Source organism: Sturnira hondurensis, unplaced genomic scaffold, assembly GCF_014824575.4.
Source record: "Sturnira hondurensis isolate 20B ecotype Veracruz unplaced genomic scaffold, ASM1482457v3 Scaffold0004152, whole genome shotgun sequence".
NCBI classification, from domain to species: Eukaryota; Metazoa; Chordata; class Mammalia; order Chiroptera; family Phyllostomidae; genus Sturnira; species Sturnira hondurensis.
Window position 1 is genome coordinate 8,643,474 of NW_028076783.1, and position 288,358 is coordinate 8,931,831.

Here is a 288,358-nt window from a genome sequence, read left to right on the forward strand (position 1 = left end):
GAGAAATGACAAAATCATCATATGTTCATGGGCCCAGTGCCTCTGTTAGGAAGACATTGGTAGGATATTGAGCCAAGAACAATTGGGCCACTCAGGATTATTTCATTTGTTTTCACTTGACTTCTGGTCTTCCCATTTATTATCTCTTTAGATCCTTAAACAGAACTCTATTGTAGGGTGGTTTTTAAGAGCACAGCCTCTGGAACTAGTTAGTAGAAAGCTTGAACTCAGGCTTGAAGTGCTAGCTGTGACACTGCGGGCAATAAACTTACTTGTCTAGGCCTTGTTTTCACCACTTGTAAAATGAGAATAAAAATCACACCAAAATTTGTGGTTATTATGAAAATGAATGCAATGCACCTGAAATCCTTAGCTCAATGTCTTAGTCAAGGAAATGAAGTCCTTAATAATCCTTTTAAGTGGGTGAGGCAAATCTGAAGTGGAAAGGTATCATCAAGAAGTTAACCAGTTACAGAACTCAAGTCAGATCAGCCTTTTCCATTCAGCCTTCTTTCTTTAATTACATATGTGTATACACAGCTGTTGACTCTAAATATGCTGTTTTATCAACAAATGTAATTATTGAGCATATACATTGCAACATATTGGTGAGGCAATGTAGCTGTAACAGTGGGGCTAATCTCTGCTTCTGTGCCCACACTCATGGGCACATACATGCAAGCATATACATTCAGAATGTGGCCCGCTCATAGGAAACAGATTCTGTGCATATTGCTTCCTGTTAGGATCCTGTCAAAATGTGGGCATTTACTCTGAGCCTTGGCTTCCTCCGTAGTGGGAAAGGAAATGATAGTACCTGAGTTGCGGTGTTATTAAAATTAATCATGGTACTGTATGAAAAGTCCTCAGCACCGAGTCTGGCACAGAGGAGCTTCCTAATAAAGGTTAGCTAATAGCCTTATTGTCCTTGCTGACAGTGTTTGTGCCAGGGGTGCTTATTGAGTCAAAGGACGAAGACTTAAAAGTCCTCCCTGACCAGCCAATCTAAAAGTTGGTTACCTTATTTTCTCCGTAGCTCATGTGACTATGTCCCCATCTATCTTATTTACTGTCTGTTCCCTCAGCCACTAGAATTACATTCCCCACAGGAGGGAACCCAGGACTGTGCCGGACACATAGCAAGTGTCCCCCTAAAAGACTATCAATGAATTAATGAGTGGAGAAGAAGTTGACATCAGGGGGCGAGAAGATGGAAATAACCTGCCTGAGCAAGAGGACGGGAATGCCCTGTATTACAGGATTTCACTATCTGAAATTCTGGGTCCATTGCCAATCAGCATTTGTCAAAAAGGAGCAGCTGCCCAGAGGAAGTCAGCTTAAGAAATCATGAGTAATTTAAATAGAGCACAGGCAGTTTAAGCAAATGCCTTTCTTCTCGCTGGGGGCAAGTTTAACTTTGTGGCCACATAATTGTCTTAGACCCAAGTTCAGGTCCACTTCCATCTCCCAAACTTTCAAGGCTCTCACAGACCTGCCACCAAGATCCCATTTTCCAATATCCTAATGTCCCTCCCAAAATGAAGTTCAGAGTTTCAGGTCATCAAATTCGGTGGAGATGCCTTCTAGGATTATGTCCCCGGAAACAAAGAAGCCTGCCACGTGCTCGTGAGCACTAAAGGAGTCAATATATATGAAACAATTACAATAGTGATTGGCACATAGCAACAGCTCTGTAAGTGTTCCCTGTTGTTGCTTTTATCATCATCATCACCATTTGTTCAAAAAAGGGTTTATGGACTATCTATATAATGTGCCTATAGATGTTGTAGGCTCAAGATATTCAAAAGTAAACTAAACAGATCAGATCTCTGCCTTTTATGGAGCCTATGATGTAGTGGAGGGTTCAGAAAATAAAGTCTAGTACATTGAGTAGAATGGTGAAATTATTGGCTCCCCAGATGGGTGGCTATGGGCCACACTCTTGGCGAGGCCAGGCCCCCATCTACCTCATTTAACACTGTCGTTCCAGTATCTTGTGAGGAGCATGGAAGGCACTCCATTCATGTTGAATGCCTACATGAATGAGTGCGTTTCTGCGAGGAGGCCTGGTTTAATGGAAACACCAAAATTCCTGGGTTTCTGCAGATTTACACCAGCTCCAAAGTTTGTGGGCCCTGTTTATGGGCAAAGTCTGGGTTAAAGTATATGTGGGTGGGCACAGGAAGGAGAGTGAGCTGGTGGGAGTGTTCATATATATATATATACATAAAATCCTCACATAGCTGATGTAGCATGGAAGGCAAGACTTTGGTGGCACACTTTTTGAGGTAAATCTGAGCTAATGTGTGAGCCCAAATGTAGGGTCCTGACTGAGGTACATCTGAGCTTCAGTCAGTGTGTGAGGTATTAGGTGGGGTTGTATGTAGAGGGGGTATTAGGAGTATTTTGCTAAGAAAAATATGCCGATCACTATCGTAACTGTGTCACATATATTGACTCATGATGCATGCCTGTGATCTCTAATGTAGTTGTCTCTGAAGCAGATAAAGGGTGAGCAAAAGCATCTCTGGGTGTTGTATATGTGATAAGTATAGGTTTGTCTGTGAGTCAATTTTAGGCCTTTGTGATTATCACTGAAGTAAGAGGGTCTCCCCTCCACCTCTCTCCCTCTCGCTCTCCCCTCCATACAAACCCAGTTCAGGAGTTTGTTGTTTTTTTTTTTTTTAATTTGAGGGTGCAGGTTTGTGAGATTCCAGAACTGTGAGCAATTGTGAGACAATCCTAAGATTAGGACGAGACCAGTCTGGGATTATGGGAAACCAAAGTCGAGGATCCTGAGCCTGATAAATCTGAGCCGTGTGTGTGTGTGTGTGTGTGTGTGTGTGTGTGTGTGTAAATCAGGGTTTGATTTTGAAATGAACACCCCTGAGTCAGCTAGTTTTAGGTGCATGAGCGGGGCACAAAGCCTTGGGTTTGTGAAATGAACTCATGAATTGGTGTGGCTATAGCAGCATTTGTGTGCAAGTGTGAGTGAGGCAAGTTCTTGAGTGTGAAATCTGGGGCTTGCTGGGCGAGCAGGCGCGCGCTTGTGTGGTGGGAGCACGCGCGCATCTAGTTGAGGTTTCTACTTTCCTTGAGCAACAAGGACCTGAAGCCCGGAAAGCCCCATTAGGGTCTGAGTAAGCGAAGCGGTGACCCGGATCCAGGAGTCCGGTGAGCAGAGCGTGCCTAGCTCCGGCCCCCCGCGCCGTGCTGGCTGGCTGGCCGGGGACTGGCAGGAACCGGAGCAGCACTGCCGCCTCTGGCGCGAAGGCTCAGGCGCCTCCTCCTGCTCCAGTCACTGTGGCTCGGCGCACGCTGCTGGTGGCTACCCTTTCCGCCTCGGGGAAGGAAAACCCGCAGTCGCTGTCTAGAAAACTAGAACCATGGCCTCCGGCCGGAGAGGCTGGGACAGCTCCCACGAAGATGATCTGCCCGTGTACCTGGCCAGACCGGGCACCACAGACCAGGTCCCGCGGCAGAAGTACGGCGGCATGTTCTGCAATGTGGAGGGTGCTTTCGAGAGCAAGACGCTGGATTTCGATGCCCTTAGCGTGGGGCAGCGGGGCGCAAAGACTCCCCGAAGCAGTCAGGGCAGCAGCCGTGGAGTGGGGAGCCGACCTGGGCCCGAAGGAGACTCCCCTCGTAGGGGCCAAGGCCGGGAGGAGAGCCGGGAGCCCACGCCCGCATCGCCTGCGCCCACCGGGGTGGAGATCCGGAGTGCCACAGGCAAGGAGGTTTTGCAGAACCTCGGCCCCAAAGACAAGGTAAGGAGTGTGGGACTCCTCTCCATCTACCCTCCTTCCCTGTGCAGCCGGGGGCGCCATGGTCCAGAAACAACTTTCTTTTGCTCACTTTGCTCGGGGATCTGGGACTAGGAGGAGGAAAAGGGTATCCTCCACTGAGCAGAGTGTGACCTCCTAGCCAGGACCTGGATTTGCTCGTTTCCCCAGTTGTGGCATCTTCCTGCTCCCGGGCTCCCCTGCCTCCCTCTCGCACTCTGGGGACATTGGCCCTGGGTGGGTGTGTCAGCCCAGCCAGCCCTGGAACGCTGAGTGATTTCCAGTCCTCTGGTCTGAGTAACCAGACACAATTGTCTTGGCCTTCTCTCTGGATCTTAAATCTCAACCGGGTCATCAGGGCAGAGGGCAAACTGGTTGTGTGAAAATGGGGTCATCTCCATAGTGCCCAGATGAAAATACAAGATGGGTGGTCCCGCCATCACTCTTGGAACATCAGCTCTGTCCCTGAAACTTTTGGGTATAGACCCACTATACTAAACAATCGAATCTCCATGCCTCACTTAGATCCTAGATGGACATTTCACATCTGTGTTTGTAAAGTGTGTATTTGAGCACAAAGCTTGGCACAAGCCTGGGTACCACAAGGATCCAGCGTCTCTGGAAGAATATCATTGTATTTTTGAAAATAGGCGAGAGTATTAAGGGTGCACACTAAACTAGCTCAAGCTGCAAGTTCCGGGCTGCTCTTACCTGAGCCCAAGCCAATTTCTTGTGTCTGTATTTTTGAGAAACTTATGTCACACTGAACGGACTGAAGGCATAGCATTGAAATCCACCTTGCCCTGATTTATTTATTTTGTAGAAAACTCAGAACCGTTGTCCAGAAAATTCAGAGCCTGGGCATGGCTGGGGTATTCAAAGTTCAAACTGATGCTTTTTGGTTGGGGGACAATAGTAATCAGATATATCACTCTTGTCTAGATAATGGCTGCAAAATTCAGCCACATATATTATTCTGCACTAATACTATTATGAATAATAACCTGAAATGGAAATGTCTGCCTCAGACCAATTATGGTTAATGCTTACCCAAGTTTTAGATATTTTTCCATTCAAATGCAAAGAGCCAGGGAAAGGACAGCACATCTCTCTACACTGTTTGATTTTTGAAAGTTTAAAAAAACATACAAACCTTTAACTATTGATACCACCCTGGAAAAGTGAGTCCTGTCGGAAAGTGCCACTGGGAAATACTGTCACTGTCCTTTGAAATCCCTCAGTCTGTGATTTTGGCCTCGTCCTTAGGTTATGGATCCTCTAGGCCCTACTCAAATACTCTTCTTAAGGAAAACTTCAGATCTTTTGGAAAGTCTGTGGCTGATTTGTAAACTCAAGAATGCCCCTGCCAGGATGGTCATTGCCTGTCTTCTAGTCTGAGTTGATGGGTGTTTCCATATTCCCTTCCTGACTCCCAGGGGTGGGAGAAAGGATGGAAAAGGTCAGTAGCAATTGCTGTGAGTCAGGGCCATTCCCTTTGTTGGAACACCCCTGATGTAAGCCAGATAGTATGCCTAGTTTGCAGAATTTAAGAATGGTAACTAAAGGGAAGGAGAACGTTCCTCCTTTAAACCCAGCAATTCTCTCATTTTCCTTCCTTTTGTCAACCCTATACTTTGGGCTCCTAATTGAAAAATAATAATACAACCTAAGCATCAGCAGAATTTCCAGTGCTACATGATGATTTGTAAGTTCGGGTTTGCTGTCAGCTTCATCCAGGCCATGTTATTATGTCCAGTTTGGTAGACTCACACTGTTAGGAGAGGCAGCATAGGTTATCTGCTTCTGCACTTGATGTTTTCTATCCTGGAGGATAGGAGTTGTGTGTTTGGATTTATCTTTGTGACTGAAATACCTGGCACATTGGAGGTGCTCTATAAATACTTGATACATTAAACCTTCTTTTAAAATAATATATTTTGCCACCTAAAATCCCGATGATCTGTTTAAATACTGCCATTTTCAGAGTGTTCTCTCCCTCATGAAGTAACTTTTGGACAACTCACTTAAGAAACTTAAAATAAGCCTAAATCTGTCTACTGGTAGTTTCTATAAACTAGTCTTAGTTCTGACTTTTGGAAATAGAAGAAAAAATATGCTTCCTTATGTATTTCAATAATTTTAATCATCTGGGTGCATGTATCTGTCAGTAAAGGCTAGGTAATGCTACAGCAACAAGTGATCCCCAATCTCTATGCCTTAAACAATAGCGGTTTATTTCTTGCTCCTGGTAGTTGGCCAGCATGGGTCAGGAGGGCAGCTCTGCTCGTCATTGCCCCTCAGAGACCCAGATGGGTGGAGGTCCCATGTCTATACAATAATGTTGGGAAGAGCACGTGGCAAATTGCTCACAGACTCTTAAACTTCCACACCAAGGCCATGAACATGACTTCTGCTCACATTTCATTGGCCAAAGCAAATCTTTAGTGCATGCCCAACTTCAAAAGAACTGGGAGAGTGAAATTTCACCATGATCCTGTAAAATGGAGATTAGAAATATTTTTTAAAAATAGCTTTACTACCCCACCCCAGATCTGCGGATGGACTGCTGGGATGAAACCTGGCTCAACCCTTACACATCCTGTGACTCTCACCAGGTGCCTTGGCTTCTATGCCTCAGTTTTCTCATTTTCAAAATGTGGATAACATAATAAGTACTCAATACATACTAGTTACTATTACTCTTTGGTCTTTACTGCTCTTCATATGTTTGAAGGTAATGATACCATTCTCTCTAAAATTCTGTTTTACTCTCATCATTTCTAGCTTAATAGCTCTTCTTGTATGAGGCTTTCCCCATTCTGATTTCATTTTCAGTTTAGACTCTATTTTGTAAGAATTCTGGCCAAAATACAGTGCCTAGAACTGAACACAGTTCTCCAGATGGGATAGGACTATGGTAGAGTGCATTATGCTGGTTAATTTCCTTGATTTATACACAACATATGCTTCTGTAGTACAAGATCCTGCCTGCTAATTCAGTGGCCATGTCCTGCTATTGTGTCCAATTCCCTGTCACTCAAGCCTTCACAAACTTTTCTGCACAAGTTCTCCATTTTATGCTGGTACAACTAGACTTAAAACCCAAAGGAAAAAAATACTTTATAGGATTTTGATTTTTCTCCCTGCTTTTATATTCATCATTATCTCAGCTCATCTTTCTATTACACCACAATAATTGTGAACTTTAATTCTATGATACAGCATCCCTATTCCCAGCTTGGGATCATCTGCAGGTTGGATAGTAAGTACCTCTTTTTCAGCACTTTCTATGTGCCTAGCATATATCTACTCTCTCTCATATATATTTCACCCCTTTTTCTTATAAAAATTGATTTTAAAGGTATAACAACTGGGGAGCCAGAATTCAAACTGACTTTTCTAATTTCAGAATCCATCCTCTGTCCAGACCGGGAAGCTGCCTCTTTATTTAAAGTCAATGGTCTGAGCATTGTGTCTCCTCCCGATATGTTACAATTATGCAGGGCAAGGACTGATCTTCCTGCCACACCTCTGGAAACCTTCCTCCATCTTGCCACCAGCCCATCATTCAGGACCCTTGGAGATCAGTTGCTCACCCTTGAAAACAGTTACTGCAAAATCCTTATTCTGCCAAGTTCATTGCACAGTTATCAAGAGAGATTTTTTATATCTCCATAAATTCAAAGTGGGCTTTGTTTCTAGCATATCTGCTCATTATTCCTACCATAAGAAAATGTATTTAGTTAATTAAAAAATAATGAAGGAATTAAATAATAAAAGAGTTTTTGTAAAATAAAAGGTATAAAAGTATTTCTGAGTTACACTCCGAATGCCAAATTCCAGGTTTGAGATATGACTGGGTGTTCACTTTTTGGTTCTGGACCTACCTGTAAACACCTTATTAAATTCTGTAGTCAGATTGTTCTCATGATAGGCATTCATATTGCCAGAATCCTCCAGGTTGGCTCACACAGCTTTTTGTTTATAATTTTTTATAATAAGTGCATAAAAGGCAATTCTATGTAAAAAAGTAAATATTTTCCACCATTTATCAAGGTGGTTTCCAGAATGGTTCTGGCAGTGAAGAAATTACTGGAGGGAGGAATACTATGATGTACATGCAGCCAAGAGCAAATAGCAAAGACTGTGTCATACAGTAGAAATGGAGTAAAGACATTGTCATTCCACATGTGTGTTGATGTCTGCCTGTCAGGAGCTGTGGCTCACTTCTAGTTCCCTGCTTCCCACATGAGCCACTTTTGTGAAAGATGTTTCTTTCATCAGTGAAGTCAGCAGCGGTTTGGGGTGTTGGAGGAGAGAATTTAAACAAATGCTATGTGGCTCTTAACTTTATACTATTTGGCTTTTGGTCCTGGACAATACGTTTTCAAAATGATTCAGAGACATTGGCGTTCTCTTCCTTAGTCTGCACAAGGGAAAACGGCTGGCAATAGAAATCTAGAATTAGAAAGGCCTCTCTAGTCCTCCAAATTCAAACCCTGGAGTGTAAATTAATTTCACAAGGCTGCTCTGACATGTGAGAGGTTGCACTTAATGCTGGAAAAAAAGGGCTCTTGCTTACCTGGCCCTCAGGCCACACTTGAACCTGGGAGTATATTTACTTCCCTTAACTTGGAAGTGTTTGAAACCTTTCAGAACTTTGGGTTAATCTGACAATAGGCATTTGAGAAACATAAAAGTGTGCCTTCCAAGTAATACTGCATTTGGCAGGGTTTCCTCAAAGTATGGACCCTGGAGACAGGGTTTTGCTGACGGCTCTTGTAAGCAAAGTTTAAGGCAGCCAGAGACTGTCTGTGGTGCTTCTGTCAGTGATTTCTGGCTGTTCTCCTCATGATTCATTTCCACTGGGCCTTATCCCTTCAGGCAGTGCTCCTGTGACACAGTGGATAAAGCTTCCTGGGAAGGGGAACTCTGGCTGAGGAGTTCCTGGATCTGGAAGCTCAGCCCTCTGCTTTTGAGAGAGGGAAGGAAATCCGTAGAGGGGTGTAAGCACTTTTTAAAAATTAAACTTCTAGGAATGTGATGTTAAAATTTATCTGTATACCTTTAAATATTTTATTGATTTTTAGGGAGAGAGAGAGGAAAAGAGAGAGAGAAACATCGATTTGTTGTTCCACTTATTTATGCATTCATTGGTTGATTCTTGGTTGTGCCCTGACTGGGGATTGAACCTGCAACCTTGGCGTATCGGGATGGTGCTCTATTCAACTGAACACCAGGCCAGAGTATATCTGCAATCTTAATATGAACTCACATGGCATTCAAAAACAGTTTTACTGGGTCAAGAAATAATGAGATGACACAAAAAAGCAAACAAACCAGAATAACTAGATAAAGCATTAGCAGTCTCAGACTGAAGACCCCAGCTTTAACCAGCTATACATCTTGGACAAGTACCTCCCTTCTTTCTGAGCTTTAGTTTACTCCTTTTTGAAATGAAGGGGCAGGACCAGATGGTCACTATGGCAGTGGTCTAGAAATATTTTGATTGCGTACCTCTATGCCAGATTTTTTTCAGCATGCTCTCTCTTTATATATACATGTATAAGTATACACATGTGCATCTATGTAAATTAGAACCACAAATAACATGTTAATATCTTGTGACCATTATACAATACAAATAAATATGTACAAATTAAAGAGGAAGAGATATCATAATAAATACAAATAGAAATCTTGATTTTTTTCTGTACCCCAGTAGGTTGTCTTGCCTATCCAATAGGGTAAGTGCTTGTAAGTCTGTAACCTTTAGACCAAAGCTGTAGCAGTCATGTTTCTAATATCAGAGTCAGTGATAGCCCTCCTAGATTGCCGTCTTCCACTCAGCAAGATGCATGTAAGGTTCCCCCACACCTTTTCATGATTGAGAGCTCATTTCTTTTTATCACACAGAATGATATCCCATTGTCTTGATATACTACAGTTTATTTATCCACTCACCTACCGAAGGACATTTTGTTTCCAAGTTTTGGCAATTAGGACTCAAGGTGGTGTATATATTTGCATACAGCCTTTTATGTGGGCATGCATTTTCAATTCATTTGAATACATACCAAGGAGTGTGATTGCTGGGTCCTATGGTAAAAGTATGTTTAGTTTTTTAAGAAAGCTGCAAACTGACTTCCAAAGTGGCTGTATCATTTTACATTCCCACCAGCAATGAATGAGAGTTCATGTTGCTCCTCATTGTCACCAGTGTTTAGTGTTGTCACTGTTTTGGATTTTGATCACTCTAATAGATGTGTAGTGGTATTTCACTGTTGTTTTAGTTTGCAATTCCCTAAAGACATCTATTGTGAAACATTCCTTTGTGTGCTTACTCTATATCTGTATATCTTCTTTGGTCAGGTGTCTGTTCACATCTCTTACCTCTTTTTAAATTAGGTTGTCCACATTATTTCACTCATGGACTGTGCCTTTGGTGTTGTATCTAAAAACTCACAGCCATACCCACGTTCATCTGGGTTTTCTTGTATGTTATCTTTTAGAAATTTTATAGTTTTGCGTTTTACATTTAAGTCTGTGATCCATTTTGAGATTATTTTTCTGAAGGGTGTATGACTGTGTCTAGATTGTTTTGTTGTATATGGATGTCTAGTTGTTCCAGTAGCATTTGTTGAAAAAAATATTTTTGCTACACTGCATTGCTTTTGCTTCTTTATCGAATGTCAGTTTATTATACTTACTTGGATCTATTTCTAGGCTGTATATTCTTTTCTGTTAATCTGTTTGTCTGTTCTTTTGCCAATACCACATTGCCTTGATTAGCATAGTGGTATAGTAAGACTTGAACTTGGATAGTGTCAGTTTCTTTGACTTTATTACCATTAAGTATGATGTTAGCTGTAGGATTTTTGTAGATGTTCTTTATCAAATTGAGGAAGTGCCCATCTATTTTTTGTTTGCTGAGAATTTTTTAATGCATTGGTGCTGGATTTTGTCAAATGCTTTTTCCTGTGTTTATTGATATGATAATGTGATTTTTCTTATGTAGTTTGTTGATGTGATGAATTATATTAATATTCTAATATTGATCCTGTCTTGCATACCTCAGGTAAATCCCAGTTGGTTTTGGTGTATAATTCTTTGTATACATTGCTGGATTTGATTTGCTAATTTTTGTTGAGGATTGTTGCACCTATGTACATAAGAGATAAAGGTCTCTAGTTTTCTTGTAATGTCTGTCTGGTTTTGGTATTAAGATAATGCTGGCTTCATAATATGTGTTAAGTAACATTCCCTTTCCTTCTAGCTCTGGAAGAGATTGTAGAGAATTTGTATAATTTCTTTCTTAGATGTGGGATGAGTTGACCAGTGGATACATTTGGGCCTGGTGCTGTCTGTTATGGGAGATTATTCAGTATTGATTAAATTCACTTAATAGATATAGGCCTATTCAGATTGTCTATTTCTTCTTGTGTGAGTTATGGCACATTATGTCTTTTAAGGATTTAGTTCATTTCATCTAAGTTAGCAATTTTGGGGAGTAGAGTTGTTCATGATATTCCTCTATCATCCTTAAAATATCCATGGGATCTATAGAGATGTTTCCTCTTTTGTTTATAAGTTATTTGTGTCTTCTCTCTTTTTTTCTTGGTTATTCTAGTTGGGAGCTTATCAATTATTGATCTTTTTGAAGAACCAGATTCTGGTTTTGTTGATTTTCTTTATTGATTTCCTGTTTTCAATTTCATTAATTTATGTTCTAATTTTTATTCTTCCTTTTATTCTGCTTATCTTGGGTTTAATTTATCTTCTTTTTCTAGTTTCCTAAGATGAAAATTTACACAATTGATTTTAGGTCTTTCTCTTTTTCTAAGATATGTATTCCACATTATAAATTTCCCTCTAAGTACTGTTTTAATTGCATTCTGGACTTTTTGATAAGTTGTATTTTTACTTTTATTTAGCCATAACTGATTGAGCTATCTGGCCAGGGCAGGGATGGGAAGTACTTACAGTGCTATGATTAGGACTTAGCCTTTTGGGGAGCTTATGGCCCTAGACTGTAGAATTCGCCATGCTTCTTGGAGTGCCTGGTCCCCAGGTGAGACAGGATGGCTGGAGGGAGCTGGGATTGTATATTTCCCTTCTCCCATGTGAAAGGCAAGAGGGGGCTGGTTTGGATTTTCCCCCTCCCCCTCAGGTAGGTTAGACTCTGATAAAAGCCCAGCAGGTTAGGCTCTGGTAAAATAGTTCCTCTGGGGGCAGGCCTTGTTAAGAAGAACATAGTGCTCTAGTGTATTTGAAAATGGTTCTATTTTTCCTTCCTCCACCATAAACGAGAGGAGATTTTTCTGTGATATTCACCATGAGGACCTACTAAAGCTCTTGGAGGTAATGGCCATAAAACTCTGAGGACCAGAGTGGCCATTACCTCCAAGCTCTTGGAGGTAATGATCATAAAACTCCGAGGACAGGTAACTGAATTCCTCTGGAGGTTTTAGCTCTTGGAGTTGATCACACCAAGTCTCCAGCAATTATTCAACTACAGTTCAGGTTTTCCTAACCTGTTGGTTCCCATGAGAGTGTTTGCTTATGGATTTCTGCTCAGGTGAATTGTGATGTTTCTACATCCTCCATTGTCTCTCATTTTTGGGTGGGAGACATTAAGGAGCTGTTTTGCATGTGACCTCACCGTTATGCTGGATCTCAGAAGAGTTGCTGATTTGTTAGTTTGTTCAGCTTTTTTACTTGTTTTTCAGGTGGAGTGGCAAAGTCTAAGCTCCTTAATGCCAGATTGGAAGCCCTAAATCACCGTATTTTGCTGTACATAATGCACTTTTTTGTCCAAAGTTTTGAGGGAAAGATAAGAATGTGCATCATATCATACATGGGTATAATTGTTTCATCCACCAACTGCGAGAACAAATGTCGGAGACTTTCAGGGTTCCAAAGATTTTACGTTATTGGCCAAGTTTAACCTGCACAGGGGCGAACTCTCAAAGTGTCCAGCGACACAGTGCCTGCAAGGGCTGCAAACGAGAGTCACACCTAGCGCTTACAGCCAAGTCCTTATATAGAGGCAAGCAAGCAAGCATTGCACAGAAGCAGATGTGGCGGTTAGCTATTGGCTTACAGACCCCGTGTGCGGGAACAGGATGGGGTCTAACTCAACTGAGAGGAAAATTTTGAAACTAAACAGATGGCAATCAACTTACAGGATGTTTGCTAGGGATGCAGGCTCCTTGGGGCTGAGACTATTTTTCTTGTCCCCAACATAATGATTACATACCATGGGTATAATAATCCTATATATAAGGTGCACAAAACGTGGGTGCACAATGTACACAGCAAATATGTGGTATATTTTTAAATTTGAGTTATTACGGCACCTTGACAGAGAATTAATACTTTTCTAAAGCATAACTTATAGTGGCCATATAGTACTCCATTGTGGGGTATCATGTATTTAATTACTAATTCCTTTTAATTGGATATTTATAGTTTGTTCCTGTTTTGATTTTGATTTTACTTTTTTCTTCTTTTGCTATGATAAATAAGGAGGTGATTGACCTCTGTCTAGCTAAATCTTTGTACCTATTACCATTTGACAGCGGAAAATTTCCAGAAATACCTGTATATGGTGTGGTCATTCTCATGCTACGGGAACACTGAGCATGGGGTGGTTGCTTCCTAGCGCAAACTTCCCAGGAAAGACTCTAGGTATTTAAAGCCAGGGAGGCCTTTTGTGTAAATTCTATGAGAAATTGGGTTGTAGCCTGGGGCACATTGCTCAACAGCAGGTAAGATTAAAGGCCCACAAGAACCAGCTAAGTGGGAACAAAGTAAAAGACACAGGAAGAAGAAGATTTTAAATGTTAGCTGCAGATAAAAAAATATAAATAGGAAGAAAGATAAAGTTGTGTAAAGGAGTCCCACTAATAGAATAGAATTTTCTGTACCAAGACAGTTCACATTATATTCTCTTGGAATTTTACCTTTCCTTGGGTTGGGGGGCACAAATATGAGGTTCAAGTTGTGTTTCAGCAAAAACTTGCATTGCACTCCTGTCTCTAATCTTACCATAATGCTGCAAAGTAAATGCTAATATCTACATAGTCAGGAAGAGACACAATCTCAGAGAGGCTACTGGGCTTTCTGTAATCATACAACTAAAAACAGTGCCAGGGAATAAGCTCCAGGACTTGTCTGAGTACTCTGTCACACCACAGTGCCGTTCTTTTTTTATGTGGTGGCAGCTAAGCTTTGACACTGAATTGAGGCCCAGCACCCAATTGAAGCCCAGCACCCAAATGAGCATGGCTGAGAGAATTATTCAAAATTAAATGTCTACTAGTGGGGCTTTCTGGAGAGTGAGAGGATGGGGTTCATAGAAACAAAACAGAAAAGCAGAATTTGGTCAAGTCCAAAAGGTGAATGCAGTAGCTAAAGCAGAAAACATCAGAAGCTAATAGGCCCTAGAAAGCAGCCAGGAGATAGAGAAAGGGAAAGAAGAAATGGAGAGGAACTAGGACAGTTGCCATGATAAATCCCAAGTACCTAGTGATAATTTTTATTGGGTGCTGTGGCTTGCCGGGGGCAGGGAAGTCAACCTGATTTACATGCACCTACCGAGGCCAGATAGTATTCAAAGGATGATGGCAAAGACTGGCCCCAAATCCAGGTCTCCAAGACCCTGGATCCCACACATGGCCCATTCTGAACAATCTCTATCAAGGGCAAAACCAAATGGCTCATTTTCGAGCGGCTATACTATGTCCAAAGAGAAAAGTTGCAATGATTACTTTGAGTTGGAAATGGGCTTGGGAGGGGCTTTATCCCTCACATATGCCTATACCCTGTCACTTAAATAGAAATAAATGAAACCAACAAAAAGGAAAGTTGTGTGGTAAATGGATACTGAGTGAAAGGGGGGAAAATACAGTTGATGAATGAAGAAGATACCTCACACAGTTAGTAAGGAGGTAAAACCTTCCCAGAGATACAGTTTTCTCTTATACACCACCAAGGGAGAGTTAGGAAGCCAGCCAAGGGTACACTTAGGAGAGTTTTTAGTGAGAATGCAGGGTGAGGAGCAGGGAGTTTGAAATGAGGGTGGGAGATTTGAAATGAAGGCAGTATCTGGTAATGCATGCTATCAGCAAAGATTTTGTAATTAAAGTATGAGATGCCCCTCATTGTGTATAGGAGAGTCTGTAAGCTTTTTTATAAAGTTCCAGATAGTAAATGTTTTAGGCATTATGAACTGTAACGTGTCTCTCCCAACTAGTAAACTATATTGCAAAAGCATGTATAGACAATAGGTAAATGAATGGGGTGGCTCTGTGCCAATCAAACTTTATTTACAAAATCAGGTGATGGGCTAGATAGGGCCCAAGGGCAATAGTTTGCAGGCATTGGCCTCCAATACAAGAAAAGGGGCACATGTGTGTGTATATTTGCCTGTGTGTTAGAGTGGCAGAGTCCTAGCAGCTTTTCAATATGAAAAGATTTAGACATTTGAAGTAGTTATGGCAGCTATGCAAAACAATCAAAAAGACTCAGAAGTACTGGCTCTTCCTTTCAGGATGTCTGAGATTGGAGGAAGAAATTAAAAATAAATACAGATCTGACAGTGCAGAGGAGAACAATGCAAAAAAATACAGAGCATGAACACCTATGAAATGAAGGCAAGTCTTTGTAAAGAACAAAGACAGGACAGGGGGAGGTTGAAGAGGATAACATGGAAATGGCAGTGGGGAAGGAATAAATAAAGGAAGCCTTGTTGATGAGGAGGAAGGGGGTCAAGTTCAAAACGAGGCTTTGCTGGACTGTAGGAAAGGTGAGGTGTGGCAGCAAACAGCTTAGAGTTGCAAAGAGGAGAGGTAAAGGTGGGAAAGAGCATTTTTGGAGTGCTGATAGAATGGGACATGATCAGAGGAACAGGGAGAATGCTAGGCTCACTAACACTTAAGACACCTTAAAATGTGGAGTTTGGGAGCTGAAATAATGGCTTGCCCAAAAAAAGTGTGGTTAGGAGTTTTCAGGGAAAGAGTGGGTGTACTTGGGAATGTATTTATTACCTTTAGGAAGGTGTGTGCTCATTGCAGGAAATCAGACGTAGAGGTCAGCAATTCAGCACTTCAGCAATTCAGCTGGGGCACAAGGCATGTACTGAAGGTCATTGGCTACGCATTTACACATTCACTTCTTTTCTTTTCTTTCTTTTTTAAAATTTTAAAATTATTTTTAGATGAATTTCTATAAGTTTAAGGTGTACAATTCTATAATACATCATTCGTATATTGTATGGCGTGTTTACCACCCAAGTCAAGTCTCTTTCTGTCTCCATTTATCTCTGTTTTACCCTCTTCTACCTCCCCCACCCCTTTTCCCTCTGGGAATCACCATACTATTGTCTGTGTCTATGAGGGTTTGTTTTATTTTTTTGCTTAATCCCTTCACCTCTTTTACACAACTCCCCAAGCCCCTTCCACTCTGACACCTGTCAGTCTGTTCTCTGTATCTATGAGTCTGTTTCTATTTTGGTTCTTAGTTTATTTTGTTCATTAGATTTCACATAAAAGTCAAATCATATGGTATTTTTATTTCTGTGACTGGCTTATTTCACTTACCATAGTGTTCTCCAAGTCCATGCATCCTGTTGCAAAGGGTAAGATTTCCTTCTTTTTTATGGCCAAGTAGTATCCCATTGTATACATGTACCACAGCTTTTTTATCCGCTCATCTACTGATGGACACTTGAGCTGCTTCCAGATCTTAGGTATTGTGAGCAATGCTGCAGTGAACATAAGGGTACATATATTCTTTTGAAATAGTGTTCAGGTTTCTTCAGATATATTCATTTTTCCTTCCATCCATTCTTGGGTCCAATAAATATTTACTGATAGTCTACCCTGAGCCTCTTCAGAGTCCCCAGTAATCAGAAGTCATCAGGCTTCTGAAGAAATCTTGCAAAAGGGGTGATGGAAGCTTCACAATGAATACTGAGACAAGCCACTAGGCCTCAGTTAGGCCAGAGGGTGGAGGGGGCAGGACATGGATGTTCACAAAAAGTTCTCTCCAGCACAAGGAAGATGCATCCAACTAGACTGCGGGATCTCAGAGGCAGAAGCAATTTCAAAGATTATTTTGTCTTTTTCACTTTATGAATAGGAAGGCAGAGAACTTCAGAGGGCAATAAGAGTAAAAAATAAGCATTGTTGTATAAAATCATTGGACTTCCGCCAAGATGGAGGCGTTGGTGGAAACACTGTGCCTTCTCCCACAACCAAGTTTAAAGACAACAAGGTTTTAGTAAACAAAAACGAAGCAAAAACACAGAAAATTGAACTATACAGAAGTCCGAAAGCATCAAACCATTCAGCCAGACCAGTAAGAGGGGTGGAGCCAGCAGCGGAGCAGGGTCAGGCAGGAAAGATCTCCTGACCCAGGCTCCCAGGCAGCTGTGGGCATATCCCAGGTGTGGGGTAGCAATAGGTGGACCCAGTGAGGGCACAAGGCAGTAGGCTGACCTTGGTCACACATTCGCGCACAGATAAACCAGCAAAGGAGCGAGCGGTGAGACAGACCGCGAAGGCCCCAGTGTCAGGAAGCATCAGAGGGGGCCACCATTGCTCCTCTTTGACCCCACCCCCACATACAGCCTCACAACCCAGCGACTGAGTTGCCTCATCCTGGTGAACACCTAGGGCTCTGCTCCTCATATGTAACAGGCATGAACAGTCCAAAATATGGCTCACGAAGAACTCAAAGCCCTAGAGCCAATAACTCTAAGTGACCAAGAAATAGCCAACCTCTCAGATGGACAGTTCAAAATACTGGTGATCAGGATGCTCACAGAACTGTTTGATTTTAGTCACAATTTAGAGAAACAAATGAAGGCTAAACTAATTGAAATGAAGGGAAATGCACAGGAAACCAATAGTGATGGAAAGGAAACTGGGCCTCAAATCAAGGGAGTGGACCAGAAGGAAGAAAAAAATGACCAAATAGAAAAATATGAAGAAACAAGAATTCAAAAAAGTGAGGAGAGGCTTAGGAACCTCCAGGACATCTTTAAACATTCCAACATCCAAATTATAGGGGTACCAGAAGGGGAAGAGGAACAGCCACAAGTGGAAAACTTATTTGAACAATTAATAAAGGAGAACTTTCCCAGTCTGGCAAAGGAAATAGACTTCCAGGAAGTCCAGGAAGCTCAGAGAGTGCCAAAGAAGTTGGACCCAAGAAGGAACACACCAAGGCACATCATAATTACATTAGCCAAGACCAAAATGAAGGAGAGAATCCTAGAAGCATCAAGAGATAAGGAGACAGTCACCTACACAGGAGTTCCCTTCAGACTGTCAGCCTATTTCTCAAAAAAGACCTTACAGGCAAGAAGAGGCTGGAAAGAAGTATTCCAAGTCATGAAATACAAAGACCTACAGCCAAGATTGCTTTATCCGGCAAAACTTTCATTTAGAATGGAAGGACAGATAAAGTGCTTCTCAGATAAGGTCAAGTTCAAGGAGTTCATCATCACCAAGCCCTTATTCTATGAAATGTTAAAGGGACCTATCTAAGAAAAAGAAGATAACAAATATGAACAGTGAAAGGACAGAAAACTCACAGTTATTAACAACCACACCTAAAACAAAAGCAAACTAAGAGGACAGCTAGATCAGGAGCGGAACCATAGAAATGGAGATCACTTGGAGGGTTAGCAACAGGGGAGTGGGAGGAGGAGAAGGGGGGAGAAGGTACAGAAAATAGCATAGCAATAGCATAGAGGGTAGATAGAGAATAGATAGGGGGAGGGCAAGAATAGTAGGGGAAATATAGAATCTAAAGAACTTGAGACACGTGGTCATAAACTAAAGGGGGGGATGATGGGGGAGGGGTGTGCAGGGTGGAAGGGATTAAGGGGAGAGAATAGAACAACTGTAATGGCATAATATAATATATTAAAAATAAATAAATAAAATTATTGTATGCCAGGCATTGCTTTATTTTATTGCTATTTCACCATGGTAAAATATATATAACATAATTTACAGTTTTGACATTTTGAAATATAATTCAGTGATATGAAATACATTTACAGTGTTATATAGTCATCACTATCTTGTTCCAGAACTTTTCCATGACCCCAAAAGAAACTGTATCCATTAAGTAGTAACTTACCATTCCACACTCCCTATAGCTCCTGGTAGCCACTAATCTGCTTTCTGTCTCTATAGATTTGCCTATTTCTGGACATTCCATATAAATGAAATTATATAGTATGTGACCTTTTTTTGGTCTGGCTTATTTCACTTACCGTATTGTTTCAAGGTTTAGCCACGTTGTAGCATATATCAGTACTTCATTCCCTTTTTATGGCTGTATAATATTCCATTATATATATATATATATATATATATATATATATATATATATATATACACACACACGCACACACACACACACACACACAACATTTAGTTTATCCACTCACAAGCTGATGGACATTTGGGTTGTTTCTACTTTCTTGGCTATTGTGAGTAGGCAGGCACTTTTTAAAGCACTTAACTTGTAAATTTATTAATTTAACCTGTTCACAAAAAACCTTGGTGGGAGGAATTATTTTACAAACAAGAAAAAGAGATTAGATCACTTGCCCAGTTACACAGTTAAAGGAAAGGAGCTGAGAAGTTGGAGCTAAGACCCCAACTTTTTGTTTTCAACCTAAGGCTCCTTCCACTGTCCCCACTAGCTCAGCTCTGTGAGGGCACTTACCACTCACTCCAGAATGCTCTTCCCCAGTATCCACCTCAGTCACATGTGCTCAGGCTATTTGGGGTAGATTAGTTAACATAAACCCCTTTGCTGAATTGTATATAGAAAACAAAAGGAAGGACTAGAGATTATTTATAACAAGTCATTCGCTCTATGTATTATAATAGTAAATACATAAAACAACTGATCCAGTAACAGGCTATTATAAATAACTTATGGCACAGTCATATAAAACAGTGTAGAGCCATGAAAACCAATACCATAGAAGAAGAATGGTTTGAGAAAGTGTTCGTAATTGATTTAGCCTCTCAGCCCTCTGAAGGAAGGTGGTATTAACTCCTTGGGAAAGAAAACTGAGTCTAAGAGGGAGTAAATAACCTGTGTGATCTCAAGCCAGAATTCTGTCTCTATCCCCAAACCCATGAGCTCAGCTACAATAAAAAATTAAATGGAAACTTAGCAAAATCTTAGCAGTGGTATATTTCTGAGCAGGGGGATAGTGGGAAACATGTTTTCTTCTATTTCTCTAGCAACATTTCCACATTCTTTACAAAGGACTTGCATTACTTTTGACATTGAATAAAGGCATTACATGCTCTGTTACAATGAAGAGAATCCTGTTCAAGTTAACTGTGAGACATAGTTTAAAAAAGAGACCAGATTCTCATGGAAGAAAGTATGGGTCACAGCACAAATAAGGAACAGAGCTGGAGAGAAACCCTCAGTGGAGGTACAGTTCTGTGGTTACTTTCTTTACCCCCTCAGCATTTAGGAACTATTCATGTATGCCAACCATTCCCTTTCCCTAAATAAGCATTTCTATTTCCCAACTCCTTACAAAGTTCTTGTAATGAGCTGACCAACCACCCCAAATCATGCAGTTGTATCCTGGTCTTGTGTGACGTGGTGGAGATGTGAAGCATTCAGTTAGTTAAGTTATACTACTCGATTCTCTAACCTCTATCTAGAATTATACCTTCCTCTCCTTAATTTAATTTAATTTTATTCTTTTCTTTTCTTTTATTTACCATTGAGGTATAATTGACATACACCTTATGTTAGTTTCAGCTGTACAACCTAATGATTCAGTATTTGTATATATTGAGAATTGATCACCACTGTAAGTCTAGTAAACATCCATCACCATACATAGCTATAGAATTGTTTCTTTTGATGAGAACTTTTAAGGTCTACAACCTTAGCAACTTTCAAATTTGTAATACAGTATTATTAGCTATAGTCACTATGCTACATATAACATCCCGGGACTTATTTATTTTATGGCTGGAAGTTTATACGTTTTGACCTACTTCACCCATTTCACCCACTTCCTATCCCTCCTACTGGCAACCACCAGTCTGTTTTCTGTATCTACAGGCTTGTTTGTTTGTTTTGTAATTCCACCAATGAGTGAGATTCTCATTTCTGAATATTGCCAGGAAGCCCTTGCTTGGGGCTTGTGGAGTCTCCCAGCTTCTATTGTTAACATAAGAACAATAGTACTTTGTTACTGTGTTTACTGTTGATGGGAACAACATTGTGAAAACAAGTCATTATCTCTAAGGACTTAAATTGTTGATATTTAATTCCAAATTTCTGCTTTCAAGTCCTGTCTCTTTAGTCAATCAGCAGTGGTACAGCTCCATAGTAGCTGTAATATTGTCATAATTTCCACAGAAACCTTCTGTAAAGCTGCAAACACAGGATTACACCCTCCCTGCAGGCTGAGGCAGGAAGGCCAGATGGGCTCTGAAGGGGGAAAGGACCTCAATGAGACATAAATCACTTGGTGCCCCGGGTGGAGGTGGGGGAATACAATGGGGGAGGGGGAGGGGAGGAAGCCACTTTAGGAGGAAGATTGGTTTGGCACAGTCTTTGCCACAGGGTGAAATTCCCAAGTGCAGCAGCCAGCAGTGCCTGCTCCTTTCCAAGGCCACTGTCTGGGCTGATTACTTGCTTGGACACTGACGCCAATGAGGCTGGGCTGCTCACTACGTTGGTCATCAGCCACAGACAGACATAAGGTCCTGGTCAGCGGCTGAGGGTATGAAGATAGGGACAGAAAGGCACACATAATGCCATCCCGGTGTGCCAGGCTGGACATGTGAGTACAGTAGTCCCCACCTTATCTGCAGTTTCAGTTGCCACAGTTTCAGTTCAGGTCAACTGTAGTCTGAAAGTATTAAGTGAAAAATTTCAGAAATCCACAATTCTTCCTTTTTATATTATGTGCTGTCCACAGTTGCATGATGAAATTTCCCACCATCTCGCTTCATCCTTCCTGGAAGGTGAATCACCCCTTGTCCTGCGTGTCCACACTGAATGTACTACTCCTTTGTTACTTGGTAGTAGTTTGGGATATCAGATTAGTTATGAGGGAGAGTAAAAGACCATATTCACCTAACTTTTATTGTAGTATATTGTTATAATTGTTCCATTTTATTTTTAGTTATTGTTTTTAATCTCTTACTGTGCCTATTTAAAAAAATTTTTATTGTTGACACTATCACAGATGTCCCCCTCCCCCACACCCTTTGCCCATCTCCACCCAGCCCCCATCCCTTTCCCTGGCCTTCACCACACTGTTGTTTGTGTCCATGGGCTATGCATATATGTTCTTTAGCTAATCCCTTCATATTTTTTAGCCAGTCTCTCTACCCCTTCCCTAATTTATAAACTAAACTTTATCATAGGCAAGTATGTATAGGAAAAAAACATAGTATACATAGGATTCCATACTATCTATTTCAGGCATCCACTAGGGGACTTAGAATATAGTCCTGTGGATATGGGGGTGAGGGGGGGAACCTCTGTGTCTTCAGTCCTTTGTAGTGTCCCTGAGAGGAAGATAAGATTATTCTCATTTTATAGAAGAGGTACCTGGATTGCTGTCAGGCTTTTTCTGCCTGAGATCTCAGCTTCATCTTGAGAGTTCCCTGGGTTCTCAAAGTCAAATGAGGTATATCTTTCTGCTTTCTAGTACACCTCTGTTTGACATGTATCATTCTGCAGTATAGATTCTTGTTTACCTCTTTCCCACTAGCCTGGTAGTCTTTTGAGGGCATTTCCCTTAGTACCTAACACAGTGGTTGACTTATAGTAGGCGTTCAATACATATTTTTGAATGAATAAAAGAATAAATAAGAAAGTCTTAGTAACTTATTCAAAATCTATCTTTTTCACAGTTGTATCCCTTGGAATTAGTACATTTCCTGGAGTATAATTGACCCTCAATGAATATTTGAGTGGAATGGTGAATGAACGAACATCAACTAGGTCATTATCTAGTGTATCAGGGAGTTGTGCCAAGTTTTTCTGACTTCAAGCACTGTGTTGCATTAGCTGGTGGGAAAGATCATTGTCATGTCTAGCCAGCAATTCAAAGTGCATTGCTTCCTGGTAGTGGTGTGGTGCTGTCTGCTTTGTGAAGTACATCTCATTATGTAACAGCTCCCGCACTTATCTGGGGCTGCCCCCAGCCTGGTGGAAAGAACATTTGTTTGAAAGCCAGGAGAACAAAAGTGAGAACTGGTTCTCTTACCCATTGTGTAACTTTGGTCACATCCTTTTATCTCGGCTTCTTCATCTTTAAAACAAAGATTTAGTAGAGTTAAATCTGAGGTATTCTAGGAGCATACCTTCTCTTTAAAAAAAAAACCCAAAGTAGTCTTACGCATAACCCCAATAAAAATGGAGTTTCTTTTATAGAGATCTTCCCCACCTTTCTCTTCATGTGCCCCACCGTACTCTTGGTGGCCTCTGAGGAAGCTCAGTGGACCAGGTCCCTGGTAAACACAGTTTGGAATCCACTAGAACAGATTATATTTAGAGTCCCTTTGGTTCTAAAGTTCAAGAATCTAGAAATAAGGACATGGAGTCATGTAAATTATGCCGCCAGTCCTGGGCTAATGGCATGTGCCACCTCTCCTTACAGGTGGGCATCTTGATGGAGAGGAATGGGCATCATTTTGGGTCATGATTTCTGATTTTGGAACCCAGAACCACCACTTTCCCAAAGGGTATTACCATTGAGCAAGCCAGTTCACTTCTCTGAACCAGTTCCCTCCCCTCTAATTTGGGGCAAGTATCCTTTTGCGATTGGGTTTTATGAAACTCATAGTAACTATCGTTTCCTATGCCATTTGTTGGGAGACGCAACACACCCTGGGCTTTGAATATTCCTGCATGTTCTTGCTGGTTATTATCCCCAAAATGCAAGGCCCTGGATCCTCTTTACCTGGATTATTTCTCATGGTTCTGTTTTCAGTGAGCAAGCTTGACAGATGAGGTAACATTTCTCGCAGACGGAGGGTCGGCTTACTTCAGCATACTGTAGAAATAATGACCCCCCTAAGCACCGTGTTCTCCTATACCACAACCCACTGTGTGTGTGGGCATCTCTGCTGGGCCCTTTGCCTCATTCCTGTGAGACTTGGGAAGCATGAGCAATTGATGGAAACCAACATGAAACTCTGGCTCCTGATTTGGTCATGAGTGGTGAAGTCATTGGTCTCTGACCCAGAAGTCTCCTGTCTCCTGTCAGCAGCTGTGAAATGGTAACAAGCTAACTTGTTAGGTTGGAAGTAGGATAAAAATCTCAGACCCTACTCAGTTCTTAACATGATACATATTATATTACATTAAGTAAATGATGGCAACAGCTACTTGAAGTAGGTATTTCTAGTAACCAGATTCTATAGATGACAAAACTAAGTTTCAACAAGGTTCAATAATGTGCCAGAGTTCACACAGCTACTGTGTGGGGACAAACTAATGTCTGCCTCACACCAAAGGTTATATAACCTTAACTATATTTCCTTTCTGAATCAAATGAAGTAGTGGCTATGAAATCCCTTCCATATGTTATTATTAATGTAAATATAATTATATTTGATCTTTAAGAAATTGGTTCATTTCAACACATGTGTATTGATTACCTGTTGTGGCCCTAGCCCCTGCCCCCACAGCAAATAAATCTGCCTATTTAAGCTTCAGTGATAAACTGGGTTTAGTCATTTCCATGCTGCTTACTAGCTGTGTAACATTGGACACAATATTCACCATCTTTGTATGAGTTCACTTCACATTCAGTCATAAAAACAGACACCATCCTAGGTACCATGTTTTGCCATGTATAATGTTTACTTTTTGCCCAAATTTTTTAGGGAAAAATAAGAATGTGAATGGTACATGGGTATTTTGATTACATACTATGGGTACGATAATGGGTATAATAATCCAGGGTATAGTGAACATAAATACATGGGTATGCCGTGTATATGGGAACATGTTATGCATGGCAAAATACAGTACTTTGGGGAGAGGGGTTTAATATAGAGAATTGAATATATACCGAGAGAGCAAAATGAGAACATAGAGGTAAATCTAGAGATATTAACTAGAGGAAGCAGCAACCATCCAAGGCCGAGTGAACAAAGAGAGAGGGGTGCTAGAATGGAGGTGCCTGAGGGGCTGCCCTGCAGGGTTGGTGCCCAGAGTTCTACCTGACTGTTCCTGATGCTCTTGAGGAGGTATGGCAACACCGGGAGTGGAAGTGTCCAAAGAAGCTGGAGTCTGAAGACTACAGTAGGGATGCTGCAGAACAGGGAAGCAGGAAGGAAGACTCTCTCTTCTCTGTTTTCTGCCTTCTCTTTGCAGAACTTAATAGGAAACTAGCCAGTTAAGGATACTGGGTCATGTAATTTGCAGAGTTGCAGCTGAGTGGAGGTTAGAGAGTGTAGAATATACAGATGGGCTTGAAGCTGAAACAATAGGTGAGTAAGAGGAACAATTGCTGTTCCTAGGTCCCATGTCTGGAATGTGGGGATGATGTCTATCTCATTATATTCTTTTGGAGAATTAAATGAAATAACCACTCAGTTGCTTGATACTGGTTGCAAGTTTCTAATAAATGGAAGCTTTTATTATTATTATTATGCTAAGCTTGCTTTCTGTATAATCTGCTGCCTTTGCCTGTTTTCCAGTGGGACTTGGGTGTTAATGCTTGCTTCAGGGATTATCAGGCCATCTGGGAAGCTGGTTTTGCTAAACCCCATGTGGAGAACAGGCTTCAGAACTCTGCACTTGCCCCTGTGAGTCAAGATGGGAACCCTCTCCTTAGAGATGTTTAATTAGCTGGTTGTCAGAATGATGTTGATAGATGAAATGCCTGTCTTAGATGGGGTCTGTGGTTGCTCTGATGTGGACTCTCAGTTTCTTTCATTTGTCATCCTGCTTCCTCTCTTTCCCCAAAGAAAGACCCCCTAGCCTTTCGCTTTTTTCTCCTTTCATGTCCTCATCAGACAAGATAAAATGGCCTTCACTGAGTCAGCAAGATGTGTATTACCTAACAGCTGTTCAGTGCTCTAAGCTTCACGCTGAAGTACCTGCTAAGAACATGCAGCCAACTGGAGTTTCAGCAGCACAGCCTGCTAACTAAGGATTTAGATTGTGGAGTAGAAACAACCATGGTTCAAATCCCCAGTCAGTGTTTTTTAAGACCTTGGATAAGCAGCCTCTTTGAACCTCAGTTTTCTCATTTGTAAAATGAGCGGGCTAATTGTATGTACATCACAGGGTTGTTGGAAAACTAATAGAAGGTAATTCCAGGAAAGCCCTAAATCCAGCTTCACATTTCATAACCATGCAGTATATAATAACTACTATTACTGCCTGTCAGCACTGCATGTTTTGTTTTGTTTTATGAACTCCTGAAATACTCAAAATTGAATTCATTTATTTATCCCACAAATGTTTATTGGTCACTCATTAGGTTCCAGATACTGTGCAAAGGATCAGCAAACCATAAATGAGCACAATGCAAAGCTGACCTAGTGAAAACAGAAGAGTTTCTGCCAAAGTGCTAACAATATGGGAAGTGGGGGGTGGGCGGCTGGAGGTTGGGCGCATTCACATACTCACAGTACAGTGTGATGGGTGTTACAGGAGGATTACAAAGAGCCACGGGGGCTCAGAGGTAGATAAAGAGCTGAACCCAGACCTGTGGGACAGGGAAGTCTTCCCAAGACCTCAATGCACAGTTGAGTTGGGCTGTCTGAATAGGTATGGTGATGAAAGTGTGTGCTGCTGTGTGTGCACACATGTGTGGTGGGGCATTGGGTTTGTGGTGGTGATGGTGGCAGGTGGGTGTTTCCAGGCAGAGGATCTATAAAACAGAAAGCATGGCATGCTTAGAAACCTGAAATCCTGTAGAGAATGAGGGCAAAAGTTGGGCACAGGTTAAAGCTGGAGAGATCAGCCAGGGCCAGAATATGCAGAGCCTTGCAGAGCACATGCAGGCTCACCACCCCAGGAGCCCTCTTGCATTCCATTGGCTATGTCTTTCTTTCCAAAGGTGCCGTCTGCTCCTCAGGCCCCAACTCTTAGTGTGTTATGGCATTTGTCTAACCAGTAATCAATTGTCTCTTTTTTTTGACGACAAACCTGGTTTTGTTGAGGGTGGCAGTATACCCAGATTGAAACCCTCCATTTTCCCATCTCCTTTACAGATGAAGTCACATGAGGCTAAGTGACTGTCCTAACGGAAACAGATGTATAAGACCTGGAGGTGCAATGAAAATAAAAATGCAGAGTATGTGTTGAGGTCTGTGAAACCCCTCTAACAGACCAATAAATACAAAAAGAATGTTAAAAGCTTTGAGAGATATATTATCTTGGGCAGTGGATAACCCAGGATAAATCCTTTATTGAAAAGCATTTTTATAAGAGCAATAATTAGAAAGAGAGCAAAAAATGGTAGGACACAGAGCCATGAATTCTGTAGCATACTCTATAGACAGAATGCAGAGTACTGCACACTGGTCCTAGCTCTCAAAAATCTAATTGCGATTCTGCATGAATGATTAACTATCACATAATACAATTCCCTAGGAAAATGGAAACAAAGTCTTTAATGCAGTGGTGTTATGAAGATGAAATGAAATATGGGATAATAATAATGCTAGCTTATGTTCATTGGGTGTTTCCTGTATTCCAGGTACTGTTTAAGCAACTTACATATATCTTTTCATTAAAATGCAAAACACTGTTATAATCTATGAGTGCTACCTTTTGATAAGTAAGTGAAATGAGAAAGAAAGGTTAAATAACTTGCCCAATGTCAGAAAGCCTCTGGTAGGAGGAATCAGGGTTAGAATCCTTTTCAACTGACTCCAGAGCCAGAGTCTCATCATGTGGTAGAGATTTTGAAAAAACCATGTTACATGCAAAGGGAAGATTGTTATCATGTCCACACGTGCCTTGCATGGATTACTGAGAATGAGAATAAATAAAATATGCTAGACACTAACCCAGTATTGGATTGGTATTTCATATTTCTATAAAGGCTCCTTCAAAATCTGATGTGGTCTCAGAATAAAGATCACTTTGTAAGTAATCTTTTTTTCTCCTCTCTGCTTGCCTTTAACTTCTTCTTTAGTTGTTTTTGAGTTCTGCAATTTTAGTAAAGATTTAGGCATACTTGTTTTTCATTTCTGAATTCAACATACTTTTTGAATCTGAAGATTCACATCTTTCAACAATTTGGGATGTGTCTTAGCCATCATCACTGTGGTGTTGCCTCTCTCCATGCCCTCTCCTTTCCTGTCTTCAGTTCCCATTAACTTAATGGTGCACCATCTGACTAATGTCCTGCTCTCTTCTTCTCTCTATCATATTTCCCATTTCTTTCCATTCTTTGCTACAATTAGAGTTATTTGACATTTCCACTCCAGTTCACAAATTCTCTCTTCAGCAGTATTTAATTAACTGTCCATGAAGTGCTTAATTTCATTGACCATTTTTTTCATTTTCAGAAGGTATATGCCTTTCTCCTCTTTCTAGATCTGCATTTTTCTGTTTTGATAGTGTCTTATTCTGTTCTTATATTTAAATCTTATTTGTACTGTAAATTTTGTCAATTTAAACACACTGATTTTATTTTATCTCTGATTCTTTTATTATATGAAGTTTGGAGAGGACTTAGAGTACTTATTGTGTCTGCTAAATCTTGCTCAGGAAGATTATTTTCTTATGTGTTTTGTAATTTCTAATTATGAGCTCATATTAGATAATGTGGTTTTCAGAAAGAATCCAATGAGCCTGAGCCTCGAGTGTCTCTTATGAGTGGTTTTACTTTTGCCGGATACCCCAGTCCTGTCTTTGACTGTTTTTAATGTTGCTATCTCACTTCAGGGGTTTCTAGTGGTTTAAAATAAAACCCAAGCCTATGTGGGAGCCCTCCCATCACGAGAGACTCTGCAAAAACCCACCCTGCAATGCCCTGTCAGGAGCCTGGGCCAAGGCCAACAAGTTTTACACCATAACCCTTCATTAAAAAGATGTTCCTACTTGATTTTCTTCACAGAAGGGCCAACATTTATATGGTGGGGGGTGTCTCTGTTTCAACCCTGCCTGCTTTAGGGTGGACCACAGGGCCTCATTTCTTGTCCTCTCTGGAGCTTTAAAATCCTAACCAAAATGAGCAAATTCCCATAACACAGCTTGCTTCTGTTCTCAGTACCCTTGTTTTTTCCCCTAATTATGCATTTATCTATTTTGTGTTGGAAGAGCTAAATTATCTAATCTACCATATTGCCCTGCTCATCACTCTGGATTATCAATTATCTTATAGTCATAAAAATTGTCCTCTGAGTAGAGCCTGGATAACTAAAAGTTCAGGTTAATTTAAATAAAATCAGCTCTTTGTTGTCATTGTTGTTTTTGACTAGGTGATTGAAGGACTTATTGGCATTAGGGTTTAATTTCCCATGCTAAAATTATGTATTAATTCATATCCTTTCTTTAATTTTAAATTTCAAAATGAGGTTCATGACCATGTGTAGCTATAGGATTGAATTCCAGCTGTAGCTCCACAACTTACTTGCTATGTGAGCTTGGTGAAGACACATGAAATAATTTCCCTCACGGAATAAAATGCCACAGTAATAGTATCAACCTCGGCGGGTTGTTATGAGAATTAAGTAATACATGTATAACTTTTGGAAAAGTTCCTGGGCACATAGCACTTCACAATTTTACTCTTGTTTTTATCATTACTGTTATTATCTGTAGATGCCTTGTAATAATCATACATTCATTTCTGATGGTGTGTTTATTAGTGCTACTTTGTATTCTTGCTCTTAACCCAAAAAATTAACTTCAGATTTTTTCACCATAGTTTCTCCCTCTAGTCCAAAACCTTGAAGAGCATTTTCAGGAGTTTGAGTCACCTTCCTTGTTACGGTAACATGTTAAGACAATTCTTTACCTGGAACTACTCCTGTCATTTCTAATTGCCTGGATCTTTCCCTCTTTTCCCCCTAAGGTGTTTTTTACTCATTCTTTAACTTAACCTTATATTTGTAAATAGTTTTGAGGCTCTGCTTTTCTCTGTTCTTTCAAGGCATTCTTTCCATTCCCTTGAATAATTTTCCATTTTGAGCGATTTGTTTTGTGATTTCGATCTTTCTGTCAAGTCTTTAAGTCACAATGATCAAGTTGTGTCAATTTTAAGACAGGTCTTAAACATCATGTACATGCCAGCTTTTGTGTCTGGTACCCTCTTCAAAGTTCCTCTTGGCTCTCTTTTGAAATGGCATCATTTTAACTTTTTGTTTTGAAGTGATTATAAGCTTATAGGAAGTTGCAAAAATAGTATATAGAATTATTTTAATGCTTCACTCAGCTTTCATTAATAGGCACATCTTATGTGTCAATTGTACAATGTCAAAACCAGAAAGGTAACACTGGTATAATAATGTTAGCTAGACAGCAGGGCCTTACCCAGATTTCAACAATTTTTATATTCACTTGTATGTGAGTATGTGTGCATGTGTGTATTTCTATGAAGTATCATCCCAGGCATATTTTGTATAACCACCATTGCAACCCAAAAGCAGGCTTGTTTCCTCACTCTGAAGGAAGTCTCTCATGTACCTTAAGTCCTGTCATTTTGAGATTACTGTGTAAGTGGGATCATACAGCATATTACTTCATGAAATTATTTTTGTTCATTAAACATAATCCTCTTAAGATCTGCCCCACATTTTCATCTGTCAGTGGTTTGACCATTCTTATGACTGAGCAGTATTGCCCTGCGTGGATGCAGCAGACTTGTTATCCATTCACCTATTGAAGAACATGTAGGTAGTTTCCATTTTGAGCTATTACAAACAGAACCGCTATGAACATTCTTGTTTATGTTTTTGTAGGAATGTAAGTTTTTATTTCTTTGGGATAAATGCTCAAGAATGTAATTGCATGGTTGAATAGTTAGTACATGTTTAGTCTTCTAGGAAACTGCCCAACTATTTCCTAAAGTGGCTCTACTAATTTAAATTCTAACCAATAGTCTATGAAGAAGTGACATTTTGTATATAATTTCTCCTTTAACAAATCTAAAATTTTTTAATTCAGATTTAAAAAATAAAAGACACCCTGGCTGATGTGGCTCAGTGGATTGAGCACTGGCCTGCGAACCAAAAGGTTGCCAGTTCGATTCCCAGTCAGGGCACATGCCTGGGTTGCCAGCCAAATCAGCTTCCCAGTGGGGGGGCGCATGAAAGGCAACTGCACATTGATGTTTCTCTCCCTCTTTCTCCCTCCCTTACCCTCTGTCTAAAATAAATAAATAAAATTTAAAAAATAAATAAAAGACTTTTCTGGTGATAAAAACTTTCTACCTTAGATATGGTGGTGTCTGTACAACTCAGTGAGTATACTAAACAACACTGAATTGGAATTTTATGGTATGTGATTTATATGTCAATGAAGATGGTAACCATAACTATAACAAGAAGGGATCTAATTTTATTACAAAAGTCTTGTTTCTTCACTAAACATTTCTAATATTTACTAAGAATTTAGATGGGGCAGGCATTACATATGATGCTTCTCTTGGTGCATCTACTAATTAGCATGTCATTTAACCATTTGCAACTTCCTCATTCTTTTCTGTGAGTGGGAATATGTAGGAAAATTACCTTCTTTTGTGAGGATTGAATGGAATAATGCATATAAAGCATTTAGAATGATGCCTGCCCAGTATCATTATCCTTATTATTAAATTCATAAGAAGACATTTTCCTCTTAGTAGTTCAAAATTGCCTGGTAATAGTGTTACGAGAAAGTGAGCCACGTGTATTATTAAAAGATGACAGACTTTGCCATTGTATTTATGGAGGACAAGGAAAGCAGCTGACATTGATCACCTGCTATGCACCAGACACTGTATTTATTATCCACCAGTTTCCTCATTTAATCTAAAAAACTTTTCTATAACAGATATAGGACCATTCCCATTATATGGAAGAAGAAACAAAATCAAAAAGGTTAAGAGAATTTCCCAGTTTCCTAGAGCAAGTATTTGATATAGCCAAGAATAGAAAACCAGGTCTGTTCTAAGAAAACTAAAAATGAACATGCCTTTTGACCCAGCAATTCCACTGTTAGGAGTATATCCTAAGAACCCTGAAACACCAATCCAAAAGAACCTATGCACGCCAATGTTCATTGCAGCACAATTTACAATAGCCAAGAGTTGGAAGCAACCTAGATGCCCATCAGTAAATGAATGGATCAAAAAACTATGGTACATTTATACAATGGAATTCTATGCAGCAGAAAGAAAGAAGGAGCTCCTACCCTTTGCAACATCATGGATGGAACTGGAAAGCATTATGCTGAGCGAAATAAGCCAGGTGGTGAAAGACAAATACCATATGATATCACCATTAACAGGAATCTAAACAACAAAACAAACAAGCAAGCAAAATATGACCAAAGACGCTGAAATACAGAACAGGCTGACAGGGACTAGAGAGGAGAGGGGAGAGAATCACAGGGCAAAAGGGGAAGGATTCACAGGAACAAGTATAAAGGAGACATGGACAATAACTAAGGTGGGGGGGGCAAATGGGAGGGAGGTGGGGAGCACTGGCGGGGGTGGGCAGGACTGGGAATATAAGACAGAAAACTGTACTTGAACAATAATTAAATACCCCCCCCCCAAAAGAAAACCAGGTCTGTGTCCCAAGTTCTCACTTTCATACTTCCATGGATGAAAGGAATGGATACAAATTAATCTTTTCTTCAAGCACTGCAACTAACTTAGGGCAGTGATTTTCCACTGGTGTGCTGCAAGATTTTTTTAAACATGCAATACCTGACTATTTATTCAGGGGCACTGACCTCTTTTCCCTTAGATTGTCAAATTTTTTTAAAATGACAACAGCCAACACAACAATAGCTGTCCAGTGTGAATGAATCAAGATTATACCTATTTTTTGTCAGATTGGCAAAAAATATTTTTGGTGTGCCACAGAATTTCAGTAATTAGTTTATGTGTGCTAGGAGATGGAAAACATCCCCAATCACTGACTTAGGGTATCAAGGCACTTGCAGTTTTTCTCTCTTCTTTTTTCAGAAATGAAGATTTAGCATTTCTATGGTTACCATATGTAAAACATTTCAAAAATATTTTTAAAAGACATTGAAAGTTCCCACTAGTAGTTCAGAAAGAGCCCCAAGGTTTAGTCATCCTGAATTTCCAACTATTTTAGGGCTTGAACTGCAAAAGGCAAAGTTGCTGGTGGAAGTCCATTGCCAGACATGTTCAGTAAGAAGCAAATGGATATATTCCAGAGATTAGAAGACTGAGTACCCCATGCTGAATTCAATTAAAACACAAAACAAAAAGCAATTCTAAGCTAAAAAGAAAAGAAAATTGTTTGTGATAATGTGTCATCAAAATGATTTCTCAAGTTCATTCACCCATGGATTAGTCTTTGTAACCTTTTTCTTTTTCCAACTCCTTTCTCTTTACAAACTGCCAAGTATAGTAATGGAAGCAAAGAAGCAACTCTGATGTCAGCCAAATTATTGAGAAAAACAAGGGAACGTTTTCTTTGTAGTGAGCCTCAAAGATTATGCACCCTATTCCTCAGGTTTATGGAGGGAATTGGCTGCAGGTTTCTACTGGAAAGAAACACAAGGATTTGGAACTCCACTTGGAAAGCATAGGTCCTCCTGATTTCTGGATCCACACAGACAGAATCCCAGGGAGTGCCCTCACACTGATGTGAGGCAGGAGAAATTGGAGAAAAACCCACAGATTGAGCCTCATGTGTTGGTATGTTATAACTTATTTTATTATGATCAGAAGAAACAAGGTCTGCTTCCCATATGACTAAAACCAAACCAAACCTAACAGTCTTGGTTGGGTTAGGAGTTTCTCTGAGGTCATGAGAAATGACCTCAAAACGAGCTAAAAAGAAAAAAAAACAAAACAAATGAAAAATGGCAGGCTGCAAGTCCCAGGAAGATGCTGCAGTGATCAGCTTCAGACACATTTCATTTTACATTGTTATTAATGGCTAGGAAAGAGGCTATAAACCTATTATGGTAATTACATCTGCAGATGAGGGTAAATAGAATGGTACTGTAGACTAGTGAGCAAGAGACATAGCACAGAGCAACTTTAGAGAGATTAGAAATATGGGCAGGAAATGAACAAATGAGATCAGCCTGGAAAAGTAGAAACGTGCATCTGGAGAAATACATGATTTGAAAAGCAGAGGGGTATATAAAGCCGGGGTCATGGTTGGAAACAGCGATGGCAAATAGGCCTTTGAGCAGATAATAGTCCTGGATATGTTTGTAACACAGTGGAAAAAATAATACTAAGGCCTCGTGTTCAAATAGCTGTTCTGACTGCTTTTTATTTTTTTGTTTTTCAAACTGGGGCATTTCCATGACCTCATTTGATCATCATCCCAATGGAGAATACATTATTTGCAACAATTAGAAGCAAATAATGTATTCTCCATTAAAGATATGAGGAAAGGTTAAGGTCAAACAGGTAACTTAAGGTCAAACAAACTGTTGATATAGACAAGGCTAAAACATGGGTCTCTTGACTCTATTCTTTTTCTCTTTTTGCAAAACCACCTTTGTAGAATGTCTTAGATCTCAGAATAATTAGTAATTGTTTCTGATTCAGCATTTACCCATTTCTTTCTGATATGAAACACAATTTTCTTTCATTTGAGACTTAGTATCACTGTAGGTTTGAGCAGGGCAAGAACTGCCTCTGCCCCCACGCCCCTTATACCTGGGACAAAGTGAGGCAACATGTTCTGGATGGTGGGTGGTCTCTGGAGTAGGAGTCAGAACCCTACACTAATCCTGTCACTGACTGCCAGGTCATGGGTGGGCAAACCCCAGGCCTTCTGTAATCTCACGAGCTTCAGCTGTGGTCTCATGGACTCAATCTGTTTGAATATCTAAAAGAATAATGATCATAATTACATTAGTCAAGATAAAAATGAAGGAGAGACTCCTAGAAGCAGCAAGAAATAAGGAGACAGTTACCTACAAAGGAGTGCCCATCAGACTGTCAGCTGATTTCTCAAAAGAGACCTTGCAGGCAAGAAGGGGCTGGAAAGAAATATTCCAAGTCATGAAAGGCAAGGACCTACATCCAAGATTGCTCTATCCAACAAAGCTTTCATTTAGAATGGAAGGGAAGATAAAGTGCTTCTCAGATAAGGTCAAGTTAAAGGAGTTCATCATCACCAAGCCCTTATTATATGAAATGTTAAAGGGACTTCTCTAAGGAAAAGAAGATTAAAAACCTGTATAGTAAATTGACAACAAGCTCACTAGTATTAACAACTACACCTAAAACAAAAACAAGCTAAGCAAACAACTAGAAAAGGAACAGAGCCACAGAAATGGAGATCACGTGGAGGGTTAGCAACAGGGGAGTGGGAGGAGGAGAGCGGGGAAAAGGTACAGAGAATAAGTAGCATAGATGGTAGGTAGAAAATAGGGGGAGGGCAGGACTAGTATGGAAAATGTAGATGCTAAAGAACTTATGACACATGGACATAAACTAAAGGAGGGGAATGTGGGTGGGAGAGGGTGTGCAGGGTGGAGGGGAATGAAGGGGGAGAATGGGACAACTGTAATAGCATAATCAATAAAATATATTTTAAAATTTTTTAAAAAAGAATAATGAAGCTAGAGCCAACAGACAATCAGAGACAGAAACCAAGATGGCTGAGAGAGGTGGAAGGTAGTCGGGGTGGGAGAGAGAAACAGGGATACCTGTAACACATGGACTGAACACCATTAGCATGTGGCAAGCAGGCAGATTTACATTGTCAAGAATCATGCTTGCAAAATTTATATGAATCTCTCCTCTTCTGCAGTAGTTAGAGAGTTCCTACCTTAAACTTGACACTTTTTTCTTTTCCTTGGCAATGCTGTAGTAGAGTCTGTGCACCCTCATCACCCCCTTTGTGTGGACAGCAGATAAAAATCAGCACACCAGTCCTCTTTCCAGGTTCTGTCAAGGTCATAATGGCTCCCTTTCTCTATGACCACCTGGGTGGGCTCCTGGCAGTCATGTTTATGTTGTGACTCCTCCATCTCTTCAACATAGGTGATTAGATGGTAGGTTTCCAATGGACTCCAGCAGATCCAGTCAAATTCTTTCCAACTGAGAACTGGAACCAAGAGACTCTCATTTTATTCTTTCTGTGATTAGAGCACAGAAATACGGAACAGCCAAATGTTTAGAGAAAAAAAAGTAGCCAATGTAAACAGAGTTGAGTGAATGATCTTGGGGTCTCGGAAGGTAAAAGAGACTGGCTGACAGGTCCCGAATGCAGCCTGGCTGGTTGCTTACATGTGAGCCTTTTCAATAAATACAGTTCTTTCTTCTTCCTTCTTTCTTCTTTCTTATTTCCTTCTTCTTTCTTCTCTTCTTCTTCTTCTTCTTCTTCTTCTTCTTCTTCTTGAGTTGTTTTACTGAGCTCATTATCTTTAACTTTTTAGAAAGGCATTTTCACTAGCAGTCTTCCTAAATGATATCTCATAAACATGCAAATGAGTCCATCCAAACCTTTCTGCCACCCCAACCAACCCATTCGTCCTGCAGGATGCTGCTCTCCAGTAGGGTTTACATTTGGTTGGAGTTTGTTTATCAATATGTGTGTGTGTGCATGCATGCATGTCTGTAGGGTATATGTATGTTGATATGCGTTCATCCAGGGCATTCAGCACATCTTGTGCTTGCCTTTGTTTATGTGCAGGGCACCATGCCAGGACTGGGGAGACAGTAGGGAATAAACACAACACCACCCCCGAGGACCCTGAGGACAATGGCCAGCCAAACAGATAATTATAACATAGTCTGTAAGTGCAGTGCTGGCGTTTGGAAGAGGCTTGAGAAAACACAGGGCGGTGGTAAATCGGTGTCAGGAAAAGCATGGTGAAAAATATACTGCCTGGAGTTTCCCAGTTTGGTAGGGAAGCAATTGTTTGAGGTATGACATAGGCAAGCAGTTGGATGTGAGAGAGGAACTCGTGGGTCTGAGGGTTACTGGGCCAGAGAGTACAATCAGGAGTGAGGGGAGATGAAGCCACAGAGATGAGCAGAGGCCATGAATTGGGAGTTTGGTATCATATTAAGAATTTTAGGCCCTGGTTGTGTGGCTCAGTTGGTTGGAACATCATCCCATACACCAAAAGGTTGTGAGTTTGATTCTAGGTCAGGGCACATACCTAGCTGTGTGTTCCATCCCTGGGTGGGGTAAAAATGGGAGGCAATAGATCAATGTTTCTCACATCAATGTTTCTCTTTCTTTCTCTCTCTTTTCCTCTCTGAAATCAATAAATATATCCATGGGTGAGGATTAAAAAAATAATCTTAGATTTTAACCTCAGAGTACTGGGGTATGATTGGAGACTCACAGACAAGTGAGGAGGTGGTATTTAAAATGAGACCCAAATGACAAGAAGGACCATTTTTCATTCCCTGGCTCCTTTGGGAGCTTGCTTAGAGAAACTTCGACTAGACCGTCAGGCACATGTGTCTGCCATTCCTACTTCCCCACAAAGATAGGCAGCCAGAGGCCAAGGAGGCCCTGTTGCCCTGGAGCACTTGCTACAGCTGAGTACAGGAAACAGAGGAAATAAAACAAAAGACATACAGCCAAAGTCCCTTCCTGGAGACGGATGGGAAACCTGGAAAATATAAACTGGGGTTGCAGCCTTGCACTGGGGGTTGGCTTGCTATTTTGAGCCTCCATCCAAGAGTGAGCTGTTGTGCTTTGCAGTCTACAGGGAGAGAGAGCTGAATCCAATCACACGTGTTTCCATTCAGCCCAAGAGTGAAACTCTCTGCACTTAATGGTAGACTCAGCAGCTCCAGTGCATGTTCTTGGACAGGCTTTTAACAGCTGGTCTGGTGGTGCCAGGATTCAGTCTTGTAATTTAGGGCCTGTGGGGGGTGAAGTGGAGGGTGGGCTGTGGGGAGGTAGTTCCTTGGAGACAACTCACTGCTCTCTCAATTCTGAATAGGCACCAGACTGCTTTAGAAAAGAGCAACCCTCACCTTTGAGACACAGAGTCCCTATTCTTTAAGGCCTAAATAACTCAAGAGTCTCCAAATAGTCTGATGACATCAGATATTCAAATGAAGATAGCCAGGTAGGTGGCACCAGTATACAGAAGCCAACCATGTGTAAAGGAAGAGAAAGCAGCAGGCATTATGTCTAATTGGAGAGTACATGTTCTGTCCAAAAAGCAACCATTATTCATTTCCAGCTGATGGGCACCAATATGTGCCGATGAGGCCAGAATTGCCAGGTTTCTAATTTTTAAAGAAATCTAAATTTGAGTACAAAATATGTGCATTTCCAAATATTGGCTAAATAAAAATGTCACACCCTGTAAATGTTCATTTAGTATCAGCTTCACTGTTACAGGTTGGGTTTCCTGGAAGGCAGATTCTGAAAAGGAGAATCAGATGCAGGAAGTTTATTAGAGAGAGTCCCTGGAATCAACATCTGTGGAGGGGAGGGGAGGGGAGAGGGCGGTGGAGGAGATGGGGAAGGCAATGGGGAGGTGAGTTGTGTTGTGGTCTTTAACAAAGGCATATGCTGACCTACAGCCCTAAAATTGAGATAACCCTTCTAGTTGATCTTCTGTGGCCAGGAGGCCAGGCCTTTATAAGGTCTTGTTACCAAATGACTAGACCGGGCTACCCCTGCAGTGGTGGGTACCTTCAATAGGGCAGCTTTCAGGAAGGGCTGACCCCTTAGGGTTAAGAACACCTGGGGGAATGAGTCCTTCAGTGTGGAACTGGCACTGGGTGGAGCTTCACATGTCACCTGCTAACCTCTCCTTTCACTGCTCAAATTCACTTTTTTTGTGTAAGCACCCAGTACAACAACAACTCCAGGATCTGGGGGCCCTCTTCTCTTGGGGGTCTGAGGGCCTCTTTTCCCAATCCTGGTCTTAGGGCCACAGTAATCTTCATTATTGTCCTTTACTGACTCTTCTAGATTCTCCTCATTCCTAGCTAACTCCTTTACTAATCCAGGTGATTTATTGGTGTTGGGACATGGACCTGCCTCTCAGAGGATTCAGAGCCCCTGGTCACCCTGTCCTTCTCAGGGTACAGCTGGTGTTCTTGTCATTTACCAGCAACATAGGGTGAGGTCACACCCTAAAAAAATTATGTGGATCTCTAGGGGGTCATACATACTTCTTCCTGCCCCTGTTGTGTAAGCAGCCCAGTCTCCCCCTGATCAGGGTTCTAAAAGGAGGCTTTCTCATCTGGGCACAGAGGCCAAAAAGCACCCTGTAGCACTGGAACTGATAGTTCAGTCAGACCCTTGTTGTGCTCCCTGGCAGAAGCACCCACTTTGGGGGAAAAGACTAAACAACTCAGAGTTGCAGTGATGTAAAGCAAATACTTTCCAGTCATGTCTCTGGCAGTGAAGGCAAGAGAGGTCACTCCTGCTGCTGCTTCTGCTGGGTTCATGTGTCCATGTATTCTTCCTTTCTGGACACAGCACTAGATAGAAGACACTGATATAAAACGACCAGTGCAGCTTGGAGGATGGTACTTTATGCAATGAATTGTCTTGGAATCGGTGCTTCAGTTGTGCCTTCAGTAGGCCATTCTTCTGCACTCAGGGTGGCAGCCTCAGGGTGAGGTGGTATTTGCTGTAAGTAGTAGATCCCACAGTCAGGTGGCCATTTCTGCATCTCATTCACTTGTAAACAGGCCTCCTGATCTGATTGGATGTTATGTGGGATCCCATTCCAGTGTATGTGCCCAGACTAGTGAATTCAATGGCAATAGAAAGGGGACTACCAGCCCTGAATCCTTCAGGTTTTTAAGAGTGTCACTAATCTCTGCTATTCCTCTAAGATGCAGAATTTTTTAAATTTACCATCTAGATTTAATATCTCTGGGTAGGAGTAGGGGGGTCAGTTTTAGGGCCTTCTACTTCGTCTTTTCTACTTGGTAACTATTATTCCACAGGCTAAGAAACCAATGTGGAAGTTGTATTAATTGCCATATTTGTTTATTCTTGTTAATCAATGAAAGTTTGTGAAAATGACCACTAGGTGGATCTGTGAACTCACAAGGCCAAAAGTAAGCCAGATCTAGACCAGGGGTCCATTTATCACCTGCTTCAACAAGCCTCCTCTCTACCTGAGGAGCTAGGAGGATGTTTCAAGTCTCTGAGTATCAGTGTCCACTGGGAAACTGTATCCACTGGTCCCCAAGATAGGAGGACTAACCAGTTTTGTTAGTCCCCTTTCCCAGTTGATAGTGGCATTAGGATATGATGCTAGCACCCCCTGAGGAAGGAGTAGAGGAACCATTAGCATATACACTAGGTATAGCATTGCAGGCTCCTTCCTCCTGATGACCCAGCTACTCCTTCAGTTAACTTTTTGCAAGCCTGAAACTAGGTCACATCCAGAAACCAGACAAGGGGATTCAGCCTCCTGATCAGCAATCCTTGATTCACTTTGATTTCTACCATGTTTTAGTTTCTTATCACTGCTCTGACAAATTACCCTATACCTACAGGCTTAAAATCATAGAGTTGTTCTCTCCCAGCTCTGGAAGTAAGAAGTCTGGAATAGGTTTTACAGGGCTAATAATCAAGGTCTCAGCTGGGTTGCAATCCTCCTGGAAGCTCTGTTCCTTGCCTTTTTCATCTTCGAGAGGTGGGCCACATTCCTTGGCTCATGGCCACATCATTCTGACCTTTGCTTCCATCATAACATCTTTTTCTCTTTCTGACCTTTTACCTCCCTCTTATAAGGACCTTTGTGATTACACTGGGCCCACTGGAATTATCCTGCCTGTGGCTTTGAAACGAGTTGCCATTAAAGCTTATGGAGAAGGCCAGAGGCCATGAGAATCATTCTCTAGTAAAGAAGTGAATTTGAAGCTCCATCTAGGGAGAAGGAGATTTGCACACCTTGATCACTGTAGTGTAAATTTGATTTTGAAGTTAGCCCATAGGAATACCACTTTGTGACTATCATCTTTTTTTTTTGGCTTATGAATATCAAGGGTAGGATTGTTTGTCATGTTACTTCTGTGTGTTTAATATGTAAACATCTAATAAAAACCAGGTGAATCACCACTTTGATGTTCATTATGTGTCACTGGAATTACATGACTAAGATTTTCTTTGCTTGAATTGTAGGTAAAATTATAGATCCAAATGGCTGAATGGGCAGTTCTGAGATTGACTATTTATTCATACCACAATTGCCTGTGTATTTCACAAAGGTCTGGTGTGTGGCTTTTGCTCCTTCAAAACTCCTTGATATTGGCTTTAGGTCTGCTTTTTTTCTCTACTTTCAAATTAGGACAAGAGGCAAAGGTTAATCCCCATATTAATATAGAAAAGCAGAATTTTTTAAAAGAGTAGAAAATATTTTCAATAGTGAAAACTGTGTATGTGGCTGTGCACTTATTTTAGGTATTTTGGTGATTCAAAGGGAGAGAGAATATTCTTGACTTTTCCCTCTAGTCAATTAAAGTTTCTACTCATTGATTGTACTCTATTCTAAGCATTATAGAAGAGGGGGGAACTATAAAGACAAATAGGACGTAGCACCTATCATAAACAGCTTCAGCAAATAATAGTCAGAACTTTAAAAATAATGGTAAGTCCTGAAACTAGTATAAAATAATATTGAATGTCAAAATAAATAAATGTAAAATTTTATAAAAGTATACAATGCAACAGTTTTAATCTTTTTTTAAAAAAGATATTAGCTGTTTTTAGAGGGGTGGGAAGGAGGGAGAAAGAGAGGGTGAGATACATCAACGTGAGAGAGAAACATCAATCAGCTACCTATTGTATGCACCCTGGTTGGGGACCAAACCTGTGACCCAGGCAAGTGCTCAGACTGGGAATTGAACCTGTGGACTTTTGCTTTGCAGGATGATGCCAAAGCAACTGAGCCATACCAGTCAGGGCAGTTTTATTCATCTTTTCAAATCACCAACCATAACTTGTATTTGGCTTTGTATATCCTATTTCCTATTCATTTTTTTCTTTAATTTGGTCTTACTTCATAAATAATAATAATAAATAACATTAGTTTCTATTGAAAAAGCTAACAGTCAGAATAGCTGCCATCTAATTAACTTACTTTGTGCTAAGAACTTTAGATAAATAACCTTATTTAATCTTCAACATGTCACTGTCCTTTACTCCCCACACATTGCGCCATCCCTTCTTTTCTGACCAGCTTAGATCCCATGCCTCATCCTCAATTCCCTTCTCAGCAGTCATCTAGCAAAGCCCCTGTTAAACTGCACACACTCCCTACCCCATGTTCACACGTATGCAGCTCTACATGGCTGGAGGAATATGCACAAACATGCCTGTGAGTCTTTCTTTAACGTCATGGCCAGTAACTGAAGGTAATCCTTTGTGCTGCCAGGTAATCACACCATGTTTCCCTAGTCCCTTTACTTTCCTAGAAAATTATTTCATACCAACTCCTATGCCCTCTCACTTCTAACACCTTCCCTCTAAATCCCAAATTTAGATTTCTTCTCCCAGACTGTCTTAGCTGATAACAGGGAAAACAGACACAATAATAAGAGTGCTTTTAATGAATTAAAAGCACTCTTCACATGAATTCCCTCTGTGAAGTTTACCTAGGCTCTTCTCTCTGTGCCAATATCCTCTTCCCATGATTTACTGTGAAAAAATCACCCTCGCTCCTTGTCAAGGGGCAGGCCCTTTGTTTGAACACTATATGTCACCTGTGTTGCCCATTCAAGAATGATAGAGCATTTGTCCCCTTTCTCTCCTGAATCATGAAATTTCCTCTGCTTACTGAATGAGCCCCTTTGGCATACAACTGTGACATTATTCCACTTTGTTAGTTATTGCTCCATTTCTCTGTCCCTGTTTGCAATACAATACCTTGAAAGAGTTGCCTGTCTTAGATGTCTCCAATTTTCACTTTGATTTTCACCCCTACAACTTCATTAAGACTGCTCTGGCCCACATACACACATAGTGGTTACTCAGTAAATACCACTTAAATAGTTTTATATGTGCTTGCAAAAGAACACTGAGATATGGGTATTAAGATACTCATTTTATAGGTGCTCTCATTCAGGTTTTCAGTGGCCTGGACAGTGTTTGTGTGCACTGATCAATTATCAGTTCTCATCTTCCTTACCCTTTCAGCAGCAATTGAGGAAGTGAACACATTCTCATCTTTGAAATAATTTTATTTCTGGATCTTCAGAACACAACACTTGCATGGTTCCCCCTCTCTCATGCAGCACTCTCTCTCTCTTTCTGCTTCTGTTCCGGGTTGCTCATTTCCATTTGGGATGTTTCTCACCTCATATTTCTTCTCTGTCTATGCTTATTTCCTTGGTTATCTCATCCAGTACTGTCACTTTACTTATTTTTTAATTTTTTAAATTTTTAAATATATTTTATTGATTATAACATTACAGTTGTTCTATTCCCCCCCTTCATTCCCCTTCACCCGCACCCTCCCTCCCCCACCATTCTCCCCCCCTTAGTTTATAACTACATGTCTCAAGTTCGTTGGATTCTATATTTCCCCAACTATTCTTGCCCTCCCCCCTATCTATTTTCTAACTACCATCTATGCTATTTTCTGTGCCTTCTCCCCCCTTCTCCCCCTCCCACCCCCCTGTTTCTAACCCTCCATGTGTTCTTCATTTCTATGGTTGCACTCCTGATCTAGCTGTCCTCTTGGTTTGCTTTTGTTTTAGGTGTGGTTGTTAATAACTGTGTGTTTGCTGTCCTTTCACTGTTCATATTTTTCATCTTCTTTTTCTTATATAAGTCCCTTTAACATTTCATATAATAAGGGCTTGGTGATGATGAACTCCTTGAACTTGACCTTATCTGAGAAGCACTTTATCTGTCCTTCCATTCTAAATGAAAGTTTTGCTGGATAAAGCAATCTTGGCTGTAGGTCTTTGTATTTCATGACTTGGAATACTTCTTTCCAGCCCCTTCTTGCCTGTAAGGTCTCTTTTGAGAAATCAGCTGACAGTCTGATGGGTACTCCTTTGTAGGTGACTGTCCCCTTATCCCTTGATGCTTCTAGGATTCTCTCCTTCATTTTGGTCTTGGCTAATGTAATTATGATGTGCCTTGGTGTGTTCCTACTTGGGTCCAACTTCTTTGGCACTCTCTGAGCTTCCTGGATTTCCTGGAAGTCTATTTCCTTTGCCAGACTGGGGAAGTTCTCCTTTATTAATTGTTCAAATAAGTTTTCCACTGGTGGCTGTTTCTTTCCCCCTTCTGGTACCCCTATAATCTGGATGTTGGAACGTTTAAAGATGTCCTGGAGGTTCCTAAGCCTCTCCTCATTTTTTTGAATTCTCATTTCTTCATTCCTTTCTGGTGGGATGTTTTGTTCTTCCTTCTGGTCCATTCCATTGATTTGAGTCCCAGTTTCCTTTCCATCACTATTGGTTTCCTGTGCATCTCCCTTCATTTCAATTAGTTTAGCCTTCATATGTTCCTCTAATTTGTGACTATAATCTACCAGTTCTGTGAGCATCCTGATAAACAGTGTCTTGAACTGTGCTTCTGAGAGGCTGGCAATCTCTTGGTCGCTTAGAGTTATTGGCTCTGGGACTTTGAGTTCTTCTTGCACCATCTTTTGGGCTGTTTGTGCCTGTTCCATAGCAGGATCAGAGCCCTAAAGTGTTCACTAGAACAGGGCAACTAAGTCACTGGGTTGTGATGTTGTATGTGGGGGCGGGGTCAAAGAGGGACTATGGCGTCTAGTCTGCCGCCTGCTGCCGCAGCCCTCATCGGTGCCGCAGTTGCTGCCGTCACTAGGCCCACTCGTTTCGTCCCACTGCACGTGAGTGTGCCACTGCCATCAGCCCTTGCCCTCCGGGGCCTGCGTGGTCTGTCTTACTGTGCGCGAATGTGCGACCTCGGTCAGTCTGGCCCCACCCCAACTGGTTCCGGGCTGCCTGCGCGCCTGGGTCAGGGGACCTGTCCTGCCCGACCCTGCTTGCTGCTGGCTCCGCCCCTCTTACCCTCCCCGTTGAACGGTTAGATGTTGTCGGACTTCCGTATAATTCAATTTTCTGTCCTTTGGTTGTGTCTTTGTTTCTCCAAACCTTTGTTGTATTCAAACTTGGTTGTGGGAGAAGTCATAGTGTTTCCACCTATGCCTCCATCTTGGCGGAAGTCTCCAGTACTGTCACTTTAAATGCTGTCAACTCCCAAAGTTGTATTTCTCTCCCAGCTCTTCCCTTAGATTTCTCATCTCGAACATCCACCTACCTGCTCAACATTTCACTTGGATGTTTAATAGGAATGCCCACAAACAAATTTTGAACCTTCCTCCTCAATCCCATTCCTCCCACAACTTTCCCTATCTCACCTTCATCTTTTGGGTTGCTCAGGCCAGCAAATTGAGTGTAATCCTTGACTCTTCCTTCTCTCATACCCCAGTGAAATTCTCAGCAAATGCTGGTGGCTTTACTTTGAAATTTACCCAATATCTAACCATATGTCACTGCTTCCACTGCCACTATTTGGTCTAAGCTGCCATCATCTCACCTTTCCTTCTGTGACCCCTGTATATAGAATTCCAGCCTATCCTCGAGACTCTGAAAAGACCTTCACTTTGCCATCTCTGCTTTATTTATCTTGTGTCCTTTCCATAAAATGGAAGCTTCAACAGGGTTGGGACTCTGTCGATTGTAATCAAATATTTGTATCCCTAATACCTAGGTACCCATAGTATGTACTCAATAAATATTAGTTGAATGAATCCATACATCATCACAAAACCACTATAAGGTAGGTAATAGATGCTCGTTTTTAGATGATAAAACCCAGGCTCAGAAAGTCGTCTGCTGAAGGTCATAGAAATAGGAAGTGTATGAATTGCAGTATGGACCAAGGTCCTTCTACTCCTAAGTCCAGATCCTCAAACAGTATACCATTCTGGGTTCAAGTCCATAGTTTTCCCACTGAACTTATCAATTTTTACTTTTAGAAATTCTTTAAATTGCCACAAGGCTTTTCATTTTCTCATATATTCTGATGCCAGATCCTATCAAAGCCATGGCTTATAATCAGTGCTTAAGTACCAAACCTATTCTACTGAGCCATTCTTTGGCTCATGTATTGCCTTGGAATCGTGTGACAGTATCACATCAGCAAAGTGATTCCTCAGCATCCTGAATTTACCTGCTCTCAAATCTAGAATCAGGAAACCCTTAAGAGGCATAAGAGAAGCAAAAGTATTCTTAAATCTAGATTCTAACCACATAGCCCTTAAATGCAGCTCTTACTCCATCTATTTATTCTTTCTTTGGACAGAATTTAAAATATTCTTACATTCACTCCCCAATAATTATTGGGCAATTTCTATGGGTAAGGCCCTATTTCATGCACTCAGGACATAGTAGTGAATAAAACAGACACATTCACTGCTCTCAAGGAGCTTACATTCAGTTAGTGATGGGAAGAAGGATAGTATTTAATAATAAATTAATATGTCATGTGATGAAAAATACCACAAAGATAAATAAAACACAGAAGGGGGCTAACAAGGGCATAAAGTCAACTCTGTGAGATCCGGGACATTATTATTACGATTCACCCTGGAACACTAGTGCCTAGAAAAATAATAGCATATTGTAAGCACAAAGTAAACATTGTGTGAAATGGTGAGAATGAATGAAAAATGCTGATGAAGAAGAGAGCCCACCTAGAAGGTTGCTGCAGTAGTCCCAGTAATAAATGATAGCAACTAGGCACAGATAGCATCTTTGTGGATGGAAAAAAAGAAGTTAGAGTCTGGGTATATTTAAAAGGCAGAACCAATATCATTTCTTGACAGATTGGATAGGCAATGCAAATTGGATTGGATTGAGGGTGAGAAGTCAAGGTTTGGATGATGCCAAACTTTGTCCTGAGCAACTAGACTAGCCTAGCCTTGTCTGAAGCATGGAATTACAGGGGTGTGGTGGCTGAATTAAGTTTCACTGAGACATTTTTAAATAGTCTCTCTGTGTCTCCCTCCCTCTCTCAGAGTTTCCTAAGATACCAAAAGCCAAATGCTGCTGTGTATCCAAGGAAAACCATTCAGAGTCATCCTTCTGTGGAAGACATCCATGCTGCTTCTACTCCTCACTCTCTTGACCAGACACAGAGGCATATGTGTTGATGGCAGCCTTTCTTTTCAGTCCTTGAATAAGAGAGGCAAAGCCAAGGAAGGCCTTTACCTTCAAACAAACACTTGATTTTTATTTGAAAAAAGAGAAATGTGGTTGAAGTGGATGCAAGAGGGAAAAAAATTATGTTTGTTTTACATTTCTGATGATGGCAACAGCTTGAATCGATTAGCTGGTTATTATTATGCATTCCTGTGCATGGCTTGTCACAGCACTCTGATCTGAAAAACACCTCAGGTCCTATTCTGCATGGCCTCTTGCAGGCAAACCTGACCTCAAAGAGTTTAACCAATCTTGTAATTTGAAACAACACATGCACACACATGCACACACACACAAATCAAGGGACAAAAAATGTGGTATAAATCTCATTAGTAGAGTGTGTTCTGGGTTATGACTGTAACAGACTAGATAATTAGGATGAAGAACAGGCAAAGAAACCCAGTAAATAAAAATTTAAAAAGATAGTAGTATTTCTTTAGGATTGTAAATGTCTCCTATATATTTTTTTCTTTTTTAAAAGAATTTGCAAGATCCCGTAAAACAAGTTAGGGGCAGTGAAATCTACGGGAAAGATTCAGAGAGACTTCTGCAGGGTCTGAAAATCTGTAGCTTAATTCTCTTTTACTCTGTTCTAAATATAGTCCTGCTTATTTGCATGCCAATCCCCAGAATGCTTGTAATTTCACAACTCTTGGCTAGTGGTCTCAGCACTTAAGCTTTAAGAACAAAGCAAAATGTTCAGGGTGTGCCTTTGGTTTCAGTCTTTTTCTACCACATGCACCCCCTCCCCATGCTTTGCAAAATTGCTCAGGGAGGTGACCTTTGTCTGGCATTCATCGTCCCGGTCAGAGTAACAAAAATGAAGTGGAAAGTGATGTGGGCTTTTCCTGTGAAGACCGCATTCAGCCCAGTTGCCCATGAATGAACCAGAAGCTTGGATTAATTTGAGCAGGGAATGTTTCTGGGAGCCTTAGTTTCCCCCTTGATTTTGTGACCAGGCTAGTTCATTTCAGCTTTCTGGAAAGCCCAAGCTGAGTATTCTGTATTCTTGCCGAAGATGCTTTTTATAGCAACTGCATTACAAAGTAAGTCTTAAGTTTAATGAAAAGATGTCCTGAAATGTGGTCGGTGTTTTACCTAACAGGACCATGAATTCACCATCCTCAACACAGACGTAGTTATGTGACCTCTAAAGACTTTCGATTTTGTAGGGCATTAGGATCCACAGTTGAAGAGTGGGGATGAGAGGAGACTTATCTTTAGAGGATTTTATCATTTTTGCACAGCAAGCCGTTGCTGTTATTTAAAAGGTATGATCGGTATTGTTTTTCAGGAGAGCTAGAAACTCCCTAGCCAAGCACAGCCCACAGCTCCCACTCACAGGGGCCCCTCTAAATTTGCCAACTTTGGAAGTTTAATTTGAGCAGGCAGCTAAAGAACAATAAATTCCAGCACTGAAGGGGCATGTTTTTGCTTCTGATAGCATCGTGACTTTTGTTATTAGCCCTGTTGCCTAAAGTAAACTCGGGATGGTGAACAGCGTACATGGTTGACTGACAGAGTACAGAGCTGTGCAGCAGTAACGTGCGGAGCTCTGCCTTCCCCTACAGGTGTTTTCTACTTTTTACTCACCAAGCAACATCAACGCTCCTTCTTCGATCCCGAGAAACAGGCAGTGGAGTTCCTTCAAAGCATATTGTTTTGATAATATTTTTAAAATCCATAATACGTCTGATGTTAGCTGACAAGGTGCACCCCCCCGCCCCCCCGCAGTCCTCCGAGCGTGAGTGGATGGCTTCTGATACCTAGGCTCTTGGTCTCAGGATGACCGCAGGCCGGCCTGGCTGCACAGGTTCTGAACAATTTGTGGCTTTTTAAGGGTTTGCGATAGCTGTGTACACACCCAACGACCAGTAGAGGCGGTGCCCAGCCGTAGGCTGTAACAAAGGCGGAGGCTCCCCATCCAGACCGAGACGGACAGCCGAGGAGGGAGGGTTCCGGGAGGGACATGTCACCTTTCTGAAATGAGCGTGGTATGGGAGAAACAGGGGCTGGGGGTGGCCTTGGCGCTTTCCGAGGCTTGGCCATGGAGGCCTAGAGGGCGACCCCAGAGCTTCTCTTCCAGAACCGGGACTGCAGCATCCCCACCCGGAAAAAGTCCCTCGCGCCCCCTGGTGGCCATGCAGCGGACTGGCTCCGCCGCACACGCAAGTCACACACACACGCACACACACACACACACACACACAACCACCAAAAAAAAACCCCAAAACCGGGGGATTGGAGGGGTAGAAAAAGAAAAAGTGGGTGAGGCAGATGCAAAGAGGAAAATCAGTAGGGGTAAGAGAGAAGAGGGAGGAGTCGCAGACCAGTCATTCTTGTCTTACGGGGTCCCAGCTGGCACCGCAAAAGGAAAAAAAAAAGCCCGGGCGTGAACGAGTGGAGGAGGGTGTGTGTGGCGGCGGGGTGGGGGGGGGGGGCGTCGAGGGTGAGAGGGAGACCAGGGAGATTTACTATTGTCTCTGGCAGCCGCCGCGGGAGCCCGGGAGGGGGGCGGAGGCGAGGGGAGGCGGCGGCCAACGCACCATTCGCTCCACCTGATCTCCGGGCGCTGTGCGCTGAGGAAGGCTCGGGCAACCCGGAGCCCAGAGCTGGAGGGAGGGACTCGGCTGCTCAGCCACCGCCGCCACCATGTCCTACCAAGGCAAGAAGAACATCCCGCGGATCACGGTGAGTCCAGGAGCCGCCGCCTCCCTCCCACTCTTGTTGGGTCCCGTGCGCCACGGGCGGGGCGGCTTGATCCCTGGTCCGGTCCCCGGGGAGGTATGGGGACCCGGGTCTGGGGGGTGGAGAGCGGCAGTTTATCCAGCCGGCGGCGTGGCGGGCGCCACTGAGACAGAGTGACCCGGGGGTCTGGGGAAAACAAAACAAAGAGGAAACCCAAACACTGGCAGGGAGAATTTAGCATTATTTAGTCTCCTTTCTTACCACCGGGTAGTTCCCAGAGAACGCAGGCTCACGGCCCTCTCTGAACTGCGGCTCCTCCTGGGGTGTCGTTGTGTGCTGCCCCAGGCTAGGGATGCTTTTTGATTAAGCTTGCTTTTGGCGGGGCAGGGTGTGGAGAGATGACACCTCACCCTAGGGACACTTGGCAGCCCGACCGCGCCCCTCTCCCAGCTCCAGCACCGGGGCTCTGCCCCCCTTTCCGCTAGGGTGATGGGGTATCTAGACCTTCCGTCCTCACCCTGCATTCACCTGATTCGTATTTCAGTGCGTCATGTTTGGGACTGGACAGCTAATGAGGTTGTATCGGGAAAGACAACTTTTACGAGTTTTTTTGCCCTCGATGCATTTTACATTTTTTGTGTTCGTCTCCTCCTCATTCCAAGAAAAGGCTGAGCTTTTAGAGCAGATTTTAGATTGCAGTTGCAGGCGCACGCCGTGTGCATGCCTTGTCCAAGTGCCATTGTGTGCGAGATAGAGCTGCTCAGAGTCTGCGAGTGTGAGATGCGCTGGGCGAGTACCTTGGTGGTGGTGGGGGGGGGCGGAGGGGACGTGCCTTTATCAGGTATGGAAGCTACCGGTTACACCAGCGCCCAGCAAGATGCTGTTGCAGCAGAATACCACGCCCTGGGCTGAGATTTCTCCAGAATGCTCTGAAATGATGCCTCCAAATGGAAGGGAATTCTACATACAGGCTGGAATGGGCATTAAGAGAAAAAAAGCAAAACAAAAAAAATATCCACTGGCATTTGTTAGTTTAGCACCAAGCAGTACAGTTGTGCTTTGTCTGTAGTGACAGAGGTGTGTGTGCAGTGTGTGGTGTGTAGTAAGGGAGTGGGTGGCTACTCCATCTTTGCAAGGCTAACAAAGGAAGTGATCTGCTGGCCCCTGGGAGGCTCTGCAGCTGGCCTAGGGCAGAACTGTACCTACTACTGTGGTTATCTGCCCCCAATTCATTAGGTTTGGCTGTGGGCATGAGTCTGTTTGCACTTGTTTGGTTATGCCTACAACACCCTGTGCATTCTGAATGCAAGACCTTCCCCTCTATAGGCAGGAGGAAGCTGTCCTTGCCTCTGGTGCACTTTGTCAGGTGGTTTCTTTCTGTTGCAGCACCTACCCTTCTCTTGCACCTGAGCTTCATTTCACACACATGTGCCCCACCCTACCTGCTATTTTTCTGATCCTGGGGAAGAAACACTTACCCCTGGAAGAAAATTTGGAATGAGTAGGGATCCTTCTGACAGGTAGAGGCCATAGGTTTTAAACCCATTCTTCTTTACCAATCATTACCTGCTACCATGGACTTGCCATTATTAAAAAAACATTGTGGGTCTTTAACAAGGCAGTTGTTTGCCCATTGTCTCTGCAATGAGCTGTGGAAGCTAACATCAGGGGGGAACAAGCTGATTAGGATAAAAGCTCAATTTTTATACTTATTTCCCTAACTTGGAGAGGTGAGCCCTAGCCCTCACACTATTACACAAGGGAGTTGGGCCGCACATATGACACTTGTTTTACATCTAGGATGCATTTTCCAATTCTCCCATTGGGGTAAGCAAAGAATAGATTATTTTTTCTTCCTGGTCTGAAGATTGCAATGGTTCTCTAACGGGACTTAGCTTGTGACATAGCATTGAGGGCCACGCCCATTCTTCTAGGCATCACTTAAGCCGTCTTTAGGGAAAGATACAGAAATTTAGCTCTGATAACTTACTTGCCTTAAAAGGCACTATATATGTGGCTGTCCCCTGATTCCAGAGCCATGTTTGCAAGAGGTTCCCTTTTGTTCCTATTTGGATGCTCTTCCCTGGGGTGCATCCTTCATTTTCAGTGCGGCTTCCATTCTTTCTCTCTGCATGCGGGGCGTGGTGCTGCATAACAGCCTCTGCCTGAAGCTGGGGCTGTGTCACCAGCATCTGTGACAGGAATGTACAGTGGTTGTGAATTTCTTTAAGCCAGGCTGCCTGATATCCATTGTTGAAGGAGGGGTGAGGGAGAAGAAGGACAGGACTGGGTGGGGGAGGAATGCTGGTCTTTGGGAGCAAGAAATCCATTTGTAGTTTTTTGGTTGTTTTTGTGCTTTCTGCTTGTATTTCCATGAACAAGGATTCCGTTTCAGAATAAAATACTTTGGTACTTTTGCATGTCTAGAGATGGTCATAGTAATCCACATACTGCAAGGTTTATGTTATCTTCCTAGATAACATAAAAATATGGATATGGATAGAAATTAATTGAAAATTTAAGTATAATGCATATCCCCTACTGTCAATTCTAGTACAGTTTTAATGGTAAGATTGTAGACTTTGAATTAAGTTTACTATCCTCTCCCTGTTTCTTCTGGTGAAGGCTGCCCTGCCCAGTAGTTAAAATGTCACTATAGTCCGAGGACTGATGGGGGCAGCCTTTCTTGACCCTGTACCTCTTACCTTCCCAGGCACCACCCTCTGCCACAGTTTTGGTGGCCACTGTAATGGTTTTTTTGTTGTCTTTCCTTCCACCTATTTGTGCTGCCTTCCTGATATTAAAGCCTTCTCACTACCCTGTGTGCATTGGTTTCCTGGAGGGGGTAGGGGTTTCTCTGTGGCTGGTAGAATTGGCTGGGGCTTTCCTTGTATCTCAGGCCTCAGATGTCACTTCTTAGGTCATCTACTTGCATGACCTGAACTGTCTACCTCAATACTAGTCCTTGCTTCTAAATGTCAGAGACTGGCATTTTGGAGGTGGTCCAAGAAATCAGAACAAGGACCTTGTATTGTCATTCACCTCTGTCTCCACTCCTTAGCACAGTGCCTAGTACAGAGATACCTAATCGTGTCCCTGTAAATTTAATGAATGAATTAAATAAATTTAAATGAATTTAAATGTAATTTAAAATAAATTAAATGAATTTCAAAGTGTTCCTAATAAGAATAGCTCACACCCATTAAGTGTTCATTATGTGCATGATCTCACTGCATCCTTGAATCAACACTGAGATTACACTGTAGTTATCCTAATTTACAAATGAAAAACAAACAAACAAAAAATGAAAGTCAAATGCATTTGCCCCAGGTCAGAACTATAGTGTTAGAGGCAGGACACAAACCTACACACCCAGCAGAAATCAAAGTTCATGTCTCTGACTCCACCATGACTATGTCTTGGGGCTGGTTGGGCAGGTGGTTTCGGAGGAAGACTCAGTCTCTACTCCTGGTAGGACCTGGGAAGCCACTGTCAACTAGTTCTGTGATATGGTCCTTCTTACCTACTCCATTCAGTGAATATAAATACCAATTTTAGGAATGGTGGCTATCACATCAATGCTACAGGTAGAAAGTTTGGGTAATTGCAGTCACTGTTTTCCTCTGATAGAAGCTACAACGTGAATTGAATGAAGCTGACTGCAGGAATAAGTAGGGACCTAACACTTAGGTTCCAGTGCTTTATTTGCATTGTATTATTAGAGTCCCCATTCCACTGTTAAGGTAATTGAAGCATAGATAGGTGAAGTCAGTTATCTGTTGCTACCCAGTGAGAATTTGGGGGTAACGCTGGAGACGAAACCCAGGTCTTGTCTGACTTCACAGCCTCCACTGTGCTGGTACAGCCACAATCTCCCAGAGGCACGTGCAGAGGAGGGTTTGAAAGGTGTGGGTACAGAGCTCCTGAATTCCCTCCAGGAGACCAATCACCAAGAACTGGCTTTTTGCAAATACTAATTAGATTTCCGTAAATGCTGCTTGACAGATAGAGCATTTCTGCTGCCTTGGAGGTTGTGTCATTTGTGTGGGATGTTTGGGAACTGCCGGAAGACATCCTCAGTGTGGAATAGGACCTGAAGAGTTTGGTCTGGGGCACCTAGATGGGGAGGGAGGCGGGCGATGAGTGTGAGTGTTGTGAGCTCTGGGGATTTTTTTTGGAGGGTAATTGAGGGGGGCTTATGAACTCAGGGAACACTCAGATCTCTGCAACACTGGAGCAGGGGCAAGTGCAGCACCCCCACCCCTCGATCCTCTCCATCCTCTTGCTTCAGTAGGTGTCGCTTTGCACTGGGGAGGACGTGGAGTTCTAGAGCTTGGGAAACGGAAGTAAGAGAAGTCACCCCAAGCTAAAACACCCCAGGTGAATAAAGAGCTAATAGTAACTGATGGAGCCAGCTGGATGCTTGGGGGAATTCTGGAGAAATCCATTTCCTGAGGGAATTCAAGTCTCTGTGGTAGAACTGCCAGTTTATAAATAAAAATCTGCCCTGCTTATCTCCCTGGGCTGTTGAAAGGTTCACATGGGGGGAGGTGAGCCTGAAAGTGGTCTGTGAACCCCGGATGCATTCAAGAGAGTAAACTGATTTATTTATAAAATCTCAACCTCTTTGGAATGTGGACATTAATAAAAGAAGACTTGACAAAGGTCTGGAGTAGAAGAAGACTACTTAGGAAACATTTTTTTTAAAACACGAGTTTGCAGAAACAGATAAAAAGTAGCTCAATGTTATATAAAAACCTTTTTTCCTGCTTTAGTTATGTTACAATGTTCCTCAGAATTATGCCTGTCATTCATTTGTGACTATCTAATAGGGGCCATTAGACATAAACAAAGGACACTTTTCTTAGTTGAACTATATTGTTTTCAGTCCTAATCAGCTTCTAGCCTAGAGGGACACAGGTTACAAACACCCTCTCTAGTGATTTCTTTACAACTCCCTGTTCAGTGGCTTTTGCTCTGCCCTTTTTCCCCAGATGGAAAAAGGAAAATAAAATTGAATTTGAAAAAGAACAAAAATCTCTTCAGACCCTACCAGGTCCTCTGTCCTCTATGCCATGACATATCTCATAGGACTATTTAATCACATTTGAAAAATCACAAAATGTTTACAGTCATAGGACTGTCTTGCTGGGATGTAAATGTGCAGCTTTTAAGAATAAGGGGATTGGAAATTTGAATATGTTGTCACCTCTGGGGATGGATGTTAATAGGAAGCCACACTGCTCCTAGTCACTCCCTCCTCACAGCAATGCCCCACTCCCCTTCTCTCCCACTTTGTGGGAGCCAGAGGGAAACAAATGAGAAAGACCCTCCACAACCCAGACAAATAGGCTCCTCTGCTTTCAGACTCTTCTGCTGTGAAATCCCTCTCTCATCAAACTCAATATGTGTCTGTTTCAATATATGAAACAGACCAAAAAAGTGGTTTGGTGGAATAGGATGAACCCATCTACTTGGCCTATTCTTTTGACCCTAGTCAAAACTGTAGGGACTCAGCAATTAGAAAGATGGGACTAAAAATAGTGGAGTTATTATTAATAGGCACCATTTATTTAGTGTATTAGCACATAATAAGTGGATAATCTAATTTAACTCACAACATCTGCTGTAGCTACAATTATTAACCATCATTTTGTAGTCTGGATAGAGGCTAAGAGAAATTAAGTAACTTAAGTCATGCAGCTGAAAAAGCAAAATCTGGGGATCGATCCCTCCAGAGGTGAGTTAGTTTCACTGGCAGGAAAGCAGCAATTCCATATCTACAGGTGGCTTTCCCTACCTCCCACCACCTCCCACCACCTCCCACCACCTCCCAATGTCCACACCTGTTAGCTCACAAATGTGTTCACAGGATAGAAGGAGCGGGGATGGTCTGGCCAAACCTATCACATCACCATTGGAACAACTGAGTGCATGTCTTCCTGACAGAGGTTCATGCGTAGCTCTGCCAGCTGTCTAAGCTAGCTCCTGGCTTTTGCCCAGGAGCACATATGAGTGGAAAAGGATGGAAAAGCAGATGCTGTTTTTCTGCCTTGCCTAACTGCAGATCTGGGCCCACGGCCCCTTTTCACTCTGTGTCCCTGTCCTCTTCCCAGACATAGAAGGAGCCAGGCTCCCTGTTTTCATTCAGCCAGGCGGAGAAACCCAGGACACACCCAGCACTCTACACCAGATGGGAGGTGGGGTGTGGCGGTCCACTCTAGAGTGGTCCAGAAACCTATCTGGGACATCTGGAATTCAAAGACACATTTCTTATGGCTTCATCAATCTTTCCCCCCTGCCATGGGAACATTGGACAGTGATATTTGAAGAATAGAATGAGATTTTATTTTAAGAGAGGAGCCCTCTTTTTTTTAATCAGATTTCTTTTTTATTTATTAAAATTTATTTATTGATTTTAGAGGAAGGGAGAAGGGAAGAGAGAGAGAGAGGGAGAAAGAAAAGAAAGAGGAAGGAAGGAAGGAACATTGATTTGTTGTTTGACTTATTTATGCCTCATTAGTTTATTCTTGATGTGCTCTGACTGGGGATTGAATCCTCAATCTTGGCATTTTATGATGTTGCTCTAACCAACTGAGCTACCCAGCCAAAGCCAAGAGGAGCCCTCTTGTTTTAGGATTCAGGGGAAGAAAGAGAGCCCTGGATGGAGTGTCAACACATTGTGGTTCAGGCCTGCCCTTGCCTCTAATTTATGTGTGACTTCGGGCGAACCCTTATTATCCTTCTCAGATTCTGCACCAGTCAAACGAGGGCACTGAACTGGATGATCCCTACAGTCCTTGCTAGTACAAATGACCCCCTTAGCCTTTATTGTGTCTTCTATTTTCTCATGAGATCATGGTCAGCCCCTCCTCACTTAGTTCCAGATTCACAGAGAGGAGTTCTAAGCCCTCCCCTGCACTGCTCCCACCCCCTAGAGGGAAGGAATGGGTGAGAGCAACAGTTGTTGGCTTCAACCCAGCGGGACCAGCCAACATCTGTGTTGTATATAAGGGTCTTCAGTCACTTTTTACCCTTAAAATCCTAGTCTTTCTCTCATTTAGACAGTGGGCTTGGTTAGTAGACTCTGTGCAGGAGAGAAATGGAATAATAATGATCGAGAATGTTAGTATTCATTTCCTTAGCAGAGTGTTAGTATTAATTTTAAATGAGTATTATTATTATTTTTTAATTCTCACCTGAGGGTATATTTTACTGATTTTAGACAGAGAGGAAGGGTGGGAGGGAGGAAGAAAGAAAAATTGAACACACCCTGACCAGGAATGAAACACGCAACCTTTTGGTGTATGGGGTGACGCTCCGACCAACTGAGCCACCAGGCCAGGGCTAAATGAGTGTTATTAAAGTGATAGCATGATCCATTTGCTGGCACATGCAGTCTGTCTTTTGGAGAAGGCCACCATTGATAGAGCACAAAGGCAACAATTTTCCCAAATCTAGACTGGTCAAACAAACAGGTGGACCAACAGAAAACAACTCCTAGTCTGCCTATACTCACCAAGCTCTATTCAGTTGCTCTCGCCAATATTTTAAACGTGATGGCTGACATCTAATAGAAATAACCCACCCCAAAGTTCAAGTAATGCCATGGATGTTCCATGAGGTAGGGATAGTTTTTGTTCTGTTATTGCTGAATCTCCAGTAGTCTTTGGCTGGCACCTATCAAGCCCTCTGTAACTATTTGTTGAATGAATGGACATAACACTCTGCAAAAATAATTTCATGGGAGAAGATGATCAGAACATGCATGTGTTTTTGCTTGTATACCATCCTCCCTTTTGCTGACAACTTTCTAGAATATTAGGTTTTAAAAGGTAAGGCCCAGCTCTAAGAAACTGGCAGAGGATCAGTGGGCCAAGAGGAACATGACAGCCCTTTAACAGGAAAAGCAGAAAAACCAGGACCCGACTTGGGCAGATGTGCCTGGGAGGCCATTCATCATTGGTACTTGTTCTCTCTGGTCTCCATCCATGCCTGTCCTTCTTCCAGATTCTGCATCTAGCCTCATTCTTAGCCTGTTTCAAGGGCCTACCTGGGTGCTTCTTGCTTGCAAGCAGAACCATCATTTCTCTTAATTAATAGAGACCTTTATGTCTTCGTTGAAATGGAGAAAATTGTCACCATGACTTTTTGAACCAGGATCTGACAGATCTTAATTGAGGCTTCTTTCTGCTTTAACACAGAAGCCGCAAGCCATTGGAGCTATTAGCTGCATATAGGCCTGTCTGCATTTGCACAACAAGCTCTGCCACTCAGGGAACTTGGTCAAGGAGCAGCCCAGAGTTCTGTTAGGGTTGGCCCTTTCAAAGGGATGTTTTTATGTTTGTGTGTTTGTTTTCTTAAAGATTTGTAGGTCCTCACCCCACACATGTGTCAACTTTCTCTGGACTTATATTTGCAGCTTGTCCTGTTAGTGGCTTATATTCTAAAATTCATTCTTTGGTTTGAGGTTTGGTTCACCTAAAATCACACAAAACTGGTGGAACCAAAACTCAATCTGACTGAGCCCGCATTCTTAACTCCACTCTGTGGTGCTACCTTAAATTCTACCTTTTCTTACTTTGTCCTACCTTCAGGGGGGTGAGATATTGGTTCAAATTGTAGTTCACTTACTTAAAATCTGGGGTTAAGTCCTTCTCTGTACCTATTTCCCCTGAGGCACAAGTGAGGAGTTCTGGTTCTGCAAGTCACAAAGAACAGCCAGGGGGTGCCCTCCTCTGTATGGGGTTAGACTCAGGAGTACTGCCTGGTTCTGGAAGCCATCCTGCCTTCCCACTAGGGGCAGCCTTGCTTCCAGACAGCTCCATGTTGTTGGATTTATCCAGTCAACTTGCTAGGAATGTACCCACCATTCTTAGCAATAGAGGCCCTTCTGCACTGAATTAGCAAAAATACCAATGAGGGATTCTTCTTTTTTTTTTTTTTTTAAATATTTTATTTATTTATTTTTAGAGGGGAAGGGAAGGAGAGAGGAAGAGAGACATCAATGTATGGTTGCTTCTCATGCATCCCCTGCTGGGAACTGGCCCCTGCCAGGAATTGTCCTGCAACCCAGGCATGTGCCCTGACTGGGAATCGAACCACGATCATCTGGTTCACAGGCCCGTGCTCAATCCACTGAGCTACGCCAGCCAGGGAGGGATTCTTCTTAACATAGATAAAAATACCATCTTCTCATCCCACACCCCACACTGTACTCCCCACCTTCTTAATAGACCTAAGCAAGATTCTGCTGAGGTTTTGACTTAACCTGGCTCTGTGAAATTCAGAGAGTCAAGAGCCTCCTTAGAGATGATTTTAATTCGGCCCTCCCTTACAGATAAGGAAACTGAGACCAAGTGGGGTTGAATGAATTAAGGCTTTTTCTAGTATCTGGTTCAGTGTAGGGTGCTGAGATTTTAAAATTGAGTTGAAAACATTTTCTTCAATTACTAAAAAAACTTGGTGGTTATAAAAATATTTGCCAAAAAACAAACAAAATGAGGGCAATAAAAATAAGCTAACATGAAATTAATCAGAGACAGACATTTTAAACTTTATGAATATACCCATCTAGGATTTTTGTATGACTATATGTGGCATTTATTAAATGGTACCATATATTGTTCATGTTGTTTTATGTCCTGCTTTTCATTCCACAATATGTTATGACATCTTCCCATGTTTTAAATAGTCTTCCATAACATAATTCTAAATGCTTACATATTACCCCTGTGCTTGGGGATCTGATTAAATTAACATATTTTGTTTAGATTTTTTTTGGTGGTTTCCAAGATCTTGGTATTAACAACAGAAATGAAATGGTGGATTCATTCCCAGATGCTGTTTTTTAGTTGAAGTTAAATTAAAAGTTACCCCAGGATGTGAGGTTAAATAATGCCTAAAGTTGCTCAGCTCATGGGTATCACTCAATAGATTTAAATCCCAAGTTCTTAAAAAAAATTATGTATCAATTATGGAGAGAGAATGGAGTGAAAAACGCAATATTTGTTCCAAGTGTTTATGCATTCATTGTTTTTTTCTTTTTTATCCTGCCCTTCGGACATGTTCATTGATTTTAAAGAGAGGGGAAAGGAGGGAGAGAGAAGGAGAGAAGCATTGATAAGTCACCTCTCGTACATGCCCTGACCACAGCCAAACTTGCAACCCAGGCATGTGCACTGACTGGGAATCACACCTGCAACCTTTCAGTTCACAGGGCAACGCTCCAACCAACTGAGCCTTACCAGCCAGGGGCATTGTTGATTCTTTTATGTGCCCTGACTGGGGATCAAGCCCACAACAATGCTCCAACCAAGCAACCCAGTAGGGCTAAATTCCAGTATCTTTAATCTTAGTCTTATGTTTTTGTTATTACTCCACTTGCTTTAGCAGTTGTGCCATTTTCTGAGGAAATCTGTTTCCCTCTCAAATGAGCATATTTGTTTTCTCACCATCACTCTTGCTTGCTGCCCTGTCTCACTGAGGCTGTTGACATTTGTAGAGATACACAGTGTCTTAGCACCTGAAGCTACACAGCTGGAAAGGAAACATGCCCAGTCCTTCCCTTCTGCCCCACTTCATGGCTTAACCTATAGGCTTGGGAGCTGGTTTTAATTTGACAGTTTCTGTACGTGTGTTTGTTTTAAAACTGCCCCCACCCCTTAATTCTTTCAAGGAGACCTTTGTTTGAAATTGTACACCCTTCCTCTCAAAGCCAATTTGTGCCCCAAATCTTGATGAGATTATTTTGTTTGGGGAAATTGATAAATTCAGAGTGGAGTTTCTGCTTTATTCAACTAAATTGGTTTAAATTATGGCCTTAGAGTACGGGCTTTACACAACTTAGAGGGTTTGAAAGCAATTGAATGTGACCCTCTCCTTCTAGAGCTTGAACCTGGTATTATTCTGCAAAGAAGAAAGATTTTTGTTTGTTTCAGTTTCTTATTTGCATGCTGTATTTCAGCCCCTTTTTGCTATGAGAAATTATGGGAAAAGCTTAGTTTGTTTTGGTTAAGGGCAGAGAGAGGAATAAGGAACTAGTTACTCTAAACCCCCTCATTTTATTGATTAAGAAAATATGGGCCAGAAAGGGAAAATAATTTGCCATAGATCACCCAACAAGATAGGTATCTAAATTTTTTTCTTCCTTTTATTTTTATGAGGCTTAGGACTCATTTTTCTTGCTTTGGTTCAGTATTGTTCTTACACTTTTTTTTGAGGCAGGCAATGTGAAGGGGCTGTTAAGGACTAAATTTGTCCCCTCAAAATTCATATGTTAAAGTCCTAATCCCTAGTACCTCAGACTGTGACTGTATTTGGAGACAGGATCTTGAAAGAGATGATTAAATGAAATGAGGTCATAAGGGTGGGCCCCAATCCAGGATGACTGGTGTCCTCATGAGAAGAGAGTAATACACAGACACACAGGGAGCAAGACCACGGGTAGATGCAGAAAGGAGGGCAGGGCTGTTTATAAGCCAAGGAGAAAGGCCTCAGAAGAAACTAACTCTGCCCACACCTTGATCTTGGTCTCCTAATCTCTTGAGTTGTGAGAAAATAGATTTCTGATGGTTAAGGCACTGGCCTTTGATACTTTGTTATGGTAGTTTTAGCAAACTAATGCAGGGGTGGGGGACAATTAAGAACAAAGACATTTAAAAACTCAAAACTTGAAAGGTGGAAAGTTCTCAATGCACATAAAAGGGAAGCCCAGGAGATTGATATTTATAAGAAATTATGCCCATGCTCACTGATTTTCAGTCATGATTTTCTACCTGGCGTCTCATTCCATCCTGATAGCATCCCTGGATTATAGTTACTAGACCCCCTTTACAAATGCAGAAACTGAGGCTCAGAAGGTTGCCTTGTTAACTAACTGGTAGAGCTAGCTCCGCATTCACCCTACTGCCTAGCTTTAAAGCGCTCACTTAGTCCTCTGTGCTACTTCCCAATGAGGGAGGTAATACAAGCTGTTTGGCAAACATTGTTATCAAGTTTTTAAAAGTTAGTAAGAAGAAAAAATGCACTCCACAGTCTCAGAGTCTTGCAGTCCATTTAATTGATTGGACAGGAAATTTTTGGTCCTTGGTTTTAGAATGAAAACAAAGACCAGGGAGATTTAAAAAGATATTCAGGGTATTTGAATTTCACAACTGAGTCTTCCCAGTGGCTTACACCTTTGCATGTTGAAATGGGCAGCTACACATAAGAAAAATTAATGTTCATAATGATAGACCCCAGCCCTGAAGGAACGGAACCCATCAGAGGAGTATGTGACACACTGGATCACATTTGCTAAAGCAGAAAACCAGATTCTTGAGGGAGAGCTTTGTCCCCAGAGCCCCTCCACCCCCACCCACCATGGATGAGAATAAATCTACCAAGACATGATCTGCTTGGGGATGAAAGGTGGCCAATCTCTCCAAGGAGAAGGGCTGGAATCCTTTCCTCAATGGGCTTTTATTGGGCTTAATTTGCATAGCAATACAGGGTGTATATGTAAAGCTCATCAATCATTGTCAGGCAGAAATGATTAAACAATACATAACATTCAAAGAACTCTGAGGGCTTATTCTGAGTCAGGGTCAGATAGTTAAAGGGCCATAAAACTTTGGGGAACAGCCCTGGCTGGTGTAGCTCAGTGGATTGAGCCCTGGCCTGCGAACCAGACGATCACAGTTCGATTCCCAGTCAGGGCACATGCCTGGGTTGCAGGCCAGTTCCCAGCAGGGAACTAACAAGAAGCAACTATACATTGATATTTCTCTCCTTCTCTCCTTCCTTTCCCCTCTAAAGATAAATAAATAAAATCTTAAAAAAACACACAAAAACTTTGGGGAACAAACTCACCTAACGCTTGGACCCTTACTATTTAAGTTGAGGGTATTAGCAAAGTAGGTTTCATATGAATAAATGCATTCTTTTTTAGGCCTGATTGCCCCAGGGAACCTGCCCTTTCCAGCACAGGGCCACACCCACCTCTGTCATTGTTTCAGGTTTAAGGCATTGTTTCAGGCAGCCAAGAGATTAGGAGACTTCTTGCAGGCAGAATGAGGACTCAGACTGTGTCAAAACTGAGGGGTGAGGGGCCAACACCCGCTTTTTCTATAGCCTTCCAAGTCCTTCCCTGATTGCCCCTTCACCACCATGCCTGTCTTAGGTTGTTCCTCCTTTGAGGAATCTTACCTGTCATTGGCTAACCAGTCATCCTTCCAGGGCCAAGCAGGGTAAAGAGAAAGGGGGCAGAGGTGGTGCCCCACAAAGAAGATAAGCTTTGTCTCCTAAGTGGCTTATGGTCCCAAGAACTTTCTACTCAGCCTTAGCCATGAGGGGTTACAGTTTCTAAAACCAGGCAGGGTGGTTCCCAGCAGATACATACATCTGAAACAGGGGCAGATGTGGCAACTTATTTAAGAATAAGACTTGAGAAATATGCAGTCAACCAAAGGAAAATGCAAATTAACTTGAGCTGCTGGTAAACCCAGTTATGACAAGAGAAATATGAGCTGCTTGAATATCAAATATAGATTGCTCTCTTACAGCTGCATCCTCCCTGTTTCAAGGTTGTGTGATCTACCAATGCTGGAATAAGTAGGTTTAACATACTTACACTTCATTTGTAAGAAGACACAATCAAGTTGAGACTTCAGTGGGTTTTATTTTCAGCATATACTGGGGTTAAGTCCCATTGAAGTCAGTCATAGACTAGCTCTGCAACTTTGTTGCCCCTACCTTTAGAACAGAATATTCATTCAACCTCTTCTCACCATTTTTTTCATTATTGCATCCATCACCCTAGCTCAAGCCTCTGTCACCTGACTGCAAAAACCTTTCACTGAATCACTACCATAAGGCTATTCTCCACACATAACCAGGGCGATCCTTGAAAACTATAAATCAGATCCTGTCACAGCTCGGCTAAAACATCTACTGCACTTGGAATGGCTCTCAAGGTTCCACATGGCCTGGCTTTGACTATCTTTCTGGACCCCAGTCCTGCCTCTGCCCCTCAGAGCTCTGAACCAGCTCCTCCTCTGAGCAGAAAGCAATCTTTTCTAGGAGCAGTTCATTACTTGATTTGCTCCCTCCAATCTGTCAGAGTTTTGTTCAGCAGACATCTTCTGACCTGCCACTGAAACCCTCATTAGAAGCAGACCCGGGTTCTCCTCCAAGCCTTCCTTTCTTTCTGCATTTCACTTAGGACTCTGGAAATTACACTCATTTCCTAGCTTACTTATTCTTTGCCCTTTCAACCCTACAGGTCAATGGCAGGGAGTTTATTTTGTTCACTGTTGTATTCCTAACCCTGTGAACAGGAGGCGTCTTCGATTGTTGAGTGAGGGAATGAGTAGAAAAGTAAATAAATGAATGAAAAGGCACACTGCTCCTTTAATGTAAACTAATGTGCTTACTTTAAATTAAGTGGTTTGGGGAGAATGGTGTCAAGGAAACAATATTATCAAAAGGCTATGAGACTGTCTGCTCCCTGGCAATAGGGACGATGTGTAGGTTTTTCTCTGCTGTATTCACAAAGGCCTCGCTCAGTCTAGCCTTGAATGAGTGGATTGATGAAAAGACTTTGGATAACAGGGACATCAGTGATAAAAAAAAGCATGGGTGAAAACTGCTGTGTCTGAGGAGACTTGAAGAGACTTGCAGGGTTGTGACTCATTTGCACAATTTAATACATGTCACAACTTGCTTTGTATGCATGGGACAACTGCCTCTGTAAACTTCAGTAGTCATGCCACTTTTGCTTTAATCCTCACCCAAGGATATATTACTGATTTTAGAGAGGTAGAGAGAGAGAGAGGAAGAAAAACATTGGCATGGGAGAAAAATATTGACTGGTATGTGTGACTTTATGTCTTTATAGGAAGGGATAAAGGTAGCAGGCTTTCGAGTGTAGGGAATACATTCCTGTAATGTCAGTGTGATAGTTGCAAGTAAAAGCAGTCTTCTATAGAATTTTTTTTAATCCTCGCCCAAACAAGGACATTCTTGTTTCATTGCTTTTAGAGAGAGGAAGGTAGAGACAGAAACATAGATGCAAGAGAGAAGCGTTGGTTTGTTGCCTTTTATACATGCCCAGACCCAGTAATCAAACCCACAACCTTTCGGTTATGAGGTAACACTCCAACCACCTGAGCCTCACTGGCCAGGGCAAAGCAGTCTTGAGTACATCCCAAGAGGTGCCTGTTGTGTACAATCTTAGATCTTTGTTGAAGGTGAAGTAATATTTCATTATGGGATTAACTGCCCACTAGTCTCATTTTTGAGTTCTGATCATTTTTAAGTGAGCCTCAATTGCACCTATTTCAAGGGTTCATGTCCTTCAAAGTCAGCCTGACTTCTTAAAGCCCTTGTTCTCTAACCATCTATAATTTTCTGTCAATATAACTTGGAGAAGCTTGGGACCCAAGAGTCAAAAATGGCAACTGCTTTGATAACTACCCATCTAGCAATTGAAAGGAGAACTGCAGGTATGCAGGTTTCTAGGCAAGTAGATGGCTGTGGCCAAGAGAATCAGTCCTCACCATTGTCTGCTTTTGCATGAAGAAAGAGCCAGAAAAAAGAGTGATCTTTTCTATCCCTCTGCCCCCCATATCCATCCTAGGAAGTGTGTTTGTTCTCTTGCAAAAGGTATTTAAAGATAAAGAAATGAAAAGTCAAGCTGCTTTTTAGGGACAGAGGAAAGGGTGAGGAGACATCCAGGTGAAAGGAATTAAGTTGAGAAGATGTGGATCCAACTTTTTTCGGGAAAGGGACATACAAAAATTTATTACAGTGTTTTGTTTTTTTTCCATCAGAACTTTGAATCTTGGTCTTCCCTTCTTGCCTTTGCCTAAGGCTACTTTGACAACCTTAAAGCAGACTCCAAGAATGTCACCAATGGCATGACCTTTGCAACCAGATTTAGCAACTGGAACTTCATTATTTTCTTCAATAAAATGCAAACAACCATCACTGGGTACAAAGGCTGTGACTTTGTTTTTTTAGACATTCTTGACTAGCTAGACCCTGGCATGCACCCTGATGGCAAAATCTGGCTGTTTGGCTTCAACTCCTCCTTCTTCCTTTTGCATGGGAAGTGCCTCCAAAAGGGTTGGCCTTCAGGGTTCTGCCCAAATGGACTTTTTTTTTTGTACTGTTTATTATGCCACTTCTATTTATTGTCAGTGACTCTGGAGCTTCCTGGCAGTACGAAGGCTGTGACACTTTCCCATCCTGCCAGCACCATGGGCCTGACTGAGCAAAAAGCATTTGCACCCAACTTTTAAAGAAATGTGCATTTATTGAACAGCTACTATGCATCCAAATCTAGGCTTCATACTTATGTCAGTCCTTTGGGGCAGATGAAAGTTCTCTCGTTGTAGAGCTAGGACTGTGGCTCCAGAATTCCCTCTTTTTCACCATTTTATCAGGCTGTCTGGCACATCAATTCTTTGGCCATGAAGTGAATGATGAGGCCTGGACGGACTGGACAGTCTCCTGCACCAACTCAGACTCTGGTGCCTGGACTCCAGAGCAGAGCAAACTGGGGAACATCTCTGGTCTGAAACAGTTCCTTCCTCCCACGCTGTCTCTCCAAGGGCCCTTTCCACAGCAGTGTGGTGTGAGTTACAACATTGCAGCTGTATATTCTCTTAAATGCATTCACCACAAGCCAGTTTTAGGAAGTTGCATAAGCCAGTGGTTTGTGTGCTTACAACCACAATCACCAGGCAGCCCCCACCAAATTTAAAAGTATAAGGTCAGACTTGGAGAAGAATCCCTGTGGCCACCACAAATAGATGGGGAATAATTGCCTGTCATTTGAAGGTGCCGCTCACACATTCCAAGCCCAGAGCCCGCATTCCTCCTCTGAGAATTGCATTTTGGCTGGCTTTCAGATTTAGTGAAAGAGTTTCTTGTTTCTTAGAAGCAATCGAGTGGGAATTCACTAGGCTCCCCTGTCATTCTAAAGGCTCAGTCAAAGCCGGCTGCCAGTCAGGAGTGATCAAAGAGGAGAAGCACTTCTGAAAGAGGGAAGTGGGTACCACACATTGGCCAGCAGCCCAGAAAGGCTAAGTGCCTTGCTTGGGGTCACAGAATTATGACCAGAATCCAGGGCTTTTGACTCAAATTCCACGGGCTCTTCTCTGATCCTCTGTTGCCTTTCAGTCAGTGTAGTGATTTTCAGTGTGACATTAATTCAAGTTCATCCATGAATACCTGACTATTCTTCTAAATCACAGGCCCCCACTTCTAGCTATCCTCTGTGTGGCTGTGTGGTTGACCAATGTATCTAAATTATTATTCACAGTCTTATGCCTCAACTTTGTTACTCTCCTTTCTGTTCTCCATTTTTATTATTGGGTCCTTCCTGCCATCCTGCCTTGAAATTTCAGTCAATTTTGACACATCACTTTCCATCATTCCCTTTTTTAAAAAACTTGAGAGAGAGAGAAAAAAACATCAATTAATTGTTCCATTTTTTTATGCATTCATTAGTTGTTTCTTATATGTGCCCTGACCAGTGATCGAACCTGCAACCTTGGTGTATTGGGAGGATGCTCTAACCAGCTGAACTACTCGGCCAGGGTCTCCATTCCCTTTCAGTTGCTGAGTTGATTCCAGCCTTCTTTGCAGCACACATACATTTTCTAATCTATATTCTTGCTGTCACACTAGACTACAGCAATCGCCTTATTCGTTTTCCTTTTTATAATTTTCTGTATTAAATCAGTTTGAAAAATAATCAAATGGCATATGCATTGTGCAACTGGTGAAATGATGTCAGTAAATAGAGGAGACGGAGGGAAACATTAAGTTCCTCATGCCTCCTCCCCCTGCTTCCCCTCCTCCTACCATGCCCAGTATTAATAACTTAGTGGGCATCCTTCCCAATCTTTCTCTTCCTCACAAAAAAATAATAAACATATTTATATAGTATATATTTTGTTTGTCTTTGCAAGAATCAAAACATATTTTGCACTTATTTTAGATTTTCAGTTCAAGATGCCAATTTAACCTGTTTACAAAAATAGCTGCATAATATATAACAATGGCCATATTGCAGTTTATGATATCATGTCCCGTGGTTGGATATTTAGGGTCTGGGCTGAATGTTTCTTGCTTGCCTCTCCAGATAAACTCGGTGCTTTTCTCTACCCTGCTCCCTGCCCTGAACCTGCCTGGTAGGCATCTGTAGGTCCTTTGAGCTGGGCACCTGGTGAGATTGGAGATTGGAGAAAAAGTGAACATCAAGTTAGGGCATTTTCCCTGATTGCCTCTTGTAGAGAAGCTGCATGACTTCACTGAAGGTCGCAGCTTCTGTCACAAAGACCTCTCTAGCCTTGGCTGGTGTGACTCAGTGGATTGAGCACCATAATGAGAAGCAAAAGGTTACTGGTTCAATTCCCAGTAAGAGCACATGCCTGGGTTGTGGGCCAGGTCCCCAAAAGGGGCCACAAGAGGCAGCCACACATTGGTTTCCCTCCCTCTCTCTCTCTCCTTTCCCCTCTCTCTAAAAATAAATAAATAAATAAAAATTAAAAAAAAAATTAAAACACCAAAGACCTCTTTGTACTGCTGCCCTCTTTGCTGCCCATTACCAGACCTTTGCCCTTGCCTCCTTCAGGCCTGGGGATGGTAATGACTCTCAACTGTTGATCCCTGGATGCTGCACATCCACTTAATTTTCCTAAACCCGGCCCACACTTTGCTAAATAATCCCTTTGCCAAATTCTCTAGTAATCCAGTTTGAGTATCCCATATTGTTTCCTGGCGATGATAGTGATAAAGGTTGCTTCTTTTTTTTTTCTGCCATTTGCTGTTACTTTCTGACTAGTTCCTTCCTTAATCTCCAGCATGGCCATTTTGTCATCTTAATTTTTCGTTTTACTTTGAAATTGTATTTCACTCATTTTCTTAAAGTTCTTACAGAGCTCCCAGGATTTAGAATAAAGGTCAACCCCCTGGCCTAATATCTCTTGCATCATCCCCCACTTCCAGGACCCAAAGCACGAGGGACCCTGCACAACTTCACAACCCCTCTGGCATGAATTTCTGCATTGGTATAATTCATTCTCCCAGTGCCTGATTTTGTGGTGTTGGGCCATCAGCTGCACTCCCTAACATTCCACATCTTCATTAATTCAGTGGAGGTAACAACAACACAGAAGTTGTAGCATTTGATTGAGGGTAATTAAACAACATGTACATAAGGCTTTTTAAGAGTTTCTGGCACATAGGAAGTTTTCAGTAAGTGCTGGTTAGGAATTACTGTTCCTTTTCTCTGATTAGAATTGCCTTTGGCTGTATCTGCTTGTCCAGATCAGCTGTTTTCCCAAGACCCGTCCCTGCTCTGTTATCTGCCCAACAGAGGATCCCTCTCTCTCTCTCTTCCCCCTTGCTCCTCTTTCTCTCCATTTGGCTTTTAAAACCATTTTTAGGTTTACAGAAACACTGAGTAGAAAGTAGAGAGCTCTCGAGCACCCTTCCTTACTCTCCTCATCCCAGAGGTTCCCCTTTTATCAACATATTGCATTGGTGTGGATCATTTGTTATACACCAGTTATGAACCATCATCTATACATTATCAACAGTAGTCCACAGTTCTATATGCAGGTTCACTCTTTTGGTTGTATAGCTCTGTGGGTTTTGACATGTCCATACCATCCTGTATCCACCATAAACTGTCTTAGTTCCCCTGTCCTGAGAATCCTCAGTGCTCACCCCTCCCACCTCCTCCCCACCTCCCTGAGCTGCTGATCTTTTTACTGTGTCTACTGTTTCACCTTTTCTTCTTTTCTACTGGCTATTTTATCTTTTTTTTTCTACTGGCTATTTTATATTGTTTTTTTTAAATACATTTTGTCAATTATGTTATTAGAGTTGTCCCAGTTTTTCCCCCACTCCACCCAGTACTCCACATTCCCGCCAGCAATCCCCTCCTTTAGTTCACATCTATGGGTCATGAATATAAGGCCTTTGGCTCTTCAATTTCCTATACTGTTCTTAACATCCCCCTGTCTATTCTATATCCATTAATTTGTACTCCTTAATCACTGCACCTCTTCCCCCATTCTCCCATTTCTTTCTCACAACTGATAACCCTCCAAATGATCTCCGTATCTATGATTCTATTTCTGCTCTGCTAATTTGTCTAGTTTGCTTTTTAGACTTAATTGTTGGTAGTTGTGAATATACTGCAATTTTAATGTGCATAGTTTTGATCTTTTTCTTAAATGAATCTCTAAAATTTTATATAATTATGACTTGGTGATAAAGAACTCCTTTAGCTTTAGCTTGTCTGGGAAGCACTTTATCTGCCTCTCCATTCTAAATGACAGCTTTGCTGGAGAGAGTATCTAGTACCTTTTCTTTCTTTTTTTTTTAATTACACATTATATTATTTGTGTTCATGGCTTACTTTTCTTATGATCTCATCTTCACTTCTCCATAAACCTAACATACAACTTCATGGCCAGTAGCCACACAGGTATTTGTGTCAGGAATGAATTATTAAACCTGCTTATCTCTGGATCAAGGCCTGGGTTGAAATTCTAGGCCCTCCTGCCTGATCATGCAGGCAGGTGGCTTTTGTACAGGCCTGGGACTCAGATGCAGGATCCTGGTGGAACGAGGTGGGAGCCCGGTTTTCTGGTCTGCATTTGCACAGAGAGCCTGCACCCATTGTGGTCGATGGGGTGCTAAAAAGGAGCAGTGCAAAACAAAACAAAAAATTAATAAAAGACAAAACTATCATGTAAAGCCAGACCAAACATGGCCATGAATGAGTTCTTGGAAGCACTGACTTTTCTTTAGTCTGAGTTCTACTCTGCACTTGGGTCCTGAGCCATACATTTTGCAGGCAGTTTAGTTATATTAGTGATAGCTAACTTCTGTTTGCACTGCGATTTGGATTTGCCTTCAACTGTGCATCTCTATAAGAAGAGCAATCAAATAGAGATGGCAGCATAGCAGTGGTGGTAGTAGTAGTAGTAGTGGTAGTAGTAGTAGTAGTAGTAGTAGTAGTAGTAGTGATATTCATAATGCTTACAACTTACGGAGCCTTTTCTAAGTGTCCGACCCTGCAGCATGACATTTAATTCTCAACAATAACCTCTCGGGGTTGGCCTGGTGATCTGTACCTTATAGTTACATAAACAGGCCTCTCTGGAGAGCTACACCTTCACTCGGCAGAGGAAACTGAGGCACAGAGACACATCAAGTCACTTGCCTAAAATCACACAAGTAAGTGGCAGAGATACAAATGTAGCTCCAGCTTCCAATGCCCCCTGGGCTGCTCGCAGAATTCTGCGTGACTCTGCAGACTGCTCTCAGGGCCAGTTTCCATCCCAGGCAGCATCCTGTCCACTTCCCCTCCCCAAAGCCCAGCTGAAAACATGCCACTGTTCTTCTTTCACCCACATCTGCACCATCCTATTTTCTGATTAGACATGTGTGCTTCCACCCTCAACCTCGCCCACCCTGCCTCCCCTCAGCCTCCCCTCAGCCTCCCCCAACCACTGGCCCAGAGATCCTTCATGATCGTCACAGTCTCCTCCATCTGCTATGCTGCCCAGGACCTGGTAGGTCCCTCTGGCTCTGCTTTGGGCCCTACTTTTGCTTCTGATGGGCCCACATCAACTCATGCTGGCCCACGTCACTTTGTGTTCTGGGAACAGGGGTGGTGTTTCTGCTGTTCTGTTAGATCATTTTCAGTGATTCTGGAAGAGGATATTTAATCACATTGAATCATGTGAGGAATTTTGCTAATTCTTGCTAATTCTTTTACAGCCCTCTTGAGTAGCTCAAGGAAAAGGTCTCAGTGTAGTGCCAGTGTGTCTCAAACACCTCCTGGCACTGGGTACGCTTCCTTTTTAACAAAGGTAGCGGATGTGAGCTCAGCTGTTAGAAGAAGAACCTTTTGAAGGCAGCAAGAATATAGCCAAAACTTTGTGGCATTTTTATTCCTAGATTTAATCTCTTTTTTAGTAAGTGATACTGGCTTAGAATTTATGTGAGATAAAGAGTGTTTTCTTTTAAAAGACATTTATTTCAGCATGATACTAAGTCAATAATAGAACAGTTTGTACCAGGATATGTCAAATATCATGAAAATAGTGTGCACATGACTGAGGTTAGGGCTTCACAGGCCCAGCCACCCTTTCTGCTAGAGAATGGAAAGACTTTGTGACTCCTCTTGTGTGGGGCTGGGTTGTCCCTCCCCTTCCCATCCTCCCAGGTCCTGGCCTGATTATCCACTTGTGCTTATCCCTGCCTCGAGCTCTGCTAAGGGTGTAGAGACTGTTATCAGGGACTGGGATTAAGGAGCCTTCATAGTTCATTCCCCCACTACACTCTGGCCAAGGGCAGGCTACCTAATTTAGCTGGCCCTTTGATAACCACATCTCTAGAAGGGTGAACATGAAGTTCTGGGGAGGGAAGAATGTGCATAGCAAACCTGGATGTTCCAGTGGAGAAGACTGAGCAGCACCCCTGTTCTGGTTTATATTGCCCTCAGCTGCTGCTTCCTGAGCCTTCTTCTCCTACCCTGCTCTCTGCCCCTGCAGGGCCAGACCAGACATGATGGAGTGATAAGGGCTTCTTATTTGGGGATAAATTCTGCTTAGGGGTCTATGTTTTGAAGGCAGTGCCCCAGGTTAACCTCCACCCAGCACACTTTGTTGGTTGTAGTATGTTGGATGATTAGAGAAAGGAAGAGTGCTCCTGAGATTCGTCTGTAGCAGTTGAGAAGTTTGGAATAGCCAACCAATCCTGCAAACTGTGCCCCCTTTCAATTAGGACTCAGCCAGGAAACGGCATTGCTCTGCAGGATGTGTATTTTCTCCAGACCTTTCTCTCTCTCTCTCTCTGTGTCAATGGCGTGTTTGTCATCAAGGGTCCTAGAAACAGATCCATGCCTTGTGCAGGGAGTATGGGCTTGGGGGCAGGTTTGAGACCTCTCCACCCACTCTACATTCTGGGCCCAGAAGAGAGCAAGTAGATTGTTATCTCCTCTTGGAGGCTCATTTCTAGTGGAAGAATGACCTGCAGGGGCCCTGAGAATTTGCCAGGGTTGAGGCGGGTGGGGGAGTTAAAAGAAGTCTTGGCCGACTTGGCTGCTGGTGGCAAGGACTGAGAACAGTTGCTGAGGGTTGGCTGGGGACTGGTGTCTCTGGAATTCCCTTTATGGCAAGGTCTCTAGCTTTTGATGAACAAAATGTTAGTTCAGTTCTTGAGTATTTGTGAGAAGGGAGATTACAGTGGCCATGTACAATGATAAGGAATACTAATAATGAGGGTAGCTCACAAGTATTTGTCGCGGACCAAGCACAGTTCAGCCCTTTATATAGAGTACTCCCCAGTCCATCCTAACCAGCACCCTAAGAAAGAGGTAGCTTTGTCCCCATTTAACAGATGGTGTGACTGAAGTCCCGAGAGGTAATGTCACTTGTCCTACCTAACACAGGTAGTATTAGTGTTAGAATTCTGTTAGAATTTAAACCCATGTCCATGTGTCTCATCCAGGGTGCATATACACAGCAGAACCAGGATGAGATCTCTGGTGTCCTAAGAGGCTCTTCGGTACCTTGTTCTGAATATCATTCTGAGTCCACTGAACTACCTTAGAAAACCTGCTCTCTCTCTTCTTTAAATGAGGCTGCTTTGGGGAAGCAAAACGAGACTTTATCCATGTAGTCTGCCCATCCTGCTGTATTCTTAAGAGTAGAAGTGTTTTCAGGGAGTCAACTCTAATCCCAGGAGGGACTTTATTTTACATAGCCATCAGCACCTTTCTTTGGAATTTAAAAGGATCTTGAGTTCCCACCAAGGGTCAGAGTCAGTATTCTGTGAGTTGAGCACAAATTAACAAAATATTGGGTTTGGGAAGACTCACTCTCCATTTTACATCTTCTTTTTTTCCTTCCTAGGATTCTAGTTTTTACTCTGAGCTGCTGGAATGTCTGCAGAGTGTGGGATGCAGAAATCTTAAGTACTATTCTCAGGCTGATTTTATTGACCGGATGGGGCAGGGGTCGGGGAGGGGATCCACAGAGAGCTCTGGTTCTCAGGGGGCGTTTTCAAGATCCTGTTTTTTCATTTTCTATTCTCCTTTGAATTGCAGCCATTCTTAACAACCTCCCTTGTTAATGGAGAGTTTATTTCCTTCTACCTTCCCTCCCCTCCACTCCTGTCTCCTTTGTTCTCTCTCTCTCTCCCCACCCCCTCCCTCTTTCTCACAAACTTCTAATTTTTTTTAGAGTGGCTTGTCTTAATTATTATTAGATCCTAGTGAAGGAAAAAAGTTGGACTTCATCATTTCATCAGACTTCAAGGACCTGTACTACCCGGGATTGTAAATCAGGTCCTTTATGAGCTGCACTGACACATTGAGGCCACAAGGGCCAGTTTTACCGCCCTGGTTTTATAAGCAATGGAGGAAACGTTACTGGATTCCTCGTTACCCATACCCACCACAGAGCACCAGTCAGCAGTTTCAGCACTGGAACAGTCAAATGCAGTGTTAAACAGAGAAGAGAGTCCTGACAAAAAGGGCCACTTAACAGCACTGGCCGCTGACTTAGTTAGTTGTGTTACCAAACAAGGGTCCGGGGTGGGGGCACAATACTTGGCCCACCGAGGGATGCCAAAAACTGCTTCAGAAAACAGAGGCCCCTCCCAAGGACAGTATATTAATATCTATTGGGCTCTTCTGTCCGCCACCAACTGGAAAAACATCTCTCAATGCCAGAGATTTGTGAAAAGGAAACAAAATGCTTATTTAATGCTATTCAGGCCTAATGCCTTCATTAAAATATTAAAGTCTTTAAGGGTATACACCTACACACACACACACACACACACACACACACACAGCGCACTCCCTTCTCCCACTGTCCCAACTCCGGGTACAGATCAGGAAAAGAGCACACGTCCGTTTTTCAGGTCGCTGGCACTGTGGGCTGTGTTGCCTGTCCAGCCAGGGTCTCCAACTAATCCAAAGTCATGCGGCACCTTCCACTGGCAAGAGTTCTTTGTACCAAGTTCCAGTCAAAGTCTCTCCCGCTTTCCAGGCCACACGGCCAAAGGGAGCACCCCAAAGCCGCGTGGGCTTCTTCTACCAAAGCCGCACTCCACCAAAAGCGCGTGTCTTTCTTCTTCACCTAGCCACAGGGATCTCCATTCTGGCAAAGCTGCGTGGTTTTCCCTTTTCTGTCTGGGAAAGAGGGGGGTCCTAACTCTGGCAAAACCACATGGCTCTCTCTTTCATGACTAGAAGAGGGGCTCCTAACTCTGCTGAAACTGCGTGTCTCTCCTCATGGCTACAGGGGTCTACATCTTTCCAAAACAGCTTGGCTCTCCCCCTTACCTGGCCAAGAGGGGGTCCTCACTCTGCTAAAGCCACATGGCTCTCAAGCAGGGACCGTCTCATAGGATCAGCCCCCAGTTTCACCCTTAATAGAAGCCACTCACTTCTCCCTGGCCCAAAACTTGGCCACAGCTATTTAACATATCTATGAAACCAGTTAAAGGTTATAGATGTGTTAAATGACCATTCCAGAGGTTAGTTGCAAAACTGTTGCTATGCAAAACAGCTCTCAATGGCCCTGCTCCATTTGTCCCTTCCCCCAACTGACACCTGGGGAGGGGGTGAGGACATCTTAATATTTCCTCCAATATTCCTATACACTTTTGAGTTCTGGACACCATTCCAAATCTTTTTTGCCGCCCGCCCCACCTTGGCTGCACCCTGTATCAGTTGGAGCATTGTTTGTTACACCACAAGGGTGCGAGTTCAATTCCCCAGACAGAGCACATTTCGAGGTTGCAGGTTTGATCCCTGTTGGGGGGGGGGGAGATTCAAGGCACACACAGGATGCAATTGATCAGTGTTTCTCTCTCACACCAACCTTTCTCTCTGTCTCTCTCGCTCAGTCCCTTCTTTCTTCCCCCCTTCCTCTCTTTCTGAAATGAAATCAATTTAGAAAATTGGGGTAAGGATTAAAAATAATTTTAAAAAAGACAAAAGAAAGGGCCACTTGTCATAGGTTTAAGGACAGTTGGTACAGTGGCTTTGGATGGAAATAGGTGTGGTCTCATAAGGTAGGAGACCTGGATTTGCTTCCAACTGAGACCAATTGACTCTGTCACTCAGAGAAAATCATTCATCTCTTTGTGTTCCTCTGCCCATTTGGAAATTGGGAACAACCAACCCTTTTCAACATATTTCTTACAGCTTTAAAAAATCGTGATAATGTAAATGATGTGAGTGGGATAAATATAACTAATATTTATATTAGGGTGTTTACTTGTGTGCTTGATATTTTATACAGGTGTAAAAAGTCAGACAGACACACACACACTTTTCCCCTCACTTATACCCGGAAGGTTGCCTGTGTGATGAGCTAGCTATTATTTTCCACTTCTAGCTAATAAAAACCCTGAGGTTCTGAGAAGTTAAGTTCTAACTCAAGATCACATGCCTAGTTAAATGGTCTGCCTGATTCTCCCAGTATTGGGAGAACCCAGCTACACCCACATTTAATCCGCTGGTATGCCTGGTACTCCTATGGGCTGTAAGACCTTGCCACGCTCAGCCCTAAGTGACAATGCAGGGTCTAAGGCAGGTAGAGTCCTTGGCTGATTGCTTCAGGCTCTGAGTAGCTTCCTTTTGCATTCCTGATGCCCTCCAGATTATCCCAGTGTGCTCTAACAATACTGTCATCTTCTGTATCTCTCATTACATGAGAAACATCAGTAGGCATCAAACTAGACTCTTCTACCTCTTTGGGCATCAGCTCATGGATGCTTGACAACTTTAGGTGGTAGGAACAGAAAATTAAGAGCCCACAAAGAGTTCACCTGTCCTTTCTAACATCATCAAGGATGCCTTTTAATCTTAGATGTCAGATTTGTTCATCTTGCTGGGTTTTGACTCCAGCATGTGTTCCTCTACGAAGCTGATCCAGGAATTCACAGACAAGCATGCTCTGTAACAGGTGAGGCTTGGTTTTAGACGACTTGGGAGTAGTCAGTAGTTGTCATTCTTCAATGACAAGCCCAAGACTTGCTTTTCAGACTCTTTGGCTCTGATGGCAGTTTGCCTGGGCTGCCCTTTGTTCATCCCACATGCATGGAAAGAGTTAAAATATTAATACAGTGGTTTTGTTAACCCCTTTAATGAAAAGGGGGACAAGCCAAGGATCCAGGGACAGCCTCTCTTGGTGTTTGGTGAGTTGAGATTTTGGTATCTCTGTTTAGATTCCTGATGATTGAGCCAAAGTAGGTTTATTTAATTATCATCTGAAGAGTTTCCAATGATTCCCATCTCAATGGTGTTAATTCCACTTAGATCAGCGCTTACTGATTCCCTGTGCACAATGGGCCTGAGAGAGCTTTTGCCTCTGGCTGACATCTGATACTTGTTGAAGGAAGTGATGGTCATTCCAGTGGCTTAGGGCTAGATGTCCCTAGGAAAAAGATGGTCATATGTCAGAGCTGGTCTCTGTTAAGGCAGTCACTGGCTCCTTTCCAAACACCAGCTTGCTTCAGCAATTTGTTAGAAAGATAAAAAGAACATCAGAAAAGCACTGAGCTATGAGAGGGACTCATAGTGTTTGGCCAAAAAGTCCGTTTGGTTAGTTCTGTACAATGACTCTAGCAGCACTTAGTTGTCTTGAACTTCATTTGAAACAATTTTGTTAGATTGTATTGTGATAACTGTCATATCAGTGTGCATTAAAAAATCAAAATTTGTGAATTTTTGTGTAGCCATTTTAATATTGAAGATGGAAGAAAATAAGCAACATTTTCAGCATGCTTCATTTTGTATGCTTTATTATTTCACAAAAGGTAAAAGGGCAACTGAAATGCAAAAAAGGATTTGTGTAGTGTATGGAGAAGGTACTGATACTAATCAAATGTGTCAAAAGTGGTTTGTGAAGTTTTTGCTGGAGATTTCTTGCTGAACCATGCTCCATGGATATACCAGTTGTAGTTGATAGTGATTGAATAAAAACATTAATTGAGAACAGTCAACATTTTACCATGTGGGAGATAGCCAACATACTCATAATATCCAAATCAATAAAGTTACTGGGGAAAATAAAAAATGTCTTTTATTTTATGGAAAAGCTAAATAGACTTTTTGGCCCACCCAATATTATTATGAAGCTCCTGCTGGAGGCTCTTCTGTCATCTTGTGTCTTCCTAGCCACACAGAATTGTGCCTGGGACAGTGGTTTCTGCTACTGGTCTGTGACTTGGTCCTGAGCTGACTGTTGGCTACATAAGAGCCATGCATGGAGTTTATAAAAGACAGGTGGCCAGAGCTGGGCATGGGAGTCCAGTTTTCCTCTCTTAGAAAGCACAGCCATAGGACGGCCTCCTACAGATTTTCAAGTGCTTTTAAAACAGTAGATTACAATAAACTTCAATTTTTTTGTTAATTTTTCTTGAAGTCCAATATTTTGGCCACTTCACATAGTTTTTAACTCAGATGGTCTTCCTGTGTCCCACCCTTCACTCATTCGTTTGACCACCGTTTAACAGCTATCAAGGATGGGTTGCAAGAAGTAATAAAAGAATCAAAAGACACATGGTTTCAAAACTAAAAGAGTATTTGGTCAAGTAAGAAAACAGTTGAACAATAAACCAGCTCTTATAGAACAATATAATTATTTGAACTAAATTGCAATGGCAGCAGGTGGAATTTCCTGGAAAGTTAGGTAATGTGTCCTGGAGGAGAAACCCTTTGACTGGAGGTTGGATTACAGGGAGGATGGTTGTCCAATGCAAATATGAGAAAGCAGAGAGAACATCTTTGCAAAAGCTCAGTGGCCTGAGAGTCTAATATGTCACAAGAACAACACGTTTTTTAGCTTTGTCACTGTATAAAATACCAGGCAATATGTGATAGAAAGAAGGGTGGCCATACTGACTGAGGCTAGATCATGAGGGGCTCATAGGTCATGCATGCCAGGAATTTGTATTTGACCTCATTAGTGTATCTCCTCGCCACACATGTAGGTTCTTTCTAAGTGCCTCATTGATCTTTTTAAAATCCTCTCCCCTGACAATATGGCATGATGAAATTTCTTGTTCTCATGCAATACCTTGGAAACAGGAGAAACTAAGGGGTAATTTGCTTTGTCCTTCATGAATTCCTAGTTTTAATTCTTATTTTCTGCCTCTGTTCACTTTTATTTCTGAAGCTATAAGTCAGCTTATGTGGGGGCCTTCTTCCCCATAAAACCTATGTCCTCTTTGGAAGCCAGTGCCTATCTCACCAACTTCATTTCATGCCACTTCCCTACTTGATCTTTTTCAGGTTTTCAAAGAAACAAAACTTACTCCTTCCTCAGGGTTTCTGCACATTCCATTTCATCTATCTCTACCCCCATCCAAGCTGATCTCCCCCAAAAGGCCTTTTCCAGCCTCTGTTTACACAAGCTTCACTCCCCTATATTTTGGGAAACTTAATACACTTTTATATTTTTTGTTGACTTTCTTTTTTCTTTGTTGCCAGACTTACCTTTTAATATCTGTGAAAGCGATGACCTGGTATGATTCATTCACAACTTGTCCCCTCCCCACCTATTTAGTATTAAATATTAAATAGTTATTTGCTAAATAAGCAGATGGACGAATTATGGATGGATGGGGTTCTTAGGCTGAAATCTTAACAAAATCCAACCTGCTATTCCTTTTTTCTTGCTCTAGTCCACTCAGTCACCCTCCAAAGAATTCTCTTCTCTGCCCCTAACCTAACAAAGCTTCATCTGTCCCTCAGGGCACAGTCTGAGCTCCATTAATGTAAAGAAATCTCTGAAAGCTGAAACTGATTTATCTCTCCTGACTTATATGTAAAGTATATGCTAATTTTTTGTTAATAACCTTGGAGTCTATGTGCATTGTTTCCAGTTGGCTTACTTATCCAAACCACATGTGAATTGTAATTTTTAGTGACTTTTCTTATAAGAAAAAACAATTTTAATAATAAAAGCAATAAAGAGATTACAGTTCAGAAGGTGTGAGAAATACTGAGTATAATTAAGCAAATATTAATTCCGCATAATTTTTCACCCTGAGTTAAATACTATAGATATTTTGTCTTTTTTCCCCATTGAGTGGTTTTCTTGTACATTCCACAACTTGTTGTGTGGGTGTGCATGCATATATAAGTATCCGAAATTTTAAATATAACATGGCTACCGAGTCATTTTAAAGATTTTGAAAGACTCTTTCATGGTATGCCCGATCTAAGTTCTGTTTCTGAGAATTACTGTGGCATGTCAATGGAATACCAGACTGGGTGCTGGGCACCGAGATATGCTGAGTGCTCACTGAAACAGGAAAAATAATAAAAAGAGTAGCTGTGTTTCTGAGTGGCTATGATAGTTTGCTAAAGCAAGAGTTGAAGCACTGGAAACAATCTGAATCAGAGGAAAACGAGAAAGACTGGATCCCCAACAAATACACCCTGTTCCAATACTGAGTACACAGATGTCTTCAGTAAGTGTGTTCTCACAGTCTTCAAGAACCATGAACTGGGAAAGTCTTGGCAGACTGTTCTTCCCAGAAAGCTGAGGTGTGAGAATGACTCGTGTTCTCTTTTTCTTCTAGAGTGACCGTCTTCTTATCAAGGGAGGCAGAATTGTCAATGATGATCAGTCCTTTTATGCTGATATCTACATGGAAGATGGCTTAATAAAGTATGTATATGGAACCCTTCTCTCCCTAGGGATGCTGAAAAATGTGTACAAATTATAGTATTCTAAAATAGGTACCCAAGGGGCTCAAGTGAGGATAAGCAATTTAGAAGTGTCCAGAGGAAGGTTTCAGGGTGGAGAAGCCATTTAAAGTGAACCTTGACTCAGACAAGATGTACATGGGCAGCCCTAGCTGATGTAGTTCAGTGGGTTGAGCTCTGGCTTGTGAACCAAAGGATCGTGTTTTGATTCCAAGTCAGGGCACATTTCTGGGTTGCAGGCCAGTTCCCAGCAGGAAATGCACAACGGGGAACCACGTATTTCTCTCCCTCTCTCCTTCCCTTCCCATTCTAAAGAGAAATAAATAAATCTTTAAAAAAAGATGTACGTGTGCAAAGCACAGGCAGGGCATATATTTCAGGCAAGATTTCCAAATAGATACTTTAGGAATGCATAATTACTTTACAAAATGGCTTGCTATTGGATGCCTGTAAGCAGCATAACCAGGTAATGTTTCTGTGCAGGTTCCTTACCTAGCGTCTTTTAAGAAAGGATTTTATATACACATAGCCTTACATCACATAAAGCATGGTACATCCCTGCAGTACTAAGAAGTTGTATAAAACTGGAGTATTCAGTTCATCCTATTAGCCATCCCTGAACTTGTTCAGTTTTATATTTATATTATTCAATTTCACTGGCTAGTTTAAGATTTTGGTTACAGGAGACCTCTTACTTATGTCTGAAAACTTGGCTTAGGTGTAACTTTTTGTAGGGACACTCCTTACCAGTCCCCAAATCTAAGTTAGCTTCCCCATCTGTGAGCTTTCAGAGCACCTTGTGCTTTTATCAACTATAGCAATTCTGACACTGTTAGGCCCCCTTGAGAGCAAGGACCTTATCTCATTCCTCTCCATACCCCCTGCACTTAACCCAGTACTTAGCACAGAGAGTCCTTGGCACTCACGTTTTGCTGAGTACGTAGTACACATCAGGTACTATTAAATATTTTTATTCCTTATCTCATATAATCTGCCAGCAATTCTATGAAGTAACTGCCATTATTACTTTCTTCTCAGATGAGGAGGAAGAAGAACAAATAAATAACTTCCTAAAGATCAACACGTTAATCAGATACGTTAAATGAATGAATGAACGAGTGTAAGATATTGGTGTTTAATTGCCTTGACAATTTCCATAAATACTTTTTCATATTAGAAGTAGAAAAATGGAAATACTGGGTAAGCTAACCAATATAAAACAATAATTTTGTCAAAATATGTCATGATGGATATTATATTTTTATTATTAAAAATGATTGTATATAGTTGGCTCTCTTTGGATGAGTGAATTCCCTCATTTAGAGATTCAGAGATGGAAAACAATTTAGTACCTAACATTTCTTCCTTAGCTGATGCTCATGACAGGTATTGTTAATTGATCACAGAAATTTTCTCAGTTACATCTCAAATACAGGCTCAGTCCATTTTCACACACTGATTCAGGTATCTACTACCAGAGTTGAATATGCAAAATGAATTCTTTTTGCCATCTCTATTAGATTTGACCAGAGGCCACTTGCCAAGGATGTTATAGATACAGAGGTGGCAAACACAAGGCCTGCAGGCCGAATCCAGCCCACCGCCTTGTTTTATCAGGCCTGGCACTTTGTTTCTACCTGGTGGTAGCACCAAGCTCTCACTTAACTGTTAAGGAATAGTTACATTTATACAGTCCTAAAATTATATTCGACCCTTTGAAGGCAAATGTGAGGCTCATGTGGCCCCCAGTGAAAATTATTTTGTCACCTCTGTAAAGAATTTAACCATCAGATGTATAGGCTGGTGGCAGAGACAAGATTGGATAAATGTGATCTTCATCCCTTCCTGAAATTTTCTATGTCTCTAACAACATTCTTAACAGAGCATAAAATCAGAAATACAGATGGTCCTTGACTTGTGGTGGTTTGACTTAGGATATTTTTACTTTACAGTGGTATGAAGTTGATATACCTTAAGTAAAAGCCATACTTTACATTTTGAATTTTGATCTTTCCCTGGGCCAGTGGTAGGAGGTACAATACTCTCCTGTGATGCCAGGCAGCAGCAGCAAGATGAATTTGCCCAACTCAGGACCAATCTGAGCATTCTCAGCATGTTTAAGGAAGGCTAGGTTAAGCTATGATGTTCAGTAGGTTAGGTGTCTTAAATGCATTTCCACCTTATGATATTTTCAATGTATGATGGGTTTATTGGGACTTAAAACCCCATCATAAGCCTGAGAATATCTGTCATTTCCTCCAACTGCTACGTAGTTGTTTGCCTGTGACTATTTGTGGGGTGCCCGTTATTTGCAGGGCAGTTGCCTGAGTCATTGGACACATGCTATGGGAGATCCCACTGGGACCCAAGTCATCAGGTCATCATGCTGTCTTCCCCTAGGGATTTACTGAGTTTTAGAGGAACTGAATAATCTATGTATGTGTGTATCTGTGTGCAAAGAACAGATGTAGCATTACCAGACATTATCAAAATAAAATATTAAATTAGTAGAATGATGAGATTCAGAAGGAGAGGGCTATATGGGAGTAGTGTGGTTATTAATTATAATAGCTGAGAGTTATTGACTTCTTATCTACCTAACAGTGCTCTTTAGGCTTAACACAGTAACATTTACTCTCCACAACAAAAATGCCTATGGAGTAGGCATTTTTATTACATTTTACAGATGAAGGAGTTGAGACCTGGTGAGATTAAGTATGGCCTTGAGGTTATGGCCAAGGTCATAAAACTAGTAACTAGCAAAGCCAAGTTTGTGCATCTAGACATCTCATATCCAGAGCTGATCCACAAGTTTTATTAGACCTTGCTGCCAGTAGAAATGTGGCTAAGGAGGGAGATGGAAGCTGAGCTTTCAAGGATCATTGTGACCTTGATTAGTTGGGTGGAGGGAGAGGGAAGGCATTTCTGTTTCAGACTTGATGCTGTACCAGTCATCAGATGGTGGAAACACACACACACACACACACACACACACGCCAGGCAGCTCTTCGTGCCCTCGGTTCTTGGCTTCCCTCAAAGGACAGTAGGTGAAGAAGAAAAAAACAGAAACACAACGGCCCTGTATGTGGACTAGACTGGGGTTACAACCAGAGCCTGCAGTTTTTCCATAGTGTGTTTTGAATTGTGGTGGCTCTAGAATGGCCCCATGGTGATGTGGTGCAGTTGAACTCCTAGGAGATATCAGAAATACTTCAGTGGCTGAACTCAGATTTTGGTGGGCCAGTGGTGGACTTCTAGTGCTCCAAAGGACTTTCTTGCTTGGCTGGCTAGGAGCAAAGAGGAAGTATTCATGCTCCTGGCGCCAGGGCTCGTGTATCCCCAAGATGGGAGACACTTAATGACAATGTAGGGGCTTATGAATCATAGTTCTACTTGGAATCCATATTGGACAGACTTAACTGGCCAATTAAGTCAAGGGTGTGAAATCACAATTTGAGCAACATGAGTTGGTCTATGAGGTGACATTGTTTCAAGAGTAGTTGTGTTTGTCCCTTGCTGTATGTTGTGTGCCTTTGACATACCCATCAGCTTCCATCCCACCCAAGTCCCCCTCTCTTTCTCTCTGGGACACTCTGAAGCTTCCTGGATGAAGGTGTGTTGGGTGGAGGTTGTCAGGTTGTCATAACCATCCTCCTTGGCTTGAAGCTTCTACTGAAATTCTGATCTCACAAAAGCAGCTGCAACTGGGCATCTGCATCTGTAACTTCCTCCCTTCGAATCTGTCTTCATACATGATTGCTGGATAAATGGTCAGGGAGGGAAGGAAGTGGGAGTGAGAACTGAGGTGCAACAGGACCCAGACAGAGTCCTCTTTTGTTAGGAGCCCAGGTGAATCCACTTAGGGGCCAGCTAAGTTCACATACCTTTTCTTCAAATGATTCATTACCCCCTGTAATCTCTCCCAACAGTTCCTTATTTTTGTATTGTTTTAATGTCCTTTCAAATGTTATTCCTCACCCTTAACTAAAATAACAAAATGAAAGGAATAAAAAACAGTGTATTTTCAAAAATTTATTTCACATCCTGTATTCCAGACAGTCCCAAACCCCTGGGGTTACAAGTACTACACGTTTCGACCAGACAGCATCTTGGGTTGTTTTCTGTCTATAAAAACTGTGTTTTGTGTCTAAACCAAACTTTATTTGCTTCTAGATTGCTAAGCTTGTGAATCACTTGCAGAGACTATTTTGATAAAGAAGTACAATGCTTAAAACCCTTATAACACTGTTTGTCTTTGAAGTTACTCTTTGAAATTGCCAGGTGTTTCACTGTCTTCCCAGGCAAATTGGAGATAATCTGATTGTCCCTGGAGGTGTGAAAACCATTGAGGCCAATGGGAAGATGGTGATCCCAGGAGGCATTGATGTCCACACTCACTTCCAGATGCCCTACAAGGGGATGACCACTGTGGATGACTTCTTCCAAGGGACAAAGGCTGCCTTGGCAGGTGGCACCACCATGATCAGTAAGTGCCCTAGTGACCCATTCCTGGTCCCAAGTATTAGGAATGGGCTAACCACCGAGCTTGCTGATGGTGACTTGTACCCCTCCCTTGAGACAGTTTGTAGACCTGCAGCCTGATGGGCCCTGGTCAAAGCAGGTTGAAGTGAGGACGCTGGTGGCTCACTGTAGCTGCAGAGAAGAGCTGCATGAGGCTCAGGGCAGTGCAGGCAGGCAGCCATCTCTCCTGTCTGCCTTAGTGCCAGAGGCTGGCATGCAGGTGACAGAGAATCAGAAAGGGTCACCTCTGGGCCTGTCACTAGGGAAACTGGACCAAATAAGTTGTGCACAGTAGGCAAAAAGTTATTTCAGAACTTCCAGTTTGGTTCTCAGGCAGGAGTGGGCAGAGAGCATGGCAGAGCATGTGAGTGGTGCTAAGAAGCGTCCCCAAGAGAATGACAAAGAAGACTTGAAGTTCTGGAGAAAGGAGTGGGCTTCAGTGGCATTTAGTGTTAGCTGGTCTGTGCTATTTTGACCACTTTGTATCTTGAAGATTAGGCAAACTGTATCTGTGGTTTCTTTTTTTTTCTTTTTTCCCCTTTTTCTGGTAAATATTGTAATTCCAAAGAAACCTAGGGAGTGGCATGCCACTGCATTACTGAAAGGAAAGTATCCCAGGGCAGTCCTTCCTGTCCCAAGGGAATCCCAATGCATTGGGTCCCCTTCCACTCCATCCCAACTGGGTCAGCAAGAGCACTCACTGTTTATTTTAACATCGAATACATCCACCTGAGAAAAGAGAACAACCAAAGCCATAGAATTACTCACTTTCTTTATTTTCCTTTTGATGGGAGCTCTAGCAGGCTTCAGCTTTAGTTAGTGCAGTGTGGAAGCCCAGGAAAATTGCATCGAGGTCATAAAAGATGCAATTTAGGGAGAGCGAAGCTCTTTCCAGCCAAAGGGAGTAAGCCAGCTGACTTCTCAGCAGCTGCCTGCCCACAAAAGCCCTGGTGTGGGTCCAGACATCAGTTACATAGCTCCGTGCGTTTGCTTTCCGATAAGTGCACTTAGGTGGCTGCGATAGAGGACTGAGGAAATGAGTGGTCTTGGCTTGGCTTCCTGCTGCCTGGGCATGGAGTTGAACTTGTCAGCATTCTGGAGATGTGTGGATTGCTTAGTCTTCTGCATTAGGAAGGAGAAGGAGGAAAGTCAAGAGTTCCAGGTGACAAGGAAGAAAAGTATATGAAGACCCACACAAATGTGCATGTTCTTCGTAGATCATTTTAAAACCCTAGGTATGCAAAAGAAAAGAAAGTTCACAAATCCCATTTTGCTATTTCATTTTGCCTATATATTTTTCCTATTTACCAAAAGAAGGATCATGATAGATACAGTGTGTTTTAGCCTCCCATTTTCTCAAAGTGAAGTATCATAGATGTCTTTCCCTTCATTCATTTTTATTCTACCCAACACATATTGTGCATGCCAAATCACCTGTTTTATGAAGGTATCATGGTTTATGTACTCAACCAAACTACCCTATTGTTAAATATTTTGATAGTCTCTAGTTTTCCCTTATGTGTATATGTAATAATGTGGACTGACAAAGATCTTTAGAACCCAGATTTTACACACAGCGTCATTTATTTCCTTCAGAATAATTTTTAGGCACAGGAATTACCAGTGAGTCAAGGTATGAAAAATGTCAAGGTTTGTTATATCTATTTTTATTATTGCTTTTAGGAAAGTTGTACCAATACTCACTTTTTCTCTGTTACCTACACAAACTATGAGAGTGTCACTTTTGCCTTATCCTCATTAACTGTAAATGTTATTATTTTTAAAAATATTATTCATGGTTACAGGTACTGCATGAGTAGATTTGGGCCTCAGAGAAACCAGATACTTGACAAAGAATTTATACAGACATGAGGGCCCAGTGTCAAGTTCATTTAACTGACACTGGCTCTTTGCAATGGCAGTAAGCATGAAGATGTCACTCTTGTGCCCAGACATAACTTTAAAACCCCTTCTCCACTCTTACCAGGGAGTTGGACTTTTATCTCTTCTAGTAACTCCCTACAGTACTGGTTATAATGGCACATAGCATGGCCACATCAATAGTTAATGTTAATTGAGCACTTACCATGTGCCAGCCATCAGGTGAAGCACTTCAGTGCATTTTCCCATTTCATTGTATAACAACCTTAGAATGAAGGCACTATGATATTCTGTCTCCACTCAATTTGGGGCTCATTTTAAAGGATGAGAGAATTAAGGTATAGGGAGGCTAGCATTTGGCCCAAAGTCACAAGTTACATGACAGTATCATCAGCAACTCTTTCCAAGGTTAATTCCATGCTCAGGAAATAGAGGTTTTGCAGTCATGGCTAAGGAAGAAAGAGCAGGCCCATGCGAGGGGGAACGCAGGCTGTGTCAGTGAGTCACCCGTCTGGGGTCTCTGTCACTCAGTTGACCATGTGGTGCCTGAGCCTGAGTCCAGTGTGACGGAGGCCTATGAGAAATGGCGAGAGTGGGCTGATGGGAAAAGCTGCTGTGACTACGCCTTGCATGTGGATATCACCCACTGGAATGACAGCGTCAAACAGGAGGTGCAGAGCCTCATCAAGGACAAAGGTGAGCCTAAATGTGCTTTCCTCGCTTCTCTCTCTTCATCCCCGACATTCATCCTTCCCACACCATCCACTCATTTGAGTCCTTTCTCCTTGCTTGGATCCTGGGATCTCAAGTGTGCGTGCTGGCTGTTAAGGGCACCACCACACTCCAAGCACTTTCTTCATTCCATCACTGTTACTCCTTATGGGGTCTCCACAAGATGGGGGTCATTACCCACACTTGGCAGATGGAGACCCTGAGGCTCAGAGTAAATAGCCTAGGATCCCAGAGTGAGTAAGCAGCAGATCTACCTACAGCCTGCCCTTTGCCTCCATGCAATGCTGCGCATCTGACAGAGGGAGACACCAAGGTCAGGAAAAGTTAACATCATATATAAGGTCACACAGCTACTTGATAAGAGATTAGGAATTTTAAAAGTCCATTGTTTTTACTCCAAAGATCAAACCCATGACTATGAAATATCAACAGCATCCTCAGGAAAGCTTAAGACATTTCTGGGAGCAAAGATTGTTTAAACTCAGGCTAGGAGCTTAGGCACACACACTCAGTGAGTGCGGGATTTAGGTTCCTACAGTCTTTTTTAAAATTTTTTTTAAAGATTTTACTTATTTATCTTTAGAGGTGAAGGGAAGGAGAGAAGTATCAATGTATGGTTGCCTCTCGTGAGTCCCTTGCTGGGAACTGGCCTGCAACCCAGACATGGGCCCTGACTAGGAATTGAACCTCAATTGTGTAGTTCACAGGCCCACGCTCAATCCACTGAGCTACACTAGCCAGGACAGTTCCCACAGTCTTCTTAGCCTCTTCTATTCTCTACTTTCTCCTACATTTTGTTTGCCAGCTACTTCACAGACATGCACCCCCACCCCCATAGGGACACGCAATGTGCTCAGAGACTTAGGGAAGCATAAGAAATGGCATCTGCTGAGCATCCAGGGGAGAAGGGGACAGGCTAGTGAAGAGCAACAGAGTCAAGGTCACAAGGCACAGAACAGTTATTGGACAAGCAGTCTTGATGGCCAGGCTGGGCATGCCATGGAAGAGAGTGTGTTGTGGGTCGGAGGGGATAGGATAAGCTCCTGGACGATGGGTTTCCCTTTCCCTTCCCCTCTTCAGCCCACAAGCTCTGCCCCCATCCTTCCTGCCCCCATCCTCCCTGACACAAGCTCTGCTCCCCTCCCTCCTTTCTGTTATCTCCTTCCACGCTGGGCATCTGAACTGGGGTAGAAAATTGAATGGCTTAAACACTCACTTCCCCTGTAAAGGGCCTGAGTCATTCCATGGATGGCACAGAGGCTGAGGCAGAGCAGCGTTGGAAAAACTGCCCTTAGTTGAACCATGCAGGATGAGAAAGCTCTCAAATTACAACCCACTTTCATCCTGGGATGCTGTGGGCTGAGATAGCCCTGATGGTTGGAGACCAAAGTCACCCTCTTTTCTTCATAATGATTCTCTGTTCCCCAGTCCTACCTATTTCTGTGCATTACAATATTAATAGTTTATTTGGGATAAAAATGGATCTTTTAAAAAATAACCCTTATGATTTGGATATTTAAGCACAAGATGACACTTGACTTCTGCCCAGGAGTCCTGTTAGTTCTCCAAGGACAGGGTCCTTTCAGTTTCAACCCTGCACAGGTTGCATGTAGGGCAGGCACTCATTAAACAGTGAAATAAACCAACCTCAGGAGGTCCATTAATGGACCAAATGTGCTCCAGGGCCGGTGCTGAGAGCTTAGTGTGTATCTCATTTAATGTTCCCAATAATCCGATAAAGCAGGGCATTGTTATTTTTCCATTTTACAGATGAGGACCCCAAGGATAAGAGGTCAGGTGTTCCAAGCTCCCTACACTTGTGTGTGGTGCAACCCCCAGTGTGTGAACACAACCAGTATGCTGCAGTGATTCTCAATGATTCAAACACTGATTGAAGTAGTAACAAAGCTTATTGACCCCGTGGGCTGGGGAGTGCTGGGCAGGGGTGCAAGAAAGAGGTACAGAAGACCATTCTCTATTACATTACATCGGAATTGTTGCTTTCACAGAGTGGGGAGGGAACAGGAAAATGCTTTTAGAGAATGGAAACATCTGCTTTGCATTGGATGGGAGTCTGTAATGTTCTCAGGCCCCATGGACAGTAGAAGTGGGAATAAAGGATGGAGAGTGGTTGTGGTAATGCTGTCTTCTTCTTCCCCCCCGCCCCTTTTCTCTCTCTTGCAGGAGTTAACTCCTTCATGGTTTACATGGCCTATAAGGATTTGTATCAAGTGTCCAACACAGAGGTAATGACCCATTGCTGTGTGGCTTGGGGTATCTGGGTGGGTTTCCCATTGTTTGCTGGTGATGGGTTTCCCATTGTTTGGCTTCTTGAACTTGACTCACTGTAGGCACTGTGGGAGACCATGGGGCCAGATTGCTCCCTAAAGCCCCTGTTGTCCACACTACATTTTAAATTAGGAAACAGGCAGGGTGCCCACAGCAATGTAGACAGGGAGCTAGGATTTCCACTGCAGAAGCTTTCTGCGAAGGACAGAAGGAAGGGCATGCCTAAATCTCCATCTCCCAAACAACCCAGATCCCTATGAACTCAGGGCACATGGGAGGCGCCCAGCTCCACAGGACTACAGAGGGCCTTCTGCTGTTTAGGGTGATTGCCCCAGCCTGCCTTGGACTCTCTCCTTAAGAAATTCATGAAATGTGTCTGAGACAGATCTAAAGTTTTCAGAGGAAATACAAAAATTGAATCCCCATATCTCCTGGTGAGAAGGTTGAGAGAGGTCTGTCTGGAGAAGTTGAGAGACAGGGGTGTCATGTTAGCTTCTGGCCAGGCTGCTGTTGCTTTGGGGGGCACTTGTGGAGAAGGATTCTGAAGCTCTGTTTCAGCTCAGTGGGAGATAATCCCATACAAAAGTGTGCATGATGGGGCATGGTGGGGCTGGTAGCAGTTTGTTACATATTTGCCCTGTCTGCTTAGGTAACACCATAGGTTCTGTATATGGGCAGTTTTCTGGAGTTTCTATGGACTAGCGCTGCTCTTGAGTTGTACGTGTTTTAGTCTGTATTTCTTCCCTGGTTACTTATTTCCTCTGGTTTATCCCATCCTGGCTCTCATAATCGGTCCTTGTGTGAGGTCACTGAAAGCATCAGTGGCTTGTGAAGGGAACAAAGACTCCTTTCTATTTCAGCTCTATGAGATCTTCACCTGCCTGGGAGAGCTGGGAGCCATTGCTCAAGTTCATGCTGAGAACGGGGATATTATTGCACAGGTAATGGCGGGCGGCTCCCTGGAATGGGCTTTCTGCACCGGCTTCATTCTTTGTCCCATCCGTTTCCTCAGTGCTTTATGTTGCTTCAGCTCCCCCTGTGTACAAGGCATCTACCTAAGTTATCCATAAAAATCTGCCCTACAGGGCCTCCCTGTCGAAGAGGAGGAAAGAAAGAAAATGTAGACAAGTGAGGGAGAAAGTATAAGCTGTTGGAAAACAGGGAGAGATCTGGCCATTCTAGAGAATCAGAAAAGGTTTCCTGGAAGAGGCAGTTTTCAAATCAGCCTCTTTATTAGGGCAGCAGCACTAATTCTTTTCAAAATGAGTCCAAACTTTGTGGCGTTCTCTGTCCTAAAGAGAAACCCTAAGGCAGCACTTCTCGGAAGCCAGAAATCAGATCCAGGATGGTGGCACTCACTGCCTTTAGGTAATAAAGAATTGAGGTCTTGTGGGTGTCGGACATCCCATCAGTTTCCTAGAAATCACACTGAGAAACTAGTGATTCTAGTTTGCTCTAGTCAAGCTCTAGTCAAGCTATGAGAATGAGGGTCCCAAGGCCCAAATTGATCATTTGTGAGGAAGCAGAAAATGCATCCCACGCCATCTCCAGGGCTGTTTAATGGGCTAGATGCACAAATGTGCTTAGCTGTGTCTGTTTATCCCCAGGTTGGCCTCTACTAGGTGGAGGCTGCCAGAAGAGAGTGTGAGCTGTCTCTCAGTCCATCCCATAGCATTAATAGCAGGAGACCATTATTCATCCTTTCAAAGAGTATTTCCTGAGCACTTTGTGCCAGGCATTAGGCTGTGCAGACGTGAGCCAAGACAGATGTCTTCTATAGCTCAGAAGTGCTCAGGCTGTGCCTTTATTCTAGAAGTTGTCTGGGAGTGGGTGAATGTGAATGGCAGGGTGCGGGAACAGAATTGAGGCCAGACCTGTTAACTTCCAATAGTAGGGACCATTGTGAGCGCTTACTACCATGTCCCAGGTTCTGATGGGAGCTCTAGTATGTTCTCATTTACTCTTCACCTGACGGTTTCAAGATGACTGCCATCTTCCCCATCATATGAGAACATTGAGGCACAAAGTGATTATGTCATTGGCCCAACGATCACAGCTGGTATCTGGAAGAATAAAATCTCAGTCCCTGAGGGGATGTGTGCCTCCATGGGCGTCTCACCCAGAGATGGTGCCTCCAGAGCCCGTGGCCCACCTGTCTGGCTGCTGGCCTCCCAGGGAGGCAGCACTGCAGCTGTGCAGGGCTCTGGCTGTTGGGGTGCTGTCTCTCTAGTGGAGGAGGTGAGCTAAGTGTGCAGTTTCCCTTTGCTTGTGACTGAGGAGGTTAATTAGTCAGGCCCCTGACAGCCTTTGCCTACACCCCCACACACCCAGAGATAATGAAATCATTTTCCAAAGAGGGTCCAAATGCCTTGCTCCCAGGGGAGGCGTCTGGTGGTATTAGAGCTGTCGCTACTCCTCCTTCTCTAAGTTTTCAGTGCAGCTGCCAAAGGTCCCAGCCCTCACTCCAGATGCCTGAGAAACCAAACTCCCTACTTCTTCAGTCTAGAGCCTGTGGAGACAAACAGGCTCTGACTCAAAGCCCCCCTTACCCAGCTTCCTCTGTGACTCCTTAGCACAGAAGTACCTCTGGTCTCCTCCCCCAATCCCCTCTCCCCTTTCTCTACATTGGGAAGATCTGGTCTCAGTCAGGAAAAGAATAAGGGCATTTTTCCATTTGGATGTGTTTTCTGGTGTGTATTTATTAAATTCAGCTTGAGCTGAAAGATTTGATTGCATTATCTAACCGAAGCAGCTGTTATCCTCAGAGTTTCTGGCTGTACTTGATGCCAAAGTGATTAAGAAGGCAGAAATATTTTCCTATGGGTCCCAGCAAGGAATATCGTCAGAGGGACAATCTGAGAGCACAGCATCCTTAGCCTCTCATCCAACAAATATTTACTGAGTACCTAATATGAGTAAAACATTGGATAGGGGAGATGAAAAAGACAGGGTGCCTTTCCTCTTGGAGCAAACCGAAATTGTGCCATGACCCAAAATGTGTACTTACCTCAGTGATCACTCCCTACACCAATGGCCCTTTACATGTCATTCTTTAAAAATATTTTTTTTACTGATTGGCTTTGGGGAGAGAAAAAGGGAGAGAGACAGACAGACAGACAGACAAACATCAAATTGTTGTTCTACTTATTTATGCATTCATTAGTTGGCTCTTATCTGTGCCCTGGCCAGGGATTGAACCCATAGCCTTGGTATATTGGGACAATACTCTTAACTACTGAAATACCAAGCCAGGGCTTACATGCCATTCTTCCACCTGTAGGGGCACCCTGGCTTTAGGGACAGGACTTTCCAGCATGAACAGTGCCTTATAATCATTACCTGTGAGACTTTAAGACCGACTCCTAGGGTTCTCCCAGTCCTGGAGAGAAATTTTATTCAGTCCAAGTTTTGATACATGAAGTAATAAGAATGAACCATGGAGGTGCATTGCTAGTAAAATCAGCCTCTGACCTTTTTTCAAATTCTGTAGAGCTGAGGACAGTGACCATTTTACTTCTTACAGTTGCTTTTAGTAGTATCTTCTTTTCTACTCCTCTTTTAAAAAAAATTTGTTAAAAACAAATGGACAACAAAACAGTCCTTTTCCAGGTAGAAGGAATACCTGCTTTCCTAAACATCTCATGGTTCCAGAGTGAGATAGGCATAGTTCAGTTCTGTCCTCTCTATCTCTCATGTTACCAGGACAGAGGTTCAAAGGAACTGGCCTTTGGACTTTGAGAGTGAAGGCCACCAAAACTGCAGTGATGGTGGCTTGGGATTTGTGCCAGCTTAAATTAGCCCGTATGGGTGTTAATGGCCTAGCCACCTGCTTCTTCCAAAAAGCTGGCCAGAAGTCTGAGGAAGTTAGCCATCAGTCATGAGGAGTAGGCAGATCCACCTCATCCCAGACCTAATTCATTACAAATTGACCAAAAGATGAGATGAGCTCAGGTAATGTTGGGAAGAGGCACTATTTTGTCTGATTAGATTCTAATCCATTCATTTAAGTCATAAAAGTGAAGCATTAAAAAGCCTGATGTGCTTACTAAAATGTAAATTGCTAGAATTTAAGCTCAGATATTCTGATTCGCTAAACTTGGACAGGGCCAGACCTTTTCGTTTCTGCAAACAACCCACTTCATTTCTGAGGTAGGTGGTGGGTTGACCAGACTTGGGGAAACATTGGACTATACTAAGTCTCATCTAGTCAGGAGCCTCATTGCTTTAATTCAAGTACCTAACCTAAAGCCTAGTGTGAAACAGATATTCAATAATTGTGTTGAATGAATGAGTTTTGCTGTTGTGTATAAAGAAGCTGAAAATCAGTGCAGTTAAAGCACTGTCCCATCACATCTGAAGGACTGGAAAGTTATTTGCACAGTACAAGCAGACCAGGGTGATCTGCACTGTTTGTGACACTTTTCTTAAATGAATGAGTGAATTAAAAAACAAGTTAAGGGAGTGCACTCTCAGAGGTTTGCATCTGAAAGAAATAAAGTATAACCAATTGTGTGACTTTTGATGTGTAATGTAGAAAACAACTGGTACTGTTTAACAGAATTTCTTTTAATAAAAGCAGGCCACCCTTAAATATTTTTTCTCCTTTTAATTAAGACTCTGCCCTATTTTGCAATTCCACAGAGTTAATGAATTATTCAACATACATATTTTATTCTTTTCCCCTTGAGCTCATCTCCAGCCTGTTTCCAAATCCTAGCTGAGCTGTCCCAAGAAATAGAGGACAGTTTTTATTAGTTAAGAGTTAGTTAATAGCACAATAGTTATAAAAATAGTTATATTTTTGTAAGTTTTAGTTCAAGTATTGATGTATTGTAAGAAATTCCCATAGTGCCTTTTTTTTAATTGGTCTGGATGATTTCAGGCTGTGAAATAAATCTTGACTAAGTAATATCATAAGTTGTTTAAAAAATAAAAACTGTCCTCTATTTCTTTCTCATTCTAGGAACAATCCCGGATGTTGGAAATGGGGATAACTGGCCCAGAAGGCCATGTACTGAGCAGACCGGAGGAGGTGAGTTGTAGGCGGGTGGTGGGCAAGGTAGGGAGAGGGACAGAGAGAAGCAGTAGCACTGGTGCTTTCCTTTCTCACTGATGTCACACCTTCTGAAAGTCTCCCATATCACAATGCTGATTCTAACAGCTTTTCTGATGGCCTGTCCATTATTTCACATTTGCAGTGTTAGTGTTCGGCCTCACTCCCCAAGGCACATGCACACATGGTGCAGGGAGGAACACGGTGAAAGGTGGTGAGGCTCTAGAAATACCCGACAGCAAGACTGGACCATTTCTTCCCAAGACCACGTTAAGTGACTCAACTCATGGTCCCCTGAGGAAATTAGAAAGCAATGCTTACTCTTGACCCCTAATCTCTTCAAAGCCTATATCCACTGGAGGGCACTTTGCAGTTACTTAGTAGGAGAGGTAAATATGTAAACCCTTTCTTAATCAATGTGAATTTTGGAGACATTTCTACTTATTCCCCATTCTATTTCCAGTCCTGCAAATATTGGCCGTATGGATAGGAAGCTGAATGGGTATTTAAGGAGCAATAAGCCTATCAAGTTGTATAAGGGGACATAGACATGGAAGTTCCTCATGGGTAAAATGCATGCTGATTAGTGACTGTGTTTAGCAGCTGAAGAATGAATGAAAGGGAAGTAGGGGCTGATTCCGTGTCTCTGGGATGTCAGCAGTCTCAGCTGCTGGCACAGGGCATGGCTGGGACTTGGCTGCATTGGCTTTAGAGGACTAGCCTGTGTCTGGTACCTGGAGCCAGGTCAAGGTCTTCTGTGTCAGCGAAGTGAACTATGTTCCTGCTTTATCGTTTCAAGCCCTGTACTCTACAGCAGGTAGAAGAAGGAGTTGGAACCAGAAATGATTACATTCCTGTTGCCCATCTCTTTTAGAATCTTTTAAAAAAAATTAAATTGTACCACACATAGAGAAAAGCATACCTGTCATAAAGGTACAGTGAATTTTCACAAATTGAATATACTTATGAAAGTAGCCCCCAGTTGGAGAGACAGAAGAATGCCATCTGCTCCCCAGAAACTCCTTTGTCTGGTGCTCTTTCTGTTACCAGCTGAAATAATTTATAATTTTGACTGTTGGGAATATAAATCGGTACACCCACAATGGACAACAATATGGAGGTTCCTCAAAAAAATTAAAAATAGAACTATGAGCAATTCCTCTTCTGGGTATTTATGTGAAGAAAATGAAAATACTAATTCCCAAAGGTGTCTGCACTCCCATGTACACACAGCATTATGTACAATAGCCAAAATATGGCAACAACCTAAATGGTCTACCAATGGATGAAATGAAGAAAATGTGGCGCACACATACACAATGGGATATTTTTTCAGCCATAAAAAAGAATGAAATTCTGGCAATTGTAGTAACATGGATGGACCTTGAGGGCATTATGCTACCTGAAATAGCCAGATAGAGAAGAATAAATACCATAGGATCTTACTTCTGTGTGGAATCTAAGAAACCAAACAACAATCATCCCCTCCCCGCAAAAACAGACCCGAGCTCATAGATGCAAAGGCCAGACTAGTGTTGCCAGAGGTAAGAGGTAGGGAAATTGGGGGAAGATGGTCAAAAGATGAACAATTCCCAGATATAAAACAAATGAATCAGGAGGATGTAATGTACAGCATGGTGACTGTAGTTAATAATACTGTATTGCATCTTTGAGAGCTGTTAAGAAAGTAGATCTTGAAAGTTCTCATTACAAGAAAAAAATTGTAATTGTGTGGGATGGATGTTACCGAGACTTTTATTGTGATTCTTTTGCAATAGGTACAGATATTAAATTATTATATAGTATAACTGATACTAATATAGTGTTTTATGTTAATTACTTCTCACTTTAAAAAATCTGTGTTGGAGTTACAGTCACAGCCTCCCTGTAAGAGTCTGTGTCCTCATCCCCTAGAGCAAGGGATATAAAGGAAAGAATAAACAAATGGGATCTCATCAAAATTAAAAGCTTCTGCATGGCTAAGGAAAACAGTATCAAGATACAAAGAGAAGCAACTGTTTGGGAAAACATATTTGCCAATGATACCTCAGACAAAGGTTTAATCTCCAAAATATACAAAGAACTCATTCGACTCCACTCAAAGAAGACAAGCAACCCGATTAAAAAATGGGCAGAGGACTTGAACAGACATTTCTCCAAGGAGGACATACAGAGGATCCAGAGACACATGAAAAGATGCTCGATATGGCTAGCTATCAGAGAGATGCAAATTAAAACCACAATGAGATACCACTTAACACCAGTTCAGAATGGCTATCATAAACAAAGAAACAAACAACAAGTGCTGGAGAGGTTGTGGGGAAACGGGGACCCTAGTTCACTGTTGGTGGGATTGCAGACTGGTACAACCACTATGGAAAACAGTATGGAATTTTCTAAGAAAACTAAAAATGGATGTGCCTTTTGACCCAGCAATTCCACTCTTAGGAGTATATCTTAAGAATCCTGAAACACCAATCCAAAAGAACCTATGCACCCCAATGTTCATAGCAGCACAATTCACGATAGCCAAGAGTTGGAAGCAACCTAGATGCCCATCGGTTAATGACTGGATCACAAAACTATGGTACATTTACACAATGGAATTCTATGCTGCAGAAAGGAAGAAGGAACTCCTACCCTTTGCAACATCATGGATGGAACTGGAAAGCATTATGCTGAGCGAAATAAGCCAGGCGGTGAAAGACAAATATCATATGATCTCACCGTTAACAGGATTCTAAACAAACCAAACATGCAAGCAAAATACGACCAATGACACTCATATATGGAACAGGCTGCAGGGTCCAGAGGGGAGAGGGGAGAGAATTATAGGGGAAAAGGGAATGGACTCACATGAACAAGTATAAAGGACACATGGACAATAACTAAGGGTGGGGGGTGGAAAGGGGAGGGAGGCGGGGAGCATGGGGTGGGGGGTGGGCAGGGTTGGGAATATAAGACAGAAACCTGTACGTGAACAAGAATTAAATAAAAATTATATTTAAAAAAAAAAAGAGTCTGTGTCCTTAATGCCATGTCTGTTCTGTGGAACGCTTATTTATTCCCAGGTCCATGCTAAATGTATTGTCGCAATTGTCCTTGCTGCTGCTCTGGGTGGCTGTTGTGCATAATGAAGCTGAAGATCAGAGTAGTTAAGGCACCCACCTATCGTGTCTGAAGGACTGGAAAGCTGTTTGCACCGTGCAAGCAGACCAAGGTGGTCAGCACTGTTTGTGACACTTTTCTTAAATGCTGGTCACTGTTGAGATGTGCTGGCAAGACAGATCCTTCAGCAGCCAGGGGATTTCTGAGCACAGTCTATTTTTGTTCTTTGGTTTGTTTGTTCAGTGCCCCCCCCCCCGCCCGCCATACTCCCCTCCTCCCTGTTTCCGTCTCCTTTTTAGTAGAAAGCCTCCCTGCTGCAGATCCCAACAACCCTGGAAGCCCTTTTGGGTGAAGGTGGAGAGTGATGTAACCTTCCAAAGATAGTCATGTTGTCAAGGTGCTGAAAATCTTGCAGTGCTGTGAGGGACGGGGATCAAAGGGGCCTGGGCAGAGGTCATGAGGCAGCTGGAGAGGTCAGCATAGGTGCGAAGAGGGAGGACCATGCATAGGGGAAGCCCTTGTCTTTTCAGTTCAAAGCACAACCAGATACCATCTTGAGTGAGGCGGTTCAGAGAGCTGAGCCTGAGGCCCAGAGGTGCCACTCCAAGAGTCTGGGTACTTCCACAGGTGGCTGCAGTTCCCCATGGTCAGGGGCCTCCAGGGTCTGGTCCACATGGAACAAAGTGCAGCTTAGGGGAATGGCAGCTGGACCGGCCAAATTCTTAGAGCCTGCCTGCTGAGCCACCCTCACCATGGACAAGAACTTGTTCGCTTCAGGCTTCTGCAAGCTATTTTTTGTCTTTTTTGAAGGGTTGGGCTGCGTAGGCTAACCAAAATGTCATATCCATCCAAAAAGGGCCTTTGGCGGATTGAAGGAAAAAATGTCAGTGTCTCTACTTTGGGCTGCACTGAACTAACTTGGGTAGTAACTTTGGGTCATAACACAGGCTCTCACACATATATGGTCAGGAGCTGCCACCAGCAAGAAGACCAACAGCCACCCTTCAGGGGACACTGGCCTCATCCCAGGAGTGAGCTCATTGCTTTGCATGAATGAACTTACTTGATCCTCTAAACAGCCATATGTGTCAGGTCCTATTATCCCTGCATTCTGGACCTGAGGCCTTAGGAGGTCATATGAGGTACCTGAGGTCACTCAGCTTCTAAGTGGCAAAGCCAGAAGCCAGACTTAAGCTGCTGGAGAAAGCCTGAGCTCTCTGACCCTTCTTTGTGATGTGTGCTCCCAAGATCTCAGGGCTCTGAAGCATGACGTCTTTGTTAGTAAAATAAGGGAAAACCCTATTTCTTACTTAATGCATTCAACTGGGCTGGTTAGCATCTCCAAAAACATTATTTCTACATTAGGATGGAGGAAGTTGATGACAAAAGAGGTCTTTGTGTGGACAAGTCTGGGAATTATTAGGATAAGATGGGCCTGCTGGAACAAACCCATCCCTGACCACCTGTTGCTGCAGGCAAGGGTTTGAAGAAGCATGATGCTTCATTTGCTTGACTAGTTATTTCCTCCATGTGGGGGTTGGAAATGTGTTTTGCCAGAGAATCTGCCCTGGGAAGACTGGGGAGCAAAGGCTTCCGCCACATGCAGCCTCTGTGATCATCAGAGGGAGGGGAGAGAGCAGGCCCAGGAGAAACTCAAGCTGTGCTGATGCAGTGTTTGCTCTGTGCCAGGCCCTGATTCACACAGCCTCCTGTGCTGTCTTCTTCCATCTCCATGCGGTTCCCAGGTGAGGGGTGGAGGCAGTGAGATGCCAGGAGCATGAGCCAGCCAGGCAGTGCTATACCTAAGACTTAGATCCAGTGTGTCCAGCTCCGGATCCTCTGGGCTCTGAACGCCTGGCCTGCATTCGTGTGTGGAGACAGGGGAACGGTGGCTTTGAGAGCCTCTGGTTCCTATTGACTCCTTGGAAATTTTATTTTATTTTTTGCAGCTGGAAGCAGAGGCAGTGTTCCGTGCAATCACCATCGCCAGCCAAACCAACTGCCCTCTCTACATCACGAAGGTCATGAGCAAGAGTGCGGCTGACCTCATCTCACAAGCCAGGAAAAAAGGTGATGTGTGCTCCCAAGATCTCAGGGCTCTGAGTCATGATGTCTCCTTTCCTCCCTGGATACCCAGTGTAAATGGTACCTAGTTTATGCCTTGCCTGCCTTGTGGGAAGCCCCCCATCCATGGTAGAACATTTGATCCTTTCCATATCCCGGTGGAGAACAGGATCCTGGGAGTGGTCCCACCTGGAAGATGGGTAAACTGAGGCCCAGGAAAGGTTAGTGGTTTTCCTAAGATGATACAGCTTGGATCACTTCTTTGGAGACTTGGGTCATCTTTCTTCCTCCCTTTGATCTTTCATTGTCAGTTTACATTATCTGAGCTTTATAAATGGACATGTTAGTCAAGATTATATTGGGTACAATAAGTCAAAGATCCAACTCAAACTGACTTAAGCAAACAAAAGTAAGATTACTGGTTGAAGGTGTTTCAAGATGTTTCTGGCCAGACCAAGGGGCTGAAACAGTGGGATTAGGGTTCTATTATTCTCATTCCTGTCTTGGGGCTGCTGGCCTGTCTGGTGGCCTTCTGTTTAGTCTGAACAGTGACAGTAAATGCCAAGTGGCACCTGTTGTTTTCCACTCTTGGTGGGGGGTGCTATGAGGAGGAAGAGTGTATATTTTTCAACAGCTCGAGCCCAAGTCCCAAGGAGGACTGTGACAGACTCAGCTTGGGTTATGAGCTCACCCCTGAACCAACATCTATCTGCTCTGGGAACAGTGAAATTGATTGGCCAGGACTGAGGGCAGGGGCAGGGCCACAGGTTAACACAAGTTATTTTAGAAAGGGGGTTGAACGGATCTCCAAAGCATGTCCAGTGGCATTGGCCTTCATGACCTGGGCTCTGTCCCCACTGCCTTGGCTGTGTTCCCCGATTGCTATTAATTTGGGCTTCTTTTGCTCACCCTGTGCTAAACTAAAGTTTACTCTCACTTCAAAGCTTTCTTTTCTGCTTTTCATTCTCATCCCTAATGGAAGACTAATGGACTCACTTGTGAGCAATGTGGCTGAGAAACTGGGGGTGTGAGCTATGTGTTTGGTTGTGTGATTGAGACCATGGTGTGTCCTTGGCCATTTTGATAGAGGAAGGGCTCACCATGAATGATTCATTGACCAGACTCAGAACTGGTCTGTAAAACTCCAGATGTGTATGACTGGGGTGGCTAAAAATAGTCCAGCTGCCTTTGATGGCTGAGTTTCAGCTGCCTGGCCTTCTGGCAGCAAGGACCCTTTACTTACAGGAAAGGCATTGTCCTAATTGTCTGGACAGTCTTCTTGCTGGCAAATTCCAGGGCACCTCATGCTTTATGCCACTCACAGTGAGCCTGCTGTTTTCCCTCTCAGTTTTCAGTCTCTCAACAAGATATGGGATAGCTTCTCTGCTGGGTATGATTCTCTGGCAAGTACCAGGAAAGCAGCCCTGGGTCCTTACCCATTCTTGGAGAAAGGCAGAAAAAGAGAGAAAAGGAAAGAAAAGAGCATAGGGACACCCCACACCTCTCTCCATGACCACCTGCCGTGGTCATCCTCTGGCACCTTCCACCCATGGCTGCATCCTGCCAGGGCCCATTCTGAGGGCCACCTGGGGCCCAGCTCAGTGTTTCAAGATGTGTGGGGTCTTACTTTAAACTTCACATAGAAAAATTCCTCAGCCTTAACCTTCCAGCTCATGGTTTGATGGCAAGAATGAGCACAGCTGCATCAGGGTGGCATTATTGCAGTGACAAAAATCAGGCTGCTGAGATTGCAGCCAGTGGACCACTCATGAACCGCCATTCTCTGGGAAGAAGTCAAGGGCATTCAGATGGGAAGACAGAATGTAGCAAGGTTCCCTCCTCCCTCTGCACAGGTGACTCTGCAAGTCCCCATGTGTTTAATCACCAAGTGCTCTTCTCATTAGTCAGGTGTGGGTCCTTTTTTACTGTCTTTCCCCAGAGCAGGGCTGCCCTGGACAAGTTGTTGCCATTGCTTCCTTTGTTCTCCCATGGCAAACATCACAAATCAATCATGAGTCTTTTCTAGTGAAGCCAGAAGCATAATATAACGAAAGACACTGAAATAGAGAACAGGCTGACAGTGACCAGAGGGGAGAGGGGAGGGAACTTCAGGGGTTTTCAGGAACAAGTATAAAGGACACATGGACAAAAACAAGGGCAGGGGGGAAATAGGAGGGAAATGGGGAGGGCAGAGGAGTGTGCTGGGATGGGAGTAAAAGGCAGAAAACTGTACTTGAACAACAATTAAAAGAAAAAAGTAAAAAGAAAAAAAGAATTCTTCTCTATGCAAAATTTCAGGCGAAGAAAATAATTGATAGCAGTTGGAGCGAGGTAAAACCTATTTATAATCCTGGTGGTAGAGCCTTCCTAAACTTCGACCTTGTGGGGGAAATGTCACTGTGGAAGATAAACAGCTGAAACTAAAGAAGTGAATGCAATTCAGGCTATCTCTAGCCCAGGATTCTGGCATGGAGGATCTTGGTACCAAACCCACCTTCAATGAGATGGCATTTGCCTTCTGAATCACTGTCCCTTCTTCCTTAAGGTGACTGACAAAAGCTTAGATCAGTGTATTTCCCAATATCTTCTCCTTGATTTGGGCATTTAAGTCTCTAATGCCAGACATACATAGGGTCCAAGAAGCAGCCCCAGGTTATTGGGTATCCTGAAGGAATAACAAACATGATGGAAAGAACATGAGAGCCTTTCATCCACGGGAGTGGGTTTGACTCTGTGGAACCGGAGTGTGCAGGTACTTGCAATAGCAGGACCTAGCTATTCCCAGTAACATGGGCACATCCAGAGCGTTGGAGCCCACCAGTGGGAAGGGGGAGTAGGTATTAAGAAATCAGATTTACTGGGCATCTTCTGTGTGCCACTTTGTACATGCCATGTCCTTTCATTTTCTCAGGCCTGATTTGTTTTGGGACAAGTCTATTCCACATTTTAACATTTCTGAAATGAGGGTGAATCTTAGAATCAATGTACATATTCTTTTCTTTTACCACAAATTTGAATTTGCCTCGAAATTTGAGAATTAATACTGTATCTTGCAAGCACTGGCTTCTTGTAATCTGAAGAATAAAAATTCCTTTTTTCATTTAGCAGCTAAAAAAGCAAAGGCTTGGAAAAGGTGGGAACAGGAACTTGAACCCAGGCTTGTCTGATTCCAGAGGCACAGTCTTGCATAGGCTAAGGGGCTGTGATTACTGAGGCTGGGTCCAAGGCAGCGGTACTTTATGCAGACTCTGTGCCTGTTTCCTACCCCTTGCAGGAAACGTGGTTTTTGGTGAGCCCATCACTGCCAGCCTCGGCACAGATGGAACCCACTACTGGAGCAAGAACTGGGCCAAAGCGGCTGCCTTTGTGACATCCCCACCTCTGAGTCCCGACCCGACCACTCCTGACTACATCAACTCCTTGCTGGCCAGGTCCGTGCAGGATGACAAGCAGCGGGCATTGTGTGGAAACATCCTGGGTCCCATGGGTCAAGGAGTCACAAAGCCCATCCATCAGCTAGACTAGGGTCTGCCGTGAGGGGCAGACACTGAGAAGTCCCCTGCAATCTGGGGCACAGGCATCAGTAATTCGTATGAATACCACAGGGGTCCTATTAATCATGGGAATAGCAGTGAATGTGTATGGTGTACCACGCACTAGGGAGAGACTGCACACATGATCTCATTGTTCTTCATAACAACGTGGTGAGTGAGGGACTTTCATAACCATTTTACAGATTAATCAGCTGAGGCCCACAGAGACTACAGTACAGGGTCGGCACAAATACTGCCCCTGTTTTATTACAAAATCTTTTTTTACAAAATCGTAAGCATGTAATTCTATAACATAACAATATCACACTCCAACACACCATATGACATTTTAGGTAAAATGTTGAAATTAAAACCATAAATTATGACACCCATATTATTACCCTTCTAACCACACTCACGCAGGCCTTACTTCTGCCGGACCCTGTATTTCGCAAATTTCGAACAGATGGGCCATGATGCCCACTTAACCAAAATGAAGGAGGACTTGTTTGCTGCTGCCCTCTGGGATCAGTCCCATCCCTCATTTGGGTCCTTTCTACTTTGTTGCACAAGAGATCATCTAATTCCACACCCTCCTTTTCCAAATGGGGTAACCAAGCCCCAGAGAGGGGAAGAAATTCGTCCAAGTTTGCATAGTTGGCAGAGGGGGAGGAGAGGTTCCAAACTCACGTCATGGCACTCCAGATGCTGACACTGGACACTCGAGTCAGGGTCCCTGAGGTGCCTCTAGCTGCCCCTCCCATTCACGTGTAGCTTTCCTCCTTGCCAGCGGGGACCTGCAGCTCTCTGGCAGTGCCCACTGCACCTTCAGCACCGCCCAGAAAGCGATCGGGAAGGATAACTTCACAGCCATTCCTGAGGGTACCAATGGGGTAGAGGAGCGGATGTCTGTCATCTGGGACAAGGCCGTGGTAAGGGTCAAGGGCAGGGGAGGGGAGGGCGGCCAGGCTGTAAAAGTGATCGTCTATCAGTGTCCTCTGGCACAGGGACCTGGTTTTATTTTTTTTGTTAAAATCACAGAAGCTGTAAAAATACATACATACATACATACATACATACCATGCAAATGAAAGTTCTCCCAAAGATTTCAGTAAAATTGATTAAGTTATGAAGTTGATCATGTCCCTCTGCTTTATATTAAAAACACTAGAGATACTCATTTTAGAGCCAGATAGAGAGTTTTTGATCTAATACCTCAGTTAGCTACATAGTGTAATCCTCAGAGTTTCCCTTTTCTTCTTGGCTGCCAGGAAACCCAAAGCTAGATTTTAAACTAAATTGTTCTTCCCTTACCTGGGCTGCTTTTTTTTTTTAAAGAGAGATATGATAAATATTTTTGCCTCTTTTGTTACATATTTAGATTTTTGTCTTTTTTTTACACTGTTATGTACTTATGAATGCATATATGTGTTTATCTTGACACTGTCTGGAATTGTTAAAAAATAATACATTTTTTATGACCAACATGGTACATTCTCAATAAAGAACACTTGGAAAGTACCAAAAAACACATTTGAAAGAAAACAGAAATTACTCATAAATTCCCCACCCCAGGGATAAGCTTTGTTATCATCTTGGTGAGATTCTTCCATATTTGCCTCTGTCAGTGCAAATACAAACACATATTTCATTTATTTTTTAAAGATTTTATTTATTTATTTTTAGAGAGTGGGGAAGGAGAGAGGAAGAGAGAAAAAAACATCAATGTGTGGTTGCCTCTCCAGTGCCCCCTACTGGGACCTGGCCCTCAACCCAGGCACGTGCCCTGACTGGGAATCAAACCAGCAATACCAGCCAGGGCAACAAACACATATTTTAAAAGTGGGTAAAATCTTAAAAAAAAAAAAGCCCCAGCTTGTACAGCTCAGTGGATTGAGCACTGGCCTGCAAACCAAAGGGTTGTCAGTTCAATTCCCAGTCAGGGCACATGTCTGGGTTGTGGGCCAGGTCCCCAGCATGGGATATGTAAGAGGTAACCACACATTGATGTTTCTCTCCCTCTCTTTCACCCTCCTTTCCCCTGTCTCTGGGGAAAATAAATTAAATCTTTTTAAAAAATGGGTTCATCACCACATTTTTTTTCTTGTGAACTCTCTATAGTCCTTTTGGGAGTTAGAGGGGTAAAAGTAAGTACATGTATGCATTTAACCAGAAAAAAAAAAGCACATATTTCAGGAGCAGGAACTTCCCTCCTCAGCCATGTGTTCCATCACTTCAGCCAATTCTGAAGCTTGTTGGGCGGGGTTTTGAGCTCACAACCTTAGATGAGGTCCCTGTGTGCATTTTGGGGCCTCTGTGGTCACCCTGCTCCGAGCTTAAAAGCCCTCATTGATGATTAAAAAACATTTTTAAAATATTTCCACAGGCCACAGGGAAGATGGATGAAAACCAGTTCGTGGCCGTGACAAGCACAAATGCTGCAAAGATCTTCAACCTGTATCCCCGCAAGGGAAGAATATCCGTGGGTTCTGACAGCGACCTGGTGATCTGGGATCCGGATGCCATGAAGATCGTCTCTGCCAAGAACCACCAGTCGGTGAGGCTGGAGCTGGTGGGCATGGGTTGGGGTAGGGGAAGGTGTGTAGGGAGCTCAGTCAGGAGAGAGGAGTGTGTGTGGTGCCCCAGGGCAGTTAGATGGGGATAGGTCGCAGTAACAAACCATCCCAACTTGAGAGTGACTTCAAACCTCAACAGTTTATTTCTCACTCCTGCTTTCGAAATGGGTGAACAGAAGGGCTCTCCCTGTTACAGTCACTCAGAGGTAGAGGCAGAGAGAGACGTCATCTCTACCCATGCTTCTGTGATTGTGAGCCCAGGGGCCAGGACATGGTAAAGGGTGGGCTGTCTCTCAACAGTCTCCCAGGATGTCACTCCCTGTCATGCAGCATTGGCCAAAGCTACCTGTGGCCATAGCTTCCTTTAGGAGGGATGAAGTGCAGTGATACCTTGTACCTGGGAAGACAACGAAGGGGGAAACAAGTGACCAGCACTGATAACTTCCTTATGCAGAGTTTCAGGTGGAAGATAATGAAAGCCCAGCAGACAGGCCCCTAACAGACAAGGGCTTAATGTTTATTAATAAAAACAGTTAACATTGTTTAAGCACCTATGCTCCAGGCACTTATTTGTAATTCATTCAATCTCCACAACAGTCTTCCACAGGTAGGCACTATCATTATCCCCATTTTATAGATAAGCAAATGGAGGTACAGAGGGGTTCAATAATTTAGGCAGCAAGAAAATGAAGCTGCAATTCAGGCCCAGGCACCCTGACTCCAGGCTCATCTCCTTCACCACTCTGCGGTGATGCCTTGCAGTTGTTGAGTAAAATGAAGGAGGTGGGGAGCTGTCCCATTTTGGGTGGGAAGGGCCTTTGCTCAAACACTGTGTCCTATCACATTATTTAATTTCAAGCTGGGAATCTAAGGGTCATGTCACCCACCTACCCACCCTCCCAATACCAGATAGCCATGTAGAGCATCCCTAAGAGTTACCCAGCTTCTCCTTGGACACTGACAGTGACGGAATTTACTTCCCTGTGAGGACCTTAATAAAGACCTGGTGTTCCTCTTTGCTAGGAATTCCAGGGCTTCCACCCTCTGGAACCTGGTAAATGTGTTGTAAGCTTTCCTGGCTTACCTGTCAAGTCACTTCTGGTGATTCTGAAGGCAGGATCCCAAGCACATGGGAAGCACATTCCTCTTTCTCCCCTTCCCACATCCATACCCATGGCTTTGCCCCTACCCCCCATCTCTAGGCTGCAGAGTATAACATCTTTGAAGGGATGGAGCTACGCGGGGCACCTTTGGTGGTCATCTGCCAGGGCAAGATCATGCTGGAAGACAGCAACCTGCACGTGACCCAGGGGGCTGGCCGCTTCATCCCCTGCAGCCCCTTCTCTGACTACGTGTACAAGCGCATTAAAGCCCGGAGGAAGGTGAGAATGCCTGGACCCTGCAGAGGGGGTGCAGATGGGGCTCATGTCTCATTCAGTCATGGTGACAGTAAGGTTGGGGGTTGGGGACAGGTATCTGAGTGCACATTGCAGTGTCCATTAAAGACTCACAGAAACTCAATACCCAAGTGTCCCTCCCACTCCCAGGCCCCCAGTGGTCCTAATAACAGGCCATCCGGCCTCTGTGTGCAACACAGTGAGGCTCCCCATCTTACAGGGCAGCTGACCACCTCTGCCTATGACAATGAACTTCTTTCTGCTGGGCTGAAATTGACCTCCCTAGAGCCAGCCAGCCAGTTCAATTCTGCTCCCCATACCTGCACAGGATACACTAAGCCCATCTCTTAGAGCATCTGTCTGTTTCCAAAGTCATCTGTCCTTTGAGTATCCCTGGAGCCATCCACTATTTATTTTATGACAACGTTTTAAATCCCTTCACCATTCTTATCTCTTTATGAGTGATCATTTTCAAGTAAGTATTTTGGAATAAAATTCCACACTCCAGTGCTGGCCTAAAAGAAGAGAATGCAATTTAAACTTCCTGTAGATCAGCTCTTAATGTGACTTAGATTCTGCAACTAAAGAAATGCTGAGGATCTGGAGTGTCATTGGTCAAGGATTCTTGGGAAGTACAGAGTCATCATCCCACCTGGGGCATTAATCTGCAAATTTGATGAGCAAGGCCTCTGTGCCTGCACCTGAGTCACTGACAGAGGAGGGCGGCTTTGTGACAGAGAGCCTGGGAATCTTCTGATGGCCCAACCAGAACTGTCAGCCTCATGGCAGCATGTCCTCCCTGAAATGAGTGGAGGGTGTGTGCCACAGGCCTGCTTCCATGGGTGGTCTTGCAGTGTCTATTTAATACACTGTGAGCCACACTGGGGGATATACCATATTTCATGGGTCCATAGGCCCCAGTATCTGGCACCAGGCCTAGCACAAGACATCACTTGGGTGACATTGCTGACTGGCTGCCCCATCCTAGGGCAAGTTCACAACCATAGCCAGAGGTCAGTGGGTCAGAGAACAGGATGCAAATTTCCAGGCCTGCCAACTCTGATTTGTGCTGAGGAGCCTGGGGGGGTGGAGCCCCCCCATGGAATCGGCTCTGCCAGCACTCACGACCTCATCTCACACAGCTGTCTCTTCCTACCGCTCTGCTCCAGCCACACAGGTGGTTCATTTGTTTCTACCATCAGTCTCCCCTGCTGGAAACACTGCTGTCCATACCTGTCCTCTGTGTCCTCCAGCCTCCCCCTCCCGCCTCCCTCCTCCCTGGTCCCAGTACAAGCTTCCAGGGTCCTTAAGATCAAAGCTCATCTTTTAGAGACACCTTCACCCACCTTCTTCATTAGCACTCTATCATAACATCCCCCTTTATTTTACACTCCTCCTTTCCGTAAAATAACATTACTATTCTGGCTCCCACTACACACACTTAATGCATTGATATGTTTGTGTTACCTACAACAGACCATAAATTGTTAAAAAACCAAACGGAGTGACATGCTTTCTCTGCTGCAGATGGCAGACCTGCACGCGGTCCCGAGAGGCATGTATGATGGGCCGGTGTTTGACCTGACTACCACGCCCAAGGGGGGCACCCCCGCAGGGTCCACCCGGGGCTCTCCCACTCGGCCAAACCCACCTGTGAGGAACCTCCATCAGTCAGGATTTAGCCTGTCGGGTGAGTTGGACAAGCTGACGGTGACCAGAAAGAAGGGAAGGAGGAGAAAGGAAGTTCAATGCTCCAAGCTAATAGTGATCCTGGGAGCTACCCCAGATCACCCTTTAGGGAACCCCTTGTGGGCAAGAAGGATGGTTTGCTGAACAAAAAGAAGCCCTCTGAGAAAGCAGGGTAAGGCTCAGTGAGGTTGAAGGTCAGGCTTCAATGTCCACCAGTTCTGCTCAGAGCTCACACTTGGTAGGGGAGGGGCGAGATGGCTGCCATTATAATGATGTTCTATGTTAGACAGTGAGAGGTGTGTGCTGTGTTGTGTTTTGTTTGTTTGCCCTGGTGAAAACAGCACTCAGGTTGTGTGCTCAAATTACTACCCAGGATTTTTATCATATTCTTCCAAGCTAACAACAGCTGTTGGTGATTGAACATTTACCTTAGGCTAGCCATATTTTGAAGCTTACGTATTCTTTTAGAACTAGCTGATATAAATAAGAAATAACTAGCCAATTGTTCCATAAATAGTAGCTTTAAATGGGGGGGGGAATAAATATAGATTTGCATTTATATGATGAATGATTTAAATGCAAGAGAAGCAAGATAACATGAAGGAAGAGGGATGCATACAGAGAAACTGGGGGCAGGTGGAGGGGTGAGGAATAGGAGCTATAGGACAATGGGGAGGAAAAGAGGTAAGGGGACAGAGATGGGGAGGAAGACAAAAGAAAAGGGCTACAAGTTTGAGGTGACATGGCCAAAGGTCACAGTATGCTCTTCACAGAAATTTTTGTCAGTGTTTTGCCATTTTCTATCCCTCTCTGATTCTCATAATCCCTAAGCTTTGTTGGGCTCCTTCTGAATACACAGAGGGGCCCACTGATGTTTTCTTTTGGGTTGTGGCTGCGGGGGCCTGGCCATCCTCTCTCCGAGTTGTGACCTTTTAGCCCATCACATCCTGAGTTTCCCCCTCTTTTTATGGGATAATAAGAGAACCTCCCTGAAAGGATAGTGGAGAGAGTTGACTGAGATAGGCTGAGAAACACTTTAAACATTGCTTATCCCAATGAATGGAAGCAGCTATTTTTATAACATTCCCATTGTTTTTTTATTATCACTGTTATGATGTGGAGGGTCTAATGAAATCTAGATATGAACCTGGCTTCTCCTGGCAGGGGGTGATTTTCAGGAAGGTGGATATGAAAAGTCTGGAATACCTGACAAACTACAATAAAAGTTTTTTGGCTTCAGTTTTGCATGCCTCAGGGGGCTGTGCATGTTACACAGCATCAACTTTTTTTGGAACATTGGCTAGCCTCTTTAACAAATACATTCTCTTCTGAATAAAAACCTGCCAAACTAAAGGAAATACACAAAGGAAAAAACAAGTTGCAAGATTTTGACTGTGTGCAAAAGCTAAACACAACCCATCAAATATTTACTTCAAAATCTTTGTACTGGGTGAATTTTTAAAAGAAAATAAAATTGATGTTTATGGGAAAAAAAAGTTTCTTGGGAAATGAAGCCAGGAAGGCACATAATATCTTACACCCTTAAAATTAACCCAGTTTCGCTTTCGTCCCTTTTTCTCCCGGGCGTCCCCTTTTCTCCCTGGGAATTTATTGCAGGCACCCAAGTGGATGAAGGGGTCCGCTCGGCCAGCAAACGCATCGTGGCGCCCCCTGGAGGCCGCTCTAACATCACATCCCTGAGTTAAGCAACTCCTCCCCAAAGAGAGGGGGCAGAAATAAGAAGAGATGTTTTGGAAGCCAAAATGGTACACCAATATTTAAGAAGGAAAGTGAATCCAAACAGTTACGATCTGAAGAATCAATAAGCCTCAAGCCTTATGTTTTTCCAATGTTACACTCGCTTGCCTAGCTTTACAAAGATTGCTTTGTTTTCTGTTTATGCTGAGCCTCCCCCATTTCCATGCATGCAATCAGACAGGCCACTAAGGTAAAGAGTCTGCTATATAGTGTTGAGAGCGTGTGTAGTGCTGCATCTTAAGACAAGGGGACACACAAAGCTGGATGGCAAGAAAAATGAGCAGAAGGGACACAGTTATTTGGGGTTAGTGGGTGGTAGGAGCCCAGAGCAAGGCAGAGGGCTGAGAGGTTTGGGGGTAGGTTGTGTAGGGGGGGCGGGGGTGGGTGGGTGAGCATAAGGGGGTCTTTGTGTATTGTGTTAATGAAGTACAATTATTTCCATGGACAGTGGCCCCAGGGGGCAGCCATCACTTCATCACAGTCCACTGGGGTCTGCACCGAAGGAAGGCAGGAGGTCTTCAGGTTTCAGTCTTTGTCATGTCCTCTCTTAGCAGATTTTATTTCTTTGAGCATTTTACTAAAACATCAAAACCCAACCGTTGCTTCCACTTGGTCGTGCCCATATTTGGTGGGCCTTTTCCTCAGCATTGCTATCAAATTCTTCTCTTTTCCTGGTTCGAAAGGAGGAGATGAGGAAGCAAAGACACTTCTGTCTTGCCCTGGGTGCTGTGTAGAGGCAACAGCTGGGAGCACAGCATAGGCCCTGGGGGTGGGGCAGCCAGGGTTGAACAGCACCTCCCTCCAAACACACTGGAGCTCACCTCACTCACTTTGCAAAGAAACTGAGAAGGGCAGCCGGCCTCTGGCATCAGGCTTGTCTTGCCAGTGCTGAGTGTTTGATTCTCTTGATCTTCTGAGATCCAGGCACAGCCATGATGTAATATGTTTGTTATTGTTGTTGAAAATTGATTTTCTTAGGTGTTCCTTAACTTTTACTACTAATAGGGCATCTCAGCTTCCATGGGAGTCAAGCAGGGTTTTGGGAAAGCCAGTTTGAAGCAGAGAGATTACGTACTGTGGCCATGGTTCTAGTTTTCAGTCCTAAGCCATCTATCTGTACCCTTTCCATCAGCACATCCTTTGGGGGAGCTTTTGTTTTGGCGCCGACGCCTCCCAAGGTGGGTGGCAGTGGCGTGCAGCCTTCCTGACAGGCACAGAAAGTGAAGCTGGCAAGGACCGTTGGTGCCCACTTACCTTGTCTGTCAGAGCTGAATGTCCATTCCCTGTCCTGCCCCTCTAAAACTTAGTTTTGGAACAAGTTCCACAGGCCAGACAAGGATCTGTAGAACTAAAAGGCTCATATGTAGGGGAAAATGTATTTAACTTGGGATCAGACCACTGCAGTGGGGGATCTAGCTTATAGAACTTGTAACACTGTGTGCTAAGTACCTTGAAGAGAAGGCCTCTAACACCTTTCGGGTGCTTAGGAGAAACCATTATCTCTAACTGCAGGCTTTAAGTTGAAGGCCAGAGGAAAGAGAATATGGGGCTGGAGAGGCATTTGGAAATAGCCAAGGAAGAGGATTTTCCCTAGCAGAGCTAACTTCTGTTCCAATCACGAGCAAAGATGACTCCCTGTTTAAAGAAGGAATCTTGCTACTCTTAAGGCTTTTTCATGGTGCCTTTATTTTAAAGGAAACTGACGTGAAGATGGGGATGCATCTCTTGGCTTGTAACTCAAAGATGTGGGAATCTGTTGCAAACTCGGAGTGACAGTTTTGCAGGCAGGAAGCTTGTCCTAGCAGAAGCATATTCTATATACCTATTTGGCTGGGCTGGGATTTAGGATATGTTGTAGTATCAGCCACAACCACCAGGTGAAGGAAAAGATATGTAGATAACTCTGGTACCTTCTGCTGCTGTTACCAGCTCCTAAGTCTGGCCCATCACCCATGACCTCCTGGCCAAATTGGTTGCACTTGGAACTTCTGAATGCAACATTCAATTAGAACTTTATATTATTCTACACAAGTTTTGTGCAGTAGGAGCAGCCCCTTCATACCTTGCTGCTGGGCAACATCCTCATCCTGCTGAGGATGGCCTTACTTTCTTCACTATTAGTAACTTTTCAGGCATAGAAATTCCTGAGGATTCCAAGAACTCTCCCGCTATTTTATTAACTCTGATTTCTGATTCCTTGTTATTTAAGTTAAAATTTATATTCAAATTTGTCCTGTTCCATAACACACATCAAAAAGCCCTATACACAGGGTTCAGGAAGAGATCATGGCAGTGGTCAGCCCTCTCCAAACTCACCAGCACCTCATCCAGCTCTAGGACAGGGGAGTGGTGGTGGTGGTGGGGGGGGAGGGTGTTGCTGGATTTCTGTCTTTCTCCCAAGCTTTCTTCTGCTGCCTCATGTCTTGGCCTGACCCCTCTCCAAGGACACCGCACCCACTCTGCTACCCCCAATGTGCTCACAGTGTCCCTAAACCCAGAGGGCAGTCAGCTAGGGTTCTGTCTGGGAGGCCCCCAATTTGGGTAGTTGAGAAGGTATTTGTGGAACTGTTAGAATATCACCCCAACAGAAATACTTCTTCTAAGTTTTCTAAAAATGGCAGTGTTGTAGCCATCCCGAAAATGGGTTTCCTTCAAAGTCCAGCCCATCGTCCTGTGGCCCTTTCCTGTGTGACTCCACCCAGAGTCATACTCTGCTCTGAAGGCCTCAGTTCTAACCCTGACCTTCACTGGATTCAGAAGCCCTTCCCAGCAGGGTGACAAACCCTGCCCGCTCCCAGGCCTTCTCCCCTGGGAGAGTCCAGCTGCAGCCCCAGATGCACAGACGGGCTGCCCCGGGCAGCCAACTTTCCTGTGAGTTCCCTCCTCGGAAAATGGTGTGTGGGTGTTCAGTTCCGTGCCTGGTGACTATGGACAGACAGTGACTTTCCTGTGATCTGTGGTAGCTGTGAGGCAGCTCTGGAATGTGATGAGCTGTTTGCTTTGACCCGTGAAGAAAACTGTGTTTTGAATTTAGCTGAGATTAAAAAAAAAAGTTCATCACGTGACTGTTAATGTAAACCTGGTTATTAAAATAACTATAAAATCACAGATGTTGTGTAGTCTTTTTCTGTGTGACATGCTGTTTTACCAAATGTATTAAAATTGGACAATAAAACTGAAATGGTTAGGAAGGGGTGAAGAGCTGATGAAAACAGATATCTGGACAAAATTTGGGGGGAGTTCCTATCTTTCCACTTGAGGTTGAGATTTTGTTCAGCTACAGTTTGAGGACCTGTATTGAAACTTTGGGGAATGACTAAAGTTTGTTTTGTTTTTCCCTATAGATCATGATCATCAAATTCAGTGTTAGTGTAAAAGGCCTTGCCTTTTCGGGTAAATCTGATTACAGAACAGATCCTGAAAGATTTGGTTTCCTTCCTCCCTTTAAAGTTTTGCTTCTTCAAAAACCGGATTTGGAGAAAATTCAAACTGAGCATGTTTCAAAGAATTGTATATTCTTCTTTTTTTAAATATTTTATTTATTTATCTTTAGAGGGGAAGGAAAGGAGAGAGGAAGAGAAACATCAGTGTATGGTTGCTTCTCCTGCATCCCCTGCTGGGAACTGGCCCCTGCCGGGAACTGGCCCACAACCCAGGCACATGCCCTGACTGGGAATCAAACCGTGATCGTCTGGTTCGCAGGCCCACACTCAATCCACTGAGCTATGCCAGCCAGGGCCAAAGAATTGTATATTCTTTAGCAAACTGGCCCCAAGGCATCTCATGAGTGTTGGGAAGGATTATCTACTATGTCTTCTCCTCTGAGAGATTTAACATGCTGTTGTCAAAGCTCTGAGAAATCCTGTGTCTTACAGAATTTGTCCAACTCGAGGTTCTCAAACTATTTTTAACTACTTATCATCTTCTAACATTTCACCAAACTCGTTATACTAAACCCTTTTGGGGAAAACACTTCTGGGTCTAATTACCATGTATGCAGGACACTTTTCATGGTGAATGTTAAGCTGGTATATGTGGAAAACAATTTTTTAAAAAAGATAACCAAAAACTTCAGGGGCTAAATTGAGCAAATCTGTATTAGAATGTTGTTTCTTTTTTAAACTATGAATCGCTGTGCGAATTTGCATGCCATCCTTGCACAGAGCCATGCCAGCCTTCTCTGTGTCGTTCCAACACAGCATGTGTGCTGCCAAAGCAAGCACGAATGTTTCTTTTCATGTCTTCATCCTGCTTGCCTTCAGCAGGTACTCCATTCTTACAGAAGCTCTTTGCATGTGGGAGCACCACTGGCTATTAGCATCTCTTGGTTTTTATTTTACCTGCTTAGTAATTTCAAGTGAAGGAGAGAGACTCCCTCAATAGTTCCAGCCAAAGAGACTGACTCTGATTGGTCTGGTTTAGGTCATGTGTTTTCACTAGCAAACTAGTCGGTGTGGCTGGGAGACTACAGGACTGACTGACCATACCTGGTCACATGCCCAATCCCCGAGCCACCTGAACCATGTGGACTCTTACTAACTCACAGAAAATTAATTTGTGAGACCAGAAGAAGAGGGGATGGCTGCTGGGAAGGCAAAAAGAGCAGGTGGCCCCACCTCTGGTCTCAGGCCTGCAGGGCACAAATAACAAATTCTTTGCTCAGCAAAGTGTCTGTGTTTAGGCTAGAGCAGATGGAGAATGGATGGCATGGTAATTTCTTCTTCTTTTTAAAGATTTTTTAGAGAGAGGGAAGGGGAAGGAGAAAGAAGGAGAGAAAAGTAATTGATCTATTGCCTCTTTTACCTCCCCCTACTAGGGACTAAATCCACAACCTAAGCATGTGCTCTGACTGGGAATCGAACTGGCAACCTTCACTTTGCGGGATGATGCCCAACTGAGTCACACTGGTCAAGCTGGAAGGTCATTTCTGCTGAATTGCTTTTGTGTGTGATGAAGCCCTCTTGGTTTGGTAGACTGATGCCGTCAGTACAGGAGCAAAGGACAATGATGCCTTTTAGCACAGGAGCTCAGAAACCATATTATAAGCGGCTCTGTGCTTATAAAGAATTATTTCAGCTTGAGGTTCAAGGTCTGATGACTAATGAGCTTTGGCCCATAGTCCCATTTTCTGGCTCAAACTCAGAACTGGAGAAACACTTTTCCCCATTCATGACCAAGGTAGCAACTGAGCTCTGTTTAGGATGACCATGGGTTTAAAGGTCATGGTCAATGCCTAACATGAACTTAGGTTGCAGAGCTCTAAAAGGGATGAAGCAGTCTTTAAAATAATGTTACTGAAATTTGCACACAGACTAACTTTCACACGTCTATGGGCTGGAGGTCTTCTGGGCTGAGTCACATTGACCTAGGTGGGGAGAAAGAACACTGGATAGGAATAACAGGGTTACTCTGGTTTCAAAGAACTTTCTGGAATCAGCTCTGCTGCCATCAAGCCATCCCAAAGGGAATACTAACAATGAAGAGGGAGTGGGGGGTAACAGGGCCAAAGCAACCTGACGAATTGGCATCTTAGGCTGGCGCTCCAGACTTGAAAGAGGTTGGGGTGCTGTCCTGTGGTCCAGTGTCTGCTGAGTATATGATAGGTGACTTCACATGCCCTGGACAACAGGGTTCCCAGCACAGAGGACTTCAGAGCCCCCAAGACCTCTGAAGGACAAGGAGCCTGTTTCAGGACAAGCCCAGGACACACCCCCGCCTGCTGGCTGAGCTATCATGGATCTGAAGTCCTCTTTATTCTCTCCTAAGGCCCAAACTACTTCAAGCTGCAGATGTTCAGAGCTTCAGTCTCCTTCCTGTTGCAGAGGATGGGCCTTGGAACATCCACCTGCTGCTGTGGCAGATGGGATACAGCAGAAAAGAGATATTCAGGGGTAGGAAGGCAGAGCGTGGGGAAAAGGTGTCCAGGTGGTCTGTGGACTTGTGGTGCAAAGCAAAACCTGAAATCCTAGTTTGTGTACCATAAGGTATGGATGCTAGAGGGGTCAGGTGTTTAGTTTTTATACATGGGGATTAGTTAAATGGTGTTGCATTCCGTAGTTTATAGAATACCACCTCTATCGCCAGCTTGTGTGGTGACAAACATTCCTCACGGCAGGAAACAAAAGTATGAACAGGTAACTGGGCACCACAACCCTTCCTCTAGGAAAAACCATCACACACATAGACACACTGACATTGGAGATGCTGCAGCCAAACTGTGAGCTTCCTATCCATTGGCCACCTGTTCACAACAGCACAGATAACTGATTGGGAGGGTTAACGTCAATATTTACTGTCAGACACACTGAGCTCGTAAGAAGCAGTAATCACAGGCAAACAGTATGAAACAGGACTTTGTGTAGACATAGTGCAAGGACAACTGGGCACCAAAACAAACCCACTGTGCTTTTCATGACTTTTTGTTCAGCTTTGGAAGAACTGAAGCCCTAGCGTTTCTGCGTCGGCCCCAAGGGCCACACTGGCCCCTGCTGGCCGTGTTACCATTTGTTCTCTATTTATTCATCCTTTCAATCTAGACAACCTATGGCAATCTAAGTCTAGTCATTTCTGGTTAAAACTTTCCCAACATAAGAAGACTAACCACTAAATTAACTTAATTTAGCAAGGCTCTGGGCTGCTTGCCATTCATTCCTGCTGTAGCAGTGGCCTCAGCTCAAACCAGTGCTTCTATCCAGGTGTGTTTGCCATTAGCAGAGCATTCTCTTCCAGAGTTAAGCAGTGTCACTGGGCTCCACTACCTGGCCCATCCACTAGAGGGCACTGTGAATGCAGCAGGGTGGGTGGCCAGCTGCAATGCTAGTGTTATAACCAGGAGGCTTCTAGTGTACAAAACCTGCTCAGACTTTTTTGATGCTCCACGTGGATAAGGGAAGAAGCTGCTTGGAGGAAAAGATTCCGGGAACACCAGGCAGGAAAGTGCAGCAGTCACCTTGTTTTCTAAAATTCTTAGCCCTGAGCCTCGTTTGTCTGAATCTAGATGACACATATTCCACATGGTAGGGTAGTAGCTTTTGGGCAAAATTATGGGGGGAGGAGGGGAGATGATCTGTTTTCAATAAGTAGCAATTATGGTAAGTATTTAGGCATCCTTTTAGTTTTTGGAAAACTTGTTTGTCCAAATGTTTAAAATATACAGTGGTGGGAGGTGTTTATAATCAATTGTTCTCCACTGACAGAAACAAAACTTGTTTTCTTTCCCTAACTGAACACACATCCCGGGTGTGTGACCTGCGTAGGTCGGGAAAGCCCTGTCACCTCTCTGAGGCTTTGTTGTCTAGTCCATCTGCAGCTCCTGAATGCCCACAGGGGTGCTTTAGGTATGGACACAGTCACTGGAAATAAAAACTAGGGATTCAAACCACAGGGATTACCTTGGGTTCCTGTCCCATTAGAAACTGTAGACGTGAAATGGCATGAATGATTAGCTCTCACCTGCATGCACAGCACATCTGGGCTCGAATCGAGACAAAGTGAAAGATGGAAGTTGGCAAACACTAAGTGGCCCCTGACACCCTGGAGCAGATTCTGGCCATCTCGTCACCCCATCTCCCTCTTTGTGAAATTGAGTCTAGCAAACTTGGAATTTATAATGTTTGGAGAAACAACAAAATAGCATAGACAATGTGTGGAAAATGTAGAGAAAAAGAATAAAAACAGAACAAAGGAGCTGGCTTTAATCTTTAACAAAAGTATCTTTGCTCCTGAGTCAGTAGACACTCCCACAGCTCTGCCAGAAATTCTGGGCCTATCGGCCTAGTGCAGAGACTGCTGGGAATGCAGAGTTAGACGTCCACACGGCCTCTACCCAGGCTGAGATGCGCTCCAGCAAACGTCCTCTGGCAAAGTCTGGTGCAGCAGGTGGCTGCTTCTGTTACTTCTGCCTAAGCCCAACTGTCCGGTTTCCCACATGGGCCAGTCTGGGCTCCCCTGTTGCCAGCTTTCCGCCATCTTGCTGAGGCCCACACTCTCCATAGAGAAGGTCAAGGTTTAGGTGATCTGAGGGGTTAAACCAGCCCACCACCAAGACTATTCACTTCTTGACTCTCTACCCAGTGGCCCCCATAGGTGCCCCCAAATAGTCCCTCTGCCTGCCAAGATCCTCAGGATAGTGGAGATGTGTTATATATACATCTCTCTTAGGTGAATTAAACTTGGTGTTTTCCAAATAAATAAAATATAAAGGAAAATGGTGAGACATCCATCATACTTTAAGTAATAGGTGATTTTGCCTGGACATCCTTGAAGCAAGCACAAGGCAGGGAGCCAAGGCAGCACTGTTCCCTGAGCTCCATGACTCCAACCCCTTGGATGTGTGAATTCTGCTCTATAAAGGCATATGTGAGTTGTCCAACAACTTGATCCATCTGATATCAGCCAATAATAAAAGTTAAAAAAAAAGCAAAGTGAACCAAGAACAGTGATTTGTGTCATCGGTGAGACGGTGGCTCACTGTCCTGAGCTTCTCCAAGACAAGATGCCCACCAGATGTTATGAGTCATTGCAGGGAATTTTCAAGGATAAATTTTACTCACTCAGGTTTGCCTCACACTCTAACTTAGCTAGTAACTCTTGTGTGGGCCACATCAATGTACAACAAGGTGGACATGCTTTGATGTGACGGAAGTCTTTCCTGATTCCACACGCAGGTCTCTAATCATCTTAAAAGGACAATTAACTCTTAAGGAACATGATTGTTAGAAGAAAGCAAGTGGTGTGCTAACAGATATTTAACAACTGGCTTCTGGGTGCGGGTGGGTGGGTGGTGGAGAGCCCTGCTTTGTGGTATTTGGTGTAAATGCCCTATTGTCACCAATTTCCACTTCCCAACCTCACATCACTGCACAGGGCATTGGGGCAGATGCGCACAGCAGGCTGTTGCTAGCTGGGACAAGCTGACGTGGTGTGTCGCTGGAAGGCCTGGGGGAATCTGTGTCACTTTAATCTGCTCCCATTCATGTCTTTGTGACTAAATTTCTTAGTCCTATACAAATCGGGCTTGGGGGCTGTGACTTCTTTATGAAGTCCCCTATCTCTGAAGAGCAGCCCTCTGTCATGCCCCAAACACCTCCCTCAGTCCCCCAACCATGTCTCTTTGTCCACTAGAACATCTAGCAGATTGGAAAGATAAATCTACATCCAAATACCCATTTGCAATAAAAATAAATGCAGTTTAGGATAGAATGGTTGCACTAAAAAGGCAGAGCAGAGCTCATCTAGCATAACCTCTCATTTTAGAAGAAGAAACCGAAGCAGAGAAAGTGATTAAGTGACTAGCTCGAGGTTGGTTCATCAGTGTTGCGACTATTTCCCAGGAGCCCAGGGTGGTCTTCTCTGTATCATGCTGCTGCCTTCCAAAGGCAGGTGCTCACAATTTCTACGGTGAGTGAGGTGCACAGAGAGGAGTCTGCCTGTCCTGCTGTGGAAGTCAGAACCTGACGGCCGAGGTGCCCGGAAACGTCCCAAGAAGAAGATGCTGACAACTTCACAGATTGTTATTCTGGCTTCTCTTCTTGTGAGTCTTTGGTTTGTGAGTCCAAGGCTAGATTTGCTTGTCTTTTATTAAAGTCCCTCTTTACTCTTAAAAAGGAAAAAAGAAAAGAAAGAGGGTTAATTCACTGAAAAGAGATTTAAGCTTTTGAAGTGATAGCATTATGTCCCACAATTTATAAAGCAGTCAGAGAAAATTTAAAAGCATCCTCGGTTTTAAATGTGTAAGTCCTCACTTCTCTTCCTTCCCATCAACAGAAACTTGGAGCTCATTTACCTAGTACAACCTCTGAAATATCTTACAAGAAAAAGAGGTTTCTGACATTTTCAAATGTTCTATCACAGACGGGCAGCATTTTTTGTAATCAGGATAAGAAAATGTTAAAAATATATTAAGCCTTTGCAATTAAAGTCTAGCAGAAACACAATCATTTGCAGGCAGCTGTGCTTCCAGGAGCTACTTACTTTTCTCTGTTGAAAATGAGGAACTCCTTCTGCACAGATTCAAGGTGTTCTTGAAGAAGGCATGTCTTTCAGGTGCACATTGGGAAACAAGCAGAGTTAGAGTGAGCAGATCAATCAGGATCCTCAGGAGTCAATAACCCATTGAATGGCCCAAATAGAAGACTACCTCTTCAAAATAGATGCTATCTTAGAGTTTGTAGCAGGAATGAGACACCAGCCAGAAAAGGGGAGCAAACAGGGAAGAAATAGCAAGAGGATATAAGACATCAGCACTCTGCTCCCCACCAGGAAGACTTGGGTTATGGTTTATGAGCTCAACACGTCTTTCAGCCCCTCAGCCTGAGAAGAAATGACAGCTTCCAGATGGGTAGGGACAAGGGTTTATCAAACTGGTTACTTACACTGGTTTAGCATCTGCTGGCCCTCATGTGAAAGGTTTGGAGGTTCTATGTGAATGTAACAAAGAGCCTAAAAACATCTCTTTGCACTGAGCTTTTGCAGAATGTTTCCATAACAGTGCTGGGATTGGTGAACTAGACTTTGGGGGTCAGGAACAGAGCTGTCTTTATTTGTGACTTTCTCACAGACACACACATCATTTGCTCTGATATTTCACTGGCTTTCAATACCTACCAATGACTTTGCCATCAAGAGAAAACTTAACCTCAAAAAAATGATGCTCAGGCCCAGGACAGTGGCTACTCCAGATGCAAGGCTTTAGAAGTCTGCAGCGAAGTACTTCCCAAACACTCCAGATGAAAAACTTTCTTTTCTAAGGAAAAATATCACTCACTCATTTTTTTAAATCTAGAAATTAGAAAATACTCTGTTCTTGAATACTGGAGAGTTTTCTCTCTTCCCTGAGTGGAAATTTCAAAGCAGGAGGGAGGGAGGCGAAACAAAGATGCCATGGAAGATTTCCCATGATGGAACTTGACCTGGTAACTCTAAGAACAGCAATGCCCAGGTTCCACTGTTCAGTTATAAAGTTTTCTTTCCTCCTATTAATGTATTAAACCCCTTATTGAGATTAGGGTGCCTTGAAGATAGTGGTGGGTAAGACCAAACTGGTCTTCATGCAAAAGAAGCCTTAAATTTATTGGGTAGAAGAAAAACACACAAACATACATATAAAATATTTATAGATTATATTCACATCATGAAGGAATTAAGAATGGGGGCTAAGCAGGGGACAGTGATGGGACTTCATCTTTGACAGGTGTCATTAGGGTGGAAAGGATGAGATGAAATCTCTTAGGGGAAGATCCAAGAGAACATTCAGGAAAAAGGAAGAGCAAGGATATTGAAGAAAAACAAAACCTCTAGTGTCTGAGGCTCAGACCCTCACAGGGCCTATGTGGTTGGAGGGCGAGGATGGCAGAGTACAGGGGTGGGGTGAGAAAGTAGACCATGGAGAGCCCAAGAGGCATGGCAAACTGTGATTTGCAAGTTGTTGCTGTCTCTAAAGCTTTAGAGAATGTATAACAAAAATGATATTCTGGTTTTTGCTACATTTTGGGGGTTCTATCCAGTTTAAGTCATACCATGTAGGGACATAGAGGGGGTAAGTCTGGAGAAGCCAATTGGTGAGGATATGAAGAAGAACAGATCATGAGAAGGGAGATAGCTGAAGTGAAAGGAAGCAAGCAAGATGGGTTTGTGGCACAGCTAAGCATTCTTTGCAGAGCCTCAGAAGACAGGTAAGGGTGGGAATCTGGTGAGAGGCCAGCCTGTGGACAAACAGGACGTGGAGTTCAGTTGACCATCAAAGGGTATAGTGGTTCCTGAGGACTAGGAAAACGAAGGAAGTGGTGCGTTCTTATTTGTTTGCAGAGTTATCTTCACCACAAGACTGGGCAATCTTTGAGAACAGGAATGGCATTGAATACAGAAATAATATTCATAACTATCTCTGGCATTTAACATAGGACCTGGTAGATAACAGGTTCTCACTAAAAATAGCCTACATAAATGGATGGATGGAGGGATGGATGACCATTAGTTGAATGGGTAGGTGGATGAATGGATGGATAAATGCATGGATAGATGAGTGATCATTAGAGGCACAGTGAATGCTCATAATACATAGAATTACATGTATAAAATCCTATTGAGTCCCTGTAAGTTACTGTATTGAGATCTGAGCTCGAACAAAATAATATTGTTACAAAATTAGTTCAGCCTAAAATCCAAAATTCAAAATTAGTGCTTGATCATATAAGAATTCCATCACTTCTGCTCTCTACTGCTAGTCCTGGTATCATGAAATTTGGCTTGTAGCAAAGAACAGGCACCATGTCCAGGTCTGGCTGCTCCCAGTGAGAGTGAGGCCCCAAGCAGCCATGGGTGTACAGGCAGACCTCACAGATATTGTGAGCTTAGATCCAGATCGCCTTGGTAAAGTGAGTGCCACAATAAGGCAAGTACTGCAATAAATCGAGTTGTGATTTTTTTTTCTGATGGAGGGTCTTGCCTTCAATATGTAAAAAGGACAAAATCAAAGCAAAGGGCAAGAAAATGAGGTATTCCTGTAATTGCAGACATGCCTCCTGAGCACTGGTTTCGGAGTAGTCACCTGGCCTAGGCTTGGCCAGTTAGAGGCTGTCCCAGGAAACTGACAAATTTGAATTGAGAGCTGGGAGAAGGTAATAACGGAATCTGCCTCACGACAGAGGCAGAAAGCCCACCGTGAAACGTTGTTGCTAGGACGCCCAGGGCCACGGAGGAGTTTGGCCCTTTTCGTGCTCACGCAGTAGCAAGGGCTGAGCGCTGAGGCAGCCTTCTAGCAGAAGCTCCCCAAAGAATCACAGCTACACCTACTCACCTGAGAGGACTCACATTTCCTCATTTCCTTCTCCTTCTTGGCAAGCCGCTTTTTTTTCTTGTGAAGAGGTTTGGACTCCAAAATCATTTCTTCGAGTTCAAAAGTGGGGTCGCAATTCAGCCTGCCTTTCTGCAAGGAGGACAGGTCGGGTCACTCCTTAGCGCGCGCGGGGGCCCCACTCTGGTTTCCGGGGGGAGGTGCCTCTGCACTGTTTTTTCCACTCTTGACTTTTATACTTTATTTTTCTCAACTCCCCATGGGCCTCCCATGAGTTGAAAGGAAGTCAAATGACAATTATTTTTCTGAATTTTGAGTTTTGGGGTTCTCTGTCTCAAATTATGTTCTAACAATCACGTAGTTTGTTAGAATCATTTGGGTGGTTTGCTCAGCTTCCCAGTTCCCCAACCAGGTTTCCCGAATTGGTGATTCTGAACACAAGGCCCAGGAAACTGCACATGTGACACGTAATTCTCCCCAGGTGACTCTGCTGCACACCGAAGTCTGAGCCACGCTAGAGCGTCTCTGGGATCAGCACTGGGGGCGCGGGGGCAGGGAGTGGGGTGTGGAAGCAGCAGGAAGCACTAGCTCCCCGCAGTGTCACGCATCAACCTGGAACAAACTGCCCCTGCTGGCCCTGCCAAGTGTCCAGGCAAGCCCACTTGCCGGTCACTCCCCACTGTAGAGCTCCTCCGCCCCAGAATTCCAGCACACTGCTGTCTCACTGTGCACTCTGACCCGGATGCCGGGATGCCGGCTTCTTCCAGGTCTCTGCAGGAGGCCACAGCTGTCGCCTGGCCAGGGACTCATCCAGTGGGAATTTCCTCCCTTGGGGTCTCCGTCATTGCGAATGTAAGAGGGATGAGTGGTAAAAATAAGTGCCTCGTCCCCACCACGAGTTTTCAGTCCTTTGACTCCCAGAACACCAAGCGATACAAATTCCTACATCTTTGAGATCAGAGACAGCATTGATTTTTCAAAACTTGGCAGATTCCTGGCTAGGACAACAGTAGGTCCTTGAGGTTTTATTTTATTATAATGTTGAGGAGATGTGTAAGAACTTAGTTCTTGTTTACATCATTCGGCCAGGGGTAAAACTGGCTTCATTCTATGTCGTTTCTCTTAAAGTCACATAACCTACTCACAATGTTAGGTGAAAACTATGTAAAAGGAGCATTAGGGCTTTTCTTTAAAAAAAAAAAAAAGTACGCTACAAAAAATGGTTAGGCCCTGGCTGGGGAGCTCAGTTGGTTGGAGCATCCTCTCATACACCAAAAAGTTGAGGGTTCAATTCCCGGTCAGAACACATGTCTAGGTTATGGGTTTGATCGCTGGTGGGGGTGTGTATGGGAGGCAACTGATCAATGTTTCTCTCTCACATAGATGCTTCTCCCTCTCTCTCTCTCCCCCTCTCTCTTGTCAATGAACATATCCTCAGGTGAGGATTTTTTTTTTTAATGGTTAGAAGCGAGACCTCTAGACACAGATAGGCCTAGATTAGTATTTTAACTCAGCTGCTTGCTAGCCATGTGACCCCCTGGTGGCCAAGTTACCTGCATGAGCCTCAGTTTTCTCATCTGTAAAACAGGAGCTTGGCTGTTGTACAAGAACAGTGCGGTTAGCTAATGAGACCAGGTGTGCATCTGGCATGCAGGGTCACATGCACAGAATGGGAGTTGTTACGGGCTTGTAAGGACTGACTTACACTGGGAATAAAACCCGGAATGAGCCTTTTCTGCAGAACTGCATCCCAGTTCACGTCATTCATGTATGGGAAGTTTTGAACATCTGACAGGCGAGAAAACCGTTGGTCTGGATTGGGTTCCAGTAGCTACCAATGGAACAGAAACACTAAGGTCATAAGGAAGGTCAAAGTGGGGCAAAGAAAATCATACAAAGTCCCTCTATTTTCAAGTGTAAGACTGAAGGAAGTAAGGCCATATTCCCCTCCCTGATCCCATAAGTGATAATACAGATAACGGCCAGTTAGAATGAATTGTAAGTTGGTTTTTGCAAGGTGGGGTGGGAAACCAGCTGTCCCATTGAGTCAACGGTATCTTTGATGGCTGATTCCCCTCCTTGCTCACTATGGGCATGTTTGTTCTCTACATCTCAGTTACCCACCTGTAGAAAGAGGATAATGACCTATTTCATGAGGCTGCAGCTAGGAGTAAAAATGAGGCCATATAAATAAAGTGCTTGAAAGAAGCGCTGTTCTTATTAGGTGACAAATGTGCATGCATTTTACAAATGAAATTAATTTCCTACTTAAAATTTTTACAACTAACCAAAATATACTGGGGCTTACACAGAGAAGCTGTCACTAAGGTCACTATTATAGTTCTGGGTTTTATGAATGGGGATTAAAGATTTTTTCACTCCTAACTCCTCCAGAGCCAAAATCATCACATCAACCCTGTGGCTCAAATGGGAAATGTCACCTTCACTGGAAAACTGTCCTGGAGCTGAACCCTGGGACCACTAGGGTGGAATTTGGCGGGGAAGAGGGCTGTCTGGGAACTGAGGAAAATCCACTCACAGAAATGACTGCCCTATTCATCTTAGGCATTCCCAATGGCAACGTTCCTGTTCCAAAGCAAGGAACTTGACCCCCAAGACAAGAGTCACAAGTTTGCACTTGAGAAGAATGTCTAGTTTGGTGCTTTGGAATGGAATGTTCTATAAATGTCAATTAAGTTCATCTGATGTAGTGGGCCGCTTAAGGTCGATCTTTCCTTATTGTTTTTTTTTAATCTGGACGACTATCCATGGATGAAAGTGAGGTGCTAAAGCCCCTATCAGGACACAGACAACACTGTGGTGAGGGCCAGAGGGAAGCGGGGGCAGGGGCTGTGTGGAGGAGGGCAAAGGGAGTGAGTACTATCTGTGATAATGTCAATAATAAAAATCAATTAAAAAAAAAAACAGACACAGGTTTGAATCCTTAGCCCCGGAAGCTCTTTTCCCTGAGCAGCTACCACCCATGCAATTTTCTCTCTTGAAAAAAAACCAACCAATCCCCTTGGGATCCAAATTCCTCCTTTCGTGTAATCCCTCCACACACACTATGGAGCTCTTGCTACAATAGTTCCTAATCGTTCTAGTGAACGTGGGCCCTTGGAAAATCTGATGAAAACAACAGACCCTCTTAATCCAAATACCAAATTTTACCACCTGTCAGGCTCTGTGCTAGATGCTGAGGACACACTGGTGGGCAAGTCAGACATGGCCCCTCATACAGCTTAGAAGGCAACCCAGCCCGTGATGGGGGAAACGCCATGGAGGAAAGGTTGTGCCGTGTGAGCTGACCACAGAGGGAGGCCCCCGAGGACATGCTGTCTGAGCTACTCTTCTTAAACCACACAGAAGAGCCAGCTGTGTGTTCACTCGTTTGTTTTCATTTACCACCCACCAAAACCAGCAAGTAGTGTTCACGTGCACAGCTTCCCTTACCACGTGGAGTTTGACCTGATTTGAACACAACATCTCCAAAGAGGCCTGTGTCCTGTTCAGTGAGATGAGTCTATTGACGATGTGCTTAGAGGCATTAGCAGTAACAAAGTGCTAAACATTTTCCTAAACGTTTCTCTCAATTTCTGTAATTGTCATGAATTTGGAAGAAACAATTCATGGGCTTGAACCAATCAGAGAATCACTGAGCAGCACTGGTCTCAAGGGAGGGGGCTGGAAAAGTTGAGGGGGTACAGTGTTGTAGACAGAAGGATGAGCTATGCAAAGGGACTGTTGTGAGAGACTGATGTGTGAGGATGAGGAGGGGGAGGGGAACAAAACACAGAAAGACTAAAGCAGCTTACGTGTAATTAAAAGGCAGACAAAGGTCCAAACTAAGGCTTGAGGGGCAGTTAGAACATTTATGTCCTACAAATTATTTTGATTTTTACACTAAGGACAATGGGAGGACAGCAAAGTTTGCTTTGAACAGACCACTGTGGGGCAGAATGGAGACCAGGATGGAGTGTGTAGAGGACACAGCAACAAACCAGTGATAAGACCTGATGGCAGCAACAGGGAGACAGCAGTGGCAGTGGAGAGAAATGACCGATTCAAGGAATATTTAAAAGGTCAAACTGCAGAACCTGGTGATGGATTGGATATGGGCGTGATGAATGGTTTCTGGTTTCTGGCTTGTGTAAGTGAGTGGACAGAAAGTCCAGTCCCTGAGACAGGGGAGCTCAGAGAAAGTGTAGGCAACACAAAGAGAGCAAGGGCTCCATGTCAGGCACTCATAGCTGGGCTGGCTTTGAGACACGAAAGAGGTCATGGGCATTGCCTTAAAGAAGCCATGCATTTGAAAGCTGTGAACTGCAAAGCCTACTTTGGAAACGTACATTATCGTGACTGCCTCCAATGTTGCATCCCAACTGCTAATCCGAGGGCATGCTTCCTAATCACCGTTTTCCTTTGTCACACAATCCTCCTCCTTACCTTTTTAAGAAGTGACACCATTTCCTGTGACCAGGCAGAAGGGTAGGACACAATAGCCACCTCAAACAAGTGAGCAATTTCTTTGCTGGAAGTACTGGAGCGAATGTGATAGGGTCTCTTAAGAGAGAGAGGAAGGAAGAGGCTTCATGTTTATAGGGTAAAAGAAAGAGAGAATGTTGCTTCGCAAATGTTTCCAAGTTAAATTTTCAGCTCATAAAACCCCAGCATCACGTTCTCATCCCTCCTGATATAGGAATAAATGGTCCAGTGTTGCCAGATGTCCCACTTTATTAAAAAAAGACACCAGAAAAATCTACCATTTCTTTTAAAATCTCAGAGTTTTTAAAAGTTGATTTCCCTAGGCCAAACAAGACATCTCTGGGGGCTAAATCCCCCTCTGAGAGCTAATTTGGAACTGTTTTGTAAGGTAACTTATAGCCATATTCTCACAAACTATTGGACATGTGTCAGTAAGTTGAAGTTTTAAACAAGTGTTATTTAGTTTGATTCTAAAGAGATCCAGAGTTTTATTACATATCTCTTCTTACTTGTTTGAATCATTATGAATACATTAAGGGTGGAAAGTTACCCAGAAGACTTCCACCCTTAATGTTATGAGTCCCTGGTTCTCTGGAGTGGGGTGGCAATTTTTATGATGAGGCAAAAGTACTTCTCCAAGAACCAGGTTCTTTTATAGTTTCACTTCGCAGCAGGGAAGAGCGGGGTCTTCATACAGTTTTCATGAATGTCCACTAGAGGGCAACCTTTACCCACAGTAATTCTGTTATTCAGGAATCAACGTGGGTTTTATCTCTTTTTTTGTGAACAGGGAGCTAACTACTAAAACAGAACAAAACAAAACAAAACAAAACAAAACAGGATTATACCATATTCACATTTTTCCAATGGCACCTAGTACCTAGTAGGTGCTCATGACCTGTTTGTAGAATGAACAAAATCCCTGTATTGGATTAACCAGCAAAAGGGCCGTTAATACGGATGTATACATGTATTGAGCAAGTGTCTGGCCCTTTGCAGATACTTAGTAAATGATTGCAGACTGATGAAATAATTGGAAGAAGTGGAGTTTCTTTTTTTCTCTGGTATACATCAGTATTAAAAGGCAATATAATTAAGTGTTTGAGGTCTGAAGCAAAAGCATTGGAGGGCTAAATGGGGTCCCTGGATTTGAGTTCTAGTTCCTTCTTCTGTAAAACGAACTGCCTCATGAGACTGTTGGGAAAATCAAACCACACACATAGAGCTTACAGGATCATGGCTAATGCATGTTAGCAACACTACAGGAGAGACACTTCTATTGTTACTGACATAGCGTGGAAAAGGCGGATGGAAAGGTGAACAGCAAGATGAATTGGCTGAAAGGTGAAGAAAAGCTTAACACTCCATGTGGCACATCGATGTCGGTGACTCAGGGAATCAAGAGATGCTGAGAGTGAACCCCCTAGAAATAAACTGGCCAAATTTAATTTTTTTTAATGCAAGGTCCACAATTACCTGGCATGTATTTTCCTCCCTCAAGACTGAATAAAGGACCACCACTAATTGTGGTCTCGGTGACCCTACAGTGCAAACAACCTGTGTAACTCAGTGTCAAAAAAGCACAGCGAGGTACCTGATTGCTGTTACCAGTGTTTGCTGACTGTTCACCAGCAAGGGCACTGTGGGTCACTGCATGAGACTCATTCCAAGGATTTGGTTAAGTTTTACTTCGCAGCAGGGAAGAGGGGGGCTTTATCACAGTTTTCATAAATTTCCACTAGAGGACAGCCTTTACCCATAGTAATTCTGTTATTCAGGAATCTTTTATGTGAACATATGAGATCAAACCCAGGCTAGGGCAGGCTGGGTGTTCTAAGTGTCCAGGATTACATGCATGTGCATGGACATTTTTTTCTAATTCCCTTCTTTGACTCATTGTTGTTGCTTAACCTACTGTTTCTTAATCATCTAAAAACACAGAATGATTTGATAAATGAATAATTAAATAATGAACACCACGGGCAACTGGCTTAAGGGTGTATTCATTTACTTAAAAAGGTCATATGACTGACTTTAAATATTTTTTTAAAAATCCTCATGACCTACGAACTTATTAAATAGTCAAACTGCCTTTTTCTTATACAGTGACTTATTTCTCTCATTCCATATTAATTCATCAACTACTAGAATTATATATTTACTCACTTACCAAATATTTAATAAATGCCTATATGTTCCAGCACCTCTACTGGGCACTGGGGATGGAGAACAATAAAGAACAAGGCAGATGTGAGTTCTGTGTTGGTGAGATGCTTATAGTTATGTAAGCAAAACCACACATAGTTGTAAAGACTGCACACACCCACTTCAATAAATGGAATTCACGCGCCAAAGAAAAATTACAGTGAGCAGGACAGGGTACAAAAAACAATTATATTAAGTGTGAAACATAAAGAATGAACAAAGTGGAAAGGGTAAAATGTAGATGGGAGGAAGTGCTATTTTGTGATTATATCATCTTTCAGGAGTAGAAAAGCAAGAACTGCAGCTAGGAATGTATCCTTAGTGTAAACCTCCCTGTGTCCCTATGACAAGCTAACACTTATGGGTAATATAATACTAGAGAAGCCATGGGCCTTGCCTTCACAACGGCAATGACAGCTGGGAGACAGAGATGACAAAGATAAATAAATTAAAAAAGAAAGAAAGAAGATCCAGGTTTACTTTGGGAAATACCTTTAGAGGCAAAGGAACACAAGGTAAAAAAAAGGCCCAAAATGTCTCAAGAGAGGAAGGAACCCAAAGAGGACAAAGTGGCTTAAGAGTCTGGGCCATTCAAGCTGAAGCAAAATCTGAAAAACTAACCTAGTTCTAAAGGACAGAGAATGCCTTAGAAGATTGTCTGTGTTTTGGCGGGATGGGGAGAGTCATGTGAAGAGTGTGTGTGTGTGTGTATGTGTGTGAAAAGGTGAAGCATTGGGAGCAGCAGCACTTTTGTATGTGTGTGGAAGTTCACATCTGTTGGAAACCGCTCTGCCTGGTTTCAGGAATTGTAACTACCCCCCATGGCTAAGATGAATGAGCGACCTCAGCAATGTGAACCACAAGGAGACAAAGCTTGTCTCTGCTTCATCCCCTGCCCCCAAAGCATGGCCGGTTAGTCCATGATGGGTAAGACCCCTCAGAGGAGGGACAACTTAAGCCAGACGTGATCACTTGGGAGGTCATCATGGAAGGACTCGGGGGTCTGCCACAAAGAGGGAGTGATGGACCCTTGCCCCCCAGCTATTCTGACATAGCCCAGTCCCCATGTCCTCTGGGAGAAGCGCTTCCTGGCTCTAATCCACTTAAGCCTGAAAACCTGTGATGGGGGAGGTGGTGCAGCCTCTTGCCAGCTAGAGAGGGATCCAGGGTGATTGGGCATAAGAAAGAGTTCCTAAAAGTCCTGTGAAACCTGCTTTGCTAAGAGTGTTTTCATTCATACAATGAGGGTCCGAGCAGGAAATGAGTATGTCTTCCAAAGTTTTTGCAACCCCATTATCTGACAGACACTGACTCAGACTAAGCCCTCAGATTTCTTTGAAATGTTATCTACTGTTTGATCCTTGCCGCCTGTATTCCTGTGTATTACAATCCAATAAAAGCCCCTGAGGAAGGCGCCCCTGGCCTTTTTCCCCTGAGAAATTGGCCACCTCTCCTCCCCAAGAAGATCATGTCTTGGTAGTGTTACTTTCATCCATGGCAGACAGGGGGACTTGCGGGCAAAGTTGCCCCCACACACATCTGTGCTTTAGAAGAATGTACTGCACCTTCATGTTCATTGCAGCATATTCACAAAGGCTAAGACATGGAAACAAGCAAAGTGTCTCAGCAGATGAATGGATGAAGAAGATGTGATATAGATACATAAAAATATATGCTGTTTGCAACAACTTGGAAGGACTTGAAGGCATTATGCTACGTAAAATCAGAGCAAGACAAATACTGTATGATCTCATTTATATGTGGAATATAAGAAAACCAAAATGGTCAAACTTACAAAAACAGATAAGGAAAGAGGTTGCCAGGAGTTGAGGGTGGGGAAATAGGGAGAAGTTGGAAAAGGGGTACAAACTTTCAGCTGTAAGATTAGTAAGGTCAGAGGATCCAATGTAAAACATGATGACTAAAGTTGGTAACACTGTATTGTATAATTGAAATTTGTAAGAGAGTACAACTTAAACCTCTGCTATATATATATTTCAGCAACCTGTCTAAACCCCCACCCCCAAGGAATCTGATGATACTGATGCATCAGCTAGCTAACAGGGAACTACTATAGATGTAAATGTGTGTGTATAGATAGATGTGTGTATCTATATATACATACATGTACACATATGCACATATAGATACACACACACACATATATATATATGAAGCAGAAAAAATATTTGCTTAGGAAAGTTCTTCCTAGGCATTTTCCTAGTTTAAGAAGTGTTTCCCTTTAAAGGAAATGATTGCAATTTGCCACTGAACCCAGACCCAGGAGCCAGATGACAGGCAGGGCTCCAACAAGATGGGGCATGAATTATGTCATATTAATAATTCACACTCGCCATGGGAAAGTGGGTCTGAGTGAGAGCCCTGTATTGTGACTGCAAACTGCTTTCTCCAAAAAAACAAATGTATTTACACAAGATATTTAGTGAGGTGTATTTATCTCCCCTTCCTGGGAGTGTACAATCTCCACATTATTCATTGAATTTTATCTGCATAATTTAACGTGAACTCCCATGCTTGGCCCCACAGCTAGGAGAATAAATGGAAGCAGAAATCCCAAGGGCTCTTAATGGCATCACATGCTATAGTCACTTTAGTGAGCTGACTATAGTCACCTCTCAAACAGACTGCTTGGTTTTTAGCAAGAAAAATAATCCATCTCTTCATTCTGAAGATGGAAATTGCTGGAAGAATAGGCAAAGAGAAGCACAGTGCTACTGTACCCGGCCTCGCAGAAGCTCGTATGCCGTCACCCCCAGCGACCACCAGTCCACAGCGAAGGAGTAGCCTGCTTCTCTTCTGGAGTTGAACATCTCTGGTGCTGAAAACACAGGAAAGTTAGGCCTGTTTTGCTCCTGAGGTGATAACAAATCTATCTTCCCAACGTGGCCCTCCAAAGGTGAAACACCAGGGTGAAGGGTAACACTTGCATGGCTGTTTGTCATCCACTACAACGCTGCTCAGAGCAGGCAGCAGTTCTAGTTTTCTAGTCTCTCTCAGGAGCCTCATTCATCAGCCAACACAATAGACAGGCACAGGTTTGGTGGACACATTCTTCTCTTCTCTAGAACATGTATCTCTGGAAAATGAGACCCTATCAGGCGCTCAACTGTGTGGCTGGCCCTGAAGCCAAGAAGGCTGAGAAGATGTTATATGCTGTCTTGCTTTGGCAGGTTTGGGCCAAAGGGCTGAAATCTGTACTCCAGCTGCAAACAATGCTCAGAAGTTGGTGCAGTGAGCATTAGATTGGCCCTCCACCTCAGTCGTCTTGAAGAAACAAGGGCAAGATTTCAGTTCTGCTCTGGGGGTGAGGGAGCGAGGGAAGAGGAGGTGCGCACTCTGAGTGATAATAAGGTTTAATACCAGGTGTGGAGCACTTACACTTTGTTATGGAGTTCTTTGAATGGACTCCAGTGGAAGGCAGGGCTACAGTCAGTTTTAAGGCCAATGGAACCCTTCCCCCACCATTGGGCATTCTCTAAGTACTTTGACACAAAGTGAACTTCTATTGTACATTCTACATGCTCTTTCAAGAATATCCCTAACTCCCCAGGGGTGGAGGAGGAAGAATGAAACACAAAACAAGGGCAAGTATCTTGTCTGCTTGCTTACCATTATATTCCTACTGTCCAAAATTGAACCCAGCATTCAGAGTCACTCAAGAGATGTTCACTGAATGAATGAATGATGCTCAATCCATTAATCTAGCAATAAGTGCAATTGGAGCTGGAGCTGCACTGAGTCCAAAACTTGCTTTCATCACTTATTGTAACCTTGAACAACTCCATTGGCTTAGCTTAAGAACCCTCACCAGCAAAATCAGAGTAATAAGATGCCCATCTTTCTAGAGGTGAGAAATTAAATGAGAGTACATGCCAAAATCTCAGCACAGTGCTTGGCACCTGGAAAGCACTCAAAAAAATTAGGAACTTTTTTAGAGAGGCATGCATCTGTCATAACAGGAATTTTACTTAGTGAAGAGCTACACACACTTGGCCCATCCTCTGGTACTGAGGCACTGGCTCTGGACCAAAAATATTGCTGGGTCATGGGACCTGAATACATCGGCTTTCCCTGCCCAGTGCACTCAGTTCTCAGTACAGTCCTATGGACACCATCCAGTCAGAGATGGGATGTTGACATCCCAATGCCCAGGACTGAGCCTGACTGAAAGAGCCTGCTGTAGCAGGACCAAGCAGGCCTCACTCTCTGCTGGATTCACCTTTCATGCATCACTGCATGCTTTCTGTAAGTCACAGGTCCCTGAGCAACTGGAGAGATAGTGGCCCTGACCCCGTGGCACCCCACGGACTGGATGGAACTGACTAAACCCTGCTTCCCCCTCTCAGTATCTCACAGCAAGTCACCTCAGGCGGGTCCCCAGGGCGACAGCAGCTCACTTAGAGAGGCTGCAGAAAACCCTGAGGGTAAACAAACCACCGTGCTGAGGAAATGCCCTTCAAAAATAGACATTACTCTATAAAAGCGGTGAATTCCATGATCTTGGATTGTCCTTGGAGTTTACAGGAGCATCTTTTTGTTTCTTTTCTACTTGACTGTTTTCCAGAATGAAGGCATCTGAATTTGCGTTCATTCATTCATCAAATATTCATCGTGTGCTAGGCACTGAGGAATTTTGGTAAAACGTGAAGAAAAAACATCATACCAACATACTAAAACACAATAAATGAGTACCTTTCTGAGCTCTCACAGAGCTGAAAAACCAGAGCAGAGAGGCCACAAGGGGCTCCTGTCAACTCAAGAGGCACCCCTCACTGAGAGGGTACAGAGAGAGGTGGAGAGGGACTAGCTTTCTTCAAAAGGCCATTGGGTGTTTTGTTTGTTTTTTAAAGTGATTCAGCCTACATTCAGAAAAGATACAACATAAAAGAACAATTAAGCAAGTCATTATGAACAAATGGCCAGGGGATCATGACGGAAGTCACAGGATAGACTCTTGACCCCAACATTGTTCCTGTCATGTTCACAAACCGAGAAGTGACCACTGTTTTCAGTTTATATTAGCAATTTGTTCCCTTTCTACACACATTTACTGCCTACACATGCCTTTCTAAGCAGTTCTTCAGTTTTGCCTATATGTTATGTACATGTGCATAGATACATATGGGGTGGGTAAAAGTAGGTTTATAGTTGTGAGTATATGAAACACAAGAGTTTATTCTTGTATTTCTGTTATGATTATTAATTATTGTATTGTTTATTTGTATTACAACTGTAAGCCTACTTTTGTCCACCCTTGTATATATAACATGTATATGTATGTTTGTATAGTTGTGTGTATATGTAACATATGTGTGTGTATCTCATATATAGAAGATCCCACTTTTCGTTCTCTTTGCTGTTTTGCTTTCATTGCTCAAGATTACAGGTAAGATTTATCCAAACTGCTGCCCATAGTTCCAGTTTGCTCACATTCAGGGCTTGATGAACATATTGTAATTTACCTGCCTGTCTTGCTGGTGGTAGCTGTTCGAACTGTTTTCCATTTGGGAGCCCTGTGAACAACCCTCTGTGAACATCCTGTACATCCATGCCAGGGGAACTGCTGGGCACAGAATGTGCATCCTCACATCCATTAGACAATGCCAAACTACTTACCAAAGTGGTTGTACAGATGAACTAGATGACCAGCAACGTATCTGACTTCCTTTACCTCAATCCCCTTATCCACACTCAGTACTAACTGAGCTTTTGATTTTTGTCAGTCTTGAGAGTATGTGATTGTCTTTCGTTGAGGTTGAAACTGACATTCCCCTGATTACTACTAAACTTGGCCATATTTTCATGTGTTTATTAAATATTTGAATTTCCCTCATAGAGTTTTCAGATTTTAAAACAAGTGGAGCATACATTCTGGTCAGGATGTAAAGGAAGGGCTCCAAAGATAATCTGTAACTTTAATGCAAAAAATAATTTATGGAATTTACAAAAATGATTCTAAATTTCATCTACAAAAAAAGAGTGAGTAATGGTTTTCTGAAAAAAGCATCAAGAGACGTGGATCCCATGTAATAAACTATATCATAAAACCACAGTGATTGAGGTCTGAAAGTCACAGCATATACACGCTAGTGCGCAGATTAGTTATGGTGACTATATTTCAAATAAGCATGGAAAAGTCCTTAATTAATAAGTGATAACAATTATTTAATAATCCAACAAAAAATAAAGGTGAATCCTTACCTCATATTGTCAGTTAAAATAATGTATAGATGGATTAAATAAAAAAACTATAACAACAATAAAAATATTAGGTAGCCATATTGAAAATCTGGAAATAAGAAGATATTACTAAGAACAGCATAAAAGATAGAAACAAAAAGTAAAAAAAAGAAATGATTTGATATTAGAAAAATAGTTTGTCAAAATGTCATAAGAACAATAGCAACTAAAAAGTAGGAATTGCTTATAACACATATGATACTTTAGAATTTAATATTCCTAATAAACAAAAGGCAAGCATTCTCTATACAATCATTAAAACAATCAGAATAGGTAAAAAGGGATTAAAATCCTAATAGAAAATCGGCAAAGAACATAAACAGGCCATTTACAAAAGAAGTCAAAGAAATGTGATCTTAATATCATAAGAGGGTACCATTTTCACTGATCTTTTTGAGAAGATTATGATATTGATAGTGCAACCTGAATTCCATGTGACTTTTCAGGAGGGAATGCATTAACATATGTACCCTCTGATGAGGAGGAATTCTTTGGGAGTTTATTACAAGGAAATACTTAAGTTTCGGGATGTATATCTGCTAGCAGGATTTTTATCATGAATTTGTATTTCAAAATGGGAAACAACCTAACATCCAATGAAGAAATTGGGTAAATAGATTCTGAAGCAGCCCTCTGTTCTGCTGCACGTGACCATAAAAACAACAGTTATATATATGGGTATGGAAAACTAAGGAGTGTTAGCTGCTTGGACCCTGCACTGGAGTCAGAGAGGCAGGTTTTTCTGTTTTGGCTGAGGCACCCTGATATACTCGGCAGGCGGAGGTGGTTGGGCAGAGTGTGAAGTCAGGGTTTTGATGTCAGACCCTGAGGGCTGTACCCATAGCTCCTCTTGGACAGAGCTTAACTTCTCAGTCTTCATGTCTCAAGTGGGAATAACAATAGTACCTGCAAAAAGAACTGTTTTTATTTTAAATGACATAATATGCTTATGTACTTAGAACAGTGTTGGGCACATAAGAAGAACTCAGTAAATGTGAGCCATTATACCTCCATCACTGTCACCGTCACCGCTCAAGACATTTTTAGACTTGGGTTTAACCAGCCTTGTGCTCTTTACCAGTCACTTGCTGGGTGATTAGGACCATGTCAGTTTCTCTCTAGTTTGATTGTTTTGCTTTTGTTTTTCTTTTTTTGTAGATCTGTGAAATCAGAATAATAATGAAACCTATTGCACAGGGTCGCTTTGGGATAAACTTTAAAAACCTTGCAAAGTGCTCAGGCCATAATACATGCTCACCGTGTGATGCCTGTTGTTATGTGATTGTTTTATAAGGTAAAAATTCTGGGTTACAGAATTCAGTATGATCCAACTTGAAAAAAGGGTGTATTTGTGTATGCACAGACTAAAGATCTGGAAGGAAACCATAAATATCTGTGGGTGGAGAAATTAGCTTAATGTCCTCTTTGCTTATCTGCATAGTATACATTTTCCATAGTGAATCTGTTTGTTTGTTTGTTTATTTTGGAAGTGGAAGCATATTTTAATTGGTGAAGCTCTAAGTGGTCTGGAGTAGAGTTGCCCAGACTGAGGAGTGGGGAGGAGGAAAGATTGGAGTGATGGGAGGAAACATGTAATTAGAAGACTATGAATGAAAATTGGTTAAGAACTGGCAGACTGTTCATCTGCTCATTTCCAGAGCCAGGGAACTGCTTCATAATATGTTCAGCATCTCATATTAATAGCTATTGTATATTCCTGTAATCTTCATTCAGTATTGAATCCAAGTTTTCTTTCTTTTCAGAATTTTTTTCTTTCTGGTTAATTGCTAATTAGTGCCCTATGGGAGTGTTGTATGAGTGCCGGTGTGGTGTTAGGTGAATTTTGCCAAACTACTGGAAACGCTATTTTTCAAAAAGATGATTTCCACCCATGGTTCCTCTTAGACAGACTCCCATCCAAAAATCAAAGCCAAGGGCAACTTCAGAATAAAGAGATAAGTGATGATAGTCAGATATTCATTTTTTAATAAACAAACATTTGTAACAGTTTGCCCTACTTGAATTGGCTTACAATCATTTAAGAACCACAAATAACATTTAAAAAATTCTTTCTTTCAGGAAGAAGCTTGATTTTCTAAAGTCAGAGCTTGATTTATATCTAGGCTATTTTTCAATTACTAGCCATGGGATCTTGGCCAAATTACTTAGCTTCTTATTTTCCTCATTGTAAAAGAGTGATAATTATAGCCCGCCACATAGGGTTTTTGAGAAAAAAAGTGAATGAATAAATGAATACAAAACATTTAACACATTTTCTGTTCCACAGAACGCTTTCAATAAATATTAGTAATTGCTAATTATATGTGTGAAGTTGGAGAGGCATAGAGAACTTTGACCAGATTTCAATTTCCAAGCTTTGTGTTGTGAAAAGTCAAGAAATGCCAATTCGAAGAGAATTAAATTATATAGATCTTGTATTTGAAATTACTGGGGAGAGAAAATAAAGGTGGTCTCCCTTTCCTCTTCTCACCATGGAAACTGGACCTAGAAAACCCAGAGGCATATTTTCTAGTTTGACTCCAAGAAAACAGTTCTTCATACAGAAACCCAGGAAACCTGTGGAATTAAACTCATCCGACCAGCAGTCTTGGATGGTCCTTACATCATTTGAGTACCATGGGTTTAAGGCAGAAAGTAGGCTGAATTATATATGTGCCCATTATTTTAGAAGTGACAAAAGAAATTTATTCCACCACTTATCATTGGAAGCTGGAAATTTTGCAGCTGTTCAAATATCATATAAAATAAAGCTCATTTTCTGCCATAGATTTCTTTCTCTTAGAAAGCAAAGTGGCCCTGCAGGTGGGGATTCTCTTTTCTCTATTCACTTGCATGAAGAAAAGAATGAAATGTTAAAAGAAAGTGGCATTGTCCTTGCCCTGGAGTTCAAGTACAGATAGTTTGCCTGTGCATTACTCTGACCACATCTAACCAGTACAATTCACTGCACCCCAACTTAATGTAACATCCCACCAGTTTAACCAGAGACACCATACACTTTCACCACCACAACGGATTAGGGTTGAAGCATGTCAGTTTTATTCCTTCCTCACCCATTCCCAACTATGCAGTGCCTAGCCTTCCTTTTTTGCTGAGCATGGGCTCCCTTGGTACAGGCTCAATCTGTTGCCTAATAAATTGAATCCCTTTTGCTCATTAAAACATTTACTTGAGATACTCTGAAACTCCTGTGAATTTTAAAACCAATCTCATGTCTGATTCAAGGCTCCCTGACACCACCAGGCTGGGTTCAGCCACTTTGGTGTGGATGAGCACTCTGCCTGTTGCATACCTCCTTTTTTCTTTTCTGAGCAAGTACCATTTGTTTTAGAATGTGGATAAAGTGCAGAGGCACAGGGATCCGAACACAAAAGACCCACACTGCCTCCGGGGTGACCTCTCTTTAGCTGCCTCTGATAGCTAACAGAGCTCAGGGGCCGCAGTAGAGGTTCACAACTCTAAGTGCATGTTATAAGGGCTTTCACACCACTCTGTGCTCGGGTGTCACCTCCAGAGATTAACATAGTTGGGCTCTGTTGGGACTGTTCATGCTTCCAATAAGCCAAGCTGACAGGAGCTTCCCTGCCTTGCAGGCTGCACCCTGTGGGCCCTGGAGGGGCCCCTGTGAAGCTGATTAACCCCATCCACTAGCTAATCCTCCAACACACAACCCCCACCACACACATACACTCTCATACACTGCTGCCTGTCTCTGTCTCCTACTGCAGTGATTCCCAGAAAGACTGGACGCCAAACTCATCAATATGCCATGGCTAGCTCAGCTCTGTGAGTACAGGGACCCATCAGAAAGTTCAGTGACTAAACAGTCATCAAACAGGAGTGAAATGCCAGCAACCTTATCTCACACTCAGGCACCAACTTTACAGATAACTCTCTTGAGATCTGACTCATCTGCCTAAGGAACAGCAGAGAGAGAGGAGGAAGACTCTTCCTGAATACTTTATGCCCCCAATGGGCAACAGACCTTCTTTTATATGTTTCTGGGGTGAACAGGGGTTAGGGCTACTTATGTTGGAATGGTACCTGCAGAGAGGTGGCTGCTTCCAACAAAAGAATGCAAAATATGATTAACTTGTGGCTGTTAGCACAATTAAATGGGAAATCTAAGTGACAATTTTGGCACTGTTCCCTACCCTTTAGACACCCTCTGTGTAAATTTTAAATCTTCAGGCAAAATCCAGTTCCTTATCTTTATAAAAAGAGTGAAAACTAAAATTATAACTGTAAGGCACTCTGTAAACTTTACAGCCTCTGCATATAACCCAGTAGTATGCAAATAATGGTTATAATAACACTTTTCACTTATTAGCATCCTACTTATTTCTGTGTCTGTCTTCTCTGTTTGATTCTACTTTTAAGCTCCTCCTGATGAAGAGAAAGCTCCATGGGGGGAGACCTTGTCTGTGTTGCTCACTGCAGGTTCACCAGCACCTGACTTAGTGCCAAGCACCCAGAGGCAATAAGTATAAATTTATTGAATTAATATTCTTTGTTGGGGAATGGGGATGCTGTCCTAAATGAGTCTATAAAATAGGGTTTCCAAAATGTAGTCAATGGCCTTCATGAATGAACATTAGATGGAGTCCTCCCTAAATGGAGAATCCTGAGGGTCACCTGAGATGCATGAAATCAGAAGCTCATAGGTAAAGTCAGAGGGGGGCTTGCCCTTTCTAGTTCTAAGTCCTTATAGATGACTGGACCTGGCATAAATGGTGTATATGGCAATGAAAGACCAAAGCCTCCTTCTTAGTCAAGACAGCCACCCCAAAGCCCGTACCCATGTAAGGCTTGGTGCCAGCCAGGGTGGTGATCCTCGCCTCCCTGGGCAGCACAGCGGCAATGTTGAAGTCTGTGATGTGCACGTGTCCTGGCAGGAGAGAAGCACCACAGAGAACGTTAAGTCCAGTCAACCCAGTAGCACAGCCATGCTTCTATACCAAGCTCAGTCTGTAAATTCTTCTCTGCTTTGGGTACTAGCAGTAAAAGCTCAATTATTCTGTCTTCAAGACCACTATATACTGCCCTGGCCAGGTAGCTCAGTTGGTTGGAGGATCATCCTGGTGTGCCAGGGTTTTAGGTTTGATCCCTGGTTAAGGCACATACAAGAACCAACCGATGAATATGTAAATAGATGGTACAACAAATGCATGTCTCCCTCCCTCCTTCCCCCCTCCCTCCCTTTCCCCCCCCCTCTCTCTAAAAATCAATGCAGAAAAAAGTAAAAATATACAATATGTTCTTCAGCCAGCTAATCCTCCAGCATTCGGAACATAACATGCAAAGATTAGTGTCTGATTAAAAGTCTGTAGTTTAACCTCAGGAAGTGTTAATTGTGGGAGTTAAACAGCTCCTGCTCTTTAATTCTACTTAGGCAATTTTCTTTCACATTTTAAGTCGTAACCTGTGAGTATGAACAGGGACCCAAGAGCTATTCAAAATGTCAAGTTGCCAATGGTTGTTAATGAATTTTTTTAAAGAAACAAACACTGTTATTATAAAGCATACACGAACGTGGATATAGCGGGTCTTTGAATAGTGTTGTTCAAGGTTGTTTTGTTATAATGTTGATGGGAATAATCAGATCCCAGAAGCCACTGTTGGTGTCAGATTTGCATGTTCTCTCCCTGTCTGTGCATGTGAGGTGAACGGGCATGTGTGCATTGTCTCAGCGTGTGTGTGTGTGTGTGTGTGGCCCTGTGATGAAGGGGAGTCCTGTCCAAGGTTGGTCCCTACCTCTGCCAGGACAAGCTCTGGCCACCCAGAACCCTGAAGTGGAATAAGTGGGCTGGAAAATCATTCTCTCACTTATTTTTATTCATCTTTCTTAAATATATGTATAGCTCACACTTACTTTAATTTTTAATATTAGAAGTGTTTTGGGACTTTGTTTAGGAGCTTGGTGATGTTTTTGTGACCAGAAATATGCAATAGGAACTTCACTTTTGTTCATCTAGACTAGCCTATGGTAAAGGTTGGTTTTGTTATAGTATGCCATTTTGCCTAAAACTCAGTTTTCAAGAACCCGTTGAAGACATTGAGCACTTACGAAAATCTATTTCTTTTTACCAGGAAAGAGTACTTTGTTTTATCCTTGTTTTTCTGAAATAACATTAGTAGATTTGTCTGTTAAGTTGGTTGTCCCCTATGATTCCTGACAAAATAACTCACCAAGGAAAGCAGGGGGGAAAGTCAAGTTTTGTTTATGAAGAGAGTTTATAACATGCTCTAGACTGGGAGACAGGAGACCCGAGTCCCACCCTGAACTCTGCCCCTAACACATTGCAGACTTTACTCCCATTTCTGTGTTGAACCTAAGTTCCTCTTTGTATAAGAAAGGACTGGGTGGACCACGTGATGCCTCGGGCCTCGCTCAGCTCTCACACTTAGGGCATTCCTGTGTGGGTCTTACCACTTAGCTGCAGCGGGGAGCACATGCCTGCACAGTGTGTTAATGGACAGCCACACTGAAGCAGAAAGGAAGGAAGGGGCTGCTCCAGGAGCTCAGGCAGACATGCTTATTGTGGTAGCTGCTGGCACAAGAGTCACGTGCTTTCAGAGGATGCTGGAGTGTTGGCATTTCCTTGCTTCTGTGGTTGAGAGGAGCTATGGTTGTAACTGGAGGTGGTGTCATCTAACTGTTCTTCCGGGTTCAGCTGCCCATGCTCCCCTGAACAGACTTTACTACCATCTCTACTGGCATCCAGCCTATGGCTAAAGATAAATCCCACTGCCTTTACCGCCAGGGTTAGTTTTGTGGCCAAAGTGTTTGTGTTTGACTGTATGAAAATATCAGTCAATGGTTTTAATACAGTCAAAGGTTTTTTTGCTTGAATGGTACCTATGGGTGATTCCCATAACTCATCCTACCATAGCATAGGTGGTCTCAATTTTTTCTTTCTCTCTTTTTCCCCATGAGTCTTGCTCAAAGCACTGGGTCGCTGGTTCACAAGGTTCAGGATGAATTAGGGGAGCCAGGAGATGCTGCACTTAAAAGCCTGTTCTCTGAGGTCAGACTATTTGGCCTCAGGTCCAGGTTCTATTGCTGACTGGCTGTGCCACCTTAAAAAGGTAGCTTATCTCTCTGCAAAGCTGGGAGAAGAATAAAAGTCTTCTCATTAGATTGTTTGGAAGATCAAAGAAAACAATGATTGTGGGAGACAGCTCAGCCTTTGGCAGGAAGTAAGGGTTCAATTGTTGCTATTTGTCATGATCAGAAACTCCAGGGTTACCGAAGGTACAGTGTGTGCATGTGTGTGTGTGTTTGAACATGATGCCCACTTGGTTTTTAGGCACATTTCAGGGCTCTGCAAGGGAGGAACAGTTATGACAGAAAGTTTAGGCCTTTTTCATACCTCTGGACCAAGTTTTTGCCTTTCTCTGCTCCCTGTAACTAGGAATGATATTAGGAAATCTACATTATAGATGTTACCATAATTGTCATTTTGTTAGATATAGCAGGCAGACAGCGCTGTTCCTCTGGATACAAAATTTATTTTCTGAGTAACTTAGAAAAGACACAAGAATTTTAGACACTGTGGAATTAATAGAATTGGGTGGTCTACTTAAATGGGTAGGATATGAAAATGTGCATCAGAACAACTGGTATCATGCCATCCAAGATCTAATGCCTTCTTGGGCTCTGAGCTAGTGAGACATTTCAGGAGAACAGTAGCAGGTGTGCTCTACATTAAAAAGCATCTTTAAGTCAAATTCTGATGTACAAAGAAAGTTTATTCACACCATGTAAAGGTTATCCATTTTATGAAAGGATTTGGTTCTTTAAAATTTTAATCTTCTCTGGTGAATGTGAACCTATGTGAATCAGGAGACATAAGACAAAGTTTCTGCCTGTTGCCAAATGGTGCTAAATGAAACATGTAAACAATGCGGTATCATACACAGCTCACTTTCCTTCTCTAGGTATAGGAGGCAGATCAGTAACAGGCAATTACCCTTCACTGTTGCTAGGCATCCCCAGGTGAGAGGTGCTTGTGATGGCCCATCAGGGGTGAAATATTGTAAATGTTCATGGAGAGGACAAACAGGGGCTTCAGACAGAGAACATGAACAATCACACCTGAAGACTCAAAGGTAGGCAGAGCAACTCTATGTAATGAGCCCAGGGTAGAGGTTACCGGGAATTCATTCAGTGAAAAGTGGTTAATTATAGCCCAAAAGCAATGCCTGAAAGGCTTAGTTTTCAGAGTATGAATAAACAGAAAGTAAATAACCTCAAAAATTGCTTTCCCCAGAAAGGGATCTCAGGACAGTGTTTAGAGAAGAGCTCTCAATCTTTTTGTTTGTTTGTTTGCTTTTATTCCATCCATACATCCAATCCTTCCCAAGGTAATGTTTCTCTTACTGAGTGATCCTCAACTTGAGTGCAGTATGGGAACATACTACAGAAAATCCGCATAGTGCTTGGGTCTTGTCCAGACCCAAGCACTTTGAGAGAGAAAAGTAGTCATTGTATTTAGTACACTAGACAACAGGTATAGTTGGGACTGTTCCCCAGGCCGACTGGGATGGCTATTCACAGTCCCTAAGCAACTGAGACTCAGCCCTGCCAAAAACAAAATGCCCTGAAAAGTGGGTTTAAAAGCAGAATGGACCATGCACAGTGTAGTTACCTGAGAATTAGGGTTCAAGAAAACTGTTTAAACACACGAGCTAACAGACACACAGAGTCTTTGGAATCAAAATGAGTACCCAGCATTCACTATCTAACACAGAGGCACAGCAATATAAACCAAGATGAAGTAGTCTAAGTTTCCTTCTCTAGGGAAGAAAGCCACCACTAACTCATGGAATCATAATAATATCTAATTTTTATTGAGTGATTTCCTTCTGTCAGATATTGCAATCAAGCACTTTATAAGTAGTATGTCAGTTCATTTTTACAATGAATTCTAAAAAATAAATATTCTTTTGATCCCTGAAGAAACTAAGGTAGTAGGGAAAGTTTAGGCAACTTGTTGATACTCTCAGAGCTAATGAGTGGGCGAATTGTTTTTTTTTTTACTTTTATGAATTAATGGGGTAACACTGGTTAATAAAATTATATAGGTTTCAAGTGTACAGTGCTGTTATACATCATCCATATATTGTATTATGTGTTCACCACCCAAAGTCAAGTCTCCTTCCACCACCATTTCTCCCCCCTCTACCCTTTTCTACCTCCCCCTCTCCGCTTTCCCCCAGTCATCAACATAACACTGTATGTGTCTATGAGTTTTTGTGTATTTTTTGGTCTGGTTTGTTCATTTATTGCTTTTAGTTTTACATACCAGATATGAGTGAAATCAAATGGTTCTAGACTTTTTCCATCTGACTAATTTCACTTAGGATGATATTCTCAAGATTAATCTATATTGGCACAAATGACATTATTTCATCTTTTTTTTGTGGATGAGTGGTATTCAATTGTATACATGTATCACATGTTCTTTGGTTTTGAGCTCAGGCAATCTGGCTCCAGAATTCATGCTCTTAACTATGATACTACACAGTTAATCTTTCACAAGGGCAGTCTCTAAGGATGGTCAAACTTGCAGATAAACTTATTCCTGGACCGTCCTCCTAATCTACAACCACCCAGTGGGCAAGACCATAAGGAGGTGAAAGAAGGTGCAGGAGAGAGGTCAGAGATAGTAAATGGAAGAACTGGCCATTCTATCCTCAAGGTAAAATTAGGATAAAGACATGTTTGAGATTTAAGATTAAAACACTGTTTTCTGAAATGGAAGGTAAATCTTGAATAGGTTTTGGCTGACAGGACCTACATGTTTCCATTCAGGGCCTCAGTGAATGGTAGAGCAATATATGGTAAACAGTGGCAACTGGGCCAGGTGCATACTTGATGTGCTAGCCATGTACCTTTGTGAGAATGTGGTGGGCAGATGGAGCATCTTTTTCTGAGTTGTGCACAGGTGCCCTCTGTAGCTAGGGGAGGCCCAACCCACAACGGTGAAGCTCTATAGGGTTTATATGCACCAGGGTGAGAGAGGACCCTGCTTCCTGTTTAAGGCAGAGCAGACTGGTGTGTTAAAGAAAGTCACCTTCATGCTAAGTCTCATCACTGCCCACATTTCTGAAATTCATAGAATCTGTGCCCAAATGTCAAAAGCAGTAAAGGGAAAAAAGAAAGAAGGCATTGAAAGAGAGTGGGGAAAAAACCTTTTTAGACAGTCTGTAAATAAATAACAACCCTGAGCTTTTAAATTAGAGGTCAAAGTGTTTCTTAGCCTTCTGCACACAAGTGGGATCTGGCAAATCACATTTAAAATGCAACTAAGTAAATAAATCATGCACAATGGGTGGTCCTTGGAGTTGCAGTCCTACTTGCAAATCCCTTCTGTTGAAGTCAAATGAGTAAGGAGCTTTGCAGATTTACAACTCATCTAGCAGCTTTGTGAAAAGAATGAGGATCTTATTGCCCCTTGAAACATTTGTAACCTGAAGGGTGTGTGTGCTACAGGTCTACTCTAGCAGACCAATAAATCCAAATGTACATTCAAAGAAATGTTATAGATTAGACACATTCAACCATTGTGGCAAAAGCCTGTTCTTCGGGATATCTTTAATCAGTGTTTCTCCAACTGCAGGCGTTCATTGTTCCTCTACATGGTTCTTCCCATATTCCCTTATCGAGTTCCCATCTCAGTTCACATATATTGTCAACTACTTTACACTGATCTTTTTAATCCTCACCCAAGGATATTTAATGACTTTAGAGGGAAAGGAGGGAAGAAAGAAAAACATTGAACCACTTCTTCCTGAATGCGCACCAACAAGGGATTGAACCCTCAACCTAGGTATGTGCCTTGACAGGGAATCGAGCCCACAAACTTTTGGTATATGGGATGATGTTGCAACCAACTGAGCTACCCAGCCAGGGCATAAATTGGCTGATTTTTTTAAACTGAAAGATCTTTGAACAGAAAACTTGCTATCTCCTCTGCAAATGTAAATCCAACTTACCCTTCTAAGAAAAAAAGTGTAAAAGGAGACGCAATGCCAACAAAACAGTGTCCCTGATATCTAGGGAGACACCATTGCCTGCCAAATGCTCCAAGCTTGAGGCCTGTTCTGTCTTTATGAAAAAGAAGGAGATGACAGTTATAAAGATATTAAGGCAAACCAGCACCAAAAAGCTGAGATGGTTTTCCTGAAGAAATCAGTAGGGATGGAAGGACATTGGAAAGAGAACGATTTTCTCATTATGTAAATTCAATGTTATGTTTAAGGGTGTGCTGGTGTCCTATACCCCTGCTGTAAATACTGACATTTCCCCCAATTGCCCCTCCCACTTATAAAATGAATTTTGTACATATAACTCAAGTTAGTCAAGCAAGACACCTTCTCTATGTGTAATGCTTCTTCACTGGGTATCATTTTTGTCCCATAGGCAAGTCCTGTGGGTTGCAAACAAATCATTTACTCACCATGTTCATCAAGCAAAATGTTGTCAGGCTTCATATCCCTAGAGGAATAAAAAGAAAAGAGAAAATTGTCATGATAAAACAAACAGCCAGAGCAGAAAATGCTCAAGAATGCTAAGCAGAGTTGAAACATGTACTGGCCCTCATCACTCAAAATCTTATTCAGTGTTCACAGTGAACCTAAGAGATGATTACCATGAACCCCCCGATTTCTAGATCAGAAAACTGAGGCTTAAAGGAGTTCAGTGACTTAGCCCAGAGTCAGGGGTGGTGGATGGAAGAACTGGGCTCTGAACCTGAGTCTCTCTCATTCAAAAGCTCAGACTCTTAATCTCTATAACATATAATATCTAAGCATATAAACATTGCTCCACAGGGTCACATGGGGCATGGCAATCGTCGCAAGGTGGGAGTACTAATTCTCAATTTTTACACCTGTGTAAATCTGGAATGAGTGTAAAGACTACAAAAACAGGTTTATAACATGATTTTATTGATTTTATTTTAAACTTACATAGATTAGAGTCCTCTTTAGGATGATGTTATAATTTTCTAGTTACTTCATAAATATTCCTAGGATGATTAATTAAGATTTGAACCAGTCGTCTATGCTTTGTTGAGATACTTAAATTTATATACTGGGAGAAAAGAGTAGTGTCATGATAAATACTTAGATATAAGGCCTATAGAGTTTTCAAAATTCTCCTGAAGCAAATACTGTAAGCAGGGCTCCTCAATCAGAGAACAGCATTGCTGTTCCTAACAGCCCTCACCCTCCACCCTAAGGTTTTCCTGCTCTTCCCTACTGTGCAATTAAAGCCCCTCAACCTAAATTCACAAAAGCCATTAGGGAAGAAATTCCGAAATAGGTTTTGGGAACACACATTCAGCCTCATCAAGTGGCTTTTATGTTGCTTGAATAAGATGACCTTGGTCTTTGACAGACTGAGATTGTCAGGGTCCTCTGTTCATGAAAATATTAATGAATAACCGCCCTGGCTGGCGTAGCTCAGTGGATTGAGCGCGGGCCTGCGAACCAGACGATCACGGTTCCATTCCCAGTCAGGGCACATGCTTGGGTTGCAAGCCGGTTCCTTGCAGGCTAACTACCAGCAGGGGATGCACAAAAGGCAACCATACATTGATGTTTCTCTCCCTCTCTCCTTCCCCTCTAAAAATAAATAAATAAATAAAGTCTTTAAAAACTGTTACCCCCAAAAGAGTTTGTTTAAAAAAAAAAAGAAAATATTAATGAATAGCAAGCCCTGACCTACAAAGAGAACCAAGTTCATGCCACCCCCAACATGCAGTCTCATGAACTCTGAATATCTTCTCATTTGGTTTGTTAGAGACTTAAAGTTAATTCTGGATTCCTAAGTGATCCTCTGTAGCTGTGTCATTTTTCTTCTCTGGTGCAGGGGACAATTTGCTAAAAATGTAGAGTATGGGGAGGGGTTTTAACTGTGCAGTTCTATGCCCCCCTCTCAATACTGAAGATTCCACACCAAACCCCTTGAAAGATCCTGTTGTTTTAAGTATTATCAAGTTCAAACTCACTCATATGGAATAAGGCCCTTTTATCATCTGACTCCTGTCCTCCAGCCACATGGAGCCACACGGAGTCCCCAAGATGCTCCCTGCATCTGCCCACCTTCTTCTGTTCCTTCACCAGAATCAGAGGCCCCCTCACCACTACACTCAGACAATGCAGATTCATCCCTCACCTCATAGCTCAGATGCTGCTTCCTGCAGGAAGCTCTCCCGATTTTCTGATTCTGAGTCAATGGCCTCTTCTATGTGCCCTGCAGAGCATACTTTTCCCACCATAACATTTATCATTTGTATTTACTTTTTTTTCACAACTGGATTATGAGCTCCTTGATGTCAGGAATGGTTTCTAGATTACAGTCATACCCCATCATATAAGCCCAGAGAGTCTGGTGGGCAGTAAATGCATGACTCAGTGGTACTAGGTAAGGCCTAGTGCACTCAAGGTTAGTTAATTCTAACAGTAACTATCAGAGCGCTCTGGGGCACCACCAAACACTCTATGGTTGAAAGCTTGAGGTAGTCTAGGTGTTAGGATCCCACCACCTTTTTCAGACCTGCACACAGTAGCATCCATTAGCCTTTGCCAGCTGAGAAGGAGGCCCAAGCAGCCCTGCCAGGAAGAAAGGGACCTGGGTGTAGCAAGGTGAGCACACAGAGTCTGTGGCCTGAATGTATGACAGCTTGCTGGAGAAAATGGATAGCTCTGCGTTTGATACCTTATAAGCTTCTATAAATCCCTCAGCATCACTTTTATTATTTATTAAAGCTACATATCATTCTACTTACTCCTTCCCCCAGAAACTAATGATAATGGTTAAAGAAGAACACAGAGATCAGAGAACTAACAATTGATTTAATGTGACACTTTGAACATCAATCTCATATTCATTTATTCATCAAATTTATCTATTTTGTTAAGTCACTATCCTAGGGCTTCAGAAATATAAAGACAATTGAGATATAGTTCCTTCGGGGATGGAAAGAATACAAAAGATTCATAAGGAGCCGTGCCAAGAAGGCTTGAAGTGGTGAAAAGGTGTGTTTACTACTAAATTCAGAGAAAGAATATGAGGAAAATCTAAGAAAGTTATAAAAGAAAAAGTGGATTTTTAACATAAAAATAAAGTATATAAGCATAGATTCTAAGTATATAGCTTTTCCAAAATGCTGGTGAGGTAACTTCTAAGTCACTGCAGGGTGAACCGCAGAACGATAGCATTGTTTACTCATATACCAGGAGAAAGAATGTGAAAATAAGCCCAGTGTACCACACAAAAATTCCTGCTAATGCAAACTGAGATTTTTGTAGTTGTGAAATGTAGCACTGCTTTCTTACCTTTTCAAATAAATCCTAAATATGAAATAACTATTGCTAAAATGTTTCTCCCTGTAAGGCAGTCTGTAATATGGCTTCATTTAAAGTGATCTATAATATGATTTGACTCAGTAGTTGTTGAACCTGGATACGTTAAGCATCACCAGGAGGGCTTTAAAAATCACAGACTCTGTGACCTGCCTCACTCAGTCCTGTGATAATTAGACTATCTGTCCAAACACAGCCTCTTCTAAGAATGTCTTATGCACAGTCATGTTCAGAAATACCATCCAAGTGTGGTTTACATCCAAAAATATTAATCTGATTTTCAAATGTGGAACTTTACATTCTGGAAAAATTCTTTGGTCAAAATATACATGGAGGCATACAGCTCATGAGTTCCCGCTCATTGTTATTATTTTCGGTGATGACAATGTCTGTGCAGACATTCCATCTAATATTAATTAACCTCTCACTTCCCCAGCTTTCCTCCAATAATCTTTTCCCCTCTCCCAGCTAGCTATTCCCTTATCCCCATTTCCTCCATCATACCTTTGTCATTATCTCAGCCTACCAGCTGACCAGCATGACTCTCTATCCAATACGATTCCCAAACTGGCATTTCTAACATACTGAGACCATCAGATTCTCAGACAAAGGACATCTTTCCTGTAGTGTTCAATGCTGTAGTTCCCAGGCTCCTCAAAGTGTCCAGAACAAAGGAAGCACTTAAGTAAACATTTGTCATAAAAATGAGTGAATCTGGTTCCTTGGTTCTCACACTTCTGGAATAATAAGACACATGTTCTTTTTCCCTAAAGATAAGAAAAAACAAAAAAAACAAAGAACAACATCCCTCTCCACCCCCAAAACATAAACCACTCTACACCAGATGCACTGTATTTAGTGTTGGCCAACTAAAATATCAATCACTTTAGTAAGTAGATGAGTGTATGTCAGAGTAAGAGTGATAAAGAAGTGATTTCTGCAGTCTGAGGCCACAATTTCAGAGGATAGGCTATTGAATTCGGGGGCAGTAACATACAATTCTAGGCTCACACTCACTGTAGAAATGGAGAAGGCCGCGCCCTGTTGAGTCAGCAGATTCCCACACTGGGAACCAGAAACAGCGTGGAAATCCAATGCTCCTGCAGCTCAGCCCAAGGCGGAACTGATACACCCCTGTTCTCACTTGAATGACTTCCCAGCATATTAGCAGCACTTAATAGGCTAATTACATCCCTTCACTAGGCCTGCCCTGGGATCAAGTCACTAGCCCAGCAATCTGATATGGGGTGTTGTGAGAACAGGGAACAGGAAAATCAGTGTATCCAAACCAAAACCCACTCCATTGGTGTCCCATGGCTTTCTGACAGGGCCATAGTTCAGGTTTAACTCTGTGTCATGTATTGTTCTCCTAGGTTGGGTCCTCTGCAAGTTCTTGAGAAGAGAAAAGATATCATACATGTAATTCTATAGTACATTATTTAGGGTGTCACACAAAAGCTATTGGTCACATAAACAGGTCTATGGTAAGAAAAGAGTTGGTTGGGGTGGGAGATTGTGAGTGGGGAATTGTAAGCAAACCCACATGGTTTGGTATAGGAGGTAGAGATATAAACTGTCAGGATTGGATTATTACCTCTGGGGTCTCCTCTCCCACCTCTTTCTTACCAAGTGGATGTTTTTTTATTGTTTTAATTGGTTCAAATTGGTCTGCAGCTCATTTAATTTTCTTTTTCATAGTTTCTATTGCATATTTGAAACTCATGTAGATTTTGCACCCTACTCTATAATATATGCATGTCTTTGAACATAAAACTCCCCAATCCCTGGCTGTGGAGTAGGTCTGTTGCCCTAGGAAGGTGAAGCACGCGCATCCAACAGAACAGCAGCACAAAAACTGTGGTTTGAGAAGCAGGATGGCAGACCATGACCTGTATGAACTGAGGTTGCTAACTATCCTGCAGTCTCTGGAAGTGATAGGGGACTCAAGACTTGGAAAATTTTAGCTTAAGGTAAAAAATTATCTCTAGCAACTAATGTGTGTTAAAGCTTTTGTTTCAGAAACTGCAGATAAGGCCACCCTGGCTCCTGGGAAAAATAGGGCACCTGGAGTGGGGTGGGGGAGGGGACTGGCTAGAGATTACCACCTGGGGACAAATTGGAGGCATCTGGGCCTTTCAGAAGACGACCACCCCCCTTCTTTGGGAACAGCTAACTGCGAAAGATGGGAGTGTTGCAGCTTCTGAAGCTCAAAGCTCTCCCTGCACATTGTTTGTCCTCACCCACCTCCCTTATAAAAGATCTGGCCAGGAAAGAGAGGGGAAGATGGTTTGTTAGGGTATAAATCCGCCACTTTCTCAGATTGCCAGCCATCTGAATAAAGTGCCCATAAAAGATTCAATCACTGTCGTCACTTATTGGGTTTCGTAGTAACAGGCAGCAGGAACGCTGATGCCTTTTCCTGTTACAGAAGCAGAATATTTAGAGGACAAGACTTCCTGCCTTACAGCGTAGGAATAGTTGATATCCATTAATTCCCATTGCTTCCTTTCATCTGGACTCACACAGATCAAATCCCTAGTCACAGGAACGCATTCTGTCACCAGGCAAGCAAGGACACAGAGCACTGGGGACCTGAACATCACCTAGCTGCAAAGACCAGCCAGAATGCAAGTCTCCTGGGTCTCTCACTTCACCCAACAGGTTTTAAGAAATGAACCAGTCAGAGGAAGGCAAAGGGTCTACAAGGTAAGGGGAACCAAAAAGGAACAAGATCAGTGTGGATGTTGGTGGTAACAGACAACACTGTCATGAGGGGGGGTCTGCTTTTTAAAATTAAGCAAAGGAGAGGACCATTTAATTCGAGGTGAAAAGTAATTTGCTCCATTTCAACTCCAGGACTGATAGTATCTTCTCTAGCAGTGGGGAAAAAAATAAACGTGTCACTTGAAAATGAAACAAATGAATTCTCTTAAGCGCCAAGATAATTTTTTAAAAACTGAACATCTGAGTCTTTCCAGAGCCATGAATCCACTGGCATCTGGAAGGTATTAGGCACTGTGCTTGGCCAAAAAAACTCCACAGAATGGAACCAACTGGCGCATACACTAAGATGTGTTGCTTTAATATCTTACAAGGAGTAAAAAGTTATAATAAAGTGCCAACCCTGATGTATCATGTGCTAGAAACCATGAAAATAATTTTGATTCATTCATAGAAGATGGCTATTGTTGTGTTGGCTGTTGTCATTTTAAAAAACTTTGACCGTCTAAGGGAAAAGAGGTCAGTGCCCCTGACTAAATAGTCAGGTATTGAATGTTTTAAAACACCTGTGACACACCAGTTGAAAATTGCTATTCTAGAAACATCCGGTGACATTCTAAGTCACGTATGTAGCTCCTGACTGGTGGCCCTAGGACTTGAGAACAGGTTGTGTGACTGCAGATCCTAGCTCTGAGCCAGAGAAGGAGGCACAGTGTTGGGACTATAGATGGATAAGTAAGTATGTGGCCATAAAGTCTAAAGCAAACAGACAAAGGGGAGCAGAAGTGGTGGTGCAGGGTGCAGCCAAGAAAAGACTTGGAATGGTGTCCAGAATTCAAGGTGTATGAATATTGGAGAGACATATAAGATGTCCTCACCCCTTCCTCCTACAGGTGTGAGTTGGGGGAAGGGACACATGGAGCAGGAACATGCAGGGCTGTTTGTACAGACACAGCCCTGCAGCTAATCCATGCCATGGTCATTTAACATATCTATAGCCTTTGGCAGGTCACTTGGATATGTTAAATGGCTGTGGCCAGGCTTGGAGCCAGGGGATGAAGTCACTTCCCCCCAAGATGTAACTGGGGGGCAGGTCCCCCGAGTTACAGTGCCTGCGTGGGAGCTTGGAGAAGATTGGCTCTATGACATGGGGTCATACCTGCCCAGACTTACGATGGCAGCCCAGTAAACTTGTAATAATACAGAGATACTGGCAGGTGTAACTGATCATGGGAGGAGTCAGAAATAGGGGTACAAAGGAAGATTGGTGCAGGGATTTAAACCTAGACACAGCAGCCATTGGGGGAGGCCACACAGTTTTAGCAGAGTGAGGACCCCCTCTTGGTGAGGTGAAAGGGGAGCCACACAGCTTTGCCAGAGTGGGGACCCCTGCAGCCAGGTGAAGATGAAAGCCACAGGCTTTTGGTGGAGTGTGGACCCCTGCAGCTTTGGTAGAAGAGGCCCATGTGGCTTTGGGGTGCTCCCTTTGGCTGCGTGGCCTGGGAAGCAGGAGAGACTTTACCTGAAAAAAATGGGTACAAAGAACTCTCACCAGTGGACCATGAGAAGGTGCCACATGGCTTTGGATTAATTGGAGATCCTGCCTGGACAGCGACACAGCTGATGGTACCAGTGGCCTGGAAAAACGGACGAGTGCTCTTTTCCTGAGTTATGGTACCCGGAATTAGGACAGGGGCATAAGGGAGCGCTGTGTGTGTGTAGGTAGATATCCAAAAGGACTTTAATATTTTAATGAAGATGTTTAGTCTGAATAGCATTAAATAAACACTTCGGTTCCTTTTCACAAATCTCTGGCATTGAGAGATGTCTTTCCAATTGGCGGCAGCCCATCAGGCCCAGTAGGGGGTCCAGATGGTATTAGTATACCATCCTCTAGAGTCCCGACCCCGGTGTATCTGTTCTGTAACAGTTTTTTTTGGCACCCCTGGGTGGGCCAAATATTGCTCCCCTTGGACCTCTGTTTGGTAACAGTGGGAAACCTTAGGTCAGGGGCAATAACCCTGTTGAAAAAAACAGAAACTGGGCATGGGGCAAAGCAATTAAAACCAGCATAAGTTTTCTCAGCAGATGCTGTGGCCAAAGAGGGCTTGGGGAGGAATATGTATCTATCTATCTATTCATTTTTTGAGAGAGGGAGAGAGAAAAGAGAGAGAGAGAGAGAGAGAGACATTGATCTGCTGGTCCATTTATTGATATTTTCATTGGTTGATCCTTGTACAATGCTCTAACCAACTGAGGTAGCCATCCAGGCCCAGGAATGTGCTACTATAAATTGCTTAAATGAGCAAAATTACAGCATGAGGATGACTAGTTGGCACTGGTATTAATTAGTGAGCCGGTCAGGAATGGGTCTTGTTACAAGTGACAGAAACCTGACTCCATTGGCTTAAGTAGAGAGTATGCGTAAGCACAAGCAGCCTCTGCCAGCTGTCAGCTAGGAGCTGCTGTGTTGCAAAGATCTGGGCTTTGCTGACCACCAGCGCTGGACAAGGTCACTTTGTGATTGTGACCAAGAGGACAAAACAACCATGTGATCATGGAATCATGTCTAAGCACAAAAGCAAGAGCATTGTGCAAAGTATAAAACTGACCGTACACCCCTACCTCCCACCCACAACCTGCCCAACAGGAGCGATGCTGAGTCTTGACCAGTGACTGCACTGGCCTGCTCCATTCCTCCTGCCTCCCAGATGAAAACTATTAAGATGCTCAGTTATAGAATCCTCCCCCCTCTCTCTGCCAGCACCCAAACCTGAGGAAAATTATGATGCCTCAAATCTTCCCCAAATCACCTAACAGAGCCCCAGTCCTATCGAAGCCCTTCCTAACATGCTCTTCTGAGATGCCCCACTGTTCCTTATGTATTCAGTCTTTATTTGGGAACAAACACTGGGAAACTCAATTTTGCTGGATGACAGGTATATTCTTGGTGGTCTCTGCCAGGTAGACAGCAAAAAGCAGTGCTTTTTCCATGAACAGTCTGTGGGGGGAACGAGACAGTCCAGGTCCATGCAGTGGTTCCAACTACCATCAAAGACCCAGACCCGTTCTGTCTTTCTACTCAGCCAGCTTGACAAGTTGGCTTTTTGCCTCATGGCCTCAGAGTAGTTTCTCCAGCTCCAGACATCATATACACCTTTAGGGTAGGAAGAAGCTGAAACAAGCAGCACCAGTTGGGTTTATAATCTTTTATCCAGGAAGCAAACATTTCTCCAAAGGCCCTTACAGTAGAGTCCCTCATAGGTCCCACTGGCCACACTGGCTCACACCCCACATTAAAGGAGGCCTTGATGTGGGCAAGGAGATGGGACTTCCATGACTGATGAAGCCAATCATCCCCCAACCTGGGACTGGCCACCTTGCTGCCAAATTGGGGTTCAGTTATCAAGGAAGAAGGCAAGGTAAATTTCAGCATCTCCTATAGCTTGACAGTCAGGGAGCATAAGTAAAGAACAGAGATGCCGGCACCAGATGACATGGTATTGAACTCCATCCTGACCATATTTTACCTTGGCTAGTTAAGAGGGTTTTTTTTAATTGATGCTTACCTCATGAGGTTGCTGTGAGAATTAAGTATGGGTCACTTGTAAAGTACTTAGAACAGTGACTAGTGTACACTAACACATCAGTGCCTGATAGTTCTTACTAGTAAGAGTAAACTATACATATAATATAATGCACTACATTTTAAGTATTGTGGGCATTGTAGTATATATATAGTCAGGGGTGATGTTCATATAACAGCCAGGACACCACAGCCATTGGCCAACTGTAATGGACAATGGTAGAGGCATAGAAGCAGTCCCTGAGGCACCCCTTCTGGGCAAGGAGGTAACACTTTAGCTGCTGCAACAAGGGAGGAAGGGATGAGATGGGAGAGAAGAAGACAGGGATGCGGGAGGCAGGAAAGGGACTGGGAAGCAGCTAGGCTCAGGCAACAGCTCTTTATTAACCAAGGCAATGAAATACAAGTATTTCAGTATTTTTGCAACTGGTATGGCCATACCAGCATATGGACCAAACATGAGCCTTATATATGCTATACTGTATTATGCTATGTAGTGTGTGTGTATGCCTCTATGTGCATATACACACACCATATATATGTATATATACATATATAATGAATTTTAGGTTATATGAATATGTTAGTACATAAAACAATGTTGGTAATAGTCTCAACCACAAATGGTCCTATTTAACTCCAGGAGTTACTAGACTTATTTAGGAAGCAGTAGATCCTAGATGTTAAGTATAAGGGCTTTTGAGTCAGATGACCCAGGTTCAAATATCAGCTCAGCACTTATTAGTTCTGTGATCTTGAGCAACTTACAACCTTGTATAATGTGCATTTAGGTCTCTAACATTCTCTCTCTCTCTCTCTCACACACACACACACACACACCAGTCCATGTGCTTAGGGGAAGCCTACTCCACTTTAATGGAAGGTTCTTCAACTTAGACCTAAGCTACAAAAAGTTGTCCCATCCCACAGTCCTAGTTATTGGTTCAGGGATGGGCAAAAGACCCAAATTAAGCCTCTGATTAAGAAAAAGAGTTATGCTGTGGGTTTCTGAGAAAGAAGTTTCTTTGTTGCCCTGGGCAAAGCTTCCAGAAGAAATGTGTACTTTGCATATCAATAAGTGATCAATACTACATTCACTGCAGCATTATTATAATAGCCAAAAGGGAAGCAAACTATGTGCCCATCGATACACAACTGGATGCAGGAGATGTAGTACATATATACAGGGGACTATGACTCGGTCACAAAAAAGGAGGAAATCTCACCATTTGCAACAGCACGGATGCACTAGTGGGTATTATGCTAAGTAAAATAAATCAGACAAAGAAAGACAAACACCATGTATTTTCACTTATATATGGACACTTAAAAGAATAAACAAACAAAACAGAAACAAACTTATGAGAACATTTTCATTGTTCCAGATGGTAGGAGGATTGGAGGGATGCGTACAAAAGGGGAAGGGATCAAGATATGCAAACTGGTGGGTACAAAATAGTCAAGGGGATGCAAAATAAAGCATAGGAAATGTAGTCAATAATATTGTAGTTATTATAGTTATTGTAGTCAATAACTATATATGGTGCCAGGTGGGTAATAGACTTATTGGGGGGAATACTTTGTAAAGCATTCAAAAGTCTAACCACTATACTGTACACTTGAAACTAATATGATATTGAATGTCAACAGTCATTGAAAAAATATTTTAAATGACTAAACCTGAAAGGATAACATTTAAGCTTTGTACTAAGGTGTGTGCCAGGGAAAGTGAAGTTTAATTTGAACCAAATCACAGGTTGCATATTAATGAAACCCTTAACCTTATAGAAATTGTCAAAAGCTCAGCTCAGTCTAGTTAAATGTTAACTGAGAAACAAGCAGTTCTCTGCATTTTCATCTGGGTTTTTACAAATGGATGGCCTTGTGTGAAAAGCACAGTTCCAAATGGCCTGATGCACAATACAGAAGGCAGAGTCTCCTGTTTTCACAATGTGTAATTCATGCTCATTCATTATTTGGTAGCTTGGGAGCAGGTGCCGAATAGAACATAATCAACCTAATACCCTCATTACCACAGAGCCGTTTTGTTTTTGAGGCTCAGTTGCCCTTCTGCTAAGGGAGTTAGGAACAGGGAACATGTGCAAGGGCTTGGGAGCTACTGAGAAGATTTATCAAACCAAAGAGAAGGGGCGTTTTCTTAAACACTCCACAGAACAGAGTAGCCTAAAACCAAAATCTACCACCCCACTACAATAAACAGAGAACGTTATCAATATACTGCAAGGAAGAAAGCCAGCACCAAGTGACACATGCATAATATAGGTAATCAGATAATCTAGAATTATTTTGGACTTTTAATTCTCCCCTACTGGATTTACAGCTTTGATCATCTGGAAAAGATTTAAATTCCCTCTAGATATTTAAAAGCAAAACAAAACACCTTGGGCCAAAGAAATTTTTTAAAGCAACAAATCTCTGAAATACCTCACCAAATATGAAATACAAAGTTAAGCAAAGGGAGTCTCTGGACAACATAAAATAAGTTACTATATACTAAAGCTAATGAACTGGACTACCATGATGTTACAAACAATTCTAAGAGGTTTTGTTACCTGGTCTCCCATCCATAATATATTTGAAGACAGAGCTGATCTGAGCAGTACCCTCTAAAGAAGCAAAGACTGAAATCGTAGCAGCTAATAAAACTATTAAAACATACTGTATTAGTTTGCTACTGCTGCTATAACAAGGTACCACAAACTAAGTGGCTTTAAAAGTGAACTGGAAATATATTGTCTCATGGTTCTAGAGGCTAGAAGTTCAAAGTCAGTGTGTTAGCAGGACTCTGCCACACCTCCTGCCACCTCCGTCCCTGGAACCTACAGCAGAGGATCCTTCCTTGCTTATTCCTAGCTTCTGTTAGTTTTCTCACAATCTGTGGCTTTCTGCCCAACTCTCCATTTTCACATAGAGTTTTTCCTGTGTCTCTACACAATACTTCCACCCTGAAGATGTCTATCTCTGTGTCTGAGTTCCCTGCTTTGATGAGGATACCAGTTACCTTGGACTAGGGCTCACCCCAATTAACTAATTTCTACTTCATAACCTCTATGAAGATCCTATTTCCTAATAAGACCACATTCTGAGATACTAGGGATTAGAACTTCAATATATCTTTTTTTTTGGGGGGGGACACAATATCACCCACAACACTAACCAATTGAAAATATATATCTAAACTAATATCTGTTGCTATTGGGTAAATAGCACTAAAGAGTTTATCTGACTTGAGGGTGCCTATTATTTCATAAGAGTAAAACTAAAGGAGCCTAATATGAAGAGCAGGGTTTTTGTGTTTTTAAAATATATTTTATTGATTATGCTATTACAGTTGTCCCATTTCCCTCCTTCACTCCCCTCCACCCTGCAAACCCCCTCCCACCCACATTCCCCCCTTTCACTTATGTCCATGGGTCATACATTCCCCCTTAGTTTATGTCCATGGGTCGTACAGATAAGTTCTTTGGCTTCTACATTTCCTATACTATTCTTACCCTCCCCCTTTCTATTTTCTACCAACCATCTATGCTACTTAATCTCTGTACCTTTTCTCCCACTCTCCCCCTCTCACTTCCCTGTGATAACCCTCCATGTGATCTTCATTTCTGTGGTTCTGTGGTTCTGGTCCTGTTCTAGTTGTTTGTTTAGTTTTTCTTTGTTTGTTTTAGGTGTGGTTTTTAATAATTATGAGTTTGCTGTCATTTTACTATACATGTTTTTATCTTCTTTTTTAATCCCTTTAATATTTTATGTAATAAGGGCTTGGTGATGATGAACTCCTTGAACTTGACCTTATCTAAGAAGCACTCTATCTGTCCTTCCATTCTAAATGAAAGCTTTGCTGTATAGAGCAATCTTGGATGTAGGTCCTTGTATTTCATGACTTGGAATACTTCTTTCCAGCCCCTTCTTGCCTATAAGGTCCCTTTTGAGAAATCAGCTGACAGTCTGATGGGAACTCTTTTGTAGGTAACTGTCTCCTTTTCTCTTGCTGCTTCTAGGATTCTCTCCTTCATTTTAATCTTGGCTGATGTACTTATGATGTGCCTTGGTGTGTTCCTCCTTGGGTCCAACTTCTTTGGGACTCTCTGAGCTTCCTGGATTTCCTGGAAGCCTATTTCCTTTGGCAGATTGGGGAAGTTCTCCTTTATTATTTGTTCAAATAACTTTTCCACTTGTTGCTCTTCTTCTTTCCCTTCTGGTACCCCTATAATTCAGATGTTGGAGCACTTAATGATGTCCTTGAGGTCCCTAAGCCTCGCCTCACTTTTATGAATTCTTGTTTCTTCATTCTTTTCTGGTAGGATGTTTCTTTCTTCTTTCTGGTCCACACCGTTGATCTGAGTCCCAGTTCCTTCCCATCACTGTTGGTTCCCTGTACATTTTCCTTTATTTCACTTAGCATAGACTTCATTTTTTCATCTAATTTGTGACCAGATTCAACCAGTTCTGTGAACATCCTGATCAGCAGTATTTTGAGCTGTGCATCTGATAGGTTGGCTATCTCTTCATTGCTTAGTTGTATTTCTTCTGGAGCTTTGATCTGTTCTCTTGTTTGGGCAATTTTTTTTTGTCTTGATGAGCCTGTTATATATGAGGGGCGGAGCCTTAGGTGTTCACCAGGGCACAGCAACCCGTGTTGCTGTGTTGTGATGCTATATGTGGGAAAGGGGTCTGAGAGGGAACAATGGTGCTTGCTTCACTCTCTGCCAGATTTTAGTCACATTCCCTGCTTCCCACAAGCAAATTGGGCCATTCTGGTGCTGATTCCTGGGTGGATGGGTCTCTCCAATGAACTCTCCTGTGAGGTTGGAAGATTCTCCTGCTGCCTCCACCCCCACAGGTGTTTTCAATCAGTGGTTTGAGGCTTTATTTCCCTGCACTGGGGCCCTGGGTTGTGCAGTCTGTCCTGCTCTCCAGTTGTTTCTTCTTGTTTATCTGTGTGTGAATGTGGGACCGCCCGCTCCACCAGCCACCTCCTCGCTTGATCCCCCTGCTGCTACTTTGCCACAAGTCCTCTCTGCCTGCCTAACCAACTCCGCCCCTCCTACTGGTCTAGACGAGACCAGCGTTTTCTTTAACTGTGTGTTTTCTTTAACTCCTTGGTTGTCGGCCTTCCGTACAGTTTTGTTTTTTGGTTTTTACAGTTTTTTGGTTCTTTTGAAAAAGCACCTGGTCTAGCCCAAGCCCAAGCTAATATAATCCCAGGGGAAAAAAGAAGCATATGGTCTGTCTCTCTTTCTCTCCATCACCCTCCACCATCAGTGACCCATACTTTCACAGAGCACACACCTATTCTCCCCATTGCCGTGGAGATTTCACTTGCAGGCTCCAGGACGGAGCCTGATACTGCAGCACAGCCATGGACTGCAGCTGGAAACACATGCTAAGCCAGCCAGATGCTGGACTGGACTCTCCTTTAATGTGGATCATAAACTCTGCAAACTGCCTTTTGTCTTGGCCCTGCTGAGGACAAGGTTGAACCTTTTCCATGGCAAGATTAACAGAGATGGGACATTAGGAAGTCAGGAGGGGAACCCCCTTTGTTTTACATTATCAGTAAAGCTCACCATGGACCCTTTCATATAGGTCTCAGAAAACCCCTTTTCTTACAATACTAAAAGGCCTCATTTTCCACCAATAACAACATCACCCTTGTCTCCTAGGTACAAAAAAAATTCTTGATTATATGACCTTTTTCTTAACAGACAAGTTCGAAGCTACATTTAAGGTCACAGAGAAAACTGGTGTCCAAGTCTGGAGTACTTCTTTAGAGGAAGTATGGTGGACAGACTTCATGGTTATCCCATGACCCCCACCCCCTGGCGTTCATGTCTTGTATAATCTCCAGCCCCTGAGTGTGGACTGGTTGCATGGCTTCTAACCAACATTATATGGTAAAGGTTGATAAAAGGTCACTCTCATGATTGCATTGTATTACATAATGTTATTCAATAACATGTACTCTGACTTGCTAGCTGACTCACTTGGAGTTTTGCTCTCCTCACTGAACTTGAAAAAAATTGAATCCTATAGCCACGGGGAAATGAATTCTACCAACATCCTGAATGGACCTGGAAGTGAACTTTTGTCCAGCCCAGTCTCCAGAAGAGAACCCATTTCTGGCCGACACCTTGATTGCAGCCTTGCAAATAACCCAGCTAAAATGTGCCCAGACTCCTGAAGCAAAGAAACTATGACATAATCAATGTGTATTATATCATTACATTTGTAGTCACTTGTTACACAGCATAAAATCCTAGCATAGCATGGAGAAAAGCCTCACACCCCATTGATTTGCCATAGGAACATTGAGAATATGTGGAAAATTTCAGAAACATTTTTGACCGCAACCATTACCATCTACATTCATCCAAGGATTACTTGTATATAAGGCCCTCATTCAGTCATTCAGTCAATGAATTTATTCAGCAACCACTCTGGATTACAGTATGTGCTGGGGATAAGAATGTAAGTGAGGTGTCTTCACCTATAAGGGCTTCAGTTTAGGAAGGAGAGACAGCTTTTCATCAAACAAATTGTCATCCAGGGACTGCAGATAGAAGTATGACTATGACCCTTGTGAAGATGCAACCGAGTGTGAGAGACATGTGAGTGTGCAGCTCACGGCATACGCACAGCTGCTTGTTTTCTTTATAGTACATGCCACCGAATACTATGCCTTTCTGAGGTCAGTGGTGAGGTATTTTCACGACTCCCTTCCACACTAATATTATCAGTCCAGGGAACAGGGGCATTGTCTGTCCTTTCACCACTATGGGGCAGTGCTGAGAATATTGTTTGGCAAAGGAGCTCAAGAATCAGTTTCTGAATGGGTATTTATGATAGAAGCATTATTCCTGAGTTTTTCCTTTCACTGTCAAGATGATGATTTCTAGAAAAAATGATAGGAACATAGGAGCTACTGCAGATCCAGAGGGGATGTGCAAAGGCTGATTCCTACTTGCCTCTTTCAGAAGCTCTAAGAGGAACCTGGGTGTTGTTTACTGGTTCTTGTGATCACAGCAAAGGCAACAAAGGTGACGAACAAAAGTTCCAGCTGTCTGGTTTTTGACAGTCATAAATTTTCTTATTCCTACTTCAACATATCTGTAATTGACTGGAAATAAAATTGCAGCAACTCTTTCTCTGCTATACTGTAATTATTAATACATGTTTCCCAATTAGATTTTTATCCAGTTCCTATGGGAATTTAGAAAGTAGTGAGTTATAGCTTCATGAGTGGTGGTAATTTTTCAAAAGAGGGGGAAACAATCACATATCCACTCAACTGGTATTTTGATTCAAGATGACTTGCTATTTAATTGTTCCATACAATTCCTCTCATTGGCTTAAATTGTTTGACATTTTGACTAAAAACTGTCTAATTGTATAATTGAAAATTAATATTTATTATGCCATGCTATGTCTTTCACAAAGTATAGAAAGGAAAAACTCTAAAATTGAGGGAAATTAGCTAAATATTCTCCATACTTGAGAAAGTAAGTGAAAATTTCAAGTCTGTGGAGTTTTAAAAACTCCACTCAATATAAAATCCATTCATGTCTTACTTGAAATTTATGGCAGAAATAGGACCTACGATGTTTTAAAAATGGCTAGACACTGCTGGCAGGAAAGTCAATGTGGACAAAATATTAAAACAGCCCATTCGTGCTTACCACAAATGAGTACTTTCTCTCATTTAGCTCCCTTTACAAGGACTAGATGTTTCTTCCTGCTTTGGCTATTAGAACCCTTTTTAAACCCTCTGAGTTCTCAAGAAATTTTGTTTTGTTACTCCAAACCATTTTCTTTGCTAAAGTATTTTGGTCTTTTCTTGCACAACTTAGCTTCTAGCTGGAGACCATTCTGTCGTCTGTTGGTTCCATATGTAACGTCTTCATGGTACAACCAGACCATGGGAGCCTGAGGCAAGTGGTCCTGCCTTACAAACCACACCCTTGACTCTGTGCTCAGCATCTACAGGGCAGGTAGTGGCTGGGACCTCTCCACTCCCATCAAGTGAGCTTTGTCAACTTTTTGGCTAAGTTACTTCCTGAGCCAGAGTTTCATCAACTGTAAAATAGGGACAATAACACCATCAACCTCCTGGGTTGTGGGCAGATTGAGTGAAATAATTCACAATTGCTTAGTGAAGTGCCTGGTGCCCAGGAAGCTCCTAGAAAATGGCAGCCTTCTGCTACACACATATTTGCTGACTGTTATGGATAGTTCCGAATATTCTATCACGTCCAGAGACAAAATGTTTCTAATCTAAATTTAGGAAGTCACATACTTGGCAGCTGCAGGTTTACACAGATGGTCTTTCCTTGTCTGGGGAATCTACTGTATTTTATAGATTCTTTATTTTTCACTCACACTTTAGTATGTTGGAACTCAGGAGGTGTCTTGCAATCCAGTCTTTCAAGTGGCTGAGAGAAGTTTTGTTTTGTTTATTTTAGAGCCAGTCAAATCCAGCATGAACTAGTTGATCCTTATTTTTTCCCCTCCTCACCCAAGAACATGCTTATTGATTTTACCTTATGTTTTAAAAATATATTTATATTTTATTTTAATAGTTTATTTTTATTGTTTTTTATTTCCATTACCATTTATCCCCCTTATACCTCCCCCTCCAAAACTCCTCCTCCCACAATCACCACACTGTTGTCTGTGCCCCTGAGTTCTTTTTTTTTCCCCCAATTCTTCTACCCCACAACCCCTAACCCCACCCTGAGCTGCCTGGTTGATTCCTTTAAAGAAAGTGATTTTAGAAAGAGAATTATATCCTCAGAAGCCTCTCTCTCTTCACTGTTGTTCTTCATGCTTTTAACTGCCCCACCCTCAGAGTGCTACCATCATTACCCTTTAAATGTCACAGACAAAGAGGCACTGCTAATGTTACCATGTACATGTTTTTTAATCTATTTGACACCATTTCAAATTGATAGCATTTCAAACTCATACCCATTACACTGAAGGCAGAAAGTTACAGTTGATAGAGCTGTCTCACAATTAAAATGCCTATATAGTCACTACTGGCTTGGAAAGCCTGAATATTGACGTGTGTCCAGATTTTTCCAGCATATTTTTGAGTTTTGCCTGTTATCCCAGCATAATTAACAACAGTAGCTCCTTTCATCCTCAGGAGTACTCTGGTTTGGATGATGGATGATGTGATTATCCAATGAGAGGACCAAGGTAGGTCTAAAAATGTTTGGTTTTCATGTCCAAAGGTAACTTTGGTCATCTGTGTGGTTCAGGCAGAGTCAATTCCCTCATAATTCTTGCTGCACATTGATTATACAGTGAAAAGCAAAACATACGTGGCCCTAACTCATGGAGTTTACAGCTTAGTAGAGCAAATGGACATTACTTAATTATGCACCATAAATGTCACAACTCCTCAGGAGAGGTACAAGATGCTCTGATTGCTCTGCACCTGAGGAGGTAGGGGAGCCTTACAGGCATGAGAAATTCACCTGAATTGTTTTTGTGATCCCAGCAGGATGCCATTCATTTAACACAGTGTTCAAAATATCATTGTGTTTGCCTTCCACTCATTTGCCATGGTGAGGAGACATTTCAGTTTATAAAGAGGCCTTTCTGAAGACAGGCACCAAGTAATAACTGTGGGTATGTGAAGGGCAAGGAACAGAAAATTAATCCTTAGTTTCTTACTAGAGTGGCAAAATTATGATGGGAAAAATAAACAGGAAAAGAAGATAAGAACAATGATACTTGGGATTAGTAAACTCCTTAAGGATACCAATCACATCCATTTTTCTTTCTGTTTGGTTTGGGTTTTTTCCTCTGGAATTCCTTTAGGAACACAGTTCTAAGCATACTGCAGAAACGCTCAGGGCATTTTGACTTGTGATGACAGGGAAAGTGAACCCCAGAGAGAGAGGACATGGGACCCAGATTCAAACAGAGAAAGGAGAAGGTTAAAGGCTTGGTTTCCCATAGTTCCTGTCCCCTTTCTGAGATCAGCAACCAAAACAGACTGCGGGCTGGTGGTCTGGGGTAGGATGAGTGAGCATGGAGGCTCTGGGCAGGACTCCACAGGACAAAAACCTGAAACAGTCTCGGAAAGCACTGGGGGAGACCAGGAACCAGCATGGGAGCTGGGCTGAGAGAGAGATCTTTGGTGAACAGGACTCCAGTTATTGACAAAACAACAGGTGAGCAAATTTACTTCTGTAAGCCCACACCGTGATTTGCTGGTCTGCTTTTCATTTATCCGTTTTTCCGAAGAGCACGTTTCCAATACAAATAGGCCCTTCTAAAGACAGGAAATTCAATAATAGCTGTGTAAGTGTACAGAGCCAAAGCCAAAAAAAAAATGATCCATGGTGCCTGAACAGAAAATCCATCAGTGATTATGTTACCTCTTCATCACAGGCTCCGCATTAAGGCAGATAAATTTCACGTAAATGTTAACTCCTGTTGGGCAAAATTTCTACCTAGCCAAATTTTTACTAAATGAGACATAATTGTATTGATACTTAAAAACTCAACAAATTCTTCAAGGATTAGAGATGACAGTGGCAGTCACATGCGGTGATTTTTCATTTAATGATGTATAATTAACTAATGCATACATTTCATGTGTGCCGTTAATGCAAGTGGGGCTGCAGACAGAGCTCTGACTCTAGGACCAGGAAGAACTGAGTTTAAATCCCACAGTGCCATTTGTCAGAGGTTTGTCCTTGGCAAAGCTTTGAGCCACAGTGATCTCCTCTGCATAGTAGGGATGCTGTCATGATGTGCGGAATCCTCCTGTGATTTTGAGAATTTCATAAGAGAACATACGAAGCACTTAGCAGTGCCCAGCATGTCATCAGGAAACAGTCACTGCTTTGATGGTGATTAGGTTCAAACTTTTATCAGTAACCTGGATGATAACTTAAGGTCCCCTAATTGTGGTTTTCTCACATTTAGTATTGATCTAACTATATGTGTTCTAAACACATCATAAAAGATCAAGTGAGATGTACAGGAAATCATCATTAAAATTGCCAATTGCTTTACAAATGTAAAATATTATTATATTTTACCCCCTATTTGGGTTTATGGCTGCTTTGTTACAGTTGCCCCTTAAACAGCATGGGTTTGAACTGCACAGGTCCATTTCCATGTGGATTTTTTCCATCAAACACTCAGTTGGCCATTCTTATATCTACAATCTGGCACCTGTGGATTCAACCAACCATGGAGCAAATACAGTATTTTCTGTCCATGGTCAGGAATTCCCAGATAGAGACAGCATACTGTATGCATCGTGCTGCCCCAGTTTATTTAAGGGACCTGCACATCTGTAAATTTTGGCAGGCATAGTGGGTCTCAGGGGCTGGGCTAGAAACAATCTTAACCCTCTCATGCCAGAAACTGAGGATACTGAAGGATGATTGTTAAGTTTGGGGGGAGTCAAAGTTATATGCAAATTTTCAATTTAATAAGGGGTCAGAACCCTTGACCCCCTCCCATTGTTCAAGGCTCAACTGTATTAGTTTATCTTTATTCAACACAGATGTCCCCAGTGAATGAGACACGTCCCCACTGCTGACATCTTTGCAACACACACAGTAGGGACTCAACACAGCCTGGAGGACAGGCATATGTTAGGGCTCTAATTTCCTTCCCAGAGAATTTTCTTCCTTCCCTTGAATTTCCTTCATTTCTATTTCAATTCATGCATTCAATATTTGCTGAGTTCCTGTATGTCACCTCTCTCCTCTTTGTCTAACCTTAGTTATAAGACAGCACTAATATTCATTGATTCTGGTCTTGGACAGAATGTGCCTAGCTGTTTTGTTTTTTTAATCTGTGAAATAAAGACCAAAACCTACCCCAAGGAGCTGTTATAAGAATTATGTGAGGGTTAAATATCATGTTCAACAGTACCTTGTGAACTCTCTCCTGTGCACTCAGCCCAAGGCTATCTGTCCCCTTGACTTGACTGACCTGTGAATGATGTGCTGGCTCTGCAGGTAGTCCAGGGCCATGGCCAGCTCACAGATGAAGAGCTTCACAGTGTCTTCATGGAAATGGACATTCTGCTGCAGGTGATAACGTAGGTCTCCACCCAACAGGAGGTCCACTACCATGAACATGTCTTCCTCATCTTGGAAGGAGTACCTGGAATAGAATTAGAAATGAAATGTATATAATATAGCTGCCCACTGAAGAGTCCCAGAGGCAAACAACACCCCTGCAGATCAGAGCAGAGTTCTGTCCAGCTAAGAGATCAGGCTTTGGGAGTAGATGGTCTACCACTCACTCTATTACCCTAGGCCCTTAGTTTCCACATGTATAAGATCAGAATAATAAGAATATCTATCACATTTTATCATAGAAAGAATAAAGTATAACATCTAAGTCATACCCAGCATATACTATGTACTCATTAACAGTTAGCCAACAAAGCTATTAAGCCAAGGCAATAAAGAAAACTCATTTATTCACTTGTCATTAATAAGCATATCCTAACCACATTGTTGCAGGAGGTCCATAAAATGTGGATTATGAGGCCTTATCCTTGAAGCATTCTCATGCCCATTTTCCAGGCTAACAACTTCATTGCCCAGCAACACTGTGAGAAATCATGTACCCACAGTAGTGATAAGAAAAAGATATAAAGGGGGCAATAAAGAAGAAAGTGCACAGTACAAGGAAGTAATTCACTCAGTCTTTGGAATGGGGAGGTAAGGGAAAGCTTCTCAGCAGAGGTACAACCTGAGCTAAATCCTAAAGGACGGTGACAAGAATCATAACTAAAGAATAAAGGTAATGCCACTGATACTTCTACCAAGTGCCTTCCCTGGGGCAGGCTCAGAAGTACGCAACATTGTTACCCCATTGGTTCCACAAGGCTGCTCTCATGCTCCCATTTTACAAATGCAGAAATCAAGGCTCAGTGAAGATTAAGTAACTTGCCCAAGGTCAAGTGCCCAATAGATGATTGAGCTCAAGTGTTCTCCAGGTCCAAAAGTCAGATTTGAAAGAGAAAAGTTGCACATATTGAGCATAGACATGGGAAATAGAAGAGTGTGAGTGGGGAAAGAAAACAGTTTGGGATTTCTGGAATAACAGGTATGGTGGGGGAGCTTGAGCCTAGAGAAGGAGGGCAAAGAGCAGGTCCCAGGAAAGGAGCTCATTCAGAGTCTAAAGGTATCTGGGAGACACCAAAGGGCTTTATGCAGGATGTAGGATCAGACATGGGCTTCATACTTAAAGGAGCACAGTCAGGGAGGAGGGATCAGAAGAGGAAATGAGCCACAGGGGAGCAGATCTGGCCTCTGCTGTTTGCAAAGAACCTCCTGTGAAAATGCATTTCTCCTGCTTTGATTCGTTTTGTTTCTCTCAAAATAGAGACATGAGTACTCATCACAATAGAGGTCTCAGTAGCAACACTGTTTTGACATGTTTCTTTTGACATCATATCACACTTTCGTTTTTCTTGAAGTAGGAATTAAGTGCTTGCCAGCAGAGTCCAGAGATACAAAACAATTCCTAGTAACAGATTCTTTGCTTGGGAAACAAATGTAGAATATCAACGATGGGAGAACTGTACTTAGTACTTATCTTCTTTATAATGATCATCATGCTAAAAGTTAATAAGGAAGGGACTTCAGTGAAAACAAATGAAAAAGTCTCAAGAGAAGTTCTATGGAATCTATGAAGCTTTAATCTGAGGTGGTAACATTCTAATGAGGAATAACTGTCCTGATGTTTACTTGTTCAATAGATAAAATCATGATTCCTATGGAAGACTGAGTCACACGGAAGATGTCAGAAAGTAAGCCCTTGGGAGCAGTTTAGACAGAAATGTAAAAATACAAGAAACGCATCTTTGGCACTGCCTTTTAGGGAATGGTATTCTTCACCTCGATGCAATGACTGGCTGGTCATCTTCGTCTTTGGTTTAACGGGTGCCAGGGAAGGTTCCTGGGCTGTGTGGTTCATAATCTTTCCAGCTTCACCACTAAACATTATATTGGTTGTGTTTTATAGTTCTTTCAGTAAGCAACAAGGTACTAATTAATACATAACCATGTGTGGGACCCGTTGTACCTTAGGGTCTACTTGGCTAATATAATAGAAACCGAGATTGCTCAGGGGATATGTGAGCAGTCTTTGGGGATGGCCAGTGAATGGGGTAGGGATGGTGAGATGGATATGGACTAGGTACCAAAAGAAGGAAGAAAAGAATGCCAACTACGAACATATCTAGATGCCCATGGAAACAGCCTATGCAAATGGAGTTGGGATTCAGAGCAGCTGTGGCTGCCTTCAGCTCCCCACTGGAGGCAGGTGGAAGGCAGAAATCAGGTGACAAACCAGAAGACTCTGTCTCATCATGCCATTTAACTCAAAGGGGGGACAATGGTTTTATCAAACTCAATGAACAAACTTTTTTATTGGGACTTCAGTTGAGCTATTTTTACTCAAAGAACAAACTAAAAAAGATGCCCATTGTGGCAAGATAACAACAAGGTTCAATCATACTGGGAATTATGAATTAAAGAAAAAAGAAGCCAAGGAAAGAGGCAACATGCTTCCCTTGCTCAATGTGAATATTAATTTAATCATGGTTTGACCATTAAAATCATCTTTCTCTTTCAGCACTTCAGATCTGAAACTCTATCTCAGATCTGAAACTCTCAGAGGGAAGGAAATAAGTATTTTATTTTCCAGAACTGTCCCCGGTATACTATGTGGGTCTACCACAGTTTAGTGATAACTAGAATATGCAAGTTCCTATCATACTCTGATGTTTTTTAAAGAAAAGAGTAAGAGATTTTTTTTGTATCTCTACCATTCATGACATAGACTTACTCTTGTATTTCCATAACTTTTTTTTTGGTATGCTATATTGTGGCTTATTTATTTCTTAGCTGCCAGCTCCAAAATGAACAACTCTGGTCCTGATATGCATGAAAGGCATTGCAAAGTATGCTCAGTAAGACAAAGGAAGTAACAAAAGCCCACCCCCCTACCACACCCTCCTCTACCATGTCTGACCCAGACCACTGCAATAGGCTATTCTTATCTCTCTCCAATCCACTCTACACACCACAGTTACACGTTTAAATGTGAGTCTCTTGTTATTCAGCTTTGTAAAACCCTTCCATCTTCTTCCATGGTATGCAGGACCCTGTATGGTCTGGCCCTTTTTACTTTTCCAGACTTACTTTTAAGGTCTTTCCCTTTTATTTATCAATTACTGGTTCACACCTTCCTCTAGCCTTAGAAGCTTGTGATGTGGTGTGACCCAATGCTGTCTACCACCTAGTTATTTTCTACCAATGTTTCAGTCTCCACCCAAGAATCACTTCTCACAGAGACATTTCTCACCATCCACATTAAATCCTGGCTCACAGACAATGCCATAGTCTTGCTCCAGAACTTATTGTAATTTAAATTTTTTCTTTTTTTATTGTTCAAATACAGTTGTGTCCATTTCTGCCCCCCCCGACCATACTCAACAAAATATTGGCAAACTGTATCCAGCAATACATTAAAAAGATTATACACCATGACCAAGTGGGATTCACCCCCAGGATGTAAAGATGGTACAATATTTGCAAATCAGTAAATGTAATACTTCACATAAACAAAAGGAAAGATAAAATCACATGATCATATCAATAGATGCAGGGAAATCATTTGATAAAGTACAGCACCCATTTATCATAAAAATGCTTAGCAAAGTGGGAATAGAGGGAGCATACTGCAACATAATAAAGGCCATATTCAAGAAACTTATGGCCAACATCACACTCAATTGGCAAAAACTAAAAGCTTTCCCACTAAGATAGGGAGCAAGACAATGATGTCCACTTCACCGCTTCTATTCAACATAATTTAAAAATATTTATCTGTGTGCTTTTGGAGGAACTGCCTTCCTTCCCACCATGATATGAGAATGCATGCTAGCTTTTACTCATTTTTGAGTCCTCTGTACCTGTACAAGGTCTGAAGTATATACTCTTCAAATAGTTGTAGAAAAAATGAACTAAAGGGAAAGAGAAAAGCAAGATTAACACACAAGTTTCAAAATGTTTATAAAAATATGTGTACTGACTTTAGAGAGAGCAGCATTGATGTGAGAGAGGAACATCATGTGTTGTTTCCCATACACACCCCCACCAAGGATTGAACCTGCAAATTAAGCAAGTACCCTGACCAGAAATCAAACCCCCAACCTTTTGGTTCATGGGTCAGTGCTTCAACCAACTGAGCTATAGACACAAGTTTTGGGTGGGTCTGTGATACAAAACATTCCCTAGCTTCTCTTTTAAAAATTAGGATGTTTACCCAGTTAAGTTCAAAGAAATCACATGCTTGAAGCTGTCTCATGGAAGCCATCTTGAGATTAACCTGAATCTGAATATTGAAAGAGACTGAGAATATTATTCAATTGTTTAACTGTGAATCATCACTCATTAATGGGTTGTGAAATCAGTTTGGCTGTTTGCTGAAGAAATAAAATAGATTGAATAACTTAGAATAAATGTTATTAACGTGTAAGGCTAACCATTGTTTATGAAACTTTGCTCTTGTGAATACAATGTGTGACTCTGTGAGTATATCTACAGGGTTGTGGTGGAAAATATCTTACTTCCTATGGGTTGCAGCCAAAAAAACCCTCAAGGGAAGTCACTGCCTATTGCAGAACTGTTGTACCAAATCCTAACTTAGACTCTGCCTAAGCAAGGGTTGGTTCTTATATCTCCTTCTAGCAAAGCAAAGAAAACACATGACTGATATTAGTTATTGCTTCTCAAAACTATTGGATATTGGAGAAAAAGAAACTGATTGATTTCAAAGATAGAATCAGTTTAAAAACACACTGAAGGAAAACACAAATGGAAAATGCACAGACTTCAGGCAGGCCTGCAATAAATATCACATGTGAATTTAGAGCAAGTCCTACAATCTGAGAAAATGCCGAACACCTAGAATAGCAAAAATAATTTTAAAGAAGAAAATATTGGAAGACTTCCACTTCCCAATTTCTAATGTTTTATACTGTTTGATAACTGTCAATGTTCACTATTGAACAAATAGTGAACATTCTACTACTCATGGAGCACTGTTCAGCACTAAGAAGGAAGAAACTACTAACACATACTACTACATTGATGAACCCCATTAATATTAGGCTAAAAGTGAAAGAAGCCAGACATAAGAAATCATGTGTCTATAATTCCATTTATATAAAATTGCCAGAAAAGGCAGATTTATAGATACAGAAAATTGGGCTCAGGGTGGGAATGGGAGTAAACTCTAAAGGGGCATGAAGGATTGTACTGGAAGGAAGAAAAGGCTCTAAAATTGATCTGTAGTGATGACTGTGCCACTCAGGAAATTACTAAAGATCATTGGAAATGGGTAAACTATATGATGTGCCAAAACACCTCAACAAAATTGTCATTAAAAAAGAGGATATTGAGTAGAGAAAAAACATTCTAGGACTTCCGCCAAGATGGAGGCATAGGTGGAAACACTGTGCCTTCTCCCACAACCAAGTTTGAATACAACAAAGGTTTGGAGAACAAACACACAGCCAAAGAACAGAAAATTGAATTATACGGAAGTCCGACAACAACGAACCGTTCAACCGGGACTGATAAGAGGGACGGAGCCAGCAGCTGAGCAGGGTCCCACAGGAAAGATCCTCCGATCCAGGCAGGGACTCAGTCTGGGTTCGGGACACATTGACTGCAGTCGCACATTTGCGCACAGTGAGACGGACCGCACAGGCCCCAGGGGGCAAACCCAGTGGCAGAGGGCTGACGGAGGTGGCACATTTGCCTGCAGTGGGACAAAATGTGCTGGCCCCGGTGACGGTGGCAGCTGCGGCTGCAGCAGCGGGAGGCAGCAGAGGAGACCGCCATTGCTCCTTTTTGACCCCGCCCCCACACACAGCGTCACAACCCAGCCACTGAGTTGCCCTGCTCTGGTGAGCACCTAGGTCTCTGATCCTGATACTTAACAGGCACGAACAGCCCTAAAGATGGCTCAAGAAGAACTCAAAGCCCCAGAGCCAATAACTCTAAGCGACAAAGAAATAGCCAGCCACTCAGATGCACAGTTCAAAACACTGGTCATCAGGATGCTCACAGAAGTGGTTGATTATAGTCACAAATTAGAGGAACATATGAAGGCTAAACTAATTGAAATGAAGGGAAATGCACAGGAAACCAATAGTGATGGAAAGGAAACTGGGACTCAAATCAATGGAATGGACCAGAAGGAAGAACAAAACATCCAACCAGAAAAGAATGAAGAAATGAGAATTCAGAAAAAATGAGGAGAGGCTTAGGAACCTCCAGGACATCTTTAAATGTTCCAACATATGAATTATAGGGGTACCAGAAGGGGAAAAGAAACAGCCATGAGTGGGAAACTTCTTTGAACAAATAATAAAGGAGAACTTCCCCAGTCTGGCAAAGGAAATAGACTTTCAGGAAATCTGGGAAGCTCAGAGAGTCCCAAAGAAGTTGGACCCAAGAAGGAACACACTAAGGCACATCATAATTACATTAGCCAAGACTAAAATGAAGGAGAGAATCCTAGAAGCAGCAAGAAATAAGGGGACAGTCACCTACAAAGGAGCACCCATCAGACTGTCAGCTGATTTCTCCAAAGAGACCTTACAGGCAAGAAGTGGTTGGAAAGAAGTATTCCAAGTCATGAAATCCAAAGACCTCCAGCCAAGATTGCTCTATACAGCAAAGCTTTCATTTAGAATGGAAGGACAGATAAAGTGCTTCTCAGATAAGGTCAAGTTCAAGGACTTCATCATCACCAAGCCCTTATTATATGAAATGTTAAAGGGACTTATATAAAAAAAAGAGGATGAAAAATATGAACAGTGAAAGGACAGCAAACTCACAGTTATTAACAACCACACCTAAAACAAAAGTAAACCAAGAGGACAGCTAGATCAGGAGCGGAACCATAGAAATGAAGAACACATGGAAGGTTAGCAACAGGGGAGTGGGAGGAGGAGAAGGGGGGAGAAGATACAGAAAATAGCATAGACAGTAGGTAGAAAATAGATAGGGGGGAGGGCAAGAATAGTGGGGGAAATATAGAATCTAAAGAACTTGAGACACATGGTTATAAACTAAGGGGGGAAAATGGTGGGGGAGGGGGTGTGCAGGGTGGAGGGGAATGAAGGGGGGGAATAGAACAACTGTAATGGTATAGTCAATAAAATATATATATTAAAAAAACATTCTAGCGTAGAGAGAGGTTAAATACGCATTTGCTCTAGAATCACAAGTTAGGAAATTGTGGACGCCAGATTGTGTCTAACCCCATGCAGTTTACAAACATACTGTGTACAGAAAGCCCAGCCAAGTTTACGAGAGAAAAAACATTCGGGGCCTATAATAAAATCCTGCCAGGATAATTATTTAAATGCTCTTCAAGTCAACTCTCAAAATTCAATTTGTAGGCTTCCTGGATAGTCTCATTTCAATGCTGGAGCATTTCTATTTTCACCCAGAAGCCTTTATGGAAATTTTAAGAACTAATGTTGTCCTGTGTGCTAAAGTGATAAAACTATTATCTGTGATTTTTGGACTCTGCACAACCATGCTCATGGCAGGTTTTTCCATTTAGGGAAGGCATTAGCCCTTGCGAGAAGAGTCCCCTGAAGAATGGATGAAGAGGAGACTAGGGTACAGCATCCTATTCATTCAGTACAAATTTGAATTTTAAAACCATCCTTTGGCACAACTGACCATCCTCTGTCTCCTTTTGTGGCTCTGGAGTAATTTTCCAAAGCATCCCTGGTGTGAAATTCATAAAGAAGTAAAGCCAAACTAGTATTATTTCCCCCTAACTGATTTACCATAACAACATTTAAAAACCAAGGTTTGTAAAAGTTTAACTTCAACAGTTTATCAAACTATACCCAATTGTGTGTGTGTGTGTGTGCGTGTGTGCGTGTGTGTGTGTGTAGCTGACATGCCCCAGCTTGCATGACAAGCTGAAGGAAAAGATAGGTAACTGGCTTGGATGACACTGGAATCGAGCTGAGACCACAGCTCTTTGCTACTATGAATTTAGAGGGAGGGATTTTATTTCTAAATTAGCATGTCATGACTTCTCCTCATTCAAGTACCAGAGTGGAGAATTTCCACTGGAGCCTGTTGAGAGCTACTGTTGGTGAGGACATGGAGAAACAGGAGCTCTCCTGTGTTCTGGACAGAGGTTAATTTGGAGAAACCTCTGATGAAGACAAGTTGGAAATCCCTCTTGAAAAAAATGCAGGATTTCTAAGCCTGTAATTTCACTGAGCCTGAACTTTCACTATGAATACGCTTGAAAAATTATACTAAGATGTACTTATAAGGATACTCATTACATTATATAAAATCAAATACAATGTTCATGTCCATCAGTAGGAGGACATGCAAATAATGATGGTAAATCCATTTTACAGATTATACAGCATTTTAAAAAATGAGGCATATCTATATCCTGATATGAAAAGATTTTTAAGATATGAAGAAAAAGTGAGGAAAAAAGTGTTTATACTATAATATGCATTATAGTATGTATATACATTATAGTGTATAGATGCAATGTTTATACCATAACATGCATTACAGTGTGTATCTATAGATGTTTAGAATGCATTTTTTAAAGATTTTATTTATTTATCTTTAGAGTGGAAGGTAAGGAGAGAGGGAGAGAAATATCAATGTATGGTTGCCTCTCGTGTATCCCCTTCGGGGAACTGGCCTGCAACCCTGGCATGTGCCCTGACTAGGGATCAAACCGTGATTCTTTGGTTCATAGGCCTGCATTCAATCCACTGAGCTACACTAGCCAGGGCTAGAATGTATTTTAAAAGAATATACACACAAGCATAAAAGAAAAATAAATGTATTACATACATATGCCAATATGTGCATAAAATATTTCTGAAAACAAGGTAACCAGCTATCTAAATGGTAAGATTATAAGTAATTTTTATTTATATTTTTATATTTTAAAAGCTTTACAAACATAACAAAAATATTTCTTTTGACTCTGATATATTTATGTTGTCTTCTTTGCCATGAATAGTAAACAGTATAGTGAAGACAGACAATATTGCATTATAATCATCAAACTTTCTTTTTTAAAACATATTTTATTTATTTACCTTTAGAGGGAAAGGGAAGGAGAGAAGGAGAGAAATATCAATGTATGGTTGCCCCTCATGCCTCTCCTGGCAGGAACTGGCCTGCAACCCAGGCATGTGCCCTGACTGGGAATTGAACTTCAATCCTTTGGTTCACAGGTCCGCACTAAATCTATTGAGCTACACCAGCCAGGGCTATAATCATCAAACTTTCTAAGAGACTAGAGCTTAAGGATTCTAAGCACTAAAAAGAAAAGACGATTATGTAACATGATAAAAGTGCTCACCATCACTACAATGGCAACCATCTTACTGTGTGTATGTGTATGTGCATCAAGTTAAAATATTGTACACCTTACATTTGCACAATAGTATTTTAATAAAAAGGGAATAATAATAATATATGTTGTCTCATCAGGGAAGGAACTAATACAGATCAATTAGCTTCTAATCTATAAAAATTATCTAGTACTTTCCATCAAATACACAATGTTCATATTTCCCTGATTGTTCTTTAAATATTCCTTTAAAAAATTATAGGATATTTGGGTTATTTAAATGAATTCAAACAAGATTCATATATTGCCTTTGGTTTATATGCCTTAAAACTTTTTTTTGAAAAATTTTATAGCTTACTTAATCAACTCTCCTTTCATTCTTAGTAATTTTTTGTTAAAGAAACCAAATCATTTTTTTTCTGTAGCATTTCTTCAATCTGAATTTCACTGATTGCATTCATGCCATGTCCTTCTGTGGGTTCCACAACTTGAGACTTGCTCAGATTCAGGTTTGATTTTTTTGGTGGAAAGACTACTTCATAGATGTATACCATAGTGTGTGTTATTTGATCAGGAGGCATAGAATTAATAAGGGTATCTTTTCATGGCATTATCATTAACCATTTGAATGCCTAGATGCAAAAATTCCTTAGGAGTTGTGATATTTCAGTTCTATCATTTTTTCCTTTGTATTTTAGCTAGAGGACTTTCATAAAGAAAAATTGGCTTTCATCAATCATTTGGTTACTCTCAGGTACAGTTCCAATTAGAAAAGGCAAAACAATTTTAAGTCTTTATTCGCCACTTTCAAAATGATGTGTTGATTTTCTAGAGTCCTTCAAAATATCAGCAAGTTTTTTTCAAATAATAAAATCATGGGTTTGATATTATTAGCCTTATTTACATTCAGCTCATGTATGTTCTTTGACCAAGAGAAACATAGTTAGGTTGGATCATACATTACTTTGAAATGACCATAAGAGGTTTTGGTAGCTATGACTTTTTGATGTGAAAAGACAATCCTGCCTATCTTGTATATTTCCTCTCCTAGACTATCTGGGAGTTTGGCATATTTGCTGCAATCTGGTTCTTATTCTTACTAGGATTTTTTTTACTGAACAGATAGAAATAAATAAAGATATTTGTCATAGGTAAAGGTAAGCTAAGAAAAGCACATGCTAAGTTCATAATGATGCTCAACCTGTTTCCCACTGAAGGATGTTCAGATTACTTCTAGTCTTTTGCTATTACTGATGGTATAACAGTGAAAATCTTGAAGCAAATGTCTTTTAGTATTCTGACCAGGATATACCTTTGGTGTAGATTCCTAGAAGTTTATTCACTAGGATAAAGATTTGTTAAAAGAAAAGGTAAAGTCACATCCAAGTCTTGCTCAGTATTGCCAAATTAATCTCCATAGAAAGTGTGTCATTTTGGATTCTCAACAGCAATGTGCAAGAGCTCCTATTTCCCCACATCTTCTTTCTAGAGTATGTTGCCCAATTTCCAGAAGGTTTTAACTTCAGAAAAACCCAGTAGTAGAGCAAGAACATTTGAAACTTACATAGCACTTTGTCTCACAAGTAGCCCTATAAAGTCCTCCAAGGAAAAAGCACACCTTCAATGCCACCGTGAACACCCACAGATGGCCTCCTTCACTCTTGCACATCATGAGTGTATGTACAGGTTAAATGCTCAAATACCTAAAATCCATGAAAATGGATAATTTAGAGTTTATGTAGATCATTTTGACAGTGAGAAGAATGGATGAGGGAACTGCCATGTAAAAGTTATGATAAATGTTCATTAAAACTTCCTTTATAAAATTCGGTTTTCTAAGGTGGCGACAGAGTAGCACCGAGGGAACCCAGCTCTCGTGCATCTGGTGGAAAATCCGGGTGGATCTACCGAAGAACAGCATAATCAACCAACAGTTCCCCAACATTTATGAAAATAGGAGACCAGAGAGTGTGACAGAGGAACCAGACAGGGGCAGGTCGGCAAGGACTCCAGAAGGCAAGTGAGGACAAAAGTGGCTGTGCCCAGGGCAGGCGAACTCTGGTGGAGCGTGAGTACCCATGAGAATTGGCGCGCAATGGGGGCTGGCACCATCAGTGGGAAATAGAAGCCCCATCTGAATCCAGGGCCGGGTCGCCTGTGACGGAGTGAACGCTGGAGGCCCGGCACCCGGTGGGTTGGCAACACACTCCGTGGGAGAGAACTGATTCCCCCATCCCCATCTAGGCAGGCAGGTTAATACCAGACAGAGACCTGTGGGTTTAAGTTAAGGTAAAGGGTGGCAACTGCGGACGCTGCGGCCGCCAGCTTGCCAGTCCGCCAGCCCGAGGGATTTAAGAAGGACACTGTCATTGCTGGTCTTTTGGGATTGGGATGGGCTGAGAGACAGGCTTTGTGGAGAAGTCTCTATCGGAAAGTGTACTGAGGGGCTCTAAGACCTCGGCTTGCCTCCAATCACCCAGCAGCCATCCAGGGGAGGGATAGGAACGCCTGGGTCCTGCACGGGACTGAGAAGGACGGTGCTGGATACCTCTGGATACCTCGGGACTCAGGCAGCCTCCAGGGGCTGTGCTCAGCCACAGACCAATCGGCAGCCTGCTCATGCACCTGCATACCTGCCCTCAGAGACTCTGCAACCAGAAAAACCTGTTTGGACAGTTTGAAACCAAGAAAGGAAGGGTACTTCCTTTTTTTTTTTCTCCTTCTCTAGTGTGTGTGTGTTTTCCCTCCCCCCCTTTTTTCTCTCTCAACCTCTTTTATAATTAATCTTATATCTTGTAAACTGTATTGTTGCTCTATCTTTCAATACTCTGTCCTTAATTTCTGTTCCTTTTTGTCTGGTTTTAGTCCTTCTGTTCTTCCCAAATTTTCTGCTTATTTCCCTTTTCTCCTGACTTTTGAGTGTGTGTATGTGTGTGTGTGTGTGTGTGTTTGATTGTTTGTTTGTGCGTTGCTTAGCTTTCTTTTAGGTGTATTATTATTATTTTTTGCATTATTCTTACTCCTCTTTTTATTTTAAGAATATCTTTGTATCCCACCTCTTTCTGTACAGGTTTTTTAGTCCTGGCTGGGTATACTGTACTAACTGACAGGTTCCCACTGCTCTTTCCTCCACAGTGTTTTGCTGATTTTCTATACTTCACGTGCTTTCCTTTGCTATACTACCCAAGCTCTATAACCTCCATTTAGACAGATCACATAGAATCTATCACGTGAGTGTTGCTCTAATATTATTGTAAATAAAAGCTGTTCTGTACAACAGAAATACTTCATAACACATCTCTCGGACCTTAGACCACCTTACAGGTGCCTGAATTCTATCACTCTATTTACTGACACGCTACACCCAGTTACTAACCTGTACTGTCACCTTACCTCAAATCTGACCACCCACAATCACACTGCTTTCTAGATACAACTCACAAGTCCCCGCTTCTTAATAAGACACTTAACTTATGCCCACCCTTTCCTAAAAGTGGTAAGCTGGGTCGAAGAGCTCAGTTAACTCTATACATAGCCTAGAGATTGTCTATTTCTTCTCTGCCCACTGTGTCTCTAAATAACATAAAATAATCTTCTACTATCATAAACCATTTTGCCTCCCTCACAACTGATCACAATGCACAATAAAGAAAGGAGTAGGTGGAAGCGGAGAACACTAAGATACCTGAAGGAGACTGCACCACTGAATTTCACAGGTATCCTACCACAGAAGTTCACACCATAAACCCCGGGAACCTGAACAGATCAATTTAAGAAGCAGAGGACAACAAGAAGAACATCACAAACAATGGGAAGACAAAGAAACAATCCCTAAATGAAAGAAAAGGAGGAAGCCTCAGAAAGAATATTAGATGAAAGCGAGGCAAGTCAACTATCAGATCTGGAATTCAAAGCACTGGTTATCAGGAAATTCAAAGAGCTTACAACGAGCTACCAGAAACTACAGGGGAGCTACAATGAACTCTCCATTGCAAACTATATCAACATGAAAAAGAAAATAGAATCCATCAGCAAAGGCCAAGAGGAAGTGAAGAATACAGTTTCTGAACTGAAAAACACAGTAGAAGGTATGAAGAGTAGGTTCGATGAGGTGGAAGACCACATAAGTGAGATCGAAGACAGGGTAGAAAGAATCTCCCAGATGGACCAAATAAAGGAAAAGAGAATCAGAAAGAATGAGGAGAGTTTAAGAGAAATGCAAGACAATATGAAATGTAATAATATCTGAATAATAGGAATACCAGAAGGAGAAGAAGAAGAAGAAGGGATAGAAAACCTACTTGAAAGAGTAATAACAGAAAATTTTCCTAAGATGAGGATAGAGAAAGTCACACGAATCCAGGAATCGCAGAGAGTCCCAACCAGGTGGAACCCAAAGAGGCCTACTGCAAGACACATCATCATTAAAATGGCAAACCTCCAAGACAAAGAGAAAATCCTAAAGGCAGCAAGGGAGAAAAAGGAAGTGACATACAAGGGGGTCCCAATAAGGCTGGCTACTGACTTCTCAATGGAAACATTCCAAGCAAGAAGAGAATGGCAAGAAATATTCCAAGTAATGAGAAATAGGGGCATACAACCAAGGCTACTTTACCCAGTAAGGCTCTCAATCAAGATAGAAGGCCAAATAAAGAGCTTCCAAGACAAAAGAAGTCTAAAAGATAATGCCTCCACCAAACCAGCTCTACAAGAAATACTAAAAGGTCTGCTTCAAGGAAAGGAAGGAAAAGAGAGAGACGGAGAGGAACGCAGGTACACAAATGGCAATGAATAAGTACCTTTCAATAATAACCTTAAATGTAAATGGATTAAATGCACCAATTAAAAGACACAGAATAGCTGAATGGATAAGAAAGCATGGCCCACACATATGCTGCCTACAAGAGACCCACCTCAGGTCAAAAGATGATCACAGACGAAAAGTCAAAGGATGGAAACAAATTTTCCAAGCAAATGGACAAGGAAAAAAAGCCGGGGTAGCAATTCTCATATCAGAAAAAATAGTCTTCCAAAAAAGGTCCATAAAGAGAGACCCAGAAGGTCACTTCATAATACCCAAGGGAAGAACCCAGCAAGAAGACATTAACATCGTAAATATATATGCACCCAACATAGGAGCACCCAAATGTATAAAGAAAGTCCTAGAGGACCTCAAGAAACATATTGACAGCAACACAATTATAATAGGGAATTTTAACACCCCACTGTCAAAAATGGACACATCTTCCANATTTTTATGAAGCCAGCATCATCCTAATTTCAAAGCCAGATGGAGACACAACAAAGAAAGAAAACTTCAGGCCAATATCGCTGATGAACATATACGCTAAAATCCTCAATAAAATATTGGCAAATCACATCCAACAATACATCAAAAAGATCATACACCACGACCAACTGGGATTCATCCCAGGGATGCAAGGATGGTTCAATATTCATAAATCAGTAAATGTAATACGTCACATAAACAAAAGCAAGGACAAAAACCACATGGTCATATCAATAGATGCAGAAAAAGCTTTTGATAAGGCTCAACACCCATTTATGATAAAGGTACTGAGCAAAGTGGGAATAGAGGGAGAATTCCTCAATATAATAAAGTCCATATATGAAAGACCTACAGCCAACATCATACTCAATGGACAAAAACTAAAAGCTTTTCCACTAAGATCGGGAACAAGACAAGGTTGTCCACTTTCACCACTTCTATTCAATATAGTATTGGAAGTTCTAGCCACAGCAATCAGACAAGAAAAGGAAATAAAAGGCATCCAAATGAGAAAGGAGGAAACAAAACGGTCATTGTTTGCAGGCGACATGATAGTGTACATAGAAAATCCTATAGACTATACCAAAAAACTGCTCGAACTAATAAATGAATTTGGCAAAACAGCGGGATACAAAGTCAATATCCAAAAATCAAAGGCATTTTTGTATACTAACAATGAATCAGCAGAAGCAGAAATTAAGAAAAAAATCCCATTTGATAGAGCAAAAAGAAAAATAAAATATCTGGGAATAAACTTAACCAAGGAGGTTAAAGACCTGTATGCAGAAAACTACACAACACTGAAGAAAGAAATCAAGGAAGACACAAACAAATGGAAACATATACCGTGTTCATGGATCAGAAGAATTAACATCAGCAAAGTGTCCATACTACCTAAAGCAATTTACAGATTCAATGCAATACCTATTAAAGTGCCAATGGCATATTTCACAGACATAGAACAAACACTTCAAAAATTTATATGGAACCACAAAAGACCCCAAATAGCAGCTGCAATTTTGAGAAAGAAGAATAAAGAAGGAGGGATCACAATACCTGATATCAAACTGTATTACAAGGCCACTGTAATCAGAACAGCCTGGTACTGGCATAAAAACAGGCACAAAGACCAATGGAATAGAACAGAGAGCCCAGAAATAAACTCAACTCTCTATAGTCAATTAACATTTGACAAAGGGGACAGTAACTTAAAATGGAGTAAAGATAGCCTCTTCAACAAATGGTGTTGGGAGAACTGGACAGCCACATGCAAAAAAATGAAACTTGAGCACCACCTTACACCATATACCAAAATAAATTCAAGGTGGATAAAAGACTTAAATATAAGCCGGGAAACCATTAAAGTCCTAGAGCAGAGCATTGGTAGGAAAATCTCAGATATTCCACGCAGCAATATTTTTACTGATATGTCCCCTAGAGCAAGGGACATAAAGAAAAGAATAAACAAATGGGATCTCATCAAACTTAAAAGCTTCTGCATGGCTAGGGAAAACAGTATCAAGGTAAAAAGAGAAGCAACAGTTTGGGAAAACATATTTGCCAATGACATCTCAGACAAAGGTTTAATCTCCAAAATATACAAAGAATTCACATGACTCTACTCAAAGAAGATGAGCAACCCAATTAAAAAATGGGCAAAGGACTTGAACAGACACTTCGCCAAGGAGGACATACAAAGGATCCAGAGACACATGAAAAGATGCTCGATATCACTAGCTATCAGAGAGATGCAAATTAAAACCACAATGAGATACCACTTAACACCAGTTCAGAATGGCTATCATAAACAAAGAAACAAACAAGTGTTGGAGAGGTTGTGGGGAAAAGGGGACTCAAGTTTACTGTTGGTGGGATTGCAGACTGGTACAACCACTATGGAAAACAGTATGGAATTTTCTAAGAAAACTAAAAATGATGTGCCTTTTGACCAGCAATTCCACTGCTAGGAGTATATCCTAAGAACCCTGAAACACCAATCCAAAAGAACCTATGCACCCCGATGTTCATAGCAGCACAATGTACAATAGCCAAGAGTTGGAAGCAACCTAAATGCCCATCAATGACTGGATCAAAAAACTATGGTACATTTACACAGTGGAATTCTATGCTGCAGAAAGGAAGAAGGAGCTCCTACTCTTTGCAACATCCTGGATGGAACTGGAAAGCTTTATTATGAGCAAAATAAGCCAGGCAGATTTCTTTAATAGGAATCTAAACAACAAAACAAACAAGCAAGCAAAATATAACCAAAGACACTGAAATACAGAACGTGCTGACAGGGTCCAGAGGGGAGAGGGGAGAGAATCACAGAGGAAAAGGGGAAGAACTCACATGAACAAGTATAAAGGACACCTGAACAATAACTAAGGTGGGGGGCAGAGATGGGAGGGAGGTGGGGAGCATTGGGCGGGGGGACAGGGCTGGGAATACAAGAAAGAAAACTGTACTTGAACAAGATTTAAAAATAAATAAATAAATAAATAAATAACTTCCTTTATAAATAGAAGAAAATTCTGCATATATTTTAAACAAAAGAAAATTTTTGCACATTGATACCATTGGTCTGAGTTCATCTGTCCTATATTTTAGTCATTCCTAACCCATTCTTTTAATTTATTAATTTCTCAAAGAGACATGAAAGTAGAGCAAGTGAGAGAGAAATATCAATTTGCTGTTCCACTTATTTCTACATTCATGGTTGATTCTTTTATGTGCCCTTACTGGGGATCAAACCCACAACCTTGGTGTATCAGGATGGCACTCTAACCAAGTGACCTACCAGGCCAGGGCTTTCCTGACCTATTGTTGTCAAAAACAAATTACATGTTACCCCTTTGTCCTTTGTGTTTCTCTCTCTGCAATTCCACAGCACCAGCCATTTCCCTGTTACAGAACACTCCAGAAACCTACCTATACAGATAGTTACATTATGTTATATTGCGTCGTGACCATTAATATTTTTTACCTGAATTCCTCACTTGATGAACAGGGTGAGGAATTTGTGTTTTGCTCATCTCTGTATTCATCAGCAACCCCACCCTCAAAGGTGGTCCACAATGAGCACTTGTTTATTCAATGACCATTTGACAAATATTTCTCCTATATTTGTTTACTTATACATGGTGCTGGAGTAAAGAAATGAACCAAGAAGTGTGGTTCCCCTCTTCCTGAAACTAATCATCTATAACCAATAAAACACATATTTACACAAGCAAATATGCAGTTATAACACACACTAAGGGTTGTAAGAGAGAGGTGCAAGAGCCCGTGATAGACTCACAGAATAACCTATTTTTTTTTTATTTTTGCTCATTAATTTTTTTTTTTTACTTTCAGAAAGACCTAAGTTTGATTTTAGGGAGTCATGAAAGCCTCAGAGAAGGTATTACACATACTACCTGATTCAGATAATAAATTATAGCCTCAAATAAAATGAATAAAAATCCATGATTTTCACAATGAAAAAATTTGTCGGTGATTTAAAAAAACACATATAACAGGTACCAATTATTTTTCTGACATTCTGATATAGTCATTGGTTTTCTTTCACCCTGACCTTCTTCTGGCCAGAACACTGAAGGATATTTTGCAGCCTGTTAGCTCATCTATACTGGCTCTGGACATGTTAGCACATGCCTGTGTTGCAGGCCAAGTCCCCAGTGGGTGGTGTGTGAGAGGCAACCTATCCATGTATCTCTCACTCATCGATGTTTCTCTACCTCTCTTTCCCCTCCTTTTCCCTCTCTCATTCATGAAGCCTCTCAGGGGAAAATTTGGCTGTGATTATTTTCTGCAGAATCTCTTGAGACCGTTACCTCAGAGAATAGAAAAGCCAGTTAACAGGCCAAGGGGAATAAGAGATATCAACACCCATATGAAAGGAAAAGCCAAGACTCATGCTCAGGGGATAATGAGGAACAATGACTCGTTCCTCGAGTCACGTTCCTGAGTCAGTTCCTGACTCGAGTATGTGCTGAGTCACACATTTTGACTGGCCACATCTCCAGAGTGGATGAAGAGGAAAGGCAAAATGTTCATCTAGCCCCACTTGTGGTCTACCTTCTGCCTCTGCAGTCAGAGAGGCAGTTTACTCACTGACCAAGTTGCCACCCCAGTCTCAGAATTTCAGGGCAGAGGGAGGATTTCCCAGCACTGCTACCAGTTACAGAAATTCTTATTTTGCCCTTCATGCTCTCCTTTTGCTTCTTCATTTTAAATGAACCCCATTCCCTTTACCTGATTAGTGTTTATAGCCAAACTAGACCAATTGCATCTTCAGAAAGGTTTTAATCATTCCTGTCTCTGCTCTCATCTCATGTGGTTCTTCCACCCATCTCTGTTCCTGATATCCAGTGAATAGAACACTACCAGTGCGGCAGGAATAGGTGGAATGATTTTTCTCAAACCGGAGTATTTTATTAAGTTATAAGTGGCAATTTTGTTTCATTAAATCATTACCACGTGTCAGCCATTTATTTTTAAATAGAACTTAAAATTTTTAAATTGATTTTGCAGTTGAATTTAATTTTTAAAAGTTTGGTTTTAGAAATTTGGAAGTAAGAATTCCTATGTAAGTTGATAAAATAAAATATCAGTTAACACCAAGGATCTTAGAGAATTTGGAGGGTGGGATTTGAAATCCAGATTTGCTATCACTTTCTGGTTTTGTGATTTGATTAAGGAATAAAACCTCTTATCTTTAGCTACTCATCCTTGTAAAGGGACATACGATATCTGTAAATACATGACATAAATATTAATATATGGAGATATATGAGGCAAGTATATAAAGACATATAAGACAATGCAGGTAATACCTTAGCACAGTACCTCACTCTTTAAGCTGTCTTAAAGAGTGACTTTATATATGCATGATTTCCTTAAGTTTCCCCCAACTTCTTTAGCCTGCTCCCTAAAAATGTACTTTTCAACTCATTAAACTTTGTCAGGTCACTTTATTCCTTTCCCAATTAATCCCCAATTGTGATTAAACTCACATATATTCTTTAAAGTGCAATAAAAAACAGCATATTAAGTGCACTTAAAGAAGAAAAACATGAAACAGTGCTTGTTGGATTGACTTGAAATTCATAGCCACAAGTTTCAAGTAGATACTTAGATAATCTAATTCTCTATTAATGTCACACTTTCAATCACCTAGCACTTCTCTCCTTAAAATTGCACATACTGTGTACACTCTTCATTCTTAGCTGATGAACTCATATGTCATAGAGGCAATGACATGAGAACTACTTCACTTGCCCACCAACAAATCTAACAACTCACAAATACATGCCTTCTCTGTCTTCCTTCCTAGTACAGTGAAAGAAGTGCCCCCACATCCACCAAAGGCAGCTTGTTTACCGGTGCTGAGTCACATCCTTCTCATCAGCTTCAGGACCTCACTCCAGCCATCTCCTTTCTGCCTTGCATTCCCAATTCCATCCTCTCAACTGGGCTCCTACACTCTGCACTCAACCTAGTGTATGCATCTCTTTAATGATATAATAAAATAAATACTTATAAATAAAATAATTTAATACATAAATAAAAAGATAAATGTATATTATAGTATCCAGTGATATATATATACAAAAGGATAATAGAACATAACCAACTAGAATTTATTTTAATAGATCATGACCTGCTAGAGTTTAAGAAATCAAAGTTGTTTTAAGACTTACAAATTGAGCCCTGGCTGGTGTAGCTCAATGGATTGAGCGCGGGCCTGTGAACCAGACGATCACGGTTCGATTCCCAGTCAGGGCACATGCCTGGGTTGCAGGCCAGTTCCCAGCAGGGGCCAGTTCCCAGCAGGGGATGCACGAGAAGCAACCATACATTGATGTTTCTCTTCCTCTCTCCTTCCCCTCCCCTCTAAAAGATAAATAAATAAAATATAAAAAAAAGACTTGCAAATTGATGAATCTACCATTTCTATTTCACACAATAGAAATGATACCAATATAAAAGAAAATGCATTTGATAAAATTTAATACCCCTTCCGAATTAAAAAAAAAGTCTAGCAAAGGAGACTAGGACTAAAGGGGAACTTCCTTATTATGATAAAGGATGTCTACAAAGAGCCTACAGCAGGCCTGGCTGGTGTGGCTCTGTGGACTGAGTGCCAGCCTATGAACCAAAAGGTTGCTTGTTTGATTCCTAGTCAGGGCACTTGCTTGGGTTGCAGGCTAGGTCCCTAGTGGGGGGTGCATGAGAGGCAACCACACACTGATGTTTCTCTCCCTCCTTTCGCCTTTCTCTAAAAATAAATAAAATCTTTAATAAGTAAACTTTCCTTAAAAAGAGCCTACAGCAAATAACAGATGAAATCTTGAAATTCTAGAAACCTCCCCTGTAAAATACTAACAGACAGACAAGGATATCCACAAACATTTATTCAACATTGCTCTCAGTGCAAGTGCACTAGATATGAAAACAAAAAATTAGAAAGGAAGAACTAAAACTGGCATAAATAGTTGATGACATAACTATAAATATTGAAAATCCAAAAGAATCTACAGGCTAACTAGTAGAATTAAGAAGAGAATTTGATCAAAGTCACTGGACACAAAGGCAATGCAGGGTGGGGTAAAAGCAGGTTCACAATTGTTCATGTGGCAAATCATGCAATAATTAATAAATAATACAAGAATAAACTGTTTTACATACAACTGTGAATTTACTTTTGCCCCACCATGTATTAAAAATCAATTGTATTTTGGTATATAAGCAACAAACTACTAGAAATAAAGTTTTGGTGAATAGTTACTATTTGTAATCATATCAAAACATTTAATACAATGAATAAATGTAAGGAAAGATATGTTACATTTCCACACTAAAGACTAAAACCAAAGAAACTAAAAAATGTCTAAATATACAAGGAGATAGATATCTATATATAATTTATAAACTGGAAGAAATAATTTTTTTAAATAAAATAATTATCCTTGAATTAATGTATCTTTTCAATATAACCCAATATAAATGCCAGCATCTTTAAAATACATATTAACAAGTTGACTGTGAAATTATATGGAATTACAAAGGGCCAATTACAATTAACTCAGAAGGAAAATAAATATGTGACTGAATTCTTTACCAGGATAAAGTAATAGTAGTTAAATATGGGTGATAAACATAAAGTAGATTCAGAGAACAAAATCTAGAAACCCACACATTTATCATGATTTGACTAATAACAAATGTGATATTGTGTGCTGTAAAAACAGGACAAACTCTTCAATGAATGTTTTTGAGTTAAATGGGAAAAAATAATCTTAACCCTGAATTATAGGTCCAAGTGTGTAAGTTAAAACAGCAAACAGAATAGAATAATTTCACATTGGTATATGCAAAAATTTCCTACATAGGAACACAGAAAGCACTATCCATAAAGGAAAAGATTGATAAATTATACCACACTTGAATACAAGTTATTTGATTGTTTTTAAAGTACTATTATGGATTAAAAAAGGAAAGTCACAGATGGAACAAATAATTTATATCCAAAAAGGGCTGCGTGCATGCAGAATAAAGTGTAAAGAACTCTTACATGTCAATGAGAATAAAAGGCAACTAATAGGAAGATGGACAAAAGACTCAGGCACTTCTCAAAGGAGGATTCTAAGTGGCCAATAAACATATAAAAATGTGCCCAAACTCATAAGTCACTGAAAATATACAAACTAAAGCCATAATGAGAAACCATTACATATTTGTAGGAATGCCTATCTGTGAAGAAACTGACAGTACCAAATGTAGGTGAAATTTTAGAGCAATTTGAATTCTCATACATTGCGGATGTACGTGTAAAATAGTACAGTTTGTTTGGAAACTAATTTTCCCATTAACCCTAGGATCCAGTGATTTATTCTAGGTTTACACCCCAAAGTATGTGGACTTTTGTTCACCAAAAGACACAAACAAGAATGCCAATAGCAAAACTATTTGCAAAGTTCTCAAACTAGAAACACCCTAATTACAAACAGTGAAATGTGTGTCAACCAAAGAACATCCAGTCTAAGAAATAAAGCCTTGTAAGAGTTTATTTGAGCCTAACTGAAGAAAATTGCTGAGAAGCAAAAATCTCAATGGATTGAAAAGATGCTCTGGAGAATGACAGTTTTACAGATTATTTTACACATTAAGATCAAAGGAGGAGATATGAGGAAGGTCACATAGAATCCATGGGTGGTGGATTAGAGAGGCAGGAGAAAGCAATGTGGGACATCTCTGGGACTGGAAATCAAGCAGAAGACATATGGTATCTTGCTCAATTTATAGTTACTAAGTGGTGAAGCAGGAAGTCAAACTCAGGTCTCTCTGACCTCGGGGCCTTGCAAAGATCTTGGAGTGGGAGTGACACTCCATCCTAAATGAAGGGATATTTTTGAGTGTGCACCGGGTGACAGTGGTATGGTGGGAAAAGAGCAAAACAACAGGAGCCAGAAGCCAGGTCCCACCACTAACTCACTCCATTCATTCACTCATTCATTCATTCATTCAATCAATCAGTCACTCATTCAATAGATATGCAGTGAGCACTTAATATTATAGGAGCTAGAAAATGAGGCAGTGGACAAAGCAAAATCACACCTGACTCATGGATTTTGTATTCCCATGGTGTCAACGACAATAAAATAAATTTGCTTTCCTTCCACAAGATTTTGGAAGGGAGTCTCACAAGATGTCTATAGAGGATGGTATAGTATAGTCAGAAGAGCAGAGGCTTTGACGTCAGAATTCCCGGGTCTAAATCCTGGCTCTGCCAATTCCTAGCTTGTGACTCTGGAAAAAATTAATCAACCTCTCTAAGCTTCTGTTTCTTCAATATAAAGTAGGAACAATAATCCCTATCAACCAAGACTGTTAGGATGAATACACTATCATTATCACTGATACCGTGCCTCTGAGCCCACCCTGAGTTCTCCTGGCTTGTGATTCCCCACAGAAACCCTGGTTTCTGAGTCACAGCTGATGGAAGCGTCTGCCAGGGAGCCCACTTAGTCAGCTTTGTTCAGCCACCAGGCAGGAACCCTTTGTCACACTCCCAGTGGAAGCGGTCCTTTCCTCTGAAAACCAGCCACCTCGTCTCCTAATTCCCTGAAACAACACGTGGACCCTTTCTGTTCACAGAAACAAGAGAAGCAGGTAAGGAGAGAGCTGGGCTCAGAAGAAAACAGAGCCCCAAGGAGCTGTATGCAGCTGCAGGCTTAATTTCAATGAACAAAAGCCACCTGGGGAATCTGCATGGCCAGGACCCATTTGTTTGCAGGCTGTGAGTTGCCAGGGCTTTGTTAGCAGTCCCCAGTGAGGCTTCCACAGGAAGATTTTATTTGCTTTTCCTGGATGCCAGGCCTGATAGGCAGCCTTCACTTTATGACCTGGCCTACATCTTAGGACTGTGTTCCGAGAAGGCCAGATTCAGAGAGGCTGGGAGGTTGAGTTTTAACCAGAATGTTTTTTTACCCTGAACACTGCTGCTCCCAGACTCATGGTTTCAGGTTCCTTCCCTGAAACCCCTTAAAATACACACACTCCTCTGGATGCTTAGTCATTCATGCACTTCTCACAGTTCATATATTCATGTGCCATTTGACTAAGTCAACCTCTCATGGGTAATGGAAATGTCAGGCAGATCAGAAGCTCCATTTGTCCTTGCTGACCACTGCCTCCCCACTGTGTAGACCCCCGTGACAATTCCATTGCCAGATGTAGCAAATAAAAATGCAAGATGCCCACTTAAATTAGAAATTCAGATAACGAATGATTTTCAGTTAAAATATGCCCCGTGTGATGCTTGGGACATATACTAAAAACTATTGCTTATTTATCTGAAGTTCAAATGGAATTGTGCATCGTGTATTTTACCTGACAACCCTAATTACAACTTGTCTGTGATGCTCAGTAAATATATACATGAATGAAGAAATGAATGAGGCTAATGCATGATGAAAAAACAGAAAACTAAATGCAGATATTTTACTGGAAAGTACACACCAACATCTTAGGGGTGATAATTTCATTTTTCTGTGCAGTTTTCTATGTTTTTGGTTTGCTGTAATAACCAGAAAATTTTTCAAACATCATACAGGCATGTATTTATACCTATGTATATATATACATTAACTTAAAAAAATAAACCTGCTTCAAAGAGAAACAATTTGTGTTTTCCCTCAACCTGAAACCAAGAGTTTTCTGAACACAACCCCCATGGTAAGGGACACTTTGAGCATCCATGGAGGATTATTAAAAGCAATATTGAGAGGCCTACATGGGATATCAGTAAACTAAAGTACACAAAAAGGTACAAAAGAATTCAAAAATATGCTATTGTATTTATAACTTAAGAAAATTGGTTCCTGAAGCTTTGGGGTTGAAAGATAAATCTATTAAACCCAAGACACAAATATTGATTAAGTCACATGTAATATACTAGGGACTATTTGATCTTTTTTCTTTGATTTGCAGAATGAGGGTGGAAAGCAAAAACAAGGCAAAACATAAGCTTTTATTGAAAATGGGTTGAAGACCTCCCCCTGCCCCACCACACAATTCCCATTATGCCATGGGGCCAAGCACCATCCAAATCTGTCTTTTGGGTGTTCATTGATGGGCACACACATTAACCCTATCTTAGAACAATGTGACTTAACAATGATAAAGATTGCTTATAACACACCTCCATAAGTACTGAAAGATGCTTAATAGTTGTGGAAAGAGTCACTTACATTTATTATGCTGTACTTACTAAGGCAGAAAGCATTTATCACAGGAATTAATGTGCAATCTGAAGATCTTTAGTTCAGGGTTTGAAAGACAGAAGGGTTTTATCCTGCACTTTTAGGAACTATACCTCTCCCAGTGTTCAGTTCTGAATGTGGTGCTAGAATCATGGGGTGAGAGGTGGAGTGTCTCTTCTCTCTCCTCTATATTAATGGTGCCCAATGTCCCACTGTGAAATAGGTTTAAGAAGATGGGAAGGACAGGGCAAATGTTGTATGGTCACCAAGTCGGCATACACAGAGGACGAAATGTCTGGAATGACATTGTGTGGCAAACAGCAGAGTGTGCAAACTTGGGTCAGCTTAAAGTCTCATAAGACCCATGTTGTAGGGGGGAAATGAGACTAGAATGAAGTCACTTTTGCCTGCTCAGCAATGAGGGACAGGCAGAAAGGGTAAAATACTAAGTCTGCCTTTATGAATGGTTCCTGATCTTAAAAAGAGAAAATGAGCTGGTTGAACTTTTGAAGAAGGAAAATGTGACTTTGAACAAAAAGCCTGTACAGTGAGAGCACTTCCTCATTTGCAGGGTGGAGAGAGAGAGTAGAAAAGGCAATCTAATGATTGCTAGGGATGGGGAAGAAAGATTGCTGCCTCTGTTTCGTTCTTTACATGGCCGCATTTTGAATAGGCCAGTCTAAAATACTAATTAAATCCACTGAGCCTGAGCCAAAATTAGACTCTACCATGTCTCAGTAGTACATAAATGTAACAGACCGATATCTAAGTCACACAGAGCCATCTTCTTTTCAACGGTGGCATAGCATTTGAGCAAATTGTCTATTAAGTGATTTGTGTTAATTAAAGATGGAGGGAGACCGGTTTAATGCACTGATTCCTCCAGAGAAATGTCCCTAAACACACAGTGACATTTCAATTATTCTTCTATTAGTATTCTCTGAATAAAGACCTTTTTAGTGCTTAGTGCTTAGCTAGTAAGCACTACTTGGCATGCATATTTAAATAACAGTCATACTGAATTAGTTTTAAGAATCGGCTCTTAACATAATGGCTACATTAAAATGGAGAGCAAAATGAGACAGAAAGACCTCTGCACAGAACAAAAGAACAGGAAGTAATAGACAATGTAAACTTCGTCTTCCAAGCCTTGTATTATGATCATGGCCTTGAGAGTAGATCATATAGTAAGCTCTGGCTCTGTTAAAACCTGTTTGGTGCTCTGGCTAGTGTTGGCTCAGTGGATTGAGCACTGGCCTGAGAACCAAGAAGTCACCAGTTTGATTCCCACTCAGAGCATGTGCCTGGGTTGCAGGCTGGGTTCCCAGTTGGGGGCCGTGCAAGAGACAACTGATTCATGTGTCTCTTGCACATTGATGTTTCTCTCCTCCCATTTCCCTCTTTCTAAAAGCAAATAAACAAAATCTTTAAAAAGCTGTTTGGTGAGAAAAACAGCACTTGTCTTATTCCAACCCTCAGGAAGATCACTCGCTGCTTAAGAAGCTTGGTACAGGGAAATGCATTTTGGTGCCAATCATTTAAAAGAGAGAGAGCTTTGTGCAAATTCTGATAATCAACATCATGCTAGCCAGTGACACCATTCTTTTTCCCCAAAGTCTCTGCCCCACGGTTAATGGGGAAAAGGTATCTAACAAGTAAGAAGACATCTCAACTCATTCCTTCAACCTATTTAATTACAATGCTTTAATAATAAAAATTGTCTCTGACCAGGGTGGCTCAACTGGTTGGGCATTATCTTGCAAAGCAAAAAACCAGTGGATTCCCAGTCAGAGCACATGCCTAGGTTGTGTGTTCGATCCCTGGTTGGGGTGCATATGAGAGGCAACTGATCAATGCTTCTCACATTGATGTCTCTCTCCCTCCTGTCCTTTCTCTCTAAAAAATAAATAAATATTTTTAAAAATGAAATAAAGTAAAATCTGACCCCAAGGACAAGAGAAACTGTGAAAACCGGACCAAGCAGTGGTTATTGGTGACAACAGAATAACTATAAAGACACTAAGGAGATTTTGGAGAAGATGGCGATGGAATAGGACAAAGGATTTCGCTTCTCTCCATGCACCAGAGAAAAACTGGGCTGATCTGCAGAGGAGTACAGTGGATAGCCAACAGGGACCCAGCATACAGGAAAGCATGACTCCAGAAAGGGTAGCAGACACTGAATGACCAGAGGTTGAGGAGAGGAGACAACCGCAGATCAACAAGGTACGAGGGAACAGCACATGGGCTACAGGCCCTCCTCCAGGCTGCACCAGGGCCCTGGCTGGGCGTCCCTGGTCTCTGAGAGCTGAGGGCAGGCAACAACAACCCTGGGAGAGAACTAGTCGCTGGCACCTTCCCTATCCAGCAGGGCTCAGATTGGAAAATACCAGGAGAGATTTGTTTGCCTGTAGTGGCATAGAGAGGAGTGGGCATTGGGAAGTAAACCAGAGAGCTCTGATAACCCGTGGAGTCAGGCTGCGGTTGCTGGCTTGGGGAACTGAGAGCCGCCCGTGTGTTCCCTGTAGCTCGGGGTCAAAGGCTGGTCTGGTACAGACCCTGCGATCCTCGATCCTCGGGCTACTAGCAAGGCACCTGGAAGAGAGCCAGTCACCAGCTCCTTCCCTACCCAGCCGGATGCAGACCGAGAAGCGCTGGGAGTCAGGCTGTGGCTGTCAGCTGGGGAGAATTGTGAGCTGCCCTGTGTGTTCAGCCACAGCACTGGGAAAATCCGCGCCCAAGCCTTCGAGACCAGGAAAGCCTGGCTGGGAGCACACACCCTCCTGCCAGGGCAGGGCTGGGAAGCCTGGGGAAAAATATGCTCTCAGTGGGCTGCTGGAGAGCGGCACAAATCTGGATCTCGGGAGGGCACTGGCGAGACCAGTTGAGTTCACCAAGATGAGAGAAAGGCCACACAGATAGCCCCTCAGGCTGCTGCAGCTAGTGAGACCAGAAGAAAAGGTATGACCAGCTGGAAACCAACAACAGGAGTATGTGGAAATGGAGAACACCAAGATACCTGCAGGAGACTGCACCACTGAATTTCACAGGTATTCTACCACAGAAGTTCACACCATAAACCCCGGGAACCTGAACAGATCAATTTAAGAAGCAGAGGACAACAAGAAGAACATCACAAACAATGGGAAGACAAAGAAACAATCCCTAAATGAAAGAAAAGGAGGAAGCCTCAGAAAGAATATTAGATGAAAGCGAGGCAAGTCAACTATCAGATCTGGAATTCAAAGCACTGGTTATCAGGAAATTCAAAGAGCTTACAACGAGCTACCAGAAACTACAGGGGAGCTACAATGAACTCTCCATTGCAAACTATATCAACATGAAAAAGAAAATAGAATCCATCAGCAAAGGCCAAGAGGAAGTGAAGAATACAGTTTCTGAACTGAAAAACACAGTAGAAGGTATGAAGAGTAGGTTCGATGAGGTGGAAGACCACATAAGTGAGATCGAAGACAGGGTAGAAAGAATCTCCCAGATGGACCAAATAAAGGAAAAGAGAATCAGAAAGAATGAGGAGAGTTTAAGAGAAATGCAAGACAATATGAAATGTAATAATATCTGAATAATAGGAATACCAGAAGGAGAAGAAGAAGAAGAAGGGATAGAAAACCTACTTGAAAGAGTAATAACAGAAAATTTTCCTAAGATGAGGATAGAGAAAGTCACACGAATCCAGGAATCGCAGAGAGTCCCAATCAGGTGGAACCCAAAGAGGCCTACTGCAAGACACATCATCATTAAAATGGCAAACCTCCAAGACAAAGAGAAAATCCTAAAGGCAGCAAGGGAGAAAAAGGAAGTGACATACAAGGGGGTCCCAATAAGGCTGGCTACTGACTTCTCAATGGAAACATTCCAAGCAAGAAGAGAATGGCAAGAAATATTCCAAGTAATGAGAAATAGGGGCATACAACCAAGGCTACTTTACCCAGTAAGGCTCTCAATCAAGATAGAAGGCCAAATAAAGAGCTTCCAAGACAAAAGAAGTCTAAAAGATAATGCCTCCACCAAACCAGCTCTACAAGAAATACTAAAAGGTCTGCTTCAAGGAAAGGAAGGAAAAGAGAGAGACGGAGAGGAACGCAGGTACACAAATGGCAATGAATAAGTACCTTTCAATAATAACCTTAAATGTAAATGGATTAAATGCACCAATTAAAAGACACAGAATAGCTGAATGGATAAGAAAGCATGGCCCACACATATGCTGCCTACAAGAGACCCACCTCAGGTCAAAAGATGATCACAGATGAAAAGTCAAAGGATGGAAACAAATTTTCCAAGCAAATGGACTAGAAAAAAAAAGGCAGGGTAGCAATTCTCATATCAGACAAAATAGACTTCAAAAACAGGGCCATTAAGAGAGACCAAGAAGGTCACTTCATATTGCTCAAGGGAAGAATCCAGCAAGAAGACATTAATATTGTAAATATATATGCACCCAACATAGGAGCACCCAAATATATAAAGAAAATCCTAGAGGACCTCAAAAATGATATTGACAGCAACACAATTATAGTAGGGGATTTTAACACCCCATTGTCAAAAATGGACACATCTTCCAAATAAATACCAACAAAGATATTGCAGCATTAAATGACACTCTAGATGGAATGGACCTAATTGATATATATAGAGTCCTCCATCCCAAAGAAGCTAAATACACATTGTTTTCAAATGCACACGGAACATTTTCCAAGATAGATCACATGATAGGACACAAAATGAGACTCAACAATTTTAGAAAAATAGAAATCATACCAAGCATTTTCTTTGATCACAAGGGACTGAAATTGGAAACTAACCCCACAGGGAAAAACCAAAAACACCCAAAATCATGGAGGCTGAATGGTATGCTATTAAACAACGAATGGGTCAAGATAGAAATCAAGGAAGAAATAAAAAAGTTTCTGGAAACAAATGAAAATGAATTCACAACAATCCATAACTTATGGGACACAGTGAAGGCAGTCCTGAGAGGGAAGTTCATAGCAATACAGGCTTACCTAAAGAAAATAGAAACATTTCAAACAAACAACCTAACTCGACACCTCCAAGAACTTGAGGAACAACAACAGAGACAGTCCAGAGCAAGTATAAGGACAGAAATAACCAAGATCAGAGCAGAATTAAATGACATAGAGATTAAAAGCACAATTCTATGGATCTCCGAATCCAGGAGTTGGTTTTTTGAAAAGATAAACAAAATAGATAAACCTTTAAGTAGGCTCATCAAGAAAAAAAGAGAGAGGACTCAAATAAACACAATCAGAAATGAAAGAGGAGAGATTACAACTGATACCACAGAAATAGAAGGGATTGTAAGAAATTACTATGCAGAGCTGTATGCCAAGAAATTTGAAAACCTAGATGAAATGGAAACATTTCTAGAAAAATACAATCTTCCAAAACTCAATGAAAAAGAAGCAGAAAACCTGAATAGGCCTGAACAGCAGAGGAAATTGAAGCAGTAATCAAAAAACTCCCATCACACAAAAGCCCTGGACCAGATGGTTTCACAGGAGAATTCTACAAAGCTTTTAAGGAAGAACTAACCCCGATTCTTCACAGACTATTTCAAAAAATCCAAAAGGAGGGAAAACTCCCCAACTATTTTTATGAAGCCAGCATCATCCTAATTTCAAAGCCAGATGGAGACACAACAAAGAAAGAAAACTTCAGGCCAATATCGCTGATGAACATATACGCTAAAATCCTCAATAAAATATTGGCAAATCACATCCAACAATACATCAAAAAGATCATACACCACGACCAACTGGGATTCATCCCAGGGATGCAAGGATGGTTCAATATTCATAAATCAGTAAATGTAATACGTCACATAAACAAAAGCAAGGACAAAAACCACATGGTCATATCAATAGATGCAGAAAAAGCTTTTGATAAGGCTCAACACCCATTTATGATAAAGGTACTGAGCAAAGTGGGAATAGAGGGAGAATTCCTCAATATAATAAAGTCCATATATGAAAGACCTACAGCCAACATCATACTCAATGGACAAAAACTAAAAGCTTTTCCACTAAGATCGGGAACAAGACAAGGTTGTCCACTTTCACCACTTCTATTCAATATAGTATTGGAAGTTCTAGCCACAGCAATCAGACAAGAAAAGGAAATAAAAGGCATCCAAATGAGAAAGGAGGAAACAAAACGGTCATTGTTTGCAGGCGACATGATAGTGTACATAGAAAATCCTATAGACTATACCAAAAAACTGCTCGAACTAATAAATGAATTTGGCAAAACAGCGGGATACAAAGTCAATATCCAAAAATCAAAGGCATTTTTGTATACTAACAATGAATCAGCAGAAGCAGAAATTAAGAAAAAAATCCCATTTGATAGAGCAAAAAGAAAAATAAAATATCTGGGAATAAACTTAACCAAGGAGGTTAAAGACCTGTATGCAGAAAACTACACAACACTGAAGAAAGAAATCAAGGAAGACACAAACAAATGGAAACATATACCGTGTTCATGGATCAGAAGAATTAACATCAGCAAAGTGTCCATACTACCTAAAGCAATTTACAGATTCAATGCAATACCTATTAAAGTGCCAATGGCATATTTCACAGACATAGAACAAACACTTCAAAAATTTATATGGAACCACAAAAGACCCCAAATAGCAGCTGCAATTTTGAGAAAGAAGAATAAAGAAGGAGGGATCACAATACCTGATATCAAACTGTATTACAAGGCCACTGTAATCAGAACAGCCTGGTACTGGCATAAAAACAGGCACAAAGACCAATGGAATAGAACAGAGAGCCCAGAAATAAACTCAACTCTCTATAGTCAATTAACATTTGACAAAGGGGACAGTAACATAAAATGGAGTAAAGATAGCCTCTTCAACAAATGGTGTTGGGAGAACTGGACAGCCACATGCAAAAAAATGAAACTCAAGCACCAACTTACACCATATACCAAAATAAATTCAAGGTGGATAAAAGACTTAAATATAAGCTGTGACACCATTGAAGCCCTAGAGGAGAACATTGGTAGGAAAATCTCAGATATTTCACGCAGCAATATTTTTACTGATATGTCCCCTAGAGCAAGGGACATAAAGAAAAGAATAAACAAATGGGATCTCATCAAACTTAAAAGCTTCTGCATGGCTAGGGAAAACAGTATCAGGATACAAAGAGAAGCAACAGTTTGGGAAAACATATTTGCCAATGATACCTCAGACAAAGGTTTAATCTCCAAAATATACAAAGAACTCACTTGACTCCACTCAAAGAAGACGAGCAACCCAATTAAAAAATGGGCAAAGGACTTGAACAGACACTTCGCCAAGGAGGACATACAGAGGATCCAGAGACACATGAAAAGACGCTCGATATGGCTAGCTATCAGAGAGATGCAAATTAAAACCACAATGAGATACCACTTAACACCAGTTCAGAATGGCTATCATAAACAAAGAAACAAACAACAAGTGCTGGAGAGGTTGTGGGGAAAAGGGGACTCAAGTTTACTGTTGGTGGGATTGCAGACTGGTACAACCACTATGGAAAGCAGTATGGAATTTTCTAAGAAAACTGAAAATGAACGTGTCTTTTGACCCAGCAATACCACTATTAGGAGTATATCCTAAGAACCCTGAAACACCAATCCAAAAGAACCTATGCACCCCGATGTTCATAGCAGCACAATGTACAATAGCCAAGAGTGGGAAGCAACCTAGATGCCCATCGGTCAATGACTGGATCAAAAAGCTATGGTACATTTACACAATGGAATTCTATGCTGCAGAAAGGAAGAAGGATCTCCTACCCTTTGCAACATCCTGGATGGAACTGGAAAGCATTATGCTGAACAAAATAAGCCAGGCGGTGAAAGACAAATACCATATGATATCACCGTTAGCAAGAATCTAAACAGCCAAACAAACAAGCAAGCAAAATATGACCAAAGACACTCAAATACGGAACAGGCTGACAGGGACCAGAGGGAAGAGGGCAGAGAATCACAGGGGAAAAGGGGAAGGACTCACATGAACAACTATAAATGACACGTGGACAGTAACTAAGGTGCAGGGCGAAAATGGGAGGGAGGTGGGGTGCACTCTGGGGGGCAGGGCTGGGAATATAAGACAGAAAACTGTACTTGAACAAGAATTAAATTAAAAATAATAAATAAATAAATAAATAAATTTTAAAAAGAAACACTAAGGAGAACAAAAATCCTTGAGGAAGATCCTAATAAAGACTTTGCAATGCACACCTAGAACATAAGACAGGTTGTTTATGTCACAGTATTGGGGGAGGAGGTGGCAGTGTCTCCATTCAGAGAAGCAATAAATCTACCTACCACAAATTAACCAGGAAAGGATGCTCCAGACCCTGCATGATCTGGAGTTCCTTGAAGACATTTCTCACTTCATTACGCTCAATACACTTCTGTTTGTTCATGTATTTCATCGCATACATCTTTTTGGTATCATTCTTCTGAACGATGCAGACCTAATGGAGCAAATTAGAGTGAGAAAGTGGTTAGGGAGAGGACAGATCACAGCAACGAGCGACAGTACAAGACTCCTTCTTCAGTGGGGCTTAGAGCCCTTATCTCGCAAATTCTCTGATGCTAAAGTGGCTACTTAGTTCTAATTTCAGACTGAAAAACTTCATTTTCTTCTGCTGTACCAAGTCAATTCCTAAATCTCTGCTTTCTCAAACAAGTTTGCCTGATATTGCCTTGGGGATTTTATTTTTTACACAACATTTTAGCAAAAATAGCTGCCCCTTTGTCAGGAATCTTCCCCTAGCAAATGATATCTTTATTCTGCTTTTTGTGACTTAAATGAATGGACTAAACTGTCAAGCCTAATGACATTGTGCAAAGAATTCTTATTTACAACCATAAGCGATGTTATTAACTGGCACTGGGATAACAAGAAATACAATTTCCATATTTTTAAAAATTGTTTACAGGTTTATATAGTGTCTGATAATGTAAACAGAAAATAATTTTAAAATGAAAACTCATTTTTCTCACAAAATATGAAATACTAAATATTCTCAAAATACATCTCCACTAAGAAACTAATAATCAGGATTTGAATCTAGAAGTTTCTTATGAAAAGTTAAAGTGGATATATATCTTTTTCACTGTAAATTTTTTTAAAATAAAAATATGATCCAACTTGGGAAAAACAGAAATCAGATGACATCTTTCCCACATGAAAAGATTTAATGCTTACATTGACCAGATACCTGTTACTGAGTGTACTGGTAACAATTTGAACATGATTCTGAAATCTTACTCTCTCCATTAGAGTAGAGAAGAAGTTTTAAATTCCAGTGAGAGTAAACAGACTTGACTTTGAGAAAGTTTTGAGATGTTCATTATGTACCATATTTTATTGTGTATAATGTGCACCCATGCTTTTGGCCCAAACTTTGAGGAAACAAGCTTTTGTTTTAATTTTTTAATTCACTTATTCATTTTATTTATTTATCTACTTATATTTAAATATTTGTTTCTGTGCTATATAGAAATTTTAGCATTTTAACATATTATGGTATAAGAAATTTTATGTAACAAATAATTATAAAACACAAGAACAGATATAAGGTATTTCAGGTATTACCCATGTATAATGCTCATCCTTACTTTTCCCTCAAAAATTTGAGCAAAAATAGTGTGCATTGTACATGCCAAAATATGGTAGATGTCTGTCTCATGTCTATCTCAAATTGTGGTGATGATTTTATAAAAATCCACAATAAAAAACATCCCTGAATTATCATTCCTTGTGTGCCAGGTAACTCAGTAACCCAAACATTGGAGTCTCTGTTCCCTAAGCTACCTAATCATGCTGATGGTTAACCATTTGGATTCTCACCTTCCCAAAACTGCCTTTCCCGATGGCTCGCAGGATTTCAAAGTGGTCAAAGTTGACTATAAGACAAACAGAAGAACATTGTGAGTGATTATCAGTTGTCCTTTAGCAGCTAACAAATAATAAGTAAAGATTGGACTAAACCGAAGGACCTGGTTTAAAACAATATTCCAGATTACTGTAAAATGCCCATTCATTCATCCAATAAATGCTTCTTGAACCTGGTATTATATTATAGCTTAATCACAGTGCTTAGCACTGGAGGGTGCAGTAATAAAAGGGTAGGAATCTTATCTCTGCCTGTATGGAGCCTGTAGTCTAGGGAGTGCTCCATCTAGAAAGAAATCCATAAGAATTAAACAGTCACAAAAGTAGTGGACAATTAAAACTCCTGATGAATGTTAAGGATAAAGTTGTGAGGCTCTAAGAGCGTGTAAGGGGATTTCACATAGGTAGCAAGGTCAGGGGCAGCGTCGCTGAACACAGACGACTACAGGGAGTTCTGGTCCTCTGTAGATTTGGCTGTGCTAAGGATCAACACTTTAAATGTCTTCTCCCTACACCCACTCTTTTGTACATTAATAATTCAATTTTCCCAAGCAAGACACTAGGACACTTGTAAGTTCATAGAATGAGCTGATCCCCAAGGTTCTATCTAAGAGATTAGCATGAACATGTGGGCAGAGGTCTCCTGAAGGATATATGAAGTCAGGATGGTCTTTCCCATCTGCCAGTGTAACACTTCAGCTGTGAGGAGACAGAAGCAGTAGGTGTTTGTAGGCGGCCTGGGTTAGTGATCATGAAGTGCTTGGTTATGAGAGGTGCAAAATATAGATTCCCTTAGGTGACAGTCTTCAGTTTTTTTTCCTCAATGATTTTGAGAAAATGTTCCATTTGTTTCCTGGTTTTAGAAATAAGAATTTAGACAAGTAAAACTCCAAATGAGTGCTTATGAGAGCTTATTCAGAAAAGGTTGGGAAACACTGAAAGGTGCCACTCTTCTCTTTAAAAGATATATTTTGTGTCTCTCTTTTTAAAAAAGAATAATTAGATTAGCTCTTCCTGAAGAAAAGAGAAATGAGTAAAGCGACCTCTAAGGTTTTTCCAAGCTTTCCAAGGGTCAAAGTATTTTTGTAACATGACTTGTGAATGAAAAGAGAGCCACATCCTAAACCTGACAAACTCAGGGGAGGCCTGTGTGGCAGCCGTACAGACTCAGAGACCTAACATAACCACCTAGGCTGGTCTGAAATCAAAACCATGTAACTAATAGTAAATCACATCCTGAGCGAGAATGGCTAGACATTCCTGACAAAAGTCAGTCTTTACCTTAACTGAGCCTGTCCATCGTGTTTTTGCATCTATGACAACATAGCTTTGGGATGTCAGTCATCCCCTTTTCCAGTTCCCTCAGGCACAGTCACTGCACCAGCGCACAGAGCTCCTCATTGTCATCTTCTTCTCCCACATGCCATCTCTGTGGGCTGTACATATAATTGTTAACGATCCTCTACCCACTTCATAAAAGAAGTTTTTGTCTCTGCGTTTCAATCTCACAGATTTCCCCGCTTTGCTTTCTTCTGCCCAGTGGATTTCATGTAACCCCCTTATGTCTTCTCCTTTGATTGTAATATATAAAATGTGCAGTAAAACTGCCATTTTCTGGAGCATTCTCTCAATCCATTGAGATTTTGCTTCCCAGCAACTGTCGTCAGTTTGGCTCAAATAAACTCATAAAAATTCTCTACAGGTTTGGACATTTCTTACATTGACAGACAGTCATCACTTCCTTCTCTGAACTTCCAAATCACTGTAGGTCTAGCACAAACGCCATTTAATCATGTGAGGCAGTATGTATATTACAAATAATCCTGGATTTAGACTCAAAATAATGCTGTGACCTGTGTTAATGACAGACTCTCTCAGTGTCCATTTTCTCATCAGTAAAAATGAGAATGATCTCCCTAGATAAAATACTTTTACTCAGAAAGTGTTTATAAAGATGTTTTTTTAAATTCATTTATCTTTATAGGGGAAGGGAAGGAGAGAGGGGGAAATATCAATGTATGGTTGCCTCTCGTGTGTCCCCCTCTCAGAACTGGCCTGCAACCCAGGCATGTGCCCCAACTGGGAATTGAACTGCGATCCCCTTAGTTTGCAGGCCCAGCCTGGGCTAAAGTTGTTTTCTTATTTAACATAGTCAAGTGAATAACTTATCTTACAAAATCCTTGCATTCTGAGTTTCTTTGATAAACTAGAGCCTAAGTTCTATGAGGGCAGAAATAACACATCATTTTGCTCATCCTGGTTTCCCTGGCAACTCAGACAATTCCTCTTTGTATTTATTTTCCATAGAGCCTACCTCAGGATTTACATGTGGTTGGTTCTCAGTGAATAAATCAGACTAAGGTGTCTGATGTGCAAGAACACTCAAACAATTGCATCTTATACATAAAAGCAGTGTGACCATTTGAGTTTTCTGAGGAATTGTTTTTCAAACTGAGTCAAGAACCACTAATGAGTTAGAAAATAAATTAGCAGTAACGAAAAGCATTAAAAATTTAAATAGAATAGAATACATTGAAGATATCAGAATGCCTCAAATGTACAATAGTATATATGTATGTAGATAGGTATGGACTGGATCATAGTATAATTTGGGGGCTATATTTCTTAATGCGGGTTATGGTCAAAATAATTTAAAAACACCTTTGTAAGTTTCCTCTTGAGTTTCAAACTGGAATACCCAAATAATTATTTTCTCATACTCATTCCATGAGCCTGAGTTATATATTATATATCATGCGAGTGTTGGAAAAAACTGACCAGGATTTATTTGCAAGTCCAAGATTTTATCTGGACTTGAGTAAATCCAGTAACTCACTGTGATTTCTCCACTAGAGCCCTAGAATCTCTATGCCTACATACAGCAGATACCCTAGAAAGCGCGGAGTTCTAGTGTGATATTACCATATATTGCTGTGTATAATGTGCACTTTTTGCTCAAATTTTTGAGGGAAAAATAAGGATGTGCATTATACATGGGTAGTACTAATTCTGTATCTATATAAATGGTTTTAATTTTTAATTGATGCATATGCATGAAAAGTATAACTCTAGAAAATAATAATGATATCCAGATGCAAAATAATACCAAGGGATACAATAATCAGTTTTGTTTCTAAATATAAATAAATTAAAAATTGAATTAAAAATTAAAATGGAAGATTTTTTCCTGGAAGTTTGAGCCATAAATGTGGATGCACATTATATATGGGAGCATTTTATACATGGCAAAATATGGTGATACATTTCATAAACCACATCTCTTTGAAGCCTTTTTATGCTTGGGTGAAAAGGATAAAGGTTAGGTGCCATGTTACTGATACATTTCTACCAACAGAACTGCCTTACTTAGCTGCCCTTTTCTGAGCTCAGAAGCATTGAGAACTGCCATTCTCCACCCCATCAGCTTCACAATGTCCAACTGTCCTAAGTGAGGACATGGATGAAAACTCCCAGGAACTGCAGGATGATTAACAGCAGGAGTCAGAGGGCATCTGCTCTGTCAGCACTGCATCATCTTTGAACAGAAATCAGTGTATCACACTATGCAACAAAAAGGAACCAACATTAAAGGACGACCTTCCATATGCTTCATTGGAATGAAGACAGAATAGTGCCTCTTCAATTGTGTCACTTTGTCCTCTTGTAAGAATGGACATTGCATGATTTGCCAAGTGTCTGCCTTTGGTTGGGAGGTGATAGTCTTGGCAATGTGTCCTGTTTAAAGTCCCAACATCATTGTGCCAAATGTTTAGCCAAATGATATGCTGGGCCAATGACCCACGTAGTAACAAAAACAAAAAAAATAGCATTTTTAAGGGAGTGTAAAAAATTAATAATAAAGAATACTCAACAAAGACCAAAATATTTACTAGCTTGACCCATATAGAAAAGCTTGCTAGAAAAGGGAGGAAAAGAACAGAAAAAAATGAACTTTAATTAAAAATACAGTTCTTCTGGTGGATTTTACAGTTTTCCACTAATGAGATGAATGTTTGTTCATCATACTGCATTATCAAATGGAGGCCATTACAAAAAAAGATTTGCTTATACCCTTTTAAGACAGTCACAATTAGAGAGGAAAGAAGCTAAAACCACTTCTGCAGAAGCCATATTTTTGCTAGCAAGTTAAGCCAACAATATTCATTGAGCATCTGTGTGCCCAGAACTCTCCCAGTCACTGATGACAAAACAAAGGAGCTGGGAACTAAGTCACATCCTCAGAAAACTGAGTGTGACTCATTCAGCAGTGTTTGTGAGAACCTGAAACCTGGGTAATCAAATACGCCATACCTCACTTTTATTTGTTCCATTTTTGCATGGTGTATATCTTTGGAATCCAGTCTTTGCATTTTTCTGGAATTATCTGAGTATAAATAAATAGGTATATAGCAAATAAATAGACAAATAAAAGCAATAGAGTGTCAATATTTGGTGTAGAAAGGTTCTCTGGACCTTCAGAGAAGGGAAAGAATATTGTGGCATGAAATTTTTGCTTCTTGGTTTTTAACTAAGATAGAATGATTTGATGAAAAATAAAAATTACTTGGGTAAGGCAGAATTGCATTAGAATCCTAACTCTATTATTTACAAAATAAATAAAATTAGGAAATTTCTCTGACCTTCCAGAGTTTCAATTTCTTTTTCAAATTAAGATTATTTTTATGTAAAACTAATATACTTTTGGTATACAAAAAATACAAAAAACAAAGCCATTAAAAGATAATCATGATTATTATTTTGATTAATTTTATGTGTTTTAATGTTATTTTTATAAAGTTATAATCTATATCTACACTTATAAAGTTTAAAGAGTTCTAATAATTCTATATACAGTTTAAAGAGTTTAAATAATTCTAAAAGGGTTATTATAAAGCACTGATATTAGTTCTGTGATCCATCTGTCTCACTTTCCAATCTCTCCAAGTAAAGAAACTAACACTTTTACCTCTTTTAGCTAATAAATTTGATAGTTTCCACCATATCTTCTAAATAACATAATTGTGTTGTTGTTTCTTTTCAGTTTTAGGTATTACTTATTGAATTGCCAAGATGGAAGGAGAGGATTTAGTTCACTTTCCTGGTCATTTGTTCTTAACCCAATATAGCTTATCTGATACATGAATTTCAGTTAGATCAATATTCTCATTAGTATGAGTATGGAAATAGTATGTGCACCTGAGTGGTTCACTGTGATTAGTTTCTTTTTCTTGCACAATATTTTAATTTTCCTGTTGTTGATAACTGTCTTGTTTATACATGAGCTTCCTTTTCTATACCCTTTTTCCTAATTCAATCTCGTATTTTCTCTAGTTGTCTAAATTCCCTTTCAACATGTCCAAACACATCAATCACATTGTCATCTTCTTGAATATTTCTGTGCCAGAGCCCTCTGACCTAATCCAATCTGGACTGTTTATCTTTCCTGCTTTACAGCTGTAATCCTGGATCTCCTTTAACCATCATTCCAGGAATTCCCTTCACTCCTTTTTTATCCTGGATTCCCTGTTGATTGCATGCACTGGCTCCTTCTTTCTTGTTTTCCTCCCTTGTTTTTGTGGTGTACATCTTGCAACAGCTATGTAAAAAAGATTGCCAAGGAAATAAATGTTGGAAGCCTTGCAATTATGAACAATGTTTTTATTTACTCATATTCAATTGAGAGTTTAGCTGACTACTGAATTCCAGGTTGGGGATTATTTTCCTTCAGAATTTTGAGGCACTGGTCTCCTTTAATTTCTAGCTTTTCATATTGCTGGGAAGAAGTCTAAAGCTACTTGAGTGCTAGACCCTTTGATGTAAAAGTTTTCTTCTTAGCCCTGGCTGGTGTAGCTCAGTGGATTGAGTGCAGGCCTGCGAACCAGACGATCACGGTTCGATTCCCAGTCAGGGCACATGCTTGGGTTGCAGGCTAGTTTCCGGCAGGGGCCAGTTCCCTGCAGGGGATGCACAAGAAGCAACCATACATTGATGTCTCCTTCCTCTCTCCTTCCCTTCCCCTCTAAAGATAAATGAATAAAATATTTTAAAAAAATAAAAATTTTCTTCTTTGGAACCTTGTAGGATTGTATATTTGTGTTGAACATTTTGAAATGTCACAATGATATGGGCTTATTTTGTTCATTGTACTGGGTCTGAATAGGCTCATTCAGTCTGAAAACTCATGTCCTTAAATTCTGGGCTTTTCATTTTCCCTTAAACTATGTAGTGATGGTTTCCTCCTTTTTATTTTCTCTTTTCTATTTCTACACTTCCTAGTATTTAGAATTATATCTCTTAAGCTGGCCCTTAAGTTTTCTTTTTTAAATTTTTTATTTTTAAATATATTTTGTTGATTATGCCATTACAGTTGTCCCATTCCCCCCTTCACTCCCCTCCACCCTCCACACCGCCTCCCCCACCATTCCCCCCTTTAGTTCATGTCCATGTGTCACAAGTTCTTTAGATTCTATATTTCCCATACTCTTATTGCCTTCCCCTTATTTTCTACCTACCGTCTATGCTACTTATTCCTGTACCTTCTCCCCCCCCTCTCCCACTCCCCTGTTGTTAACCCTCCATGTGATCTTCATTTCTATGGTTCCACTCCTGATCTAGCTGTCCTCTTAGTTTGCTTTTGTTTTAGGTGTGGTTGTTACTAACTGTGACTTTGCTGTTCTTTCACTGTTCATATTTTTTATCTTCTTTTTCTTAGATAAGCCCCTTTAACATTTCATATAATAAGGGCTTGGTGAAGACGAACTCCTTGAATTTGACCTTATCTGAGAAGCACTTTATCTGTCCTTCCATTCTAAATGAAAGCTTTGCTGTATATTTACCCTCCTATTTTCTACCTATGTCTGCTTACTCATTGTTGTGGGAAACTTCCTTAAATTTATCTTCTACACCTTTGAATGTTTCCATTCATACTACAATTTTTCCCTCATGCTGATTTTTGCACTTTGTATGTTGCTTTCTTTGTTTCCTATATTTTTCTATTTTTTAAAAAAAGTTTGTCATTTGCTTGTACACCTAAACCCCCATTTGGAAGTTCTGAGCATGTGGATGGATCTTGTTAACAGTAAGCTTCACTCTAGAGAGCTATAGCTAGGATGTTGAATTGAAAACTCTGATGTTAATAACTTCAGATCTTCCTTATTGGTTTAGTCAAAATGTACAGAAAAAACTCTATCATCCTGTCTGGAGGGTGAGGCCCCCCAGCTGTCAGTGTCAATGGAGCCAAATGGGAAAAGAGGGCCGAGCACCCTATATGCTTTCATTTACTTGGTTGTCCCCATTTTCTAACAGGCACCTGTGCCCTCAGTGTGTCAGGTCTTCCTGGTTGAGGAACCCTCATTCAAGAGTATAAACCACAGCATGGGGTAAAGATAGCTTTTTTTTTCTTTTGAGAAAGTGGTAGAAGAAGCATGACTAGCTGTACTACTTTTGTCATTAAAAACTTGCTTTTAAATATATATTTAAATGCACATTTCTTAAAAACAGCTACAGTAAAGTTCATCTACCTGTATGTGAGACAACCCCCAAAAAGCAAATATTAAGACCATAATCTTTAGTGGAAGCCCACTGAAGAAAGTAAACAAACCAATTCTAGTTACCAATTAGGAATATAAGACTTAAGCAAAAATTCTTTTTAATGCTTCAGTAAAGTCTTAGTTTAGAACATTTTTCCTGGTATGGTATACCTTGGACAGAAAATGAAGTTATCAAAGTGGCAATAATTTCAATATTTTATAAAAGTAAATAAAAATTCCCACATAAGGTACCATATAAATTAGGTTGATCTAAAAATAGTTGAGGAGTGAGTGATGATGATGATGATGATGGTAAATGAATTATGAAAGACATGGACAAAGGTCACTGAAATTGCCCTTAAAATCAAAACGAACAGAGGAAGCCAAGCAAAGCTCAGGAGTAGTGATGAACTGTGTAACTCCAGGGAAGAAAAAGGTGTTATATAGTGAACCCCTAAAACTTCAGTGACATGTGGTCTAAGGGACATGCCCATGAGTTACATCACAAGTGGAGATGAACATCCCTGTGAAAAGAAATGAGTCAGATTTCTGAGAGTGAAATTCAAAGGTAGGCACATAATGAGTGTTTGATGTATCCTTACTGAGAAGCAATCCCTTACATGTATTCAATTTTATGAATTCATTCTAGTTGGCCATCCTGGAAGAATATCTGTAACTGGCATAAAGAAAAATCATTTTATATGACAAGATTCAGGATCTACCATGTGACTATCTGATTTCAGGTCAGTGGCTGATCTGAAGATAAAATGCATTATGGTTGTTGGATATCTCTATCACCATCCCTAACTAGAATGTTACTGGGTGGTGAGAACACCTCCACATCATTTGCTTCCAAATGGAACTCCATGACATACTCAGTATCTAGATGGGAAGGTGAGAATCCAAAAGATAGTTGCTATCTAGGCACCTACCGAACTGCCATCCTGGAACAATGGCAGCCACCACCATGCCCCATCTGGGGATGTCATGAGGGTGCTCACTCCCAACCATCCCTGCATCACCACCCAGCCCCATGCCACAGATAGAGGATGGGATGGGCCAGGGAAGCACCAGATACAACCAACTTAGACCCCTTCCTGGTGAGGCAGCAGTGTGTGAGCCCAGGCTCCAGCCTCTGGGGCATGAACCACTGGCCCATTATACCTCACTTACAAACAAATTCAAAGATAAATTTAGAATTTAGAGACAGCAAATGCGGTTCATCGAAGACAGAACAGAGGGGTCTTTCTGAATATACTGCACTGTGTGTATGCATTGGGTCCAGCCCTGGTTCCTGTTCACCTGATGTATTAGTTTCTCCCCTTTACATTGGTTAATTTCCACCAGCATAGACTTGCTCTAGTATCTGCTCTTTAAAAAAAGAAAAAAAGAAAAGAAAAGTTTCTCCCTTAACATCACATTCAGCTTTAGCTATTAACTCATTTCTCTGCTTCTCTTTAGTAATTTTTTTGTACATTATGTTTTTATTTATTTTTTACTGTTGTTCAAGTACAGTAGTTGTCTTCATTTTCACCACCACTTTTCCCACCGCACCTGCCCCCCACCTCCCACCCTCAATCCTATCCTCCTTTGGCTTGGTTCATGGGTCCTTTATACATGTTCCTTGACCACCCTTCCCCTCCTCCCCCCGTTTCCCTTTTAACCCCTCCCCTCCCCTCTGGTTACTGTCAGTTTGTTCTTTTGTTTTTGTTTCCCTGTAAACTTCTTGAAAGAGTTGACTATACTTGCCGTGTCTGCAACCTCAGCTCCCAAACAATCCTCACTCCCCAAGTTTGGCTCTTGCCTCTCCAACCCTAGAGCTGCTTTTGTCCATATCATCACACCACCTTCTAGGTTGCATAATCCCATAGATAGTTCTCACATTAGGCTACCACATGGGAACATTCAACATTAGGGACTGCCTCCTCTTTGTTAAAGTACTCTTTTCTTTAATTTCAGGACAAATATTTCTTCATCTTCGCTGGCTATTCCTTCTCAATTTCCTTAGATGAATTGTTTTGCTCTGCACAACTTCTAAATATTAAGGTTCTTTTCCTCTTTCATTTCCACATTCTTTTCCAAGGAAGGCTTACTGATCCCCATGTCTTTAAATCTCCAGCTCAGACTTTCCACTCATCTCTTGCCACTCAATACCAGCCTCCTGTTTGACATCACCATTTAGGTGTCTCAGAATCATTTTGTGCATACAAACTAGGACTCTTGACAACATCCCAATATGTCCCCAAACCTTCAGTGCCCCCTCTTCTCCATCTCAGAAAATGTCATAGCCATCTGTCTACCTGACTACTGAAGCAAAAATGTATGGTTCATTCTTGATTTTGTTCTCTCCCTCTTGCCCCACAACCAAACCATTAGTATTTTCCAATTATTTTATATAAAAAATAAGTGTTGCATAAACTCTCAGCTTTCCATCAGCATTAGCCCAGGCATCATCATCTCTCACAGAAATGAATAGCTGTCCTAGTTAAAATAGGTCACCTTCGGTCTTTTCCCCCATTTCAGCCACTTTAGTAAGTTATCTATATAACACTTACAGAAAATTATGATTACTGCTCTAAATCACCAATCAGAAAAATCCCATTCCCCTAAAAATGAAACTGGAGGAGAGAAGGAAAACCAACACTGGGTAGCTTTTATTTTTCACTTGCCACATAAGGGTGTTAAAAACTATGATTATGATAATGGTAGTAAAAACAGCTAACATTTATTGAGTGATTTCTACATGCTAAACACTATACTAAACACTTTTTTTCTGGATAATCTCTTTTTATTCCCACAAAAATGAATGTAAGACAGAGACTGTTATTAGCTTCCTTGTTACAGATAAGAAAACTGGGAATCAGAGACACTTGGACAATGACACAGAGACACTTGGACACTTACATGTTTTTCTCACAATGAAAAAAGTCTTCATAATCCTTACTTCCATAATCCTTAAATACTAAATACACACACCAAGAAAGGATGTAATCTTAGAATTAAAACATTTAATAGTTCTAGCTTTATGAAAAGTTCATTACATTGTCCTGCTTTTTCTCTTTTTAGCACAGACTAAGTGGAACACAGCCCTTGTTTGGCATTTGTCTGCAGAGGGTGTCTGGGAACCATTGGGTTAACCTTGCTGACACCATGGTACTGGTTAAAGTTGGCAGTCAGCTCAAGAACATATACCATTTATCATCTCTCAGTGAAAAAAATATTTATTATCCCAAATGGTTGGTAGCAAATGGTTACCCATAATACACGTGGGGCTTGGCAGGTCTTTTAAGAATATATTTGGAAATCCCCCAGAGAAGCAGCCTCCAGAGCCAATTGGTGGCATCAGTTTGCATAGTCAGCACTTGTTTTTATGAAACACAGTGACCCAGGGAGTCTGGGATTTATTGACATCCATAACTTGTGCCAAGACCAAGCAACGGGCACCAACAGCTTCTTTTCCTGCTGTGGGGACCCCAATTCATGAATTTGCGTGGAAGTCAGAAAGACACTGGCTATTTCTTTAGAACAAATAACAAAGCAGAACAGTGGGGCAGGATGGGGGAATCAACACCCCAAAGTGCTGGATGTCCCTAAGTTGAGTAAATGCCCCTGTAGGAAATGAATTCTACCTAGTGATATTTCAGATAAATTACAGGTTCTACCTGCTTAATGAAACCCAGTTTGTATAGCTATCAAGTAACATATACACACATACACACATGTATATATATAGCATGTATATATATGTGTAAATTTTATATATATATCAAACAAAAATAATATATTTTGTCCTTTAAAACACTAGATTTATTGGTCCAAGTATTTTCATTGGTTCACAATGATCAAATTAAAAAGGGTCGCTGAGGAGTGAATGTGTAGTATTGTGACAGCTGCGTAAGGCTCCAGGTAGGTACCAGAATGGTCTGGGTGGCAATGGGGTAATCACTTCCTAGATTTGTACCTGTCTGGCCACTATGCTGTGCACCTGAAACTGATGTGGAATGGTGTTGAGTGTCGACTGTAACTGAAATATTTTTTTAAGTTCACGTTAGAAAAAGATTTGAACACCAAAAGAAAAAAAGGGTGAACTTGTTAAGCATCTAGAGAGAAGAGTCAGGTCCCTTGCCCTATCTCTCAGTTAAGGCTAGAAGATTATGGATGAGTACCAGAGAGGGCCCCGACACAGGGAAATAAATGTATGCAAGATGTTTTACAGCAGGGGCTGGCAAGATATAGCTCTCGGGCCAGTTCCAACCCACCATCTATTTTTACATGGCTCATAAGTTAAGAATGGCTTTTATATTTTTAAATGCTTAGAAAGAAATAAAAAGAATATTTCATGATAAGAGAAAATAATGGGCCTTCAAAGGTTAGTGTCCATAACTAATGTGTTATTGGCACATAGCCTCATTCATCTGTCCCCTCTTTGTCTGTGTCGGCTTTCACTCTACAATGGCAGCTGAGTAGTTGTGACAGAGACTATAGCTGCAAAGCATAAAATATTTATTATCGAAGCCAGCACAGAAAAAGTGTGCCAACCCTGCTTTAAATCATTCTCAGAAATAACAAAAAAATATAAGCTACTGAAGTATAAAACAAGGTTAATATTACTTATTTTACTATAAAAATACCTGCAGAAATGAGAGAAGAAATCATTCAGGAGGAAAAAATACAGCCTGTGCCACTCTTGAATTTTCAAAATCTATAATCCTAAATTGTACAGTTCTTTCACTATATAAACTGTGCTCAGTGTCCTATTTTGACTAGATTATTATTCCATCATTGGCTTCCTGAATGTGTTTCCAAAGGAACTTCCATTAGTGGTCACATAGCAACACATAGTTGAAATCACTGTGTGTATACACACACACACACACACACACACACACACATATAGATAGATATATAGATAGATATATATTTCATAAGACTTGGACTGGTGAAATTATGGCTAACAGGGGTTACTTTAATTAAGTTTATCCCCCCCAAAAGCCCTACAACAGAAGCCAGATCCCCGAAGGCCTTCATTTCCATTTCCATTGGAGACAGTAAGCCCGGAATACCAGTCACCTTGCCTGAAGCTGAAACTGGTTTTCAGACTTAGGTTCTTAACCTAGGGAGTTAAGCAAATTTCTCAACTTAAGATCAACCGAATAGTTAGTTATGTGCCATAAGGTATTAAAAGTCTGTCCATAAAAATGTTTTCATTTTGAAATAAGTTTGAAAAATATCACAATACTGAGATTTTACTGCTGTAGGACATCTCAGAGCCTTTAATATGCTAAGGAGCACTGCGAATCTCCAAAGGCAAGATGTAAATTTCTTTTTATTTTTTATTGTATTTTTTACTCTATCATTTATCCCCCTTATATCCTCCCCCACTTCTACCATCCCCTGCAACTACTGAACCCACTACACTATTGTCCATGTCCATGAGTGCTTTTTCTTTTTTGCACTATCTCCCCACCCACTACCCACCCCACTCCAGAGCTGTCAGCCTGCTCTCATCTCTGAGTCTGTCTCTGTTTGGCTTGTTAGTTCAGTCTGTTCATTAGATTCCACATATGAGTGAAATTGTATGGTATTTGTCTTTCTCTGACTGGCTTATTTCACTAAGCATAACATTCTCCAGGTCTATCCATATTGTTGCAAAAGGTAAAATCTGCCCTGGCTGGTGTAGTTCAGTGGATTGGGTACAGGCCAATTGGGTACAGGCCTGCGAACCACATGATCACGGTTTAATTCCCAATCAGGGCACATGCCTGGGTTGAAGGCCAGTTCCCAGCAGGGGACTCATGAGAGGCAACCATACATTAATATTTCTCTCCTTCTCTCCTTTCCTTCCCCTCTAAAGATAAATAAATAAAAACTAAAAAAAAAGGTAAAGTCTTTTGTATGGCTGAGTAGTATTCCATTGTGTCAATGTACCATAGTTGTTTTGTCCATTCATAATATGCTTGAGTAGATTCTCCTAAACAGGTGCTACGAACTCATTGTTTAAGGCACGTGCAAGTCAGAGGCACTAGCTCAGTCTTGGAGTCTGTTTTCTTAGCTGTCTAGTTTTTCTTTCTGAGTCTTCCAAACCCCTGGGATAGGACAAATAAAGTCCTAACAAGTTCAAAAAGTTTGTTGCTGCCCTGGCTGGCATAGCTCAGTGGATTGGGTACAGGCCTGTGAACCACATGATCCTGGTTCGATTTCCAGTCAGGGCACATGCCTGGGTTGCAGGCCAGTTCCCAGAGGCAACCATACACTGATATTTCTCTCCCTCTCTCCTTCCCTTCCCCTCTAAAGATAAATAAATAAAATCTAAAAAAATTGTTATAAACTGTTGGATCTGAATTTATTTATGATAAATGTCATAACTAAAAGTTAGACCACTCAAGGTGACTTAATTTTTTAAGAAGCTAATTCTTACTGGAAACCTTTTTCCTTTAACTCTTTCAATCATTTTAATGCAAAATAATAAATAATGTAAGACAACATTATCCAAGTTTGAAAGGACAAAGTCTGAAATTTGCCTACCCACTTAGGTACAAATATTCAATGCAGAGACATTAAAATAACAAACAAGATTTTCAAAGTCCTTCCTTGCTGGAATCAATTCAATAGCTTCCCGTTTGTTTTGTATTACAAATCTGTGGCCAAATTTTTTTTGGCCCAACATTTTGAAGGACCCATTGCTTCTGTCACCAAAGATGGAAAGAAACTGCAAATAGTCACATATTCTAGGAGTTGAGTGTTGCCAAATGAAAACAGAACATTGAGTTTTAAGAGAGTCCAAACAATAACACAATAATTGAGCTATCTCTGCAAACTCAGGGCCTGGATGAACTCTTTGTGGCAGCTTTTAAACCTGAGGCCAATTGTCTTAGCTACAGCATGAAAATTGTCTCTTGGTTGAACTACACCAACTCACCTCTACAATTTTTTGTACATCCTTGGAAACACATGTGGCTTATGATCACAAGACCCTCTTCTACCATCTAGACCCTGAATTATTAACAGGTATACTTTCTGCTACTATTAAATATTTTTTCTAAATTAGCAGGAAGACCTCAGTGATTGGACTTTGAAAATGTTGATTTATTTAGAAAAAAAATAAAACTAACAAACCAAAAAAAAACACCCCACAAAAAATAGGCCCAAACCACATAGAACAAATAAAACCATTGCATTCAGATAAAGAAAATAAAACAGATCAAAGGAAAACCATTATACACATTTAAAACATTGCATTCCTTTTATTGCAGAAAACTTAAACCATCTTTCTGCATTACTCATTGTTTGTTGGAGTATCCATATGGTTGTTAGGTGCGGGGAACAACTGTCACTGTGTCTGCTGATCCAATGGGATTACTTAAATAGGCAGCTTTGGGTTGAAATCAGAAAAATTGAAGTTTATTGATTTTCAGCCCAACGAGTCCTTGATTTTGCCTTAAGGAAAAACACAGTCCCCTAGGGAGATTAGAGGGAAACCAGGTGAGGCTGTGTTTGTGTGCAGTCAATAACCTGGCTTCTTTTCAGAGGGCTTTCATATAGATGTTCTGCCATTCTGTTCATCCAGTCCCATTGACAGAAGTGTGAATAGGTCATATTGACTACAGCATCCACAGACCTGCATTTAATCAATCTTGTTTCTTTCAGAAGTTGAAGTAGTTCAAAGAGTTCATACTAAGAGACTCTGGTGCTAATAAATAATACTAGCACTAGCATTAATTGAATTGGGTGATTATGTGAGACATCTTGCTAAGTCTTTTACTTGCATTATTTTATTTAATCTTCACAATGACCCAATGAAGTCTACCCAATTATTACTTCCTTGCTTATGAAGAAACTAAGGAGGTTTAATATATTGCCCAACAGGAAATTTTTTTTTCAAATGAATTCACTAGTCATTGTTTAGGCTCAGGGACTTTTTCAAGTGTGGAAGAAAAGGGGCACAGCTAAACCTGACAAGTTCAGGAGAGGCCTGCATGGTAGCCTTACATACTCAGAGACCTATAGTAACCACTATAGGTCAAAGGATGATCTCAAATTGAAAGCTTTCTAACTAAAAGCAGGTCATGGTGGGTAGTCATGTCCTAGGTTGGTATCTTCCCTGACAAAGGTCAGTCTTTAACTGAGCCTGTCTGTTATCTTTTTTGCGTCTATGATAACATTCCTTTGGAATGTCAAATTTCCTTTTTCTGGACTCCTCAAGGCACAGGGACTGCACCAGGGGAAGACCATGGACCTTCTCATTGTCGTCATGTTAACTGTTGACTATTAACTATCCTGTATTCACCTGTGTACATGTAAAAGTACATGTACACATTTTTTATCATTTTTTATCCAGTCCCAGAAGTTTTTCTGCTTTGCCTTCTCCCACCTCCCTAATCTATCACCAGTGGATTTCATGTAAACCCATTACTCCTCCTCTTTTGATTGTAATGTATAAAACAAGGTGCAGAACTGCCATTCTCTGGAGTGTTTTCTCAACTTGTTGAGGTTTTGCTTCCCAGCAATTGTCATCAGTTTGGCTCAAATAAACTCCAAAAAATTCTTACAAGTTTGGGTGTTTCTTATGACACATGATATTGCAAGTTCCTCTGGAACACTTTATACTTAGTCAAACTGAGTTTAGTGTTTTATAATGATTGATCAAGCTATGATCTCTTTAATTTTTCACATTGCCAGACTGTGGCACAGATGAGACTTGAACCTGTACATGTCTCCCCTATACCAGAGCCCATACTTTCAGCCCCTTTTTCTAGGTAGTTTCCCATCACTAAAACATTAAACACAACTAGGTGGAAGACAGTCTGTAGTTCCTCAAAAAATTACAGGTAATTACAGTACATGTAATCAAAATAACTAAGAAAAGACTCCAGTAAGTATTTGTTCACTAATGTTCAGAGAAGTATTGTTCACAATAGTCAAAAGATTGAAACAATCAAATGTCCATCAATGGATGAAAGAGCAAGCAAAATGTTGTCTATGCAGACAATGGAATATTATTCAGCCTTAAAAAGGAATTAAATTCTGATGTATGCTGCAACATGAGTGAACCTTGAAAACATTAGATGAAGTGAAATAAGCCAGATAAGTATTATGAAGTACCTAGAATAGCCAAATTCATGGAGACAAAGTAGAATGGTGTTTACCAGGGCCTGGGAGAGAGAAGGAATGGGGGGATATTGTTTAGTGGGGACAGGGTTTTAATTCAGAAAGATGAAAAAACCCTAGATGATGGTAATGGTTGCTCCCACATGTGAATACACTGAATGCCACTGAACTGCACACTCAAAAATGGTTAAAATGTTGCATTTTGTTATATGTATTTTACTGCAAAAAAGTAATTAGGACTTAGGTTTACACTAAAATATAAAACTTAGAGCCACAGAACAAAATAACAGTATAATTTGAGATCTCCTTTGTAAACGTTAACATCAATCAAATAAGCAACTCTTATTGGGTCCAACAGTACTATAAATCTTACACTTTGTTTACACTAAATAAATATCAACATAAATAATGAAAAGGAAAATTCTTTCAGTATCATTATCAGATAAACAAGAAATACAAAGTGTCAGGATGAGTTCTAGTAAGAACAGCTTATCTCAAGGGACGGCCAATGATACCTTATCTGACTCCATAATTACCTTCAAAATGAACCAAAACACTTTCCATGAGAAAGAAATCTTGAAATATTACTTGGAAAATTGGTTTGAATTTTCTTCAAACCAATACTGGGAACAGTAAACACTTTTAAGGAAATATTAAATACTTTTTCATCCCATATTGGGATTCTCTTCAACAATATTTTTTAAATAATTAAATTGGCTCATTTTGGTGCCCTAGATTCTGGCCCAGTTTGATTATTTATATTAAAATATGGAGATCAAAATGACATAAGTATTAATGTTAATTGATTTGTCAGTGCTTTCTTCTTTGTTGTTTCTGTTTCTTGATCAGAAGCTTCACAGCAATCAAATAAAATTTTGCCTTATGCTCAACCCAGAGCTATCAAAGGAACCAAATCAACTTTATTATAAAATGTACTGATTGTTATAAAATTATAGTTTTAGAATATACAAACCCATATTCATCAGAATCTTATGATATAGGCAACTATTCCTTTCCAATTTTGTTATTGTTTGGACTGTGGATTTGCTTTCTTCCTGTGCTTGAACTTCTCATGGCACTGCTTCTTATCAACTTTAAGACTCTAACCCAAATGTCACCTTTTCAGAGAGGCCAACCCCAACCAGACCCTATCTGACATGGTCTCCATCAACACCCTGCCACACTTCCTAAGATCACCCAGAGTGATTTCCTTGGTGGCACTTGAACATAATCTAAAGTTATCTGGATTTGTTTACTTGTCTATTGTTTGCCTTCCACCATTAGAACATGAGCTCCCCAAGGGCAGGGCAGGGCCATCTTGTTTTCTACCTTACTCCTCACGTCTAGCAGAGTGGCAGGTTCATAATAGGTGGATCTGCCCTTCTGTTTCTGCCTTGCAACTGCGTATGTAAGTGGACTCAGATCTCCCCCCTCACCCCCAGAAGCACAGGCAGACTGCTCTGCTCAGCTCTTCTGTCTATGGGTTCTACAGGGGAATCATTTCCCTGGGCTGGGCAGTTGGACAACAGAGAAGTGGCAACCTAGAGGATACTGGGAAAGACCTGCTTGCTCCTTAAACCTAACTCTACCCAGTCCTAGTTCTTCTTCCAGAGTTTCTTGAAGGCACTTATGAAGTGGTACCTTATTTCTCATTGACCACACTTCAGCAGCTCTGTAACTTTCTTAGGCACCCTATGAGAGAAAGGCTGGCTGAATTAAGGAGGACTTAGACATTTCTGTGTATTTTTTTCTAATGCTATCTCCTAATCCCTTAACATGACACATATCCTTAGCAAGTTATAAGCATAAAGCTGGCCTCTCTTGCCTACTCTGTTCTCTGAGGACACAACCTTACAGGAACACAGGTTGTGTTCTCCATGTACAACCTTAGCCCTGAATCCACAGGGAGCATTGTCAACCAAACAAATGAAATCCAAGTCTACTTGTCTTCTCATTTTTAGAGATGGTGTAATCAAGTAACATCGCTGGTCTCTAGATTCTTGCCTACTGGGTAAAACAAAGCAAGGCAATAGAATTTAGAGTGGAAAAAGGTTTTCTTAAGACTGTTTTCTCGCAGTTCGATTCCCAGTCAGGGCACATGCCTGGGTTGCAGGCCAGTTCCCTGCAGGCCAACTCCCAGCAGGGGACGCATAAAAGGCAACCATACATTGATATCTCTCTCCCTCTCTCCTTCCCCTCTAAAGATAAATAAATAAATAAAATTTTAAAAAAAGACTGTTTTCTAAACAGGCAAGCAAAATATGACCAATGACACTCAATTATGGAACAGGCTGACAGGGTCCAGAGGGGAGAGGGGAGAGAATCATAGGGGAAAAGGGGATGGACTCACATGAACAAGTATAAAGGACACATCGACAATAACTAAGGGTTGGGTGGGCGGAGATGGGAGGGAGGTGGGGAGCATGGGGCAGGGGTGGGCAGGGTTGGGAATATAGGGCAGAAAGCTGTACTTGAACGAGAATTAAATAAAAAAAATTATTAAAAAAATAAATAATAAATAAATAAATAGACTGTTTTCTAACTATATAATTTCAAGGTTCCTATGCAATGTTTTATTCAGGTAGTAATGATGTTCCTGTAAATCAATAGTGAATAGCTGGGAACAAGGTACTCTGATCAGTCAGCTATTTTGTCTTTAAAAGAATCCAACTAAACTAAGTGTGCAGTAGGTTTCTAGTTGGTCCCATAACCATGGCAAACAGCTAATTCTTCTCTAATAACAAAACAGAACTCCTTATCTTTAGCAGGCTCATAGCCATTCAAGATTACAAACTAATACCTCACGTTCCTTATATGTACATGTGAATGAAAGAGACAAGCTATAACCAGCTCATGTGCTTAAAAGGAGTGGGCACAGCCTCCCTTCCCCCTTCTCCTGGGGGGAGGGGGGTTGGCCATACTGAGGCCCAAGGGGGAAATAACACTCTAGAAAAGGAGAGAAGCTAGCTTGTCAGAGCCAGAGTCTCTAACCTTTTGGAGCCACGGATTGCCTGCTCCTGATACCTAGTTGTTACGTGAGAAAGAAAAACACAACCATATTGTCTAAGTCACTGGTATTTCAGTTTCCACTCCAGCAGTCAAATGCACATTCCAACACAATCAACCTTCCTTGATGATTTTGATGATGCTTCATCATTTTTGCCTAGTGGCTTTAGGATCTCAAAGTGATAAACCTTCTGAATAAAAAAAAATCTTCAAGGTTAGCCTATCTTTTACTTTACCAATGAAGAAATTGAAGATAGGGGGGACAAATAAACTTCTCGAGCCACACGTGTAGCTGATAACAGACCTGGTGCAGAGATCTGAATTTTAATTCACTGTTCTTTTCCTTTAAGGTCCAACTAGCAGAACTCCCATCAAATAACTCTGTGGGCTCCCTCTGGATGGCCTGGATGACTAACTGGCTGAGATCTGGGGCCCTCTTTTTCCCAGACAACCCATAAACAGAGCTGCTACCCTTTGTGGACTGACCAGGCTGCTCCACCTTCCACCATGGGAAGAAAGAGTGACCAGGGAGGCTGTGCTGGTTCCGGCACACCTCGCTGTGGGATGACCGGGGAATCAGGATCTATGCCTCTCTGTCCTTTCTTGTTGAGCCTGGCCTAGAAAGTTTCCCACTGATTCTTTTTCCTGTGACCTAGCATGTTGACTTTGTCCAGGATCCTGGATCTGTCCAGGATCCTGGATCTTGGCAGTCGGAGGCTCAGAGAGCACCTACTTCATTACTTCATTCTGTAATACTATGAGTATCCTTTATCATTTACATGCCATTTGATAATGTAAGACATTTTCTATAACAACTAGCCATAAGTAGTGGTAAAAGGGTTAAAGAAATGGCACAAAGAACAAACAAATCATTTAATTTCAAGGTCTTCTACTGACCAGGTGCCCCCAAAACAGCTCCCTTTGTACAAAGGGCATTAGTACCATCATGGTTCAAACAGCTGCCTAAAGTCCCATGAAAAGTGGAAGGTAAAATCCAACTATTAGCATCCAAGGTCTTCAGACTTACCCTTGCAGTGCATTGCAATATACTTCAGAAACTAAGAGCTTATATTTGAATCTGCAAAAGTTTATATTTTATGCACAATTCTCAAACATCTCTTACCATCCTCATTTTCATCAAAAACTGGAGGTTTGCTTGAAGTATTGGCTCCCATGGTTGACTGCCCAGACTTGGCTTCTCCAGTTACATAATCCTGGCAGAGACGGCCATCTTCGTTCAAAGGAGGTCTGGAAGACTTAGCTAAATATCAAGAAGAGAAAAAGAAATGTTAGCCTTGTAATACCCGACAAAGGGCCTATTCAGAAGACCCTGAGTACAGACTGTGGCCAAAATGTTAACTTGTACCCTTATGGGAGAACTTTTTTTGTACTAGAAAATGATCATTTCAGCAGTAACAAAACATCAAGCATCTCAGAGAACCCATTTCATGGTCTCATTATGGACCTAGACTTACAAAGAAGGAGAAAAGCAAAATATTTCTAAGTATGAAGACAAGTTTGAAATGAGGTCAGCAATACTTTCACAACTATAAAATTTTAAAAATATTTAACAAGTTTTTTGATGTGTAATCAATTTTAACTTTTTTTTTAAATTATAAAAATACTTTCCCTATTTCTTTCCCCATGCTTTGGAAAGTATTACAAATATAAAAGGAACAAGGTTGGAGTTTGGGCTTTACCACCACAGCAAGTTCCTAAATTTTGCTAAGCATGTTTCTCTTTCTTCCTTCCCCTGAACTTGATAATGGTCCTTACTGCAAAGACGGACGAAATGTTATTTCATGAGATTATATGTAAAGTATTTTCCTGCATCACTGCTCATAACTGTGAGTTGTTTTGAAGCTCAAATTAAATGACTTTAAGTGAGAGCTAAAAAGCACTGAAAAAAATATACATTGATGGCTTTTTTTCATTTTTAAATCTAATCATAAAGAATTTTACTTTCTCTGAGGTTGGTAAGAAGAGGCAGCACCCCTCTTCTAAAACGGATGCTGATAAGTGGCTTTGGGCTGGTGACTTCACCCCTCACCTGGACAGTGGGGGAAACCACAGCACCTTCCCCAGGAATCACCAGCTCAGATGTCTGTAAGAGCCAGGCAGAAATGCAAATGAGCAAACCAGACAAGTGCCTGGTGGGGACACTGGTGACCTGGAGAATCCAGGCTCCATCTGAAAGAGGTCACTGCATCCAAATCTAAGAGACTTCTCCCACTGGCCCAGGAGCTGGACCTTCAGATCTACCAAAAATGGGTAAAGATTAAGATTTGATACCCTATTTAAAAATTTATTTTTAGCTATGTAGCCTGAGCTATTCTTACGTATAGAACTCACGTGGTTCATGAGATGGATGTAGTTCATGAGACAATGTATGGAAGGCAAATAGCACAATTCCTGGCACATAAAATTCAAAGAATAAAAGTTAGCTACTGCTAGTTTTAATAGTAGCAGTATTTTCTTATCATGTATTTTTTAGCTTTTATGTACTGATTTCTAGAGAGCAGAAGAGAGATACATCAATTTGTTGTTCCACTTATTTATGCATTCACTTAATTTGACACCTGTTGACTGATTTCCTCTTGGACTTTCTTCACACTTGGGAAATACAGATTAGAGGCATCACTGAAGTGTCCTAAGGGAACCCGGCCTAAGAATGTTATTGAAAAAGAACTTGAGATGCCCCTAAACAAACTGAAAAGAAAAGCTTATTTTCCCATTAGAAAAAATGTAAGTAAAGTGTTCATTTGGAAGGCAGACTCATTATGGAAATGCTACTTTTCATACTAAAATCCAACTGCTGGCAAAGTGCCTTAAAGCTTTAAAAAGAAGCATTTAACAGAGAGCAAAAGAGTCAGCAATTAGGAAGCAGCCAATTAAAAGGTATGGGAGATGAGTGGAGAGGGGTGGGGATGGGCAGGTGGTAACAGGTGGCAAGAGGAAACCCAGGGGGACTATTGAGATCAGGAAGATAGAACTCAACTGTCTCTCCAGGCTGAAGAAACAAAGGGCTTTTAATTCCAGCGGAAAAGAAGGTAGGAAGAAGCAAGTGTGATGGCTTAGTGTTTCATCGTGGGCCAGGAGGAAGCGATCGGGGTGCCCTGTGTGTTCTGTTATTGCATTTACAGTCCAGAATAAGTGGGGACCAGTGTAAGGGCTGAACCACAAACATCATTAGAGAGGACTGGTCCTAAAGAGAATTGCGATTGATTTTAAAGAATTGCAATTGTTAACACAGCAGCTGGGGATTGGGGGCGGGGTGGCTACATTCTCTTTTTATTTTGTATGTAAAGCCTCTTGGTACAGTTTTCACACCACACCTCAATCCTGTCATTCTTATATACTCTCTTCACACCTCAGGCTTCTCTCAGGTAGCCTGTCTTCCTGCAACCCAGCATTGACCTTGCAAGTTGTCAAATCCAAAGAACGAGAGAGGAGTATTAACACAATTTGCTGCATTTCAGAATTTCATTATGATGTGCAGACAGTTTTGTTCACCAAAGATCCAGTGATTTTTAGCAGGAAGAAACTATGTGAACAGGGGAGGGAAAAGTGGACAGAATTATTGAGGTGACTTCTCCATTGCACCTAACACATCGAATCCAGTTTAGAACTGCCTTTCTCTCCTTCTCCCCATGTGGATAACCAAATTAGACAAATTCCCTCACATGCAGAAAGAAATCACCTTCCTCTTCCAGGAAAGTGGAGACCATACTTTTAATTCTGTTGAGTAGGGTCTAGAAGAGCTATAGGTCTCTCTTCTGCCAAACCTAACACCCTCTAGCCCTGCTGGTGCTAAGTCTGCCATGTAACAAAAGCATCATTTCAAAGTGTCAAGAGGATAGCCACCACCCATGGAAATGAATTTCCTTAACATAGAAAATATAAGAGAAAGAACAACGTGTCTTACATGAACACAGAAAATTTTCCGATTCTACCTTGACCTAGTCAATTATCAGATTAACTGCAGATTCCTTCTCCAATGCAACATTTGACTTTTAGCTTACACTTTGCAGGGCTTTCAACCCATGAAAGCTGCTTTTCTAAGCAACTTAGGCTTCCCAGGTGAAGTAGGTGTCATCTTCAGGAACTGAAGAACCTAAGTTGTGATGTAAGAAAGTTGCCACTTTTGACAAAACTGTTTACATTTCATTGCAACAGCGTGTGCCCAGGTATAACATATTTTGTTTGCACTTGAAAAACAGAACTTCTTAAACTGGGAAATATTTAGAACCATAGGGAACAAAGAAAATATCATTTAAAAATCCAAGTTAATACTACTCTCAGTTGTATTGTTAATATTTCACCAACTTTTCTTCATCATTTTTATGTATTCAAAAGCATAGGTAAATATTATCTCCACCTTACCCCTCACGCCAAATTCAGTGCCTTTCCTACCGATACTTCCCAAAGACAGCCACAGTCATGAATTAGAGCACATTAGAGTCCACTTTCTATGGCTTTATAATGTGAGGTGTTTTAAAGTAAGCCACCTAAATGACATCCTAGAGTAGGTATATTTGTCATCTTATGATCATTTACCAATATACCTCTGCCATCTAAGCAAGCTGGTCCCCACAGCTATGATTTCTGCTTGTTAGGTGCTGCATAGCAAACCATCATGTGAATACACCACATTTGATTTATCTGTGTACAAATCCTTCAGCTCTGGGGGGAGGGAGGGGGTTCTTCATGGAGATGAAGCCAACCATCAAAAAGCCAGTGTTTGCTTGTTTAGAAGCTGAGTAAGAAAGACAAGCATTGATATCTCCAGCATTCAATTCCACCCAACAAGTATCTATTGAAGTCTGTGTGTGTCTGGACCTGAGTCTGTGGGAGGCTGGGGAACCAGGTTGGGTACAAGCTGAGATTTGTCCCAACCCTATCTGGTTGTGGTAGGTCCTCTAGACCGCTGCCGTTGTCTTATTTCTCTTCCCTTTTAACTTTCTAGCTTCCCAATAGTGCCCTTAGTAAGGAAATTCTTTAAAAAGAAAAAGAAAATCTGGGCCACCACTCACCTAGTTCTTGGTTCTCCCTTCACGCCTTCCGAGAAGCTCCGACTGGTGCTTCCTCCCAGGGAGGGGAGCCGGGCTCACAAGCGAACTCATAGAAATGTGGAGAGAGCAAGGGAAAGGCACCCACCTGCCTGGGCGCAAGGGCAGCAGCAGCAGCAGCAGCAGCGAGGGCGGGGCTGGGCTGAGCAGCAGCAGCAGCAGCAACAGCAACAGCAGCAGCAGGCGGGCACCTGAGGCTGTGGCTGTCCGAGGGGTCCGAGCGCCCTCTGAGTGTGCGACTGAGCTCCGCTCCGGGATCTGGCACGGAGGAGGGGACTGGGGAATAGAGGGGGAAAGGAGACCGGCTAGCCAGCGGGTGTCCTGGGTCCGGACCCCTCTCCAGAAAGGCAACCGGTCGTGTTTGGGGTCCCTGCGGTAGGACAGTAACGCGGGAGGGGCTCAGAGCTCGTGGCGTGGACCCTACAGCGCCTTGGCACCTTCCCTAGCCGCCTGCATGCAGAGCGTGCCCCAACTGCCCGGACCAAGACCCCGTTCCCCTGAAGTGACCCCCTTCCCCTCCAAGACCTCCGGGGCTGTGCCACCGAGTTTGGTGCCTACTGCGGTGGTAGATATGAATGAGGCCTACAGATCTGAGACGGAGAAAGTTAACACTTCCTTTTAAGACTTCTTCAGGGTATTAGGGGAGAGGCAAGAGAGGGTTGAGAATTGTACAGGTGCCGACAAAATGGATCTCTGAATGATTATGAACTAGGCACTTCCTCATTTTACTGCTGGGGAAAGTGAGGCACAGAGAAGAAAAATGCTTGCTCAGTGTAGCAGAACAATTAATGAAGAGACCTTTTATGAACCCAGGTCTCCTGGCTCCTAGTCCCCATTTCCCCATGCATCTTAGTCACCCACATGTTCTGCTGTGGAGGAGAGAGCAGGGGGCAGTGGCTCAGAGATGAAGGCAACCTCACTGGAAGTTTCTGGGTTCCCTCCCATGGCAGCTCTCTGTACTTCCCCTTTGTCATACAAATGAGGTTGAAATAACTTCTTACAGTTTTCTCTCTCTATATCAAGTCACGCACATAAGCCACCAGAGAACTAGCATGCAGGTTGCTTACTGAAATGACTTACACTGTGATGGTGGTCTGTGTGCAGGTGGAGTGGGGTGGGGACAGCTTCTATTCAGCTCTGCATTTACCTGCCATGTGGAAATGCCAGCTCAGCATTGCCAAATATTCATATTTTAAAAGGGAACTGGAAACCATAATGTCTGTATGAAATCTGCCATCATTTTAAAACATTGGTAAGTTTTAAACATGGTAAAAACTGTCGGACAAGATGCATCTGTGGCTGAACTGCCTTTTTCAGGATCCCACTTTTTGATCTGTCTAGGTATAGAGTTCCACCGAGGGCAGGAAGCAGACTGCTTTGCTCACCATTTTCTGTACCAGCTAGAAGAATGCTGTGTGATGCATCTCAAACATCTGCAGAAATTGGGAAAGACATCAGTGGTCACCTTATGGTCAAAAGCCGTATACTTGACTCATGAAATATGTCAGAGGAATACTCCTGTGATATTATGGCCTAGCCCCTTTCCTTGTCTTTCTCTTAACTCAGCCATGGTAACATTCTACCCTAGCACTTTATAATTGGAATAACCTTGAACTTCAATGAACTCACTCTCTGATTTTGCATTGGGGGTCCTGGGGAGGGGACCTCCCAGAATCCTACCCAGTGAGTGAGGAGGAAAACTCAGTAGAAACGTACCTTATGTTGCCAATTCCTGTCTGAGAGAGGATCAGATGATATAAATGAACATTTAATGTGAAATTTGGATCAAATACCAAAAGAAGGCAACCAAGTTCAGAAAAAAAGGAATTTTTAAGAAATTCATTTTGAGAAATGGGTATTCTTTTCAAGGCAAAAAATCAGGCACTTGGCTGAATATACTTTGCTTTTTGTAGCGTCTGGCAGTCTTCAAAGCACTTTGATTTCCTTGTGGCGTGAGGGATGTGCTATGGTCGGTTGGGCATGTGCTGTCTCCCACCTCTCCCCTCAGGAGATGATAGTGTCCACTTTATTGCCTAGAAAACTAAAATGACAAGAAAGTGGGCTGAGACTAGAGTGGGAGTCTCTGGAATTCCCTTTATTTTAGCGGCCTGATTAGCACAAAAAGCACTGGAGTCAGGCAGTTTTTCACCCAAATGCCTGCTCCACCACTTAACACCTCAGAGACAACGGCCAAGTCACTCTGAGGCACTAAGCCTCAGTCTTCCAACTTTCAGTGAAGGGATGATGTCATTCCCACCAACTTTGATGGGTGGAGGACTCAATAAGATAATGTTTATAATAATGCATTAGCACCATGCTAGGGAGCACAGAGTAAACCCTCAGAAACTGTCAACGGTTAAGGTTGTTGTTGAGCAGGTTACCTGGCTCTGCCCCTGTAATTCTCAGATCTGTTTTGTAAACTTTCCTTCTGTTTGTACAATCACTTCCACTTAAAATGACACTACTAACCAGTGCTAATGTATTTAGTCATGGGAAGGCTGGGCACCCATTAGGTTTTATGGAGAGGTAGTGATTCTTATTACTGTATCATATGCAGTTTATAAAAAGCAGACCTGCTTCAAAGAGCTGGGCGTGTTTTAATTTTTTATTTGTTCAGTTGTTCCTACTCTCTTGTCAGTATTCCTTTCTTAAACAAGCCTTTTTGGGGGAACTCTGAGGAGACTGTCACAAGAAGTTAGTTGGAAGACAAACCAGGCTGGATACTTACCGTGATCTCTGGAGCCCTCCAGTGGAGAGGAGAAGGAAATGAAAAGTAAACCAGTGAGAAAATTTTGTCCAGACACCCAGATTTTTTTAAAATTTAATTTATGTATCTTTAGAGGGGAAGGGAAGGAGAGAGGGAGAGAAATATCAATGTATGGTTGCCTCTCATGAGTCCCCTGCTGGGAACTGGCCTGCAACCCAGGCATGTGCCCTGACTGGGAATCAAACTGCGATTGTGTGGTTCGCAGGCCCACACTCAATCCACTGAGCTACGCCAGCCAGAGCCAGACACCCAGATTTTTAAAAAATTAAATAAAAAGTGCCTTATAGCATTAACATTAATGTCACACTAATCCAGCCATACCCATTCATGGCTTGATGTTGTCCACTGGGTTCCACTGTGTTTAGAGTGAAGCGACACTCTTCCCTCTAGCCCACAAGGCCTCATACCATCTATTCCCTGCCAATTTGTCCAACTCTATCTATAATCAGCATTCCTCAGCTCACTCTCCTCAAGCCACACTGGCTCTCTGCTCTTTGCAGATCACGCTGGCCTTGACCCCACCCCAGGATATTTGAATGGCTCTTCTTTGTGGATGGACAAGGTTCTGGACCCGTCATTTAGCTATCAGCTCACATTTAGCTATCAGCTCACATTTCTCCAGCTCAGACAGGCCTTCCCTCAACTCCTTACCTAAAGTAGCTGCCCCACCACTTCCTCCAGGCTCCATGACATACATCTCACCGCTCATCATAAACTATAATTAATTTGCTCGTGTTTCCTAACATTGAATGCGGGCCTCACGAGGGCAGGAATGACCCCTCTGTGTATCTGGTGCTGACCCAGTGTTTGGAACACAGACACTGTTCAGTTAGATGAAAAAATATCCACTATTTCCACCATTCTTATTATGTCTTCATCCAGGAGGAAACTACAAAGAAGACACCTCACACTTCAAAGTGGTAACCATTCTGATGACACAAATGAACCTTTATTGGGCTCTGTTTAAAAGGGGCACAGATAAGTAAATGATCATTGGACTTTAGGATTTATTGGTTTGGGTAAAGGTGGTCATTACAGACTGAGATTGGTAGATGCCCAAGTGGGGGCCCCCCAGAGAGCACTTGCTGAATCAGTTCGCTCTGCCTGAAGGAACCAGAAGCTTTAGCAACATTTGCTCAGTGTGTTGAAGGGTGAGCTGAAGGGCACTGGACAGAGAGTAGGACATCCTAGGTCTGGAGACAGGAGGCATATACAAAGTTTAGTGTGACTGGAGTATAAGGAGTATAGTGTGAGCAAGAGAGGATAAGGGAAGATTAAAGAACCAAATATGCTATGGGAAACAGCTTAAAGTATGAACATAGCAGCAAGGGGAAGTCCTGAGACCTGTGAAGCAGGAAAACAGACCTCGTTAGAGTGGGGGTATAGTAAGATCCCTCTGCCTTCCCCACATAAGACAAAGTTCATGTTCTCTTGGTCTGATATGCAAATTATTCTCAGTTACTAAAATGATGACTCCTTTTTCGTGAAATGAGAAAATTCTCCTTAGTTGTAAAATAACCAGATCCTAGCACAATGTTTCATATTTAGCAAGTTTTCAAATATTTGTTGAATTCAAGTTCATGTTCAGTTTTACCTGGTTGCCCACTCCTGCTGCCAGTGCAATCACTTTTAGAAACTGCATGCCATGACCTCCTAAAGTTTTCTTTTAGATATTACTTTTGCAAAGACCCTCCATCTTCCTTCCCAATTTCATTGGATAATTGCTGTTTAGAGTTTCTAAACTGCCTTTACACATTCTGTAACCTCAGGTTCATGATTTATTTAATAACCAAATCCCACAATGTTTTATTGTTTGTCTGTGTTGGGGACCGCACCATGAGAGAAATAGGAGACACAAAGGTAAATAACCCAATCCCAGCTCCTGAAGAGAAAGTGTTCTTTCACACATGCTTCCTAAAATAAACATCTGAATAAGAGAGACAGAGGAAAAACCAGCATGAGTTAAAGCACAGGTGAAATGAACATTTATGGTACCTACTGTTTATTCACATCCATGGGCTCATTTATTCCATGGCATTCACTGAGGTGCGAATTATTTCATTGGTCCTCCAAAAACTTGCACAGTAGAGCAGTGTTGATAAGAAAAACATTGTTCATATCACAAAGACCTGAGTTTGTTTCCTCATCCCACCACCTAAAGTTCATGCTATTTTCACTCTTCATTTCTCTCTTTGAGTCTTTACTTCTTGCCTGCACAATGTCGGTACTAGTTGTACATACTCCCAAGGAATGTTGTGAGGATTCAATGAAATAATGTATGGAAGCACTTTGTGCAATGCTGGGTGCAGAGGGATTACCTAATAATTGCACTATTATTATTATTATTATTAGTAGTAGTAGTAGTAGTAGTAGTAAACCAAACATCTCTCTTTGTTACCAAAAGTGTGAAGAAACACCCACTTCACTGCAACCTCAACAGAACTGACTCTTTCCAAAGACAATTGCCAGGAGATTTGGTTGCAACCCTGAACAGGATAGATACTTTATTAAGGAGCTCTTCACCCACTGAAAATTCAGGCAAAGTAGTTGGCATCAATACAGGGTGACAGGGCCCTGATAGCAGAAGTTAGACTGCTTTGTGAGCATGTAAAGGAAGTATAGTCTTGTCTAGGGGTGTCAGCCAAGGTGTCACAGGAGAACAGTATCCAAGCTCAGTCCTGAAGGTAGAGTATAAGTTGGTTGTGCAAAGGGAAGGAGAAGGGAGTGTTCCAGCTTGAGGGAACAGCACAGGCAAAGGTGTGTAGTCAACCGAGAGCAGGTTGTGTTCAGGGAAGCCCTGGGGCTTGAGTGTGGCCAGGTTGTGGAGAAGGAAGGCACCATACACAGAGAAAACAGTACATGCAACATCGTGGATGTGACAGAGGAAATGTGCACTCATGTCACTTTATCTAATCTGCATGACAAACCCATAAATTATGTGGTGCTCTCTTCTGTTTCCAAAACAGAAAATAGAAACTCATACAGTGTAGCTAAATTTTCCCAACTCCCAGCTCTGACTTACCGCAAAGTCAGTATCCTTTTCATTATACTGTGTAGGTAGGTTTCCTCTCTGTGTAGGATGTGTGTGTATGGGTGTATAAGTGGGTGTGATGTAATTTTAATTTCTTATTCTATATCATAAATATAATGATTAAAATGCGACCTTAAAAAAGGAAACGTTCCTATGAAGTTGTTTTGAAACCAGAAGATTTAAACCTGGCTTATCCAATGTCAGCTCTTCATCTTATTCGACCAAATGATCTATGAATGACAGCTCAAAAGATACAATTAATTTCCTAAACATTTGCTGCATATCATGAAGAAAGAAAGTGCTTATTCACATCCTGATTGTTCTGTATATCATTAGTTTACATCCCACTCTTACGGGAGATCAGCTAGAGAGAGGTGTGGTCTTGTTCACCTACCAACGATTTAACCTGACTACTGCAGTCACTTGTTCCCTCCTCAGCACTTTACTCTCAACACACAGAGACACACACATGGTCATATATCAGCATATCCAGGACCAGTATAGGGAACAGGGTGTAGACTTGTTGTTTACCTGGATAGCATAGCAAAGTAGAACATGCTCATCTACCATTTCCCTCTTCTTCCTTTCTCTTAGTATATTTTCTTTTAAACCTCACCTAAGGACATGTTCATTGATTTTTAGAAGATGGGAGAAAGAGTAACAGAGAGACAAGTGGGGACAGAGAGACAGATGTGGTAGAAAAACACTGATCAGTTACCTCCTGTACGCACCCCAACCAACCGGGGATCAAACTCGCAACCTTTTGGTGTGTGGGACAATGCTTCAGCCAATGACACCTCCCAGCCAGGGCTCTCTTAGTGTTGTTTTTTTAAATAGATATGTCTTTGCAATGCACTGGCTGTACACATGACCCAGAAGTGAAGGGAACATCATGGAGTTGTGCTCTGACAATGGAAAATACATCTGATAAAATTATACTTTGAATTGCTTGGAGAGACATTTAAAAAGTATGTATGTATATTTCATGCGTAGGATTAGTATTAAGTGCAGAGGAATTAATGTATGTATTTTTGTCCCGGCATCTACTTCATAAACTTGTGACATTCCTGGTATAATGTTCTTCTTCCCTAAGAAAATTGCTCTGTTTAGAACCAAATTATTTCTCACTATAGCCTAGCCATGATGTAATTAGAAATATTTTTCCTAGACAAATTTTTCTGGTTTTAGAGGATGTTTTATTGAAAAATCTAGAAAAGCCAAAAAATGAAACAATTCAGAGTACCAGTGAAGCCAGAAAGTTGTGAGATATCTTCATGTACCCATGAAATTAGGGAGCAAGGCTGTCCTTTGCTCCTGTCACAGCATGTCCCCTTCAGATGCTCATCCAAGGAAGGTATTGTGGTCCTCAGAGGACCTGTCCTGGTCCCTACAATTCTGTTTAATCCATCATTATGTACATCGCTGGGTGTGAAAGTGACTTACATTTTAACAGATTCCAATACCCAGCACTAAAAGAGGAATAAAAGATGCATTTTGCTTTTCTATATCCCAAACTAGGCCAAATCTTTTGAGTACTAGTTAAATTCATGAAGCATTACTTCTAAGTCAAAATCCTCTTCTGCAAACCCTGTTGCTGCATTATTGGTTTTGAAGTAATTTCAAGTATACTTTATTTTAGGGTGCCCATTCTTTGGTGAGTGCTTTAATAATTTAGCTTCTATAGAAAATGGCTCAGGACCAAGAGGATGGTGGTCAAGATACAGAATTTTGAAAGGAGCCTTTTAGGAGAACCAAATTAAGTACTGAGTTACTAAAGTAATTAAGTATACTTTCTGTATTCCAAAGGCAGTTTTTCAAAAAGTGTCTGTAAAATTGTTCAGATCAGCATGACACAGTTCACAGTGACTTATTTCAGAAAATTTCACTGTCAGACACTGTCTTTTGGTGTACTTAATGTCCACGTGATTTGAATGACAATCCAAGAAAGTGTCTTATTATCCTTTGGGGTGCTTCATGATGATTAGCAAATAATCCTCATGATCATGATCATAATCATAATCATAATAGAAAGAAGGGAAACAAATTAATCCCCCCAAATAATAACAACTATCTAGTGCTTTTTATGTGCCAGGGACTGAGGCTGATACTTTATTTATACCTTCTGGTTCAATGCTACCAACACCAATTTTCTATCAAAAGTGCTGGGACTTAAGGAGGTCAGATAGTTTTCTCAGAGACACAAGATAGAAGCTCCAAGTCTAGGTTCAAGGCCATCCTTTTCACCATTGCAGAATTCTTCCTTCAGTTATGATGTGCACAGATCTATAATTAGAATAGCAGGGTTCACCTGTCATCTGAAACACTCTCTGGGTTTAGCTCTGCACCTGTGGCAGTGCCTTTAGCTCACTCCTGGGATATGACTTGCCATCTGTTAAACAAAGAGGTTGGAATGTGTGGTTTCCTTGGTTCCCCCTTGTGCTGCTGTTCTTTGACTTTTGGAACATGCCCTATGACCTAAGGTTAAGATGACCAACCATCTCAGTTTGCCTGAGTGTGGGACTTTCAGGGCTAATAACATCAGGATAGTCTGGGACAAACCTGGGCTGGTTGACACCAACCACAATCCCCCTCATACATCCACCCCATTATTCTGGGCACAACCATTCATTGGACAGTTCTTGGAATTTCTTTGACTGGAACTACAGTTTCTTAGATAAACTCTTGAAGAACTGAAGTGTGACATAGATTATTTGAAGGGATCTAGCACGTGCTTCCCCTCACCTTACATGTTATACTCTAGTTGTTGGGATAGTTTCACCCTCATTCCTTTCCCTTCAAAAGAGTGAAACGGTTTGTTCTTCAAATTTTCCTCGGCCTTAATACTTGAGAAATACACACTGACAGTACCATGGCCATTGTAATTCATTTCAAATGATGTCCTCTGATGAAAAGGAATGGTTATATAATAACAATAACTTCATTTTACTGAACACTTACTCTTCAAAAGATACTTTATGTACACCAACTAAATTTTATCCGTTATTTATCCGTAGCCGTTATTATCCACACCTTAAGAATAAAGCAACTGAGACTCAGAGAAGGTAGGTAATTTATTGAATCCCCTAAACTGGGATTCAAACCCTGATGCTCCTAAATTCACTTCCTATTTTTCCTATAGAAATGGTGACTTCAAAGTTCAAAACAGCTATAATTCCTAGTTTAAGTAGGAGGGTTGCTTATGTTCTTGAAGATTCCACTGAAAATACATTTAGATGCCTGGCTTTTTGCTTTCAAATCCTTTCTTTCCATGCAGAATAATGGGACCATTTCAGGTATGAAGCAAGTGTTTTATGTATTGCTGTGTATTTTTTCCCTGGGAACTTTGTAAGTTCCCTGCTTCATGAGAACAGAGTTGTATTTCCCGTTCTTTTAGAGTAAGTGGAGATGTATTTTTATCACTAGAATAAACAGAAAATGACAGTAGGAAGTTTTTTTTCAGCTATTTACATGAATCTGAGTAGTTTCAGGCAACAGGAAATGAATCTCAGGATTGAACAGCAGTATGCTTTACCCTTCTGATAACTTTATTGGATGATCAAACCATTTGCTTACTTTAGTCATGAAAATATTTGTTCTGGGTATTCACCCTTGTAGCAGCCCTACAGAAATGGGATCAGACAAACAGGACTTCAGCCAGTCATCCTGAACTCCAACAATATTATAAACTCAAGCCCTTGCCCAGAACCAACCTCTGTCTGCATCTGGTTATCACCCCATGGCCCTGATGATCACAGCCTATGTGATCATGAGTTGCACCTGCCATCTTTCTAGGTTCAGTGCTGCTTCTGTCCTAAGGAAGTTGTCTCCAAGCAGAGACGGAACATCTACAAAGGCAGAGTAAGAATTCTAAATGGCATCCCCTTCTTTGTTCCCAATTTTAGATATTTCTGTAAAGCCTTTGAAAAGTACGCAAGTGGCATATACAAGTAAAAGGTGGAGTATTACTCAGGGATTCAAGACACCTGGTTTTTATTCAGGTTCTGCTTTGTGTGCTGGTTATAATCAACATCTCATTCTTTCTGTGGTATAAAGAAAGTATTCTTTCTGTCCCTTTTGGTACCAGAGAGCTACGAGAATAAATGATATACTGTGCTTCAGTATAATTCCTTACTTAATAGCAATACTATATAAAATTATGATAATAAACATCACTGGTCAGTCATAATTATTATTTGTGTTTTATGGAAGAAGGCTTATTTTCCCCAATTAGTTCTAATGTACCAACAGATACCCTTTATTTTTTACAGCCCATAATTATCTGCTAATTACATTCTTCCAAATTATTGGCTGGGTAAGAACAAAACATCCATTGCCCTTGCTGTATATTAACTTGATAATATGGCACAAATAATCTTTGTGTTACAAATAGTTCCCTTTCATCCCAGATGCAACTAGAAAGTCAAAGGAAAGGATACTATAAATGAACAGAAGCATTCTTTCCATTTTCTGTGTGAATACAGTGCTTCCAGTGTGCTGTTCTCTTTTCCCTTGCAAGCCTCCCACTGACACTGCCTCACTGTGCAGCCCTGATGATTTTCCACAGAGGCTCGCTGACATAGGAAGGGTGATATTTTTCTGGCATAAAGAGACTCATCAGCTCTCTTTACAAATCTAATAATTCAATAATTCCTGGTTTTGTGTTTTGGAAAGTTAATGCTATAGGTGAAGGTAAATGTCTTTTGGAAATCTTAGTTTTAAGTTGTTTTTTTTAATTGTGGTAAAAAATAGTTTTAAGTTACTTTTTTAAAACTTTTTAAGAGAGCTCTACCCTCTTAACAAATTTTTAAGTGTGTAACACAGTATCAAAAGCTATATGCACAATATTGTACCTCGGAATTCTAGAACTTTTTCATCTTGCATGACTGAAACATTGAACAGTAATCCCCCATTTTCTCTGTCTCATCACATGGTGACCATCATTTTGCTGCCTGCTTCTATGAGTCTAACTAGATACATTATAAGTGTCCTTTTTTCACTTAACATAATGTTCTCAAAGTTCACCTTTGAGATAGTGTATGACAGGATTTCCTTTTTATTGCTAAGCAACATTTGATTGTATGTATATACAATGTTTTCTTCATCCATTCATCTGTTGGTGGATATTTAGGATACATTCATGTCTTGCCTGCTGTGAATAAGGCTGCAGTGAACATAGAAGTACAAATAGCTCTTTAAGATCCTGATTTTGAATGGAATTGTTGAGTCATGTGGTGGCTCTATATTTAGTTTTTTTAGGAAATGCCATATTGTTTTCCATATTGGCTGTCCTATCTTATTCCCACCAATAGAGCACCAGAATTTTTATTTTTTCCTGTCTTCCCCAATACTTGTTATTTTCTGGGGTGGTTGTTTGTTGTTTCCTGTATTGATCATGGCCATTCGAGCAGATATGAGCTGATATCTCATTGTGGTTTTGATTTTCATTTTCCTGATGATTAGTGATGTTGAGAATCTTCTCACATACCTATTGGTGATTTATGATTTTTTTGGAAAAATGTCTACTTAAGTCCTTCACCATTTTTTAAAAATCAGGTTGTTATTTTCACTATTAAGTTGTAGAAGTTTCTTACATATTTTGGAAATTAACCCTTTATCAGGTAAATTATTTGTAAATATGTTCTCCCCTTCTACAGGTGGACTTTGCACTCTGTTAGTTATTTCTGTTGTTATGCAGAAATGTTTTATTTTTATTTATTTTATTTTATTTTTAAATATATTTTATTGATTATGCTATTACAGCTATCCTAATTTGCCCCCTTCATTCCCCTCCGCCCTGCATACCTTGTCCCACACACATTCTCCACCTTTAGCTTGTCCATGGGTCGTACATACAAGTTCTTGGCTTCTACATTTCCCATACTCTTCTTACCCTCCCCTTTCCTATTTTCTACCAATCATCTATGCTACTTATTCTCTATACCTTTTCCCCCTCTCTCTCCCTCCCACTCTTCTGTTGATAACTCCCCATGTGATCTCCATTTCTGTGTTTCTGTTCCTGTTCTAGTTGTTTGCTTAGTTTGCTTTTGTTTTTGTTTTAGGTGTGGTTGTTAATAACTGTGAGTTTGCTGTCATTTTACTGTTCTTACTTTTTATCTTCTTTTTCTTAGATAAATCCCTTTAACACTTCATATAATAAGGGGTTTGTGATGGTGAATTCCTTAAACTTGGCCTTATCTGAGAAGCACTCTATCTACCCTTCCATTCTGAATGAAAGCTTGGCTAGATAGAGCAATCTTGGATGTAGAACAATCTTGGATCCTTGCTTTTCATGACTTGGAATACTTCTTTCCAGCCCCTTCTTGCCTATAAGATCCCTTTTGAGAAATCAGCTGACAGTCTGATGGGAACTCCTTTGTAGGTAATTGTCTCCTTTTCTCTTGCTGCTTCTAGGATTCTCTCCTGCATCTTAATCTTGGCTAATGTAATTATGATGTGCCTTGGTGTGTTCCTCCTTGGGTCCAACTTCTTTGGGACTCTCTGAGCTCCCTGGACTTCCTGGAAGTCTATTTCCTTTGCCAGATTGGGGGAGTTCTCCTTTATTATTTGTTCAAATAACTTTTCCTCTTGTTGCTCTTCCTCTTCTCCTTCTGGTACCCCTATAATTCATATGTTGGAACACTTAATGATGTCCTTGAGGTTCCTAAGCCTCTCCTCACTTTTATTAATTCTTGTTTCTTCATTCCTTTCTGGTAGGATGTTTCTTTCTTCTTTCTGGTTCACTCCATTGATCTGAGTCCCAGTTTCCTTCCCATCACTGTTGGTTCCCTGTACATTTTCCTTTATTTCACTTAGCGTAGCCTTCATTTATTCATGTAATTTGTGACCAAATTCAACTAGTTCTGTGAGCATCCTGATCAGCAGTATTTTGAACTGTGCATCTGGTAGGTTGGCTATCTTTTCATTGCTTAGTTGTATTTTTTCTGGAGCTTTGATCTGTTCTTTCATTTGGGCCTTTTTTTTTTTGTCTTGATGCACCTGTTATGCAGTGAGGGGTGGAGCCTTAGGTGTTCACCAGGGCGAGGTAACCCATGTCACTGTGTTGTGTGGGGAAGGGGTCCGAGAGGGAACCATGGTATTTGCTATGCTCACTGTCAGATTTCAGTCACTTCCCCCATTTCCCACAAGTAAATTGGGCCCTTCTGCTGTTGATTCCCTGGGTGAATGGGTTTGTGTACATTCCGGGACCCTGTGGGTCTCTCCAATGAACTCTCCTGTGAGCCTGGAAGTTTCTCCCACTGGCTCCACCTCCACAGGTGTTTTCAATCAGTGGCTTAAGGCTTTATTTCCCCACACTGGGGCCCTGCGTTGCACAGTCCATTCTGCTCTCCACTTGTTTGTCCCAGTTTATTTGTGTGTGAATGTGGAACCACCCAGTCCACAATCCACTGCCTTGTGGTTCTGCCCGCTACTGCCTTGCCGGCCAGCTGCAGCCTTGTGCCCCACTCCACAATCTGCCACCTCACTGGGTGCCTCTCTACCCTGGCTACCCATCTCCACCTCTCCTACACAACTGGATGAGTGTGCCTTCTTTAACTCCTTGGTTGTCGACTTCCATACAGTTCGATTTTCTGTCAGTCCTGGTTGTTTTTTGTTTTTAAATTGTTGTTGTACTTCTTTTGGTTGTGTGAGGAGGCACAGTGTGTCTACCTATGCCTCCATCTTGGCCAGAAGTCCAGAGATGTTTTAAATTTGATGCTGTCCCACTAGTCTATGTTTGCTTTTGTGGCTTGCACTTTTGCTGCCTGTGCTTTTGTTGCCATAAACCAGAAATCATTGCCAGGGCCAGTGCTGTATAGCTTTGTCCCTGTTTACTTCTAGGATTTTATAGTTTCAAGTCTCACATTTAAATCTTCAAATTTGTGTTGATTTTTGTTTATGATGTAAGACAGTGGTCCAGTTTCATTTGTTTACCTACACCATTTTTTGAAGAGACCATTCTTTCCCCATTCTGTAGTCTTGGCGCCATTGTTGAAGATGTTTTGCAAGGGTTTATTTCTAGGCTGTCTATTTTCTCCCCCATTAGTCTGTATGTCTGTCTTTATGCCAGTACTATATGTTTTAGATTACTGTAGCTTTGTAATATGTTTTGACATCAGGACATATAAGGTCTCCAGCTTTAATCTTTGTCAAGATTTTTTGGCATCCAGGGTACATTAGGGTTTAATATAACTTTCAGAATGTTTTTTTCTACTTCTGTAAAAAATAGCGTTGGGTTTTGATAGGGATTGCACTGAATCCATAGGTCACTTTGGGTACTGTGGCCATTTTAAAAATATTGTCTTCTAGTCACTGAACATGAGATGTATTTTCCTTTGTGTCTTCCTTAATTTCTTTTAGCAATGTTTACTAGTTTTCAGTGTATAAGCCTTTTGCCACTTTGATTCAGTTTATTCCTAAATATTTTATTTTTTTGATGATATTATGAATGGGGTTGCTTTTTCTTAATTTTCTTTTTATTTTTTAATTTGTTAAAAATATATTTTATTGATTATGCCATTACAGTTGTCCTATTTCCCCCCTTCATTCCCCTCCACCCCTCCCCCACCATTCCCCCTCCTTTAGTTTATGTTCACATGTCTCAAGTTCTTTAGATTCTATATTTCCCATACTATTCTTGCCCCCCCTATCTATTTTCTACCTACCGTCTATGCTACTTATTCTCTGTACCTTCTCCCCCCTTCTCCTCCTCCCATTCCTCTGTGGCTAGCCCTCCATGTGGTCTTCATTTCTATGGTTCCACTCCTGATCTAGCTGTCCTCTTAGTTTGCTTTTATTTTAGGTGTGGTTGTTAATAACTGTGAGTTTGCTGTCCTTTCACTGTTCGTATTTTTTCATCTTTTTCTTACATAAATCCCTTTTACATTTCATATAATAAGGGCTTGGTGATGATGAACTCCTTGAATTTGATCTTATCTGGGAAGCACTTTATTTGCCCTTCCATTCTAAATGAAAGCTTTGCTAGATAGAGCAATCTTGGCTGTAGGTCTTTGGATTTCATGACTTGGAATCTTTCCTTCCAGCCCCTTCTTGCCTGTAAGGTCTCTTTTGAGAAATCCGCTGACAGTCTCATGGGAACTCCTTTGTAGGTGACTGTCCCCTTATCTCTTGCTGCTTCTAGGATTCTCTCCTTCATTTTAATCTTGGCTAATGTAATTATGATGTGTTCTTGGTGTGTTCCTTCTTGGGTCCAACTTCTTTGGGACTCCCTGAGCTTCCTGGATTTCCTAGAAGTCTAGTTCCTTTGCCAGACTGGGGAAGTTCTCCTTTATTATTTGTTCAAATAAGTTTTCCACTTGTCACTCTTCCTCTTCCCCTTCTGGTACCCCTATAATTCATATGTTGGAATGTTTAAAGATGTCCTGAAGGTTCCTTAGCCTCTCCTCATTTTTTTGAATTCTTGTTTCTTCATACTTTTCTGTTTGGTCATTTTTTCTTCCTTCTGGTCCACTCCCTTGATTTGAGTCCCAGTTTCCTTTTCATCACTATTGGTTTCCTGTGCATTTCCCTTCATTTCAATTAGTTTAGCCTTCATTTGTTCCTCTAGTTTGTGACTAAAATCAACCAGTTCAGTGAGCATCCTGATCACCAGTGTTTTGAACTGTGCATCTGATAGGTTGGCTATTTCTTTGTCGCTTAGAGTTATTGGCTCTGGGGCTTTGAGTTCTTCTTGAGTTATAATGTTTCTGTATGAGGGGCAGAGCCCTAGGTGTTCACCAGGGTGGGGCAACTCAGTCGCTGGGTTGTGACGCTGTATGTGGGGGCGGGGTCAGAGAGGGGCAGTGGTGGTCCCCTCTGCTGCTTCCCACCACTGGGGCCTGCGAGGTCTGTCTCAGTGCTTACTCCTTTGCCTGGTGTATCTGCACACAAATGTATGACCAAGGTCAACCTGCCGCCTTGCACTCTCACTTGGTCTGCCTGTTGCAACCCCACGCCTGGGATCTGCCAACCACTGCCCATGCGCCTGGGTCAGTCTGGCCAAGTTTTCCCGCGTGATCCCACTCCGGCCCAGCTCTGCCAGTCACTGGCTCCGCCCCTCTTACCGGACCGGCTAAAGTTGTTGTCGGACTTCCTTCCGTACAGTTCAATTTCCTGTGTTTTGGTTGCATTTTTGTTACTAAATCTTTGTTGTCTTTAAACTTGGTTGTGCGAGAAGGCACAGTGTTTCCACCTACTCCTTCATCTTGGCTGGAAGTCCTTAATTTTCTTTTTAGATTGTTTGGTGCTCATGTATAGAAACACAACTGATTTTTGTAAATTGATTTTTATTCTACAACTCTGCTGAATTTATTTATTTTTCTTAACAGGCTTTTTGTGTGGAAACTTTAGGGTTTTCTACATATAAGAAGATCATGTCTTCTCTGAACAGAAATAATTTTACTTCTTTCTTCCTGATTTGGATGTCTTTTATTTGTTTTTCTTGCTTCGGTGCTCTAATTAGTAATTTTAGTGCTGTACTGAATAGAAATTGTGGGAATGGGTATTCTGGTATAATTCCTGACCTTAAAAGAAAAGCTTTCCACTTTCCATCATTGAACATGATATTAGCTGTCGGACTTTCTCATAGACTGACTTTATCATATTGAAGTAAATTACTTCTATACTCATTCTCTTGAATATTTTTTATCATGTAAGGGTGTTGAGTTTTGTGAAATGCCTTTTCTGCATCTATTGAGATGATCATGTGATTTTTATCCTTCTGTTAATGTGGTATTTTATACTGATCGCTTTGCAGGTGTTGAACCATCCTTGCATCCCAGGGAGGAAATTCCACTCGATTGTGGTGTATGATCATTTTAATGTTCTGGTAAATTCTCTTCACTAGTATTTTGTTGAGAATTTTTTTGCATCTTTATTCATTAGGGATACTGGCTTGGAATTTTCTTATAGTGTTGTTTTCTGGTTTGGTATTAGGGTAATGTTATCCTCATAAAATGAGTTTGAAAGTGTTTAACAAGGATTTGGCATTCATTCTACTTCAACTTTTGAAAAAATTGAGAATGACTGCTAAATGTTTGATAAAACATTCTCCTTTAATGATTGAAGTCAAGTCACGTGGTCCTGGGCTTTTCTTTGTTGGGAGATTTTGATTACTGTTGTCCCAATTTTCCCCTTTGTCCCCTGCCACTCATCCCTCCTCCCCATTCCCACACTCAATCCACTATGATTCAATCTTGAGAGGTTGTGTGTTTCTAGAAATTGACCCATTTCTTCTAGGTTATCCAATTTGTTAGCATGTAATTATTCATATTAGTCTCATAATTCTTTTAATTTCAGCTGTAATGTCTTTGTTTTTATTTCTGATTATATTTACTTGAGTCTTCTCCCTTTTTCTATGTCTGGCTAAGGGTTTGTTAATTTTGTTGGTTTTTTCAAACACCAGCTCCTAGTTTTGTTGTATTTTCTATCATTTTTTCATTTTCTATTTTGTTTATTTATGCTGTAATCTGAATTATTTCCCTCCTGCTAACTTTGGGCTTAGAGTATTTAGATTTCTAGTTCCTTGGGGATGTAAAGTTAGATTTTTTATTTGAGAGCTGCTTTTTTAAGACATAGGAGTTTATTACTATAAATTTTCTTCTTAGTGCTGACTTTCACAGTATTGCTTGATTTGATAGTTGGTTAGCTTGAGACTCTCAATTTTTTTCAAAGCTTCTAAAGGATCTAGCAGAAAGTAGCTAGCTCCATGATTTTTTAATGACCATTCTTCTTATATTATTCACCCACCCTGCTACCACATGGGCCCATGCTTTCCTCTCTACCTCCACATTATCCTTGTCCACTACAGGTTAGAGTCTTAGGGATTGGGAGACAGTCCCTGCCAGGTGTTCCCTTCACCCACTTACCATCAACAAAGAGATCCTGATTTCTATCTGACAGATGGGTTATCCAGTTCTATACTATCATGAGGGGCTGATTTCTAGGTCCATTTCTTATACCAAATGCCTAGCCTGAATTTCCTGCAAAAGCAGAATCTAAGATAAGAGTTTGTTTGTGGGCAGTTCATTTGAGGGGAGTGACCCCAGGAAACAGGTAAAGGAAAGAGAAAGACTGAGAAGACTGAAGCAAGGAAAATAAGGAAAATCAAAGAGAGGGGTTATTGAGGGATTCAACCGAGTTTGGGTCTTGCAGAAACCCTCTGAAGGTCTGTAAAATATTCCTCAGAAATGTCTACCGGTTGACAAAAGGGGGCAGCATTTACTGCTACGTGTTACTTCAGGGTTTTATGATCCCTGTGAATTTAATTCCCTTGTCAGAACACAATCCTCAGGAACATGGTCCAAGCTTTAGATCCCGTGTGTCTACTATAGTACTTTGAACAGAAAAGGTACTTAATAATAATTATGTATTGAATGAAACAATCAATGAATGTGCTCTGCTCAGTGGTTATTCTGAGCAGTGAAGAGGGTCACGGAAGGCTACAGTGTGCATGCAACCTTTCCCATAGTCAAAACCATTAACTGTCGTAGTTCATTTGGGTTATAATAAACCACCACCAACTGGGTAACTGAAGAGCAGCAGAAACATACTGATCACAGTTCTGGAAACTAGGCTATTCAAAATTAAGGTGCCAGTATAGCCATCTTCTGGTGGGGGGTCCTCTTTGTGCTTCAAAGCCGTCACTTTCATGCTTTGTCCTCACAGTTCATTTGGTGGAAGGGGGTAGGTGGCTTCCTGGAACCTCTTTTATAAGGTACTAATCCATTCATGGGTGTTCCACTCTGGAGACTTAGGAACCTCCAGGACATCTTTAAACGTTCCAACATCCGGATTATAGGGGTACCAGAAGGGGGAAAGAAACAGCCACGAGTGGAAAACTTATTTGAACAAATAATAAAGGAGAACTTCCCCAGTCTGGCAAAGGAAATAGACTTCCAGGAAATCCAGGAAGCTCAGGGAGTCCCAAAGAAGTTGGACCCAAAAAGGAACACACCAAGGCACATTATAATTACATTAGCCAAGATTAAAATGAAGGAGAGAATCCTAGAAGCAGCAAGGGATAAGGGGACAGTCACCTACAAAGGAGTACCCATCAGACTGTCAGCGGATTTCTCCAAAGAGACCTTACAGGCAAGAAGTGGTTGGAAAGAAGTATTCCAAGTCATGAAATCCAAAGACCTCCAGCCAAGATTGCTTTATCCAGCAAAGCTTTCATTTAGAATGGAAGGACAGATAAAGTGCTTCTCAGATAAGGTCAAGTTCAAGGAGTTCATCATCACCAAGCCCTTATTATATGAAATGCTGAAGGGACTTATATAAAAAAAAGAGGATGAAAAATACGAACAGTGAAAGGACAGCAAACACACAGTTATTAACAACCACACCTAAAACAAAAGCAAACCAAGAGGACAGCTAGATCAAGAGTAGAACCATAGAAATGAAGAACGCATGGAGGGGTAGAAACAGGGGGGTGGGAGGAGTAGAAGGGGGGAGAAGGCACAGAAAATAGCATAGACGGTAGGCAGAAAATAGATAGGGGGAGGGCGAGAATAGTGGGGGATATATAGAATCTAAAGAACTTGAGACAGGTGGTTATAAACTAAGGGGGGGAGAATGGTGGGGGAGGGAGTGTGTGGGTGGAGGAGAATGAAGGGGGAATAGAACAACTGTAATGGTATAATCAATAAAATATATATTAAAAAAGATAAATAAATACAATCTTTTTAAAAAATATGTTTTCACTATCATGATGTTTGTCAACAAAAGATAGAGGGACTATTACTAGTGCCTTTTTCACAAACTTAATGTTTTGCTACTATTTGAATACTGAAAATTATGTTTGTTTTTAAATCACATACTTGAGCAAAACAGTGTCTAACCTGAATTTGAAGAGGTCATCATCCAAAAATATCTTTGTCACAAATTATTGTGTCAAGTTATTATTTAAAAGTTATACAAATTCCATAGTTAGAATAATCTCTCACACTCTGTATTTTAGTTTTATAATGATACAAGTCAGATGTAATAAAATTTCCCAAGCCCATATAATACTGTCAAACCTCTGTCAGTTTGCTCTGGCATTCTGTATAAGTATCTTAATTTTTGTTTTCAATAGTAGGGCAGGTTTGAGGTCCTTTTTAGAAAATTAATAAGAATAATATATCATCATAGTTCTGTTCATTCTATTCCTAAAACATGTACTGAACTTCCTTCTACTTCCATTCTCTCCATCTTCTCTCGTGTCACCTCATTCTAAGCCATCTCCTTCTGTCACCTGGACTACAATAAATCTCCTAACTGGTCTCTGTCTTTTGATTCCTTACAATGCACTCCCCACACAGCAACCAGATCCTATCACTGCCCTGGTTAGGATCCTCCAATAATGTCCTACCTCACATTTGGAGTGAAATTCAAGCTCTTAACCATGGTTTACTGGAACTGCTGTGATCTGGCTCATCAATGTCATCTCCTGCCTGCCTTCCTGTACCTAATGTGCTTCCATCACACTGATCTGTTTATTTTTTTTAATTTTACTGTTTTTCATTACAGTTTACATTCAATATTATTTTGTTTCAGTTGTAGGTGTACCACATAGTAGTTAAGACAATCATATACTTTACAAAGTGTCCCCCTGGTATTTCCAGTGCCCACCTGGCATTATACTGAGTTATTACAATATTATTGATTACATTTCCTATACCGTACTTTACATCCTTGGGACTCTTTTGAAACTACCAATCTGTACTTGATTCTAGAGTCTCTCCAAGCCCATTTATCCCTCCCGGTTTTTGTATTCGCTTTTCTCTCTGCCTAGGCTCTCTTCCCTCAGATTCTCACACAGTTGCCTGATTCTCATTCTTCAGCTCTTGACTCCCCTGATTAGAAAGAGCTTTCATAGCCATCCTGATGAATGCAGCTGTCTAGCACGGGCCACATTCCTTATCCATGAGCTCACTTTCTTTCTATCATGACACCATTTTTAGCATGCATTTACATTTGGGGCTACCTTGCTCAATCATTTGTTTCTGCATTTATTTTCAAGCTTCTTCAATGAAAGATAAACCTCCTGAGAGCAGGAAACTTGTCTCCTTTTTTCACCACTGAATCACCAGTAGCTGGTAGAGTATGTAGCAAATGTGCTCCCTCAAAAATTATTTGCTAAATGAAGGAATAAATGAATGAATGAACTCTGCTATACTAAGCACTCTAAGATAGTTGTAACAAGTTATAGTGTCAGAAGATCCTGCTAGAAAGGTAGAAGGAAAAGGATTAGAAATTTCTAAAATTCATGCATTCAAAATGACAATTCTTTGTTAGTTGGAGGAAGAGGCTATCCAGAGAAAAGGAGGTAAAGGTAGAATTCAAATCTAAAAAGCGTCTTGTTATGAAATACCTGGTCTTTTTACTGCACGGCACTGGCCATGAGCGGCCAGGTTCCTTTCACTGCTGACATTGTCTAATGGCAGAGTGATCAACATTATTACAAAATTATTTAAAATGTCATCAAGCCTCCATGGAATGTTCAGGGTATTTGGGAACCACATTCTTTCTCATAAATATTAGCCCTCTTCCTCTGAAAGTATTCCAAGTGACTTATTAAAACACAGGTTAGCAGGTGGCATACTCCCTAATGAGGCAAAGCAATGTTGGCAGTAAATTCCTATATTGTAGATGACAAAGATATGTAAGGAGAAGATGGGTAAAAAAATGCATATAGTTGAAAATAAACTAATTCTGGAAAACCAATCTAATTGCTTCATTGGGTACTATCCCAGAGTTCTGGAAGTTACTCTTTACAATAAAAGGAAGATACTATAAGAAATTAAGTGGCTATATAGAAACCACAAGGGTTGTGCCTGCCATCTCAGGAAGGACAGGCTCTGTTGTACAAAAGGTCAGTTTTCTTGCTACCTCTAGTAAATTCTCAATTCAGAATCATAGCCAGGCAAGTCATGTATCAAAGTCTATAAATAAGTCCATTTATTCACAGGGCAGGAATTGTCTTCATATATTCTATTTTTCATATTGTCGGGTCTAGTCTGTTCTACTGTGCCAAATACTACTACTTCATTTTGTTCTCACAGCCACCATATTTCTTCTATTGAATTAATCATGAAATCAAATCTGAGAGAGGAGAAGTTGCTTGCCCAGGTCCTACAACTAATAGGTGCTAGGGTTGAGGCTCAGTGCCCTACGGTGTAACTTTAGAAACCAAACTACACCACTCCATTCCATTCCCTACTCTGAAGGAGCACTGTCATACAATACATCTTCTCACAGTTGAGAAAGTGTGGACTCTTTCAAATGAAAAAAATATATATTATATTTTTTAGTTTACTAAAAAATCAGCTAGTTTACTTAATTTATTTTTTAATATTTTATTCATTTGTTTTTAGAGAGAGGGGATGGGAAGGAGAAAGAGTGGGAGAGAAACATCAATGTGTGATTGCCTCTCATGCGTCCCCTACTGGGTATCTGGCCTGCGACCCAGGCATGTGCCCTGACTGGGAATCAAACTGGTGACCCTTTGCTTCACAGGCCCATGCTCAAACCACTGAGCTATACCAGCCAGGGCTACTTAATTTATTTTTATTGTAATAGTGCTTATTATAAGTAAAGATGTAGATCTAGGTATATATTTCTTATACTTACTTACAGTTCATATAAAAGTATAAAACCAAAATATATTCCTACATTAAATATCAGCAAAGATCAAGTCAACAAAATTCAAATTAGCACAGTTTAATGGGGGAAATGAATCTTGCTTTACTGAAACTAAACTGCTACTCTCAGCAGGGACATGGGAGTGGCCGTGTGGTGGGAATTCTTTTCAATTCAGCATGCCTCTGGTACTCAATTCTACCACCACTTTCTCTTTGAAAACTACTATGGCACCATTGTCTGTGATGATCATTTGGCCTTCACATGGCTTGATCATGACATTGACCTATTGGCTCTTCCTTGTTCTTTTCTCATTAGCCTGTGGCAATTGAAACAATTGCCGTGTGTTACCGGCAATTGTGCAGGTTACCGTGTGCCTGTTACCGTGTGCCTGTGTGAACGTAAGTGCAGATTTGAATATAGGCACTGAACTCACACAGCAGTACTTGCTAACCTAAAAATAGAAATACCTTTCAAAGTGAGAAGCAACAAGCATTAATATGAGATTAAATAAGAGCAACGCAAGAATCATCACCTCAGGCAAAAGCCCAAATCATGTTCTGATTAGGAGACAAAGGCAGTGGGTACTTGAGAGACAGGAAAGGGAAACAACCAAATCAACAGAAGAAACAGGTTTCTATCGGTGCAGATAACAGCGTAGTGATGTTCGGTCTAAATAATGTTTTTAATTTTCAATTCAGTAGCCACAGTAACTGCTTCCTTGTTATTTTTGCAAACAGTTTATTGAGAAATGAAGTTGCTTGGGCCCACCCAAAGTTATTTTGCTCTGTTTCTAACATCCAAGCTTACCCCTTGGATGCCTTAGCATTATATTGTGCACAGGTAGGGCAACGGGCTGTGATGGAGGTGCACAGGGTGTCCAAGGTGGGGATATATAGAAACTTTCCAAGCAGCTGGCTTAGCTTAGTCTTTCCTAGGTGGGTTAGACTGTGGCAGTTCTGGACAATATTCCGGCCTTGACTCTGAGGTATGTATGTCCTCCCATCTTTTAGCTTCCAAAGCCCCTCTGGTGTCTTCTGGGCTTGGACTTGACTCGCCCACCGGTCCTCCTCTGGGCTGTAATCACGCTCAGTTGGGGTAACTCCTAGTATTGGGTTGAGGGTAATTATAGGCTCTGGCCATTTGCACGCCGCCTCCTTTGCAGCCTGGTCAGCGAACTTGTTTCCTTCTATTTCTCTGGTGTGGTCCCGCTGGTGTCCACGGCAATGGATTACAGCTACTTGGTTGGGGGATTTTACCGCCTCAAGTAGCCTGAGTATTTCTTTATTTTTTATCTCCTTTCCCTACGTGGTCAAGAGCCCCCTTTCTCGGTAAATTGCCCCGTGGAAATGCAGGGTGGTGTAGGCATATTTGGAGTCAGTAAATATGTTGAACTTTCTGCCTTTACTTAGTTCTAGGGCTTGTATGAGGGCATATAATTTGGCCCTCTGGGCCAACCACCCGGCAGGTAGGGCCCTCGCCTCTATGACTGTGTCTTGGGTGGTGACTGCATAGCCCGCTCGGCGCTCTCCGGCCTCAGTCAAGTAGCTGCTCCTGTCAGGGTACAGAGTCCAATCCCCATGGGGTATAGGTTGGTCTTTCAGGTCGGTTCGGCTAGCATAGACTTGGTCTGTAATGTCTGCACAGTCATGGTCTGGGGCCCCATGCTCTGCGGGCAAATATGTGGCCGGGTTGATAGACCACACAGTCTTCAGGTGGACCCGGGGATTCCCTTGGAGCAGCCCCTGGTATTGAGCTAACCGTGGATTGGATAGGTAGCGGTGCCCTGCCCCTTCTAATAGGCTATGGACAGCGTGGGGCAAGTAGAGGTGCGTTTCCTGCCCGAAGGTTAACTTGTCCGCCTCTTGTAGCAGGACTGCCGCTGCCACGACCCCTCTCAAACATGGCGGCCACCCCACTGCAACATTGTCTAATTGCTTAGACAGGTATGCTACCAGCCTTTTCCAAGGTCCGTGATCTTGGGTTAGCACGCCTAGGGCTATTTTGTTCTTCTCGTGCACATAGAGCCAAAAAAACTTCTCTGGGTCAGGCAGACCTAGGGCCGGCGTGCTAGTTAAGCAGTTTTTGATCTGCTGGAATGCCTCCTCCTGTTTGGGGGGTCCATAGAAATGGATCAGAGTCCAGTCCTTTTGTGGCCTGGTACAACAATTTGGCTATTTGGGCGTAGCCGGGTATCCAAAGGCGGCAGAAACCAGCAGCTCCTAAGAACTCTCTGAGTTGTCTCCGGTTTGTTGGGACTACCATTTGCCTGATGACTGCCTTTCTTTCTACCCCGAGGGCCTGCTGTCCCTGGCTAATCTGGAACCCTAGGTATTTGATAGTCTCTTGGCAAAGTTGTGCCTATTTCCGAGACACCCGATATCCCCTGTCCTGCAATAACTGGAGTAAGGTGCCTGTGTGGACTCGGCAGTCTTCCTTCCCTCGCCCAGCCAGTAGCAAGTCATCTACGTATTGGAGTAGAGTGACTTCAGGGTACTCGTCCCTATACGGGCACAGGTCTTTTGCCAGGGCCTCACTGAATATGGTGGGTGAGTTCTTGAACCCCTGTGACAGTCTTGTCCAAGTTAACTGGGACTTTTCTCCAGACACTGGGTCCTCCCACTCGAAGGCGAAAATGGCCTGCGACTGCGGGGCCAGTGGGATACAGAAGAAGGCATCTTTCAGGTCTAGACAGGTGAAGTGAGTGGCTGTCAGTGGCAACTGCCCCAACAAGGTATATGGATTTGGGACTACAGGGTGCAGCATAACTGTGGCTTGATTGACAGCCCATAAGTCCTGTACCGGCCTATAGCCAGACCCATCTGGCTTTTTCACAGGGAGCAATGGGGTGTTCCACTGTGACTGGCAAGGGACTAGGATCCCTGCTTCCAGATGTTTATTGATGGAGCTATGCCGTGCTGGGCATCTCTTGGTATCCGGTATTGTTTAATGCACCTCGGGGTTGCTCTGGGTATGAGTTCTACCAATACAGGCCCCTGGCGGGTTGTCCTCTGCCCAGACTCCGGAGTAGGCTGCCCAAAGGGGGTCCTGGACTGGCTCCTCATCTTTCTGGTGGAGTCTATATTCTTCTTCTCTCAGTATTACCAGGGCGATGGTCCACCTGTGGGCAGGTCCAGAGAGGCCCCCTCAGGTCAGAAAATGACTCGTGCCGCCAGCTTGGTTAGAATGTCCCTGCCCAACAGGGGAATTGGACAGTCTGGCAGGTACATGAACTAATGGGTAATCTGGTGGCCTCCCAGTTTGACCTTCCATGACTGGCAAAATCTTTGTGGGCTGGCCAAGAGGCCAGTGGCCCCCTGCACTAAGACTTCTTTTCCAATGAGGGGTCCTACCGGAGTAGTGACTACCGAGTGTTCCACCCTGGTGTCTACCATAAAGTCTATGTCTTGGCCCCCGACTTTTACTCTGACCATGGGCTCCTGGGGGACCGAGTGCGATGGAGCCCGGTCGCCCTCAGTCTTGGCTGAACCTGGGGAGGGCTAATGTGTTGGGGGCTGGTGCCGGCGGGACTGCCCAACTGTTAGATGACTCCTCCCACCGCTTTCGGGCTGGACAATCTCACTTCCAATGCCCCCGCTCTTTGCAATAAGCACACTGATCTTTTTCTACTTTTCAGTGTCTCTTCTTTTCGCCCCGTCTGATTTTTGACGCTGTCGGGGCCAGTTTTCCTAGTCTGGCGGCTAAGAGGGTGGCCTGTAATTTCTGCTCTTCTAAGTGGGCTGCCACCGCGGCTTCGTCTCGGTTTTCATATACTTTGTTGGCTACTGCCAAAAGTTGGTTCAGAGTCATGCCTGCGAAGCCTTCTAATTTTTGAAGCTTCTTTCTAATGTCTGAGGCCAACTGAGAGACAAAAGCCATGGCTACCATACACTGGTTCTAAGCCACCTCTGGTTCAAAAGGTGTATAAACCCGGTAGGCATCCATTAGGCGCTCTAGAAAGCCCCTGGGGCATTCGTCTGCCTTCTGAATTATGGTGGCTACTTTAGCCATGTTGGTGGGTTTTCTGGCCACTGCTTTTACCCCATGTAGTAGAGAGTGGCGATACTGATTGAGGGCTGCTCGTCCCTGTTCTGTATTTGGGTCCCAGGCCGGCTGCTGCTCGGGGGCTGCCATGCCAGCATAGTCAGAGGGGTCGAGGGTCCCAGCTGGGGCATGCGCCTCTAGGTAAGGTCAGGCCTCCTGCCAAATCTTTCTCCTCTCTTCTGTGTTAAAAAGTGTGAGGAGGAGTTGGCAACAGTCAAACCAGGTGGGCCGGTGGGTTTGGAAGATTGAGTCTACTAACTCAATCATGGCCTGTGGCTTCTCCAAAATGGAGGGGTATGATGTTTCCAGTTTAGGAGGTCAGTGGTGCTAAAGGGCTGGTAATAGTAGGTGACCTGACCTGGCTGGATGGTCCCATCATTATTGACTCTAGGAGCTGCCTGTACCTCCCGGAGTGGCATCTGGAGAGGTGGCTGATGTTGGCTTCTGAGCCTACTGGCCACGGGCGACGAGCCCGGCTGGGGCAAGGCCGGATACTGGACAGGTGCAGATTCTGGACTAGGCTGCGGCTCTTGAGGTGGAATTGAGGGTGGTGGAGTTAAGGGCTCCTGTGGTGGGTTCGTGGGCGGCACTGGTGGGGCCTGATAGGGTGGAGGCTGGAGAACAACTAATTCATCTTCTTGGGCCTGATCCTGATGGATGGGGGGTCTAACCCTGGCAACTAATACAGTTGGGGTCCTCGTTCCCTGGGGCCGCGCACAGCATGTTCCCAAGCGTGCCCCGCCCGAGGTCCCTTTGGGACGCCTCTGAGTTCCTGCACACTGACTCAGCCATCTGGGCATGTCCTGGGCTAATTCCTGCCATCTGTCTATATAAGGGTATTGATCTGGGTGACCTGGCTTCCCTGCAACTATGAGGTGAACTGCTCTAATGGTGGACAAGTTTAAAGTTCCCTCAGGGGGCCAGCCGACTCCAAAGGTCGGCCATTCTGATGTGCAAAAAGTCTCTAGTTGTTCTGCATTCAGCGATGGGTCCTGCCCTCTGAATTTACTGAAGTTCTGAAGCATACAGTCTAGGACTGTGGAAGGCCCACCTCCCATGGTCTTCCTCCCACTCGGCACAGACACACAAAGGGTGGGGTTCACTCGTTCGTCTGCCTGGCCTGTTTCCTCACGGGACAAAAGGTCGGTCTTGGCTAAGGTTGCCTCAGCAGAATTCGGGGTTAACTGCCAACCATTATGCCGTATGACCTGACACAGGAACCGCAGGTTGGGACCCAATCTTGCTCCGTAGGTTTTTCACCCGTGGAGCCACAAACACATGCATTCTCACTATCACTCTCAGACACTCAGAAGTTAAACATTCCCTCCCCGAGTGAGGGTCCGGTGATCGGACTACCTACTCTCGATCCTCGGGCAGATCTGGGAGGACTCAAACCTCCCTTCCTAATCTCTGGTCTGGTCTCCGGGGCACTTACCGATCTGGTGCCTTCTGATAGATCATGGTCCGATATCCTCACTTTCTGTCTGGAGTCGCGGGTCGGTGTCCAGTGCCCGACTGGTAGAGGCCTAAGAAATCTCAGGGCACGTGCTCCCCCAGTCCCCAGTCGGGCCACCGGCCACCCAGCCTGCCCTGTCCAGCCGGCAGCAAATGGGCCTGAATTTATGTAAGGTCGTTTCCCATTCAGGGAACCAAAATGTTACAGAAAAATGAAGCGACCAGACACCGAGGGGTTCAGGAGCACGATCTTTATTATGTGCACGGTCTCAGAGGAGCGTGACCTCCAAATTCTGAGCCCCGAACAGTGGCAGGGGTCTTACTTTTATACTCCTGTCTTTCTTTCTAAGCTATGTGACAAAAGCAGGTTACAGAAGCAAATGCGGAAGTTATGTCTATTTCCTTATTCGGGGATATCTGAAATGCTGGATCTCTCTCTTGTGGTTGCCTGGCAGAAGCAAGTTACAGAAACAGATGTGGAAGTTAGATTACTTTGTGGCATTCTTAGGCTAGCGGGAGGGGGCTTTTTCCTTATCATTGGAATAGTCTGTGAAGAATAGGGGTTAGCTCTTCCTTAAATGCTTTGTAGAATTCTCCTGTGAAACTATTTGATCCAGAGTTTTTGTATGTTGGGAGTTTTTTGGTTACTGCTTCAATTTCATCTGTTGTTATTGGTCTGTTCAGGCTTTCTGCTGCCTCTTCGTTGAGTTTTGGAAGATTATATTTTTCTAGAAATTTGTCCATTTCATCTAGGTTTTCAAATTTCTTGGCACATAGTTCTTTATAGTAATTTCTTACAATCCTTTGTATTTCTGTGGTGTCAGTTGTAATCTCTCCTCTTTCATTTCTGATTGTGTTTATTTGTGTCCTCTCTCTTCTTTTCTTGATGGGCCTACTTAAAGGTTTGTCTATTTTGTTTATCTTTTCAAAAAACCAGCTCCTAGATTCATTGATCCTTAGAATTGTGCTTTTAGTCTCTATGTCATTTAATTCTGCTCTGATCTTGGTTATTTCTTTTTTTCTACTTGCTCTGGGCTGTCTTTGTTGTTGTTCCTCAAGTTCTTGTAGGCATAGGGTTAGGTTGTTTGTTTGAAATGTTCCTATCTTTTTTAAGTAGTCCTCTATCACTATGAACTTCCCTCTGAGGACTGCCTTCGCTGTGTCCCATAAGTTTTGGGTTGTTGTGAGTTCATTTTCATTTGTTTCCAGAAACTTTTTGATTTCTTCCCTAATATTATTCTTGACGCATTGGTTGTTTAATAGCATGCTATTCAATCTCCATGATTTTGAGTGTTTGGGGTTTTTTGCCCGTGGGGTTGGTTTCTAGTTTCAGTCCCCTGTGGTCAGAGAAAATGCTTGGTATAATTTCAATTTTCTTAAATTTGTTGAGGCTCGTTTTGTGTCCTATTATATGTTCTATCTTTGAAAATGTTCCATTTGAAAAGAATGTGTATTTAGCTTCTTTGGGATGAAAGGCTCTATATATATCAGTTGAGTCCATTTTGTCTAGGGTGTTGTCCAATGCCACAATATCTTTGTTGATATTTTGTTTAGAAGATCTGTTTATTTTTGACTATGGGGTGTTAAAATTTCCTACTATAATTGTGTTGCTGTCAATATCTTTCTTGACATCCTCCAAGATTTTCTTTATGTATTTGGGAGCTTCTATGTTGGGTGCATATATATTAATAATGTTTATGTCTTCTTGGTGGATTCTTCCCTTGAGTATTATGAAGTTACCTTCTGGGTCTCTCTTTATGGCTCTTTTATTGAAGTCTATTTTGTCTGATATAAGTACTGCTACCCCAGCTTTTTATTTCCTGTCCACTTGCTTTGAAAATTTGTTTCCAGCCCTTCACTTTTAGTCTGTTGTATAGGTCTTTTGTCCTGAGGTGGGTCTCTTGGGGGCAGAATATATATGGGTCATGCTTTCTTATCCACTCAGCTATTGTATGTTGTTTGATTGAAGCATTTAATACATTTACTTTCCCCTTGTCTTAATCCTTATTTGTACTTTATGACATATATGTAGGTTATTTTCTTAAGATTGCATTTGGGAAGAGCAAATAGTAGGTTGCACAGGCTTAACAGGTACAATTGATTTCAAAAACAAAAAAGGGGAGATGTTTGGAACTGCCCTTTCTGGTTTCAGGAACTATAACCCTCCCCCCCACCACAATGGGTAAGGCTGAGTGGGTGACCTTCCTACCATAAGCCACCAAGGAGACAAAGCTTATCTCCCTAGCAGGGGCACCACCTCTGCTTCTTTTACTTCATCTTGCCTGGACCACATTGCTTGATTGGTTAGCCAATGACAGGTAAGATTCCTCAAGGGAGGAATAACCTAAGACAGGCATGATCGTGGGGGGGCCCTGGGAAGAACTTGGGGGCTACAGAAAAGGGGTGATGGACCCTCGTCCCTTGGCTTTGACACAGCCTGAGTCCTCATTCTGTCTGAGAGAAGTCTCCTGATTTCCTGGCTGCCTGACTTCCCCTGCCTCATTTAAGCCTGAAACAATGCCTGAAGCCTGAAACAATGCTGGAGGTGGGTGCAGCCCTGTTCTGGAAAGGGCGGGTTCCCAAGGGTCATCAGGCCTAAGAAAGAATATGTAAAATCCTATGAAACCTGCTTTGTTTAGAATGCTCTGGATTAAATGATAAGGGTCCAAACAGGAACTGATCTTATTTCCCAGAAGTTTTATGGCCATTTAACTATCTGACCCTGACTCAAAATAGGTTCTCAGAGTTCTTTGTATATATTGTTTGATTCTTACTGGCTGATAATGGTTAATGAGCTTTACCTGTATTCCTATGCAAATTGAATCCAATAAAAACCTGTCAAGGCAAGGGTCATGGAGCTCTTCCCTAGAGAGAATGGTAGTGCCATCCCTTTTCCTTCAGAGGACTCAGTAGGTAGACCCTGTGAATTTATTTCATCTCATCTATAATGCTGTGGACACTGTGGGCCTCTGTCCAAGACAGGTACTAACAAAAGTAACAGTAAGAAGAAAAATAAGAATAGTTCTATATAGGGTGGGGCAAAAGTAGGTTTGGAATTGTGAGTCCATGAAACAGAGTGTATTCTTGTGTCATTATTAATTAATTATTGTATTGCTTTCTATATAGACAATTATAAACCTACTTTTGCCCTCCCCTATATTGAGCTCTTACATATCCAGCTCTTTTCTAAGGACTGTTATGAAGATTTTCTTTTTTAATACTCACAGTACCCTGCAAGGAGCATCCCATTACCATGTTCATTTTACAGGTGAGCAAAATTAATAAGACTGAGTAATTTCTCCAGAGTTCCACAGCTGGAACCTTCGGTTTTGCTATATGCACGTTATTAATGTCTACATTTTACTATTTTCCTTGATACAATACTCACAGTGATCCAAGGATTCATAATTATAGAGCTGCTCACAGATGACCTGAATTTGAACAGGTTTTTCCCCTCTATTTTAAAACATCTATTTCAAGTTCACTTTTAACTTGCCTGCCTGTCAAGCTCAGCAGGGACATTTTCATTGCAAACCACTTGAGGGCAGTGTGAGGCAGAGTTTGCTTCTGGAGTCAACTTTGTCAGGTCTCCACCATCATTTCTATGGTTTTGTTGTGTTGTTTATTTTAAAATGCTTAGAGATGCCCTTGATTTTCAGAGCACTATTCTTTCCAACCAAGCAGGGTGGTGCTGTGGATAAAATGCTGGGTACTTGTTAATTTGTGGTCCTGCCTTTGTGATTCCCTGATCTTTGGAAATCATTTGGCTCCCTGGATTAAATTCATTTACATAACGAGATGAGGTTGGATGAGTTTTAGGCATCACTATAACTTTCGCATTCTTCTATTTCTAATGTAGGAAGTGATACAAGTCTTATTTAACACTGTACAAACAAGAATATGAAAGAAATGTCACATGTGTTATTTTGGTGAATAAATAAAATTAAATATGAATGAGTCCCCACCCTACTAAACTGATGAGAAATGTACTCTGTCATTACTGGGGTTCTGCCCCCAACTCTTAATGCCAATTGCTTAGCAGCCCCATGAGCCTTACAGAGTGTGGAGGCCTCCTGGCAAATACTACTTGTATTTTGCTTGGAGGACCCATTTTCAGGTTGGGAACCTGGCACCCACTTCTCTGGGTAGGTCTCAGGGAAGGCTATGACCAACAACAGGAAAGCTGTGTTGGAGGTGAAAGCTTTTCTCTAGCTGCACAAAGATACTCTACTTGCTCTTCTTTCCCTACCAGGGCTGCTTTCATGAGCTCAGATTTTCACTCACAGGAGAGAGAAAGAGAAAGGAAGAGTGGAGAGGGAGAGAGAAGTGGACAGCTATCTTCCATTGGTCTCTACTTTACCCCTGCCAGAAGTCCTAGGAAGAGGCAATACAAAGGTCCTGGCTATTGCCATGGGAAGAGGTGGGATCCCACATGTTCCTGTTTGAATAGTGTCATGCTATTCCACAGAATCAGAGCCTTGAGGGTAAGAGGGACAGTGTCTTGAGCTAGATTGTATTCTCTACAGTGTAAGAACTATGGAGTTGTTCAATGAAGATCGAGTGGTTAATTTTCTTCTTCAGACTGAAAGAGAAAAGGAAAAAGGAGCAAGATTAATTTTTGAAACAATGATAAGTATTTAACCCATGAGCTAGGCATGGCTGTGGGACCTTGGAAAATATTGATTCTTCCTCCTCCAACACGGAGGTGTACAAATTCTGCACCCAGTTGAAAGACATTTGTGGATTACTTGAATTGGTTTCCTATCCCCCACCCTTGGGAGAGGCTATAGGCTCTTTCATGGAGTCCTGTAGCCACACTGGAGAGAACCTTGGGAATCCCCTTCACCTTTTGGGGGAAACTTTGGCCTTGTCCCTCTGCTTGCCTATCTAGACCTCTTGGCCTATTGCTGGTACTCAGCCCTCTACAGAGTCCTGGGGATTGATGGTCTTCTCAACAGTCATTTCCCTGGATCCCCACTTTACCTCTGGATGCAGCTGTTTTTATCTCATATGTTACTCATTTTATAAATGGAGATCTTGCTCTAGACTCAAAAACCCTAAACCAGATTCACAACCCTAAACCAGAAATGGTCCATTAATTCCATAAAAGTCTTCGATACCAAAGCACATTCCCATGAGCAGTGCACAAGCGTTTCCATTACCTGTCCTCACCAGCATTGTGGTTGGTGTCCACAGACTTACGTTATTTGCCATTTGCTGGGTGTGATGCTGCTTTTCATTTTGTCATTAATTTTGGTTTAAGAAAAAGCATAACATGAAATCTACCCTCCTAAAAATGTTTCAATGTGCAGTACACTTTTATTGTGTTTTTATCATGCATATCCTGACTACTAAGAAAATTTAGCATTTTTAGACAGGTTTATTAGGTTTCCTCTTCTCTGGGTGGCCTATTAAAAAAGTTTTGTTCATGTTTATGGGCTTTTCTCTCTTTTTTATTGATTCATGAGTTCTTTATATGTCATAGATGTTAGCCCTTTACATCTGTAGTCAAATACATGTGTGATAAATGCTTCCAGTCTACAACTGATGTTTTCATTCTGTTTATAGGACCAATTAATGAAGTTTAATATCTTAAATCTATCATTCTTTTTGAGTTGTGTTCTTTGTGTCTTGTTTAACAAATCCTTTTTACACTGGAAAATTGCATGGGGTCAAATTTTAAAGAGCTTTTGCATGCCTCCCTCTGAAAAATATTTCTAAGATCTCTTTTATGTATAAAATTTCAAAATTTGGCAATGCCCACCTTAAGGCTATTAATTGGTTATATGCCATTGGGACAATTTGTTATTCATATAAACAACAGTAAAATTAAAGATTTCTACTACACACAGAAATCTATGTTAGGAACTTTAAAATTGTATATATGAAGAGGAAACCTTTCTGAAAAAAATACAGGAAATATACATCATTGAAAAGTTTTTCTTTTAAAATTTGGACCCACTCTAATTTGCCAGAGATCCAAAGTTGTAACCACAGTGCATAAGTGTGGCACAGCAGAGCTGCATGACAGTAGTGGCCAGATGTGATTGCCCATGTGTCAGGGCCAGATCCTAAGCTAAACTGTCTTAAACACTAGTTAATGAAGTTGGAATTTTGTCATGAGGGTAATGGACTGCCTTTCAGAGGTTTTACATAGGAGAGTGATTCGATGACCAGATTTGCCTTCAGAGGGGTAGCTTGGACAGCAAAAAGGTCTGGAAACTGGTAGGAGGAGAAATAGGGCAGAGGGATAAAATGGTGAGAAAGATGTCACAGTAATCTAGGTGAGAGAGGTAGAGGCTTGACCTGGGGCTGTAGCTACAGTGCTGAGTAAAGACCAGTGGATTTGAGAGCATGTAAGGATACATTTTCTGGGATCTAGTTAATGTAAATTAGCTTTTTCCTGGTTACAAGAAATTGGCCACCTGGAAATATAAAATTGCATAGTGGGTGGGTGTTGGGAACTGCTCTGCCTGGTCTCAGGAATTGTAACTGCCCCCCACAGCTAAGGATGAACGAGCAAACTCTGGAATGCGAGCCACTAGGAGACAAAGCTTGTCTCTGATAGCAAACGCTGCCACAGCTTCCTCCCCTGCCCCCAAAGCATGGTCAGCTAGTCGATGATGGGTAAGACTTCTCACAGAGAGGGGCAACCTAAGCCAGACACCATCACTTGGGAGGTCATCATGGAGGGACTCAGGGGGCTGCAACAAAGAGGGAGCAATGGACCCTTGCCCCCACCCCCCCCCCCACGGCTATTCTGACATAGACTGAGTCCCCATGTCCTCTCGGAGAATCGCTTCCTGGCTCTAATCCCCTTAAGCCTGAAAACCTGTGTGGGGAGGCGATGCAGCCCCTTGCCTTGGTAGAGCGGTATCCGGGGTAATTGGGCCTAAGAAAGAGTTCCTAAAAATCCTGTGAAATCTGCTCTGCTATGAGTGCTTTCATTCATATGATAAGGGTCCGAACAGGAAATGAGTATGTCTCCCAAAGTTTCTGCACCCCCCTTTCCTGACAGACACTGACATAGACTAAGCCCTCAGATTTCTTTGAAATGTTATCTACTGTTTGATCCTTACCACCTGTATTCCTGTGTATTACAACCCAATAAAAGCCCCTGGAGGAAGGGGCTCCTGGCCTTTTTCCTCTGAGAGACTGGCCACCTCTCCTCCCCAAGCAGATCATGTCTTGGTAGTGTTTACTTTCATCCATGGCAGATGGGGAGACTTGAGGGAAAAGTCGCCCCCACAGGCTGGGGAGTGGGTGGAGTGGGCACATGGAGAAACCCAACCTCCCTGCAGGAGATGGAGTAAGCCACTCCTGGTAATGCATTCTACATTTCATAACTTCTCTTTTCAGAGGAGAATTGGTGCACAATTCTTTGACAACAGCATTTTAATACCAAAAAACAAGTTGTCTGATTTTGATATTTCTTATTTAACATGAACAAATACAGGCTTAAACACAGTCACTGGCACCTCCCAGTGAAGGAAAAGATACTTTGAACTTACAAAGTCAGATAAAATTAGAACAAGTAAATTTCAGAGAAGTATGTGTAACAAATGGTAATCTGTGAAATTCACCTTAGTTCTTCACCTACAGTCCAGGTGACTTTTCAAAGAGAAAAGAGAAGTAGGATCTCATTACCTGTGCCAGGAAATGTTCCCCCCAACCCCCTACAGGCATAAAGGTTCAGTTATTGTATTATTTATTTTCAACTGGTTCTTTTTTTTATGTTTTTTATCGTTATTTTTATGTGTACTATCTCTGTCTTAAAGTTCTCACTGAGTTCGTCTATTTTCCCCTAGGTTCATTGAGCATCCTTATAACCAGTATTTTGAACTCTGATTCTCATGTAGATTGCTAGTCTCCATTTGTTTGGCTCTTTAACTGGAATTTTGTTCTGTTCCCCCCCCCCCACACACACCCCATTGGCAACATGTTTCTTTGTCTTCTCACTTGGCAGCCTCCCTGTGTTTGCTTCTATGTATTAGGTAGATTTGCTATATCTCTTGGTCTTGGCAAAGTGGCCTTATGTATTCACTGTCCTATAGGGCCCAGTGGCACGGTCTCCCTGGTCACCCAAGCTGGGTGCTCCAGGTGTGCCCCTGCTGTGAGTTGTGTGTGTCTATCTTTTGTAATTGAGCCTTGGTTGCTATTGGCAGTTCAGGCTAAATGGCTGTGAGGGCTGGCTGTAACTATTATGGAGGAGCTGTTTCCCAGGGGGACCCCATGAAGCAGGATTTGCTTTAGTGGGACTTTGGTGCCTGCCAAGTCTGCCCTTGGAATGTGTCATTTGTGAAGTTGGTTGGGTGGTTCTCTGGTGTGGTCTGAAGCTGACCACAGGGTGTGTTGGTTCTGAGGCCTCTTGGGAAGTGCTCTGGTGCGGACCAAAGTCAGACAATTCCTGGGCTTAGCCTGGGACCACCTGGTATAAGCTACCAATGATCTACAGATGGCTGCCATTTGTGTTGGGCTTGGAGGTGCTTATGAAAAGCTAAGCTGCTAACCAAGGCCAGCTGCCGCTAGTGCTGGGTGTGGGACTGCTTAGCAAGAGGTACAGGGCATGCCAAGGCCAGATGCTGCTTATTTGGGCTTTGTGAACCTTTGAAAGATTTTAGGAAAGTCCTTAGCACCTGCCAAGGGCACCATTTTTTCAGAACTGCTGCTGAAAGAGGTTCGGGCTAGAGTGGGATCTTGGGGAAATAGGTGTCTTCCAGGTTGATGGAGACTCAGGTAGAGCATCTACCTGCCAGCTCTGTGGGGGAAAGGGCTCAGCAAAGGAGCATTGGCTTCTGCCAGTACCTCTATCTGGGGGAAGCTGTCCCTCCAGCTTTTGTCCTAATGCCAGGTGATTCATTTACTCTCCATGTGTCAGAGCTGGAGAGTCCATCAGCAAGTAAATCAGTGTGTGGGCCCTGTAAAAGGAACACAGGATCTCCAGAGGCCCTCCATCTCACTCAGCCACAATCCCCGCTGGTTTTTACAGCCAGAAGTTATGGGACTTCTCTTCCTGGCACTGGAACCCTGGGCTGGAAACCTGGTGCGGGACCAGCACCCCTCGCTCCTCAGGAGAGACCTCCGCAGCTGAGATACCTCTTCCAGTTTTTAAGCACTGCAAGGTGGGTTTTGGGCCTGTGTTTCTTTTTCCTTCCTACTGGTCTTGATGAGGCTTTTTCTCAAATCCTTGACTGTAAAATCTGTTCTGTTAGATTTCCAATGGTTCTGAATGATGGTGTTTCTATAGTTTAGTTGTAATTGTGATATGGTCATGGGAGGAGGCAAGAACGATGTTTGCTTACTCCACCATCTGGGGAAATGTGTTCTGACTCATAGCATTATAAACACAAATGGGAGAGATTTGGCCTTTTCTAATGGGCCAAATCTTCTAATAATAGATTCCTGAAAAGGAAACTTGGCTGAAATTTTGGTGCAAATCTGAATTCTTTATGTCTTTTACTTTTCAAAGTTCTTTTATGCTGAATCACGTTTGATGCCCGTAAAAACTGAAGCTTTCAAGGGAGATGATGTGACTCTCTTTTATTTTGCAGATGGAGAAACAGACTCAGGTAGAGAGTTGAGGGACTGTATCTTGGTTGTGGATCTAGGAAGGAGAATGTGACCTAGAGTTAAATGTCTAGATGTTGAAATTAGATAGGTTTGGCTGTTTGGGCAAGTTACTTGACCTCTCAGAGACTCAGTTACTTCATTAGTAAATGGGGTTAAAATATCCACCATTAATGGCTACTGGAGAATTAAAATGAATACTGATTCACGGAATGATTCTGAAGGCAGGTGTATAGAGGTAAAGAGTTTGGGCACCAAATAGGCTACTAGGGTTCAAATGCCATCACTTACTAGTTTCATGGCCTTGGCAAGCCATTAGACTGCTCTCTGAACATCAGTTTCTCCTCTATAACTTGTGGCTCATAAACTGGAATCAACTTGGTAGAGCTGCCTGCCAGGAGAATTCATTGAGATAATGAATGTAAAACATTTAACACAATATTAGGTCCAGGTAAACACCAAATAAGATTTAGGTGTTGGATGTTGGTCACGTGTTAAAAAGGGCCCCCAAAATTTGTGGTATGGGTTATGTGATAGTAAATGCCTCCTACTGTTTGTAAAATTAACAACCAGATGAACAACTCTTCCTATATTTCCAGGACTTTTTCCTTTACATAAGGTGGAATATCCTTTAAAATGTTTTTCATCATTAGGAGTTAAATCCTGCAGGAAAACATGCAACATTTTCTTTATTTCTGTGTGATCATAGGCTAGGCTGGATAGCAATTTATAGAATCCCTGCACACCCACATGAGCCAGCTGCTCCAAGGAGAGGAGGCATCTTCACTAAGGAGGTAAGTTAAAATCAAAACTCCAACACAAATTATACTTTAATTGTATCTATCTCCATAGTCAGAAGAAGGTTGTGGTGCTATCTTTTCCTTGTTTGAGAAAAGCAAGTGGAACACTTGGGTGAAAAAGGCAAAGGCTAAAAAGACATGTTTGGCAGCTATTTCACACTCTTGTCAAAAGCACTACCTCTTTGCCAGAGGTAGTGGACTGGAAGCCATCCATCTGTCTCAGAGTTCAGAGAGCACTGAAAGTCAAAGGCAGGCTTCTTATGCTCAACTATAGGCCCGTTTCATATTTTTGTCATCTGGTTTTAATTGGTAAGCTCATGAAGGACTGAAGTATTGTCCTGTTTTATTTTCTCAACTACAACAAATAAAATATTGTATGTGTCAGTGCAGCTCTGAAGCATTTTTCTGATTCCTTTGCTTCTTAAAGATGTATCAGACATGTCAGTGCACTGACTGTCACTATTTACCACAACTGTGACATTAAAAACTATTTATTTAACAGATTAGTTAAGAGCTAATTGTGTTTGCTAGAAACAATCAAGGGGAATACACAGATAAACTGAAAACAATCGTAATCCTAACACAAAGCACTAACTATTGTTAGCATTGTAGTATAGATCTTTCTACTCTTACTTTGTATGACTATTTTCATGAAGATTGTTTTTTTAAAAAGGGTGGTGTATAGCCCTGGCTGGTATAGCTCAGTGGATGGAGCACGGGCCTGTGAACCAAAGGATCACGGTTCGATCCCCAGTCAGGACACATGCCTGGGTTGCAGGCCAGTTTCCAGAAGGGCATGCATGACAGGCAACCATACACTGATATTTTTCTCCCTCCCTCCCTCCTTCCCTTCCCCTCTAAAGATAAATAAATGAAATCTTTTTTTAAAAAGGGTGGTGCATATAGACAGGTGTTTACATATATTTGCTGTTCACTTATGAAATATTCTAAATATCTTTTCATGAATATGTGAAATTTTTCTCTATTTAAAAATTATTAATTATAAAATATTTTGGATATACAAAAAAGTGTAAGGAATAATATAATAAACACTAAGTATGTACTACCACCTAAGATGTCATAACCAATCTTATTGAATGCCCTCATTCCTACAAAAATAACTAGAAATCTAATTTTGGGATTTATCATATTTATTTCTTTACTTGCTATGGCCCTTCAGTGGTTTTTGGGTTGAACTATAACAACTTAGCAGCTCCACTGGAAAGAAAGTTTCTTTTTTTCCCCCCAAATTTTCTGTGAATCACAGGATTTATTCTGATTGAACCAGGTTGAACTACTTGAACCAATGAACCAATCCAGAGCATGTGCTTAGTCCTACACTGTTTAATATGAACGGGGCTGACTTGCTTCCTAATTGGTCAGACCAAAGTCACATGCTCACAAATGGAGTGGAGTATGGGAACTGTGGTCCCCAAGAAAGAAGGAAAGAGAAGTGGTCTCTTACTGGTAAAAATGGCAAAAATACTTGCTAGTCAAAAATAACAACTGTCCACAAAAGGAACTCCTGCATAACCATTGTTTATGATCTCTCCAGCAATTTCCTGAGACAGCAGAAATATGTACTCTTGCTTAATAGATTAAAAAAATCTATGAATAAATTGTTCCCAAAGTCTCCCAGGTGATACAAAGTGGAGCTTGGACCAGAATTTTTTTTGAAGCATCTAATTCCATTTGGCTTAGGTAAACAGCTGCATTTTTAAAAAATTCCCTCAAGTTTGATTTTCCACAGTTGTTTCCTCACCTCTTTACATTAAATACTAGCTTCCCAGTTGGTCAGAGATTTCTGGAGACCCTAACGACTCTAACCAAGACAGTTTCCACAACTTGGTTAGCAAGGAGTTCTAGAAACCTGCCATTTTCTGTTTCATGAAACTGTTTATTGGTCTTCCACACATTTGCTCTTTGCTATCTCATCCTTAGCCCAGGATGTTCTCTCTCATTATAATGTTGTCTTCTTTCTTAGTCTAGGTACTATTCATTTGTGCAGACTCGTCTTACAGAGTCTTTCTTGTTCACCCAGACAGGATCTAGGTAGCCACCCATACTCTTCCCTGCAGGCCTCTGTCTTAATGTCTATTACGTTTTGCTGACATTTTCTTTCACCAGCAGGCATTAAGTTTCTTGTTAATTACAGGGGACTGCCACTTGTTTTTCACTGAAATCTCCAGGGTCCATCCCGATACCTGGTACATAAGGGGCCCTCAGATGCCCCCCAAATGTTTATTGAATAAATAAAATACTAAAGATAATGAGTAATGTGACAGACGAATGAGATGATAAATTAGGTGCAAAACTTTAAAGGGTATAGAGAAGGACTGGCTTCATGAAACAGGTTCATGAAAAGGTGACTTGTCAATAAAATCTGGGGAAGGTGATCCAACTAGCAGGTAAAATATAGAGAACAAACAGCTAGGTATAACTAGCTGGAGAGAGAAAAAGAAAGAATGTTTTAAATTTTTTGGCAATCAAATGGATCATTCATTTAGAATTTGTCAGGCAGAAAGCTATCACCAGAAGCTTTTACATTGTCTTTGGTAAAAAACTCACTTATCTTGTAAATAATACAAGACAGGCCTAGTTTAAATAGCAGAGCCTCTGTCTAATTAGCCTCTATAGTCTAATTCTATCACTTAGCAAACACATACTGAGGGCCTATGAGAGACAATATATGAAGTATAAAGGCAAATAAGATTGTCTCATAGCCTAGTGATGGAGACAGAAGTAAGGAGTTACAATATATCAGAGGAAAAAACGTTATTGAAACAGCCATGTACTCAGAATGTGGCCCAAAGGAAGTAGCCAATGCCATTGTGTAGAGAGGATAGCAGAAGCTTCACAATGGGTGTAGGTCTTGTAGAGATTGTAGAGCTTGGTATAGAGAAGAGGAAAAGGATATTCTAGACAAAGAAATGCATCCATAAGTGCAAAACTTGTTGAAATGGTAAGAATGTGTTCGCAGAACAATAGAAAATGATTGTGGCTACAAATCTGATACTCCTTTTGTCCAAGGTGCCCCCTCCTCTTGAGCCTGGAAGCGTTGTAATCAATAAAATGCCGAAGCACACGACACTCCATGGCTTCTAAGGCTAGCTAAGGAAAAGGGATGTGGCTTCCTCCTTTTTACTAGGATGTCAGGGCATGGAGCCCTGAGCCCTATGGAGTCCATCTATTTGGAGACTCTTTGCTGAAGAAGCCATGTGTAGGCATTTAGTTGACAGCCCAGCTGAACTTGTAACAGACAGCCCTCTTATCAGGCAGCCACCTGGGACACCCAACCCTGTAGGGCCTTCTGATGTCTACAGCCCCAGCCAACATCTTACTGCAGCCACAGGAGAGACCCCCAAGCAGGAGCAGCCCAGCTGAGCCCTCTCTAATTTCCTGACCTTCACAATATCATGAACAAAATAAAATGACAGTTTTGCCTCACTAAATTTTGGAGCCTGGAGTAGAAGAGATGTTCTTGATTGTAGGGGTTATAAAATAGATGTTGTTCATGACAGCCTAATATTTATTTGCTCTAGTTTTGGTGATAACAATCTGTTATGGGGGGGGGGGGTAACACTAATCTTAAGCCACATCATCAGGTGGGGCCATCCCTGTCCCAGCCTCAGGGACATGCTCACCTCATCACCGTACCCCTTCTAGCTCAATGTTCAGTGAATGGTTGGGCAGATGACCCAAAGCAGACCACTATAATTTTGCCTGGTGACTTTTGTTGAAATTAGAAAAAACACTGTCTTCTCAGTGGGTTGCTAAATAAGTACTAGGTAAGCGTGAAACTTGTAGGGGCAAATTTGTTCTTGAGTGGGGAGAGCCTAATCAAGAATAAAGTCACTAGAGAGAAAAGTAAAGCCAAGGATAGAGAGAAGCAGCTTCCTAATGAGGCTGCTGGAGCCCTTGGACTCAGGCGGACTTGGTCTGCCCAGGCTTTTTTAGTTTTATATGCCAGTGAGTTCTCCTATAAAATCAAGCTTCTTGGAGAGGTATTTCTTTTGCTTTTAAGATTTTACTTATTTATCTTTAGAGAGAGAGGAAATGAGGGAGAAAAAGAAAGAGAAACATCACTGTGTGGTTTCCTCTCACATGCCACCTCCACCCCGCCCCCACTGGGAACCTGGCCTAAAACCCAGGCATGTGCCTTGACTGGGAATCAAACTGGCGACCCTTTGGTTTGTGGGCCAGCACTCAATCCTTGAGCCACACCAGCCAGATCTTGGAGAGGGTTTCTGTCACTTGTACCTGAAAGATCCCTAACTATTGTGAGTAGAGTAGATCAAAGTCATGGAGGGCTTTGGACCCTGGGCTGGCAAATGTGTACTTTATAATGATTCATATAATCCTTTTAATCAGGATCAAAATGGTAAGATGTGCACTTTAATAAGCTAACCTGCCACTCTGAGGAGAAAGGGTTGATGGTGGTGCTAGACTAGAAAAAGAATATAGGCCAGGGGGACTTAGTGTTATTGTAGCAGGACATCATGATGCATGAACTAACACAGCTGGAGGGAGTGGAAACCAGGAGATGAGAGACAGAATTCAGAGGCAGACTGGCTGTGGGGGGTAGGGGGGAGGGAAGCAGTGAGGATGATGTTGACATTCTTGCTCATATATAGGCTGAATGGTACACCATTAAGGCAAGAACATTATTTCCACTTTGTGCCTGGGGACACTAAGACTTCAGGAAGTTAAATGACCTGCCCAAGGTTGTGTACCTACTAAAAGACATGGCCAACCAGTTTTCAGGCTCCCAGACTGCTGCCCTGTCTGTTGGACCAGGTCATTTCCCTTGCATCCCTGGTAAATAAACAAAACCCCTGGGGCTGCTGGTGTTTCAGCACATCAGGGGAAGGTGACTTCATTAATGGTTTATTTGGTGCCCCTTGCAGGGTCTGTGTTGCCACTGAACAAAACCTCCACAGCAGGGCCCTCCGAGCACTCAGGCTATGGTCGCTAACTTAGCACTGTGTGAAAGATCCAGACGATTCTGGTTCCAGCCAGTCTGCATTTGAACTTCTAAAGTTGATTACAGACATGGGAGCATGTCTATTCCCCAACATGGGCTATTGATTAGTACTAATGACCAAAAGAATGTGACTTTCTAATAGTCTAGTAGAGGAGGAGGAAGGCAAAGAATGAGGGGGAGGTTGAGTGGGAGTAAAGGTCTTGTTAAGAAGAGAAAATTGGAAGATTTGGTTTAAAGACAGGTATGAAAGGGAGGTTTTGAACTTTATGAAGAGGGCATTAGAGAAAGGGGGAAGCAAGCAGAGTGGTGGGTGTTCATTCTCAAGCTTTTCTTCTTTGCTACCAGGGGTGGAGCTCCTCCTGCCTTGAGCCAGCTTCACAGCTGACTGGGAAGCTGCCTAGTGTATGGTGGTTACAGATCAGATGTTAACTCACATTTGGACCTGCAATTCACTGGATGTATACACTTAGGCAAATGGCTTCATTTCTCTAAGGCTCATTTTCCTCATCTAGACTGTGTAGATAATGATAGTACTGTGGTTCCCGTTATCCATGAGGGATGTGTTCCGAGACCCCCAGTGGAGGCCGGAAACCATGGTTAGTAATAAACACTATATATACTATGTTTTTTTACTATATATACCTACCATGATAAAGTTTAATTTAGAAATGTAGGCACAGTAATAGATTAACAATGTTAATAATAAAATGGAACAATTATAACAACATATGGTAACAGAAGTTACGTGAACGTGGTCTCTTTCTTTAAATATCGGATTGCCCTATACTCACCCTTCTTGTGATGATGTGAGGTGATATGATGCCTACATGGTGAGAAGAAGTGAGGTGAATGACAGGCATTGTGACATAGCATTCAGCTGCTATTGGCCTTCTGAGAATAAGGGTGACTTGAACACAAGCACTCTGTGTGATACCCTGGTGGTCAATCTGGCGGTGGAGATGGTTACTATGTAAATACTGGGTGGTTAGCATATATCTACAGTGTGGTCTGCTAGACAAAGGGACAAGTCAAAGGGATGATTCACATCCAGGTAGTCCCAAGCAGTGTGGCACAAGATGTCATCACACTACTCAGAACCACACACAATTTAAAACTTATGAATTGTTTATTTCTTGAATTGTCCGCTTGATAAGTCTGGCCCACAGGTAACTGAAGCTATGGAAAATAAACTCACAGATAACAAGAGACTACTGTATGAACCTCAATTGATCTGCCCGGTAGTGATGCCCTTAGCCAGACGTTATCACCTGCTTAGGACCAGAGGAGGAGAAAATACTTTGCATAATTCTTTGGCTAATAAATGTTAGCTATTCATGTTGTATTTAGCATCTTAATTCTTATCAGTTTTCTTAAATAACTCATGACTTCCAAGAATATAATTTCATTTGTATTGTGCCAATACTGATAGGAATGACAACATAAGTCATATTCATATCATCCTCCCCTGAGAGCAGTTACGTGGATCCTCCATGCTGGAGATGTTTTTGTGTTTGTAAAGTAGAATGGCTGAAATTTTAATGACTAATCATCTTTCTCCTTGCCCAGGAAAATTTCATTTGGTTCCATTAATTTCTATGCAGTTCAATGAGGGCACTATGTCAGGTGCTAGGTAGAGAAGGAACCAGCTCTGCATTTTATCCTGTAGAAGCTCACAATCCCAGATCTCTAAGTAATAAGGTGTGATCATATGCTGTCATCCTGTGCTGAAAGCTACCTGTGCCACTCTGAGGAATAACATGCTATTTTTATGAACATGTCTAGGGTAACATTTGATTCTTAGCTTTTAGGAGGAATTTATGAATCTGAGGGATACCTGATTGTGTACAACTTTGGAAATGCATCCACACATTCATGATTAGATTTCTTGGTCTCATTCTTCATAATTTCAAAAACACTTTAATGTATGTATATACATTTAAGAAATACCTGCTCCTTTTTAGTTATGCCCCATGTCTTAAGTACTTCACTGTCTCTGAGCCACAATGATCTCATCAGTAATACTTTGCCCTGTAAGGTTGCTCTGAATCTTAAATTATTACATGGATGTACTTAGCCTAGTACTTGTTATACAGAATCTCTGTAGTAAATGCTTGTTGACAATAAGCCTTCCCAACCTCCTCAGTAAGTTCTTGTTTTAAAATGCAATCAGGAATGGGAAACTTCTGCCAAGATAATCAGTGTATATTTCGTAGATGTTAGGGAGACAGGGCAGCCAACATTATGTTTGTTTGGAGAAGCAACAACTGAGGCTCACAGGGACTCAGTGGCTTGCTACAGGTTGCTCAGCTATCAAAAAACTGGAGGTGGGGGTTTTCCCCAGAGGGCCCCAGGTAAGATGTGCAAGTGTTACCTGGAGGCTCCCCACTGGGCTTCTTCACTTTACAGAGTGATTTTGTAAAATAATCAAAATTTTTTCAAGTACACTTGACATACAGTATTATATTAGTTTCAGGTGTACAACATAGTGATTAGATATTTATATGCCTTACAAAGTCTAGTACCCATCTGACACCATATACAGACATTATAATACTATTGACTATATTCCCTATGCTGTACTTTACATCCCTGTGACTGTTCTTATAACTGACAATGTGCACATATTAATCCCTTCCCCTTTTCATGCACACCCCCCACCTCTCTCCTATCTGGCAACCATCAAAATATTCTCTGTATCTATGACTTTTTTCTCTTTTGTTTATTTTTTTAGATTCTACATATAAGTGAAATCATATGGTATTTGCCTTTCTCTGGCTTATCTTCCTTAGCATAATGCCCTCTCGGTCCATCCAGGGATGGATGGCAAATGGCAGGATTCATTCTTTTCTATGGAAGAAAGTAATATTCCATTATACATATGTACCACATGTCCTTCATCGATTTGTCTATTGATGGACACTTAGATTGCTTCTGTATCGTGGTTGTTGTAAATAAAGCTGAAGTGAACATGGACGTGCATATGTCTTTTTGATTGGTGTTTTGGGTTTCTTTAGATAAATAAATACACATGGTGACTTTTATCAGATGAGAAAGCTGATTTCCTGGACATAAGAGAATGGCATACAGGATGGGGCCATGTCAAGTAGGAAAGAAGGAGTCCCTATGTGAGGCTGGGAAGGCTTAAATGTAACTGTGAGGTCATGGGGGGTGCAGGAAAAGTTCAGAAGAACTTGTGCTGTGTTATTCACTCCTCCACTTAGTACCTGCATGACTTTCTGCAAGTCGCTTAACCTCTCAAAGCCTGTTTTTTCAGCTCTCAAGTGGAGATAATAAAGCCTTATTTGATCATCACTGCTAGTATACAATATGATAAGTTCTGTAAAGCACCAGTTCCATCCAATTCCTTGGGAGATACTCAATATGTTAATTATGGTTGTCACTGTTGGTTTTATTTTGAAACAAGCCTTAAGTATACATTTCACCTGTGAAATAAGACTCCATGGCTGGGCACCACACAATCTGGAGGAGTTTCTAACATTGCTAAAAGGTTGTGCTGCAAATAGGAACAATTTGAAAAAGTCTGAAAATCAATCCATTAAACATTCAGCTATTTGAAAGAGAAGGTAACACAGGTGGCAGGGACTTGCAGCTTGGTCCCCTCTCTTATTTTAGTCCTGAGCTGAGGCTTCAGCTTCAAATGAGAAGTAGAAGTAGGGCAGTTGGCAACTGTGATTCAGAGCTGTGTCAGAGGTCAGAAATATCTGTTGTACATTGGTTTTTAAAATGAGCAGTTAGTAAAGATATGTTTTTCTGTGTGGAATCAGTTGTACCTGATTTGTCTAGAAGGCCCTATTTTTTTTTAAATTTATTTATCTTTAGAGAGGAAGGGAAGGAGAGAGGGAGAGAAACATCAATGTATGGTTGCCTCTCATGTGTCCCCTGCTGGGAACTGGCCTGCAACCCAGGCATGTGCCCTGACTGGGAATAGAACCGCACTGTGGTTTGCAGGCCTGTGCTCAATCCACTGAGCTACACCAGCCAGGGCTAGAAGGCTCTAAATTAAGAATCACACATTGGTGGTAAAGAGACAGTTGATTGGAGACTATTCATTCTGTCCTCACTAAATATTATGTCTAACTTTTTTGTGTGTGCAGGGAAGGAGAGAACGTTTGCAAAATTTTATTCTTATTGGTGCTGGGTATATAACAGCTTGGGTTCAAGTTTGCCATTTTTAGTGTGTGACCCTGTGCAAGTCACATAAATTATTCATGCCTCAATTTTCTTATCTGTAAAATGGGAATAGTGACAGCAACTTGTTGGTAGTCTGTGTGTAAGGAATTAATACAGTCATTTTGTAACATGCTGGGATTAGCATTTGGCATTGAATGTGTGCATGCTCAGTACAGATTAGGTCACCTTTAAAATTACTCTCTCAGAAAAAGAATTGAGCTTTAGCACAGCCTGTGTGACATCCCCCCTTGATTGTTTTGATTACCTGCGTTCTGCTTCCTTGCCAAACATTTGAAAGGGAAAGATGTGAATTATGGACTCTTGTCTTCAAAGCAGCAAAGAGGGGAAAGTTGACATTTAGGAGGATAACCTTTAGGGGGAAAGACCCACAAAAGAATGGGCAGGGCAGCAGCCACTGAGAAAACTGTCTTGGGTCAAAGAAGTGGGTCCAGGGGCTCTTCTAGTGGAAAAGTGACCCCACACTAATTCATTGTCAATTTCAGACACTACTCACTGCCCCTTCTCACTCCTAATGTGTAGAGTCACTTGAAACACCCCTTGCTTTGGTGGCATTTCAGTTTCCTTTACTTCTTTAATAAACTTTGTTTAAGGAAATAGTATTACAGAAAATTTGTAAAGATAGTAGAGAGAGTTTCTGTATACCTTGAACTCAGCTTCCCCTACTGTTAATGTTTTACTTTAGCAAGATACCTTGGTCACAGCTAATGAACCAATATCAATATGCTATTACTAATTGATTGATTGTGTTTCATTAGTTTCTCTCTAATGTCCTTTTTCTGCTCCAGGATCCCATCCAGGAGACTGTTACACTTAGTTGTCATGTCTCTGTAGGTTTCTCTGGCCGGCAACTATTTCTCAGACTGTTGTTTTTTGACAAATTGACAGTTTGGGGGGAAGTGTTAGTCTGGTATTTTGTGGAATGTCCCCCTTACTGGGATTTGTCTGATGTTTTACTCCTTGTTATACTGGAGTTATGGATTTCTTGGAGGAATGCCATAGAAAGAAAGAGCCATTTTCATCACATCATATTGAAGGTACCTACTTTCAACATTACTTACCACTACTGATATTGACCTTGATCAGCTGGCTTAGACAGTGTTTGTTAAGTTCTCCACTGTGATGTTGCTTCCTCCCAACCCCACCATTTCATAATGTCTTCTTTGGAAGGGAGTCACAAAGTGTACCTCACTCCTAAGGAGTAGGAAATACAGCTTTTGCAGTAAGACTGCAATAATATCAATTAACAACAAGAAAGCTATTAATAGCTTTGTGAAGCATATTAAAGGCTTATTATATGCCAATAGCTATGTTAAACCCTTCTTACATATTAACTCATTTCATCCTCACAACAGTCATGAGGAGAAGCCAAGGCTCAGAGTAGTGACCTGCCCAGACTCAACCAATGTCACCCAGCTAATAGTTTCAAGAGTTTAGTCTAAAATGCAGGTTTCCCTGATTAGCTCCCTGCTGCCCTCAGTGGGATTCTAAATGCTTTACTTTGATCTGTATAGTCTGGTGGGGTTTTTTTATCTGATGAATCAAATAATCTGATATGGTCTCAATAACCTGGTATTATTTTTGCTGGGTTTATCTGTGAGTTTAGGGTGTTCTTGTCTGCTCTCCAGGCCTGTGACGTTTGCTATGAGGCCTCTCAGATATGAGAGGATGAGCTTTGCTCCTTCCCTCCTGCCCACCCCTCAGGCTCCTCAGCATGGCTTGAAATGACTTTCAGCCAGGCTGTTTACAAAAGCCCAACCGAGCCTTCCATAAGCATGCAATTAATTTGTAGCCCTATCCTTTGTCAGCTTTTATCTTTCCTATATCTCTGGTGTTCTTTTGCAGCAAGGAATATTTGGCAGCTCTCCTTAAAAAAAAAAAAAAGACTAGCTTCCTTGTACCAAGAATGTTTATTCTATTTACTTGTGAAATCCCTTGAGGGAAATGGGATCAGTTTTTTTCCCCCTGTGAAAATGCTATAGTGAACATCCTTGGAGACAAATCTTTGTACACTATTAATGACTGATTATCTTGTGTTTTTATTTTCTGTTCCCCTAAGTTTACATGGGTACTTGAGAAGTGACAGCAGCCTTAACTGAGGCAGACAGTCTGTCAGTGAAGAATAGTGATTCCACCTGTCCCAGGTTATTTATGGCAGATCGGTCATCTTCCAGAGTCTTAAGTGACACATAAACCAAAACCCCTTAGTGTATTTTCATTATAAAACATAAGATGGTTATGATCACAGAGATCGCCAGGCAAGCAGTGAATTAAAAAAAAATAGCTTGGGCTCTGGGACTAGACTCCTGTGTTCTCCATGCAGCCCCTGGCCCACTCTGTGACTTTAGTGAAGTCACCTCTCTGCTTCTGCGCCCATCAGGTGTGGTCCCTTCTGGGAGGGTGAGAGCCACTGTGAATGAAATCACCCTTTTAAGCTACTGGGGGGCCCTTTGAAATATTAACATCACAGAGATGGAAGTATCTATTGTTGCTGTTCTACACTTTCAGTTATAGTGCAGATGGTTACAAAAACAAACAAACCCCACATCATATGGGGGATAATGAGGTCCCTGCCTTGGGGACAAAAAGGGGAGTTTAATCAACAGCTATAACTTCCTCTTAGCAATCACAGTTTGTTTGTTACAAGAATTATGTTTACAGATCTGACCTGGGTTATTGCACTGGGGCAGGATTCACGTTGCTTTTCTCAGAAAAAATAACAAGGCTTATAAATGGGTGAAGAAGCTTCCTGATGAAGACAGGCCACAAGAGCTATCAGGGTCATGCTGGGAAGTCAGAGCTGACCATCCTAAACTGCCCTTAATTGCTACAGCTACAGGAAGTAAAAGCTCCAGTTTCTAGGGAGATTAATGTTTGATGATATTTGAAGTACTTGAAAGAGTAGTCCAGTATGCACTAAACACTCCACAGAGACATGTTCCCACCCCTCTTGTTTTTCCTTTTATTTCAGAGAGATCTGTTGTAGGCGAATGAACTGTCTCCCTCCTCCCCTCCCCAGGCCTCTTCCATTTCTGAATTTTGCAATCATTACTTAAATAAAATATCTGTCTTTGAGTTGCTCTGTTAGTTATTCTATGGTTTCAGCTTTGGCTAACTCATGTATTCCAGGTGTGTGAATATGCTACTTACAGGCTACTCATCTATAATAATGCTACACAATATAATGATGATGTCATACTTAAACAGCTCACATGCTTCACATGACTTAATTGTTATTTCATAAGCACCCCAAAAGCCTTGAGAGAAAAAGCACAGAATACGGGAGTGGAGGTGGTGAGATAGGAAAGAAAGGGAAAGACAGGAAACACTGCCTTGTTACATAGGGATCAGGTTTTCAATCATAATCCCTGAGGGTTTTAAAACACATACTTTGATTTTGTTGTTCTGCACAGCCTACATTTTAAACATTGACTAATGCATCTCAAATGCACATGCAAAGACCACTTGCTATAGATGGAAAATTCAGAGGAAAAATGACTTGCACAAGGTCTGACAAGTCATCAAATCTCAAGGCAGAAAATCATAGTTTTCAGAATGAGTGGTGCTGAGGTGTGTGTCTTCCGGGCTGCAGTGCAGCCTCAGGCAATAAAACCATCTCCTTGCTGACTCTTGGACAGGGAGGCCACCTGGAGGGCATGCCCAGTACACAGAGCCTGGGTTTTCAAGGTGAGAAGATATGCATGAGGACCCTCATGCTCCCACATCCTAGCAGCAGCCCTGATGTGTTGCCAAAGTTCTCAGGACTTTTGGTGGATAGTAAGGCCAACCTTGTAGGGACACTGTAAGTGTCTATAATTAATGGTAACTTGAAAGAAAAACCACCCAGATTTGCCCTGGCCAAGTAGCTCATTTAGTTAGATGTCATCCCGATATGCCAAGGTTGTGGGTTCAATCCTCACTCAGAGCACATACAAGAGTCAGTCAATGAATGCATAAATAAGTGGAACAATAAATTAACAAATTGATATTTTTTCTCTCTCTCTCTTTCTTCCTTCCCCCTCCCTCTGTCTCTAACTCTCTACTTCCTCTCTTTCTTGTTCTCTCAAACCAGTCAATCAATAGCTAATTAAAAAATAAAGAGAAAATCATATAGATTCACTATTGGGTTTTTGTTTGGTTGATGAGATATGAAATCTAAAAGACAGACCTGAGTTGCTGGACATTTCAAAGGACATTTTAGAGGTTATAGGGAGAACATAAGAGGAGAGAACAGCAACAAGCAGGCAAGTAGAGAAAATTTGGAGGGAGGACTGCAGTGTTTAATAATGGACTTAATTTCAATTTTGCTGTATGGGCCCTGGCTGGTGTAGCTCAGTGGATTGAGCACAGGCCTGCAAACCAAACAACCGTGGTTTGATTCCCAATCAGGGCACATGCCTGGGTTGCAGGCCTGTTCCCAGGAAGGGACACATGAGAGGCAACTGTACATTGGCATTTCTCTCCCTCTCTCCTTCCCTTCCCCTCTAAAGATAAATAAATAAAATCTTCAAAATTTTTTGCTGTATGGAACAGGATGTAGCATTCTTCTCTGTCCTATGTCAAACCTTCAGTAAAAAAACCATTAATTACTAATTCTTTTATAATTGTATGTGTGTGTATAATAGTAAGGGAAGCACAGTGATGTTCCAAGACAGGCCAGGGCTCCAGGCAGGCATGAGGAGGGAGGACTCAGGATATAGGAAGTCTGTCCATGTGTACATAACATGCATGATGCCCCCCCCCATTCCTATGATAGTAATAGGAAGTATTACTATCATACTCTATGTATGGTCCTGAATTGGGAACTATTTAGTGGCTACAGAAATTCCATGGCTATCTTTTTAGTAGATTTGGACAACAGTATGTTTCAAGTTTACCATGTGCTTTGTACTGTGTTAGGTACCATAGTGGAGACAAATCCATATCTGCTTCTGCATTTGTCTGTCTCCATGGCCATACTCTTACATACAAACCCAAATCACCTTTAAAGACTTGACAGTCTCACTGTGCAGAGACTTATGCAGCAAAGGGAGGCAATGAGAATCACATGAGGGATGTTAATAGCTATCATGTCTCACACAGAGAAGACTCTCTGGTGGCTATCATCCTCGGTCATATTGGACTCCTCATTTCACCTGGTAAAGCCAAGTCTTTTCCATTCAACTCAGGTCTATATGACCTGGCCCTTAGTGGCCTTTAAGATGTCATCTCTATCCATGCCCTCCTTACTCCCTCCATTTCAGCCACCCTGGCCTCTTTCCTGTTCTGTTTTTATAATAGAAACAGAGTAATCCCATATTATCTCTGCCTCAAGGCCTTTACACTTGCTGGCCCTTGCATGGCATGCTTTTCCCTCCATATCTAAACAACTCACTCTCTCTCTTCCTTCAAAATCTGCTCAGATGTCTTTTTACCAGAGAGCCCTTCCTTGACTAGTATATGAAACAGCAACCCTGAGCCTTATCACTGTATACATTGACCTGCAAATTTCCACATGAAACTCCTGTGTGGACGGACATGTAGTCTTTCTTCTTTTTTTAAATTTAATTCTTATTCAAGTACAGTTTTCTGTTTTATATTCCCTGCCCTGCCCCCACCCCAGTGCTCCCCACCTCCCTCCCATTTCCACCCCCCACCTTAATTATTCTCCATGTGTCCTTTATACCTATTCATGTGAGTCCCTCCCCTTTTCCCTTATGATTCTCTCCCCTCTCTTCTCTGGACCCTTTCTTTTACTGCTGAATTACTAGCTTCCAAAACAATGCCACTTAAGTGTTTTGACCACATGCCACAGCAACACTGTGAACCTGCAATCAAAGACTTATATAAAACTGAAAAATATTTCGTGGAACAATACTCTTACTACCTGTGAGGCACTGTGGTATTTTCTATTCTATTTAATTCTAGTTCTTTTCAAAAAGTCTTGGCCATGACCCACTAATGGGTTACAAACCACAGGCCTAAGACAATTCCTGGAATATATTAATTCCTGGAATAATAGAAGCTGAAGTTTTGTAAAAAGGATTGTATACTAGTAGTTCTGAGTAGAGAAGCCATTCTTCAATGAAAAGAGAGAAGATATGGCTGTGTTTGGCCGGGTCTGGGGGCAGTAGTCAGCCCAAGTTTGGTGGGCACAGAGAGCCCTTTCAGGGGAAACCCCAGATATATCAGGGTTTCTGTAAATACGACTTGAACCCCAGTTGTCTAGTATCAGACACATTACAAGAGCTCCCTATTAACTCCAGTGTTGGTAACAGCCAAGTTCTGCATAAAAGGCTTAAATTCACAGACACTGGGAGATTTGACAGAATTCATTTCTTATTTTGTCTTTATTAGTGGATCCAAAATAGTAGTAGAAAGTCAGGTGCATAAAATAGTCTTTTATTAAAAGAAAGCTATTTCTGTTCTAGTTGTTAAAAAAAAAAAGAGAGAGCTCCTTTTAAAATGAGGTGCCTCTTATAAGCTTAAAGTAGAAAACTGACTAATTAATCTAGAGTAAATGCTTGTTAATTCCATAGCTTAATAGTGGTACTATATTAAATCATTTTTAAATACTCTTTACTATAAATAAGGAAAACTATTAATAATATCTTCTGAGAAAAAAGGAAAAAATATCCTACTAATTGTCTACATTGATTATAAACCTCTTATTCTACTTTCAGAGACATGTAAAATGTGAAAAATGTGTACCTCAATATGAGGAAATGTAGTAACTAACATTTATTGAGCACATGCCAGGCAATGTGTTAAGTGCTTTGCATAAATCAATCTTTTTTACAATACTGTGTGATAAATAATTGGTTAGGCATGTGCTGGCTGCAAATGGTAGGCTGAACCATATAAAACTGCTATTTTTATAAGTTAAATGTGCTTAACTATAGACAATTTCATAAGGTTGCACATAATAATAGAACATTTGACTTCAGTATGTTAAATATACTCTATTTTTTAAAAATAACATAAAATTAAGAGATAAGTAGCTACTACTTTTGGTAAAAATCTCACCATCAAGAAGACCAGCAACTCAGTGATTGTCTTAGTCTAACTTTCATTTCAATTTCCTAATGGAAACAAGATGGTAGCTGTAGCTCCTGCCATTTCATCCTCATTTAAAGCAAGAAAAAAGAATGGGGGAGGGTAGTCATAATTTTTTTTTTTTTGAGTGAGGAATTTATTCTGAATTCTCCTGCAGATTTCTACTTTTACCTCATAGGCCAAAAATCTAACCTCATCTCCTGTGGCTAACCCTAGCTGCAAGAGAAACTGGAAAAGTAGCTGTTCCAGTATGGTGTGGCTCAGTTGGTCAGAGCATTGTCCCACAGACCAAAAGGTTGTGGGTTTGATTCTCAGTCAGGGCACATGCCAGGTTAAGGGTTCAATCCCTGGTTGGGGCACGGACAAGAAGACAAGCAATCTATGTTTCTCTCTCACATCAACATCTCTTTCTGCCCCCATCCGCCCCCCCCCACACACGTCCTCTCTCTCTTCCTTACCCGCTCTCCAAAAGCAATGAGAAAAATATGCTTGGGTGAGGATAAAAAATAATTTAATTTTTAAAGATAACTATTTAACTTTTCTGCCTCAAGTAAACATGAGTAAGGGACAAAGAAGTTTGAAATGAAAGTTATATTAGACAGCCAACTCATTCATCATGGTAAATACTGTTTTTGCAGCCTCCCTTTGGCAGAGGAAGAGACAGGGGCCTTAAGGTGGAAGTATTGTCTGTCTACAGTCACATACACAGTAATAGCAGGGCCATTGTTTCCAAGAGATCTCTGCTTTTTCAACCTAGACTGTTAATTTCTGCAGTACACTATGTAATTTCACCAACATTCACCATTTACTCAAGGTTTTAAAATCACAGAGCCTTAATAGAAGTTTATTGTGTAGTTGTTTCCATCTTGAAGGCAGATCATCAAGAAAACAAATGACTTATTGATTTGCTGATCAAGTTTCCCTCTCCTGTGCATCCTTCCCTGAAGAGCTTAGATGTAGTGAAAATTTCAGAGGTATATGTGGTGAGAGAAACCAAATCATAATAAAAGATTACAGAGGGAGCTGTTACTGGCCTAAAGGGGTCTTTTTATCTGTGCACAGCAGAGCCCAATAAGACATGAACAGGAGCTTGTAGCAAAGAAAGTAAGGGTTTATTTTTAGGAAGTGGTTCATGCCCAGAGACAGGTGAGCCAACACTCAGAGACATGGCTCCCCATGGCTTCCAGCAGGTGGGCTAGATGAGGGGAAATCATTGATCATGGTGACCTAGGGAGTCCATGTCCTGGTCAGGGCCATGGTCTCTACTGATTGGCCCTCACTAGGGTAGCTGATCAGCGCACATCTGGTCCCAAGTTGAGCCATAGCGTCACCTCATCTGGACTCACCACTTTCCTGGGCCTGGAGCTGACACACAGCTGAGGCCTAGATGTTCTCTGTAGCAGGACTGAAACTGTGTCTGGGCTCAGCAGACTGAGGCTTTGTTCTTGAGGTTATCTGATGCTGATCAGAACTTCACTATCCTGGGGGCTTCATGATTGAGGGAGTGGTCATGCCAGGGAGAAGGAGACAGGTGCGTCAGAGTGCAGGGTGAGTCCAGTTTGAATCAAAAGGAAAGAAAGCAGAAATAGTCATTTTAAAGAAAGGAAGTTTTTAGTGGTTACAGAGGGAAGAAGAGAGAGTAGGAGAGATGGAAGAAAGGCAGCCAGCCTAAGGGTAGTTACTAATTGAATGAAAACCTGTGCTTGTTTGGGATAATTTAAAAGCCCCAAAACTTTTTTAACCCTGGCTGGTGTGTGGCTCAGTGGCTGAGTGGTGCCCTGAGAATGAAAGAGTCACTGGTTTGATTCCCATTTTATGGCACATGCCTGTGTTGCAAGCCAGGTCCCTAGTAGGGGGCACGCAAGAGGCGACTACACACTTGTGTTTCTCTTCTTCTCTTTCTCCTTCCCTTTCCCTCTCTAAAATAAAAATAAATGAATTAAATCTAAAAAAAACAAAAAAAAAACTCTTAAAAAAAACTAACTAACCAGTATTTATTTTCTTGCCCAGAGACTGACTGGCATGAGCTGTCAGTTTAGTAGTCAGAGCATCTCATCTTACATCACATCTGTGGCTGGAACAACACAAAGCTGCTGACATTGACTACTAACTTAGGGCTCTCTTTCCTTCCTTTCTTCCTTCCTTTCTTCCTTCTTTCCTCTCTTCTACCCTCCCTCCCTCCCTCCCTCCCTTCCTTCCTCTCCCTCTTTATTTCTTTCTTCAAGGAAAACCACCAGTTTGGTTCCCAAGTTTTATTCAAGAACTCATGCAAAATATTCAAGATAAATTGAGTTGTAATCCTCATCTTCCTCCTCTCCTTCATCCTGGTTAATTTGCAAGTAATTCAATTCGAAACTCTCTTTGCTGCTGGCAACAACACACAACCAGTCACACTGATTATTCTTCTTCAAGTGTTTTTGGTTAAATATTTCAAATATCTTTTGGAAAAAGTCCCCTCAGAAGTCTCCTTGCTCTGCTCCTTTCAATGGTTCCAGCCCCTCTACTGAAGTTCCCAGCTCTTCTACTCACTCTGATTCTCTCCTGAAGACTCTGCTCAAAACTGGCAGCATCCATGATTCATTATTCTACAGGGTGGGTGCAGTCAAGAGTAAACTTCAGAACCTTTCCTTTCCCCCTTTCACTGCAAGCTTTTCCCCAGGCACCATGGCAGCAGTGGAGGCAGAAAAAAATCTCTTGGACTGTTTTGATAGACCTTCTTTTGTTATGCCTAGATTGTCTGAAAGGCAGGACCTTCCCCTAGGGCTAGGGATCATAGGGAATAATGCAAAGAGGACTGCAGCAAGGTCCAACAGGGTTTCAGACCCAGCTAGGTCACTATCAACTAAAACAACAGCAAAATCAACCATCAAGCACAAAAACCCTTTCATTCCTCTGGGCCAAATTTCCTCATAAAATAATGGAATTAGAAAAGATGACAACAAAGGTGCTTCTAGCTCTCATATTCTGTATGAGATAGAATTGTTTGTTTGCGGGGAACAGAAATCACATGAGAAAACTGAAGAACCAGGCCTTGGACAGGACAAAAGTCACAGACATTCTTGGGACCTGGGAGCAGTACCTGCTGTCCATTTCATCCTCAGGCCTGCTTTCAGGCCTTGGCTTACCCTCTGGAATATAAGTGTCATGCTGGCCTTGCTGGGTCTTTCAGGTCTCTCAACAGAGACAGGACAAGGACCCAACTGTCATCCCCCCAAAGTGCATAATTGGGAAGGAGTCATTTCCAACATAGACTTGATAAGTAATTAGCCGAAGAAACACTAGGCACTGGGCATATTGGCTAGCTACATGGTCTGAATCTCACTCTTGGTTGGTCCATTTTTGTTCATCGATAAGAACAAAAACTTCCATTTATTGAGTGCCTTCTATGTGCCAGAAACTTTGTGGGGTACCCTAAGCCCACTTATTTATTAACCTCACAAACAAGGTGTTTACTGTTCACATTTTTCACAGAAGTGAGTGATGTTAATTTCCATGCAGATGCCTATGAGGAATTAATCAGCAAGTCAGGTCTGGGCATCTCTGAACATACTTTTGTTTCCCACACTCCCATCCTTCCTCCTGGAAAGTCCTCTTGTAACTGTGTATATGCTTTGCTTTGGTATTGTGCAGTTAGAGTATCAGGATAGCAGCTCAGGGGAAAATTATGACATTTCCTCAGGGAGTCAAGTCATTAGAGCAAACTCTAATGCCTCCTTTCCCCCACCTACCTCTAAAAACCCTCATTGTCTGTGTCTGTACAGATACATTACCATTGCAGTTTCCACATCATGTAATTCAATAAAGGCAACAATAACAGCAGTTTTGTGAGGCAGAGAATAAGTAGAAATTTTATTATTTAGCCCTGAAGTAAGGATCTATTGACGCTAAAATCCAGCCAAATCGACATCCAAATGCACTAAGTTAACACATCATTTTAAGAATTCACACCAAGTTCTCAGGTGCTTTGCCTGGGAGAGTAATTAACATCCTCTGCATCTGCACACTTGGCAGGCTTCTCCTGATATGATGTGAAGGTACATTTCCTTGAGCTCCTTGCCAACATA

General features: G+C 41.7%; 2 protein-coding genes, 1 non-coding gene and 1 pseudogene across 4 annotated transcripts; 1 reads left to right on the forward strand and 3 right to left on the reverse strand.

Annotated features, from left to right (window-relative positions):
* The first annotated feature begins 2,919 nt into the window (after window positions 1-2,919).
* DPYSL3 (dihydropyrimidinase like 3) lies at window positions 2,920-114,210 on the forward strand. Of its 2 annotated transcripts, none has more exons than XM_037044986.1 (14): window positions 2,920-3,767; window positions 80,431-80,519; window positions 84,859-85,043; window positions 87,491-87,655; window positions 89,876-89,937; window positions 90,841-90,921; window positions 94,944-95,012; window positions 100,091-100,211; window positions 103,480-103,636; window positions 104,529-104,670; window positions 106,125-106,295; window positions 107,517-107,696; window positions 109,239-109,401; window positions 111,018-114,210. In XM_037044986.1, the coding sequence occupies exons 1-14, from the start codon at window positions 3,387-3,389 to the stop codon at window positions 111,104-111,106; spliced, it is 2,055 nt and encodes a 684-aa protein (XP_036900881.1). In that variant the 5' UTR covers window positions 2,920-3,386; the 3' UTR covers window positions 111,107-114,210. The 2 variants fall into 2 exon arrangements, with proteins under 2 accessions (XP_036900881.1, XP_036900882.1); XM_037044987.1 differs by lacking the exon at window positions 2,920-3,767 and adding an exon at window positions 49,633-49,812.
* A 1,066-nt stretch (window positions 114,211-115,276) lies between these two features.
* Window positions 115,277-115,381, reverse strand: LOC118986226 (U6 spliceosomal RNA). Its single transcript, XR_005066327.1, has one exon. It is a non-coding gene; the product is annotated as a U6 spliceosomal RNA (small nuclear RNA).
* A 3,465-nt stretch (window positions 115,382-118,846) lies between these two features.
* On the reverse strand, window positions 118,847-229,882 carry STK32A (serine/threonine kinase 32A). Its single transcript, XM_037044988.1, is given in 14 exon segments — window positions 118,847-120,679; window positions 120,681-120,755; window positions 121,131-121,195; window positions 123,955-124,083; window positions 125,657-125,782; window positions 128,398-128,514; window positions 133,383-133,480; window positions 141,722-141,811; window positions 148,389-148,426; window positions 169,595-169,768; window positions 203,492-203,643; window positions 205,026-205,081; window positions 225,837-225,974; window positions 229,747-229,882. Coding segments are annotated over 13 exon segments (1,191 nt in total). The 5' UTR covers window positions 225,889-225,974; window positions 229,747-229,882; the 3' UTR covers window positions 118,847-120,660.
* A 56,676-nt stretch (window positions 229,883-286,558) lies between these two features.
* Window positions 286,559-286,960, reverse strand: LOC118986203 (60S ribosomal protein L22-like; annotated as a pseudogene).
* Window positions 286,961-288,358: the final 1,398 nt, after the last annotated feature.

Bases quoted from the DNA above. Each gene is read 5' to 3' on its own strand.
- DPYSL3 (XM_037044986.1), top strand. From the start codon at position 3,387: ATGGCCTCCGGCCGGAGAGGCTGGGACAGCTCCCACGAAGATGATCTG. The intron at 89,938-90,840 runs GTAATGACCCAT...TTTCTATTTCAG, and splicing joins ATCAAGTGTCCAACACAGAG to CTCTATGAGATCTTCACCTG. The intron at 107,697-109,238 runs GTGAGAATGCCT...TCTCTGCTGCAG, and splicing joins GCATTAAAGCCCGGAGGAAG to ATGGCAGACCTGCACGCGGT.